Raw genomic sequence first — 287433 nt, 5'->3', positions numbered from 1 at the left:
GTCCTTTACAAGGGGAAACATTTTAGGAAAACTTCAGATGCAGACACTTGGAGAGCAGAAGCGACAACTGACAGAGTCAACATGAGACCCAGATGTTTGGAGACGCAGGCCCAGCAGACATCAACATGTGCCTTCCCATGAGATGCTTAGTGAGCCGGAACCCAGAGTTGTGTCCTGGAGGAGCTGAGTGAAGGCCCACAGATGCCAAGTGAGGAACCACCACAGGGCTCAGAGGCTGAAAGCAAGGGAGCCCAGGAGCAAGGGGCCAGCAGATGCCAGCCACGTGACATCCCAGCTGACAGAGGTGCATGAAGGAAACCTTTCTTGTGTTAAGGAAACCTCTTGTTGGTGCCTTATCTCAACATTTTCTCGGCCTTTAAACTGAAAATTTGTAACATCATAAATTCCCTTTTAAAAAAGCCATTCCATTTCTGGTATATTGAAGTCCAATAGCTTTAGCAAGTCCACAAAAAGATTATAGGGTACTAGGGCTGCCAGGGCTTCAAGGACACTGAAAGTCCCCATTGCAATTCCCTCCTAGAGCAACAGACAGCCACCCAGAGGACACAGTCAGTGAGCAGACTGCAAACTGAATGCCATGGAAGGAAGAGAAGGAGCTCAGATGCTGGGGTGGGATGGGAACCCTTAGTATCGCAGAGGTGGCTATACTGCATTTTAAACACTTTTTTGATAATAACAGAGCTATGAAGGTTTGAAAACTACCCTGGCTCAACCCTTCCCCCACAAGAACACTGCCTCTAAAATACAGAAACCTTCATCTCATTTAAAAATGAGCACGATAAATGGATTGTGGGAAACCCCATACAGAGATAGCTTCATGAAAATAACAAGTGGAGATGAGCTGCATAATGTGTCAATTATATCACGCACTGGGAAATATGGCCACTGATCAGAAGCAGCCGGGAACTGAATATCATAAATGAGCTCAAAGAAATTAAGCAAACAATAGAGCCACAAAAGAGCACAAGAAATATAAAATGGAAAATTCAGAAATAAGATAACTAAACAAGAATGGAATATAAAAAGAGCGAAAGAGCTCAGAAAATAATTCGTAAGAGAAGCTGTCATTTAGATAATGAAGATTCAACTGGTACATGCGTATGAAAGGGTGAACACCAAAGAGAGCACAGTCAAGAAATGGAAGTTAGAAAGGAGAAAAATGGGGAAAACACAAAAAAGTAAAAATTAAGATTCTAAAAAATTACGTCTTCAATAGAAGCATATGATATCCAAGATAAATATGAATGGAATCCCCCAAAAGTAGGGGGAGAGCAGTGGAACAGATCAAATGTTAACCATTATCATCAAAGTAATTCTTCCTGAAATCAAAGAGGGCTTAGACCTACATATTAAAAGTTCATGCCAATGCACCTGGGACAACTAACCCAGAATGGCCAACTATGAAAATATTCTGGCAAACCTATTGGACTTCAGTGATAAAGAAAAAACCCATCAGGGAACGCAGGCAGAAAGATCAAGTGAATATATAAGCAGGGTAACACCGTAACAGACCATCCAGAGGAGAACCTGGATGAAATGCAGGGGCTCTTTGTAGTTACACTGGGCAACAGACAAAACCATGTTCTGGACAAGAGGATGTAAAGTCACAGCACACATAAGGAAAAGATAAGAAGATAGCTATCAGATTGCTCAGCAGCCAAACTGTACCAGAAGGTAATGGAAACACATGTCAAAGACACTAAAAAATGCAAGCCAAGTCTTTATATCTCTCCAAACTGAACTTGGCATCTCGAGACCACCTCGGCACAGTTATGAACACATACAAGCTCAAGCCCTCTATCTCCAAGGCCCTCCCTAGAAAGTAGCCACGGGAAAGGCTCCAGACAGGCAGGGAGCCCCCCAGCATGAGGGCTGATGCTGAGCATCTAATATATGTAACTGTAGAACTGATACTAAATGACAAAGTGTGCAGGGGAGAAAAGAGGATGAAATCGTTACATGCTGTGACGATTTAATCACAATTAACAAAATTGAAGGAAGGAGGAGGGTAGGTGGAAAGTGGAATGAGCATAAAGATTGCCCTACTGGGAGTAAAATGTCATCACATTAGTTAAATGCTAAAAAAAAAACAGGGTCAGAAGAGAAGAGGTTGATAACTAATTTCAATTTCATGACTGTTCATTACAAGAACTAACACACTATCTATAAATGAGAAGAATAAAGGTAAATAAGTGTTAAGATAAATGTATTAGAAAAAATATAAAACTATTCTTAAGCACCAGATATATGCCAGAAGATAAGAATAAAATGTAGAAGAACATAGTAAGGACATACAGGCCATATCAATGTATGTGCATAGATTTGACTCCCCAGGAAAAGACAAACGTATTTGGCTAGGTTAAGAGAGAAAAGCAGAATTCTATGATACACACAAGAGACTCACAAAAACAAAGAGAGCCACAAAGATTAAAAAAGATGAGTAGTAAGATATTAAGAAACCTCAAGAAAGAAAGCAAGGAGCATGCTACTGAGAGCCAACCACAGGAATTCAGACAAATAAGAGCTGAGACAAGGCAGAGGCAGATTATAGTATAAGCCCAAGGGCCAGATAGGGTATAATGTTTTATTAAAATTCATGCACTCAATAACACATAAAAACTTTGATAAAGCAGATGCTACAAAACATAAAGGAGAAATAGAAAAGTATGCCTAATAATAAAAGAAACATACCAAATGCTCAAAACAGCATTTAGCATATAGGAAGCATAAACGACACTTAGATATTTTATATATATATATTTTTTGAGGGGTGCATAGTCCAGGAATTGAACCCAGGTCTCCCACATGGAAGACAGGCATTCTACACCAAGGTGATATATTTTGAACTCTAAACTGCAAACTCTTCTTTCATGTGGTAAATTCTCAATCACTGTCCACATTATTAGACTACAGTGAAATATTTAATCTTCATAATATGATGCAATTATGAACCAAAGAGGGAATCTAAAACAAAATTGCAGATTATCTGATAAATAACAATAATGAAAATATGAAGCCAAGGTCTATGGGGCTTAGCTAAAACTATGCTTTGAGGAAAATTCACAGTAATAAATATTATTATGGACATTTTAAAAATAAGCATTAATTTTAATATATGAGAAGTACATCCACAAAGAGCCAGGAAAGGAACAGATGGAAGTAATTAATAAAGATAAAAAGAGAAAATAGAAACAGAAAAATTATAGAATGAATATATCAGTCAAAGAGATATTTCTTTGGAAAAGATGAACTCCTGGGCAATTCCCGTTTTCGCCCATTTGAAAATATGATATATCTTATTTTTTTTCTATAGTTTCTCCCTTCAGCTCTTTCTTTTACTTATAGTCCTTGGTTGACAAGCTTAGGAGTCATTGCTCAATTATTTCTTCTGTTCTTTGTATAACCCGAGAACTGGCTGTTAGATCCAAAGAGCCAAACTCATTTTTCAACAAGACAAAGAACAAATTTACAAAATAAGAAATTACAAGGAGAGAAATGACCATTAAAATGAAAAAAAACCTTAAAAAATTAGCACATTTCAATGTAAATAAATTTGAAGACCTAATTTGCAATGGACAATATTCAAGAGAAAAAATAATTCACCAAAAAATTACCCAAGTCAAAATATAAAGTTTGAACAGATCAATTTTCAATAAGAAATAGCATTGTAAAAAAGCTTCTCCATGAAACAAAAACTTGATTATTTCACAGCAGAATTTTTAAAAATCTATTAATAAATAAAATTCCATTACTACTCAAAATATTTAAAAGCCTAGAAAAAGAGGTTTAATTTCAAAATTATATTTATGAATTAAGGTTGGCATTTATACCCATGTATGAAAAAATATGCACAATAAATCATACCAGTATCACTTTTGAAAGTATTGATATAAAAAATATTAAATAGATTTTTTAAATGTTTAGAAGAATTACAACAAAATATTTACAAACAAAATCCACTGACCCTTAAAAATTCCATATAACAGGATAATTTTTTTTCTAAGAAGGCATAGGTGGTCCAATATCAGGAAATCCATTAATACGATTCATCCTTCATATTAATTAAGCTAAGAAAAGTAAAACATATCATCATATCCATGAATATCAAAAAGTCATTAACAGAATTCAACATTCATTCTTTACTTGAAATAATTATTCAGTGAAATATGCACTGTTGTTTAGTTTTTAACCTGATAAAAATCTAACAGCTCAATCGAAAAGCCAGCATTTTAGTTAATGCAGGAATTTTCACTAAATGCATAAATAAGACAAGGCCACCCATTCTTTCCACTACTATTCAACATTGTGATGGAGGTAACAGCCAATGCAATTAGGCAAGAGAAAGTAATTAGAGTGTTAAGTACTGGAAAGGAAGAGGGACATCTATCTCTGTTTGCAAATGTGACGAGGACACGTATGGAAAACACAAAGAAATAGGTGAAAAATCACTGCAACCATAGTATTTAGAAAAGGGGCACAAGTCAGCGATCCTACTTTGAAGAATCTTTCCCAAAAATAGACTGGCCAGTTTATGAAATGATGCATGCCCAAGCCTATTCACTGTGGAATCATGTCCATCCATGGAGCATGGCTGAGCAGAGCAGACTCTGAAACACAATGGGTACAGGCAACGTAGCAACGGCCAGCTCATGTTGCCACAGGAAAGACAATGGTTACATTTTCAGAAAGAGCAGCATTCTGACCTTCATCTTTGTAATTTCACTTTCATCTTATGAATTAATAAAGGGAAATTCCAACCAAGGTCTATATTGGAAGCATACCCATTCCTCAATGATGTGAGTGACTTCTTCAAGTCACAAATAAATATTTCTTTGGGAAAGTATGTTGTATAGTCTGATTTTATCAAATTATGGCTAAATTGCAAACATAAGTTGGCTATAGCTCAAGAATTCAGCCAAAATCAAGAGAAACATTCTGTGAGAATCAATTGGCCATGCGAAACTGACAGTAATGAGGATTTCATGTTGTATTCGTATTTGTCAATGTTTGCTAAACATCCTTTTGTCAGTAAAATTTATCACGTTTTCCCAGGAAGCTGGTTGTCTAACACCTACCAGCTATGCCACTGTTACGGAGTAAAATAGATAGTGCAGACACAGCCCAGCATGTTGTGATCTACAATACAAATTTTAAGGGAATCAGGCAAGGCTCTGCAGTATTTATGGAATGCTAATTTTTGTGCAAATAAAGGGGTAACACAAATCTGGGTACATAGTTGATTATATTTTCAAAAGAGGCAATACAATGATAAAACCTAAGCCTAATTTTGAAAATCACCTTGGGGAGAAGGGAGGGATAGGGAGAGAAGAGTTAGGAATGGAAGTGAGAATGCTGTGAATAGCTTTGTTCTCCAGTCTTGACAATGGAACCATGTCCATGTTCTCTGGAATAACAAACGTCATTAAATTAAAAGAGAAAAAAGAGCCACGAGAATTAGAAAGCAAGATAAAACAAATGAACCTGGGTTGGTGATTGTTTTGGTTTGTAAACGGCTGGAATGCAATACAGCAGAAGAGGAATGGCTTTTAAAAAGTGTAATTTATTAAGTTATAACTTTATAGTTCTAAAGCTATGAAAATGTCCAAATTAAGGCACCAAAAAGAGGTTACCTTCACTCAACTAAGGCTAATGTCATCTGAAACACCTCTGTTAGCTGGGGAGGCACGTAGTGTTGTCTACTAGCTTTCTCTCTTGGCTCCTTCAACAGCTTCCCTGAGGGCATTTTCCTTCATTTCCAAAGACCGTTGGCTGTGTGGGTTCTGTTGGTTCTGGGCTTCTTCCAAAATGGTTCCCTTTTAAAGGGCTCCAGTAGACAACCCCACTTTGAATGAGTGAAACACATCTCCATGGAAACCATCTAATCGAAAGGTCCCACCCACAATTGGATGGATCTAAGATCCCACCCAGCAATACTGAATAGAGGTGGGGTTTGTGGGGCATCTACCCAGAGCTGAGATGCCTAAGTCTCCTTCAATGACTCCTGCTTGCATGTCTGGGGTCTGCACAGCCCTCCGCTCTGTTTCTGAAGCCACACTTGGCTATGCTGGAAGCTCACCCTTTCCTGCCTTTAGCAAAACAATTAAGTCCCAGCCTTCTCCTTCCTACCCCATTTCATTGTTTATCCAGAGCCCCTTCTCCTGCTATCAGGAGAGGGACAGTCTGATGCTGACCAACTGCATGGTTGAGAGTCCAGCAGAAGCTTGCTCCTGGCTAGCTCTGGGCAGAGTGACCTCTAGGGAACCTGGTCTGACCCTTCTCCTTTGTTGTGCCCCGAGTCTCTCCTCTCCTCCAGTAGCACGGACCTCACTCCCCTCAAACTATGATATGGGGACCCAGGACACTCACCCCTCCACTGAGCAGGCGGAAACTTCTAGAATATACTAGGTGCTTAATAAACATTTGCTGATAGAATGATTTCACTAGATGAGTATCTGCTTCCCAAATTTGCTGAGGTCAGAGGCCTTGGCTTGGGCTGGGTCCCTCCCAACAGAGGGTCTAACACAGCCATTAATGGCATGGCCCCCAGTGGAACTTCACACACACCTGCTCAGTTACCTGTTAACAGGCCCTTGGATTCTTGCACATCCCTGCCCAGCTCGGCACATGCAGAAAGCAGGGACAACCCTGCACCCTAGACCCTTCCTGATTCCCACATTCAACAGATACTTACAACATTCCTCTGACTTTGTTCCCAAAGGAAGCTACAAGAAAGCTCCACCCTGAGCTCCCAGCCCTCAGCTGAGCAAGTGAATTGCCTGCATGAACGTGCATACCTGGGCCTGGTCCTTGTGCAGGTTGGAGGTATCACTTGAAGACACTTCTCTTATATGTGCCTTTCCAAGGAAATTTGCCTGTGGGGCCTCTTTCCACCAAGGGTGAGCCCCCGTCATCCAGTCTTGGCTGAAAGACAGACAGTCAGACAGACTGACAGGCCACACTGGGATATGAGGGAATTTGGTCTTCCCCAATTTTGAAAGTTACAACGACCTCAAAAGTTATAAGTCAGTGTAATAAGGAGGCAATGCCAGAGGCTGGGGAAATTCAGAGGGCCGCCGTGTCTGTCTGTTTGCTTCCAGGGTCTGTAGCCACCACATTCTTGATAACTCATTAGTGGACTTAGCCAGCTGGGCGTGTCTGAGTATTTTATTTTTCTGCTTCTGCTTCAACAAGTCCCTGTTGCATCTCCTGTTCAAGGCTGTGGCTCAGAGCCCTGCCAGGAACTAAGGGGCAGCTCAAGGAGCAGACAATCTTTTAATGTTTTCCAAGAGGCCTCGGCTGAGACTGTGCTTTATGAATACACCCGAGGAGGCAAATCCCTTCTTATCCTCCGCCCAAGAAATGCTTGATTACAGGGTTTTGTGTCGGGCTCCAGGGGGAGGCCCCAGCAGGCCAGATTCCCTCTTTGCAGAAGAGGGAGAGGGAGGTCTGGCTTACAGGACCACCCGCCCAGCTGCAGGGCTGGCCCCGCAGGAGCCAGGGGATGGACTCTGTGTCCTGGTCCCATCTGCAGATGGGCCAAGACATCCAGGCAAGCCAGGCGTCGGGACTCAGCTGGATAACTGAGTGGGGTCACCTCCCATTTCCACATCCCCCTAGGGAGGGTGTGGGGGACTGTCTAAGAAGGCAGAGAGTCTCCTCCGCTCTGCAGGAAAGGACATTCATGATTCTGCTCAAGGTCGCGGGCTGAGCTGGAACCTGTGAGCCCATCCCTTCCCAATGGCTGCTCCTCATGGCCACCTCTCCTGGCCGTGGCCTTTAGCTGGCACCTTCAAGGTGCCCTGGGGCATGCCAGGGACATGAGGCACCCCCAGCTGCCGTCCTCAGGAACCTCGGTCAAGGGAGCAGGAGTGGGAGGACCCTGCATGTGCCCCAACCTTCCCACACATGCCTAGATTTCCCCTTGTATGCCCCGACCTACCCCTCATGTTCCCCAATTCCCTGAGAATCCCCCAACCTCCCCCCTGTGCCCCATAACCTCCATGTGTCTCCCATGCGTTCCCCAGCATCCCTGAGCTGGTGGTGACATGCCCATGCAGGCGCAGGTGGACCTGTCACTGTTTACTCCTAGAGAGATGAGCTTCTGACCAGAGTAGGAGGCTGTGCCTGGGGTCAGGGAGGGGCATGTGGTCAGGCAGGGGGGACACACAGAAGCCACCAACTAACAAGCAGCCTGAACAGATACAGCCGGGGTGGGCTGAACTGCAGGGTGGAGAAAGCAAGAAGCAGAGGTATGTGGGGTCCCACAGAGTCAGGCCTTAACCCCTGAGCCTGTGAGACCTTCTCCCAGGTGTCCTGAGCCCCGCCTGAGAGCAAGGGCATTGGCTGTTCCGTTGGAGACCTGAGGCTGTGGACACAGGCTGCCCCCACCTCCTGAGGGCCACTCCGCATCCAGGAAGTGTGGAACACAGGAGGAGCTGGGTGCGCTCCAACCCCAGGACCCCTCCCCAGCCCTGCCCATCCCAACAGCCTTTTTGCAACATTCTGAGTCTGAATGGACTGGGGTCTGCCACCCGGGAAGACCACCAGTGTGCCGTGGGCCCCAGCCAACTGGCAACTCAACGGGGTTATTTGCCACATGGCGGGGTGGCACAAACCACCTGCCTGGCCAGACTCTGTTCTGGCCAAACAGGAGAAGTAGGCCTTGGTTATCTGGGGGGCTCTTTGCAGACAGTCAGGGCAGCTGGGGTGAGGCAGTACCTTTTGGGACCTGTCACATGGGACCTTCCATGTGGGCCCTGCTGCGTGCACCTGGCATGTGGCCTGGGGGGGGCAGCCACACAGGAACCACTGAGGTGCCCCTGAGTTCAAGTCCTGCCTCTGCAGTGCCCAGCTATGTGGTCTTGCATGTACCCCCTATCCTTTTCTTACCTCTAACACAGGCTGCTGTGAGAATTAAATGGGAAAAGCAATAAAATAGGTGTGCCAGTTTGAATGTGTTGTGTACCCCAGAAAAGCCATGTCATTTATTCCTCATTCAACACTGTAGAGGGAAAACCCTTTTGATCGGATTAGTCCCATGAAGATGATTAGATGGAGATGTGACTCTGCTGTTCAGGGTGGGTCTCATTAGTTTACCTACTTTAAAGGGGGAAACGTTTTAAAGAAACCTCAGATGCACATGCAGTCACAGACTTTTGGAGATGCAGACACTTGGAGAATAGTTGCTTCAGAGCTGACAGAGACACGGATGTCTGGAGTGTCTGTGAGAGAGCAGATGCCTAGACATGGGCATGGCCCAGCAGGCATCACATGTGCCTTCTCATGAGTTGCTAAGCAAACCAGAACCCAGAATTGTGTCCCTGAGGAGTTAAGTGAAGCCCACAGATGCTTAGAGAGAAAACCACAGGAAACAGAGGCTTAAAGCAGCCGAGTTGAGGAGCAAAGGACCAGCAGATGCCAGCCATGTGCTTTCCCAGCTGACAGCAGTTTTCTGGACAGCATCACCCTTTCATGAGTGAAGGTAACCTCTTGTTGGTGCCTTAATTTGGACATTTACATGGCCTTAGAACTTTAAACTTGTATCATAATAAATGCCCTCTATAAAAGCAGTTCCATTTATGGCATATTGCATTCCAGCACCTTTAGCAAATGAATATAGCAGGTTTCACGAAAACATGACTAGTGACAGGCACAGGGTAAACAAGGAGTAAGAAGTGAGCAAGGAGGATGAAGAGCTCTCCTTCTAAAGGCCAAGCCCCAGGGAGGGTGGCTGGACTACATGGTGAGACCTATGCAATCATAAGGCCCTTTTGAGGTGGAGACAGGAGGGTCAGAGGCAGGGAAGCAGGTTGGGGTGAGCAGAGCTGGTGTGTGCCCTTGGAAGATGGAAGAGGGGGCATGAGCCAAGGATGCAGCCAGCCGCTCAGAGGTAGGGGGGCGCAGCTCTGGAGGGAACCAGCCCTTCTGTTGCCTCGATGCCAGCCCATGAGAATCAATGGGACTTTTATCCCCCAGGACTGTAAGGTAATAAATTCATGTGGTTTTAAGTTGTTAAGTGTGAGGGAATTAGTTACAGCAGCTTCAGGAAAGGCACCTGATGAAAATGGCAGTCTCCCAGAGGAAATGATGCTGTCGAAAAACTTCACATGAAAGAAACTCTCAGAGGGGCTTCACAACAATGAAAATGAAAAGGATGAAGTATCGGGAGACAATTCAAACTGCAAAAGGAATTTGGCAATTTGCCACAGCATAAAAAAGTGTTTGCTCAGTATTTCATGGATATAAATTACACACCATCAAGAAGGCACACAACATTCTAAGTTTTTCACAAAGAAATAAAGCACTTTAATTCTCAATTATTCTAATGTTTTAAATTACAGTATACTAAATCATTTACCTTACTATTTTGTCTTTCATTTTCCTGGGCATCAACACCTGTATTAGTTTGCTAAATCTTCCAGAATGCAATATTCCAGAACTGGAATGGCTTTTTAAAAGGGAATTTATTAAGTTTCAAGTTAACACTTCTAAAGCTGAGAAAACATCCAGACTAAGGCACCAACAGGATACCCTCACTCAGGAAAAGCTGATGCCATCTAGAACACCTCTGTCAGCTGGGAAGTCATGTGGCTGGCATCTGCTGGCCCCTTGCTCTTGGGTTCCATTGCTTTCAGCCTCTTTCCTGTGGGGGTTCCTCACTTTGTTTCTCCAGGGTTAGCTTTCATCTCTTGGCTTCCCTTGGCTCTCTTCAGGCTCTGGCTTGCTTATCATCACATGGGAAGGCACATGGTGACGTCTGCTGGGCCTTGCATCTCCAACATCTGGGTCTCCTTTTGGCTCTTTCAGCTCTCCAAGCATCTGCATGTGAGGGTTCTCCAAAATGTTTCCCATTTTAAAGATCTCTAGTAAACTAATCAAGACCCACCTTGAATAGGTGGAGTCACAGCTTCCTCTAACCAAAAGGCCACATGCACATTTGAGCACGCCACATCTTCTTGAAGATAATCTAATCCAAACTTTCCACCCTGCAATATTGAATCAGGATTTAAAGAAACAGCTGCCCCCACAAGGTTGGATCAGAATTAAAACATGGCTCTTCTGGGGTACATAATAGTTTCAAACTGGCACACTCCCAACTGTAAGGTTGTTCGTTTTTCAATGTTTTGACAAACTTTGTAAAGGCAACTTTCTCCCCATTGCTTGCTAACATGTCTTTGCATGGTCAGCTTTATAGTGCACTAAGCGATGTCTGCAAAACCTCTGTGAGTTCAATTTGTCCTTTTTTTTAATCAGCATTTTATCCTCAGAGAGTATTACCTGCAAATGGCTGCCTCAGTGTCTCTTTCAAAGATGGCCCATTTTTTTCTGGACTGCCAGCAGTTCTGAGTGAGGGGGACCTGAAAGGCCCTGTGGATCTTACACTCCCTTCGCTGTTCTGATGGGCTGTTATGCCATCTGCTACGCTGGGATAAGAGCAAGCCCACACATGGAATAAATATTGATTCCAGCCAAGATTGTTGTAGTTTCAAGAATCACCCTATATAAAACTTCCTATAGGGTGGTCTGGCTGGCTGGTCTTCCTACAGGGTGATGCATGTGGCAAACACAATTTTGGTTCCCTTTGCTTGCAAGTCTGGTATGTGGTGGCAGCAGTAGCTAGATGAGCTTTACAGAAGTGAAGCCCATGCATTGGGCGCACACCCAGCTTCTACCCTGACACCATGACAGTTCTGTCCCAGCACCCACTTGGCCAGCACTGGGCCGCAGAGCCTAGTGGACACCAACTGGCCAAATGGTTTTGTCCAGTGGATGTTTGTTGCCCCTCCCATGGTGCTTGCCCTCTGGTGGGCACTTGAATGCTACAGACACGCCCACTCCCGGAGTTCACCCTGTTCTGCCTCTGCAGGTGCTACAGCCCCTGGTTCTCCGGTGTCTCCTTCCCTGAGCTTCTCACCAATCTTCTCACCACGACTTGGTGGGTCTATATATATTCTCATTTTGGTCATCTCTCTTTCCACCCAAAGCTCCGCCACTGGGGAGGCCCGCCCCATCTCTTTTAGGGCCATCCGAGTGGGGATGCTGTACAGCAATATCCTCATACTGAACTGAAACTTCCATTGCAAAAGTTCAACCTTCTTCCTCCTGGATCAGATGGGTCCCAGGAACCAGGAGCAGCCATTGATGTGGGCTGAGCGAGGTACACAGTGTGGACTGGGCAGGCGACACAGGGGCTGGGTCAGATGCCTGAGCCACCTTCTGGAGTCCTCTGGCTTATTTTGCCTATGGTAGACTGCTGTTCGGTGGTATGTTCTCTTGGCCAGGTGGGCTTGACCAAACCCAGTTTGTGACGGATAGTCTCAAATGGCACCCAGACCAGGCCAGAATGCTTGGGTAGGACTTTTGGTTCTCTGATTTGGGGCCTGCTATCAACCCCCTATTTCATCTTTTCCCACCACCAAAATATTTACACCTAGTGCCTGTTGGGTTGAATGGCCTGTGCCACGGCCAAGACTAGCTGCCGAGGCCTTTTCTGCCCTGGGTCCCCAGAAGCTGTGGCCTTCGGAGTCTCCTGGTGAGCAGGTGAGACCAGTACCCCCAGCACGGCGTGTGTTCACCACTCAACAAAGGAAGCCCACCTTCTCCCTGGTGGAAAATGAGAGGGACAGCACCATGACTTTAGTGTAAAGGGATATACTGCAGGATCCAGAACTTTGTACCCTGAGAAACTTCTTTGCGCCAAGCCCTGGAAACTTTTTAGGTTTATTTCCCATCCTCTGTGCCAAATATGTCCTACCAAGGCCACTCACACTCTTACCACTGCTAGGTCAACCAGACAAGCTAACATGACATCATCCATTGGAGGACAAATGGAACATTCTGGTGAAAGCCCAGATGCTCTGGGTCCATTTGGGAACATCACTACAGAGGGTGAGATAGCTACGTAAGCCTACATGAAAATTGCACATGGAGAGTGTCTTCATCCTGAATGAGTAAAGGAGAATCGCTCCTGGTTGTCCTTCCTGTTTTTGATGAAAAGATCGCATTCTCTAGAACAAGAGCCAGCTGCTGTCTCCCAAGGCTGGTTTATTTGCTCTGGCAAACACATGGTGGGTAACTGGCCCAACAGATCTGACTGGTGCTCCTGCCTGGCAGGGCTTGCAGCAGACCACTGCCATCCTCCAGGGTCCGTCAGGGTTGTGGTAGGGGCCAGCTGCTGTTAAACGAAGGTGCAGTGGGGGCCAGTACCTGTGTCCCTTAGGTCTGTAAGGGGCATGTGAACCTTGGCCATTGTCCTTGGGGTGTGATGCACTTTTTATTTAATTTCTTGGCTGTGGGGGCGGGGTCAGTGTCTTCATCTTCCACTCAACCTGCCCCACCCAATGAAAGCTCCCACCATATAGGACAAGGGACAAATGGGGAGGTTGCACCAAGCACCTGGCACGGAATATTCTTGAGGGCGTGACAGGGAAGCAGACCCTTACCTGGGTGTGCCTCTGGCCTGATGGAGAACATCTCGTGACCTGCGGGGAGGGTGGGGTTCGCCATCTCTGTTCTGCAACCCATTCTCACCAGTTTCCAGGGGGAGACATGAAGCCATGTGTTTCCCTTCTGTTTTAGCTTCCTGTGGCTGTTGGAGAAAATCTACACAAATCAGTGGCTGAATATGCCCATGATACATTCTCTTGCTGGACAGAAATCCAGGTGTGGGCTCCGCTGGCTCCACGGGAGGCCCCTTCTTGCCTCTGCAGCCTCAGGCAGCTCCAGGGTTGGTTTGTGGCCATATCCCTTGTGCCCTGCTTGCGTCTGCTCGCGGCGTCCCCTGTGGTCCATGTCAGCTCGGGAAGACCCTGCCGTGGCCTGTGGGCCCTCTACAGTCATATGGACATTCTCCCCACCTCCAGACCATCACGTCATGACCCCTGCCAAGCACCTTCCCCTGACACAGTGACAGTCATAGTGTCTTGGGCTCTAACCCTGCCCCCCATTCCTTCCACCAAAACCTTCACAAGGCAGTATATAGCCTCATTCATCTCATTTTCCTGGCACCTACCCAGCTTGGGCTGAGTTCCATTAGGTGGTCCCCACTCTCCACCCAACCCCCCACCACCTCCACCCCACACCAGGCCAAAAACAGGTGCTGGTAAATATTCCAAACAGGGCTTCCAGAATCCCTTCCCACGGCACCCTGACCTTTACATGCAGAATGAGACTGTTGTTTTCTACCATTCACCAGCCCAAACCCAGCACCCCTAATTCACCCTGTTCTTTCCTGGAATCCCAAGCAGGCTTTTGCCCCGACACACACAGCCATCTGTTAGCAGCTGGCAACCAGGGGGAGCTGTCCCAGGAGCAATTATGAATAAAAAGAAAGCTTGGTGCTTCCCCTAATAGTATTAGGGTAGCTTGAAGCGACCGTGCCCAATTTCTGAGAGCAGAGTGGCAGCTCCAACGGCTCGGCACAGTTCCAGCTCTGTTTGTCTCGGCACAGCTCCAGCTCTGTTTGTCTCGATGTGTACAGGCCCCGCCCCCAGGGAACACACAGGCACTGGGACGCTTCCCCATTCAGCTAGCCAAGACCCAGTGGGCTTAAGGAAAGCCAAGGTGTCAGCGTAATCCCCACTTCCCCAGGGGGCCTCTGGGTCGAATAGGGCTCCCCCAACCCACAGCTCCCCAGACCCCACGATATGAGCTCATTTGGAGACAGAGGCTTTGCAAATGTAATTAAAGATTGAAACGTGTCCCCAAATTCAATGGCGGGTCCTCATGAGCCGAGGCAGGACCCAGAAAGAAAGACACAGGCCCAGCGGGGAGGGACGGGACTTCAGAGGCCAGCCGGGGGCGGGGGGGTGGGGGTGGCGTGAGACCCGGCTGTGCCCGCCCTAAGGGAACAAAGAGCGGAGCCCTCTGTCCCCATAGCCCTGGGCGAGCGGGCCCGAACTCGGTGCCGCCCGTGCGTGAGGGCTGGCCGGCGCCCCACGGTTCCGGGAGCCCGCGCGCGGCTCCACGCAAGGGCCCCCGCACAGACTGGGGGTTCTTAAAACGCTGCAGAGCGCACTGCAAAGGAGGTCCCGCCCAGCGCTCGCTTGTCCCCCAGGACAGTCCTCCCCGCCCGCTGGGAGCCGCCTCCTGAGTGCAGAGGAGGGCTCTGGACAGACAGACCCTGGGCTGAAAGACAGCGGGAGAGGCGGCGAGGGCGGTGGCCGCGCGTGCGGGCCTCCCGCCGGTGGGGCCTCAGATCCGCACTGGCGTCGGCATCCCCTGGGCATGTCACCGCGGCTCCTGGAGGGAAAACCCGCATCTGTCTGCCTTGGGGCGGGGGAGGGCTGCACCTAAGGCCGCAGTGATCAAGACCCCTTGGCGGAAACAGATGTCGGTGCGCCTTACCCCATTAAAACGCGGTGCAGTAGGCCTTCCATTTGCAGACGGGAGACCTCCCGGAGAGGGGGGTGATCTCCCCCCGACCCTGACCACCTTCTTCAGCTCAGGAAGGCCAGGCCTGCTTCCTCTGCAGCTCACCCCACTGTGAAGGAAGACTCTTCCCCTCACCCAGCTTGGAGAGCGCAGCCCCACCCTTGTGTGGTCTGAACTCTACTCCTGGGGGAAGAAGACCCCTAAATCCTGCACAGCTGGAGGAGCGTGCCTTCTCTGGGTTTCCCCTCTTTACCCCAAGGGCCCACAGAGAAGTGTGGAGTGAGGGTCCTCCTCCTGAGAGTTTTCCTCTGGGGGGTGTGAGTTTCTCAGGCATCCTGGCAGGAAAGATCTTTGTCTAAGGAAAGGAGTGACCCTGCAGTGCACCACAGCATGTCTCAGCTGGAGTCTGCATCCCACTTCCAGGCCACCTGCACCAGCTGGAGGAAAGTGTTCCCAATCCAAAACCACCAGCAGCAGGCAGCTACAGTGTTCTCCAGGGACCCTCAGCGGCCTAGTTGTCCCTGCTCCAGTGCCACCAACACTGGCACTCAGGGACCAGAGCCAAGCCAATAGGAGAGCAGCTATTAAAGTAGAATCCCTAAACAAGTAAACTCAGCCAACCTAGCCAAACATGAGCATCACGGCGTGCTGAGACCACCGATGCTGGCTCAGGCCCACCTCCCTTCCCCAAACTTCCCCTGAGGACCTCATAAATTGAATCTAGGGTGCAGAGCAGGCATCGTGGGTTTCGTAAGAGCCCCAAAGTGCTTCTGATTCCCTTGTAGCGGGAGGCACCCAACCCAGGCACAGGCCAGTTCAGTCAGCAAAAGGGCAGGTGTGGGCAAGATGGGAGTGGGAGCGGCCCTGTCTGCCACCCTCCCCACCCCCAGTCCCCAGCCCCCAGCTCCCAGTCCAGCTGATACCCTCTCGGGGGCTGCTGTGTCATCCTGAGAGATACACTTCCCTATCCAATGTTTGTCGCCACTGCAATGAATTTCTGGGTGAGCTTTTGCAACAAATAAGTAATGGAACAGAACTTCAGTACTGTGTTTGCTGAGAAGGGTGGTGGGCTCAAATCAGCCTTCATCATAGGGAGAAAGAGCAGATGGCCTTATTGGAACACATGGAAGTCTGGAGATTGGGACCCACCCCAACTGTCTCCCCAGCTGCCGGATGCCAGCTCAAGATGCTCCAATTAAAGTGGTGTCCCTTTGTGTCTAACACTGCCCTCCCCAAGCATTAACAGAGGGAAGCGGGAGGCTCACACTACATTGGCCGAGTGTACCTGGAGGCAGGTATTCAGTTCTGAACTCTGCACAACGAGCAGGTGCTTGGAGTCTGGCATATTTCTGGTACTGACTTTTCAGTCCCCTTCTCTGTATCAAGGACAGCTCAGACCCCTCTTTCCAAGCTCTAGAGATCTCTCATGTATCAGGGACCTTCGCCCTCCCCTGTGGGTTGGGGAAAGAAATAATCATCTCTCCACAAAGTATTGGTTTCATCCTATGTTCTATTTTTAACTATCATCACAGCCATGTTCTCAGATGTTCAAATAATTCATCCATCCATTTATTCAGTGACTTAGGAAATATTTACCAATTTCCTGCTATTTTCCAGGGATATTCTAGAAGCTAGGGATGCAGAGAACAAGAGGTGTGAAAAGTCAGAATCCTGAGCTTGCACGTCTGGCTCTGCTGAAATGGTGTAAGTCAGACCAACCCTCCCACCGAGAACACTGTAACAGCTCAGTGGGTTTGTTAAGGGCTGCTCCATGGCATCAGTGAACAACCACAGAGACCAGGATTTGAAAAATAAAGTGCCCCTCAAAGGGGGACACACATCAGGGTGAGTCCTACATTTGCCACTGCTTTTTTTTTTTTCTTCTTTGGTCATTTGGTGCCCCATTGCAGAGGGTAGAAGCAGATCAGAAGGCAGCACCCAAAGTCTCGCCAACGTCCCACTGGGTCAAAAAGAGAAAATTGGAATTCAGGTCTCTCATGAAGTCAGGACTTGAGGGGCAAAATAATCCAAGTGATAAGGGGCCTGCAGTGATGTGAGCCTGACATTCTCTGCACAATGTCCCCCGAAGTCATTCACTGATTCCCAAGCTATGTATGTCTGGATGAAAGGCTAAGAAAACCAGAATGCAGCTGCTAAGAAAGCTAAAGGTAAGTGGCTGGTTCGACAGTCTCTATCTGCTGGGAGATGAAAGCGGTAGTTCCCAGGCCTGCTCCAGAAGAGGCCCTTGGTAAACAATCCCAGCCTTGAGGTGTGATCTCTCAGCAGGGTTGTTTCCCAGGAGTGAGGGCAAGGCAGGGCCAGGACAGCCCTTGGAGCATGCAACTCGGCCCCAGGTGCTTCAGTGTCACCTGCTGCTTTCTGCCTCCCAGGGGGAAAAGTCCATTCGTCTCAAAGGGGATAGGTCACCCAGGGGCTCAACGAGTTTACATACACAGTCAGTCCAACATTTAATAAAATTTACCATGTTTGTTAGAAACAGGACCAAATGGACAGAAACTAAGAGAAAACACAACAGAAAATGCCAATAGCAATAGATTTATCAGAGACTAGGATACTGGAGTTATCCAACATCTTAGTTCACAAAATTATGAATAATATGAATAATAAAATAACTGAAAATTGAAAACATTATGAGAGCATGCAAATAAGAATCAAATGGAAAGTCTAGAATTAAAAGTAAAGTAATTAAAATTAAGATTTCAGTAGCTGGGTGAGGCCAGCAGATCAAGTAGAGCAGAAGAGAGGATTAGTGAAATGGAAGACAGGTCAGAGGAGCGTATCCAGAGGAAAGCAGGGAAAGGCAAAAGGGTGGCAAGTCGGAGAAGAAGGTAAGACATATGGGCTGTGGTGAAAACCTACGGCATATGTATAATCGCAATTGGAGGAGGAGAGTGATAATGGAGCAGAAGCTACATTGGAAAAGAAAAAAGACTATTTTTCAAAACTGATGAAGCTTTTGAAATTGAGTTAAAGATGTGAAAATCTCTACACACTCTAAGCTGAATATATGTGAAAACCACAGCCAGAAACTTCCAAGTCAGAGAATACAATCTTAAAAAGCAGTCAGATATAAAAAGGCCCATTATGTTTAAAGGCTTGACAATAAAATGAAGATTTACTTTTCAAAAAGAAGTGATAGAAGACAGAATACATGGAAAGATATTTTTAGAATACTGAAAGATAATAGCTTCCAATTTAGAATTCTACAGCAAAATATCTTTCAAAAATAAAAGGAAAATAAAAACATTTTCAGATAAGCAAAAATCGAAATGATTTATGACAAGCAGACACATACTAAAAGAAATGCTAAGAGAATTTGTTAAGGTGACAAAAAGTGATCCCAGATGGAAGTGCAATAGTGCAGGAGAAAAGAATAGCACATAAAAAGGTAATACATGGGAAAATCAAAGTAAATGTTGTTTGTTTAATACAGTAATAATATGTTTGGTACCATTAAATTGCCTGTAAATTTCACAAGAGTGTTATAAAAAGTGAATGAAGGGAGCAAATAGAGAAAATAAATAGTTTAAGATTCCTGCACTTTCTGGGAACTAATAAAATAAATCATGAAACCTAAACACAGTTGGATACCAAGGGCAGATTTTATAATCTCTAGGATAACTAATAAATGAAAAAATATGTAAAATAAACTAGTGGGGAAGGAATAAGAAATAAAATTATTACCTAATCCAAAACAAGTAAAAAGGGAGAAAAATATCAGAAGGCATAATTAAAAAAAGAACTGGATAAAAGATGGTAGATTTGACCAGAGATATACCAACACTTATATGAAATATAAAATGCATTAAATATTCCAATTAAAAGACAAAGATCATCAGACTAAGTTGAAAAAAAAATCCCAACTATATAGATACAAAACTTTTGTAAGTAAACATAATGATTATATTTAAAAATGAAAAAGAACATACTGTGCAAATTCTGAGACATCTCCTATAGCTATGCTAATTATAAGCAGAATAGACTTTGGGGCGATATAAGTAATAGAGACAAAAGGCAAAGAGATTTCAAAGTGATGAGGAACTGTGTCAAAGGAAGATACAAATATTCTACCTTTCTAGAATCTAGAATTGATGTAAAAAAGTTTTGGAATATTTATTAATATGAAAGACCTAAAAGGAGAACGACAAATCCACAAATATAACTGTAGATTTTACCACTCATCTCCAAGACCCTAACAGAGTAAACAAATAAAACGTCAGTAAGATATAGATTTGAACAACACAAGTAGCAAATTTGACCTATTTGAAATAGATAGTAAATTGTTGCTGACATGTGTAAAGTATGTTTTCAAACGTCCTGAGAACATTATAAATTATATCCTATGCCATAAACAGTGCTCAACAAATTCCAAAGGATTGAAATTACAGAGTATTTTGTCACCAGGGCTAGAAATCCTTCATATAAAGACATCAAGAAAGTCCCCACTGTTTATAAATTAATAAATATACTTCCAAGTAACCTGGTTTTCATGGAAGGAATAACAGTGTAAGTTATTAAATATTTTGTTATATTAAATTATAGTTAAATTACGATGAAAACAAGTTACTTGTTGGTAATGGATAAAGTGGTGTTTAGAGAATAATGCATAACCATAACTGGGTTTATTATAAGAAGAAAGGCTAAAGCATCGATGGCATAAACATTTATCCCAGGACATTCATAAAAGAATGGCAGATGAAATACGTAAAGAGAATCAAGAAATAATAAATAGCAGAGAAAAAGTCAGTGAAATAGAAAATAAACACACTAGAGGAAAACAAGCAATCAAAGGCAAAAGTTGATTCTTTAAAACAAACGAATAACATTGATGACCTCCAAGCATGACTGCTCAAGGAAAAAAGTGTTGATAATGACAGGTAATTCTTATTACTAATGAGAATAGGAAATGGTATACACAATTTCTTAATAATGAGAAAAATTACATCATTACATTTTCTACACACTTTAAAAGGATAATAAAAGGAAACTATGAGAACTTTATGACAATAATTTGCTAATCTAGATAAAATTGTCAAATTCCTTATGAAACAATTTATCATATGTGACACAAATTAGAGATAGAGAATCTGAATTGTCCTGTATCTGTTCAGGAAAATAAAGCCACTGTTGTAAAACACAACCAACAAAAATAAGGAAGAACTTATATCAATGGCATAGAAGTTCTTTCAGAGAATAGAATAATAGGAATTACTTTCTAACTTATTCCTTAAAACAAAAGCAGTTAGATATCAGACTCTGACAAGGAAAATGATAGGTCATATATCTCATGAATACAGATGCAAAAATTCCTTAAGAAAATATTAGCAAGTTGAATTCCACAATGACAGGCAAATCAAACACCCAATCAACCACAGGAAAATAGGTCATTTCCAGCTGGATTATTCCAGGAATGCAAGACTGGTTTAACATCCTAAAATAGTAAGGTACCCCATCACATTGTTACAGTAAAGGATTTTAAACATACAATCATTTCAATAGATGGAGAAAAAGTATATGACAAAAGTCAATACTCTTATATTAAAAATATTCTTATTAAGCTAGAAACAAAAGATAGCTTCCTTAATCTAATAAATGGAATCTTTCCTCCCACACATATTCTTTCCTCCCAAAAAGAATATGATCATACTTACCGATAAAATTTTAAAATATCTTTCAATGAAATGTTTATTATTAGCACTTTTACTCAATATTGCACTATAGGCACTAATCAGTAATACACATACATATATTTTTATCACTGTATATATATATATATATACACGTGTGTGTGCATGTATATACATATATATACATGCAAACACATTTTGTATTTATTTATAAAATTAACATATTATGATGAACAGAACATGATTGTGATACAGAATATCAAGAAACATCAACAGATAAACTGTAAGAATTAAAAAGTAAATTTAGGCTAATATTTAAAAATCAGTCATCAAAACAAAAGAAGTATATTTTAAATGACCTTATCAATAGCACTGATTTACAGTAATGATGAAAATATAAAAACTGGATGGAAGTAAAACAATGACTTTAAGACACTGGAAATTGGCCATAAAGCCTGGCTAGAAAAGAAGCCAGTGGAGAATTAAATCTTGAATAATCGCAACTGGAAAAGAAAGAGTTGTGAGTTTGGAACTTTCAACAATACACTGCATTAGAAATTGAGCCTTACTGGCCAGGGCCAAGGAATCAGAGCTCAGGACTGGAAAATGTGTAGGGGAAATCCCATCAATGAGAGAAATGCAGGGAGAGCGAGAACAAGATTCTGAGTGTAAAGTCTCTCCTCCTTGATCATAGATGCAAAGTTTCCTAACAAAATGTTGGCAAATCAAGTTCAACGTGGCTAAGCAGAGTTTATACCATGAGTGTAAGATTAGTTTAAATTCAAGTTTTGATTAATATAATTCATATAAAAAATAAAAGAAAAAAATATATGATCATCTCAATAGGTATAGAAAAACACTTAAAATCAGGCATACATCAGCAAACTAAGAATATGAGGGAATTCCCTAAACCTGATAAAGGGCACTATGAAAAACCCAACATCACACTCAAAGCTAGAAGTTTGATTTTCAAACTAAGATCAGAACAAAGGCAAAGGTTTCCAATTACACTGCTCCTGTCACATATCACACTGGAGCCCTAGCCAGTTCATAAGGCAAGAAATACAAAAAAAGGCAAACTCAGTAAAAAAAGAAGAATAAAACTCTATTTATTGATGTAAATACATAAAGAGTCTATAAACATAGCTACTAAAATTAATACTAAAATTAAGCATGATATCAGAATATGAGATCAGTACAAAAATCAATAATAACTACATGCTAGAAACAAATAATTGGGAAATGAGATAAAAAATACAGTCTCATTTGCAATAGCATAAAAAATTATGAAATACCTAAGAAAATATGCGCTAGACCTTGTGAAAAAGACAAAATACTGCTGAGATCAATCAAACAAAATTTAAACAAATGGAGATATAATATTTTCATGGATTGGAAGGATCAGTATTGAGATACAAATTTTTCTCCAAAATTTTACAGATCCATTGCAATTCCAATCAGAATTCAAGAAATCTATTTTGCAGAAACCAGCAAAAATTTGAATGGAAAAGAAAATGCCCTAGAATGGCCAAAGCAATTTTTTAAAAGAAAAACAACTTTTAAATTAAAAAAAATCTATTAAGAAAAGACAAACAACCAATTTAAAAATGGACAAGAATCTCTAACAAGCCCATCATAAGAGAGGCCATTTCAACACATGAGAAAGTGTTAACCATTATCCACTGCTGGGGAAACATTAATTTACACCACAATGGAATGTGACTTCACTAACACCAGAATGGCCAAAAGTTTAATTCTGATTATATCAAGTGTTGGAAAGAGTGTGAAGCAGCTAAAGCTCTCATAGATAGCATAGTAGTGAAAATAGGTACAGAACTATGCTGGTTTGAAATTGCTATGTACCCCAGAAAATTCATGTTTTGTTTCCTAATTCAGCCTTACGGGGGAAGAACTATCATTTAGGCTGGAAACTTTGATTGGATTGTTTCAATGGAGAGGTGACACACCCACCTGTGAGTGTGACCTTTTGATTAAATGGAGCCGTGACTACACCAATTCAAGGTGGGTCTTTATTAGTTTACTGGAGTTCTTTAAAGGGGAATACATTTTGGAGAAAGCTCAGAGCCAAAAGAGACGCAGACATTTGGAGATGTTTGGAGTGCCAACAGAGAGAGCAGATGCCTCCACAGATGTTTGGAGATGCAGAGCCCAGCAGACGTCGCCATGTGCCTTCCCATGAAATGCTAAGCAAGGCAGGACCCAGAGTTGTGTCCCAGAGGAGCTAAGTGAAGGCCCATGGACACTTAGAGAGGAAACCACTGGCATCAGAAGCTGGAAGCAGCAGAACCGGGAACAAGGGCCAGCAGATGGCAGCCACGTGCATTCCCACGTGGCAGACATTGGCCTTTCTTAAGCTAAGGGATCCTTCTCTGGATGCCTTAGCTTGGACATTTTTATGGCCTGAAAACTGTAAACTTGTAACTTAATACATTCACTTTTTAAAAAGCTGTTCTATTTCTGGTGTATTTCATTCTGACAGCATTTAACAAACTAAAACACCATCTGAAATCTGTTTGGCACTATCCATGGAAGCTGAAAATAATATCTTTGACCCAACATTTGCCCTCTCAGAGCTATACCAGGGAAATTGTATGAACATGTTGACAAAGGTATTCAAAGGAACACTAGTCTCAAAACAATCCAAATATCCATCAATAATAGAATGAATTAAATATAGTACATTTATGCAATGGGATATGGTACAATGAGGAGAGTAAACAAATTGTAGCTGCACATATCGTGTGGATTAATTGCACAAACATTATGTTGAGTGTAAAAAGCCAGATGCACAGGAGAAGTTATGGTCTGATTCCGCTGGTATAAAGTCAAAAGCAGGAACATCTCATCTCGGTGTTTGAGGCTAGAAGACTGCAGCCCTGTGTGCCGAGGTGTGGTCTGGGAAGAGGCATAAGCATCCTTCAGAGCTACCAGAAACGGCCTATATATTGATCCAAGGAGGAGTCACTGGGTGCAAGCACGTCATAAACACTCACCAAGATATACCCTTGACTTGGTGCATTTTTCTGCAGGGAACGGCAAAGGAAACCAAGGGTGGGGAGAGATAACCACACCCCCAAAAGAGGAGGCACTGGAATGGGGTGCATGGGGAACAGAGGCCTGGGTGGGCCGAGCCCAGTGGGGAGGAGGCTGGGGAGGGGAATTATTCACCAGCCTTGATGTTGACAACAGTCGAGATTTGGGGTGGGAGCTTCCACCTGTGCCCTAGCATTCTCCAAGGTGGGGAACCCCAGAGGTGGGCTTCAGGGAGTCTACAAACCCTCATATTGCCCAAGCAATATTGTGGGTACACACGTAGGTGCCCAGATTTGGGGAGAGAGTTCTAGGTTGTTATCAGCTCCTAAGAGGACCTGAAAAATGTTCACGAAGCACTAATGCAAATGGACTTCAATAGCTCCCTCAGGGCCCTTGTTTATCAACAGGCTCTTGGGATCCCATGAAACACTGGAGCAGGCTATAGCCATCCAGGGATGCCCAAAGCCCATCAGAGAGTTCTAAATAATTCCAAGTTCACCAATGGAAAAACTCCTGCCAAACATGCAGCCTTCCCCTCGCCAGGGACCTGCGGTGCCTTGCAGCTGTATTCACTCTGGGCTCTGCCCGCACCTGGTCCCAGGCCAGCCTGTGCTTGCCTCAGCCACCATAGGCTTGATCACCCCCACTTCTCCCCATAGATCCCCATTTCTCCCTTCCAGGACCTCACTTTCCTGGAACTCCCATCATTGGTTCCAGCAACGTCCATACCCACTGCAACAGGTTGCTCTCCACAGGGTCTGCTCCACCCCTGCTGCCTCCTTACCACCCCCCAGGCTTGGACTCTCTCCCTCTGCTCCCCCTCTGCTCAGTTCCAACAGCACCTCCTTGGGTGCCTGACTTATTCCCCCAAATATATCAGAGCATCTGGCCACCATGGGTCTCAAGGAGTCAGTGGAGTCTTGGCTGATAGCACAGCTGGCCCCACTCCACGCACTGAGGGGGTCCCCCTTACCTCTCCAGGGAGCCAGCATCCCCAGCACCCAGCATGCCCATACGCACTGCACGCTGTGGGGCTGATGGCAAAGAACCCGTGTCTTCCCAGCGTGGGGAAGAGATGGCACCTGAGGCCACATGCTTGCCAGGCTCCTCTACCCTATGTGCCCATCCTCGCTGAGTGTAGATCTGCTAAAGTAAGACGCTGTAAAGAGACAGCAGCCAGTTCCAGCCTGTTGTTGGGGATGCAGCACAGGGCTGGAGGCAGAGATGTGTTTGGCACACGGGGCTGGGACAGGACTTTCTGTGGCTCTGGGTTTAGGGAGCTGGCCCGGGTCTTCAGCACAGAGAGTGGGAAGGAGACCCAGCCTGAAACCCGTGGGCTGCTTCTGGGCACTTCCTCCCATAGGTCATAAAGTCCCTGAGGCTTGCTGAGGCCAGGGAGAATGGGCGCCATCTGCAGCACCTGCCTCCAGGGGGACAGGCTGGAGATGAGGACGCACATGTGGATGGGGCCCAGGAAATGGCACTGAAGCTGTGGACTGCCAGCCAAGGCTTCCCGTGCCCTGGAAACCTGCTACCTTCTATCTGCAGTGCAGCCACAGGAAGGCATGGAAGAGAAAAGGAAACACCCACGAAATGTCCCCAGACACATTCCTGTGGGGCGGGAGGAGCCTGGCTGGTCCTTTCACTGGCCCAGCCTGTCCTCAGAAGGCTTTCAGAAGGTCCCTGGTGAAACAAACCACGGAAGCAACCGGCCTCTCATGCAGATAATGTGTACGCAGACAGTGGCGAAGGAAGGGCTGCAAAGAGATCCTAATGTGGAAAATGAACTGTGGGCCTCAAAGCCGACGGGGCCTTAGCTCAGGCATCTGAGAGGTCAGGTTTCCAAATCTCATCCAAAGAGGCTCCGCCAACCGCCTGCTTCTCCCGCTCCCCACCCTGGGGCTTTCAGAATCCTCAGGCCTGGCAGTTTTGTGGCTCTGCATAAAGAGCTGACTCCAAGACAGAAATGGCTTCCTTAGGCCCAGGTGGAAGGCGCCCAGGGGTGTGTGCTCGCCCTCTGTGGGCTCAGAAAGGCTGCAGTGCTGTGCCATTTCCCCAGAGCCCACAGCCCCAGCTGGTGAAGTCCTCCACCCAGGGCCGGTACAGTGTGTGCACCATCTAGAGAGCCTTGCATTTAGTTTGCATACCACCACCAATGGCAAGCAGGATTTCCATTTCAATGGTGCGAAAACTGAGGCTCAGAGGAGAAAAGTAACATGACTGAGGTCACACACCACTCAACTGGAGCTCAAATGCATGTTTGCCTGATGTGTCCATATTTCCTTATCCCCAAGGATCTGTGCCCAAGGGGACAGGTGGCAATGCCTGGAGACATTTTGGGTCGTCATGACTGAGGGGTGCTACGCTTCTAGGCCAGGGATTCTGCTGAGCACCCTACAACACACAGGGCAGCCCCACAACTGAGAGGCACCCTGCCCAAAAGTCAGTAGTGCCGAGGTGGAGAAAACCCTGACCTGGATGGATGGATGGATGGATGGATGGACGGACGGACATATGGAAGGGTGGACAGGTAGAAGGAAAGAAGGAAGGAAGGAAGGTTGAATGAAAGGAAGGAAGGAAAGTTGGTTGATGGATGGATGGATGGGAGACAGGCATGAGGAAAGGAGAGTGTAACTAGAGAAATGAAAGAGAAGGAGGGAGAGACAGATGGAAAGGTGAAGGGAAGAAAGAAAGGACTTTGAATGAATGAAAGGAGGGGGGGGAAGGATGAAGGAAGGAAGGAAGGAAGGAAAGAAGGAGAGGAAGAAAGAGAATTTAAAAACATTAACTTACTCCCCCCTTTTCCTCGCCCCATTCAAGCCGACAGCCAGCGTTGGCTCAGGAGACCATGCGGGGGCATGTGAAAGCCTGGAGAGGAGAAAGCGTGCCAGACTCTCTAGATTGTGAATTTTCAAGGGAGGTGAAGGATTTTCCAGGGAAGTCAAGGAAAGGAAGGAGATCGGGGGCCACATCAAGGGAGCATGGGTAGGGCGAGGTGCAGAAGGGGAGGACAGACGAGAAACAGAACCATGGGAACAGGCCCGAGAGTCGGACCTCCCGGGGTGCCCAGTGGATGGACCCCAGCCTGGGAAGGCCCCCACGTGTGATGCATGGCTGGGGAACAGACAGCCCCCATACCCAAAGGACGCTGGGTGCAGGGGCACCAGGGTGGGCCCATGTCCGAGGCCATGGTTACCTCCTACCCCAGCCCAGTCCCCATCTTGTCTCTGCAGGAAGCCACAGGCCCTTGCACAACGTGGCATCATTGTGGCTTTGGGTCAGATCTTAAATCTAACTATCAAAAGTATAGGAAGTTCTATTTCAGGCAAGCTTGACTATGTGGAATGAAATGTATATCCATTAGAAATATAATGACTGTTTCTGTGTGATGTGTGTGTATGATGCACAATTGGGTGTGTGCATGTGTGCATGACTGACATTTGCATATGTGTGTGCACGCATGTGTGCATGTCTGTACTATGGGAATGTGTGTGTGCTTCTGTGTGTGCACATGTATGTGGGGGGCGGTGTGTGCATGGGCTCCCCTGGGGGTACAGAGGGAGGAGCACCTGCAGTGTGCACTCCTGAGAGGCCAAATCTCCCCCAAACCCTTTCTCCCCTCCCAGCCTGCCAAAGCCTCCCACAGGGTGGAGCTTCACATTTTAGATGCTACACAATCCCCAAACGAGTTATACTTTCTGTTGTACATCATTTTTGCATTTGAGAAAGCCGCTTTGTAAATGTTAGTTCTACAAGAACCCCCTGCGTGCCCTTCTTCTTGTGCTTAATGTGGAAGCCAAGCCCCCCAGCCATCCAGGGCCCTGCACCACCCCCTGGTCACTCAGGGCCTGGGTCCTTCCTCCAACCCACCCACTCTCGGATCAGGCTCTGGAGAGGTCGCTTCCACCTGCCTTCGTGTGGTCTTGTGTTGGGTTGGGTCCAACTTCAGCAGGCTTTAAGGAAGGAGCCCCAGCGCTCACAGGCCCTGATGGCTGGTCTTGGGACCACTGTCCCCTGAGTCCCCTGGGCAGCCTCCATCGCACTGTGGGCTTGGTCCTCCTGCAGGATGCCATGGGCTCCCGCTCAACGAGAAGCAGTCAAGGCAGGGATGGAGGGCAGGGCCCAGGGTCGAGCTGCGGCACCAGGCAAGGGGGTGGCTGGAGAGGGTGGAATCAGCTGGTGCCAGGGGAACAGCCCTGGCTTCCAGTCCTGCCTGGGTTGCTGGGCAGAAGGGGACCCTGTCCAACCATTGCATCAGGAAGGAGGGAGGCCGCAGGATGGTTATAAAAAGTTCAGGAAGAAGGACAGTGGGTGCTGCTGTCACTGACTGACTCACTACGTGACCCTGGGCAGAGCCTCACCTGCCTGTGCCTGCTTCCACACAGCGACGGCTTTGGCCACCAACCCCTATGAGCTGCAGACCTCTGAGCACCCGCCCCCATGGTGTCCTGGACAACAGCCTGAGAGCTGCTCCTCCTGCCCGAAGCGCTTGCCCCTGGTCTTGGTTCAGGGTAAGGGGAACCCTTTCCCCAGCAACCAGAAACCCACGGTGCCTCCGTGACTTCTCCCTCTTTCTCGTTTTCTATCTGCAACCTTTGTATTAGCCTGGGGGCCGCAGGGGCATCCTGCAGGCCTCTGACCCCACCCCAGCACCCCGTCTCTCTGGCACAGAGCAGCACACATAAGCCAGGCCCATCACACACCTGCTTATGCCCTTTGGGACTTCCCACCATGTCGAGGATAAAATGGAAAACCTTCCCTCAGACCACAACGTCTGTAGACTCAACCCTGTCCGCCCCTCTGCCCTTTCCCTACCACTTCCCGCTCAATTTCCTCACCCCTACCTCCCCGCCTTCCATGGCCTCTACAGGGCTCCACCACCTGCCTCAGGACCTTTGCACAATCTCCTCCCCATGTTTGATTTCCCATGCTTATAAGGACATCTGCCCTATTGGAGTAAGACTGTCCTTCTTCAGGGAACCTTAACTGACAACATCTTCAAGGTTCTTGTTCACACCCACAGGACCAGGGCTTCGGACCTGAACATGCCTTTTGTGGGGGACACAACTCAATCCCAAAAGGCTGTGTCCACCACGTTCTATGGCTTAGGGGTCAGAGACCAGTCTCCTTTGGTGTCCTTGCTTTCCCTCCTCTGTGTTTTTGGGCTTTCCTAGAAACTCCTTAAATAGGACCTAAGCCTCTCTTGCTCCACACATGCACACACACACAGCACACACACATGTGTATACAGGCACACATGTATCTACTGTTAGTTGCTTTCTGAACCATTTGAGAGTTGGCTTCTGCACAGCCCTCAAATTCATCAGGTGCATCTCCTAAGGACCAGGACCCTGCAGGAAGACATTTGGGCACTCCATAGTGATGTAAGTCTCCTCCCTGACCTGCAGTCCACGGCGGAATGTGAGGGGCGGCACCCCAAGGACACCAACAGATGGTGATCTGTGGTCCATGGTAGGACATGGGGGGATGGCACCCCAAGGATGCCTGCAGACAGGCTCTGGCCCTCCCCGGTCCAGCTCTGAGGCTCGCCCACCACACAGCTGTGCTCTTTCTGGGGCTTCTGCTTGGCTGATCCGTTTTGTTTTCTAGGCATTTCCCTAAGACCATGACACAGGAGTTGATAGTAAGTGAATCTCCCCGCAGCCCGTCCTCCCCAATAGTCCGGGACCTCAGGAGGCCTGGGAGGACAAGGGTGGAGGGCCATCAGTGATAGGTTTCCTGGCCACCCCCATGACCAGCAGGGCAGGGATTTCTGGGTATGGGGTCTGGGACTTGCCTTTAATGACTCCCCGTTTGATTCTGCTGCACAGGGAACTTCAAGAACCACTTCCTGCCCTTCAGCTTTGGTCCCAAGCTGGAACCAATGGCTGAGCCAGGGCTCTGTCACTCTCTGGTCCTTGCCACAGCCTCTGTCTCCAGGAACTATTTAACAGCCGGTGGGAAGAGCTGCACCTGCCTCTCATGGTCCCCCTCTCTGGAGGGGAAATGGCAGTGCAGGTAATGCCCAGGCCCCTGCACGTGCAGCGTCGTGGCAAGGCAGAGGCGCTGGTCCAAGGAGTGTGTCCTCTGGGCGGACCAGAAGAAACCAGCGTCCCAGGGCCTCGGGAAGTTTGCTAAGACAAGTTCCAGGAAGATGGAAACTGTCCTACCCAGCCGCCTCTGTTGTAAACCTACCACTGCCAGACATTCAATTATATGAACACACAATTTAGTTCATCACTGGGATTACTATTATTTTAATTTTGAAATTAATAATCCAAGATTCTTTTGCATATTTTATGAAAAACCGTCTTCCATTTAATAAGCTCTATGTGACTGATCAAAAAATAAAAATTAAAATGTAGGACGATAGCTTGTAAAATGAAGAATGAAGATGAAGAATGACCAATTAAACCAAAAGGGCTAGCTAGCTTCTAGAGGGCTGACCTTGGAGATAGTTCAGGATGGAGGATAAGTTTGATGGTTGCTTTGGAGAAGGTGAGAAGGTGAGAAGCCTGGATGTGCCCAGAGGTGGACTCCTGGAAGATGCTGTGTGGTCCTGCTGGCCAGGAGCTGGGTTCTGTCTTCCAGTCCCTCTGCCTCTGGCCTTTCCAGTCCAACACAACTCCAGCCTGGGATCCCAGAGTTGTGTTGACAATAATTTCATTAGCCAAGTTTCTCCCACTTATTGGCTCATTGCCTCATCAAATGTTTTCCCAAGCCCTGCACTGCAGACTCAGCAGGGAGTCTCTATATCTCTACCCCAAGAAGCTCACCCTTTAGGGGAGGCAAGCTGGAGGCAGATCTGAAGGTGACAACTAAGGTATTAGTCACCATTGTTAGTTTTTGTCGACTTAGCTTGCTGAGCTGCTGCTGTTGGCTTTGAAGTCTTTAATTCTGTAGCCTGGAGCAGAGTTCCCTGTTACAGTGCAAACCTCCCGGAGCTAAGACCTGGCCAAGCTGCTGTCAACTACCCTGAGGGCTGGACACACCAGAGGGAGGCTTGTCAGGAAGCTTGGAAGGAGAGGGGAGCACGGGGTCATGTACCACTGAGGGGCTGCCAGGGGCACTACCTTGGGGCTGGACACTCATTCTTCCCCCTTCCCTGCCTGCAGCACTCAGAGCCTCCTTTGTAGGGCCCGCTGGCCTTTTAGATGGCCTCATAAATTTTAAGGTCTTATTTACACAAATGGCCAGCACACATGAGAAAAGATGTTCAGACTCAATCATAATCAAAGATATGCAAATCAAAACAACAAAGACATTGATCCGTTTTTCTGTCGCGGAAGTTGGCAAAGATTAAAAAGAATGATCATCCCTACTTTGGCACATGTGGGAAGGCAGCTTCTCCCATCCCCTCGGGGGACTTGCAGATGGTTCCGGAGAATGACATAATGTGCAGCAAATGTTAAACTGCACACACCTTTCAACCTGGCGGTTCCGCTGCCAAGGATTTATCATAATGAAATTATTAAATGGGATTGCAAGGATTTATGCATGATACGTTCATCACCGACTTCTGTGTCCCAACAATGGGCCATCGATGGATGGACTCCTTGTTCGCCATTTGAAGCAGCAGGACGCATCTCTCTGAATCGACATGGAAGGAGGGCTGCATGCTGTGCCCGGCCACTTCAAGTCACAGTAACTGAGCGCTCAGCTGTGGGCCTGGAAAATTCTAGGCACTGAGGGCAGAGAACAAGACAGTGAGGCTTCCACCCAGAGGAGCGAGTGGGTCCCAGTCTGCCAGGGCCTCAGGGACCAACAGCGCACACTGGGTTGGCTGAAACCACAGGGATTTCTCGGCTCAAGGCTGCAAGTCCAGAAGCAAGCTGTCCGGAGGCCAGGCTTCTCCAGAGTCGCTAGCATTCTGGGCAGCAGTGCTCGTCCCCTCAGAGCCCACTCCCTGGCTTCTCTCCTCCTGGCTTCGACTTCCACACCCAATTCCCTTTGCTTGGGACTTCAGCCACGTGAGTTAAGCCCGCCCTGACCCGAGCCTCATCTGCACAGGATCTTGGACGAGGCTGTATAAGTGAGTCCACACCTTAATCGTAGCATCTTCAATGGCCCTGTTTGAATGGGTCCACCCTCGCGGAACCAGGGCGTGGGACTTGGGCAGGCTCGATGGGGACGTGACACCATCACCAACAGTGGGGAGAGACACAATCCTGGGCCCCCGAGACTGGCTGCGAACCCCGCACTGCAGGCACAGAGACTTTTTAACCCTGAGTCCAGTATATGAACAGGCTGGTTTCACACATGCAGAGCCTGAGAGGGGACCTGGGAACCCTGAGGAAATCCCCCGAGCTGCTGTGTTCAGGATGCGGGAATTCAAGGAACGAAAAAATCCCTCTTGTCCTCTCCCCAGGTGTAACCCCAGCCCCCCATAAGATAACCACTCCCCTTAGTTTTGCGGTCCTAACTTCCTTGATTTTCCTTACAGTTTCCCCACCTAGGTGCAGCTCCCTGGAAGCTAAGACATGGTCCTGGCTGCTCTGAGACATGCTGAAAGCAGAGCTGCTGGTCAGCGTCTCCCTGGGCGGCCTCTTCACTCAGCATCCTGTCGGGCTACCAGCACTTACATGTGCTGAGCCCACTTTCGTCACTGACTCTACCTCCATTTACCTGTCCGTTTTGCCCTGGGTGCACCTCTGGCCACTTCCATGTCTGCAGCTGTGAGGCACAGTGCTGCCAAAAGGCCACGGCCTAGGCATCCTGGATGCCAAACAGGGTTGCCCACAGTGCGCCCGGCCAGAGTCTCAGCCCCCAGGGGGCAAGGCCCACCTCCCTGGGAAAGGCCAGACACGGTCGTCTTTATGCTCTCCTCCCCAGTTTACAGATCAGGCTGCCTGTTTAAAATGGGTGTCTTTTGATCATTAAAATACTTTAGATGAATGTTTAGAGAGAGAAAGAGAGACAAAATGATGGTGTGGTATCGGAGAGGCTGGCGGCCACTGCCCACAACCCCGTGGACTCGGAGTGCTGTCCCCCTACCCTCTGAGCCTCAGTTTCCTCATGGACCTCCTTGCAGGCCAGGAGAGGGTGAGGGACCGGCATGAAGGGCTCAGGGGCAGCCTGCTACATTTAGTACTGGCTCCAGGCTCCCTGGTATTGCTACAGTAGGAAAATGGAACCATTTGCATTTTGGAAAAATAATAAAGCTACAACAAACGCAGACGGGCAGGGCAGGCCATGGTGGCTCAGCAGGCAGAGTTCTCGCCTGCCATGCCAAAGACCCAGGTTCAATTCCTGGTGCCTGTTCATGAAAAAAAAAAAAAAAAAAAAGACGGGCAGACAGCCCAATGTATGAGGCTGTCCATTTCCTATAGCCCAGCTCAAGGACAATTCGCCCAACAAAAAACCACAGCCGAGACAGAGACACCTCGAGTCCACGGAAAGGTTCTGGGCCTGTCCCGTCCTTGCTGAAGCGGCATCGGGTCCGGTGCAGGGTCATGGAGCCCAGTTCTGGGAGCCCAGGCAGGCCTGGGGACAGCTGGATGGGGTGGTGGTGCAACAGACCCAAAGCCTGTGTGCAAGTTGGAGCCGAGTGTCCGGCTCTGGTCGAGGCCTGGGAGCAGATTCCACACAGAGGGGGACAGTCCCAGGTCCCAGGCCAGCAGCCACCCCCACTTACACCAACCTGTAGAAGCTCCTGTGGAATGCAGCCTAAGCCTTAGTAAACGCTGCTTTGGGTACAAATGTGGGCAATTATTTCCATTTTCTTCTGTTCCTCTCTTTTCTCCCTCGAATCCCACTGGGTCCCAGTGGCCCCTTCCTGTCACTGAGACCGAGGTGGGGCTTCACCAGGAGCCCCTGTCCCCTGGGGGAAGGCATGGGCTGCACCCAGCCCCAGGGGCCTCTGCCCGCCCCCACACCCAAAGCCTGATGGATGGAAAGACCCGAGACCCGAGCTGGCCCCCAGGAAAGCTGTGGAGCCAGACACTTTGCTGACATGCAGTGAAGTTCCAAGTAAGTTGCTCAGAGACTTTTGCAAAGTCCAAGGTTACAAGCAGATAAAGGCAAATGGCCCATTTCATGGTTTGACATTAGCCGCCCTGGCATGTGCGAATGGGCACCACACCAGGGCACCGATGGATGGATCTGGTCTGCGGCAGCCTCCCGGTCTCAGTAGCATCTCCCCACCCTTGGCCCCGCAGGTCCTTCATCCCTGGTGGGGGCCGGAGTCCCTGGCTGGCAAGCCAATTAGGGACCACCGGGTGCCGATGGCTTGGCCGCCCCTGCCCACGCCCTGCTCCTCTCTCCCAACCTCTGACCTCCTCCCAGCTGCTGCCTGGCCGCCCTCAAGTCTGATGACCATGTGGCAGCCAGGGTAAGCCTGGAGCCTATGCGAGCTCAGGCCACGTCTCTGCCCAGCACCCGCCATGGCCCATCTCCCCTTAGGGCTCTGCTGGCACCTCCGCCCAGCCCTGTGGTGCCCACTCCGGCCACCCCAGACCCCCGGCCCTGCCGAGCACGGGACACCCGGGACTTTTGCATTTGCGTTGGTGTCTGCCGGGCCCTGTTCCTGTTCCTCGTGGCTCATGGCCACACCGCCCCTCACCTGCACGCGCCCCCGCCTGGCCTGCCATCCTACTTAGAGCTGACTGGCCAGCCCCGCTGTGCCAGCCCCTGGGCTGTCTTTCTCCCTCCAGTGCTGGCCGCACCTGGGATGGCCAGGCCTGGGCATCCACTCGGCCGGGCCCCGTGCCCAGTTACCCCACTGAACACTGGCCTAGGGGAAGGGGGGGGAAGGGGGTTACTGGACAGGGCCAGCAGAGCAGAGCCCCTCCTACCTCCACTGGGGGCTTCCCAAAGGTGTGGAAACTCCCCTCCGCCCCCAGCCTCAGCTCTGAGTCCCCAGCCCGCAGGCCTGCCCTGTAATTTCAGACTCGCCAGCCCCAAAACAGTGAGCCAGTTCCTAAAATAAAGCTCTTTACTATAATGTGATATAATATAGCATGTGATATAATAAATAAAATAGTAGTGTATAATATTATATATTATTCATGTAAGATTATGTTGTGATATGAGATGAATGGTATTGCACTATATTATACTATATTTCACTCCATTCCATTGTGATATACTATCACATCATATTAGGAGATGTGTTTGCAGGCCCTGGCTCCCCTGCTATGCACATGCCTATGTGGTATATACTGCATAATGCTGTCCTACTGGCCCTGTTCCGTGGGAGAACCCCTGGTGGGATCTGTTTTATCAATGCTGTAGCCTCAGTACCCAGAACAAGGGCAGAAGCTGCAGCCCTAGGTTCTCACCTCCCTCCCTGAGATGTAGAAAAACGCATTACAAACTTCCAGCAGCGACATCCACTAACCTCTCAGGATGCAGTAAGGAGAATGAAGAAGAACTGGAAAGAGTAGCTCCATGCAATCATTACTTATCAATTATGGAAGCATTAATAATTTGGACCTTCACACAGCTATAAAATTGAAACCCTGAGAGGATGGAAATTTGACAGGGCAAAGACGTCAGGCCCCTCTGCAGATGTTGGAGACTCACAGGGCACACATGCCTTCCAAAGCAGATGGCCTGCTCTGACGGGCGACCGTGCAGCTCCTTGTTGGAGTGACGGGGAGGGGGCTAGTCCAACTGCCAAGGCGTGCCTGAACCTACTGACACTCCAGAGGTCATAATGTTGGGTGGAAACAAGGAAAGCTTGGCCTGGCATCTCTGCAAGAGGCTGTCAGTCCAACAGCTGATGTGTGAAAGGGAAACTGAGGTGAGATGGACTTGGAGCTGGTCACACTGAAGTTCAGTGTAACCCCATTTCATGCAAGATTCCACAGGTACCCCTGCACACTCACACACATGTGCAGACACACTCACAGATGCACACATACACACGCACATATATGCACAAGTGCACACGCTTATACACATATCCACTTATACACATATACACACACGCACGCATACACATGCCCTCTGTACACCACAGGGCTTCACTGCGAGCTTGAGAGAGAAGATGCGTTAGTAGACAGGTCTACACTTTGGGCCTCTCCCCTACACTGTCCCTCTATAAACGCCTGGGCTGAAAAGCAGCACTCCCCATCCAAATAAAAATAACAAGAAAAAAAAACGGGAAATATGTAGAGGACATAACCGAAAATATAAGTAGAAAAAATTGATCAGGGATCAGGCCATGAAAAATATCATCAAGAAAAATCCTATGGATTTTAAGATCCTGGTTTAAAAAAAGAGTTGCAATGAATTGGAAGCTTAAAGGAAAGCAGAAAAGTTCAAGGAAGTAAAGATAAACAGAGGAGAGAGTTCAAAATGAGTCACTGGACCTTAGAAGAAACAGGAGAGAACAAGCACAGCACAGCACCTTCCATGTTGAACACAGCATGCAAACGGACAGCCATAGGGGGTGCAAGGGTAGTTTAGTGGTAGAATTCTCACCTGCCATACGGGAGACCCAGGTTCGATTCCTGACCCATGCACTTCCCAAAAGCAAACAAAGAATCAAAAAACAGACAAACGAAAAATTCAACAAATGGCGCTGCAATAAAAGGATACTCACATGGAGAAAGAATGAAATACGACCCTAGGCAGATAGCATACTAAAAAAAAAGCCAAAGTGAAATAAGCAGGACAAACATGAGCAAAATGAAATCTATATATTTTTTACTTTTTAAACTTTTTTATTGTATAGTAAACATATATTCAAAGCAAAGAAATAAAAGAGCAATAGTTTTCAAAGCACTCTTCAAAATGTGGTTACAGGACAGATCCCAGAGTTTGTCAGGGGCTACTATACGATCCTCTCATATTTTTCCTTCTAGCTGCTCCAGAATGTAGGAGGCTAGAGGGCTTAAATACTTTTTTATCCTCATAATTGACTTTTTTTCCTTTTTTGTGAACAATGACATATGTACAAAAATGCTATAAATTTCAAAGCACAGCACCACAATCAGTTATAGAACATATTTCAGACTGATATGGGTTACAATTTCACAATTTTAGGTTTTTACTTCTAGCTGCTCTAAAATACTGGAGACTAAAAGAGCTATCAATTTAATGATTCAGCATTCATATTCATTTGTTAAATCCTATGTTCTATGTATAATTCCACCACCACCTTTGATCTTTCCATACCTCTCTTTGGGGTTGTTTGGGCTATAGCAATTCTAAATTTTTGCTATTGGAAGTATCTGTCACTAATTTGGGGTAGGGAGATGGAACTATCTGATGTTCTGGAGAGGCTGCGCTAGGTGTCAGGACTTATTTGGACCAGGGGCCCATCTGGAGGTTGTAGGTTTCTGGAAAGTTATTCTAGTGCCTGGAACTCTTGTGAAATCTTATATATTGCCCTAGGTATTCTTTAGGATTGGCTGGAATGGTCCTGGTTGGGGGTTGGCAGGTTATGATAGGTAGCAAGGTCTACCTGAAGCTTGTGTAAGAGCAACCTCCAGGGTAGCCTCTTGACTCTATTTGAACTCTCTCTGCCACTGATACTTTATTAATTACACTTCTTTTCTCCCTTTTGGTCAGGATATAATTGTTGATAAATGGTGCTAGGTCTGGATTCATCCCCGGGAGTCATCTCCCACGTCATCAGGGAGACTTTCACCCCTAGATGTCATGTCTCACATAGGGGCGAGGGCAATGATTGCACTTGCAGAGTTGGGCTTAGAGAGACTGAGGCCACATCTGAGCAACAACAGAGGTCCTCCAGAAGCAACCCTTAGGTAGTCTAAGCTTCTTGGCTACCTACATAAGCTTCATAAGAGTAAGCTTCATGATCAAGGGCATGGCCTATTGATTTGGGTGTCCCTGAGGTTTGACACAGTATCAGGGGATTCCCTGATGGTAAGGTTTAATAGTTCCATAGTTTTTCTCCCATCCCTCAGTGGACTTTCCCAATACTTTGTGATTATCTGCCTAATATACTCTAGGATGTATCCAGGCATTACAATAATCTATACAGGATTAAAGAACCCCTTTCTTATTCTGTGCTTCCTGTGTTTCAGTTGTTCAAATGAGCTATACAGATAGGTTGAATTAGATTATGCACTACAGAAAATTTCAGTTCCAGATCAAATAAACCTTTCTTCCATTGGTCTCAAAGAGTATGTGTGGTTCTAAAATATAGACACTATCTTCCTTACCCCTGTGTTCTGAATTACATTAACCCCAACTTGTTTGAATTCATTCTTATCTCTAAATATCAGGTTATATATATAAAGCAACCTCTCAAAATCCAGAACTAATAATTGCCACTCCAGACTTAATGTGTTTGCTATAAAAGCTTATAATCTAGGCCCCTGTTTTCATATAAGCATTTTCTAAAGGTGACCATACCATTGTTGTGTTTTTGTTTTTGGCTTATTTTGTCTCACCAAATGTCCCACATGTTCATTCACATCGTTGCATGCGTCACGATATTGTTTCTTTTTGTAACAGCACAACTTTCATTCTTAAGTATACACCATTGTTTGCCGTTCTACTTCTCTGTCAGTGCATCCTTCAGCCTCCTGCATTCATTGGGCATCATGTAGAAGGTCCAAAGTTCACAATCCATCAAGATTCTTAATTTTGGATAGTTTCATTGTTCCCAAGAGACAGAAAACCAATAAACATACCCTCACCAAATAGGAAATCTAAACCTCCTCTTAATTCTTGTCCCTTCTCCCATTATTTGCCTCTGCTGTTGCTGTGGTAGTGCTGATGGTTTCCTTCTGAACAAAGCTCATAGCATGCAATAGTGGTTTTCCCCCTGTGCCCTGGACTTAAACACTCTTTGTATAAGAATCATATCTTGAAAGTGATTTTTGATAAGAATGCATTCATATTTCTAGTGTGAGTCAGTGGGACACATAGGTCTCTAAAACCCCATTGAATCTTGCTCATCTTCAATATGGTAATATTATTTCTAGACCCACTAGAGAACCACCTTTGTTCCTATCTATACACCTTACATTGGAGCTCAACCTCACTTGCTAACTGTTCACCCATCTCTAACTTCCTGTGTATCTCTAAGTCCCCTATATTCTGAATTATAAGCCTCTGATTACAGCTTTATGCTGGTCATAAAAGTGGAATCGTACAGTATCTGCCCTTTTGTGTCTGGCTAATTTCACTCAGCATTATGTCCTCAAGACTCATCCATCTTGTCACGTGCTTCAGGATGTCATTTTGTCTTACTGCTGCATAATATTCCATCATCTGTATATACCGCATTTTGTTGGTCCACTCATCTGTTGATGGGCATTTGGTTTGTTTCCATCTTTTGGCGGTTGTGAATAATTTTGCTGTGAACATCAGTGTATGCCCAATTATTGAACAGACTATTATTGGCCCAGTTCAGAGGACTTGAGGGCCTTGTCAACAATCAGTTGACTGTAGATTTGGTGGTCTATTTCTGCTCTCTTGATTCGATTTCATTGGTCAATGCTTCTGTCTTTGTGCCAGAACCATGCTGTTTTGACGACTGTGGCTTTATAATAGGTTTTCAAGTCAGGGAGAGTTAATCCTCCAACTTCGTTCTTCTCTTTTAGGGTGCTTTTGGCTATTCGGGGTCTCTTTCCCTCCCAGATGAATTTGGTAGTTAGCTTTTCCAAATCTTCAAAGTAGGTTGCTGAAATTTTGATTCATACTGTCTTGAGTCTATAGATTGTTTGGGGGAGAATTGGCATCTTAAACTATATTTAGCCTTCCTATCCATGAATAAAGAATGTCTTTCCACCTATTAAGGTCTCCTTTGATTTCTTTTAGCACTGTTCTGTAGTTTTCTTTGTACAAGCCCTTTATGTCCCTAGTTAAGTTCATTCTCAAGTACTTGATTCTTTTAGTGCTATTTTGAATGGAATTTTTTCCTTAACTGACTCCACAGTTAGGTCATTGCTTGTGTGTAGAAATGTTACTGATTTTTGCACATTAATTTTACATCCCACCACCTTGCTGAATTTGTTTATTAGCTCGAGTAACTTTGCTGTGGATTTCTCAGGATCTTCCAAGTATAGTATCATGTCATCAGCATATAGTAAGAGTTTTATTTCTTCCTTTCCAGTTTGGATGCCTTTTATTTCTTTGTCCTGTCTGATTGCTCTAGCTAGAACTTCTAGCACAATGTTGAATAATGGTGACAGTGGGCATCCTTGTCTTGTTCCTGATCTTAGGGGGGAAGCTTTCAGTCTCTTTCCTTTGAGTACGATGCTGCCTATTGGTTTTTCATATATTCCCTTAATCATATTGAGGTAGTTACCTTTGATTCCTATCTTTTGGTGTGTTTTTATCAGAAAAGGATGCTGAATTTTGTCAAATGCTTTTTCAGCATCAATCGAGATGATCATGTGTTTTTCCCTTTTGATTTGTTAATGGGCTGTATTACATTAATTGATTTTCTTGTGTTGAACCATCCTTGCATTCCTGGTATAAACCCCACTTGGTCATGGTGTATAATTCTTTTAATGTGTTGTTGGATTCGATTTGCTAATATTTTACTGAGAATTTTTTCATCTACATTCATTAGGGAGATTGACCTGTGGTTCTCTTTTCTTATAGTATCTTTACCTGGTATTGGTATTAAAATGATGTTAGCTTCATAAAATGAGTTAGATAGAGTTCCTTTTTCCTCAATTTTTGGGAAAAGTTTGAGCAGGATTGGTGTTAGTTCTTTCCGGAATGTTTGATAAAATTCCCCTGTGAAGCCATCTGGTACTGAGCTTTTCTTTGTAGGATGATTTTTGATGACTGATTGAATCTCTTTACTTTCGATTGGTTTGTTGAAATCTTCTATTTCTTCCTGAGTCCATGTAGCTTGTTTATGTGTCTCCAGGAATTTGTCCATATCATCTGAGTTGTCTGGTTTGTTGGCATATAGTTGTTCATAGTATCCTCTTATGATTTCTTTGATTTCTTCAGGGTCTGTGGTAACACACCCCTTCTCATTTCTGATTTTATTTATTTGCATCCTCTCTCTTTTTTTTTTTTCATTGTCAGCCTTGCTAGTGGCCCATCAATTTTACTGATTTTCTCATAGAACCATCTTTTGGTTTTCTTGGTTCTTTCTATTGTTTTTTTGTTCTCCCATTCATTTATCTCTGCTTTAATCTTTGTTATTTCTCTTCTATTTGGTTTCTGATTAGTTTGCTGTTCTTTTTCAAGTTCCTCCAGGTTTGCTGTTAAGTCCTCAAATTTGCTCTTTCTTGTTTTTAAATTTAGGCATTTAGAGCAATAAATTTCCTTCTCAGCTCAGCCTTTACTGCATCCCATAAATTCTGATAAGTTGTATTCTCATTTTCATACATCTCCAGATAGCTACTGATTTCTCAAGAAATTTCTTCTTTGACCCGCTGGTTGTTTAAGAGCGTGTTGTTTAATCTCCATATATTTGTGAATGTTCTCATTCTTTGGTGGCTATTGAGGTCCAGCTTCATCCCATTGTGATGAGAGAAAGTGCTTTGAATAATTTCAATACTTTTAAATTTATAAAGACCTGTCTGTGCCCCAGCATAGGATCTATCCTGGAGAATGTTCCATGAGCACTAGAGAAGAATGTATAAGCTTGTGCTTTGGGGTGCAATGACCTATATATGTCTGTTAGGTCTAATTCATTTATCAAGTTATTTAGCTTCTCTGTTTCCTTGTTGATCTTCTGTCTGGTTGTTCTATCTATAGAGGAGAGTGGTGTATTGAAGTCTCCTACTATTATTGTTGAAACATCTATCACTCCCTTCAGTTTTGCTGATGTCTGTCTCATGTGCTTTGGAGCTCCTTGATTGGGAGCATAAACACTTATGATTGTTATATCTTCTTGGTGAATTGACCCTTTGATTAATATATTAGTGTCTTCTTTGTCTTTTATGATGTCTTTACATTTAAAGTCTATTTTGCCCAATATTAGTATAGCTATTTCTGCTTTCTTTTGGTTACAACTTCCGTAGTAAAACTTTTTCCATCCTTTCACTTTCAATCTGTTTGTATCCTTGTGTCTAAGATGAGTCTCTTGCAAACAGCTGGATTATGTTTCTTAATTCATTCTGCCAATCTGTATTTTTTAGTTGGCAAGTTTAGTGTGTTAACATTCAAAGTTATTACTGGAAAGGCATTTCTTGATTCCACTATCTTGTCTTTTTTATTTTATTTGTCAGATCTATATATTTTTTCCCTCTTTCTCTTTGTAGTCTTTAGATTACTCTTAGTGGTGTTCTTTAGTTCTGTGCCCTCCTCCAAACCTCCTTCTCCTGTCTTTTTTTTTTCAGTCAGCATAACTTTTAGTATTTCTTGTACAGCTCATCTCTTGTTGACAAATTCTTTCAGGACTTCTTTGTCTGTGAAAACTTTAGTCTCTACCTCAGTTTTGAAGGACAATTTGGGTGGGTACAGAATTCTTGGCTGGAAGTCTTTCTCTTTCAGGATCTTGAATATATCAGACCACTGCCTTCTCACCTCCAGGGTGCTAGTTGAGTAGCCTGAACTCAGTCTTATTTGGTTTCCCTTGTATGTAGTAAATTGTTTTTCTGATGCCACTTTCAAGATTTTCTGCTTTTCTTCAACATTTGACAGCCTGATTAGTATGTGCCTTGGGGAAGGCTTATTTGGATTTATTCTGTTTGGAGTTCTTTATGATTCTCTGACTTGTATATTTACATCCTTTTTGAGGGCTGGAAAGTTTTCCCCCGTTATATCCTCAACTACTCTTCCTAGCCCTTTACTCCTCTCTTCTCCTTCTGGGACACCAATGATTCTTATATTTGCATGCTTTGTTTTGTCTATTATTTCCCTGAATTCCCATTCAAGGTTTTCTATCTTTTTTTGCCATTTGCTGTTTTGAGTCTTTGAAGTGAATTATCCTGTCCTCTATATCACTTATTCTTTTTTCTGTCTCTTCAAATCTGGTGTTGTATGCCTCTAGTACATTTTTTATTTGGTCAACAGTCTTTAATCTGTGCGATTTCTGCTATTTTTTCTATTTATTCTTTCAGATTCCTCTTTGTGCTCTTCTACTATCTTCTTGATCTCCTTTATGTCATTTGCTATCCCACTTATTTTATTAAGTAGAGTTGTATGCACATCTTTGATTAGTTGTTCCAATGTCTGTGTCTCCTCTGGTGTTTTAATTTGGTCATTAGTCAGGGCTGTATCTGTCTGCATTGTGATATACTTAGTGACTTCTGCTGTCTTCATCACATGTAGATATCTTGATTGATTTACTTTGGGAGTTGATTTCTTTCAGTTGCAGAATGGTTGTACAGCAGGGAGCAGGGTATGGGGTGGAGCCTTAGTAAGGTGATTTGTTTCAGGACAGGTATAGGCACAGGTCGGGGATGTTATGCTGATGCTTGTGAACGTGGGTGCCCAGTGGCCAAGGAAGATGTATGTGTGCGGGTGCACCGGACTAGGGGGTGCAAACTTTGTGTGCACTGGTCTAAGGCATGGGGCCCTTTGTGTGCATGCATAGAGCTGTGGCAGCAGTTCGGCATTATGCCTCTGTGGATTGGGGGCATGATGTGACCCAGCTGCACAGGTCGGCACTTTCTCAGAACTGGGAAGTGAGGCTGAGGGCTGTGAAATGTGCGGTTCTAGGACTGCTGTAAAGTGTGGTTCCTAGAGCTGAATGAAGTGATTGGGGGCCCATGTGCATGCGTGGGCCTGGGAGTGCCATAAACGGATGCGCAGAGCTCAGGGAGGGTGGGGTGAGGTTGTGCGACATTATGGGTGGGGTCACAGGGTAGCCTAGGTATGCAAGTTAGTGGCCAGAACCTGCAGGGAACAGGGAAGGGGAGGTCATGCTCAGGAGAGGTGCAGGAGGGGTGCGTTGGCCTGCACTTGGGCTGGGGGTGTGGGGCATGTATGTGGGCTGGTGGGATTGGGGCGCCTAGAGCACAGGGAATGGGAGTGGTGGACAGGGTTCAGGTGCATGGGGTGTGGGGTGAGTGGCCAGTCATAGGGCTGTGCTGGTGAGAGTAGCGTGCCAAGGAATGTGGCCTGGCTTTCTTCGTTGTCCCCGGCTCCCATCTGTGCACTACTCCGGGCTCTGCGCCTCTGCGCCAAAGCTCCAGCTTTCTGTCTCTCAGTTCCTCAGCTTCTGCAACCAGGGCTGCCCCATGCAGTGCAGAAGGTTCTCTCAGCTCAGCTGCACTCCCAAATTGCTGCCTCAGTTGCCCTCCTGTGTCCCTTCTCTAACTTTTCCATGGAGCAGGGCTAATTTCGAGCTACTCTAGTTAGCCATCTTCCCAGAAGTGAATCTAGATATTTTTATGTTTTCAAATATCTGAAGTAAATATGACAGTTATAGAGGTCAAAGAAGATTTTCAATGTACATATAATTGTTAGCTCCTAAGAGGAGAAAGGAAACTATCAGACGTGAAAGCTAAAGAAATAACACTCTAGGTATCAGCCCTTCCTCAAAATTTAGTGAAATATTATGGAGAGAATTTGAACTATCTTAAGACTTTTTCATAGGAGGCTTCAATACTAGAAGATCGTGGGACAGTGTTCTTAAGACACCAAAGAAAGAAAATGTCACTCAACAATTTTATACGCAGATAAATTATTGTTCAACAGCAAAGTACGGTCAGATCTCTGTCTATAGGCAAGAACTTGTGAGAAAGTTCATAAGAAATTCCTAAGGACAAAATTCAGACATCCAAGAGCTTCACAGAGAAGCTGTGGCAAGTGAACTGGAGAGTGAGCTTTTAATACCAAGGCCGAAACTATAGAAATGATGACTGCAGAATGAATGGTAAGTATTATTTGCTGTAACAGCATAGAAACAATAAGATAAGTAATCAGGGGATGGATAGAGAAAGTTGGAATTTCAAAAACAATGACCTCATCGTCTTTCTGAATACAGGAGCTCAATGGATATTATTTAAACTCACAAATCAAACAATAGGGGTGTGATTACATTATTTAAGTGTCTACAGACCACTAACATAGAGCAGAATAAAGAAGTAAGCCATGCAGAGGTTCACACTCTTGTCCTCCAGGTTCCCATGCCTGCAGGCTTGCAACTGTGTTTGTCAACGGAGAGCTCAGTGAGAGAGCAAAGGGGGGAAAGAGTGCAGGCAGGGTATGTCTTCTCCAGCCTGCCCCCCTCCAAGCCGCCCAGAGCTGGCTGCGGCCTTTGCAGGCACTCCCCTCTCAAGGTGGCCCGCTTTCTCTGCCACTCTCCCCTTCCAGGTTCCAGTCACCCTTCGTTTCCCTTACCCTTTGTCCTTTGTGCTGGTTCTTTTTGTGAAATTTACACACACACACACACACACACACACACACACACACACAGACAGCTTGCTTTCAAGTGAAAGCCACAGGGAAGGGAAAAAAAAGTCACAACAGAAGCCAAGAAATAGATAAAGTAGAAAAAAATAACACAACATAAAGTCATGAAAATATTGAAATATAACTAACTATAACAAAAGTAAAGATTAAAAAAAAACACTGGTATGCTAAATACAAAGCACACCCCACACACCTACAATACATGGAAATAAAACCTGAAAGCCAAGAGAAGGACAAAGTTCTGGAAGCAAATTAAAACAAAAGCTATATTAGTGTAGCTATGGGTGAAATAGTCACGAAAGTTACTTGCAATAGGAGAGTTCAAACTTTAAAAGAGTTTGAACTCATCAAGGGGGCATTAAAAAAATGTCCGGATATACACACACTCAACATAGCTTCAAATTTTATAACACCGAAAGTAAAGAACTACAGGGAGAAAAAGATGAATCTACCACCGTCCTGGAGGATATTAAATTTTTTCTTAGTAAATCACTACAGCAAAAAATATTTACAAACATATAAAAGATTGAAACAAGGCTATTAACAAATTATATCAAATGAAAATATAGACTGCAGAATCCTGCATGTCAAAATTACAGGATATTCTTTCTTTTAAAGTATATGTAGAATATATATGAAATTGACCTGCATTAGATTATAAATCAAACTTTGAACAGTTCAAAACAAAACCAAACATTTCACAGGGAAACAAAATATATATTTTCTGGCCATAAATAAGTCAAAATTTTAGGACAAAAAGATAATTTAAAAACCAATATAATTAGTGGTGGTCTGGTGGTTCAGTGATAGAATGCTCGCCTTCCATGCGGGAGACCTAGGTCTGATTCCCAGACCATGCACCCATCTCCCCCCTCCAAAAAATAATATCATTAGAATGGTTAAAAAAACTAGTACTATCCAGCAATAAAAGGGACAAACTATTGATATCTGTAACCACTCCAAGTAGGGAGTGTGTGTGGAATGTATCTCCAGGGAATTAGGCTGGTTGATAAAAGAAATCCCAAAAGATTGCATTGTGAACTATTGCATTTATGTAACATTATTTATGTTGCAATGCTTTAGAAATGGAGGACAGATTAGCAATTGCTGGAGGTTGGGAGAAGGTGGGTGTGGTTCGCAAAGGGCAATGTAAGGGGTTCCTTGGGGTTTGGGAACCATCTTTGTCTTCACATGGCACTGGACACTCAAGCCTACAAAGTTGATGAAAGTGTTTAGAGCTTAACACACATACATGTACATGTATGACACACACATGCACAGTGCACACATATGCATACAAGTGTACATGCACAGATGCACACAGTACACACATGCACACATACGCGGATACACACAAACACACACCCATGAGTTCAAGGAAAACCAGGAAGTCTGAATAAGATCAGTGGATTGGTTGTAATATTGTACCAGTTCTGCACAACATTAGCATTGGGGGAAACTGGATAAGGCATTATTTTTATAACTGCATGTGAGTCTATAATTTTCTCAGTAACAATTTAAATTAAAAATCCCACAGAGTAAAACATTTTAAACACACATTTAACTTGCTCATGGTTTAAAGAAGAAATAGTAATGGAAATCATACAATACTTACATCCAAACAATAAGAAAAGCGCTAGGTACCAAAATATATTGGATGCAGCTTATGCAATATTAGGGAAGAGTGTACATTCCTGAACGCTCCCACTTGGAAAGAACTAAGGTTAAAAATCAAGAGGGAAGCACACAACTGAAGAAGTTAGGAACAGCAAAGCAAAGCAAGAGCGTGAATAGCCACCAAATAAATAAGTAAATAAAATAAAAATAGAACGAAGGCAATGAAAAGAAAAGAGCAGAAATAAATGCAATATAAATCAAATAAAAACAGCGAGGGAGCCCCCAAAGCTAAAAGTTGCTATTCTGAAGAAGTAAAATTGAAATGGACAATCATCCAAAAATTTATTAAAGAAATACTCAAGAAACGAAGAGCCCAGAGAATATTCAGGACAAAGAAACAACATTAGCAATGCAAAGCGGGACTGTAACTAGGTCAGCATATGCAATCTAGCTCTTCAGAGAGAAGAGACTCTCCAGGTTAAGATATTAAATGGCACATTCTGTCCACTTTTGCAACCTTCCCCAAAACCCCATTAATAGGGAGGGTTTCTTTTTCAACAGGAAACCCAGAGCAACGGGAAGAACAGGAGTAGAATTTTGGAAGCTGAGAAACCCATGAACAAACGTCAATAACCGTGCAAGCCTGAGAAACCTGAATCCCAAACCTACAGCCAGGAATGTTCAGAATCAAACTGATTTGTTCTAGGGAACTTGAATACAAGCAGGAAAAAAGGGAAGAAAGGGAGGGACAGAGGGAAGAGGGAAGGAGGGAAAGAGGAAGGAAGGAAGGGAAAAGGAGGAAGAAAGAACCCAGGATCTGGCAGCACCGGGTGCCTCCAGAACCGGGAGCGAATGTTGGAGGCTGAAATGTGGAGGCATCCGTGGAAGCTCTTCGAGAAGGACTCAGATTTCTTGAGTCTATGAGTCTATCCCGCACCTCACAGCTTCCCCATTGTCCTAGCTGAGGTCTGAAATGGAGATGTGTTTTCCAGATACAGGAGAACTGAGGTGTGTGTGTGAGGAGAGAGGGAGGGAAGGAGGGAGAGGAAGGAGAAAAACCCTGACAGGAAAAACTTAACTCTTCAGGCAAGCAGCAAGAAGTTGCTTTTCTGGGGACTCTGACCAACACAAGAGAAAAGACCTCAAGAAACTGACACGGGTTGGGGAGTCCCATGGACAAATGGTCCATCCAAATAACCTTGATGTGAAACTCAAAGTCCACAACTTAAGCCATGACCAGCTATCTTCCAAAGAGCTCTCAGACCCCCACTCTTTACATAAAAAGATCAATCAAATCTCGTAAAGTATAAGGAAAGTTCCAACATGGAAAACTGAGGTCAAAGGAATGAAACAGCACCATCTGTGAAGGAAACAGGACTGTTACAGAGAGAAGACTCTTTCAAAGTTATCCAATACCCCAGGGAAATAAGAAAAATATTGCAACAATAAAACCAGAACAAGAAGTTATTTATAAGACAAGAGGAACATTCAGAGAACATTAACAAAATGTCCACTGGAAATTAAAGACATGGCAGCCAAATTGAAAAACTTTCTAGAAACTGGAAGATAAGGTTGAGACGTCTTCACAGAGCTCAGTCTTGCAAAAAGTTAGCACAGATAAAGAAAAAAAGATTTTCAAAAAGTAAAAGAAATAAGAAAATTAGAAGACCCATCCAGAAGGGCAGATGTCCACATAGAAGTTACAGAAGAGAGAACTGAGAAAAATGGAAGGGATTAAATTATCAAAAAATAATCCAAGAAAATTTTGCAGATTGAAATACATAGTTGGCAGATTAAAAAGACCCCAAGAAAACCCAGCACTTGAGCCCAAAAAGACCCACACTAAGGCATGCCATTGCAAAATTTTAAAACAGAAGTCAAAGCCACCATTCTACCAGCTTGTCTATAGAAAAGGAGGTCAGATAAAAGGACAGGTTTCCAAGACGCTTTGGATTTCTCAATAGCAATACAGGGATCGGGAAAACAGTACAGCACAGCCTTCCGAAGTCAGAAGGAAAATGATTTCCAACCAAAAACACTTTACCAGCCAGACCCTTGTAAACATATGAGAACACAACTGAAACACTTTTAGAGAGGCAGGGCCTCAAAAACGTACCTTCTATGAGCTCTTCTTCAAGGCCCAGAGGTTGCACCTGGACAGGCCTAGAGGAAACCGAGGCCGATGAAGGCAGAGGGGCCAGGAAGGAGACCCGAGGCCGGAGGGAGCTGGCAGCAGTCCAGGAGGAGGGTGAGGAAGCGCAGGAAGGACAGCTGTCCCCAAGGGCAGAGTGAACTCCTATTCCACGGCCAACCCAGAGCTTGGCTGCTCCATCTGTCTCTTTAGCCTGATCACCAAAGGCCCAGGTATGCCTCCTTGGGCTTCCCTGTGACTTGCACTGGCCTCTGCTGGTGCCCCACGCCGGGCCAGGTGGGGTCTGCATTCCACCCGCAGGTATGCTCTGTGCTCACCTGTTCCTGACCAGGTGGCCCCTTCACCACATGCCCCCACTGCGGCAGCACCTTCATTCCCAGCCTCACTCACCACCTGCTTCTGAGAACTCTACAGGTGGCTCCAGTAGACTCCCCCAGAAACAAACCCAAGCTTTGGCGCACAGGCTCTCTTCAGCTAATTTCCCTCCAGTGCCTTCGTTTAAGTAGTAACAAGACTGCTCTTTCCTCATAGAGCTAATTTTGTACTCATATTTTAAACAAAATAATGGGATGTCAGGGATGCATTCATAGCCCATAAAGCAAAAAGGAGAGTAAACAAATGACTAGCACAAAGTCAAGACAGCAACTCCGAGGAAGTCCAGAGAGGAGACTGGAGTGATGCCATGGGGCTGCAAAGGGAAAGGTCCCTGCTCTTGAGATAGGTGTTGGGTAGAAAGGGGGTAGGGCTTTTTTTTTTTTTTACTATTCTTTAAACAGTTCCTATGCCATGCATGGTACATTTCATAGTAAAAAACAGAGATAAGAGAATACTATAAACAAATTTGTAGTGATAAATTTGAAAACTTAAACAAAATGAAAAATTCTTAGAAAAGCATAATTTCCCAAAAATGACCAAAAAGAAATAGCAAATCAAAATAGATCTATAACCATTTAAGAAACAGATCAGTATTTTAAAGGCCTCCCATACTATATTTTACATTTAGAATAGAGGCACCGATGGTTTAATGGTTGACTCGTACCAAATAGTAATGAACATATCATTGCAATTTCATAAAGAATTTTCCAGACAATAAAAACTGAGCGCTTTCACTTTATAAGGTTAGTACAATCTTGATCACACACCAGGCAAGGACAGTATGAGAAAGAAAACTTGCAAGTCGATATAATTTATGAACATAGATTTTTAAAAATCAATCAAGATATTAGCAATTCAAATGTAGTAATCCTTTAAAAATTACTCATGACTAAAGTGAGTTTTCTTAGGAGTAAAAAGGATTCTTTAATACCACATGGTATAATTCCCCACATAAAATCTGTATGATTATTGGAATAGATAGTGGAAAACACATCTTTGAAAATGTAATTCCATCTCTGAGAAAACTGAGACTGTCTTTAAAAACTGACAGGAAAACAAACAAAACAGAAACCTCTAGGCACAGTCTCTTAAAATCCAAAATAAGTCAAAGACACTGTAATACAGTAGCTTAACACAAGAAAAATAAATAAAAGACAACAATATTAAAGATGAAAATAATAGGCATTGTTGCCAGGAAATTTTAATGAATTAACAAGCACATTAGTCAAATCAATAAAAATTTCCCAAGATTGGTATATATAAAAACAAAAGGAGTAATATCTTAAGATATAAAAGACTTCTAAGGAGAGAACAAAGAATATTGTTGAAAGACAATAGGAAGATTTAAATAAATGGATAATTTTGCTATGTTTGTTTTCTGCTTTAATACATAAATTCAATGCAATTCTCATCAAATTTTTTAAAAGATTTTTCATGGTATAAGACAAATTGGAATTTACATGTAAATGCTCAGATATGTGATACTTCTAAGAGACATACCCTGAACTTATAGACATGTAGAGGTTGAACACAAAAAGGACAGAAAAGTGACATATCTGGAAAATACTAACTGAAACAAACCTTGTTAACCTTATCAGTAACTTATAAAATAACTTTAAGACAAAATCATTAATTGCAATGGACAGGATTTATTGCGTAAAGAGAAAAAGTTTTAATTTAACATAAGACAGCAATACTTAAACATATAGCCTTCAGAATATAAAGATCAAAATTAATAGTCCTAAAGGAAAAAATGTTAATCTCTCATTCTAGTGCTCTATTTTAACACATTCCTTTTGTATAGTCCAGACAGAAAAAGCAGCAGGGCTATGGATGATCTGAGCACACAATTAACAAAGTTAACTTAAATGGGTGTAATTAGGGTTGTGTAACCAACAAATAGAGAATGACAATTTTTCAAGCACACACATGTAAAAATTACAAAATTTCATCATGTGCTAGGCCATAAAGAATACCTCATTTGTAGAAAAAAAATAGGTATGCAGAATAAGATGTCTGACCACCATGTGATTAGAATAGAGTTTGAAAAGTAAAAGATAAGTTTAAAAGAATCCACATATCTAGAAATTAAAACACCATTGCTAAATAACTAATGAATTAAGGAAAAATAATGATAAAAATGTAAAAGGATACAAAACCAGTTTATAATACAAATACAACTTGTCAAAACTCAGGATTAAGCTTCCAGGCAGAGAGGGGTGTGAGGCTCCACAGACAAGTTCTATTGCCAATGACAGGGCTAGGCATGGACCTGACCCAAAGCAGCAAAGCAAAGTCTTAGTTAACTGAACTATGACTTGAATCACCATCTTCAGAAGGTGATTAAGAGCTAAGAACTTGAACCTAATCGAGTTAATACCCAGTTAAAACAAAACTCTCAACAATCTCGAGAGGAATATATCAGAATCCAGAACAGAAACAATATTGCATTCTTGGTGTCCACAATGAAAAGAAAAATCAGTTGAACGTGCAAAGAAAAAAGTGATACATTCTCAATGGAAAAGAAAGTCAACAGTTTAATACCTAGAAATGAACCTGATGTCTGAATTATCAGGAAAAGGACTTTAAAACTGCTAGTATACCTATACTTAAAGGCAGAGGGACATAAATGAAAAAATAGAAAAACTTAGAGAAATAGAAAAATAATATAGAGAGAAACAAATGAAAATCCCAGGACTCAAAAACACCCTATATGGAAATAAAAATCTCATTGGATGGGCTCACTAACAGAATGAGAAAATGGAGAAAACAGTCAGTGACTTTGAAGACAGAACAGTATAAATTAAGAAGTAAAAAAAATATATATTTTTTTTAAATGAAAAGAGCTTCATACATTTGAGGACAAATCCAAATGTATAATATGAATGTACTTGGAGTCCTAGAAAGAAACAGAGACATCAAGGCAGAAAAGATTGTTTTATGATTTAGTGGAGACCTGGGCGTGAGCTGGGACTGGGAAAGCCTTCCTGACCAAAAGGAGGAAGACAGAAATGAGACAAAATAAAGTGTCAGTGGCTGAGAGATTTCAAAGAGTCGAGAAGTTATCCTGAAGGTTATTCTTATGCATTATATTGATATCCCTTTTTAGTTAATGGTATCGTTGAGTGGCTGGAGGGAAGTACCTGAAACTGTTGAGCTGTGTTCCAGCAGCCTTGATTCTTGAAGACGATTATATAACAATATGACTTTTACAATGTGACTGTGTGATTGTGAAAACCTTGTGTCTGATGTTCCTTTTATCCAGGGTATGGACAGATGAGTAAAAAATAAAGGGGGGATAAAAATAAATAATGTGGGGAGATAAAGGATAAAAATTGGGTAGATTGAAATATTGTTGGTCAATGAGAGGGAGGGATGTATGAGTTCTTTAATTTTTTCTTTTTATTTCTTTTTCTGAAGTGATGTGAATTTCCTAAAAGTGATCATAGTGAAGAATACACAACTATGTGATGGAAAAAAAAAGAATTGAAAAAAAAGAGATTCAATGGCCAAAAAAAAAACTTTCCAAATTTGGATAAAGACACAAATTTATAAATTAGAGTTCTCAGCAAACTTTAAACAGAACAAATTAAAGACCATGTCAAGTACCATCAAAATCAATTGCTGAGAACCACAGGAAATCTTGAATGAAGCTGGAGAGAGGTGATACATCCAATTTTACAGGAGAGCAATTCAGATTCCACTTTCCTCTAATGAGACACAAGGGCAAAGAAGACCATGGGTTAGCATTGTTAAAGTGCTGAGAGAAAAATCGTCAACCAAGAATTCTGTGGCCTGTGCCCAGACTTCAAGAATGAAGGCAAAATAGTGACATTTTTCTGATAAAGGAAAACTAAGAGGATTTGTTGCCAGGGGACTTTCACTATAAGAAATGTTAAAGAAAAATGTTCAGGTTGTAGGAAAACAGTATTAAAGGAACAAATGAGGACCATCAGGAATGATAAATATCTGGGTAGATATAAAATTCTTTTTTCCTTTTAAATTAATACATACATAACTATTAAGTATAAATATATAATCACTAAGTATGTATGTATAGCTATTAAACCCACACTTATTGCATACTACACAGTTTAGAAGATTGTGGTGGGATGGAAAAGAAAGGAACTGATCTGGCTGCAAAGTTTTGGGATTGTACGTGAAGTGGTTCAGTAGAGAGCTGAAGTAGGTTGTGAGATATTAAATATGTATACTCTTCATGGAGCTATGTCTGAAGAAAAATAGGAGTGAATATTTAGAAGCAAATAAATACTGAAATACTAAAGAATGTTTTTAAGTCTAAGAGAATGCAGGAACAGAGGAATATGAAGCAGAAGGTATAAGAAAGGAAAAGAAAAGCCTAACAATAACATGGTAGACTTAAGGAGAGGCATATCAGTAATTACTTTAATGTTGCCTAACAATTCCAATTAAAAAGCAGAGGCAATCCATATGGATTTAAAAAGCAAGATTCAACTATCTGCTACTTACAAAATGATATATTTTAAAATTAAAACAACACAGATGAGCTGAAGGGAAATGCATGGGAAATGGTCCTTTGTACAAGGAGGCAACCAAAGAAGACTGAAGTGGTCTTAATAATAGCAGATAAAATAGAAATGAAGATTATCGCCATAGGATGTCAGCTGTAGGCAGGCCCACAGACTGCATCAAAAGATCCAGGCAAGCCACAACTTCCTAATGAGGAAGGGCCATGGAAAATCCTCCAGGTGAGCCAAAAGCATGCAGGAAGTCACTTAGCAGGGACTCACCACCTCTGAGTCAAGGCACAGCTGTTCAGGACAGAGAACAGCCTCCTGTTTGCTGGAAAGCCCCAGTGAAAGCAAGCCCTCCTGGTGATACGAAATGTGAGGATCCTGGTGAACCACTGGATGCCCTAAAATATTTGTTTAAAAGGAAATCTTTTTGGTCAGGTCAGGTTTGATGTTCCTTGTTTCCTCCTTTCCCTAACCTTAATGGCCCTTCAGCAGCCACCTCTAGCTCGCCATGGAGGGTGTCCCCACACAGGGTCAGACCAAACGGCCCTCAGGTCACTGTGAGTGGGATGCGGGAGCATCAGGGGGCTCAGCACCAGTAACTTCACCCGAGACCATCTTGTCACCGGCTAGGAAACCCCACGCAGCCAGAACATCGTCCTGCTTTCTCTGCCAAAATCACCACTGAAAGGGAGCTACCTTATAACCATCAGTTAGATCAAAAGGCAAAGGACTTGACTGAAAGAATAAGAACTCCAGGATTGAAGAGTTTAGCTCACCCCAGGACAAGGGAGACTGATCCAGAAAGCTCCACTTTGCTGGGAATGGAAAAATAATTCCCTGCCGCACATCCCTTCCTTGATATGCCAAGCGGGACAGTTACCCTCTGAAAATTGTAAACAATTTTCTTTATTTTTAGTTTAGTTGCAACTAATTGGTATAAAACAGGCAGGAATCTGAGACCTGAGACTCTCAACAGAGCCGAATGGATCTGATGATCATGTAACTGCAAGTGTCACCCCCTCCACAGGAGTCGAAAACGTAATTGCCAAAGCAGGTGTGTCATACGCCTTTGTTGCCTGAACATTAAAGGACAGCTCTCACGGTATAACACTCGTCAATGCGGAAATGGCTTTAATGTGCAAAGCAATACTTCAAAATAGAATAACCCTAGATATCCTCACTGCCTGCCGCTGGGCAACATGTGCTCAGTCAGAATAGAATGTGCACCTGTATTCCTGAGGAATCTGGGGACATCTCTCCTAGATCTCAAGGTCAGGCTGTGACGACTCCCGTTGATAATTTTGATATCTCTCATCTATTTAGTTGGCTATTTCAGGAATAGATCATGATTACGATGATCTCCTCTTTTAACATTGCTTGTAATATTCCTCATCGTTATAGCTATCTTGTTCTAGTGAAATGCCTTTGTTTCTACCTACTCAAACTTTAACTCACACATGTATGAAACTCTTTTCGTCTTCCAGAACTCCTGCCAAGGGCAAGCCATTCTCCCCGGAGGAAATCGATAACATCTGCAAGTTATGAGTCAGAAATTTCACCAGACAACTCCTAGCTATATCACCCCAGTTCAGCAGGAACCAGCCAGAACCAACAAAGGCCAAATTCCCGAGATTGGAAATAGACAAGGTTTTAAAGGGGAAATTGCAACAGTAACTTTTTAAATGTAATCTGAAATCTTCAAGCAGGCTGAGAATGTGAGCTCTCAGTCTCACAGGGAAGCAATATGTAAATGCAAAGTCTGCACCCGGATGTGAGTAAACTATCCCTCCAGACTTCTATCACCCCAGACTTGCAGGCACCGTGCCAAGGTGTAACAGAGGAGGTAAATCCTAAAGGAAATAGCAAATAACTGAGATAACAAAAACAAAAATAAAAACAAACTACTGAAGTTCTCCAGACCTCTGCTACTTGTTACCCAAGATGATTATCTTTCTTTGTCTCTAATGGGTGTAAAAGCCAATTAAAAAGGGGAAACAGATTTGGGAAAATCATCTCTGTTCCTTACTGGTGTAAATAAACCTTTTCCCTCCTTAGCCCCATTCGGTGTGATTTTCATTGCCCAGATAGAGTGAAGAATCCAGATTTGAGAGTGTCCCATCTACAAAAGGGGAGAATGAATTTACACACACTCTAAGTCATGAGTTTTCTGATTCTCATACATCCTAGTCAATACTTTATATTTTCAAACTTTTAAATAGTTTCCATTCTGGCAGTATTGTGAAATGATATTGCATTTCAACGTGTATTTTTCTGATTACAAATAAAGATAATTATTATTCAAAAAAAAGAAGAATATAAGTGTTACTGGACAAAGGCCATGGATTCTTTTGCCCAATGCGCTCAATAGCCAATTCCTGAGTCACTGGGGCTTCAAAGAGAGAAAGAGTTTGTTACCAGGCACAAAGCAGGAGACCAAATGGCCTATGGCCCAAAATCGGTCTCCCTGAGTATAAGGGATTCAAGGTTTTTAAGGAATTTAGCAAGGGAAGAGGAGGTCATTTTGGATAGCAAGTTCAGAGCGGGAAAGGAGACAGTGCTATCATTATTATTTCAATAGGAGAACTTAATAAGAAAGGCAGAGAGGCAGAGCTATCACCGCAATACTAGGGGTCTGAGCCAAAAGGAAGGGAGACAGGTTATCTTTTCATGAGCAGAGTCCAGCTGGTATGATTTACAATTGCCTGGGGCTGGAACTAGTCAGTGGCTGACCTCAAATTATTCATTAGCCTTAGGGCCTTTGCCCTACAGGAAAATGACCTGATAAAGGGAGTAAGAGCTGGTGCAGTCACACAGGCACAAGATAAGGGCGTTTACAATCATTTCAGATATCAGGGCAGCTAAATTATAGTTTAGGTATTTCAGGGTTTTCCTCTGTCTACTCAAACATGCCAGAAAGCACAAAGGAATATAATGATTCAGTAATCAGAATCATCCCTTAAATCCTGATTTCTCAGTTACATCACCATAGTTAAAGAAAGATGTTTCATAAGAGAAAAGGGTCAACTCTTCAGGAAGAACTAATACTTATAAATCTGTATGCTAATAAATACAGAACTTTTAAATACATAAGTCAACATTATAGAATGAAAGGAGAGATCCACAATTCAGCAAAGTGGGAGACATCTACACCATCGCTCAGCAATTCGACTAGACGTAAACAACCAGACATATGACCGGGAAATACATCGAGAGTGTGGACGGTGATAGTGTAACTGAGCAATCAGGATTTAAGGCATGGTTTTGATTACTGAGTCATTATATAGGTAATCCTTTTTGCTTTCTGGTACACTGGTGTAGACAGAGGGAGATACCTGAAATCTCTGAATTATAATCCAGCTACGTGGGTCTCTCATGATTGTATAGCCCTTATTTTCTGCCCCTGTGATTGTGAAAACCTTGTGACTAACCTTCATTTGTGCCCAGTTATCCAGTTGTTCAACTTTAGAGTCTTGCAATCACTAAAGACAGCCCCTAAAGTTTATTAATGAAGGGTCCCGGGTCAGCCCAGAATAACTCACCCCAAGTCCAAAGTCATCTTGATTACAGAGATGGGATCTAACCAAAGTGGGCCCTCCTGACACACGAAGTAGCTTAGCCTTTAACCTACAAGTCACTTAGACCTCATTCTGCCGTTTTCTTATGTCCTGTGACTAAGCATGTGATAAATCTGTGCGTGCTCAGTAATTAGATCCCCTCTAATTACATCATCTGGGGCCACTGTGCTCATTATCTAAACCCTGCCCATCTCTTTCTCCAGTTTGGAGAGACAGATTTTGGACTGTCAGGCCATCTGCTCTCCTACTACGCTCCAAAAGTAATAAACTCTTTCTCTCTTTGAAACCCCGGGGTCTCAGGAATTGGTTAGTGAGCACATTGGGCAAAAGAATCCATTGCATTTGTCTGGTAACAATAACAGACATTTTTATCTCATCGATACTTACATTAAGCAAAATATGACACAATTAAGGAAAAATGGCAAGTTTTACACTCATAATAGAGGATTTTAACGTGTCTTTCAGCAATTAATTTAAAAATTGAAAAAATGTTTAAGACAGAATATGTGAAGAATAATATCAACTATCTTCCTCTAATTGATATTTATAATATACTAAACCAGACATTTACAGAATACACATCAATTACAAATGAATAGCGTACATTCACAATGATAGGTCATATGCTGGACCATAAAACACTCAACCTTGATACATTTAAAAGTGTCAAAGTCATATAGAGTATGTTTTCTGACCACAAGCTAATTTAGATGCCACATTAATAAATTTAGAATATCCCCAACTATTTGGAAATTAAATAACACATTTCTGAAGAATTCATGGGTCAAAAGAAATCACCAAGGAAATGAGAAAAAAATATTTTGAAGTGGATAATAATGAAAATACTCAGATAAAATTCTATGGACTGCAGCAAAAGCAATGCTTGAAAGGTAACATATCTTAAATATGTATATTACAAAAGGATAGGAGTGTAAAATGGATCTTATATATACCATCTATGTAATTTAATGTACATTTTAAACCCAACAACACAGTATTAAAAGTTTTATTTTAAACAGCCATATGTATTCTAAAGAAATTGGGAGATTCCACACACCTACATACACACACACACACACACACACACACACGTTTATATAAGAGTTTAGTATTTCTTGCAGTACAGTTTACTGGCAATGAGTTTTATCAGCTTTGATCTGTGTGGAAATATCTCTATTTCACCATCATTTTTGTAGGAAAATTTTTTTTCTGGATGTAGAAATGCTGGTTGACAGACTTCCCCACAGCACTATAAGCATGCCTCTTCAATGTCTCTGGCCCCTTTTGCTTCTGATGAGAACTCAGCCATTGTTCATTTCATTGTGCCTTCCATGTAGTGTGGCAGGATAGACTAGGACAACTGCAAGTCCCTGGTTTCCTATTCAGCTCTGAAAGAGTTAACAGACAACTGCAAGTCCCTTGTTTCTTATCTAGCTCCAAGGAACCAATACAGAGCTGCACACTTCAGCTGCAAACCTCCTAGAACAAAAATTTCCCTAAAGCCCCAAACCTCCCCAAACCATTGTGACCTCCCCAAACCACAAAAGCTTGTAAAATTCTGGGCCCCAAACAAATTTTAGCCAATAATAGGATGCATAGGGTCATAAAGATTTTTTAAACATCTGCTCAAAGACAAATTTTAGGTATGCGACCACAAACTATGAATTCTGCTAGCTATTTCTTGCTAGAACAAAGAGGACACCTGGTTTTCAAAGGTTACTAAGGAAACCTGCTACCAACAAAACTTTCCTATAAAACAAGCTAGCCTACTTCGCTCAGCTGTGTCCCTCCCTCGGACACACTCGCATTAACCTCTCTAACGTCCACGCTCTCTCCTTCTCTGTAATAAACTTCCCTCCTGATTCCCACTGGCCGTCTCATCTCTAAATTCTTTCAGTGTCGAGACTAATGAACCTGGATCGGGGCTCAGCAGGCAGCGTTGTCAGCAGGGCACCGTTACTGTGATACGTCATTTTTCTCTTGCTACTTTCAAGAATTTCTCTTTATCTTTGCCTTTTAAGCAAAGATACCTACTACTTAGTTGTGATTTTTTGTGTCTGTCCTACTTTGAGTTGTGGATCTGAATGGACCTATATGTTAAGGTTTTCACTAAATTCGGGAGTTTGGGGCCATTATTTCTTCAAAAATTTTTTCTATACTGTTCTCTTTTCCTAGGGCTCTAATTGCACATGTTGGGCTGCTGGATATTGTTCTAAAGGTTACTGAGGCTTCAATTTCTCTCCAGTCATTTCTCTTTTCAGATTAGATGATTTGATTCATCTTCAGGGTCACTGGTTCTTTCTTTGGCTATCTGGTAAATTTTTCAATTCATATTTTGACACTGTACTTTTCAACACTAAAGCTAGCATTTTGTTCTTTCCTTATCATTTTCATTTCTCTGTTGAAACTTGTTCACACATGAATTCCATATTTTCCTTTATTATTTGTACAACATATTAAGCATCTTTTATTGTGACATATAACACATATACAAAAAAGGAATATTTTTCAAAGTATACTGTAACAAATGGCTATAGAACAGATTTCAGAGTTTGGTATGGGTTCACAATTTCAAGTTTTTCCTCTAGTTATTCCATAACACTAGAGACTAAAAGAAATATCAAATATAGTGATTCAGCAGTCATACTCATCTGTTAAATCCTACCTTCTCTGTCATAATTCCATCTTCTTCTTTGATCTTGCTCCCAATCTTTAGGAGTATTTGGGCTATGCCCTGTCTAACTTTTTCATGTTGAAAAAGGGTGTCAATAATATGGGGTAGTGGGATAGAACTAGTTGATGTTCTTGGAGAGGCTGGGCCCTCTGGGTTTCAGGACTTATCTGGCCCAGGAACCCATCTGGAGGGTGTAGGTTTCTGGAAACTTATTTTAGTGTGTGCCACTTTTATAGAATCTCAGAGACCTAGGTGTTCTTTAGGGTTAAAAGGAATTGGTTGGGGCTTGGTAAACTGTGGCAGTTAGCAATACCTAGCTGAAGCTTGTTTAAGAGTAGCCTCCAGAATAGTCTCTGGACTCCATTTTAACTCTCTCAGCCACTGATATCTCATTTTGTTACATTTCTTTGTTTTTTCAATTTTTTTAATTGTAAAATAGAATACATATACAAAGCAAAGAAAAAACAAAGCAATGATTTTCAAAGCACACTTCAACAAGTAGTTATAGAAAATATCCCAGAGTTCATCATGGGCTACCATTCCACCATGTCAGATTTTTCTTTCTAGCTGCTCCGAAACACTGGAGGCTAGAAGGAATATTAATATAGTGATTCAGCAGTCATATTTATTTGTTAAATCCCATTTTTCTCTGTTGTGCCTGCTCTTTCTCCTATAATCCTTCTCTCAATCTATAGGGATTTTTGGGCAATGCCCATTCTGACTTTTTCATGTTGTGAAGGGGTGTCCACACTAAAGGATAGGGGGATTTAATTAACTGATAATCCTGGAGATGCTGGTCCCTCTAGTTTCAGGACTTATCTGACCCAGGGATCTCTGGGAATTGTATGTACCAGGAAGGCAAACCTAGTGCATGAAACCTTTACGGAGTCTCAGAGCCCTAGGTGTTCTTAAGAGTCAACAGGAGTGACATTGGTTGGGGTTTAGCAAACCATGGCAATCAGCACTATCTAAGTGAAGCTTGCATAAGAGCAGCCTCCAGAATGGCCTCTTGACTCCATTTGATCTATCTTGGCCACTAATGCCTTATTTTATTACATTTCTTTCCTCCCCTTTTGGTATTTGTATAACTCTATAGTAGCAACTTGGAAGACTTTCTAAACCCAACCTAAGTGTCATCACAGAGTTGTGTCTATGCTGATTCTCCCTCTGCATACTGAACACGCCTTCCTGTTTCTTGCATGGCTAAGCAGTTTTGGTGGAAAGCTGGTCATTGCACATGCTACAGTGTGGACACTCGGGAATGTCTTTTGTACTTTCGGGGGTTGGTGGTTTGACCTGCACTCTGTCACTGAAGTCTGCATCCGCTGCTCTGCTCAGCTGTTTGGTTTTTGTGGGGTTTCTGTGTATGGGGGAGGGGGGTGTTGTTGCTATTTGGTTTCAGTTGTGCTTAGTTTTTCTCCTGGCCCCATGGGGTTGTCCCACACCTGTGTGCTTTGGTGCTCTGCTGACGATGTGGGCAATACTTATACTCAGATTCGGAGGCTCATTTACTTTCTAGTTTCCTTACTCTGAGGCCACCTCTTAATGTTCATTTGCTCAGACAGCCTGTGTTCTTCCTTCCAATGCCTCAAGCCTGTACAGCTTCTTTCAGCACTGGACCATGCAGGCTGGAGCAGGTACCAGCGAAAGCAAAGGATTCTGGTAAATATCCCCAGCATTTCCTCTCTAGCCCCTGCCTGACTTCCTCAGGTCCCCACTCTGCATGTAGTTTAGTGGTCAGCACAGATGGGGCTGCGTATACTCAACCCACCTGTGCTCACTTGCTTGCAGATGTGCCAGCAAGTTCTGCTGCTCTGAATATGAGCTCTGCCCCCTCAGCCTATTAAGGCTGTGGCTTTCCACCCCATAGTTGGGGCTCAAGGGAGCTACCCCAGGGCAGAAAGCTAACAAATTGCAGTTCTCACCTGAGGATGCATTAACACTCTTCAAGAATAAATTCCTCTTACATTTGTTCCTGCCTTTGTCCACTTTTGGGTGCCTTCCAATGGTTGCTCTGAATTTTGATCATTATCTAGGGGAGGAATCACCTGACTCTTCTTACTTCTAGTTCCAGAATTCCCACCTTCCATGGCTCTCTGTTCCTTTCTGAATTGCCAAGATTCCATTTGTTATCATTTTCTTTCTGTCTTGTCCTTTAGTATTTCATTGAATATGAGTCTTTTCAGAGCAAATTCTCTGTTTTTTTTTTCTGCAAGTACCTTTATTTTAACCATCATTTTGAAGGATATCTATGCTTGATGTGGAATTTTAAGTTAATAAAAGTTGTCTTTTTTCCTCCAGAACTTTCAAGTTTTTTATTGTCTTTTGCCCACCTCTGTATATCCACTATCTATAAACAACCTGAGTTCAGCACATGTCCCACCATCAGGGATGCAGAAGAGCTTGACTGGGTGTGCCCTCCTGGCCTCAGCTGGGCTCATGCTGAGTCGTCAGCTGGAAGGTTGGCTGGGAGCTGGAGAGGGTGATGGCTGGGTCCAGAGTTGGTGAGATGACTTGGGCCTCTTTTGAGGTCTTTGTTTATCTTCCTGCAGCATCTGTCAGGCTGGTTCATGTGGTGGTAGGGTTATGGGTTATCAGGAGAGGGCAACCTCTAATAAGCCAGCCCTATTTACAGTTCTGCCTGCTGCATCTTAGCTCTGGCTTGATTGGTTAAATTGAGCCACACAGCCAAGCTCAGAGGCCGTGTGGGTGACTACTGCATGGGGACACAGGAATAGGGAATGTGAGCCAACAGTGGCCAAAGACTCATTCAATCATGACATTGGGCTCAAAGCTGGGGGTGCCATGATCTGCAATCCCATGGCTGTGGATTGGGGTTCAGAGGCACAGCCTTGACCAGAGACCTCTGAAGTAAACAAACACCATTTGCCCCATCCACCCTACACACAATGGTGAGTCAGGCAGGAAAGGTCTTATCACAGTAGATGCCCATTCCGAAAATGAAGGATGCAAGTAACAGAGCAGCCCAAGCTACAGGATTCTGAAAACTGGCCAGGTATCAGTGACAAGTCTACCCTGAGATTAGGGCCTGGCTCTGCCGCCTGAGACAGGCTCCCCCAGCCACTGTCTCCCCTGCCCTCTCAAAACCAGTGGCTAACTCTCAGCTCTCACTGGCTTTTGGTATTCCCCTCTGGGTTTTATTTTCCATAATAAAGAAAAATTGGTAGCTGAGTAACTTTCTCAGCTAGGTTATTTCTCCTTGAAGTTTGGGGCTCAGAAGCCTGTCTTTATTTTGAGCTTCTTCAGTTTTCTTTCTTTTTTCTGTCCAAGCTGGTGGTGCTTTTGGCAACAGACTTAAAGTTTTTGTGGATTTCCCATGACTTTAAGTTCAGTCAAATGCTTCTCTTCACAGTCACTGTCATAGTATATCTCAACACAGGCCTCTCTGCGCTGGGCGTATCTGGCTGCTGTGGGAAACACTTTTTTAAGATGCTTAAAGACCCTTTGCTACAGCTGAGGGGTTCTGTCAGGCACTGTACCCACCTCTCAGGGGTTTTAACAGAGTCTTACACTTGATTTGATCTCTGGCCCCCGGCCCCGTCTCACTTTGAGAATCTCTTACTATCTGGGGAGATGAAAGATAAGAAAAAATTTATCTTTCCATCTGGGAAGTCCTGGCCCTTCCGTATTCCTCAAAATTCTGCCTGCAAATGATCCGTTCTTACTCTAGGCTGTTTCCCTCTGCCCACACTTCATAATGGAAAACCAAAAAGAAGCTAAGTGATGCTTCTGACATTCTTCCCAAAGAGTTATTTTCCAAGATCAGCACACTTGTTGCACATTTTCTATGTCCCAGGCTACTGTGGACCATGCTCTACAAACACAAGTTACCCTTTTTCAACCCAGGGTAGCTAGCTGTCTCCTGGCTGCTTTTCCAATCTTGTTGAGTTTGCTCATCATAGTCATATTTCTATCCCCTCCTGTCAGCACCCTCCCACTTTTCCCACACCATGTCGTCTCTGCTTAACATCTAGCCCCATAGCCCGCGCAATACATCTCAGGGTTTTGTGACAGGAACAGAGCATTGCAGGTAACCAATTCCTTTATCAGTCATCTATTGCTGCGTAACAAACACTCCCACCACCAAACCTTAGTGACTTAAAACAACAGCCATTTCTTTGGGTCATGTTTCTGGTGGTCAACAGACTTGTCCAGCTCTCCTGCTGACCTAAGCTAGGCTCACTCAGGTGTCTGCAGGAGGCTGGTGGGTGGTTTGGCTGGCCCAGCTCTCTGTTCCCAGGGGCCCTCATCCTGCAGCAGGGTTGCTGGGCTGGGTCTAATGGCAGCTGTGTTCCAGGAGAGGGAAAGCCCAAGTGAGCCAGGATGCCTCCATTTTATATTGTCCCTTTGTCCAAATCAAGACAGATGGCTGTGCCCAGCATCAGTGTGGGACATGACTGCACATGGACCCAGGGAGGCAGAGACAAATTGGAAGTCTTCCCAATAACAACATCATGCATTTTCCTTTTATTGCAAAGGCTTATTCTTGTTGCTTTGAAGAAATTATCGACTTCTTTTTCCTCTTGTTGCTTTTAAGGAATTTTCTTTCCCTTGTGTTTAGTTTTCAGAAGTTTAATATGATGCTCTTTTATGGGGTTTTCTTTGCAGTACAGAGGGATTATTAAATATGTGATTTGGCAGATTCTGTCATTTGGGGAAGTTATTGTCTAGTATCCCTTTACATATTTCTTTTCTCCTAGTCTTCCCTCCCCTCTGGAACTTCAACTGCACATATGTTAGCCCACTTCCCATTGTCCTTACATATCCTATGATTTCTCCCTATTCCACCCATTGCTTCTCCTTGTTTCCCTCTGATATTGCTATTGACCTAACCTCCAGTTCACTAATTCTTTGTTCAATTGACACCTCACCTGCTAGTAAAATCATTTAATGAATTCTGTCTTTCAGACCTTCTATGTTCCTGTTTTAGAACTTCCATTTGTTTTCTTTTTAAAACCCAGAGTTTTATACTGGGCTCTTCATCTTGTTTTGTTTAGAGCTGATGTCTGCTACCTCCCTGTGTCTCTTTGGGGAGTATCCGTGAGAAGGGCAAGTATCCAGAGAGGTACAGCCACGTGACCCTGCCACACAGCTCACACCACCCAGATACAGTGCATGCATCATGGAACTTTCCAGGGCCCACAAAGCAGCTGGGTAGGAGACAGTGTGAACACAAAAGAAGCTAATGGATGTTGCTCACATAGATGACCCCGTCTTCCCCCGGAACCTGTGGTGGACCACGCATCTCTCCCGCAAAGCCTCTGAGATCCTGGGATGTTGAACCTGCTTGTCCCCTGGCCTTTTAAAGGCCATTCGTCCTAGAGGCATTCAGAAAAATCCCAGTACATGGTCCATTGTGTTTATGCTGTTAACTCTGAAGTCCCTGCCTACAGAAACTCAGTTTATTTCTATAAACAGTTAGACATTCAATGAACAAATACATGTTGAGAGCTTACTATATGCCAGAGTCTGGGGATACAGAGAAAACTGAGTTGTTGTTCCTTCTCACATGGACCTTATAGCCTGGTGGGGAAGGAAGAGGGAGGGCATGCACGGTACCCTAAGTCGGGTGGTGAAGAGAGGAGAGGCAGGGCACGGAATCCTCAGGCATCCACAGTTAAGAGGCAGGAATAAGAACTCTTCTCCAAAGAGCTGAAAATTGAGACCTGAGTGGATGAATTTAAACCAAAGGAGAGGGGGTATCCAGAAAGCCCAGGGAGCATTTCCAGAGGTGGGGGAAAGCGGGGATTAGGGGGACTCTGAGCTTGTCAGGGGGCGTGAGGGGGATCGATGCAAAGGGAAGTGACATTCTCCAGGCCCAGCCAGCCCCGGAGCCGCGGCTCTCCTTGCAGAGGGCTTCCCGCCTCCCTCTCTCTCGGCTGGGTGGGGCCTTCCTTGTGCTCTGGTTCACCTGCTGGTTTTGCTCCTGGAGGCCCCACGTGGCTGTGAAGTCACCTCGTGCAGACACCTGTACGCCATATACCTGGGCCGCCCATGTCTTCACAGCCCCCCTGCCCTGTCCTCAGCCAGCACTGGCCGTCCCCTGCCTGGGGCTGTCTCCTGGTAGGTGGGAGGGAGAAATACCTTTGTTTTGTTTTTTTTTTGACAAAAGAAATAAAGTCTGGAAAATGATGGGTGTCGGAGGATCTGGAGTTTCCCACAGAGCTGACCACCCTGTGCTTGTCTGGCCACCCCCGGCCAGGAGCCCCCTGCACTCCACCTGTTAGACTGAGCATGTCCCCAAATGAGGGTCACCGCAGGCCTGGGCTCTGGCCCCTGGGTGACTTAAGGTGTTCTCTCAGCCATAATTAATGAGAAGTTTATGAATTCAACCTAGAAAAGTAAGTTGAATGATCCCGAAGTCAGAGAGCTCATTCTCTCATGGTGACTTATGGTGTCTAGCCTTGGAGCCTTGGGGTCCACGTGAGGATAAAATTGGGCTACATTTTGGGCATTAAATTCATAACTTGACAGAATCGATTTCATTAGCGAATGTGTCATTTTTGCCATTAATGATGGTGAGGGCGGAATGGAAGCTGACAACAAGCCTTGAAAAACTGGGCAGATCGGGATTCTGTGACACTGGGGTCATGAATTTTAATACCCATTCCTAGCAGGCTGGGATCCGTCTTTTCGTTTTCAGGGCCTCGTGCATGAGGGAGGCAGGGCCAGTGGCAGAGGGACATCGGGGCCCTCCTCGCCCCCCTGGCCGTCTAGGGCTGCTTGGGGTGGACAAGGTTGGTTCTTTGAGCTCTGAGTGCATGGTGCTCCATCCTGCTCATGGAACTTCAGCGTTGCTGTCTAATCTTCTCGTCCTCCTCGCCCAGCCCAGAGTGGCTGAAGGGGCCCGCGGGGTGGTTCCAGAAGTTTCCACCTAGAGCCATCCACCAGCCAGAGCCACGAGGAGTTCCTAGGACCCTGGCCCTGCCTAAGGCAGCCCCACCCTTCTCCCAGCCCAATCGGAAAGCTTCCCAGAGAGCTGGACAATGAGCGGGGGGCTGCTGTTCTGGAGGGGACGCTGGAAGCACCTGTGGGCTTGGAGCCCGTGGGAAGGGGTTCTGATGCTTGCCCAGGTTCTTGGAAGGGAACCCAAGCTGCCCCATCTGCCCAGCTTGGCAAAGCGCTGGCTCCAGGGACAGGTCCCGGAGCTGCCTGTCCACAGGGTCCACCCAGCCCTCGCGGAGCGGCCCACGGCCTTCCTTTACCACCTTTGCTGTCTCTCTCTCTTGGAAGGGGCTGCAGGGTTGCGGGGAGGGCTCCTATCCTCTCTCTCTGAGCACTGACCTCGCCAATGTCCAGGGCAGTGACAGGCATGGCATTGCTCAGAGGTGGCTTTCGAGAAGGACCCTCCTCTTCTCCCGGAAGGTTCTGGACACTGGCCCATGGCTCACTCAGGACAGCCTCCACAAGGCCGGGTACCTGTACCTCCCTGCTATCCTGAGCTGGGGGTCTCCTTCTAGACCTCTCTAGAAGCAGGATTTCTCTGGTTGTCAGGTTTATTGCTAGAGAGCCACACGTGTTGCTGGGAAGCGAGGCCATGCTTGGAGGACAGGCCCACTGCTGGAGAAGGGAGCCTGCATGCTGTGGAGCTAGAGCTGCAGACAGGAGGAACTTTCTTTCCCCAGCCTCCATTTTCCCACCTTAAAGCTGGGCTGGAGGCTGCACTGGACTGGAGGGAAGTTTTCAGGCTCCTTTGGCCTTGACAGGAAGCCCTTCCTCAAGGCAACCCCACCCAGAAAGAAGAGCAAGCTGTGGGGCAAACATACATGGGGCAGCTCCAGCTGCAGTAGGGTCAGCCAGCTGCAATGGGGTCACCTGACTGCAGTGGGGTCAGCCAGCTGCAGTAGGGTCACCCAGCTGTAATGGGGTCAACCCACTGCAGTAGTCACTTAGCTGCAATGGGGTCACCCAGGAGCAATGGGGTCAGCCAATTGCAATGGGGCCATCTGGTTGGACTGCGGCCAGCTAACTGCAGTGGGGTCAGCCAGCATACTTCCGATGGAGATGAGTGCTCTCCTTGCAGCTTTGCTTTGGAGGAGTAAATGAGGTGACATTCATAAAAGCAGAAAATAAATGTGGTTATTATTTTAGAATAATTCTATGACCTGACCTTGGGCATAAAGGGAAGAAATAAAAGATATTTAAGATGCAGCGTATTCCCTAAAGAAGCATGCACTTAAATTGAGCATGTGTCTATGACCACAAAACAAGACCAGCCAGCACATAAAAGGAACATAAAAACATGTTTTAATGGAATGAAACCCTGAAAGTCTACCTGGAACATTAGAAGGGGCCCTGGCCGAGGGGCTGTGCTCCCAGGGGAGGGGTCCCATGGTGTGGGGGCCGAGGTTGGGGCTTGAATGAAGGAGGATGCTGGACCCCAGGATTCTATGGTTAGGAAAGGGCCAATGGCCCTTGGCCTGCGGCCGTGTTATCCTTCAAGTTCGGGGAGGGGGTCCGATGGAATCTGCTGTTCTGGGGTGCAACACGCTCCGGACCAGGAGCCCTCTTTTCATCCAATGTCTCCCTTCCTGAAAAGGAGGGTCCATCTGTCCTTACATTGTTGGAACCAAACAACCTGGTGTCCAGCCTTCACAGGCCCTGAGGTGGGGGCATTTTGTCCTGGGTGGTTCATGCCTGACACAGGGACATTGGAGGATGAGTGCAGGGACTTTTTGACTATTTGATTCCATTTACAGGATATTTTGACTTAGAGGTGATGCTGGGAGGGTTTAAGATTTGGAGGTGTTGAGATGGGGTATTTTGCACATGAATTGGGGGGGTGGGCAGAGGGCCGACTGTTATGGGTCGAAGTGTTTTCCCCAAATAGATACGCTGAGGTTCCAACCCCCAGCATGTGAGTTTATTGGAATTGGATGGCGGCACATGGAGATCATCTGGAGGAGGGTGGGGTGCTTGGGGGAAGAGAAGGGGTTGCGTGCACACGAGGCAGAGCCTGAGCCGGCCTGCGGGTCAGTCCTGGGCACTGGAGCGGGCGCGGCGGGGGCCTCCCCTATGGCTGCCGAGGACGCCCACACATTAACTTTGGTCCCCAGAACAGGGAGAGAGTGCACCCCTTTCATTGAAGGCAACGTCCCCCTCCCGTTTGTGGCCCCTGGCTACAGGAGGCCCAGGGACGAGGCCCAGTCTGCGTCTAGTGAGCCCTCCGGTAGGACGAATGCATACCTGCACAGCAGGAGCCAGGGGACACACGCGTACCTGTCTATTAAGAGGTTTATTTTAAGGAATTGGCTCCTGGGTATGGGAAAGTGGCCGAAGGTCAGAACATTTCCATAATGCAAATAAAGGTGCAGACCTGGGAACACCAGGTCCTACCCGGGTGAAGCACTGTCCTGGCGAGCACATGATTATTTGCAGAAGGAAACATTTGAACCTCCCAAGGCATGCCTGAGATTAATGTTGATGTGGCAGTTCCAGCGAAAAACAACTTACTAACAACCTTGAAAGATACTTTCTGTTTTGAAGCTTCTCAATAAATACGATGAGGCACTCGGGGTCGATTCTCTTGTCCTTAGAGACATGAGTTCCCTGCTTTTATCTTAAAAGACTCTTCTGTGTGTGTCTTTATCTTTCAGATTCGTGGCACCTTCCTCGGCCCCGTATACTGAGCTGGTCTAAGCACTGGGACTGCTGGGAAACCTGCGGGGCCACTGGCAGGCTGGAATCGTGGCAGGACACGCGGCCACCGTCTGAGGCAGAATTTCCTACTTGAGATTGTGGCTGCACAGCCGGACGCCCACCCCAGCCCTCCTCCTGAGTCCTGGCGAGGTGGCTCCAGCAGCCCCTGCTCTAGGAGACCACCTCTCCTGTCCCTCCCACCTGTGTCCCTCCCTGTGCCCCTCTGCAGGGGTAGCTGGGGGCTCCCTCCCCATCACAGTGTCACCCTGCCCTGGCCCTGGTATGGGCTGGCCCAGGCCGCGAAGGGGTAGGGCAGAGGCTGAGGGACTCTTTCCGTACTCTGGGCTGAGGGCTGCTCTTGGGTCCGGTCCACAGCTGCACGGGGCCAGTGGCCGGTCCTGCGGGGTGCGGCTCATAGGTCAGGCTGAACTGAGGCCCACGCCGTGGGACATGCCGCAGGCCCCACCTCCACTCACTAAACTGGACATCCTGGGACTCTCCGGCTGTTCCACTCCTGGGGGCTTCAGGAGAAGCATGTTCTTCAGGGGGCTCCTCTCAGGCAGACAATCAGCTTAGCGCAGGGATGAGCGAGTAGTCTCCTCCCAAGTGTCCACTCATCCTTGTGTGGTGCCCAGAGGGGCTTGGGCAGCTGGAAGCAGATGGGGCATCACCTGATGGGCTTGCAGTGTCTGCAGGGGCAGCTTGTGGTTCTGACCATGGCGCCACCTGTCGTCACCCTTTCCTCGCAGTCTCCTCCCTGCTGCATGTCTCTAAGCAGGAACTTGGGGACAGGGCTCCTGGAGGTCAGGAACCAGTAAGGGTTCCTCTCAGCAGCCCTGACTTAGTGCTCAGCACACAGGGCAAAATTCACACTCATGCATGTGTGTACACATGCACACACATGTGCACAGCCCCCACCACACACTCACATGCACACTCACCAGTGTCTATACATGCAGACACATGCACTCACAACTACATGCACTCTCACGTGCACATTTGTGAACTCACATGCACGCATATGCACACACTCAAGTGCACGCACTGTGCAGAGACAACTTCGTGTGCTCCTGCTGCTGGCACTGGGCGGGGACCACCTGTACACCTGAGTGTCACGTCATAGGGCATCTGTGAACACGGCCCTGGCCCTGGTACAGGGCTGCCTAGTGCTCAGGTGTGCTGCCCCGCGCCCTTCATACTAGTGCCCATCATGCTGCTGCTGGCACCACCCGCTTTCTCCATGACAGCCGAGCCCGGGTGGCACAGCCAGTGGGAATAGAGGTGGGATTCGCTGCAGCTGCTCCCAGCTCTCTCCAGGACAGGGTTCCATGAGACAGGTCAGCAAGGTCCCTGTGGGTTGGCATCACAACAGAGGCAGCACTGACCTTATTCTGTAAGAGCGTCCCCCATGCCACGCAGGCTGCCTCTCGCTTGACCTTGAGCTTGAACCAATTCACCTAATTACCAGTAGGGACCCTGGGGCCCAGGGAGGCTGTGCAGCCACCTAGGCTTGTCTCCACTACGGTGGGGCCCGACTTTAACCCCGCCCCTGTGCCTCCACTCTGCCACCTTTTACCTGGCAGGTGACATGGGTAGGCAGAGACGTGCAGGGGTCCCAGCCTGATGGACAGCAGTGGGGAAGGCAGGCTCTAGAAACTGGGCAGAGCCGGGCACCGCGAACTTGGGGAAATACGTGAATGGGTGTGGTCAGCTATTCCCCTGTCTGATGCCTGAACCTCCCACTCAATAGGGCCGCCCAGCACTGGAAGAGAAAGGGAGCAGAGTGAGAACAAAGGAAAGACGGACACAGCCCTCAGCTTGGTCCCAGTCAGGGTAACAGTGTCTGTGCCCTTCTGCTGCCAGGAGCCATCCACTGCCCAGCCTGCTGGGGCCATCCAGGCAGGTTCAGGGATGCCATCAATCAACTTGCAGACTCTACATCCATCCTCATGCTCCGAGGGCTAGGTGATACTGTGCTGGCTGCAGACCCTGTACCACAAAGGAGAGCCAAGGAGGGCCATGGAGGAAGGCTATGGGGGTGGGTCACAGGGGAGGCCACGGGGGAGGGCCATGGAGGAGAGCCATTGAGGAAGGCCATGGGGGAGGGCCATGGAAGAGGGCTGTGTGGCTGCATGGTCCTGGGCCCAAATGGAGAACATGACTTGGGGCTCCCCATGCCCCCTCCTTGCCAGCCATGCCAGCTACAGCCCCTCTCCCAGGACACCACGGCCAGGGAACAGAAGCCATGCTTATCAAAGGATTTTTTCTTTATTTTCATAATTTAGCTGAATCAACACAAAATTGAATATTGTAAAACAGGAAAAAAAAATTGCTGTAACATCTTAAATCTCCCGTCTCTGCCCGCAAAGGTGTCTATACTCTCTTCCGAAAGAAACAGGCCAGGAGGAGCGGTGGGCAGGGCCAGGCAGTCCTCCTGGGGACCCCGGGCCTGCTCCCCCAAGCCTGCTCACACCCCACCTCCTCTGTGATGAAAACCCCGAATTTCAGCCTTTTCGTGACTCAAGGATACAATTACACCTAAATTTGTGGTGCCTGAAATAGGTAAATTAAATGCCTGTGGATATCGGAACGGGTCTTAAATAAATGGATTTTCTTTCTTATCTTTAGTCTATGGTTCTAGAACAGAGTTTATATAGTTATTTTTTTTTACAGCTTTTTCTTTTTTTTTAGTAGCATAGAACTAGCATAATACTCATGTTAATTGGACCCTTAGGTAATATACTTCAGCAGAACTCTAGGAAAATGGAGGGACCTGGAGAATGATTGCCAGTGAAGGAAATACATAGTCACCCTTACCGGCTGGCTCTCCTGACCTGCAGGGCAGTTGGGGAGACTGCTGTCCCCCAGCGCCCATCCCCTCTCTTCCCGCTCTGCTTTCCCACCTGTTGATGCCGCAGACAGAGGATTCTGAGAATGGGGGATAATGCCAATTTAGGAAGAAGAAATCAGCTGCAAATTGTCCTTAAGATCTATGGATGCGACAGGGGCTAAGAAAAAAAGGGGGTCCACTGGAAGAGGCGGGGCAAGTCACTGTACACTCCGTCTTCACCGCACACGGGCCGAGGGGCCGACCAGAGAAGCCAGACCAAAGTAGGCCTGGCCCCCACGGGCTCACTGAGACGCGTTCCCGCGCCCGCAGTCCCCGGCCCGAGGGCACCCCGTGGTCCTCGGGGACACAGAGACGGGGACCCGGCCCCATCTCGGGCCTGCCGGTACCGCCACAGCCATGGTTAAATAGGGTTTTCTACAAATATACAACATATAAAAACTGTTAAATATATAACTTTAGGCTTTGCAAAATACATTTAATGATCTCTTTCAAACAAGTGTTACTTTAGTTTCCTTTAATTTTGCTTTCTGGAGCTAAATGGTGCATCGGATGAGACAGCGGTCACGGGAGACCCAACATGCTCTTGGCAAATACTGGATTATCCAACTATCAAAAATGGGACTGTAGAAGAGGCATGTCTAACTGGTTAAAACAGAAGATGATTTTAGTACGAGAGAGGTGGTCTAAGTACAGAGGAGGCGGCGAGCAGGGTGGTCTGCTTTCCCGGCGGGGGCTGGCGCCGTCGGTGGGCGCGGCCCCAGGGCTCCCCTGCCCGGCCTGTCCCGCGGGTCCCCTGTGCTCGGGCCCGCGCCACTCCTGCCGCTCCTTCCAGGCCGCGCCGCAGTGTTCGTGGGGCGGGGGCCTCTGCCGGGGCCGCCCTCGCCGCGTCGCGGGGGCGCGAAGCATGTCTCGACCACCGAGTCCCCTGCCCGCCCGCGGAGTGGCCCCGGGGCCTCTGAAGGCGGGGGCTGCGTCCACTGTAAAATAGATTTTGCTCTTTGGTCTATCGAGTATACTCAAAGTATAAGAAAATAAAAGCGATTCGGGCAGTCCAGGGCACGGAGAGAGGCTGGCGTCTGCGCCCGAGCGTCCTCCCACCGGCCGGCGACCCCTCCGAGGCTGGCGGCCTCCTCCCCCTCCTCCTCCTCCTCCTCCTCCGTGAAGCGCGCAGCCGGCGCTGAGTCCCGCGTGCGCGCGGCCGTCTCCGCGGACGAGTATTGCTAATGCCCGGGCTCGGCCCCCACCTGCGCGCCTTAGTCAGGGCCCCCTGGGAGCCGCCTGACGCCGAGGCCCGGCGGTGGTGGGCTACGGAGAGACGATGGGCGGGAGCGCGGCAGCGGGCAGGACGCGCCCACGGCGGGCGAGGAGGCTGGCGGAGGCGGGCCCGCTGCACGGCACCCAGGCCGCTCCCGGGGGCCCGTCTCGGGCGGCGACTGTCAGGAGACCTGAGGAGCGAAGAGAAGACAGTGGTCAGCCTCCCCGTCGCCCGCGCCCCAGCGGTGGCCGGCGCCTCCCGGCAGCCCTGGGAAAGGACGTCGCTGCTCCCTCCGCGGCCCCACTGCCTTCCCGGAGCCCCCCCATCAGGAGACCCCAGCTGGGACGGGACAGAAGGGAGGTGACAACCGCCAGACTGGTGAGGAGGTCATCCAGGGAGGGCCTAGGCAGGCCACAGGGACCCCAGCCCGGCCTGCCTCAGCCCCCCTGCCCTGCTCGCTGCTGGGTCCTTGGCACGCTAGCACCTGCCCATGTCACTATGCCCCCAGCCCGCTCGCCTGGCCCCGCTGCTCTGTGGTGCCTACGCCGTTCCTGCAGCCTCCCAGACCCCGGCCATCCAGACCCAGCCCACCACACCTCCCCATGTGGCCAATGAACCTTTGTCCCAGGCCCCCTACAGAGGTTCCCCCGGTGTCTGCCTGGGGTCGCCCCGAGATGGCGGGTTTGCCATTCAGCTCACTGTCTTTCTCCAGCCTCAAGGGGGCCGGCACGGCCAGGACTCAGGGACCCAGCCTGGACCCTGGACCTCAGACTCCATGCCCAGCATGCAACAGCTGCCCCAGCCCCAGCTCTGGGGTGAGATCCCATGGGATCGGCTATTCCAGGCCCAGGGCAGGCCGGCCCATATGATCAGACCAGACATGCTTCCACATTGTTGGGTGCCCCCGTCCCCATTTTTAACAGGACCCCTGTAGTGTGAAACGTATCCCAGTAAACTTGGCATTCGCCAACTACCCAGGGAGTCCCTCTCCTTCCCCCCACATCCCTCCCTGCCCTCCCGACACCACCCACCTAGTGTGGCCCCTCACCTACCTGCAGGCTGTCAGCCTCTTTTGTTTCTCTCCTTCTTTTGAGATTTAAACGTTTCCAAGATGCATAAGCACACCTACCCCATCAGGCAACACTCCCGTTTCCCACCTGCCATCCCGCGGTACACTGGCATCTACTGTCTCCGAGTATGCCAGTTCTAGGTAGCTGTGTAAGGGGAGCTCAACGCTGCCTCTCTATGCCCCTGGCTTTTTTCTGCTCAATGCCATGTCCTCAAGGTTCGTCCGCATTGTAGCCTGGCTCAGAGCTTCAGGGCTTTTATGGCTGAATAATAGTTCACTGGGTGCTGGTACCCTGTTCTGCTAATCCAGCCAGTGGACAGTGGACGCTGGGCTGTGCCTGCTTTTGCCCGCTGTGATAAGGCTGTTATAATGCTGGTGGTCCATGTGAGTCCCTGTTTTCACTCCCCTTGGGGAGATCTTAGAAGCAGGGTCACCAGGTTGAATGGCCATTTAATATTTTCCTATCCAAGGAACCGCCACGTGGCTTCCCACAGCAGCTGTGCCAGTTTACGTTCCCGCCGACGATGCGCTCATAGGCCAATGTCTCTGCACCCTCACCAGTACTCCTGTTCCGAGTCTTAAATAACACCCATCCTGGGGGTGTGGAGGGGTGAGACATGCACTTCCCAAGTGGCGTGATGCTGCCCATTTCTGCGCTGCAGTCTGGATGAAAAGCTGCTCCCTTCCTTGAGCTCTGAAGAGCCCCTCAGGGTGCCGAGGTGAGTGAGCCCTCACCTGCTACCCTGCTGGAGACTCCAGGGCAGATCTGAGCTGGTCACCTCAGCATCCCACAGCCCCTCCCGGAAAGCATACAGTTGGGTTTAGGAAGTTTCTGGAGCTGCAGTCCAGAGCCAACCACAGCCTCCAATCCTAAGGGGAAAGTATGACCAGCTGGACACCTCCAGGAAAAGGCCCCACCAGGCTGGGCTGCTGCTTATGGCCCCAGGGGTGGGTCCATGGGAAGCCATGTTTCCACACATATGATTTAATGTGTAAGGATATAAAACATCCCCATACCGGGGACTCAAAGAGTGCAGACTTACACCACAGAAATTCATTATTTGGCATCATCAGTTTACAAGAAAAGCTTATTGTTTTAGTTATTAAAGATTCACTCTGTTCCTTAAAACCCTGCTGGGGGTAGTTCTCCTCAATTGCACTTCTTTAGCAGCTGTGCATATGATGGCATTTTCTAGAAGGGATGATGAGACAGGTCTGGAAATAATGCCCCCCGCCCACCCAGGGGCCCTCCATGCCGTCACTGGGGCGCTACCCAGCTCGAGAACTGACAGTAGCTGCTGTGGCTGGTGCATACTCCTCTGCCAGCTCCCCAAGCTCCCAGGCCTTGCTGCCCAACATTTGGCCCCACTCGCTGCCCCACAAACCCCTTCCCTCCATCCAGAGCCTCCTGGCCCATGGATCCACCCTGAGCTCACTAGCCTGCCTGCCTCCCACAGTGCATATGGGACAGAAACTCCTGGGGCATTGCCCACCCACATGACTGTTCAGGTGCTGCCACGCTGGCCTTGTCCAGGGGTGCATATGGCCAGATGCTGACCAGGTCTGTGGGCAGAGCCCGATGCAGGTCACATGTGCAGCCTCAAGTCTGCAGGGTTGGGGAGAGGGTGAGGATGGCCACCCCGGAGCCAGACCCTCCCTCGGGCTCCCTCAGGCTCCTTGGGGTTCAGGCCTGGGTCACCATTATGTGCTGACTGGCAGCCACTGCGTCTCAGCTGGGTGACCCTGACCCCCGCCCTCTGGCCTCCCCACGCCTGGCCAGCAGTGCTGCCATCTATGACACACTTGGCCCCCAAGGCCAGTGTCACTGGAGACTCCCGCCTGGCCCCTGGTCTCATGCAACCATCAGCTCCCACCCCGGGGTCCGGTGTCCTGCTGCTCTCAGGCATGTGTCTGTCCACTCCATCTGACTTGGCCTACGGCACTTCCCACATCCAACCAAGGCATGCCGGTGCTGCCTGCTCTCTGCCATGGCCACTCACATTTGCCCCAGAGCAATAAGCAAGAAAGGAATGATTAATTTTCCTGTTTCTATTTATAAACTTTTACAAATTCTTTTTGGTAGAAAAACTAAACAAAAGCTGGAAGATACAGGAGAGTGTAAAAAGGAAGCAAAACTCCTCCCTCATTTCTGTCTCTGAAGATAGGCATTTAAACATGTTTTAGTGTATTTCCTTTTGTACTTCTTAATAATGGCTATATACAAAACAACAGCTGGAGTTTTACTCAAACTTTTGCATTCTCTTTCCCTTAAGAGTGTGTCATGACACTTTCCCTGGAAAGTAGGAAACCCTGGGAAACAGATGCTTCTCATGGCATTCATGGCGTAGGCCTGTGTGGCTGCGATGCAGCCTCTCCTGGCTGCCTGTGCTGTGTGGGGGTGGGGGCCGCTGCTCCTTTCCTGCAGGTGCCCCGTGAGCTCCCAGAGGTGGAGCGGGCAGGTCACCTGCCTTTGCGTTTGCTTTATAGTGTTGGGGTGATCCCCTATACCGCAGGCCACAGCAATTCATGCTTCCACCACCAGCACCAGCCACTGTGGTATAAAATTAATGGTTACCACATAGAAAAGGAGCATTTCATTTGGGTTCCATCTTCACCTCTCTGTTGCTTTTGCCTAGAGAAGCAAGATAATCTTTCAGATATGTTTGCTGATTGTTTATAAATGGTCCCCACTTTCCGTTGGTTTATTGGGTTGTACTCTGCTTTCTTTTCAGTTTGGGTGGGGTTGTGCACTCGTCGCCTGTTTATCTGTGGTCCCTGTGGGTCCCCCAGCATGCTTGCTGTGCATGCGTCCCAGCACTTAATCCTACGATATTAGACATGCCATGTTCTCAGCTTTGCATGGGGAGCATGAGTTCCTCCGGGGCTTTCCCCACAACAAAGGCTACGCAAGCTGCGCGTGCCCCAGCACGCTTCTGGTTTGCATGTCCAGTGTCCAGCTCCAGCCAGCAGGACCGAGCAGGGACCAGGACAGGGAGGCGGTGCAGACAAGCTGGGCTCCTGGCAGTGTGTCCAAGTGTGGCCTGGGCCCGTCTCCTCACACTGTCCCCACCCCCAACCCTGCGTGGCCACACAGGAGACAGGATCTGCCTGCCTTGCCTGGTGTGCATTTTCACCCCTCTCCACTCATTTCTTAGGCGCCAACTACTGTGAGAATGGCACATGGCATCTCTAGGCAGTCTTATGAGCTCAGGTTCCAAACCGTCCTGCTGGCAGCTCCTTGGAGCCAGAAGGGGGTGGGGGGGGTCACTTGGCTGTCCCCAGAGGCAGCAGACTCCCTGGAGGGAGGAGCAGGGGGGTCTGGACCCTGGCTGTGCAAGTGAGCCCCGGTGGGAAGGGGCCACCTCTCCTGGTCTCCAAGGGCCCCTCCTGCTTCTGTCCTAGGAGAAGCCCTCAGGGTGAGCCCTGACACCTCCCCCCTTATTGAGCAGCAACTGCCACCAATACACAGTGACCCACATGACAAGTACCTGCTTCTGCCTAAGGCCAGAGCTCAGGTGCCCTGGGGAAAGTGCACAGGCATCCACAGCACACTCCCTGGGCACCGTCCTCCACAGCGGCTGGAGTGTGGGCCCCAAGCCAACAAGCCCCAGATATCCAATCACTTGGCTTTGCCTGGCATTCCCCTGCCACATCCAACCGGGGCTTCCGGAGCAGTGAGCCTCGGCTGCTGCCCCTGCCCCTGACTGAGGCTCGCGTGGAATCAGTCCACGGACGCCACAGGACAGCTCCAGTCGAGGGCAGCCGACAATGACCCTGCTGCGCCACCTGATTCATGGCAGCTTGCTGAGACACAAGACAAAAGTAATTCTAAGGCTTGCAAGGGCCAGAATGCAGGGTCCGTCCTAAGAACACATGGTGGACCTGCTTCGGTAGCATGGGTTCCCACAGCCAGGGGGAACGACAGTCGCACAGTCAGCTCCTGTGGAACTGGCCAGCTCACCACCACCCGCAGCTGCTGCAAGAATCAAGAGGAAGAGTTTGTAAAGGTGCTGGGTAGGCTCTAAGGCACCATATAACTGAGATTCCTGCTCTCGGAATAACAAGTGCTCTGAAGACACGTTTTAGGCAAGAAAGGATGCTGCTCACAGAGTGACTTTGTCCAGCACTGCCAAAGGGTATTCACCCATGTCTAGAGGAAGAGGGAGGCTGTGGGGAGGCAGGGGTGGGTGTCTGGACCACAGCTGCATCCAGGTGCCAACCTAGGGGCACCGCTGGCCATGGCCATGGGCTGAACTCCAGGTACAGACACATTCTGGTCGCTCCCTGAGCCCCCAGCTCCCTGCCTACACCTGGCCCCATCCCACTGCACTCTGCAAACACTTCTTCTTCATGAGGTGACGCTGATTGCTGGTCAGCCCTGCTCTCGGCCACCAAGAACTGTGGCCAGTGGACTCACCCCGAAACCCCGAGCCTGCTGCCATCCAGAGCAGCGACCCCCTAGGATGCACGGCTCCCTCTATCCTCGGACCCTCGGTCACTAAGTATGAGGGGCTATGATTATGCTTCCCTCGTCTTCAGGGCCAGCCCCTTTCCAGCAGCCCAGGAAAGGTAATTCTGGGAGCTGAGTCAAACCAAAGACAACGCCTTGTGTGATCCAGAAAGTTCCCCGATGGCCTTGCCTCTGAAAGAGCACATGGTGTGTGTGATTCCAGACATCACCGGCAGCAAACGCCAGGCTTTATTAAATATAACTACTCGGGATAATTAGCAAGTGAAATCCCCTGAACCTCATCAAAACTGCAGGTGGCCGTTGGAGCAGGAAGAAGTGTCGGGCAGAAGTGGCCCTTAGCAGTTTTTGAGGCTTCCAGGAAGGCAGCAAGTTTGGCCGGAATGTACAGAGGGAATCATTCATTCATCCATAAATTATTTATCGAGCCATCACAAAAAAGCACCTGACTAGGAATTCAGGCAGAATTCTGGCCTCCGGAGCTGTGTGACAATAAATTGCTATTGTGTGAGCCATTTGTTGGCACTTGTTATGGCAACCCCAGGGGCTAGAGAACCCCCCTCAAATGCCAGGATGACTCTGAGGGAGCACCCAGGGAATGTGTTGGCCTTAAGCAGGTGGGGTCTTGGCACCCGCAGCTGGGGGGCTGGGGAGCCCTGCAGGGACCCTGTGGGGCTGGATTTGGGGTGTCACAGCTTGGGAATAGCAGCTACCCTTTCACCCATCCTGGGGTTCTTAAAAAGAAACAAAACAAAACAGTTTAATTTCAAGAGCTTAGCATCAGGTAGAGACTGCGGGCTATGTTTTATATTTTATGAGCCCAAACTGTAGCAGTATAAATACAAAATGAAGAGGAACGCGGTAGAGACCTGTTAGCTATCATCGGGAGAAAACTGCATAGGAATTTAATCTAAAAGGCCGCTTCCTGCAGGGCTGGCCTGGGGACCCACTACTGGTTCCACTCAGTGAGAAGGCCTCTCAGTCCCACGGCCCTTCTCTGCAGGGCCCCGCGTGGATGAAGAGGGGAAGGTTGCAGTGTGGTCAGCAGAGCGCCCCTGGCCTCGTCTCCCCTGGTCGTCTGTCCAGCCTCCCTCCCAGGGTGGGGCTCTGGGAAGTCACTCCTCACCCAGAGACCTCACGACCACGGGGATGTTGTGGCCGCTGGACTAGGAGAATGGCACAACTGCCACCACGATCCCAGCCCTTTCCCAGCTCCCCACAGCAACCCGTCCCTGTCGAGCACCACGCCCCCTCTCCGCAGACCTAAACGACCATGAATCCACTTTCTGTCTAGGCCTTTGCCAGTTCTGGGCCTTTCAAGCAAAGGAATCCCACCTTCTGTGGCCTTTGGCGAGGGGCCTCCTGCTGGCTGTTCACACACTGCAGCCCTCCCCACCGAGAACTTTCTGCGTGGTTATGGACCACGCATGCCCCACTTGACCTCCAGGAGTCTGGGTTATTGGGGTGCACAGGGTGGCCCCCGGCGAGCACAGGGCCCAGACTGGCCTCCTCGGCATGAGGCCCTCTCTGGTAATTTAGGATGTTACTTAGCCCTCTGTGCCTCGGTTTCCCCATCTGTGACACTGGGCTCACACGTGGTGATTTCCCACAGACAATCCATGTATGTTTGCTGTCGTGATTATTTCTCAGATGGCACTGCTGACTGCGACATCGGCTTCTTCCCAGCATCAGTTATTGGGGTACTCCCCTCTTCCTCATGGGTTTGCTACATCCCTGGACCCTGTATTCAAGCCGTCCAAATGCCCAGGTCCACTCTAGGCTGCTTGGTCTGTTCTGTTGATCAGAACACAACAGTAGCCAGAGCCGACGTCTTTCCAGTGCTAGCTGTGTACTTGTATTCACTCCTGGGCAGATCCCACAGCTGGACGCACACTCACCAGGCCAGGCCCTGCGGCCCCAAAGCGCCTACACCCCCCATGGTGCCCGAGGCCAGCCTGCACGCTGAGAGAAACAGCAAAATCACCTTAAACCCTCCCCTACTCATTGGAAATGTGATCAATACCGTATTAAATCTGACAATGCCGACAGACTAGACAATCTCACAGCATTGAGTCGTTCAGACTCCTTTTGAAAATATTTGGCCTCTTTGTATCATTTATCCCAATCTTTGTAAGTTTCCCATGGTATAGATTTGTGATTTCCTTTATACAAGTACCAACCATTTCTCACTAAAGTTACCTCACATTGTTTCATGTTTTCTGCCATTATTAATGGAATTCCCCTCCCCTTACTTACACACTTTTATTTCATTTTTTTAATTTTAATTAAACCATCACAGTTTCTAAGCACATTTGCTTGGATATAAGAAAGCAATTGGTTTCATCCACAAAAGCTCCTCTCTGTGTAAATAGATAAGCTTCCTCAAGGCTGTGTGTGCAAATTCCCCTATTTTTAAATCCCAAATGACGCAGCAGAAGTCACTGCTAATTCTATCTCCTGGGGACAGCTAGGGTTGATACATTTCTATCAATTCAGAAAAGAACCAGAAAACAACTATTTTAGGCTTTGTTGGCCACACATTCTCTTTGGCAAGTACTCAACTCCTCTACAGACACTACACAAACTAATGAGCATGGCCATGTTCCAATAAAACTTTATTTACAAAAACAGATGGTGGCCCACATTTGGCCCATAGGCCATACAATACTGACCTCCCATCTGGACGAAAGCTTTTTTGTATCTGCGGGAACGTTAATGTGAATACAAGTAGAGACGCTTCTATGTTTACCTTATAAATCTCCAATTCATTTAACTCTTTTATTAGTCTCAAGGCATTTCAGCTGCTTCTCCGGAATTTTAGAGGTACATGGTCACTTCGTCTGAAAGTAATAATCCTTTTATTTCTCCATATTAAATATTATGTGATTGTACTGGCCAGAACTTCCCAAAAGTAACCGCCAACTATGCTGGGTGCAGGGAGGGCCTCCCCTGCCCCAGGTGTCCTGGAGGTCTATGGATAGGAATGCTGCTGCTTGCCTGGGGATGATTATCTTCCTAATGAGGGGTAATTACTGCGCCTGCCTACTTTCTTTTCAGCATCTACCAAAATCCAAACACAGTGTTCACTTCATCTCCTGGATGGTTTCTCATTCCAGCTGACTCTGAAATCCTGGAATGCATTTACATTTTCCAGACTTTCTCCTGCACCGTGGCCCTTGCTCTCTACCTGCAAAGGGCTGGGGGAGTGGACATGCTGGCCTTTCCAGCAGAGGTGCTCGTCCTACTCACCACTGACCCCAGGGAGGGGAACATTCTGGAGGCTGGGGGCTTGGGGCTCTGGCCGGGAGAACCCAGGAGCGACCCCTTCACAGACCCCGGAGCACTTGCCGAGAGAAGGGCTGTGTGTCCTTTTCTCCCCGGTAGGCCGCTCCTGGCATCAGGGTTGGGCTGGTCCCCAAAACAAGGCATTTGAGGAAGAGGCACCTGCATGCTGACCTCTGAGAGAGCATGCCTAGTAAGCCGTCCTGCTGGGAGCTTTTCCTAGACATAATTAACATTTTCTATTTCTTCAGTTATTTTTGGTAATTTTCCCCCAGAAAGTCATTCATTCATTCATTCATTCATTCATTTTTACATGGGCAGGCACTGGGAATCGAACCCAGGTTCTCTGGTATGGCAGGCAAGCATTCTTGCCTGCTGAGCCACCATGGCCTGCTCAAGTCATATATTTAATCAGAATTTTCGGGTTTTGTGACCAACACACCAGCTCTGCATGCACTCTAGAATAATTTGAGACTTCATAAATGCTGTGCATTTCCTTTATCAGATTCATTTTCTGATTTAAAAAAAAATTACACAACAGGGATAAATGTACACTTTTATCTTACTGTCAAAGAGGTAAAGCTGAATTCCAATGTTGTTCATTTTCACATTCATTACTATTTCTTCTCATCTTTATTGCTTCCTTTCTCCTCTCTTGCATGGTGGTGGGTGGCTTTTCCCTAAGCAGGGTCCTTTATTTGATTTTTTCTGGTTTTAGAATAAGGCATTTAAAGCTGTGCTATATTCATGACCATGGGTGCTTTCTCCCAGATATGCCCCATGCTATTTTCACTACATCTGGAGGCAAAGAAATGCAGCTGGGTGTTCGTTACACACTGGTCCTGCTCCAGGCACTGTGCCATTCTAATTACACAACCCTCAACAGCCCTGTGAGGTCCTTGTGTTGCCCATTTCCTCCCTGGAGGAATTCAGGCAGAGGGGGCTTGGAGATTTGTTCCAAGTTTTCTGGCTGTGAGATGAACAAGTGCACCCTATACCTTGGCATTTTGATTTCTGCATTGACAGACCATGGGTCTGCATGTGCCAAGCCCACAGCTTTCTTTCATCCTCCAACTGCAAATTAGCAGAGGGGTCGATTTTCTTCTTCTTCTTCTCTTTTTTTTTGGTATAGTTTTAAATAAATTATATGATGGGAAAAGAAGGCTAGTGCATTTCTTCTCTTAGTTGGGTTTAATTCATAATTTGGTTTATGGATATCTTTGAGGGTGTACCCTTAGAAAGCAGCACCTATATGGTTATTTTCCAAACTCCAGTTTATAGTCCTTGCCTTTGGATAGAGGAGACTAACCCATTTACGTTTATTGTCATCATTGATAAAACAATTCTGTTATAAAAAAATAGTATGTTCCATGCTGATTTCTGTATGCATCTCTTATGGACTATTTTATCTTACTTTATAAATATTCATGATGTTTTACTTCTGCAGTAGTTTAGAAGAACTCATGTTTTTGTTTCAGGTAGTGGTAGATTTTACGTTAATAAAATACACTCAATGACTAAGTCATTTCTCTGAGATAAGTCTTATGGTTCTTTTCATTCTGTGAAGAAACATTAGTGACCTTTCTCTTACCCGACCATTGCTCTACCCCCGTTCCCCTGATAGCTTTTGTTAATTTAACCAGATGTCATAAACCAGTTTAGTATTACACAACTATTCATTATAATAACATACACCATTTATTCCTTAATAGTGGTTTGGATTTGCAGTCAATTTTGTACTCATAGTTACCAGAGTTATTTATACCTAGTTCTGTGTATCTAATTAATCTTTTACATATGACTTTTCCAATATTTAGTTCTGGATTTTTATTTCCTTCTTGACTAGCTGGAGCACATCTTTTATTTATGTCTTAAGGAAAGGCATGTGGGCTGTATACTTTCTAAATCTTTGCATCTAAAATGACTATGCTTATTCCCTTTGTTCAAAACAACAACTTGAAACAGTACTGAATTCGTAAGTTTAAAACTATTTTTCAGCCACGTCTCTTATAATCTTGCTGCTCTGAGTCTCTTTGGGTCCAAAGATCAGCTTGGTCATGTCTGTAGAGTCTGTGGCTTTTGTTCTCCTGTCTTTATTTTTACTCCAATATAATCTGAATGGTTATTAGACTTTTTTCTTTTATTTTTTCATTTTGAAGATATTGCTATGGAATGGTGAGAAACAGTATATTTTTGTTTTTAATTCATTTTTCATAAAATTTGGAGAAGTCTATATATATGGATGATGTGACAGTGGCACAGCAGGCAGAATTCTTGCCTGCCATGCTGGAGACCCAGGTGCGATTCCCAGTGCCTGATCATGCAAAAAAAACTTTATTAAAAAACAAATATATATATATACACACATTTTTTTTTTCTTTGTGATTGTTTTCAGCTCAGGAAAGTTTTTACCCCCAACACTATTTTCACTCCAATCTGTTTATTCTTTCTGGTCTTGCCATTCTTGTTTTCCCTTGGGGGCATCCACAATTCTTAAGTTAGATATTCATTACTTTCATTTCCCAGCTGCTAAAACAAATACCACACAACGAATTGTTCAAACAACAGGAATTTAAGGACTCAGGGATTCAGAAGCTAGCAGGCTTTCTTCCTCCCAGGGTCAGGATGTTCCAGCTGACCAGCAGACTGTGGGGAGCCTGGGCTTTTCTGTCACGTGACAATGCCCATGGCACATCTTCTCCTTCCTCTTCTAGGTTCTCTTCCAGCTTCTGGCTGCTCCTGATGGTTTCTTTCTCTCTTTGTCCACTGTTCTTTGCTTATAAGAACTTGAACCATATTGGGTTAAGGCCCACCGTTACTCAATTTGGACACATCTGAAAACTAACGGCATCTTCAAAGGACCCATGTATATATGGACTCATGCCCACAGGGACTTGAATGTGCCTTTTGTGGGGGAAAGGACTCAATCTCAATCATCCATCCTCTGTTCTCTAAACTTATCACATTCTCTCTCTTTTCTTTTTCCTGTGAGTTATCCCAGGGTTGTAAGACCGCCGAACACAGCACTGCTCTGATCTGCAGTGACAGTCCTGTTATCTGAGACTTCTAATACACATTTAGATGGCACTTATATTTTGTGGCTCCCCTATTCTTCTCCTATTTCACCAGCAAGCCTTGGAATCTTTGCCTTCATTCCATTTTCTGTCACTTCAGTGCCTTGTTCCTTGGTCAGAGCAGTCAGTCTCTTGTACTTCTTTGATGCCAACAAGCAGATGCTTTCTAAAAGTCTCATCCGTTTATAGTAGAAGACTATTTCAGAGCTAGGACAGAGCTTATGTTTTCACAGGCTTGTGTTTGCATTTTGACTTTGACGCTTTTTTCATTCCCTTTTAAAGAAGTAGAGGATAAGCTAGTCTGGAATTTTCCACCTGGCTAACTGGGGAGCGGGTCTTCAGCCTTTCTCGCAGTTCATGTGGGTGTGGGAAATCCTGTCCTCTCCAGGTTGGCCTAGAAGGACTGGGCAAGGGGTAGAGTCACTCACTCTTCAGGTGACCCCTGCTGCAGTGTCTTTTCCCATGTAGGAGGCCAGGCTTTCTGTCTGCAGTGGGAGGGTTATGTTCACGGGAACGGAGGCTGGATGAAAGAGTACAGGCTCCTGCTTACTCCTGCCCTGTTTAAGAGGCTCTTTCCTGCTAATTATGCTGCTTCTAGTCGAACTCCCCTCAGAGCCCCCCTTTCTCCTGCTATGCTGCAGGTGGGAGTTGAGCCTCTAGTGTGGAGGATATAATTCCTGGGATTTCACCTCTGCCTATTTGTTTTCTGATCACTGCAGAGGCTACGCCCAGAGCCAGGGCATTAGGCAAAAACTTTTCTGCGTTATTGCAGCCACCATGAGAGTTTGGGTTCAGGGGACAAACCATGGACATCCCAAGAAGGTGCCTCTCATACCCTCTGCAGATGTCCCAAGTGGGGACTTTACCCAGACTTCAGCATCCATTTTTCTCTTTTCTTTATGTCATGATGCAATTCATGGCCAGCTGTTCTTATTTCTAAGAATATTTAAAAACAGAAGTTGGGAAGAGGCTGTGCAACAAGCATAAGGAATTTGCTGCCATATTAATCCAGAAACTGACCAGTGCTGCCCCATGGACATGAGCAGAAGCCTATGTCCCTGCTTCTTCTGCATGGGGTAGAGAAGCTGTGTTCCCTGTTGTATGGATGGCCGTGATCCCTGGGGAAGAGGCAAGCTAAATGGCCACCCCGTGTCCTTATGGTCCTCATCTCCTGAAACCACAATCGTTGCATGTCCTTCTGTCCCATGAGACCCTGAAGTCATGCGGGGTGATGACAGAAAGCTGAGAAAACATCTGGAGAGATGCAGGAATGCAGTTGGGATACTAAGGCTACCTGCTATGTGGCACCAGCGACTAGATGGACAGAGCAGGTGTTCCCCAGTGAAGAGTCTGAGGCTCCTACTTCAGGGAGGCAGTCTTCAGGAAATTGAGCATTATAGAATGTTCTGCAAGGTGCCATGTGAGGAAAATAGCAATCTTACACCTATACAGAGACCTCACTGAGTTTCCAGAAATCTTTCTTTTCCATGATTTCCCTTTATTATCTCAAGAACCAGTGAGTTCAGCCTGGGGTTGATGAGCCATTGGGCATGGCCAGAACATGAGGCTGTGAACATGGGGAGCTGTGCCTGGGCCTGAAGATAAGTTACTGCTTCCTTCTGCTCTAACCCCCCACTCCCTTTTTACACTTACGCTCTTACCCTTCAAGGGAGGGTCAAGAAGAATGAGAGTTACTTTTGTCCTTTGTAGAAAAGAAAATCCCTAAGCAAATCCATTCCCATTTTACAGATCAGGATATTGAGGCTTGGGGAAGTAAAGCAACTTCCACCAAGTCACCTGGCCAAGTAGGCAGAAGCGCCCCTCTTCTAGGCAGGGCAGGGAGGACACAGCACTCCTGCACAATGTCACAGCCCTTCAACTGCACTCGCAGGCACGGAGCCTGATGCAGCAGAGATTTGTGTCCGAGTCCCCAGTGGACACCCCAGAGGGGGCTTGGGGCCAGGACCCCAGACACTAGGTGGACGCTGGCAATGGCGGTGGAGATAAGGTCTGAGCACGTGCTGGCCAGGCGCCCACTGGGCATGTCTCAGGCTTAATGGGACGTGGACACAAAAAGTAATCTGGATTGAGACCCAAATCCTTCCATTTCATTTTTGAAGACTGGTCTCTAAAAAAACCCCATGCCAAAGGCCGCATCTCGCTCCCACTGTGGCATACGGACCCATTTGGAGGGAGCCTCTCCTCCTGCCTGGCCAGCTGAGGACAAGGGGTCACTTCGAACAAGGGGTCACTTCTAGACTCGCAGAGAGAGCAAAAGCCACAGCCCAGATGACCAGAGCCCGGGTGCCCGGCCAGGCCGGGAGGTTGGCAGTGCCGGTGCCGCAGAGCACAGAGGGAGCTGAGCTGAGCTAGGAGGACGTCAACGGTTTGTACACTGCCATACTTTTCTGTACACCCATATCATCTTGTTTTACACGGTGCAGTCAAGAGGCATTAAATCTACCTTTGTCCTTTATGAAAAAAATCCCTAAACAAATTCAACTGTGAGATTATAAGGAAGTCTTCAACTAACAGAAGAAAAATGTTTTCAAGCACTTTGTCAACACCTGCTGCCCAATAAGTTTATGAAATTTGTAATTGGAAAATATTATTAGTTCAGATTACTCTGAGATGTGGGAGCACATCAAATGCAATCAATATTTATGCAAAATGAATTTTCTGACAAGATGACGAGGGCTTGTGCAAGCAGGATTGCAGGGGCAAGCTCACAATTCTATGGGACCTGTTTGCAGTTCTGGCACTTAGAAGTGCTCTTGGTGAGGGCCTTCGAGGGGGGCTGCATATCCTTAAACTGATGCAAAGCAGCGCTGCCCTCAGCCATGGGCATTGGTGCAGCTGGCAGGGTCTGGCTGGGATAGCAGTAATGGGTAGCAACGTGGCTGCATGGTGACTGTGCAGTGGCCTCACGGGGGGTGCACTGTGGTTGCCTGGGGGTTGTGTGGTGGCTGCAAGGGGGCTGCATCATGGCAGCATGGAAGCTGCACGGGGGCTGCATTGTGGCTGCATGGGGACTGTGCAGTGGCTTCACAGGGACTGCTCAGGGGCTGTCCACCCATCCCTTTGTGCCAATATGGAGCGCCAACCCAAAGGGGCCCTCACGGGCTCCTCTCCGTGCTCTCGTGGGCACATTCAAGTGACCCTGCCTGTCCTGTAGGACGGCCGACACTCCAGAACACTGAAAATCGTGGGATGCCCAGGCCTTGGCTCTGAGGCTGAGCCCAGCCCTCACCCTGTTCTGAAAGGCCACGTGTCCCATTGGGCCCTGGGCTCGGCCCGGCACTGCAGTGACCCGGGTCCCTCAGACCCCCTGTGGAGGGCCCCGACTTCACTGCATGATGTTGCCTAAGGGCTGAATTGGACGAACCACCCTAAGCTCCACCTTGGAGGCCCCGCCTTTGCCAGAGAAGCTCCTGGCCAGGTCTCAGCAAACATGCTCTAGGTGATATCCAATCCAAGCGAGGGTCCGCCAGGACACAGCTTGATCACCGAAGGGTGCAAAAGGCAGCACAGCAAAGAGCCTGTGTGGCAGGGAGGGGTCAGTTAGTGCATGTCCTGTGTTCTCCCTGCTTGGATTTTCTGTGAGGAAACACACTGACTTATTAATACTTAAAAAAAATCACTAAACATAAAAAATAATTTTAGAAAGTCATCAAATCCTCAGAAGGAGGCAGGCTGCCCAGAAGCTGCCTTGCTGGAACAAGAAGCTGCTTCTTTGGGGGGCTCTGTGGCCGGGGGACCCCAGCAGCCCACGTGGATGGAGGGGGCCCAGGAGAGAGGACCACCTCCGCCCAGTATGTTAGAGCGTGAGCCTGGCCAGCACCTTCCCACGGGCTCCCTCTCCTAGTATACAACAAATGCCTCTGGTTCGTCTTCCAGCCCTACGCCATGGTCACGCCCCTGGCAGGCTGGACAGTGCACAAGAGACCTGCTGAAGGGGTAGGGGGTCCCCTGGGCTCCATAGGGTTAGTTGGCGTCTTCACCCAACGATCCAACAGGCACTGAATGTGTCAGAGAAATAGAGAGTGGGAGTGTGCAGGGGTGGGGAAAGGGGGTGGAACTGGGAGGGGGAGAGGGGGTGGGGTGGGGGAGGGGAGAGGGGGGTGAGGACAAGTGGAGGCAGGCACCCAATAACAGACAGCACAGGGAGCAACTCATAAAGAGCTACCCGTGTGAGCAGACCATGCCAGGTAGGGGCCAGAAAGGGCCGACCCAGGTACAGAAAAGCTGGAGCAGAATTTAATGTCCTCGCCCCCGTTCCAGAGCTTGTCCTGAACCCTAACCCTAACCTAATGTTAACCCTAAACTTAACCCTACCTGAAAGCGAACCATCACCACAACCCAGCCCAAACCCTAATCTAATGTAATTCTAATCCTACCCTAGCCCCGACAGTAACCCTAACCCTAACCCTGATCACCATCTGATGTAACCTTCAGGCAAGTGCCAGCCCCTCCCCCCCAAAGGCCACTGGTCCCATCTGTGGCATCAAGGACACCCCTAAACCCTCTGAGGTCAGCCTCGCTCCACACCCTGAATGTCCTGTGGCAGGCTCCATGTACCCTGCCTCCTCCGCGGGACCCACTCCCAGGGATTCCAACCACGGGCTGTTCCTGTACTTAAAACCATCCAAAGAACAATGGATGAATTCATCGGGATGAATGCAGCGCAATTACTGCAGACAGCTGCCAGAAGCAATACCTCCCATGATGAAACCGGCCAAAAGTGCTCATGGAAACAACGTGGGCTTGCTCATACTCGTTTTTGGCTTCTGGGCTCATTTCTATGGGGGGAAATGAAGGATGTCCCTGCTTGCAATCCCAGGGGGGCTGCAGAGCCCCCGGCGCTTTCTTTACATGTGGAGTCCATTACGCAGTCCAGCTATTATCGTCGTGATGAATGGTGGCGGTTCAGAATGGATTTCAGGCGGAGTCGGAGTAATGACTTGCATTTTTCATCGCGTGCGCGGAACAAAGAATTAGGTGCAACCGGGGGCGGCTTCCAGAGAGTTCCAGCATTCTCTCGGTCTCTTGCAACACTTTCACCCTCTACCATCCTGCACGGAAGCCTGCGTTGCCTTGCAAGGGCACCATATTGGACAGGCATCCAGACTGAGTGCATGCTGCTACCTGGACAGCAGGTGAGGGCCTGGCAGGGACAGGCGGGGGCTGGGGAGCCTGCTGCCTTGCGCCCATCCGCTCAGGGTGGTGAGAGAGGGAGGATCTCCTCTCTCCCGCTCCCTGGGCTCCTCTGCAGCAGTGCTTCTCCACCTTGGCCTCTTCCTAACAGTCACGTCCCTCTGGTTCTATCAGAGCCCACCACAAGCACCGGTGTATCTAATCCTGGACAGTGCACAGCAGCCCCGAGCCCCACTCTTCCCCCCGGCCCTCATGGCGCAGCCCTGTCCCTCCCCAGCCCCTCCAGCTTGTCCAGCCGCCCCACACCATCCGCAGCTCCAGCAGGAAGCAACCCAGTGGTCTCTAGAGAGAGAGAGATGGGCCCCATGCAGCCACAGAGGCTGAGCGACCGACGGCCCCCCTGCCTGAGTGGTCAGTGGTGGCAGGAGGCGTCTGCTCACTCCAGCAACAGCTCTCTGGGGTCCTCCTGGCTGAGCGCACCTCGCATCAGGATGAATGCAGAGCCTTGAGAGGAGCATGTGTTCGGGGCGAGCCCTTGGCCCACGGGCCTGGGGTACGGACACAGCCGGAGGCTGGCCCACAGGTCTCCAGCACATGGGATCCAGCCAGCAAGTCTCCAGGGGAAACTCCGGACCCCTCATCCATGCCGTTCTCATGCCAAGCTGCATGGCTGCTTTAGGGAAGTGACACAGATGCTCACCAACTTTCTCCTCCTGGGCCTCTGAGGCTGAGGTCATAAATGACACCTGGGTCATCCAAATTGGTTCTTTTGCTCCCACCCCTTGTCTCAGAGTCGATCTGGCCTTCTGCACCTGTGTGGACAGGGGCACAGAGCCCACTGCTCCGGGCACCGTGGCCATGCTGGTGGCCCTTCCCCAAGGGGTGGGGCCAGGCCTAGGTATGGCCTGCAGCTACCCCACTACACCTTAGCTCTCTGGGAAGCAGGGCAAGGTGGGGCAGCCGGGTCGCTTCCGGGGCACCAGATTCACATGAGCATGTGCTCCACCACTCTGCTAAAGCTCCCAGGCACCGCTCCGGGGGCGTCCTGCGGATGGGTGAGTCCAGGGTGAGGTGTTTGGAGATGGAGAAGCCGGGAGCATGATACCCTCCCCGCAAGGCCTGCCCTGGCTGTGCTGGGGGTGACACAACAGAGGAGTAGCCCCCTGAGGCTGCTGGGACAAGAGGGTCCTCAGGAGGCAGTCGCTGGGCTGGGCTCAGGGTGCCCACCATGCAGGATGCAGGGAACCCAGCAGGAGCTCCAGGAAGAGAACAATGGCCACGCCAGGGGCAGGGACTATGGTGGCCTCTGGTCAGGAAACTCCTCCCTGCCTCATGAAGGCCCAGAATCATTTTCCCTTTATTGGTTTTCAGAACGAGCAGCAGGACAGCAGCTGGGGCCTGGGTCTGTAATAATTACAGAGTTCCTAATAGCTGGATGAGCTTGCTGAAGAACGGGGGGTAAGGGAGCACGTGTGCCACCCACCCCCCCCCAAGCCACAGGAGGTAAGGCCTGGGCCTGGGGCCCAGAAGCCCCTATCTGCAGGGCTGACAGCTACAGGGCTCAATGGGCCAGGTGGTGTTTGCTTCACGTTGGGGGTCAGCCTGCTGTCCCCAGGTCCTCAGACCAGCCCTGGACTGGCATGAGAGAGGCCAAGTGCCTGCCAGCTGGGGATGGGTGGCGGGAGCTGATGGTGGGAGAAGGAAGCTGGGAGTCCCCCATGGCCATTCAGCTTGTGAGACCCCCTCCATGGTTCTCCACAGTTTCATCCTTGCTTGGGGCCAGTGGCCACCACACCGGTCTCCTCTGTCCCATCCAGGTCCCAGGCTCATGGCTCTGAGGTTCAGGTGAGGTGCAGACAAGAAGGGGCCCCAGGCACTCCGGAAGGTACCCCACCCTGAGCCTGGCATGGTGCAGGGTCCACTGGGCTGGAGGGGGCTGCAGGTGCTAAGCGGGGTAGAAGGGAGGGCTCAGCTCTAGGCACAGGCAGCCTCGGGTCTGGTGCTGCCTGCCATGTGCTGTGTGACTCTAGGTGGGTCATGGCACCTCTCTGGGCCTCATTCACATCATCTGTGCAATGCTATGGATGCACCCTGGCCCACGGGGGTGCTGGGAGGCAGAAGTGGCCCCCAAGCAAGCCCCTGTCTGTGTGTCTTTTGCCCTGCACTCCTTGAGGGTAGGACGCCTGCCCAGGCTGGGGGCTTAGGAGACAAACTTCTCACTCTCCTGGCAGCAGGCATGAAGAGTGCCTGAGGGCATGGCCTGCGCCAGCCACCACTGTCCTGCCCATAGGTTGTGGCCAGGCTCCTGGACCCACCTGGATGTGGACCCACCTGGATGTTCTCTCTGTCATGGGGTCTGGCCTCTTCCTGCCCCAGTGTGGCTCCAGCCCTGGAAGCCCCATGGGGAGCTGTCCCCGCCAGGACAGCATGGAACATGGTCTTAAAGGGACTGCCCTGGTACCTGGCCCCGTCTTCTCGTCCAGGTGTCCGTGTGACAGCGTGCACACGCTCCAGGAGAGGGGAAGCTCTGGAGACTTGCGCTGGCAGCCGAGGTGCCAGGAGGGAATGGACTGAACTCCCCTGGGCTCCCTGCACGCTGCTGGAGACACTCACTGCTACCTCATTGGCACCCGCCGGACAGGGGACCAGGGCTCCCAAAGGCCCTGCTGGCCCAGGCTCCTCCACCCCATGAGCCAGAGCCCCAACTGGGTCCTCTGTGTTTCCCAAGGGACTCTGGACGGCTGACATGCTGGGGTGTACGTGAGCCTCCTTCCTCACCACCCCCAGGCTAGGGAGCCGCTTCTCCCTCAGCGTCCTCACGGTGGCTGAGACGCGTGGATGGGCCAGTTACGGAACAAGGCGTCCGAGGCCCACCTTGCCTGCTGCTGTTGGCTCTGCCAGGAGCGGGACCCCATGGGGCATGTGGACGCGCCCTGCCCTGGGCGTTCGCCGGCTACCCCAGGCTGCTACGGGCCACTGTCCACATGGTTCCAGGGCTATGACCCTGCCTGAAACCCACCCCTGGCTACCCTGCATCGCCCCACGCACCCCCATGCGGGACCCGGCAAAGCACTCAGCTGTGGCCACGCACCCCAACACTCAAGCTTCGCCCCCAGCTCCAATCTCTGCAGAGAAACCAAGTCAGGCACTTGGGGGTCGGGCCATCCCCCACCCAGGTCCCGCAGGGCCCTTGCACACATTGGATCAAAAGGCGCCACTCGTCTCTCCAGGAATGCTCACAGCCGCCCTCATGCTCTGCCTGACGCCACGTCCTTCAGGCCCCGCCTGGTACCCTGAAGCACCGCCCGGCCCGGCCACACCTCTGTGTCCTGCTGCAGCCTCATTCCCTCGCCCACAGCCCGAGTGACCTCCAAAAGCAGCTCAGTTCACCATGCACTCCCAGCTGCAGGCCCTCCACGGCCCCCTGCATGTAGGAAGGAGCCCAGGGCCCTCCCAAGGGCCCCGCGGCCTCCCGCCCCACCCCCGTGCCTCAAACACAGGCTCTCTGGATGAAGCCCGGCCTGGGACAGGGGGCAAAGCTCTTCCCTGTCTCCACCCAGCCCTCCCCTCCCCCAGTTGCCGGACCTGATGACCCGCGAAACCGCAGCTCTCTGAGGACAGGGAGTGTCCAGCTCAGGAGTCCGGGATGTCCCCTCGGGAACCGCCACGCCCACCGAGGGCAGAGCTCAGAGCTCAGAGCTCACCCTGCCACACAGCTACATGGAGACGTGTCGGATCCAGTCCAAAGAGCCCGAAATCCTCCCCCCGCCGCCGCCCACCCCCGACCATGGAGCAATTTTCCCTGGGAAATTGTCAAGTGGTTTGTTTTCTCCCCCTGACTTCCTGGTCTTCTATGAACCTGGGATCCATCCCCGAACTCCCGTGGGGGGGGCACGTCTCTCCAGGCCCAGCACACAGCGGCAGGCCCGTGGCGGCTGGCCCCTCGCTCATGGGTGTCGTCGCACGCAGACCCCCTGCCCCAGCAGCTGTCCCCCACAGGGCTGAGACCCCTTCTGCCGCCCTCCTGGCCCGCCCGTGCCTGCGCCCCGCCCCCCGGAGCCCCTGGCATGGTTTTCTGAGGAGTGGCTCAGAGGAGGCCCGGAGCTGTGCCCCCTGGTAGTGGACTCCTCCGTGGAGCCCCCGCTGCACGTGGATTTCCAGGGGCAGCACGCCTGGGGAGCGCGGACCCGGTCCGGGGGCTTTCTGGGTTTGAGCAGCTCACGGGAGAGAGGAACTGCCCTGACGTCCAGCATCTGCAACGTGACCCACTTCCCCCTCCTGAGTTGTCAGGAGGCGTCGGTTCCTCTCAGAGCATTAGAGGGCCTCATCCGTTTCCTTCCTGCTCCCGGGACACACAGGTGGGGCAGCCGCAGCGCCGAGTTCTGGAATTTCTTTAGAGAATGTTTCTTCGATAATTTATTTTTCCCCATTTTTCTCTATCTTTGAAGCATCTGCTCTTCAGAACTCTTGAATTGATGTTATAATTGCTTTTCCCTCTCCTTTGCTATTTTCCAACCCTTCCTGAACCCTCTTCTCTCTGGCTTTCTGGGATGGCTCCTCAGTTCTATGTCCCAAGAATTCTATTGGGTTTTAAACAAATTCTGCAGCTGTGCATGCGTGCATACACATACACACACACACACACACACACACACACACACACACACACACACACACAGAGTTGGGTTCCTGAAAGTGCTTTTCTACCCTCTTAATGCCCCGTTAGCAGCTTCCCAGGCCAGGTATCTGTACCTGGGTGACAGCCCCACACTGAGCAGCTCAGAACCCTGGCCATGTGCTCTGTCCACAAGCCGGGAATGGGGGTGGTTCAAGGTGAAGCTTAGGCCTGATGGGGGGCTGGCTGGCCCTTCTTTCCCCCAATAACCTCAGCCTTCAGGACAGGCAGACCCCTACAAGGGGGCTTTGGGGCCCAGGAGCTCGGCCCGAGGCTGCCCGGAGGTCCCTGAGGGCCACATCCGCAAGGCTGGGTCAGGTGAGGGCGTCACCAAGGTGGACAGGAGCACCCTGCTGGGAGGACAGCCCAGGACCGTGGCCTGGGACCCGCCCCATTCCTGCGCCCTGGGTGCATGTCACGTGCCCTCCCTTGCGGCGGTGGCCCCACCAGCCCCTCCTGTGTCACCTGGCCTCCCTCTGCTGCCCTGACTTCCCAGCTCCTCTGGGCACCCAGCTCCTCTTCTGGAGCACAATTCTTTTACACTCCTGACTCTCAGGTGCCACGCGTCCAGACACTGCAGCTCTATCTCCTGGAGGGTGTTCCCCCCACCCCACCGTGGACGAGCCCTTTTGGGGAGGAGGGTCTGCGGTACCCCCTACGGTTTCCACCTCACCTGCTGGGTCCATCCTCCTCTCCACACCCACAGGCACCTGCCAAGCTGATTTCTGAGCATGGAATCAGCTCAGGAATTTCTGCCCCTGGACCCCCACCCCCAGGGAACCAAGGAGCAAATGAGTTTAGTGCTCTCGGGACAGCCCTGGCGTCCACGCATGGGTCCGGCAGCATCTGTGGAACTGTTAGGGGGCCGCAAACCGTTTCCCAGAGTGGCTGCTCCCTTTTACATCCCTGTCATCCGCCAAGGGCCACTGAAGCCTCCCCCACCTCCCCACTGGCTGTTTCCTCTTCCTGATTCTAGCCCAGCTGGTGGGTGGGTGGGAGGTGGCACCTCATTGTGGCTTGATTTGCATTTCCCCCGAGGGCCACCCACTCCCCACTGATTTCCTGCGGCTCTTCACCTGCTCGGTGCCCATTCGTAAATCTTCCTTAGAGGAATTTCTATGCAAATGTTTGGCCCATTTTTTTAATTGGGCCATTTGTCTTTTTATTGTTGAGTTGTTAGAGTTCTTTATGTATTCTGGTTATTAGATCCTTATAGATATGTGACTTGCAAATCTCTTCTCCTATTCTATGGGTTGTTCCACTTTCTGGAGAATGTCCTCTGATGCACAAGAATTTTTAATTTTGATGTAATCCAGTTTATCTATTTTTTCTTTGGTTGCATGTGCTTTGGCTGGCCATTGCATGATCGATGGTCCCGAAGCTGTGCCCCTGTTTCCTTCTGGGAGCCATCTAGGTGTAGCTCTCACACTTAGATCTTTAATCCATTTGAGCTTATTTGTGTATATGGTGGGAGGACTCCTGTATGTGGTTAGATAACATTTTTTAATCCAAGGTCATCCAGGGTCATTCAGTTTAAACTCACTTTCTGCAAAACAGCCGTTCTGAAGGATTGACACCTACTCAAAGCCCAGGGAAGCTGAATGGACAGAGGCGCTGGGCGGCGGCAGTACCAGGCCTGCTCAGGCGCCCTGGAGAGGGTGGGTGTCCATTTTCCCAGGGCCCACTTAACCCGTGGAGGCAGCTGGCCCTCCTTGGTCTGTGTGGCTGCTAAATCCTGGGCAACATGGTGAACAAAATCTCCCTCTCAAAGGTGCTGTTTGCAGCGTGTGCATCACCACGAATACATCACCACCACACCCAGTACCCTTTCTGTGGGTGCAGCGCCTTCATCTCAACCAGTGCCGGTCCAGAACCAGTAGCAGGCCGAGGCACGACACAGGAAGACCAAGTCAGGGGTGCTGGCCGGGCACTGGCCAGTCCCCCTGCGATCCTCAGCCCAGGTCTCAGGCGCCCCAGAGCCCACCCGCCCCATGTCTAATGGGCTCTCAGATGGCCCATCCACACCGTGTCCTCAGGGCACTCCCAAGGGGCCTGGGCTTGGGTTGGAAATGAAATGTCCAAGCACAAGCAGGACTGGAGATGGCCACTGTCCTCTGGACACTGCTCCTGGAGAGGCGTGGTAGTTTATGAGTTCCCAGGAAATGACCAGGTCTTTGACTGTAGAGAATGACATTGGGATGGGAGACCCCCGGAAAGAACAACTTCCAGTGCACATTCTTCCATGCGGCAGCTTGTGGGCCAGGGGCCCACAGGCTCCTCACACCTCAGCAGGTGCATTTATGGAATCGCTGGCCCTTGTGGGGAGGGCAGATCAAGCAGCTGCGGGTGCTGGATCAGAGAGGTGAGGGCTCGGCTCAGGTGGGGAAAATGCTAACAGTGTTCCGACAGCCACGTGTGCTCAGAGACACTCCCAGGGGAAGGAGGGCGAAAATCAAGCCAAAACTCAGCAGAATTGGCCTAAATGTCCCCAGACACGGGAGGCCTCAGGGAAAGTCCTGGAGGGATGCCCCCACCCCATGTCACACCATGGATGCTGGAACGTCCTGTAGCTTCACTGCCTGGGGCCTGGGCACCCCAAACTCCAGCCCACTAACCAGCTTGGCCACTGGGCCAGCAGATTAATTGCCAGCAGACGCAATTCTCTTTGGAGCAGCTGTAGCAAACCAGCCCTTGAAAAATCTGCAAAAACAGCATCCAGAGATACCCCGCCAAGGCTTGAGGGCCAGTCTCATGAGTAGAAGAGGGGGTCCTGGGCTGGGGGTCCCTGCGGCCATCTGTCCACATCCTGGGCCTGCAGGCTCAGCCTGGTCCTTAAAGCATGGACCTCAAAGAACAAATCTTGAGCAACGGCCCTGTGCCCTCTGCTTTCCTTGAGCACCAGCCTGTGTGGAAGGGGGCAGAAGGGCCAGTGCCAGATCCCCAGAGAATGCGGGTAGAATGGGGCTGACGTGCCCTGAAGGGCTTTGGGGGTCTCCAGTCTAGTGGACTCACAGGCCTGATTTCGCAGCAGGATGTCTTTCCCTGGAGGAAAACCACCATCCCGACCCCCACCTCTCTCCTGAGAAAGTCCCGCTTGGCCCGAGGGTCACATGAGTGCCAGGTGTGTCCCCTAGCCTCATGCTGCCCACACCTCTGTGCCCGGGGCAGGGGCAGGCAGGGGACAGGCTGCCTTGGGGTCTCAGCTCCAGGTGGGGAGTTGGGAGGTAGGAGGGAGAGGGGCGGGGGGGGGCGGCCAGCACCAGCCCCTCCCGGCTCCCTGGTCAAACCCGGTGTCTGTGGGCGACACGACCCCGTGGAGCAACCACAGGCCGGCGCCTGCCTCACTCACCGTTGTGGTCTTTATTCGCCCTCCAGGCTGCGTGCACGTCCAGCCTGACCGGTTGATCAACAAATCACAGCCTTCTCCCTCCAGGCATGGAAGCATGTCACACCACTGCTTGGTTTTGATGATCCGCGCTGTGGGGAGAAGACAGAGAGCCGTGAGTGTCTTGCTCGCCACACGGCCAGGTGCCCAGGACGGGGCCCATGGTGGCAGGGGAGGGTCCGCGGGCAGTGCCCAGAGTAGCCACATGTCCAGGGTCCGGAGAGTGCTTGGGGCAGCTGCCCGGCAGTGTGAGCCCCGCTCCTGCCCATCAGGGAGGCGCTGGAGAAAGACGCAAGGCTCAGGCCTACGCCACCCCCACCCCAAGAGGCGACAAGCAACGTGCTCCCTTGGTCCAGAAGTCACCGGAGGGCCCCAAGAAGCCAGGAGGGGGGTCTTCTCAGCCAGAGGCTGGGCATACGGGATGGGGACAATGTGCCGTCTGCAGGGACGCGCAGAACAACCCGACAGGACCCCTGTGCCTCTCGGGGCTCTGCTGAGACTAAGGGCCTGACCTCCGAGGCCCCTTCGGCGTCCACGACAATGAGACTCCAGGACTAATGGGCCCGAGCCCTGCCTGTGGCCCTGGGAAAGCAGAGGGAGGGCACGTGCTGGTCACAATGAGCAAGGGGATCAGAAGTGACCGGTGATGTGCGACGAACACAACCAAACTCAAGGCCACATCAGCGTCTCCCTCTCCTCCTGGACACACATGGCCATGGGTGCCTGCCAGGGCTGGCAGGGATCGCCTGAGATGGCCCTGCTAAGGGAAGTCCTAAAACCCGGGAGTCCGTGGTGGTATGAATGCTGACATATCAATTTAATCTCCATTAAAGGGGCCACAGGAGGACCGTTTGTCATTTTCACATTAGGAAAAATGCATTATGTCCTTCATGCACATATAAATACTTTGGCAGCACTTTTATTACAACGAGCCCTTTAAACAAGGATCGTGTTCCAGTTACAAAACAAAAACATTCAGAACAGATGCCAGCGATGCGCCAGATACAATTTCACTTTGAAGGTAAGTTATAAACACGTATAGGTAACACACAGTCAGCGTGAACCCCGCAGTTGGAGATTGCCTGGAGAAAACAGGATCTTACAGAAAAAAACAAATGTTGTAAATTTGGGGTCTGAGGCCAGAAGAGGCCCCTGAGAGCCAGTGCATCTGTTCCACATTCACCAAGCGGAAACCGTGTACCTGATCAAAATGCAAAACCACCCATTACACTGAACATCTTTCCACAGGAACAAGAGGGCCTGCCACGCATTTTCATTTCCGTGCTCAAAGTTTTTTGGGATCTTCCTCCCTCTTTCCAGAGACGCCTGAAATTCAAATTGTTTTGATGCAAGCGATTTACACCATAAGAAACCGAGACAAGCCACAGTTTCCCTGTTTCTCCTTCTTTCTGATTTGCTCCGGACCGGCACTGTGGGGGCAGAGAGTCCGCTCTCATTTCCCGGCCCTGCAGGGCGGGCGGGCTCTGCTCACCTGCCCAGCACACAGGCTGCCAAGACCCTGGACCCGGAAGCAGGGCGGGCACAGCTCCACGCTCACTCGCCTCCCTCCTCTCTGCCCAGGAGCGTCCTTGACATGCTTTTCTTTCCCTCCCTCCTTCCCTCCTTTCCCCTTCCTCCCTCCCTCCCTCTCTCTCCTCCCTTCCTCCTTTTTTCCTTCCCTCCCTCTCTTTCTCCCATTTTTAATAAATCCAGTGACTTCTTGTTTGCAACAACTAGACCTGCCATTTCCCAAGGTCCTTGCCATACTAAGTTTTCTCCCGCGATTACGCCCAGTTGTGGAGGAAGCCCCACTGTAAGAGTCACCATGCACACTGGTGTGAGCTCACGTGTGCACACTGTCCCCCAGCACCCACGTTCAGGGGCGCGTCACGTGCACAGCTGCCCAGGGTCCTGCTTCTGGCAGGGCCCCATGCCCACTCCAGCCCAGTGCCCGCGCCAGCCGGAAGCCCGTCATCAAATTTAACAGACGGCCCCACAGTTTCATTCTGCACTGCCCCCCCACCCCCACCCCAGGTTGTGACTGTCCCTGTTCGGGAAACAGGAAAAGGACATCAGGGCATCCGTGAGGGCACAGGCCTTGGGTGGTGGTCCCAGGGGAGGGGGACTTAGGGAGACTTTGGAAAGGGGCTGACCTCAGAGTCTGGGGACAGTTGGGGAAAGGGACTGAGGGACAGCATCCCCGTTGGAGTGCTGAGGTAGCTTCATTGCAGGTGCCAGCTCCCACCATGTGGTCAGAGTGCCCAGAGACCTGTGCTGAGCAGCTACGTGGCACCACCAACCCACTGTGAAGTTGGCTGTGGGCACAGAGGGCGCCATCCAGGCAGGGAGCGGCGTGCTGGCCAGCCCTGCACCCTGGCCCAGCCACAGGCATCTTCATTCCACAACCCAGGAGCCAGGTCACCCAACTAACAGCCATCCCAGGGGCAGCTGCCCTCCAAGCCAGGGAGCCCTGGGGGCCCAGAGACGTCCTTCGTCCAGCTGGAAAGTGTGGGAAACACTGCCACAAATAGAGAGCCAGGGCCGTCTCCCCTGCATGGGTGGCACATGCCCTCTGCTGCCCACCAGCCGAGTAGGGGGAGAGGGGCGCCCTGGAAGTATCCCCTGCACAAGCACCCGCTTCTGGGCTGCCAGCTCCAGCTGAGTTGTCAGAGGAGAGAACACAGCAAAGGCACAATGCTCTGGGGGTGCTTCATGGACTCGCAATCCCCAGAGTGGAGTCGGGGGTGGACTGGCATCTCTCAGCCCGTCTCCCTCGGGCCTCTTCTCCTTGCCTGCTCATCATTCATGCCGAAACTCACCAATTGCTGGCTCCCCCATCCCTGATCCATCATTTTCAGAGACAGTAAAAAATGTATGAAAATCTTGCTGGACACCAATGAATACAAAACTTTAAGTGCGTGAAGAAGCTACAGGATTAAAAACACACACACATCCCAATCCCCGGAAATCCTATATGCAATATCTGAGAAAGGAATTTGACAAATGAGTGAAAAAGGTTTTTTCCATTCCTCTGACGTGAAGCCCACATAAAGGGGATGTGGAGAAGCTGAAGAGAGGCTGGATAGAAATCTCCATCTGGGCTCTCGCCGCGTCCCCCATCAAGTCAGTCAGCGCTGGGAGGGAATCTCGGCGCTCCGCCCACCTGGGTGGCCTGGGGTCGCCGATGCCAGCCCCTTCTTGCCCAGGGAGCCAAGGACACAGACTTGGAGTCTAAAAACGCACGTAGACTTTGGCTGATAGGGGACATGGCTGGCCAAACGTCCATGACCTGCAGCATGCCACAGAGAGGGCCCAGGGCAGGACAGGGGAAACCAGGCGGTGAGGACACCAGCAATGCCAGAGGGCAGGTCCTCAGCACCCACAGTCCCTTGCAGGCACGGGAGAGCCTGAGAAACAGGGTGTAGCAACATGTATGGGTGCCCAGGGCCAGGAAGGGAGCTGTCCTGGCAGCCTCAGGCTGGGAAGGGGGCTAGGGCCCACCCGTGCCACAGTCAGGGTGCCTGGCAACCCATGCACACAACACGCACACATGTGCAGGTACACATGTGCACAGGCAGTGCACACATATCTGCACACATGCAAATCATCCCACTACACAACACACATATGCATGTTCATGCACGTGGCACAGCCTACACATGCACACAGGTACGCTTACACACATGAACTCAGCAATGTACATTTATGCACACATATATACACACCTGTAAGACCCGTGTATGCAAACACATGCACACACAGGCACAGACCCACTCCCACTGTGCCAGGTCACAGGGAGTGTTTGAGAAAGGTCAGTCTCTTGCTGGCCACTGCACCCCCACCTCCACCGCAGGGCACCAGCAGGCCGGCTGCGGGGCACACACGCCTTTTGTTTACTGTGGAGCTCAGCCCCCTTCACCGGCCTACTTCCTGCTCGAGGCAGCGCAGGCCAGGGCTTCCCAGGGACAAAGCGGCCTTTCACGCCCATTGCTTACAACGTCATGTTCCCCTGGCACCGTGCGAGGGGTCTCTGCTCCAGCGCCTGCCATGGGGTGGCTCTCTCGGGCTGGGAAGGACCCTCCAGGGCTGCAGGAGCTCCTGCATGGGTCGGCAGGGGTGGGGGGGACGGACAGAGGTGGTGGCTGGGCTCTGGGACAAATTCAAGGCACACAAAATTGTCCCTGTCCTGGGAGAGGGAATGTCCAGCCAGGGGCTGAGCTGCGTGTGGGTGGGGCAGGCCAGCATGGGACACTCAACCAGGGCTGCGGATCCTCAACACACTTGTTCTGGAGGCCTGTGGTCACTTTGCTGAAAGGACAATTGGCACAAACTTCCAGGCAAAACTTGGACGGCGCTGGAGGCAGATCAGGGTGGTGGCCTGGATGACAGGGGCCCAGGAAAAAGGCAGAACAGACAGAGGTGCCCAGGAAAAGACAGGAGCACATCACATTAAGGGAAGAGACAGTTATTCACGAAGGAAACGGCCACTCAGATGATGTCCTCCCAGGCCAGGTGGGCAGAACCTCATGGAGGGGCTACCACAAAGTTTGCAAATTTGGGGAATCCCAGGGGGCTCCATGGCAGGTCAGGGGCTGGAGACACAGCCTCGCCTATGTCAGTGATCCACTCCTGGGGAATGCCTATGAGCTCCCAGAGAAGACCCTGCTCAGAGGCAGGCTGCCAGGCCCCCGCTGCTCCCCAGCATCAGTCACTGCTTCTGGGAGATGAGCTCCGGCCACTGGAATACGGGCTGGGTTGGGTGGGGGGTGAGGGCGCCACTTCCCATTCCGACCCCGGGCTCCTCCCCTGCCTGCCGAGGCTCTAGCCTTTTGCCTCCTTGGGCAGTGGCGTGTGGGGCTTGGAGAAGCTGTGAGATGGAAGGGGTCTGCCTGGTACCTGAGTCCCCTGGGGAGAGCCGCTGCAGGCCAGGAACCCCTCTCTGCCTTTATGGGAGAAAATCAACATGTCTGGCGTCAGGTCCCCTCTCATGGGCTTTATCTGTCACCACGGCTGGTGTTACCAACACTAACATGGCCAGGTGATGCTCTTTCACCTGGAGCAGCCCCCAGCCAACCCCAGGGGACGTAGGAGAGAGCAGCTGGGGGGCTGGGAGGAGCAGAGGAGTCAGGGCAGGCGTGTTGCTCTACTGGATAGGGCATGCTAATCCCTAACTGACATGGGCTCCAGGATGCAAGTGCCACAAGAACTCTGACAATCTCAGAGATGCTGGGAAAGCTACAGGATCCGCTGGAGTTCATCCCAGGTGCAGAGGCAGGATACCTCTGTCCCCCAAGAGGTATATCCATGTCCTGACTCCTGGGACCTGTGAATGGGGCCTTACAGGGAAATAGGGGCCCTGCAGAAGGAACCCTGCACCTATTAGGCAGACCCTCCATGCCCCTGAATCTGGCTGGGGCCCTGCATGCCTTGTGCACCCCAGAGAGCTTGGGGTCAGCCGCCCACAGGACAGGAGGCCAGGAAGCAGCCAAGGGTTGCTGCCAGGTCCAGGAGAGACGTTGGCTGCAGAGTCCTCTGGGTGTCAGGTTGCACAGGCTGGGCTGGGTGAGTTGGGCTTCAGGGGGCCAGGGGGCCCTGTGGGGGTTGGGCAGCTGCTGTGAGCCTTGCATGGACAGTAGCCTGTCTGGTAGATCCAAGGTGGGCCAGGTGTGGGGGTACAAGACCCTGATCCAACCCCTTGTGAGCTCCCAACTCCAGGTGAGGAGGATATGGCAACAAGCACCTGGTCCTGACCCAGCGCAGCTGGGTCAACACCTGCCTAGGTCCCCCCCCACCAGGTCCTACACAAATCCCAAGGAAAGGACACGAGGGCGAATGAGCAGCATATCCTGAGTCTCACGAAACCCATGCCCCATGCTCCAGGGAGAGGCTGGGTGACCCTGCCTGCCAGCCTGGAGCTGGGAATCTTCTGTTCTCCCTCCACACCCCCAGAACACCCCCGAGCCCACCAACTTTCCCTGCTTCTCTCTAAGCCCACCTGGCCACCTGCCTGGGCAGCGGACACCCCTGGGGCAGGTGTGGACAGGCCCCGCTACAGAAGGAAGCCCCCCGAGCACTTTGTAGCAGGGCAGGGGGCTCACCCTGTGACCCGGGAGGGGAAGGGCTGTGGGATTCCCACACCCTCAAGATCATCTGGGGCCCCCACAGTCAACTCCCTGGGGAGGCCAATCTCACATGCACACAGTTGGCGCCCAGGAATGGCCTGCACAGTCGGCACCTGGTGATGCTGCTCCCACCCATATACAGTTGGTGCTCAGGGCATGTTGCGCCTGCCTGTACACAGTCGGTGTTCAGGGAATGCAGGTCCTGCTCTTACAGGGTGCTCACAGAAAGCTTGCAGACAGTTGGCATCTGGGGTTGCTGCTCCCACCTGCATACAGTCGGCACTCAGGGAATGCTGCTACTGCCCTTACAGGATATTCAGGGAGGGCCTGCACATAGCTGGCACCTGGGGATGCTGCTCCCACCTGCACACAGTCAATGCTCAGGGAACGCTGCTCCTGCCCGCACACAGTTGGCACTGAGAGGCTGCTCCAGGCTGCAGGCACACTGCTGAGTTCACCAGCCCTAGGGCCGCTCCTTCCCTCCTGGGCGATTCCTCTAAGAGAAGCCTGGGTACCACGGGCACAGGTGGCACAATACCTGAGTCAGGAGAGCCCTTGCCCAAAGAACAGCTGTGCTGGGAGCTTCTGTGTGGGGGGTACAGGGAGCTGCTTCTGTGTGGGGGGCACAGGGAGCTGTGAAGTGAACCCGGTTTCACTGTACAACTAGTAATAAAAAGGAGAGGGGGCACCAAAACCCCCAAGTCCCACAGTAATAGGAAGAGTTAAAATGACATTCCCCTAGGCATTAAAGATAATTAAAAATCCCCCCCAAAAATCCAACCCCCAGAGAGTGAACCTTCCAGAAGCCTCTGCCCAGCCCAGGTCACTGGCCCCTCTGCATTCCGGCCGGAGTGTGGCCGAGGCCTGGACCCCAGGAGCCGGGGCCGAGTCAGTCCCCATCTGACTGAGAGCCGGTGCTGAGCCCTGCAGAGTTGATGTGCCATCGAGTGGGGGGTGGGGGTGGGGGTGGGCGTGGACTTGCATGTGGGGTTTCTCTTGCAATCCCAGGGCCCGAGGGCTGGTCTCAGGAACAGCACCAAAGCTGCGACCAGCACATATGCCTTCCAGGGGCTGCGAGACGTGCTCCTAAGGGCTGGGGCAGCCTGGGCAAGCCTGGGGGCCACGTCCCCAGGGGCGGGAGTGGTTGTCTGGGCCATCTTGGTGATGAAGCCAAAGGTGCAGAGATGAGGCCTCTGTTCAGCTCAGCCAAACCCAGGGGGCGTCGGCCACACCGGGCCAGTGCCACTTGTGGGGGGCACCCCACCCCACCCCAAGGGCGGGGCTTCCTTTACGGCACAGAGAGAAGCACACAGCTGCCTGTATGTGTTTTTAAAATTAAAAATTAGCGAAAACTAAAATGAACAAACAAAAAAGTGCCTGTTTGTGTTGGAGCCCCCTGAGCTTGGGGAAATCCCCTGAGAACTGCCCGCACAGGGGGCCTGGCTGCACAGCAGCTGCACCCCCTGACGCCCCTCCAGCCAGGTGCTAGAGTTCCAGTTCCCCACACCCTCTCCTGGCCCTGCTATTTTCTGGTTTTGTTTTTCAATAGTGGCCATCCTTGTGGGTGCGGTTTGCCTTTCCCTGGCCCCACCCAGCCATCCCTCCCCCAGTTGAGCAGTGCCTCTCCCTAAAAAATATCCTGCAGCTGCTTGGGTGGTCTCTGCCTGCCCTGCAGCTCCTGGGCTGCAGGGCCCATCAGAGGCTCTGCGAAGTTTCCTGAGTGAGGAAGGGCAGAGTGGGTGGACACACAGTGCCTGCTTCCTGTCCCACCTGGCCCGCAGCTCCCAGATGCACAGGGGCTTAGAAGGCAACAGAGAGGACATGAAGGTGTGGGCCTGGGGGGGCAGCATGGCCTCCATCACCCCAGGCTCTCCCTGGGTTCCGAGTCATATGCAGGGGTCCCCGGAGAGAGGCAGCCTACTTGGCCTCTCCCTCCATGATGGCAGCGAACCACCACTGCCCCCAGGACTCGGCTTATGTCTCCATGCCACGTGCCTCCACTCTCCTGGCAAGGGGTCCTGAGAGGGTGGGGTCTCAGTGGACCTCAGTGGGGCCAGATCACAAGGGCCGTGAGAGCCTGGCATGGCTGGCCAAAGCACCTTGTCTGCAAATGATGGAGAGAGGTACGCAGCTGTGTATGCATGCCTGTGTGTGCCTGTGTGTCTGTGTCGTGTGTGTGTATGCGTCTTTGGATCTCTCCATGTGTGTGTGTCCCCGTGTGAATGTGCATCTCTATGCATGTATATATCCATGTGTGCGTCTCAGTGTGTGTCTTTGTGAGCATGCCCGTGTGTGTGTTGGTTTGTGTGCATGTCTGGGTATGCATGTTGTGTGTCTGTGTGTGCGTGACTGTGTGTGCCTGTCTGTGTGTGCATGTGCATACATGTGTGTGGATTTTACAAGTTGGATCCCGGGTCCTCGGCAGTGTACTGAGGAACAGCCTGCCCCTGGCCAGGAGACCTATTCTGGCGAGAGCCCTCCTCTGTTTTCTGGCACAGGACAGCTCCGGCCCCACGCCCTGGAAAGGCAGTGCAGTTCAGAAGTGCTCTCACCCCTGCCAGGCTCCACGGCACCCCTAAATCTCACCACTGGAGGACTTGGGGAGGCCCTGAGGACAAACCTAGGCCCCGGGTTCTGAGCCACCTGGGGGCAGCCCCGAACCTCCATCTTCAGACATGCCACACAGGTTCCTAACACGTACAAAGACTTTCAACGGCATCTGAATGCTTACTAGTCCCGTGTGTTCCCAGTAATTACAACGCTCGGTTGTGTGTGCACTTCGGGACCCTGGGGGTGCCGTGGGGACACTGTCACTGTACTTGACACGGTTTATTTCATTTCCTCCACCTCTGCCTAGAGTGTCAGGCTCTGACTGACTGCCTTAAAATCTGGGTAAATAAAATTACCACCTTCGGCCCTAAAACACACCTTGCGTCCTTACTGCTGGCAGGGTCCCAGGGGCGTTGATTAGACCTGACAACCAGGAGGGGTGGGGCCGAGATGGCAGCGTCACCGAGCCAGCTCCTAGAGCTCCTGGAGCTGCTGAGCTGGCTTCTGGCTTGTCACAGATGCACCATGTGCTTAGGTGGTTCCCCGGGCAGCACGGGCGCTGGGCATGGGGAGGGCTGGGACACTGTGTATATGGGATGCTGGGGGCCGGGGAGGCTGAGACACTGTGTATAGGGGATGCTGGGCGCAGGGGTGGCCCAGGGCAGGATGATGCAGGGACGCCAGCAGGCTGCGGTACCCACTTCCCAGGGCCTCTGGTCTCTGGGAGGGGTCTGGGAAGGCTGGCTCCAGGACACCCCTGCCTCTGCCCTACTCCTCTTGGGAACATATCTGAGCTTGTGGCTCTCACTGCTAATGGACACTACGGAGTGGCCCTGCCCATCACAGCTGACAGAGGAGAGGATGCTCACACCAGGACTGGGAGGTGAGGGCTGGTTCTGGGGGCCGGGAGGGGGCGGGGATGCCTGGGGCCATGGCCCCCAAACCTAGCTGCAGGTGGTGGCAGGTAGGCAGCGGGCAAGGTGGGAGGGGCCAGCTGTAAATCGTAACAAAAGTCACCTGAGGGTGAGCCTGCTCCAGGAGGGGGCTCCCGGGGACCACGGAGGCTGGGGGTGTCTGGGGGCTCACTCCATCCAGTGCAAAGTGAGCGTGATGGCCTCACATTCACAGGTCCCCTGAGGGTGGCATGAAGAGCTTGCACTTCACCCGGGGACGCTGCCAACCTGTGCTGGCCGCTGAGCACCCCAGGCTCACTGAGGGCTGCCCCCTGCCCCCCAGGACTTCCTGGGAAGGGCTGGGTTGAGTGGGAAGAGGCAGGATTGATGGCACATCCCTGGGCGGGGAAGGGGGTGTCTGGGCACAAGGACAAACCACCCTGCGGCTCGGTGGAGAGGAAAGGAAGGGTCAGCAGGGCCAGAGGGGCCACCTCAGGGACACGGTGAGGGGAAAGCAGGCTTGGGATAGAAGGGCGGGCAGGGGTGAAGATAAGTCTTTGGGGTGAAGACAGGGCCTGAGCACTCCTGTGAGTGAAGGAGGAGAAGCCCAGGGCAGGGTGGGGGCCATGGAGGCCTTGTGGGGCTCCCCGATGGAATTCTGCAAGTCTTAGCACAGGTGCACAGCTGAAGTGCCTCCAGGCCTAAAGAGGGGCAAATTGGTCACTGAGGCCAGAGAACAAAGAGATGATGCTGAGCTGTTGCAAGCAATGGGCCTGGGGCTGGGAGGGTGGATGCAACAGGCAGGGCTGGGGGCTACGCAGTGGACGCTGTAAGGGCACTGATGCAGGAAGAGGTTAGGCATGCAAAAGAATGGGCTGGGCTGGGGCCCGGGAACCAGCAGAGACTCCAGGGGGGCCCAGCTGGCTGCATTCAAAGGGAAACATCAGAGAGGGATAGTGCCAGGCAGGTAACCACGGCAGAAGCACGTGGGCAGTGACTGGGGAGCCAGTGCCCTGGGAAACCCAGAGGAGGAAGCCTTTCTTCTGGGCCAGCCAAGTCCAGGGTGGCTTCACGGAGGAGGTGGCACTGGCCAGCATGAGGGTCCCCGAGCGCTGGCAGTGCCTCACCCCGCACCCCAGCCCCTCAGGCTTCCTGGTGTCCAGAGCAAGGCCAGCTCCAACAGGCATTCAGCAGATCTGCTTAACTGTGCAATGATTTGCAATTGCCTCCTCAAGAGTGAGAAGCAGATCATGAGGTGGCTGCAGAGATGTGCAGAGAGGTGTGCAGTCTTAGGCCCATCCCTGTCTTCAAGCTCTGGTCCCCTGCCCCACGCCCGGGGCTGCCCCCTGCTCCCCTAGGACCTTCCTGACCCTTGGCCCGGCTCAGCTCGCACCCCTGTACCTGCAGCACCCGGGCCCCGACTGAGGAGGGTGGCTCTTCCCCTGTCCGGGCTGGAGCCGAGACAGGTGACTGCTGGGCAGGGGGAGCCGAGGCCCCAGGGCCACGGTGCAGGACGCCCTCCCACCTCAAGCTGGACCTGCATGTACCACCCCCCAGGACTCTCACCCTAACCGTCAGCAGGGACAGAGGCACCCTGAACCCCCAGAATGGGCCTGGAGGGTCCCCGACAGTGAGATGCAGAGGCAGGAAGACTGAGTGGCTGAGGACTCGTTCTCTCCCAGCTTCTGCAGAGACCTGCCGGGGCTCTGGGCCCTCCCTGCTGTCCACTGAACTTAAGCTCCTGAGGAAGGCGTCCTCAGGCCATTCTCAGGTCACTGCCACAGCGGTTCACTCCACGATGGGGCGACGGGCGCTGAGGTGAGTGAGGACAGGGAGCAAGCTCAGGCCAGGGGGCCTCCTCTCAAGTGGGGGGGGGGCGCTCTCCTGTAGGAACACATGGCCCCTGGCAGGACCACGGACGGAGCAGACACCCCTGACAGGGCCCCAGGCTCCTCCCCAGGCACCCAGCAGGGCCAAGTATGAGGTGCCCGGGGAGGGCCCTGGCTGGACAGGCCACATTGTGCCAGACCTGTGCTGCTGGAAGTCGACTCCCCAATCCTGGGTTGTACAGAGGCCCACGGCGCAGGACGCACCATTAGGAAGTGCACGGGCCTTGCTTCACTTGCCACCTGTAGAACCGTGCGCTGGGCCTGGCGCACTCTTTCTTACCTTCCAGAATCTTCTATGCTGCCGCATTTCTGCTCCTGGGTCTAAGCAGATGCCTTAGCAATGCCACCACCCATTGCACACGGCGGGTTGTGCACTGACTGCCACGTGCCTCCCTGCCAGCCGGGTCCTGCTGGTTACAATACCCTCAGCACAGACTGCTGGGGAGTGGTGCCCCAAACAATACAGGCCAGCATCTGTTTGGAAAGATACTCCATTTTGGAAAAGATGCTCCTCGTACCTCACTCCATTGGATTCTCATGAGAGCACAGCAGAAAAGAAGGTCTTGATTTACAAAGTCGGATATGCACTCAGGGTCAGCTCCCTATGGGGTGCCAGCTTCGGTAGGACAAGTACACGGTTCACCTGCAGTCCTGGGGTGAGCAGTGCCCTTTAGGGAGTCACCGATTGCTTCTCAAGTCCCACGGGGTCTCCTTGGTTATGTGAAACTGGCAGAGCTCAGGGAGACAGGCCAAAGGCAAAGCATCCTCCTGATGCACAGCTCATTCTGCACTGGCCAGAACTGTTGGGGGCTGGGGAGACTTTGAGCTATTCTAACACACCAGGGAAAGAGCCGGGACTTCCCTTGCCTCTACGCATCTGGGAGCCTGGGTGGAGGGCTGACCGGGTCAGGGAAGGAGTTGGGGTGGGCAGTGTAGGGTCTTGGAATGGCTGGCAGAAGCCATGCCCAGCCCTTGGGGCACGCCACACTGGAGGAGCCGCACACCTGCCCTCAGGGCTGAGGCCGGGGACTCTAAATGCCCTGGTCCAAGCATGCACTACCCTGTGGGGAGGGCGGGCCCAGCATTCTCCACGGGGCCTGGGCCAGCCAGGAGAGCTTCCTGGAAGAGGCAAGGTCTGAGGGATGGAGGGAGGGACGGCACATGGGAAACCGCAACGGGACTGGGCTATGCAGGCAGGGGTCCCCACTGTGCTGTGTGTGCATGGCCTGGTAGCGCCCGGCCCACAGTGATGCCCACCCTGTGGGGACTGGGCAGGCTGCAGAGTATGGGTAAAGGCTGCTGGAGTGAGTAGTCAGGGCACTGCAGAGAGGCCTGCGGACTGCAAGCTGCCCTTGGGGTGGGCAATAACCAAGGCTGCTTGTGCTAACCAGCCGCCAGTGCTAGCCTTGGAGAGCCTGGTCCCCTGGGCCCCACAGGGTTAGGGTTAGGGTTAGTGTGCCATCAGCCAGGCCCCAGGAAGGGCTGAGTGGGGAGACGTGGGCAGGTGTGAGGGCAGCCATGGGCGATGCCTGGGAGGAGAGCCTCCAGGGGCCGCAGCAGCCTTCCTCTGATGGACAGTGCAGGCCGGGATGGCAGGTGGGCTGGAGGCACGTGGTCCCATCCGGAGACCCCCGTGGAGCAGTGGTGGGCATGAGGTGCATGGGACAGAAGACCAGCATCAGACACATCTAGCTGGCCCCACATCCACTCACCAGCGAAGCTGTGACCCATCAACTGTGGCTTCCTTTCTTAAGTCCGAGGCCCTGCCATCCAGGACCTCCTTTCAGTCCCCCTGAGTAAGGGGTGTGCCCCCCCCAAGAAGAGCAGGCAGGAAAGAAGCCATCACTGCACCGCACGGTGGGCTGGCAGTCCCCAGCAAGGGTCCCGGACAGGGGCCAGGACACCCACCCACCAAGAGCCCAACCAACAGGGAAAGGGCTGCCCTTCTTCAAGGGGCCCCACGGAATCTGTTCATCACTTGTAGAAAGAAAAATCTGCAAAACCCAGATTATGTCTCAAAATTAGACAAAATTCTCTTTCTACAACTTCCAGACAGCATAATTTACTGAGAACAGTCTTGATAATTATTTTTTCTTTAAATAGTGACGATAGAATGTATTAATTTTCAAGATGGTTTTCAATGTGGTTTTCTGATTAGGATGATTCATTAGCTGCTCAAGCTGCCCGCCAGGACTCGAGAAGGAAACAGCCTTGCTTTATGATTAGTGAACCATCCCATGCTCATGGAAAACACTTGAAATGTGGGTAATCAAATTTGAGAGAGAAAAAACCCCACAGTTGTCATGTGTTACCTGTTTCATTATTTCATTAGGATTAAGAAATCTAAATGCAAGGAAAAAAAATTTTCCAATCATTTTCTTGGACAAATTTCTGCACACTGACAGCAACTATTTCAGAGAGAAGACACAAGAAGCAGTGGAAGTGAATTCATACACTGGATGGGCTCAGCAGCAAATGGGGAGCCTGTTGGTGGCCAGGAAGGCAGGCAGGCCTTTATTGTGGGGGACTGCCAGGTGGGGGCTGCTGACCACCCTCCCTGAGGGACTGGGCACTGTGTATGGCCTCTGGCTAGGAGGTGGGGGGTTAGCCCACTTCCAAGGGGATGGCCGCTTGCATAGGAGCGATGCTAGATCCTGCAAACCCACCCAAGGCTGAGAATTCTGTAGACTGCTCCTTCCCCACCCAGCCACCTTGGGGCAACAGAGACCTTGCTGGCACACCAATCCTTGCACACAAGTTTTCAACACCAAGCCCATGAAATATTTAGAAAACCATCCTCCATCCATCCATCCATCTATCTACCCTCCATCCATCATCCGTCCATCACCCATCCATCCAGTCATCCTCTGTACAACCATCCATCCTCCATCCACCCAACCCTATCCACCCCAGCTGCTGGTCCAGGGCCCAGGAGGCACCCAGTCCTTTGCCTTAACCCACCACCAACACCATCTCTGCAGAATAACCACCACCACCACCAGTGGCCTGTCTGAGGTCACGGTGGGGGGTCCGGGGACCCCAGCTTCCATGTATCCAATAGCCAGGGGTCTGTTCCCAAACCTGTTCACACTAGTTGGTTACAGCTGCAATCGTGACTGTGTAACAACTAAAATTACATCATCAATGAAATGCAGGTATGTAAAGAAAGCAGGTTGTTTCTATCAAATCAACTTTACTATTACAGAAAGATCTGCTAGCAATGAGTTCCTAAGAACAAACTGCTGGGAAATTAGGTGTGGCAAGACATGTGCAAGACGTGGAGAAGTCATCTGGTGCGTTATGGGTATGACTCTGATGTCCTCCTCACTCCCCTTTAAGGACACGAAAACTTGAAGCAGGGCATCATGGCGGCGGGCATGGCTCTGAGGACAGACACACAAACCCAGACATGAAACCCTCATCACTGGACCCCCCCAAAGCAAAGGCTTAACCCTAGCTGACACTCACAAGCCAACAATGATTAACTGTTGAGTTTTCAGGTACCCCAATGTACCCATGACATGCAAACACCATGTTTCTTGGTTTTCTGCTTTCACCGATGCCTGATTTAACTAACCCATGGCCACAACACATGCCAAGGATAAGGGGGACATTTTAAGCCATGGGTCCTCCTGCTGGGACTATGGACTCGGCTGGGGAGATGTAATATGGACAAACAAGGTAAACAGCTATACAACTCATGTGGCTGTCAAAGTTAGAGCCCAGAGACAGGGGAGGTCTCCTAATGCGGGGGCTGCGCCATCCCGAGCCATGGCCCCTGACACCTGGGGGTGATTTGGAGGTACACAGGGGCTCAGAGGCCAGTCTCGGGACTTCCCAGCAAACACTGACCCCCATTCCATCTCATCCTCTTAACAGTTTGGAGAGCCCAGTAGAGCGAGGGGTTTAGTGAGTACTGGGTTCAGAGGTCAGGCCACCCCCAAGGCCAGGGACAGGCAGGGCTCCGGAAAGGACCACAGGTCTTGGGGTCCAGGCTACAGGGCAGGTTGTGGGGTGACAGACATGCGTGCAGGGTGTGGGTCCCAGCCATGGGGCACCTCCAGGAAGGCTCTCAGCTACAGTGCATGATCCCTGGTCCTGGAGCCAGGGAGCAGGCTCGGTGGAGTCCAGCCCCTATTCCCGAGAGGCTGCAGGGGACAGGTTTTGGCTTCTGTAGCATCTCACCTGCTGGAGTGTAGCCTGATTGGACTTTTCTCCCAGACCCTTAGCTCAGACCTGCCTCCTAAATCATCTCAAGACAAACAGAGCAAGGTCTGAGGTTGAGATAAAAATGAGACGCAGGAGAGGAGAAGCCAATCTCCCTATCCCAAGGAAGAGAGCTGCAGGGGCCCTCAGCTGGCTGCTGGGAGGCCTCTTGCAGGGTGACCTGGGGTGAGAATCAAAGCAGCTGGACGGCCACGGGTACCAGGGCATCTGCAGAGGGGCAGAGCTGCGGAAGGGCTTGGAGGGGTGGAACGGATGCCACCAGAGAGGACAGGGGCTGCTGGGGGGCACTCAGGGCACAGACCCATGGGGCCCAGGCTGCTGTGGAGGGTCTCCTCCAGCCAGTGGACGAAGAGAGTGGTGGGCTCCAGCCAGAGCTGGACAGAGAAGCCTTGGAAGGCCAAAGCTGGAACCACAGGGGGACACATTGCCTTCAAGCTGGGTGGGGTGGGGAGAGGGCAGGGACTTGAGGCCCATCACATGGGACGGAGACAGAGAAAGTGGTGGGGATGGGGCATCCCCTAGGCTGCACAGTCACCTTGGCAGAGGCTGAGTCACGCCCTTCTGGGTACAACCACCGGGAGGAGTTCACTTCACACCGATGACCAGTTATGGGGGACTGACCTGTGGCCCCCAAAGACCTGTGCAAGCCCAGCCCATCCCATCCCATCTGTAAGTGGGACCTCTGAAGAGCTCACTTGGATGAAGCCAAACAATATGAGGGTGAACCTTAATCCCAAGTGGCCGGAGTCCCTATAAGCAGGGGGAATTTGGATATGGGAACTAGGTCCTCAAAGGGGGAGAGAGGACAGGTCACTGACTGACCGAGGCAGAGATGAAAGCCACTGGACACCACCAGGATGCCACAGGCTTTGGAGGAGGCATGGCCTGCCCTGACCTCAGCACTGAACATCCCTCTGTGAGGGTGACCAGGGTGTGGCATCTGCCCCTGCAGACCTGGCCAGCTCAGTGACCAGCTGAGCTTTGGGGAAACGGAGCCGGCTGCACGTCAAGCCACCAAGAAACCCAGATCGTTTTCACTCAAAACGAGCCCCGCAACCAGGGACGGTGGTATTTGATCAAGTGCAGTGGGAAAGGCTGTGTTTGAATAACGTGCAGGGATATTTCATGTTTGCGAAAAGGATAGTCCACTTCAAACCAAATTAAGTAATTCTAAACACGTGTTTTATCTTAGAACTGGAGACAGATGTCTCCATGGAAAGTGTCTTTCCCCTTCACTTCTTAAACTCCATGAAGACTGACTTAAGAAAGACTAAAGAGGTCTCCACCATGGACTCGTAGATTTGTTCATTGGTTTTGATCCTCTCAATTTCCAAAAGTCTCCTAACTGGGGGAAGAGTGTGTCCTGGGCATTTTGATGTGGTTTCCTTGGTTACAGCTGTGAAATCCCAGTTGCAATGTTTCACTGTAATTCTGAGCACTTTTTGCCCAGGTAAAGACCCAGCATGGGGCCTGGTCCCACCCTGCCCGTTTTCCCGCATGAGACACCCCGCCCCACACCTGGGCCCTGAGAAAGACTCCGCTGTTGTCTGCCACCACCAGATTGGAAAGTAAGGGCTCCAAGGAACATCTGTCCTGCAGGGTTTGGGCAGTGGCCAGCAGTGGCCACAGAAGGCCTTGGTGACTCATCGTGCAGTCCTGGCCCATCTGCCCCAGCTCTGGCCAGACGGAGCAAACCCATCCCTGCATCCCCACTGTGGGTGGTGCCCATGGAGGCCCACCTGGTGCCTTCAGTGCCTTGCCTGAGCCTACGCTGCCAGGCAGGTGGCAGCCATGGGTCGGGGCCTGTGCATCACAGGTGCTCTTCAACCAGCTCTCACTGTGTCATGGCTCCTGGTGTTTTGGGAAAGCTGTGCCAGGGAGCAGCCTGGGTCAGGGTCCCATTGCAGCTAGCCTTCCCTCAAGGGGCTCTCTGTCGCCTGCGCACTGCTCCGTGCACGCTGGGAGGCTGCTTTTCCCAGCAGGCACTCTGGCCACTAGGTCCTGGTGCCCTGGCTATGCGGAAGCCCGGGCATCCTTCCTGGGACCCTGCAGCACATGGGGGCTTGAGGAGCAGCAGCTCGGGAAGGAGAATTGAGCTGGAACTCAGAGGAAGAAGAACCCAGAGGTTCAGGAGGTGGGGGGCAAAGTAAACGGGGGCTCCAAGGCCAGTTGTCGGTGGGGGGCTCCGAGGGGTCTGCAGGGAACTGTACCATTGCTGGTGGGGCCTGACAAGCACCAACCTGCCCCTCCCTCGGGCCTGACCCCCCGCCTGGGCTCAGGATGGCCACCCTTGTGGATGAGCCCTGCCTGCAAACGGGCACTGACGGTGCCAGTGTCATTGTGGTCTGTCTTGCCTCCCCTTCAACCCTGAGTTGAGCTCCTGCTGCTGGCTCCCAGCCAGAGCTCTAGTTCTCCAGGCCTCTGCAGCCCAGAGGACAGGTGGTCCCAGGGTCTGCAGGACCCAGCCTGGCCCCCAGCCCTGAGCCAGGAGAGCCGGGAAGGAACAACAGGCAGATAGCTAGTTTGGAATTTCTTGGGTGGCTGCCCCGTTCCCACCCGCTCCCCCCCGTGGCAGAATGGTCTTGGTCCTTCTGCCCTCAGCCCCCACCCCATGGCAGTCTGCAGAGATGCAGCCTCCAAATCCTCTGCAGGGGAGGCAGTGGCACAGCACTGTGTAGCCTGGGTTCAGATAAAGCCTTGCCCACAGTAGGGGGGAACCTAGGCAGTTCCCAGGCCCTCCTGAGATGCTCCCACCCCTGTGTGCAGTTGGCTGCCAGGGCACCTCTGCAGGTGGGGCAAGGCACAGATGGTGGAGGCAGGGGCTGTAGCATGGCACATCCCTCAATAAAACTCCAGTGGTCACTGGTGCACGGTGAAGCACAGGGTGGCCTCATGCCAAGGCTGCACTCGGGACCAGCCCCCAGTTCACCAATGGCTGCTCCCCTGGAAAGTTCCCTGCCCTTCTGTTACTGAGCTAGAGGTCCCTGGGGATGGCTCAACCCTCTGGGCTGGCAGGGCATGGGGGCAGCCTCCCCAGGGCATAATGAGTCTCGCCCGGGGACTGAGATCAGTTTTCATCCTTAAAGTCTTACTTTCAGATGATTCATGGGAACCCCACCAGGGACACAGCCTCTTGGGCCCACCGGCCAGCTGCTCCGGCCTTCCAGAGGCAGAACTGGTTGCAGGGTGACGGAGCAGTGGCCTCCCACCAGGCTGCTGGGGCCCAGGGCGATGCCTGAGCAGTGCCACATGCCTGCAGGATGGGCACGGAGGCTGACGTCCCTTGACAGGCGGCCTTTCCCGGGGTGGCTCCCTCAGTGTCCCCAGCTCCCGTGGGTCTTCCTGGACAACACTGTGAGGACTGAGGCACGGGGCTGGGGGAGGCTCTGATCCGGGGCAAAGCTTCCCAAATCGGCTTCCTCTCTGTTCCGGGCACACAGCTGGACTAGACGTCTTGGCTTCCTCGCAGGGAGCAAAGGTGGAATTCCCAGGCCATGTTCCCAATGACAGGTCAGGACAGGGGGGCTCCTGTTCCTCCAGCTCTGCTGGGCAGGGCACCCACGCTGACCCTGAACGAGCATCCATCGCGGGCCGCGGCCTTGTCTTCAGGGGCCCTGGCCCTGGGATGCGAGGCAGCTTTGGGTGGTCTCAGCACATGGCCGGCAGCCAGGCCTGGCACAGAAGCCCCTGGGTGGCTTCCCTTCCCTTCCCATGCCCTGGGCGTCGTTCCCAGGCCAAGGGAGGGCACCGGAGGGGGCCGCATATAATTACATGAAAATGGGTCAGCACCGACACCGCAGACCAGGAAAAGCAGTTTGTAAACGTGCGGGTCGGTCAATAACGCCAGTCCCGCCCCCCGTGAGGGTCAAGCCTGGCGGGCCAAGCAAGAGGCACTCCGAGAGCCACTCTGGGAGCATCCACACAGAGCGCAGCCTCGGCCTTGGGCTGGGCTGTCCAGAAGGCCAGATCCTGCACATAGCCGCCTTGGAGGCAAGCCCCGGGCCAAAGCAACAAGAGCCCCTGCTCTGGGGAAGCGCTGTTGCATTCGGGGGCCAGGGGGAGGAAGGTGATAGATGAATCAGCACCGAATACAGTATCATCCCGGTTAACTCCTGGCTGGTGGCGAGCAGCTGAGATTGAAGGGTGAGAAGTGAGGGAAGGGGCAGCCATGCCCCAACACGTGCTGCTGGCTTGCTGGGAGCAGAGAGTCCCAGGACGTGAGTCCCCAAAGGAAGAGCAGGGCACATCCGCTGGGGTTCCCCCAGTGCATGGAGGGGCCGGGCCCCCCAAGCCTCCCTGCCACTGCACCAGTCAGGCCCAGAGCAAGCCCGGAGAACGGGTCTCTCCCCGTGGTGGCAAGGCGGCTGGAGAAGCTGCCATGGGCAACAGTTCCAGGAAGAGGCCATCAGAGCTTGAGACACCTTTGCCCATCCCATTCCCCACCTCTCCCCCCTCTCTCCTCCTCCCTCTCCCTTTCTTACACACCCACACATGCACAAAGACTCAGCTCAGGAGCTCAACCCAAGGCAGCCACCACCATCAACCTGGCACGTCCCTGTACTGCTGCCCTAAGAAGGTCCACCTGCCACGTGCCAGCAGGACCCAGCAGCCACTCCTCCAACCTCAGACAGAAGCCTGTGCAGGTACCACCTGCCTAGGGTGATGAAGCCAGTTTTCTTCCACTTAGGAAGACACACAGACAACCGGGAGCCCTGTGAAGGAGTCAGAAGCAAGGAGCAGAGTGCAGAATAATCCAGAAAGGGACACCTGGAAGGCTGGGCCCAGAGCAAGGAGACAAACAGGACAGCAAATATGTTTAACCTATTTCACAGAATACCCTCAGAGAGACACACAGGGACACCGCTTATGTAAAATGAGGAGAGACTGCCACCGCAGGGTCTGCAGGGAGGCCAGGTGCAGGCGTCCCTAGATGCTGGAGGTGGGGCTGCTGGAACAGAAGACACGAATACTAGAATGGTATCGGCTGAAGACCTAATTCAAAATCAGAAGGATAAGCCTGGAGGAATCTTCTAGAGTGTGGTGCCAAGAATCAAGGAGATGAAAAATGCAAGAGAAAAAGTAAGAGACACAGAGGACAGCTTCACCACACATGGGACTTCTCAAAAGGGTGCAACTCAGCACAGCAGGAAGGGGTCTTCACTGCATGGGGTGGTCTTACAGACCCAGCACACTTAGCACTCCCAGTCCCAAGCCCCTAAAGCCATCACCACCCCAGTCTTGATGAGAATTCAAAGCACCCTGCACTGCCTGGTGTGAAAACACTAGAACAAATAGAGAGCAACGTTTCTAACAGGATTCCAGAGCACAGATGACAGGGCAAAGGAAATATTCCAACAGATTACAGGTGAAAAGTTCCCTGAGTTAAATTCGAGTTCCCACTGAACGTACAGGCTGGGGTTTCGATCCACCTAGATCAACCTGAGGATGCCTTGGACTCCAGAGGTTAAAAATCAAACTCAAAAATGCTCTGGGGCTGGGCGGGAAGAAGGCACCCAAGGCCCGGGAAGTTACCCACAAAAGGCATGAGACGGCAGCGAAGAGACATCTTCAAACTCTGCAAGAGAGTGTGCTTGAACCACAATTCCAAACACAGCCAAGAAATTTGGCCACATCAACCTCGCCGGAGGATAGTCATCTGGTCTTCAGCATTTTCTTCAATCTCACGTGTTTCCTTTTCTTTCTGATACATTTGAGCTCAATTAACACTCTCCATTTAAAAAATCTAATAGAATTTCACCTGGGTAATGAAAAAATATTTCAATTTTCTACTTTAGATTATATTATTTTTGTCTATCTTACAAATTCTTACCTAAATATTTAACTCAAATTCTAGTTTTAAAGGTATAAGTTAAAAAAAATTAATAATAAAGCAGATCATCATATTATGAGACTATGCAGGCAGCAGAAGTGTAGAACGTTTTCCTACAAACCGCTCTGGCCAGAGTCCATTACTTAAGGCCCAATAATTAGGATCAAATAAACAGGCACTGAATAAAGAGACTCTTCATTCAAGGTCCAAAAGAAGGGAATCTATGGGGTCAATGTCTTCCCATATTAGCTGAGATTGGAAAATATAATGTAATGGTGTCTACAATTAATGGATGCTTTCTCCAGCCCTAGAAACAGGGGTTACCCCCGTTTTGCAGGTGAGAAAACAGACCTGGAGGGGTGAAATGGTTGCTCCAAGGACCTGCAGCAGCTAGGTGTGAGACATGCAATCAGAGCCCAGGAAACTGGCTTTGGATCCTGGGCTTGACCCTCAGTCATTAGGTTGCACTTGAGACTTGGGGGAAGCTATTCCTGTCTTCCTCCACACCCGGCCTTGGTCCCTCAGCAAGAGCTGACCATGCGGTCCTGGGGTTGGCACGTCCTGTGGGTGGGCAGCAGGGGAGAACTTTTCAGGGGTCCAGGGCTGGCAGTGTTTGCAGGTTGCATCAGGCTTCGGGAAGACCCAGGGACCATGCAGATGGCAAACCGGACTTTAAGTTGTCTTAGAGGCAGGCTTGTGGAGCTGGACAGCAGGTCTTTCCAGGGAGCTGGCTATGTCATGACAGCGACAAGAGCAGAACATGGGCCTCTGAAGGCGCACAGCTCTGGGGGCTGAGCGGGGCTGAGCACTGATGGAAAAGCAGGGTGGATTCTGACATTCCGACAGGAACAGAGGCCGCCCCAAGCCCCAACAAGCCAAGACCAGTCCACTGAGAATTCCCATGCTTTCTGTGGCCTCCACTGGGGTCAGAAATGCCCCAATGGAGGCCAAAGCACATCCTCCCTGAAAGCACTCTGGGACCTCCAGCCAAGAGACAGTCTGAGCCCCTCAGTGCTCCTTGGACACCTGTCCTAGGTTCCTGGGGCTGCCATTCCGGGTGTGGTACCTCGCAGTAGGAAAGCACTCTCTTGTGGTCCTGGAGAGCAGACTCCTTCCTGCCTCCAGGAGGCTCCTTCCTGCCTCCTCCAGCGCCCGGGGGCTCCAGGCGTTCCACAACTGGTGGCTGCATCTCTCCAGTGCCTGCCTCTGTGTCACATGGCTTCTGTCATAGCTCCCTCCTTTTCCTACAAGGACCCCAGCCATTGGCTTGAGCCCCCACCCCCCAATCCCGGATTATCTCCCCACCTCATCTCAGGATCCTGAGCCCTGGGCTTAGTTACACCTGCGAATTCCCTCTCTCCCACCACGGCCATGTCCACAGGCTGCCACCTGGACATATCCTTTTGGGGAAGAATCATTGCTGTACTTGGTCAGGTTGAGAATCTTTCCCCGGGTGGGAGGAGGGCATCTTCTGCACAACACAGATGTCAAAGACGTGATTTAAGAAGAGTGTTCCAACAGCCTGTTCTATTCCTCCCAGACGGATGGTGATGCTGAAACACAAAAGCTCCTCTCGTGTTTTCTAATAAAGACCTGTGGCTGATGGCTCCCCCTGGACCCTTAATTTATGGTTAACGAGCAATGACAGTTCGACTTAACCAGGTTTAGGGTTTTCCTTCAAACAGATAAGTTAGTACCTGCTGTCCCGGTTTTGGGAAGTGCCGTTTTCCGGCCTTATTTATTATGGAGGATATAGTCACCAGAGGCCAATAAAGCCTCCTGCCGAGCAGCCGCCGTTGATAACGGTTTCCATCATGTGAAACTGCCCTCGCACAACTTGGAAGGCACTTTCTCGCTATCAGGTCCCTGACAAAAGCCTCAACCCAGCATTTTCCTGTACCCTGATGAGATGCCAAAATTGCTGGGTCATTAACCAGTGGCGCCTAAAACCCTGGCTTGGCCACCAGGAGCTGCGACCTTGGGCTTGACTCTTTTCGGGCCGCACTGGGCCCCCACCCCGACAACTGACCCTGGCGTCATGGGCTCCGGGGCCCCATTCACCGGGTCAGGCTGGGGTGTGGGGTGGATCCCAGCCAGGGGCTCTCGAGGTCCGGCTGACTGATGGCTGCAGGTTTGGCCCGGAAAAGGCTGCTAGAGCTGACTCAGCTGCACTCGTGGGGCTCCCCTAAGAGCTGCCTCCGGCCTGCTAAGTGGTCTGGACTCAGAGCCCTCCTGCAGGTAGGGCCTTCGGGACACAGCATTCCCCCTTCTTCCGCACACCCGAGTGCCATGACCTCTTCAGAGGAAAAGCGTCGTAGGGGAAGGAGCTGCCGCCAATCCCACACCTATGTCCCATGAAAATCACAATTAGTGAGGCCGACCGGCAAGGCAAGTGGAGCCCTCACAGCAAGCTGCAAGACTACGGGCATGTGCCTGCCCAAGAGCAGGTCTGTGGCACAGAATGCTCCAGAAACACTCCTGGAGCCCCAATGGTCAGCGAGGGTGTGACTGGACATCTGGGACTTCCTGCACAGCCCGAGGCCAGAGGGTGAGAGGGGCGCTGCCCACAGGATGCACAGCCCCAGACCTGCAGCCTGGGGGCTGAGTGGCAGTGACAGCCTCGAGGAGGGCCCAGGGGCGAGGGGTGTCCTTCTATCCTTGACCAGTGGACCAGGGGACCCAGCCTGAGGGGTCCGTGACCCCTATCAGATTGTTCTGGAACGCAGAGCCTTGGTTCACCTGCTGGAGCAGCAGGAGTCCCGGAGCTGGGAAGGTTCATAGGTCTAGCGTGCGTATGTGCTGGACACAGAGCGGATGGTCAGCCCGGGTGCCACGTGCGGGCTGGGGGTCCTCGAGCCCACCCGCCTGCAGGGAGAGGGGGGCTGCCTCTGAGGAAAGCCCCCTTGTATCCTGTGGCCAGTGGGGTATGGGGGGGGTGACTCAGTGAGTCTCACCCCACAGGTGTGTCCTCAGACCCCCTTTTCGCCCTAATAACCACCAGAGTCATCATATCAGACACCCCACCCCCCGCAGCCCCTCTGGACTCAGAAGGGAGCCTCTGGCTGCCCATGACACATGGCCTACGACCCCGGCCTGAAAACATGCGGGAGGGCCGGGGGACTCTGGCGAAGCCCACAGACCCAGGGCTGGGTGTGCCTGGGGGCCGCACAGCTAGAAGCCAATTACTTTAGTCAGCACAGTCAGGATGTAAAAGAGACAGAGCTAAGCCGGCGATGACGGGAGCCCAGGGGGCACCCACGCGCAGGAGCGGCCAGGGAGATAAACACCGACAGGGAGCGCAGCGCCCGGCCCGGGGACTCCCGCAGAGGACGCCGCCCCACGCGGCGGCCGTGTCAGAACTCATAAATGTGCAAATACATCACAATCACACTCAGGGCTATTTCAGGAAATGTAATTCCATTAGAAGTTTCCAACCCTTCCTCTTTTCTCTTGCATCTGCCTCCCCAGGCTCGGAGGCAGTGCTGTCCCCATATGGGCGCTCAAATCCTGGGAACCATGCAAGACAAAGAGGGAATGAAGGCATTAGGTGTGGAGCGGAACAGGGAGGGCACGTGTCCTTCACAGGGCCTCAACCCCTGGACACGGGTGTGCGGTCCAGAGCCTCTAGGGCTGGAGCCTCTGGGGCGGGCAAGTGGCTCTTCTTGGGGCTGCAACCTGCTGCAGCCCCGCCCACCAGCTCTGTGGCCCCCTGCACCTGCCCTCAGGCTGGCTTGAGGCCCCCTCCCTATAGCTAGGCTCATGCCCTCTCCCCCTCTGCTGCCCCAGCCCCTGTGCCAGGAGCTGCACCACCTCGGGCTGTGTCTTCTCCTCACTGGCCTCAGTTTTCCCACCTATGCCAAGAGGTGTTTGGCTCCTCAGCTACCAGTACACAGGGGACTTCTTCGCCAGGACACTGGACCCAAGACCCTGGGTTTGTCTCACTGGTGTCCCTCGGGGTCCTCGTGGGGACGGAGTACCCCCACCGCGGGCCACTTCTAAAGAGGCTCGGAGCCAGGCCAATCCCCCGACACCCTGCCCGGGCCCTGCAGGGGGCAAACCTGGGAGCAGAGCAGAGAGGGCCAACCCCTGGGGCTCTGCACATGCCTCCTCGTGAAGGATGGACACAGGGGCAGAAAGGGAAGCCGTGAAGGAATTCTCAGCAGGGCCGAGCGGCTGCCAGGTGAGACCCCACAGGCTCGCAAACCTCTGACCCTGGGACCCCACAGTTTCAAGATTGGAGAGGTTAAGACCCATGCCCGAGACCATGCGGCTGGTGTGAGGACCTGAGAGGCACCCCACTCTGCCACAGCACCCCCATGCTTCCCAGATCCCCCCATGCACCGCACCTTCACAGTCAAACAGTGTCCCCTAAAAGATACATGGGTCCTAGGTGTGGGCCTGTGGATGCGGCCACCACGGGGCTGAGCCTCCCCAAGGACAGAGAGGCCGGCCTCTGCTGCTGGTCTGGCCTGGCTGCAGGGAGTGGCTGGCGCCTGTGTGCCCCCTGCCCCTCCTGTGCCCGTTCCTCTCTGAACAGGAGGTGGGGTGCAGGGACGTGGGGGCATTGCAGGGACAGCGGTCCCGGGCCTGAGCAGGGCCTGCCGGGGCTCCTGCCCTGGCACACAGCCTCCCCCTCACTCTGTGCCAGTCAGAGGGTCGCTGTCCCCTCCCACTTCTCTCTCAACTCGGCATGGAGTGAAGGTCTTGCTGGCTTTGCCCACCCTACCCCGCCCTCCTGGGCTCCCCCCAGGGCCTCCCACTGTCCTACTGCTTCAGCCACGGCATGACAGGGCCACTGGCTGACTACCAGGGACAGATTCTATGTCACAGCCAGAGCCGCAAGTGCCAGTCCTGGGGCCCATGGCCTTGTGCCCAGGGCAGGGCCTCCTTGTGGCTGCCGGAACGCCACACGACAGCCCCTCGGCCCCTGCGTCCTCTGGGTGCCACCACTCACTCACCCAGGAGACCCCACTCCTGACACGGTGGCCGTCCTGGCCTCGGAGGCAACCCTTCTGGGGGAAGCCCCACCCCACACCCAGTACCGGGGCCCCCCAGTGCTCCCTGCACCCACCGCCCCACGTGCTGGGCCTCTGCAGCCCAGGGCACCTGCCACCGTCAGAGGGGCTGGGGTCAGACAGGCCGCCCGGGGGAGGTGCGCAGTGCTGCCGGCTGCAGGGCTGGTCATGCGGCAGCACAGGGCGCTCATGGGGGCCAGATCACTTCCCGGGTAACACAAAGGCAGCTGGCCATGCACACCGTGTCCCATGTGGGACTGCGCTGCGGCACTGGTCCTTCCTCAAGGATGGATGTTTTGGGCCCTGGGGTCCCAGCAGCTGGGCAGGCCCAGGGCGTCCTCAGGGTGAGCCGCCATGCCTCCCCTGGACACGCCCCTGTCCATCCACCATGAGCGGCTGGTTCTGTGCCAGATGTCAAGGGGCCAACATGGTCCCAGGCTCCACGCAGGGCCTTGCTCAACACTGCCAGCCATTCGGCCAGCTGGCTCCATGCCTTCCAGAACATTCTCGGCCCGACTGCACAGTGGCACTGCTGGGTCGTGGAGCAGCCTGTTTCACATCTCCGCGAGGTGACAGCACAGTGTCCTTCTCCCTGGGAGCAAAGGGGACCAGCAGGCCCCGGGCTCTCTGACAACCAAAGGATCATTTTAACAGAACCCAGCCCTCCCACCCGGCACTTTGGGGGCCCAGCTCAGCCTTCCCATCGGCAGGGGACAGCCCCCAGGACAGGCGCCTGTGTCCCCCAGAGGACGGAGGAGGACCCGCATCCGTCTTCTGCTCTCTCTGTCCTTCCTTCATCACAAGAGCCCAGATGTCAAGAGACCAGCAGGCCGGGGACCCTGGGGGTCTGCCAGCCCTCTCTCCACAGAGTCCAGCCCCCTTGCCCTGGGGGAAGGTCAGGAGGCCAGAGGTGGGCTGGACTTTTGGTAGGGGAAATGGGGGTCGATGGGGAGCCCCTAGGACTTTCTCGCTGCAAACCCCACCCTGGTGCTGGCAAAGTGGAAAGGAAACAGGGAGATCATTTTGTCATCCACTGGCCTCCGGAGGGGTGTGTGATTATATACGGCAATGTGGGCAGCGTCACCCCAGCTTTCGGCTGATGAGAAGTAGGAGATGATTAGCTAATTAGATATAAGATAATATAATCAAGGATAAAACTCTTCTCTTCCACTCCACCTCGGAAAAGTGCTTTAGAACTGTATATACAATCATCACTAGTAAAAGCCTAGATGTCTTCAATAAAAGAAGTTGGATCAGTTTTATCCATGTGCAGCATAAAAATGACATGTGAGCACTATCTCACAGCACACTAAATGTGGCCAGAAATGGATCGCAGATGCGCCTTAAATTGTAAAAGAATAGGTAAAAGAAACCAGTAGGTCACACACACAAAACTTATCTATACAAGACATGATTGATAAATGGGACTTAAATACAACGAAATTTTTGCTCATCAGAAACACACTGTGAAGCACATGTGAAGGCCAACCATAGATCAGGAGAAGACACTGGCAGTCCTTGGCTCAGGTGTGGAATAGAGTTCTAGCAAACTGGTAAGAAGACAAGCTCCCTGGTAAAACGGGCAGAAGCCTTGAGCAAGAACTGCATGAAAGATGCCCTGCAGACAAGAACTCGTCTATGAAGACTGCTCCACAGAGACATGTAAGTCCATACCACAGTGAAATACATACACATTCAGTTGGCTAAAATCAAAAGGACTGACAATTCCAAATGTTGGCAAGGAAACAGGGCAACAGGACCTTCCTCCACTGCTGGAGGGAGGCCGACATGGTGCATCCATCACCCCATTACCTCAGCCTGCCTGCAGGTGAGAACTGAGCTGCCCTCTTTGCAGATGGAAGCCTGGAGGCCAGGCAGGGTGCTCAACTCGTCAGCTTCAAATAACCAAGACACAGCAAGGCTGAATCCCGGCCACCCAACTCCAGAGCCCCTGTGCTCCACCACCCTGTCACACTGACCCCAGCCATGTGGTTTCAGTCAGTTCAGCTGAGTTCACACAGCCGTTTTAGTGAAAGGCCAAAAAGGAGCCCAAGACAGACAATGTCTTGGCAAGTCTGCCTCTGCAAGACGGCAGAGGGAGGCATTCTAGGGGTGGGGTCTCGTCTGGCCCTGCCCCACCCCTCCCTGGTTCAGGGTGGAGGCCAGAAGGCAGGGAAATGACATATTTAAAGTACTGCAGGCAACAAAAAATAAAAACAAAAAAAACAAAACAAAATAAAAAAGCAAAAGCAAAAAACTGCTAACAAAGAAGTCTACAGCTGTCAAAACTGCTTTCAAAAAATGAAGGAGAGATTAGGATATCCCAGATGAACAAAAACTATCACCCCCTGACTGGTCCTGTAGAAATGCTAAACAGAGCCCTGTAGGTTGAAAGGAAAGGACCCGACAAGAGATTAAAGTCCTATGAAGAAATAAGATCTCCAGAGAGGGCAGCAACAGGGGTAACTAAACAAAAGTGCCAGCACTGTTGTGTATTGGCTTGTACTTGCCTCAGGATCTAAAAGGCAAATGCCTAAAAGGTAATAGGAAATCACTGGTTTTGGACTCAAAATGTATAAATATGTACTTTGTGACAAGAACTGCAGGTTGGGGTACAGAGGGTTTAGGAACATATTTGTGCATTCTACTGAAGTTGTTAAGTTGGTATCAAAGCAAACGAGACTGTTAGAGATTTAAGGTGTTAATGCCCTCTGGAAACTACGAAGAAATTACCAGACTATCTAAGCACAAAGAAATTAGAGTGCAGGCTGCCGGAGGTGGGGGGGGGGGCAGGGGCAGGGGGAATCCAAGCGTGACGGGTGTCGGGTTTCTGTCTGGGGAGATGGGAAAGTTCCACAGATGGTGTTGAAGGCACTGCAACGCTGAGAATGGGGTGAATCCCTCCAAATGGTGTGCTTCGGAGGGGCTGAGAGGGGAAGTTTATGTCGTATATATGTTCCCACAAGTGAAAGCAAAGAAAGAGCAACTAAAGAGCTACTGATAACAAAATGCAGTACGTGGTCCTGGGTGGGATACGCAAGGGAGGAGAAAAGGCTCTAAGGGACATTACGGAATAAATGAATAAACTGGAATCCAAACTGTAAGCTTTATTTCAATGCTGAATTTCCTGAACTTAAGGAGGTTACAAAAGTGAATATCCGTGTTTCTTAGGAAATGGACACAGAAGTGTGGAGGGTTCAAGGAGCTTGTGTGTACAACCTACACTCAAGTGTTCAGAAGATGGATGACAGATGTACAGACAGATGTACAGACAGATGGATCAACAGATAAAGGGGTACATAGAATGTTACCACAAATGCCACAGAATCTTAAAATTGGTGGCCTGGGTATCTGGGGGCATAAGGATGTGTAACACTGGAGTTTTCTGTGTGGGGTTTGCATGATTTTTGTAATCATCCCATAAATACTTCCAAATTTAAAATTCAATATTTAATATTCAAAAATAAAAAGTTTAGAAATTAAAATACAAGTCACCCCTGGTCTGTTGGTGTCTGGACACCAGCGCACCAGGCCTGGTTAGTACTGCTCAACAGACAGAACTGGCTCCAAGGCGCCATGTGGAGTGAGTGTGCCCATGTCCATCCACCAAAACCTACCTAACACGTCTAGAAAAGGGCACACCTGCTCATGGCCCCAGGCACGGGGGCCTGGGAGAGGGGGAGCCTGGTGGACAGGGGCCTGGGGGGAGGAGCCTGTGGCCTGGGGCCTTGGGGCAATAGGAGAGTGGGCTTTGGGGGGACAGCACTTGGGAGAGGGCTGAGCCCCCCAGAAGGCTCCGGGGAGGGAGGGGACAAAGCCACAGATGCCCGAGCTGCAACCCCTCCAGCCACCGAAGCTGGGGTCTGGGGGTGGCAGGTCCACTCCACCCTGATATCCCATGGTCAAAGCACCTTCCAGATCAAAATAAAATTGTTTCTCCTGAAATTTGATCATCATGCTCCTTAATTTAGCTTGAAATCTCAAGTGGCATCAAAGGGAATGGGATGGCTTTTTTTCAGCCAAGGAGGGCTCGTGCTAAGGAGAGTGGAGGGACACTCCAGGCGCTCAGACGCCTGTGAACTGCGAGGCTTCCCTTCACACACATCCTTGGCCAGTGTCCAGCTCTTGACACCAAGAGGAGACTTCTACCACCGGGACGCCACCCAAGCAGGAGGGAAGATGATAAGAGGTAGATTTTAGGGAGAACAGGAGAAAGTGGGGTGAGAACAACTCCACTCCCAGCTCTACCTCCTCCCACACCCACTGTCCATCCGAGGACAAGGGACTTCCGGGGCCCGCACTGGAATGGTGTGAGAGTGTCTCCGCTACCGAAGGGGAGACCCCGGGAAGGGGGGATGTGGTTTCACTGGGAAGAGACATGCATCCTTCACCCCCAGACTCTCGGCCTCACCGCGTCTCTGAGGACAGCATCCTGGGCTGTGCCCTCCCCGTTCCCCAAGGTCATCCCCTGCACATCCCTGAACCCCTGAGTGTGTTATTAGACCTTGGCCTGGGAAAACTCTGCTCTGGCCCAACTCAGTGCTGGGAGCTTGCAGGGCAGGCAGCGCTGTCCGTGATGCTGAGCAGGGACAGTGTTTACACAGGGCACATGTGCAGGCAAGGAAGCAGAGAGTCGGGGCTACTGCCCCATGGCCTTTCTCCAACAAGGACAAGGCCCGCCATTCTGCCTTGACCTGCCTGGGTCCTGAGTCCAGAGGCGCTGAGCCCTTCGCACAGTCGGCCAAGACCTTGACCAACTTGCCTGGAGTTCCCTGATGCACCACCAGTTCTGGGCACCTCCTCCAGGAAGCCTCCCCTGATTGAGGCAGCCAAGGCCCATTGATTTCTGTCTGATTTGTCCCTGTGCATCACAGGCCCATGTGTCTTGTGAGCCCGGGAGTACTGGAGGGCAGGGTCCAGTCCCCAGTCGGGGCCTGCTCCGAAGTGCTGCCGGGAGCACTACAGGAAACTGCAACTTCCCATCAGACATTTCAGTCCTAGCTGCAAGCTCAGGGTGAGTTCCATGCCTTCGTCAGTTTCCCCATCTGTGAAGGGGGTTTAGTGGAGCTTGGTATTTGTGAAAATGGCATGAGCTGATCCAGGTGGGCCTTCCGAGGACCAGGTGATGAGTGAGCCTCATCATTGTGGGCTCACTCAACCAAAACACCCACAACCTCGCCCTTAGGCCCCAGGCCAGATGCAGCTTGGCTTTGGGGGTGTTGAGGACACTGTGACTCAACCGCACCCTGAGAGGCAGGAGCCCGGGTCTCTGAGAGGTGAGAGCTGAGGCATCTCTCCGGCATCAGCCAACAGCAAGCTGCGCTCTCAGGAGCGATGGAGTGCGCCCCCGCTCCCCGCAGACCCTGGCGGCTTGCTGACACCCATGCACTGGCAAAGGACCCACCGGGCTCAACCCAAGGTGTTCCTGGGCACGAGGCGTGGAAGCAGGTTGGGCTGGATGCAGTCCTGAGGCTCTCAGGCCATCGCGGAGACCCCAGCCTCCATCCCATAACGTCACCCCTTAGAGTCCCTGCTCACTGTGGCCATCGACGCAGGGGAGAGGAAACCCCATGCAGGGGCACTGCCAGTCTTGGTTCTGGAAGAGAACATCCTCCAACTTTTCTCAGTCATTTCTCCTGGTGACTGCTGATTGTCCTCGAACGCCAATTAAAAGCAGGAGGATGTGAGAGGCAATGCTTTAAATGAAGTCTCGAGTCTCTGGACGGCCTCACCAGGACACGAGAGCAGCGGGAACCCCTGCTTCTACCACTGCTCCCACACACGGACGCTGGGGGCCCACCCTGCCCACCTAGGGTCTGACTGAGAGCCACTCTGGACCTGTGAGTACAGGGGGTGTCCTGTGGGTACCAGGGCCCCCTGGGCACTGCTCAGGAGATGCCGTGGTGACTGAGAGAGTCCTCGTCACGGGGGGCTCCTGGATGGGGGGTGGGGACACGTGGGCTATGAGACCTGATGGAATCAAATGTTGCAAAAGGAACACCTGCGGCCAGGTGGGCCTGGAAATGGCCGTCGCCCACCTCTGTGTCAGTTTCCAGTGTGCAAGGCTTGCACTTCCCATCCTCTGTTAAATTTAACACTATGCTTCACTTCTCTGATAGAATTCTAAATGGAATTGTTTTCTTGATTTTGCCTTGGATTGTTCATTGCTACTGTATAGAAACACAATCGATCAGTACATATTGATCCTGTACCCTGTAGTCTTGCTGAATTCACTGATTAGTTCTAAGAGTTGTCCTGTGGTCTCCATAGGGTTCTCTTTATACCTGATCATGTTATCTATGAACAGAGGTGGTTTTCCTTCTTTCTCCCAACCTGAATGCCTTTTATCTCTTTGTCTTGCCCACTCGGCAGCTGGAACGTGCAGGGCGCTGTGGAATAGGAGTGGACAGGGCGGGCCTCCTTGAAAATCTCCCTTCCGGGTAGGACACAGGGTCCCCGTCGGGCTGAGAAAGGGCCCTGTGAGTGCGAGATCGTCGAGTGCCCCGAGGGCAGAAGGGCCCGGATTTGGTCAAGTGCTTTGTCTCCAACACGGAGATGATTACGTCATATATATTATCACTTTGAGTGCTCTTTGTCTCTCTTTATGATCAGCGTAGATAATGAGCTGTCAATTTTGCTGATCTTTTTAAAGAATCAACTTTCAGTTACATTAATTTTAGTCGTTTTCCTATTGACATTTATTTCCATTCTAATCTTTATTATAATCTTCCATGTGCTTGCTTTGAATTTCGTTTGCTCTGGTTTTTCTAGTGTTTTAAGGCCAGTAGCTTTGTTTATAAAATAATTTCTTTAACTGTCTGTGTGTAGAGCTTATTTTTTGGGGGGGGGAGAGGTGGTGATGCATAGTCCTGAAATTGAACCCAGGTCTCCTGCATGGAAAGTGAGCAAAAGCTTAATTTTTAATAACGGCTACTTTTTTTAAATGCTTTTTTAATTGTGAAAATAACATATGTACAAAAAAGCAATACATTTCCAAGTATATTTTAACAAGCAATTACACAGCAGATTTTAAAGTTTGCTTTGGGTTACAGTTCCATTATTTTTCATTTTTTTTCCTAGCTGCTCCAAGACATTGGAGATCAAAAGGAATATTAATATAATGAATCAGCAGTCATAGTCATTTGTTAAATCTTATCTTCTCTATTATACTCTTCCTTCTCTCTTTTTTTCTTTTTTGTGAAAAAGAACATATATACAAAGAAGCAATAAATTTCAAAGTACATTACAATAATTAGCTGTAGATCGGATTTCAGAGTTTGGTGTGGTTTATAATTCCGCAATTTTAGATTTTTATTTCTAGCTGCTTTAAGATACTAGAGGCTAAAAGAAATATCAGCATAATGATTCAGCACTCATATTAATTTGTTAAACCCAATCTTCTCTGTGTAACTCCACCATCACCTTTGATCTTTCTCCCACTTTTTAGGGGTATTTTATCTTTGTCCATTCTAATTTTTTCATGTTGGAAGGGGCTGTTGATAATATGGATGGGGGGGATGGAAATAGTTGATGTTCCGGAGAGGCTGGTCCTTCTGCATTTCAGGACTTATCTGGACCAAGGACTCCTCTGGAGGTTGTAGGTTTCCAGAAAGTTACCCTAGTACATGAAATCTTAGCAGAATCTTATATATTGCCATAGATGTTCTTTAGGTCTGGCTGGAATGGTCCTGGTTGGGGTTTGGCAAGTTAAGACAGGTAGCAATGTCTAACTGAAGCTTGCATAAGCGTGACCTCCAGAGTAGCCTCTTGACCCCATTTGAACACTCTCAGCCACTGATACCTTGTTTGTTACACTTCTTTTCCCCCTTTTGTTCAGGATGACATTGTTGATTCCATGGTGTCAACTCATCCCTGGAAGTCATCTCCCATGTCACCAGGGAGACTTTCACCGCTGGATGCCATGTCCCACGTAGCAGGGAGGGCAGAGTTGGACTTAGAGTGAGGCCACATCTCAGCATCAAAAGAGGTCCTCCAGAAGTAACCTATAGGTAGTCTAAGCTTCTCCACTACCTATATAAGCTTCACAAGAGCAAACAACAGCTACTTTTAACCATAAGTTCATGAAATTCCGGAAAATCAAACACTCACTCACAGCCGGCTCCAGTGCACCCTTGGGACGGAGCACAGACTCTAAACAGCAGGTCACGCCAAGGAAGCCTCTGCACGGCTGAGGAGGCCACAGCCTGGTCTGCCTGCCACTGCCTCTACCATTGCCTCTGGGAATTGGGACCTGCTTCAGGCCACACGGCTGGGACCAGCCCAGGTGCACGATTTTAAATAGACAGGTACATTAATTTTCACTTCTCCAAGCCCCAGACACGTAAAAACTTCCCATGAAAAGGGGGTCTGCCATACAACACACAGTGCTCTGCCTCACGCCTGCCCCATCCTCTCAGGGAGTGGGAGGGTCTAGCCAGTGACACACGTGGAGTGATCACTTGATCAGGCTGAAGGGCCCCTGGGGAATCTACAGTGACAGCCAGACCCACTGAGTAGATGGTGTGGCTCCTCCCTTGGCCACATGCTCCCGCCTCCAGGAAGCCTGCCGAGAATGTGACAGCTGCCCCTGGCCACAACCACCTCCCAGGCACTGCCCCATTCAGCCCTGTTCAGCCCTGGGCCTGCAGCCCCATCAGGCTTGCACCACCCTCCAGCCGTGCCCCGCCTCCCATGTGCCCTCGGTGCCCCTGCACGTCCGCTCTGCTCCCCTGCCGCTCTCCCATGCTGCCGTGTCAGGCTACACCTGCTGCCCACACCCATCTGGGTCTTTTGCCCTCTGAAGCTGCAGAACCGAGTGCTGGGAACAATGTCAAGTTCACCGTGAAGCTCTCTCTTCCCAGTCCCTCCCCACCTTTCTTTAGCTCCAGACTCACGGAAGCTAAACTGAAGTCCCATCCAGCTCAGAGATGGCAAATGCTTAAAGACAATACAGACAGAAAGCACTTGTTTCTACTACCCAGGTTGGGAACAGAGCCTTGAGAAAGGTATGCTGAGCGGGCAGCCGAGGGGGCAGGCGTGGTCCTGGGCAGCCCGGGGCCCTGGGTCTCTCTGCCTCTCAGGCACACCCGTGCAATGAGAGTCATAGGATGAGAGCGGGGCACCACCCCATGCAAGGACGCTGTCCCCTGCCAGGGTCAGCACTCTCACCCACTACTGGACACAATCCCCACTTCTTTGGATCTGTCCCCTGAGGATAGGGGTGGTGGTTCCACCCAGAAGAGGGGGCTCAGCAGGGACAGGGGTACACATTGCTCGCCATCTCTGCATCTGAGAGCTCTGAGCTGGAACCACCCAACAAGCTGTCACAGGCCATCTCCGCCTGGTGCCAAGATCAGAGTGGCTTTCGAAGCCATTCCCCCGGGTCCCAGGGCAGGGGTGGGGGACTCCCCTGTCCAGGTCTTCACAGGTAGAAAGGAGAGCTGAAAGCCCAGCCCAGGTGTGACTGAGCCCCACCCCCAGGAAGGCCTCCTTCCTGGCTCCTCCTGCAAAGCTCCCCATGCTGCTGTGTCTTGGCCACACACACTGTGATGGGACCCACACCCCGGGACCATGTCTGCTCGGTGCCCCCGGCCTGCCCGTCCCTCCTCCCCAGCAGCTCCAGGGAACATCACCCCTGCTGCCTACAGCACTCTCGCTGCGACTTTATGCTCCCTTCCCTTTCCTCCTTTTTCCAGGGACTCCACGGAGGTCATACCCACGATCCCAGTTTCTGAATAGGACACACTGGGACCACCCCACCAGCTTTTGCACAGTCTGGCCGCTGTGCTTTTCTGACAGTTAAAAGCAGCAGGGAAGGCCTGGGAGTTTCCGACACAATTTGCTGGGGAATCGTTCTCCCCGTTTCAGTAAGACCTGCCGAGGCACCCAGGCCGGGCCATCCCAGTGGTGGCCGCCAACCCTGTCACAGTGACTGGTCCAGGACAGGTTCTGTGCCCTCCTTGACCGTGGGGGTCAGCTCCAGCTGGAGGGCTCAGGCTGGGCTGGCCCGTGTGTGGCATCCGGGGTGGCCCTAAGGACCAGAGATGGGGTGACAATCCCACTGCCCACTCCCCAGTGAGAGCCACAGTGAGGAGCTGCCTGGGACCCCTCAGATGGTGGCTCCAGTTCCAGCTGGGACCCAGTGACCAGAGAGGTGGACGATGGCTTGGGGAGCAGTGCCGCCAAGTACCCCCAGCGCCTCTCAGGTCTCCATGTGTTTCTAACACCACTGCTGTGCTAGTACCGGTTCAGTAGCAAAAAGGCCTCCAGCGATGGTGTAATGCAGGGCATGTGAGTGAGGTAACAGCTCCTGCTGCCATTGGATGGAGCCCAGGTCACAGACGCGCCTGCCACCCAAGCCAGGCTCATCCCCTGGGCTCTGAGTGGGACCCTACCCCACCACCCACACACTGTGGGTGCAGACCCTGAGTCATGGGGAGGGCCCTACGAGGCTGCCGAGTCCCGTGGCCAGATGCCAAGGTGCAGCTCCAGACCTGGCTGGCCTGGGGCCTCTGGAAACCTCCAGAAACCTCTGCCCCTGGCTGAGCTCATGACTGTCTCCCTGGGCGTGGTGAGTCACATTCTGTGGGAGGGCGACGTGCCCCGCGTCTCAGGCACAAGCCGAACGGCAGCCTGGCCTCTGTACCCACCTCCCGTCGGGTGGGGAGTGAGTGGCCTGAACCATGGCCAGAGCCCAGCCCGACGTGCCCCACGCTGCGTGTGGACTGGTTGGCAAAGTGGATCCATTGTGGGGTGCCCTGACCTCCTTCCCTTTCTGGGGTGCCAAGCTGAGACTGGCCTAGGCTCACAGCAGTATCCTGGGGCACCAGGGCCAGAGAGGACAATGAGGGTGGTGGGAAACTGAGCAGAGAGCCTTAGAACCAAGGCAGGGACCATGGGTTGGGCAGGGGTGAGCGCCTGTGCTGGCCCTGCTTCAGGGTGGCGGCTGTCACTCCAGCATCACGGCAGGCACACAGTGGTCTGCCCAGCAGGTCCTGGGTGCTGAGGCTCATCTCGCAGCTTTCTGTTTGAGACCTTAAGTGCAGGAGGCCGTGGTCTGGAGCCCATTTGGGCTACAAGGTACAGATAACACAACTTGTACCTTGGCCCTCCACCCTGCCAAACTCCCCAGGGAGAAGGGCTGGATACTGTCAGTATCTTCAAAGCTCTCAGAAACCGCCACCACTCATGGGCCCAGGACCTTCTCGCAAGCCCAGAAAGGTGAGGAGCACCAGCTGGAAGCTCCAGGAGACTCCCCAGACAAGACCCAGTCCTGGGGCTCTGCACCCTCAGGGGGCTCCTCGGGGTCAGACCCCGCCCTGAGTAGGGAGCGCCTGGGTCATGGCTACAGAATAGAGGGAGGGAAGCAGGAGCAGCCTCCTTCACGCCCTCTACGCTCAGACCCTCAGCCCACGCGCGAGGAGGATGCACCCCCGCTCTGATATGCATGAAGGGAACATGGAGAGCTGATGTGTCAGGGAGGCGGGCCAGGGCCCAGAACCTCTCAGCCAGCCGAGGACCCTCCCCCCGCCCACCAAAGGGCCTGCACACCAGAAACGCATGCATGGACTAGTTCAGCTTCTGTGCACAAAAGGCAAGCCACTTGGTGGGGGTGGGGTGGGGGGGCGGGGTGATGTCAATCTGCACGCAGCAGCTTTAATTACATGAAAACCCTCTGACCCACAGCCTTCATGTGCGACGGGAGTGTGCGGAGAGCGCCATCCCCCAATTCCCCAGGAGGAGCACCTTCGCCCCGTCCCGGCCCAGGTCTCCAGCACCAGCATGTCATGGGGACAGACCTCTGCTCAGCCTTCCTGAGGAAAAAGGCATTTTCCCTCTGGCCCCTGTGCCAGCAGTGCTAAGCTTGGCTCTGCATTAGCTGCCAGGGGCAGAGTCCGAAGCAGCTTCTCTGCAATGCTGAGCTCTTTCTCGATGCCAGCTGGGTGCCCTGTCCCCCTCACTATCTCAGTCACACACCCTGCCCTGAGTGGGCAACTTATTTCCTGGATCCTTGTATGTGACCTGAGCACATCCCCAGAACCCCCTTTCTCCCATCTAGGGCCCCTACTTTTCTAGACTGAGGTTTTCCTAAGGTAAGTTTTTGTTGCTGCTATTTGGAAGGGCGCTCAACTCCGGACCAAGTGCCTGGGGCTTCAGAACCTCCCATCCTGGTGGATGTGCACATCCCCTTCTAGGGAGCAGTTCACTAGAAACATTTTGGGCTCGAGAAAAAGACCAGGGCACTGAAGCACCAAAGTTCCCTTCTCACTCCCAGTGCCTTCTTTCATGAAGATAACTTTCTCTGGTGAGCTCCTCTTCATCCCTCAATACTCTACCCATTTTCCTCCTCACTGATGCAGTCTTACCAATGTCCTGGGTGGGAGCAGGAAGCTGAACTCTGAGGTCCCCCAGGTCCCACCCTACAATCTCAGCCCCATGACCCACGCAGCACTTCATGTTATGTACTTTAGGTGTCAGTCTACCCTCACCTATACCTTTCCTGGATCCATGAATCAACCTTATTTAAATGGGTGAACAAATGAATGAAAAATTAAAAAAATAAAATAAAACAGTTACTAATAAAACAAACAAGACACAGACAGGTCAGCTCTAGTATTTGAAGTTTCCATATTCACCAAACACAAGGTCAGCAGAAACACCCCAATTTAAACTCTGCTCACAGTAAATTCCAGCCCAACAACCACGGCACAAGAGTCTTCTCTTTAGCAGATACAATTCACACGTGAGCAAACTGATTATGCACACAGAGCAAGAAAATAGAAAAGCAAAAATTAAATTAGATGGCAGCCCAGAAAATGCCCACTGTGCAAAAACGCAGGCTCACTAATTTGTTTGGCCTCCCATGAAAATGGTGGTGTTTGAATTTGGGTCCCTGGGACCCGGCTCCTGAGGCGCAAGGAGGCTCACAGGCAAAGGGGAGGGAGCAGGTTCAGACGGGGAGCCCCAGAGTCAATTAGTAATCAATTTTTACCCAACTCTTCCCATGGGCATGGGGAGTTAATGGAGAGAGAGGAAGCAGGCGCTGGCTGTGAGCTCCCAGCCGGAGTGGGTGCCCGCCCCCCTCTTGGGAGGAATCAATCAATGTCACCCAAGAAGGCGTGTTGGCGGTCCTGCAGGTTCTGTTACAATTACAGAGAGCTGGGGGATGGGGGAGGAGCATAGAATTAATCCAGCTGGCTGGGAATCAAGGTGGCTGCCCCTTTGGCCCAAATGTACCCAGGCATTAGGCCCGGCAGAATGGAGTTCCACAATCAATGCGGCAGCCTGGAAGTGATTACATACACGATATTTAATCAGGGGATGGGAATTGATAGATGCTTTTAATAAGGACAGACAACAGGCTTTTTACATACCAAAAGGTCCACGGGACATGTGTGTCACTGTTTCAATTCGTCGACAAGCTGGAAAGCCCTCCGACCGTGCCATTCGCCCCCAGGCCCCCGACTCCGCAAGCTCAGCCTTGCATTCACCCCATGCCTTGAATGCCCCCGAAGGCTGCGGTGAGGAGCCCCCAAGCACAGCAGTGGAAGGGCGGGAGGGCTACGGTGGCGCAGGCTGCAGAAGGGTGCTGATGGGGGCTGGGGGTGGTCAGAGCCCTGAGGGGCTTTTGGGAATGCTTCCTCCACAGCACTCAGGCTCCAGGCCCTACTGGGCCAGGCTTGAGCAAAGAGCTCAGCCCCATGGGACACCAATGCCAAGAGCCCAAGGTCCATATACCCCCATCTCCCATTTCCTGGAGAATGCATCAGGAGGGCTTCCTGACTTGGGGGAGACTCACTGCTCGGCCACGCCTCTGGAACAATGGAGGGACCCCATCACCCTGCCCGCCAGGCTCCAAGCTTGGCTGACCCACAAGTGCAGAGGCCTTTCTGACCCACACTGAGATTCTCACTTGCTAGAAATCCTCGCCCGTGTGGATTGCAGCCACTTCAATCCTTACGCACAGACCAGCACTGCCCCTGAGCTTTCTAGTGGGTATGCACAGAGCATTCCAGAAGCATCAGCCTTGGGCTCAGCACTTCCCTCCAATTCTCACGTCATCGTCACTGTCCCCCTGTGGGGCAGGTCCCAGTATTGCTGGGTTCTGCACATGAGGAACTGGGCAGGTGAGGCCACAAGCTGTTGGGTGCTGGGACCAGAGCTGGACAGGGCCTGAACCTCATAACTCTGGGCCTGGGGCCTCCAGGAACAGCACATCCAGGATATGGTCTGGCGCCAGGTGACCCTGGCAGGCCCGTCCTGGGATGGACCTCTGATCACAGATGAGCTGGGGTCTGGTGTGACCACCTACCCCCAGGCTCTAGATACACTCGGCCCTCTGGCCACCGGTCACGGGGGAGGCTGAGGCCCAGCTGAGGCACCAGGAGCTGCTGCCAGGCCAGGGGGCTGAGGGCCAGAGGCCACAGCACTTGCTTCTTTGTAGGTCCAAGCAGGCCCTGAGAGGCTTCCAGGTCAGCAGTGACCCCAGGCCCTGACAGCAGGGCCCTGGCACCTGTTCCTTCCTGACCTCTGCAGAGGTCTGTCATTCCCCCAGCCACTGCAGGCCCCTCCGCCTGCGCCCAGCCATGTTGCCACTGCGCAGCCCAGCCCCAATGCAGGCTGCAGGGCCTCCCCTTGTGCCCAAGGTCACTCATGGTCACTTGGTTCATGGGCTACACTCCCCATCCTGGCAGGGGACACTGTGTCCCGCCCCCAAGGCGCCCTCCCTGCCCCTGCCTCTGTGGGGAGCTCTGGGGTGGGGAACCACGCAGAGAACCCAACCTTCATCCATAGCCCGGCACCAGCTCCTGTCTGCAAGCCCCAGGCTGACCCCAAAGTGTCCACGGCTCAGAGGAGACCCTGTCCCAGCTCCCACCTGCTCTGGTCTAGGGGACTGACTGGGGGCCGGTGCAACTCCAAGGACACCCCTGGGCTGGTGCTGACCGAGAACTGGCTGAGCACCCCCTGGCGTGCAGAGTCCCCACCCATCTTCCCACGCCAACTTGAGGGACTCCCAGTCTCAGCTTCAGTGGGCAGGTGGGCCCCAGCTGGTCAATCATGGTCCTGAACGAGGCCAGTCCCATCACTCTCATGCCCACCAGGAACAGATCCCACTTCAGAAGCCACAAGGGTGGGGCAAGGGGTGGCCGCCTTCTCTGAACACCCCTGGGGACCCTTTATTTCAGACAATCCTTAAAGGGGCTACATCACACAAACTGTCTTTTCTGGTCACCAACACAGCTGGGCCCAAATGTGGCCCAGCTCATCAGGCAGTCACCACCCACCCCTGTGCAGCAGGCTCGTCCTTAGTCACACGGGCAGGGGCCTCGGGCCCGGGTGGGGCACCTGGTTGTCCAACACACCAGCAGACACGGGGCCAGCAGACTTGGAGGGAGATGTGCCAAACCCCAACAAGGGCTCAGCCCAGATGCCACATGTCCACAGACAGAACCCACTGTGCACCCAAAACAACATCCAATTCAGCCACTGACCACACCCCGGGCATACCCTTCACTGCCTGCGACCAACCACGCTGGACGTGCCACCAGGAGGACAGGATTGTCCAGCTGGGCCTGGACACCGGGGGCAGTGCAAGGGCTGCAGTGTAAACTTCCAGTCTGGCAGTGGTCCAGGGCGACACCGTACCCAGGAGCCCCAGCACGCCTGTAGGCTGAGCTCTTACCGTCCACGCAGGCGGGCCGGGCCCTCGTGGTGCCCGCGATTTGGCCCTTCCTGCAGGCGCAGCGAGCTGTCTGCCGTGCGATCGTCCTCCGCGGCTGGCTGCTGTCCCGGTCGAGTGTCACAATCTCACAGGTGCCGGCCGCCAGCTGACCTGGAAGAGAGGAACAGAGGCGGCTGAGCGGCCTCGAGGCAGGCCGTCTGGCCAAACCCCCTGTGTCAGCGTCCCACCGCTGCCTGCCCCTGGGGTCCGGACGGCGCCTGCCAGTGGGGTGAGGCGTTGCCAGGCCCAGAGCAGCAGCTCGAGGAGCCTGCGGACAGCGCCACAGAAGGGAGTGTGGGGAGCAAACATCGGGGAATCCATGTAAGCATGGTGGACAGGACCTGGATGCAGAAAATGGTAAGCATTGCTGAAAGAAATAAAAGGCACCCCAAATAAATGGAGACATGTTCTGCATCCATGGAGTGGGAGACTTAACATTGGGAAGACATCTACAGCACCCAAGGCGATTTGCAGATTCAGTGCCATCCCAATCCAAAGCCCAACAGAAATAAACCAGAAATAAAGTCCACAAATAAACATTTATGGCCAATTCATTTTGACAAGAGAGTCAGGACCACTCAGTGGGCAGCAACAATTGGTTCCAGGAAACTGGATATTCCCATGCAGAAGGACAAAAGTGGACCCTACCTCAACCCAGGTACAAAATGAACCCAAAATGGACCCAAAACCTACATATAAGAGCTGAAACTATAGTGAAAAACATAGGGATGATCTGCAGGACAGTGTAGGAGGCAATGGGTTCTTAGACTTTAAACTGGAGGCATGAGCAGCAAAAGAGCTAAATGGATAAGCTGGACTCCATGAAAATTAAAAAAAAAAAATGTTTGGGTGTCAAAGGACATTACCAAGAGAGTGAAAAGACAATCCACAGAATGAGAGAAGAAATTTGGAAATCATATATCTGATAAAGGTCTAACTTACAGAGTATATAGAACTACTACAACTCAAGAACAAAAAGAAAAACAACATATTTCTTTTTAAATGGGCAAAAGACTTGACTAGACATTTCTCAAAGAAGATATACACACAGCTAATCAGCTTATGAGTAGATGCACAGTATCACTAGCCATTAGGGAATGGTACATCAAAATCACAATGAAATACAACTTCATACCCATTAGAGTTGCTATTATTAAAAACACACAAACACACAAGTAATAAAAAACAGCAAAGAACAAGTGTTGGCAAGGATGTGAGGTAATAGGAATCCTTGTGCATTGTCGGGGGGACAGGGCAGATATATTATAGTGAGTCACTAGAGAAAACAATTTGGCTGTTCCTCAAAAAGTTAAACATAGAATACTATATGACCCAGCAATCCCACTTCCAGTAATATACCCAAAGAATTGAAAGCAGGGACTTGAACAAATATTTGCACACTGATTTTTATAGTGGTCTTATTCACAATTGCAAAAGGTGGGCGCAATCTAAGCATCCATCAACTGATGAATGAATAAACAAAATGTGGTGTATTCAAACGATGGAATATTATTTGGCCATAAGAAGGAATGAAGTGCTGATAAATGCAATGGCATTGATTAATCCTGAAGACCTCTTGTTCACTGAAATCAGTCAGATGCAAAGGGACAATTATTGTATGATTCCATTAATATGCTCTAGATAGAAAGGAGGGGACTGGGATGGGGGGACGGGGGGCAGGATTCCATTTGGGATGATGAGAAAGTTCTGTTAATGAGTGGGGGATGGGGGGAAAACACTGATGTGACCGATCCCACTGAATGGTGTGTTTGGGAAAGAGTGTGATGGGAAAGTTCATGTTCTAATTATGTTCCCACAATCAAAAAAAAAAGAACAACTAAAGGCACAATGTTGCATATGATACATGCTCCTGCATGGGATCTAATAATGGAGGAGAAAAGACACAAGGGACATTATTGGGACATAGGGTAAAATTAGAATATAGACTGTAAACTTTATGTCAATGTTTAATTTCTTGAACTTGGTAACTACACTTAAGGTGGCCACGTAAGGGAATTTCCTTGTTCTTAGGAAACATGCTCAGCAGTATTAAGTGTTCCAGGAACACGATGTACACAGCCTACACTGAAATGTTTAGAAGACTGAAAGACAAATAGGCAGATGGATGGATGGGTGGATGGATGGATGGAGAGAGAGACAGACAGAGAGCAGAAATACAGTAAAATCAGCAAGCCTGGCTATCTGGGAGTGGGTGTGTTGGAATTCTGGGTATGGGTTTTGTACTACTTTTACAACTGTCCTGGATTTTACAATTACTTCCAAAAAAAAAAGTTTAAGGAAAGAAATAAGAAAAAGTGAGTGCTTGGGTCAGGCTGTGACCTCTCCTCTGCTCCTGCTGCAATCAGGCAGCCCAGCCCCTGCAGCCAGGAAATTCAATGCAGTCCCATCTCCGTCACACCAGGAAATGGAAGTGCCAGCCCAGGGAGGAAGAGCCAGCATCCCTGCCCCACGCAGGCGTGGAGAGAAGGAAGCCTGGATTGCATAAGCCCATTATGTCTGAAACCAAGGGAGTTTCAAGTTCTCTGCCTGAGAGCCGGCCGCTAGCACATCCAGCATCAAGGAGGCAGAACATCTGCCAGGCTGTCCCGGGGCGGCCACACCTCGAGGGAGAGGACTAAGACAGGCAGGAACACATGTGCACATGTGAACACACAGGCATGGCACACACACAAGAAGCACCTGTGCACATATACACACACGGACAGGAAACGTGTACACAATACAACATGCACACGAGATGCACACCACTGCCCACGTGCACACCCAGCTGCCCATGTGGACACAGCAACCTGTATTCCACATTGTGGATGCCCTGGGGCACAGGTCTGGGTTTATGAGGGCCAGGAAGTCCTGGCCTGGCATGGGTGACCCAGTGCATGAGGAGATGCATACTTCTTCTGCACGTGACAACCCACAGGTATCACTGACTTTCCTCCTAAACCCCACAGAGGATGCATGGTCTTTGAACCTCCAGGGGACCAGCAGCTCAGGGGAGAGGAGCCATCAGGGAAGCCTCCGCTACCGGGAAGCCCAAAGGATTCAGCTCATCCACTAATAAGCACCAAAATCAGCCCTGATGGAAGCCTGCTCAGCCCTGGTCTGGCAACCACGAAGGAGGTGGTGGGTGAGTCACGGCGGCACCCTGCATGCCCAATCCCACAGCCAAGGAGGCGGAGGTCAGCCCCAGAGGTAATTGGAGGGAGGGAAACCGAGGCCCGGAGCAGGGACAGCCTGGCCCAGGACTGCAGTGGCTCTCCCAGGCCAGCTGCCTTCACCCCCACAGAGACCCTCTCCACCTGTGGCCAAGCCCCCGCCTGCAGCCAGCACAGCCTCCCAGCAGTCTGCAGAGGGCGTGTTCTCACTCCTGCTCACCAAATCACATGCAAGTGACACCCCGCTTTCAGGGGGAGGCAAACTAGGCCAGTCAGCAGGTGAATGGCCGGTAGATGAACAGAAATAGCGGAGGGTGGCGAGTGGCTGACAGGCGTGTCCTGCTCGGAGGGCGGACAGAGGAGCAGGTCCCCCAGCAGACCCGCTGGAGCGCTCCAAGCCGCTGGGCTTTCCGCATGGCAGCCTCTGCTTTGCAAGGCAGGGCTGTGCTGTGCCGTGAGTGGCTACTTTAAGCTCTACAGGTGCAAGCAGGCCACGGCCACCTCCCACCTTGCAGAACGCTTGGCCCCAAAGGCTGCCTCCCCAGCACCACAGGGCCAGCTGCATCTCCGGCTGGGATCCTAAGGGGCTGTCCACCCACTGTGGCTGCCTGTAAGGGGGATAGAGAGTAAGGGTGCCCACAGCTGCCTGGCCACTGAGGCTAACTCACTCACCACCCCTGCTGCACCAGCCACACACCTTCCCAGAGTCTCCACAGTTACAGCAGCGTGACCTGCAGGCCTGGGGTAAGATGCCTGCCCCCAGCCTGTGTCCCCAGCTGTAAAAGAGGCACACCCAGATGGGGCCCTGGCTTAGTGCTGTCAGATGGACACTGCCATCCGTCAGGGCAGCAGCCTTGGACAGTACCCCACAGACTGACTTGCTCTGGAGCACAGGCTCCAAGCCACCAAGCGCTCAAGTGCCTCACAGCTCCTCAGGGAGATGCCCCAGACTCAGCTCGGTCTGGGATGGGTAATGTCCTCACTTCCGCCCACTGCGAGCCTCCAAGTCCAACCTAAAAGCCCCTTCTCACCTTGTCCCCTGGGAGAGGAAGTGTCCGCAGTTTAGTAATTTATTGATAAAATGACACCCCCATTTCCTAATCTACAAATGGAATATTCCACAGCTTATTAATTTATTATTGAAGTGCCCCCCCCAGTTTATTCATTTCTAAACAGAACATTCCCCAATTTATTGATCTATTAGTGAGAGGCCTCCTGTTTACTAATTAATGGAATGCCCCTCTATTAATTTATTAATAAAATGCCTCAGGTTATTGACTTAGTAATGGAAAATTCCCCCAGCTTATTACTCTATTAATGAAATGTGTCCCAGGTTATTAACATATTAATGGGACATTCCTTTATTTATTAGTTTATTGCAAGCTTGCAGGACGTCCAGGGCGGAAGGAATCCCAGAGGCTGCGCCCCCTCTTGGTGACACCTGCGTTCCCACAGTGGCCTGGATGCCCCTCCTTGTCACTTTCCCAGTCTCCTGGCTGGGTTTGCTTTTGGCATTGCAGACTGCCCAGGCCCCAGGCCCCTTTCTCCTCCAGGCACCGCCCAAGTTACCCCCCTACCTCATGAGCCCCCGGCCCCTCCCAGCTCTCTCTGCACTGGGATCCCTGGCTCTGGTCATCCCCTGGCTGGGTGGGGTCTCTTGCCCTGGGTCCACTCCCTGGATGGCCTCAGGCTGCTGTTGACCTGGTGGCCTGAAGGGAATAACCGAGACTGGAGCAGGGCAGGATCGGTGTAGGGCGGGGTGTTACAGGTGGCGGGGTCAGTGCAGGAAGGGGTCGGTGCACTGCGGGGTCAGTGCAGGAAGGGGTCAGTGCACGGTGGGGTCAGTGCAGGAAGGGGTCGGTGCACAGCGCACAGTGGGGTCAGTGCAGGAAGGGGTCGGTGCACAGTGGGGTCAGTGCAGGAAAGGGTCAGTGTGGACGGCTCCTGTGTGTGATGCCAGGTTCTGCTTGCATCAAGGCGTCAAAATGTCCCATACCCTGAGCCAGTAATGCTAAGGTCCAAGAACCTACCCTAACAGATGGGGGCTGGGTGGGAAAAGTTCTAAGGACATGGAAACTCGCTTCTCGCCTGTGCATTTTCCAGTCAGGCCCTGTACGGTCCTTGTTCTCTGTGCAGACTGGGCCAACCCTGCAGGTGGGTCTCCCTGGTCAGTGTCACCCCAGACAGCTATGGTTGTGACCAGTCTTCCAGGTCACTGCTGGCTTTATCTTCAAAGCCGGAGACAACAAGTGACTCTTTTTGCCAAGTCAGGAAGGGACAGCACGCAAGCAAATGGCCTGGTGAAAACTCACTCTGCCTGGTGGCACCAACTCCAGGTGGCAGGGCCAAGGGCGGTGCAGGGCAAGGGTCTGGCCTCCCTTATCTCACACTCACATGCACACACCCACACAGCATAATCACATATGCACACTCATGCACCCACGTGGGCACCCACCCACACAAGCACACATCCACACTTGTGTATACACTCATATGCACACACACAGGCACTAATCTGTACAGAATACTTCAAATAAACTGTGAAATGAGCCCATGAGGCCAAGAGATGTGGCAAGACAGGGGCTTGGGTTATGCCTGTTACCAGCCAGGGGGACAACAATAACCCCCATCCTCGAATGGCAGGTTTTGCTGCTACAAGAAGCACCCCTCAAATGGCAGGCAGCTTCGCATGGCACTCACAAATTAAGTAACTGATATTTATTTTTATCCACAGTCATACAGACATTTATATGAGGATTAATCAAAAACTACAGGAAAACACTCTTTGAGATCAGAAGGAGTTTTACAGCCTCAATATTTGAGCTCCGTGAAAATCGAGTTTGCTATTAAACCCTGGCATTAAATCCTCCATCAAGGTCCTACTCGTGAGCGAGTTAGCAGGGACGGTGGGTGGCTAAGTCCAGCATGCGTCCAACAGTCACGGAGACCAGGAAAGATGATCCGAGCAGGCGGCGGGGCGTCACTACAGGGAAGGCAGGCGAGCCCGGGATCTGTAAGGGGCCTCCTCGCCTGGCCTCAGACATGGTACTGGCCGGGCAGCTCCAAACCGTGGAGCCTCCACCCTGCAGGCTGCGGTCAGCTCTTGGCCCGGCCAGTGCTGCCGCTTCCCAAAGCCTCTGCCAGGAAGAAAGGCCAGCCAGCCAGCAGTGCTCCGTCTCCAGGGGGTGCACTGACATTGCCTGCATGGTGGGGGAAGCCCAGGACCCACATACCATGGCCCTGCACCCCAATGGCCTCCACCCCACCTCCTCAGGACCAGAAAGAGAAAGTGGAGGTAGCTCTGCAGCTCAGCTGAGATGCTGGCCCAGGCTGGTCTTCAGTTTACCCTGGTTTGCCCAGAACCTTGTTTCCATCCTGAAAGTCCTAAATGTCCTGCCTCTGGGAATCCCCTGGTCCCTGGCAAGCCAGGACTGCTGGTCCCTCAGCGATCCTGCCCTGGGGACACTTCATGTAGGACCTGGGCGAGGCGAGAGGCCTGCGCTCCAGATAAATGAGCAAAGATGTGTTTGCATCAATGATCATTCCAGGCTCTAAATACAACGCTTGGCTTCATTCTCCATCGTAAAGAACGAGCCTTTTAACTCACCTACCCTGTAATTTAGTCCACATTTTGCCAGGCTGTTCCCACTCATGTAATTGAGAAACATAATTATAGGTTTTCTGGCAAAGTCATAGATCTTCTCGCGAACACATTTCAGAAACCGGCCTTGAGCCGGATCCCTGGTACCCCGTCAGCAGCTGAGAGCCCCCCATGTCCCGCCAGCCCACCTGCCTGCCCCATCTTGGCCTCGGGTGCCCATGAGTTCCACTCTTTCCACCAAGGGTGGAGAGGGGAGGAGGCTGGAGCAGGAGGGGCTGGGCCCCGGTTCTGAGGGTCCTCTCTAGTGGCCACAGCCCCCTTCCCAAAGCTGCCACGAGCTTACCACCTGCGCGTGGGTCACACGCCACTGCCAGCCTGTCCTGGGGCCACGAGTAGATTCTGCAAACAGGGAGGACCCACAGGCAGGAGCACGGCTCTGAGAGAGAGGGGGGAGGGCCACCCTGACATTCACCAGCTCAGAGAGAGGCCTCGGTTTAAAGACTCCAGCCCAGACAGCTCTTGGTGAGGGAGGGGCGCCGAGCTCTGGGAGCTGGATGGGAACAGGTCAGGGACACAACGGGAAAGAAGAACAAACAACGACAGCAATTCCAGTAAAGAGCATGCGCTCAGGCCACGAGGAACAAACCAAACGAAGCCACGCTGCCCCCAACTAAGTCCCTTCCTTCTGCCCATGGCCTGGCGCCCGGGGAAAATGCTGAAATGGACCTCATGGCACTGATGTGCAGCGGCAAGTGTGAGGGAGACACTGTGTGGTGGAGGTGCACCTGCTGTGGGGTGGAGGGGAACTGCCTGGGGTGGAGGGGAACCCGCCTGGGTGGTGGGGAGCCTGCCTGGGTGGAGGGGAACTGCCTGGGGTGGAGGGGAACTGCCTGGGGTGGAGGGGAGCCCGCCTGGGTGAAGGGTGCCCTCACTTGATCATGGGGTGTGAATGGCAGGTGGTCAGGCACCTGGTAGCACTCTGGTTCCCACACAGCCATCAGCTCCAACCATGGATGCAAGCAGTACCTGGGAAATGGTCTCTACTCTGGACACTCCTGACTGCAGAGTCTCATAGCCCTCAGCCAGAAAAGAACATTCAATATGGAACGTTCAGAACCTACAAGGGTCCGCATAGAAAGATGCTTTCCGTAGAGGGGCAGCTACTTCTGGAAGATTCTGGACACCAGGCAGGGCTCCATCAAGAGAAGGCCCCAACTGAGAGTCCACTCTGCCTTGGGAGAAGCCCAGGCCAGGCTCTCAAGGGAGAGGTCTGAGGTCAGGTTTCTGACCTGCCCATGAGGGTCTAAGCTCAGTCTTGGAGAAGCTGCAGAGACCCCAATCCCTTGTCAGAACCCAGAACCCTCCTCTGGAGGTTCTGCCCTCTCCAAGCACCCAGCCCTCTGGACCCCATCCCTCCTGGCTGGGACACCATGAGGAAGTCCTGCCTCCTTGCTGTCCAGGCAGCACCACCTGTCTTTCAGGTCTGGACTGTCCCTCCTTTCCTAACCAGCCTCTCCCCACCAAGGCTTCCACAGTCTCTGATGGGACTCCAGGGGAGGGTGCCACACTGGGGTGCACCTCTGCCTGTACATCTGCATGTGGAGGCCCCAGCTGGCCTCTACATGCAGCACCCAGGCCACCCACTTCTGTAGTCAGGCATCAGGGTATGCCCAGTGTCCTGCTGGCTACAAAGCTCTGACAATGGCTCCAGACCTAGAACTGAGGTTGCAGGGACTTTGGACAGAGGATAACATGAGTGAGAGCTGCAGCCCCAGCTGCTCTTGCCACCCAAGCACACAGTGCTGGCCCTGCTCCTAGAGAAACGGGTCCCCAGTTACTGACCTCGGCGCACACTCACAGTCACTTTTGATATGGGAACACACAAAACAAAAAAAGAGAACCAAACTCCCACCAGACGCCGCTGGACCAGTTCCTTCCCCTCCCCAGGAACAGTCATGGGGCATGTGCTCTGGGAACAGTGGACCGCTGTTGAGTGAGAGGATACATGGATGACGGATAGATGGATGGATGGAAGAATGGATGAATGGGTGGAAATGGATGGAGGGATAGATGGATGGATGGTGGATGGATGGGTGGACGGTGGATGGATGGATGGATGGATGGATGGGTGGACGGTGGATGGATGGATGGATGGACAGATGGATAGATGGGTGGATGCATGGATGAGAAATGGCTGGCTGGATGGGTGGATGGCTGGCTGGATGGATAATGATGGGTGGATACAGATGGATGGATGGACAACTGATGGATGGATGGATGGCAAAGCAATGGAAACAGAATCTCCAGTAGCCACCAACTTTCCTGGCCTGTGCTTGTGTGCCTGGAGCTTCCTCCAGTTACTATATGCCCTTCCGACCCTCACCCACCCACAGAGCACACTAATTAGTGGTCCTGTGCTGCCTCATCACAGCATGGTTGAGAGAAGTAAATGAAGGCACGTGTACTTCCCTTGGAAAATCAAATCAGCCTGATTGGATGAACACATAACTTCTCGCTGTTTCATTGTTTTAAAGTTGTGGCTTCCTCCTATACGCTCTTCTTCACGTTAATTAAAAATAATTTGCTATATAAATTGCCACGAGGGAAGGCAAACACAATCACACAGTCCCAAAGACAGGAGCTCACGGTGATCAGAGCCCTGATCTCAGATTCCCGAGGATCTCGGAGCATGAGGAGCTCAGGAGGGGGCCTGCTGAGGGGAGGGAAGGGGTCCCCCAGCGCACTCACAAGACTCAACTCCTGAGCCGCCTCCAGAAACACCAGGCTGTGCACGAGAAAAAGGTGGCAGCTCCAGGACCCTGCAGCTCCTCCCACCAACTGCCCCACAGACCCCCTGCCCTCCGAGAGGCCCTCCCTGGTACTGAGTTTCTAGAGTCTTCTGAGAAGGAGGCCCCTATCTGTGTCTGCCCCACACATGGCTGGGGAACAAGTCCCCCCCAGTGCACACAAAATAAGCTGTCCATCCATTTCAAGGGCATTTTGCCAAACACCTCCCCTCCAGCTGGGCCCTGGAATGCGAGCACCAGGCAGCGCGTTAGGGGAGTACGGGAACGGTGGCCTCAGGCTCCCGCTGAACAGGAACGGGGAACCCTCTCTTATGCCAGAGTGAGTCAGACTGCCTTCGCTCACCGCTCATCCATTTGCTCACTGCTCATTCTTCACACTCTTCTCGTTCATTTGCTCTTTGCTCATTCATTCACCTTCGGCCCATTCATTCATTCACTGCCCATCCACTGATGCACGCATCCCCAGTCCTGGGGGTGAAAGTGTAGGAAGGGCTGGTACACACTCTCTGCAGCTGCCGGAGTCCACAACCTGCCGGCAGCCTCTGCCTCCTCTTGGGTACCCCAGCGTGGTCGGCCCTCAGGATCATGTGACTGTGCTCGAGGGGGATGAGTATCCCCCGCAGGGTCCTGTGCTGTATATCCTCAGGACTGTCCACTTGGCTGCCCCCACACCAGGTACGGGAGGCCCAAGGGCAGATGTGAGCACCACCCACCCTCCCACTGACTGCCCAGGCTGTGCTGACTCCCAGCCTGGCCTCCTCCCCTCTCGGGTTGAGGGTGAGCGGGGACACACACTAAAGACAAGGCGGCCCGACACAGCCCACTCCTGCATGCTGCCCACCAGGACGGATGCAGCTTTTCACCAACAGGTTCTAGTGCAGAGCCCTCTGCTCCCAGGCCACCCACATGCAGCTGAGGTCGAATGGCCTCCCCGCAGGGCCCCAGAGGCCTCTCCCTCATGAAGGACAACCAGAGAGCTGGTACCACAGGGGCTCTGGACTCTACAGGGGCCTTGCTCCCTCCACATGGAGCTCATAGGCACCTCTGGGCACGTCCCTGTTCCCTCCCCTTCCCGTCCTGCATGCTGAGGGCTAGGTGGATCCCAGCCCGCCTTCCATAGCCACTCTGTCCTCTGAAGCATGAGGCCTGAGGACTGAGCCGGCTCCCAATCCCGGCGATGGGGTCCTGGTTCTGCCCTGTGGAGCCCCCAGCCGCAGCACCACGATCTGGAGGCTTCAGCAAATCCCTCTGCCAGGAGCCTCCAGGGACTGCCCATAAGCCCAGCCCCTCCCTGAGGGAGGGCCGCCGAGTGGAGCTGTCCTTCGAGGACAATGGAAGCACCCACAGATGACACTTTCAGTGGCCTTCAAGCACTTCCTTCCACCCAAGGACATCCTTGGGATCGGGGCCAGGGGGATCCAGGAACACTCCCTAGGGTGCCTGTCCAGCTGTGGCTGCACCTCCCTGACCGCTGGGAGCTGCTTCTGTTGGAGGGGACAGCAGGATGGCTAGTAGACTAAGACCCCCTCGGAATGTTCCTGAAGGAGCTGGAGGAATCCACGTAGCATGGGCTGGATTGAGACCCCCAAGAACCCAGCTCTGTCTGACCCTGTGTCTGCTCCCCAAGATCAAACAAGCCTACCCGGGCCTCTGCTGCTCGTTGGCCCCTGAGCTCAGAAGGTGCCCGCAGCGTGCTTGGGCCTGTCTTAGCACAGACGCCAGTGGCTGAGGCTTACTCAGGGTCTGTTCTCTGGGGCCAGCTGCCTGGTTTCAGCTGGAACAGCAAGAGACACCCAGATCTGCTCTGGCACCAGCCCACAGGCCATGGGCTCTGTCATACCTGAGTGGGCACCAGGGCAGGCCCAACTCTGGAAGCCCCTGCCCTGGGGCAATTTCCCAAGAAAATCCAGAGTGCCATGAAGCTCTCAGCCCAAGGTGAACCCTGACACCATCACTGCCCACCCCTACCACATCAGCATATGGGCCCCAAAAACCCTTCCGTGGCCACCCACACCCAGCGGGGTGCCAGGTCAGCAAGCACCATGGCAGGGGGTGGCCAGCACATTCGTGTGTACTGCAAAGCAAGGCCTCTGTCTCCCCTCTCCTAGCCTCAGAGAGCCTGTCCCCTGCTGGGACGTGGGACAGAGCTTCCCCAGCCATGCAGCTCTGGGGAGGCTTCTGCACCCAGAAGACCAGCAGGCAAGGTGGGTGCAGCCTCCTCGGTGCCAGCACTGCATGCACACGCCAGGTCCCTGGCACCCCCACTATCTGCACAGAACCAAGACTGAGGCAGGAACACCACACCCAGAAAATGCACCCTACCCCAGCTCCATGCAGAGATGAATGCAGTGGGTTCTGGCCCTGGGGTTACTCGGGGTCACCACTGACCTCCTTAAACCAGCCAAGATGGCCTCAGAGACAGAGAGACTTGCCTCTCATGCCTCCAGGGCCGGCCCTGAGCTCAACCAGCCGGTTCCAGGGCCAAGCTGCCCGGGTCAAGCCATGTTCAGGATTCCTGGAAAGACTGGGTCCCTCAAGGGAGCCCCAGACAGGGTGGCTCAGGGGTACCCCCAAGCTCTCTCCAGTTGCCCTGCCTGGGCCCCAGCTCCCCTCCCGCACAGAGGCCCCTGGAATCACCGGACACCAGGCAGCCTTAGTGGGCGTTGGAATATCCTAGGCCTCAGCTGTGCCATGGAAGGTGCCAGGCTTCATGTCAGACAGATAAAGGCAGGCAAGATGCCCACCTGCCTCAGGTAACAATGCCTCCTGGTGGGCAAACTGCTGGAGGAGAGGTGTCCACACAAGTGGGGACACTGAGGAAGGAGGGGGCCTGTGGCCCCCCTGAGATCTGGAGAAGAGGAGATGGTGCAGTAAGCAGAGCAGGTGCAGCTGAGGACAGAGCCGCAAGCAGGAGGGAATGTATGTGAGGGTGGGCAGCACAAGGGTCTGGGCAGGAGCAGGGGTGCAGCAGGCCAGCAGGCAGTCCCCATCCAAAGGGGAGGGACCACTACATCCCATCCGAGGGCATTCGGGACTCCAGCCTCCGGCCTCACAGGGAGCCAGGGCTTCGTCCACCAGCAGACCCATGAGGGATGATGTCGCAGCTGTGCCCCGCAGCCCAGGGGAGACAGCAGGGGGTGTTCCCAGTCACCCCCCAAGGTCATACTGTCACATTCCACGTCCCCAGGACACGCCCCAGATCCTTGCCTCTCTCCGCTCAGGCCAGGCCCATCCCACCAAGGAATTGAGAGCATGGGGCAGAGCTCAGGGTCCTGTGTTAAAGCAGAGGACAGGGCTGAGCTTGCAGTTCTGGGCCCCAGGTGGGCATGAGGCTGAACTCGGGATCCTGGGTCAAAGGTGAGCATAGGATCAAGCCTCAGGGCCGAGTCTGGCCCATGGCCCCTACTCAGTGGAACCTTGCACCTGCTCTCCTTCAGGCCCCTGGCCAGGAACATGGGGGAAGAAGGAGCAAGGGGCCGAGCAATCCTCATGCACAGCAGTTCAGGCACCGGATGCTGGAACTGATGGGGGAAAAGCCCCAGGCCCAGCTTCCCTCCAAAGCGAGGGGGCAGAGCGTCCAGGCGGGCTTGTCCCTCCATCCCTGGAGCCGGGGTGGGGTCGCCAGACCCTTACGGAAGGGCCATCACCCAGTGCACCTGGGGCAGGCCCAGTTCCTGCCCATCATGCACTGTCGCTTCCAACTGCCCACCACAATGCCCAAAGCTGCCCTAGACAAATGAGATGTGCCCCTGAGCCTGGAGACCCCTCCCCAAGGATTTACTTTCAGGAAGGTGTCGGGGCTTACAGGAAATGGTGCAAATGATATTAAAATGAGATGGAAAAGAGGTTTCCATGAGCAGGTGCACAGCGTGGGCCCCCGCTGGGGTCCAAGGCAGTGCTGGGGAGATAGCTGCGGGCCCAGCAGGGGAGCCTCCAACCTCCTCAGGGAGTTGAGGAACAAGAGCCATGGGTCCCTCTTACCGGGCCTGCAGGCCGAGCCCCCAAGCCCACCCAGGGGGTCCGCCTGGTACCCCAGAGAATAAGCGTGGCCACCAGGCCACTCTCCCTTGGCACCCCCCTCACTGCAGTGGAGCCCCATCTCTCTGTTAAGTTGCCAGCAGCCGTCTGCAGCCCAGGTACGCAATCCACTCTGAAATCTACTGTGGGTTGTGGGTGTCCCCGGTCTACCTGCTCCCCAGGGCTCACGCCTGCTGGCTGCTCAGTAACAGGTAACATGTGGCAGCTCGAGGCAGCCAGGGTTGGGAGCCCTATCCGCGCCACCCTCCTAATTAACGTGAGCACTCAGCCTTGCGGGACCCCGGCACCACGTGACATTGGCAAAAACACAAACGTCTCTGATATTTCCAGGAAATGTTGGCCACAGCACAAGTGTTTTCGGCAGTGGCTATTTCTCTTAGAAAGATAACACTCCGCTCCTGAACCTGAAATGTAACCATCCCCATTCTGAGTATAAAACGGGTGGCGCCCAGGCTGCCTGTTCTGGGGAGGTCTTTGTCGGGGGGTGTGCTCTCCAGGCCCCCACCCCAGGTGGCTCTGGGGTACCTGTTCCTGGCCCTCTACCCTCCCGCCTCCAAGTCTCAGGCTCCCGGGTTCAGCAGGCTCCACCTGGTCAGTGTCCCGGCCTCTACTCTGGCCGAGGCAGCCTCCCTCTCTGAGCCTCAGTTTCCCCGCCTGGGCAATGAGGCCAATAAGGCAAGGGAATCCACCTCCCACGGGAATCCACCTCCCACCGGATTCCAAGGGAGCATGTGAGGATTTGCCAGTTTCCTCACCCCTAAGGATGGGGCGCAAGCCATCTTGCTGGCTGCGGTCAGCCCACACCGACCCCCCATCCTGCCCATCAGCCAGCGGCTCCAGCACCAGGCTGCCGCACCGCTGTGGCTGCTTGGCTGCAGTCCTCGGGCTATTTCCAACCAGTGCCCACCTCAACCCTCTTAGGGGCAGGGGGCACTTGTGGGCCTGTTTGGGAAAAGCCCGGAGAGGAGGCTAGTGGGACAGAGGGGGGTCTGAGCCACAGCGCCAGTTTCTCCCTGCTGCCTGCCCCCTCTGCTGGGAAAGTCCCTCAGCATTTCAGCCCCTGCTTGGCCTCGCCTGCAGGCAGGATGAGACTATCCACAGCAGGAGCAGGGCTGCGGCAATGGGGGTAACTGCCGTGTCTTCGGGGTGAGGATGGTGTCCATGGGTCTGGTCAAGCTCAGGCCTCGGGGTGGCTGCAAGGTACTTCATGGATGGGGTTGGGACCAAAAATTAGGGGACTCTACACAAAGGAGAGTCCCCTCTGTAATGTGGAGAAGCCTCGTCCCTCTGCTGGAGGCCTTCAGAGCAAGCACGGAGGTTTCCCAGGTTAGGGGGAATTCTGATTCCAGCCCACAGTGTCACTCCTGCCTGAGTTTGCAGCCTGCCAGCCTGTCATTTCAGACTTGCCAACCCCCACAGTCAACTGAGACAACTCCTTAAATCACGTGTGTGTACACAGACACACCAACCCTGGTTCTATTTCTTCAGGGAACCCTGACTTACACACTCCACTCCCAGCACTGCAGACAGGCTCCCACTCTGGCCTAGCCTGGTGCCACATGCTGTCTGCTCACAGCTGCATTTAACCAAAAATCAGAGTGTGCAAAAGCCTCGTTCTATAGCAAGACAAAGATGCCTGCTGTGGCCACTGCTATGCAACACTGCACTGCAAGTTCTAGCCAAAGCAATTAGGTAAGAAAAAGAAGTAAAAGTCATCCAAATCAGAAAAGAAAAGAAAGAAAACATCTCTATTCAGATATTCACAGATGAAATAATCATATTTTATACAGAAAACCTCAAGAATACATAAAGCTATGAATGCCAATAAATTAATTCAGCAAATTTGCAGGGGACAAGATCAGCAAATGAAAATCAGTTGTGTTTCTACACACCAGCAATGCCAATCCTAAAAGGAAATCAAGAAAACAAGCCCATTTGCAAAACCCTCCAAAATAATAAAGTTTCTAGGGATAAATTTAATCAAGGAAGTGAAGTACTGAAAATTACAAAACAGTGCTGAAGGAAATTAAAGAAATACATGGCAAGACATCTCATGTCCGTGGATTGGAAGTCTTAATATTACTAATGCTTCATTACCATCCAAAGTGACTCACAGATTCCATGCAGTCCCTAGCAAAATGCTGGCAGCTTTTTTATCTTGTTTTTGCAGAAATGGAAAAGACGATCCTCAAATACATATGGGATCAAAAGGGGCAAGGAGTAGTCAAAATCTTCATGAAAAAATACCAAACTGGTGGACTTGACTCCACAGTTTTGAAACTTACTACAAAGACACAGTAATCCAAGCCTAAAGTGCAGGGTAAGGACAGGCATGCCACAGACTGAGGGACAGAACTGATAGAACAGAAGTGAACGCACACATCTGAGGCCAGCTGGTTTTCACCAAGAGAGAAAACTCCATGCACTGAGGAACGACAGATTCTTCAACAAATGGTGCTGGGAAAACTGGATACTGACAGGCAAAAGAATGAAAGTGGACCCTGATCTCACACCATGAACCAACCAACAAACAAACAAAAATTCCAGCTGAATGCAGATCAAATATATACACATATGAGCCATACATCTCTTTAAAAGTAAAAAAAATAAATGGGAGACCTTTTCACCTTGGATTTGGCAGTGATTTCTTAGATTGGGCATCAACAGCACAAGCAACAAAAGAAATAATAGATAAGATGGACTCCATGAAGTTAAAACTTTCTGTTCATCAAAGGATGTCACCAAGAATATGAAAAGACATCCCACAGAATGGGAGAAAATAGTTAAAACTCATATACCTGATAAGGGTTTAATATCCAGAATATATTAAGAACTCTTGTGGCACAATAACAAAAAGATAAACAACCCAATTAAAAAGCGGGCAAAGGACCTGAATAGACATCTCCAAAAAAGATACACAAGAGGCCAATAAGCACATGAAAAAATGTTCAGTGTCATTAGCAGTAGAGAAATGCAATTCAAATTCACAATGAGATACCATGTCCATACCCAGTAGGATGGTATAATTTAAAAACATTTTTTTAAAGGAAAATAAATGTTGATGAGTGTGCAGAGAAATTGGAGCCCTGGTACACTGCTGGTCAGAAAGTAAAATGATGCAGCAGATGTGGAAAACAGTGTCATAGTTCCCTGGAAAGTTAAACATAGAATTAGCATATGACCTGGCAATTCCAATCCTGGGTATATACTCCAAGAACTGAAAACAGGGACATGGACAACTTATATACCAGTGCTCATGGCAGGATCATCCACAATAACCAAAAAGTGAAAACCACCCAAGAGTCCATCTATAGAGGAAAAGATAAATAACATGCAGTCTATCCACATAATGGATCATTATTTGGCCTTAAAAAGAAATAAAGATCTCACATGTTACTCCATGGTTGAACCTGGAAACTACTGTTGGGTAAAGTAATCCACACACAAAAAGACAAATATTGTGTGATTCCACCTATATGAAATACCTAGAACAAGCAAACCCTCAGAGACAGGAAGTAGGTTAGAGATTATCTGGGGTTGGGGCAAGAGAGGATGAGGAGTAGCCTTTTGGGTACAGAATTTGTATTCAGCGTCTTGAAAGAGTCTTGGTGATGGCTGGTGGGGACAGAGCCCAACACTGAATAGGAAGTCTGCACATATATGTATATATTGGCACAATAGAAATAAGTGATAATAATAATAATAAGCCTGCCTCCATACCAGGTACATTCAGGTGCAGCAGGGGCTGCCCAGCACGTGCTGATCCCAAGGGGCAATGATGGAGACGTCACCTGGAATGCATCCAGGGCTACTGCAAACAGTTCTGTCTCGGAAAGTCCCAAACTTGGGATATGCAGGATGGTACAGAAAGGGCTGATCTTGCAGGAGAATTTAACTACTCTCTGATCTCTTCTCATCCATTTTCTTTAGATATACACACACACGTGCTTGCATTAGTCACAGTGACTGAAAACTAATGCTCTCATGCCTTGGGTTGTAGGAAGCAAAGAGATTTGCAGTGTCACTGCCCAGAGGCACTACTGGGGACATCTGCAGTGAAGGAGTCAGCAACAACCCTAAAAAATACCTCTGCAAGGCTGTTGTTGATGATGGAATCCTGTTCCCACCACCGGCATGTCCAGGTTGCACCCCCAGGTCCTGTGAATGGAACCCGTTTGTACAAGGTAGTTCTGAGCATGGTACTGGTTAAGGTGCCCAAACTGAGTCAGGATGGGCCGCGGTCCAGTACGGCTGAAGCCCTTCATAAGAACATGAAACTGGACACAGAGAGAAGCCACAGGGCACAGTCAGAAGCTGGAGGTCAATGAACATGGAAGAGAGAGAACATGCCACCATTTGCACTGCCATGTGATGGAAAAGTCAAGGACCAATGATCGCCAACACACAGCCTCAGAGTGCTACAGGCTTAGGAAGGAAAGCACCCCCTGGCAGACGCCTCAGTTTTGGACTTCTAGCCTTAAAACTGTGAGCCAGTAAATTCTTATTGTTAAGCCAACTCATCGCATGGTATCTGTTTTAGCAGCTGGGACACAAATACAATCCTCTATTTAAAAAATCCATAGAATCAACAAAAAAACCTCCTCGAACTAAAAAATGCAGTTTGAACAAGATTTACAGGTTACGAGATTAATACACAAAAGACATGGCACTTATAACTTTGATAAAATTAAACCCCAAATAGATCATAAACCTAAATTTAAAGCACAGAGCTCTGGAACTTAGATAGCAAAGGAGAAAATCTAGGTGAGGTGACCTTGGGTTTGGCAGTGACATTTTAGATACAACTCCAAAATGCACTATGAAATTAAAAATATATAAGTTGGACTTTATTAAAATTTAAAACATCTTCTCTGCAAAAGCCTCTGTTAAGATAATGAAAAGACTAGCCACACGCCATAGAAAATACTTGCAGGCCATGTGTCTGATAAAGGACTTGCATGCAAAATATTCAAAGAGCTTGTGACTCAAGAACACAAACAACGCAATTGCAAAATGGGCAAAAAGATTTGAATAAACACCTCATTAAAGAAGACATACAGATGGCAAATAAATATCTGAAAAAACACTAGTATTTCATTAGGAAATTCCATAATAAACAATGAGTTGCCACCACATTCCTATCAGAATTACTAGAAACCAAAACTCTGACGATAGCAGATGCTGCAGAGCATGCAAACAACAAGACGCTTGCTTCACCTCTGGTGGGACACAAACTACGACAGCCACGCTGGAGGACAGTTTGGTGGTTTGTTACAAAGCTAAACACTGGTTCAGCATACAATCCAACAACTGTGCTCCTGGTTTTTACCAAAATGAGTGGAAAACTTATGTCCATGCAAAAACTCATATGCAAAGTACAGGAACTTTATTCAAATTGCCAAACTCTGGAAGCAACTAAGACATCCTCCCTTAAGGGAAAGGATGGGCAAATTGTGGGATATTATTCCATGTTAAAAAGAAATGAGCCCTCATGCTCCAGAAAGACCTGCTGGGACCTTAAATGCGTATCGCCAAGTGAAACAAGCCAGTCTGAAAACGCTGCATATGGTGTGATTCCAACTATTTGACCTTCTGGAGAAGACAAAAGTATAGACTTTTGTCTTCTGGAGAAGACAAAAGTATAGACAAAAGTATAGTCTCACACACGGTGGGTGTGAGACTGGCTGGAGTGCAGAGGATTTTTAGGAGAGTGAAACTATCCTGTCAGAACCTGAATTGCTGGGTAAGCAACATCCTGCACCTGTCACGCCCACAGAGCCTAACGGCGCAGGTCTCCACACCGGGCCTGACTCGGTAATCACGGATCAGCGTCAGTCCATCAACTGTCAAGGCCCCATGCCAGTGAGAGGCATTCATTATGGGGCTGTGGGTTTGGGGCGAGGAGGGGCTCACATGGGCGCATGCTGTACTGTTGCACCATTTCTCTGTGACCCTCAAACAGTTTCAAAAAATAGTTTAAGATAACATCTGTGGAAACCACGAAGTGCAAACTCCCCCCGGAGCACGGGCAGACACCTGCGGGCGGCTGTGCCAGCCCCTGATGCGGGGAAATGGGGCGTGCCTGTGCCTGCTGGCGCCTCGCACCTGTCTCCAGGCAGGTTAGTCAGGAGGCTGAGTCCGGAGCCCCGCATGGGTAGCAGAGAGCTCGTGGCCGATGTCTGCTGGGCCGGAGCCCGGGCTGCACGTTCTGATGGAGGTACAGCGACGTCAGACACAAACCCATGGGGTGGGCTCTGCTTTTAGAGGACGGGCAGGACCAGAGCCACCCTGGGGCCATACGAGCTTCCCTCGGGGTTAGGGGAAAGCTGCAGGTAGAGCTCACCTCTGCCACCCCTTCTGGCTCAGGGGCACAGTTTCCTGGGGCAGGGTTGGCTCTGCAACTGTGCCATGGGGACGAGACACGGCCAGGAAGACGAGAACTACTGCTGAGGAGACCCAGGACGTGAGTATGCTGTGGATGCCTGCCCAGTGGGGGTGGGAGAATAGGCCCTGCCCATGGGGTGCCAGCTGTGGGGGGCTGGGCAGGTGCCCTGTTCATGCCTGTGGACTGCAGCCTGGCGGCTGTGGGCGTGAACGCTGCAAGCGTCCCATCCCCATTTGCCATCAGACACAGCCCCTCAAACTCCAACTCCTCAGCCAAGCCACAAAGCCCAGGAGGTCTGTTCCAGGGTGCATAGTTCCTGGGACCCTGCAGTGTCACTTTCCTTCCTGATGCCACCTCCTCTTGGAAGCCTCCTGGACTGCACTAGTCACTGAGTGCTCAATTCCTGGCAGCATGGCCTGGTGGGTTCCAGGACCTGCCTCCCACGAGTGAGCGGCTCCCCATTGACATTAGTGGTCCCTATACCCCCAGAGCACCGAGAGGTGAACCCAGAAGAGACATGTGGAGGAAGGAGCCATGAATGGGACTTTGGGAGTTTCTGGCATCCGAAGGCAGCATCCTCGTCAACACCAGGGAAGGGGTGATGGCAGGGAGCCTCCCGCAACCCGAGAACTAAGCGCTAGCTGGCCATGCCCTGCCTTGGGCCCAAAGGTGCCCCCTGCCCTACTCCTCAGTGCTGCACCTCTACCCTGCCATGGGCTGGGGGCCCCGGAACTCCAAGGACCATGGGTGCCCAGAGACCCCGTCTATGGAGCCAGGTCTCCTGGGGACCAGGGACAGAGTATGTGCCCAAGGTCCAGGTCCCCCGACCCCTCACAAGGATGCCTCAGGCATGTGCATCCCATGGGGTACAGCACAGGGCCCCAGCCCCCACCACAGCTGGCCCCGGGCCCACCCTTGGGCAATGTCACCTTGCACCCCACAGGCCTGCCTGCTGAGTCACCTCAGAAGGCCACACTAGAATCAACCTAGAAAGCCCACCCTCCCACCAGGTCCAGCTCCCAGAGAAGTCCCTGGTTTTGGGGGTGTCTCAGTCCTGCCTTGGGCAGACGAGCAGGCTCTCCAAGTCCCTGTAACGGGGACATGTTCCTGGGCCTGCTTGAGCCAGTGTCCACTCCAGGCAAGAGCGAGCGTCCAAGCAGCTGGTGGGCAAGGAGGAGGGAAGGGGGTCAGGGTGGGTGGAAGAAGAAATAAAAAGAGAAAGGGAGGGAAAGAGGTAGGAGGGGACAGGGAGAAGAGGAGGGAGGGTGGGAGGGAGGAAAGTTGCCTTTTGTTGTGATTAGACCAGCTGCGCTCTCAGGGTCAAAGATAGAGCGGACGGCTTGAGAAACCAGGAGGTCACTCTGGATCCACTCACGACTCGAAGTGACCTTCTAAGCCACCCACGGCCTCCAGGGCTCTGACCACTGCCTTCTCTCTGCAGATCCTCCACAGGAAACCACTGGACACAGCACAGCACAGCAGCCAGGGACCAGCAGGCCTTCAAAGCGCTGCCCCGTGGCTCGCACAGCCCAGGCCCCTCCCTGGACAAGGGGACAGCCAAGGCCACATACCCATTGCTAGGCCCGCGGCATCAAGCCACATGGGATGGCCCACTCAGCCGAGAGGCACTCCTGGAGAGAAGCCAGCTGAGCCTTCCCCCACCCTGCTGTGCCCTGATGTGCCATGTGCCCGCGAGTGGCAGCTGAACCAGGCCTCGCACAGGGCACCATCCCAGGCCGCCTGCCACCTCCTGGACCGGGACCCGGAGCTTTCTGCACAGCCAAGCCCAGAGCTGAGGGAGGGCATGGTTCCCAAGCTGGACGAGGGCAGGGGGCGCGGGGTGAGCTCTGGCTGGCTTACCCAGGCTGCCTCAGCCTCCTGGTCACCCCATGGTTCCAGGGTCAACCCCACTGGCCCATCTGATGGCCAAGCTCCCCGAGTGCTGAGCCGAAGCAACTGCAGGGAGAAGCGACCACGGGTGGGGCCTCACCTGCTCCCTACACCCAAGGCCTCGGGCTGCACACGGTGGCCTGGGCAAAGCGTGGGTCCACCCAGCACAGAGCCAGGGCTCAAAGGTCACCCGGACCCAGCGGCACCATGTGTGGGACACCAGCACCCCATGAGCTCCAGGACACATGGGGCCTGGGTGGCAGACAGGAAGGTGAAAGAGGCCCAGGCCTTCTTCACAGCCACAGCAGAAGTGACCAAAGACCACCTCTGGGTTTACAAGTGCCATGAAAGGCCCAAATGGGCCATTTGGAGGTAGTGAAGTTGGAATACGAGAATTCATTCATCCAGGTAGGAAGGGGAGGGAAGTGCTAGTAGCAGGTGAGGTTCAGGATCCTGGAGCTGAGTGGGCCAGGCGGGCACAGGCCAGACCAGACCAGTCTCAAGAAACAACCCTGGTGACCTGGCCACGGGCTCCTGGACATTAGCAGGGACAACATGCAGTGTGGACCCCACAGGAGCCCCAGCCCTGCACGAGGGGCAGCCCCACCCCCACCCCCACAGTGGGCAAGGTGCACCAGCCCCCAACACCCACCCATCCTGGCAGGGGTCATCTGCTCTGAGGCTCCTGCTCTCACAGGAATGCACTCCAGGAACAGACAGAACAGACAGGGCCCACGGCTCACTGGGGAGAAGCAGCAGAGACAGACACAGATGGACGACATGGGGCCAACCACCCACAGGGCCCAGTGGACTGCCGCTGCCAGGGTACCACATCTGGAAGGTTCCGCACCAGGGGACAAGACCAGGGCTATGGGCACAGAGGGGATGCTTGAGGAGTCTGGAGAGCCAGCATGTGTATGGGGAGGTGTGCAGGGTCCCAGGGGTATTGAGGGATCTGAGGGTGGTATGCAGGAACCCACGGGGTAGGAGACTGATCACCAGCTGCTGAGACCCTCAGAACCTTCTAGAACCCAGGGCCCAGGGCCCAGTCTGGGCTTCCTGAGGGTGGTGGGAAGGGGCCTTGTGGGTGGCCACACTGCAGACGGGCCACATGCCGGCATGCTCTGGAGTGCTCCAGTGTGCTCCGGTGTGCTCTGGGGTGCTCTGGCATATTTCAGTGGGCTCCAGCATGCTCTGGGGTGCTCTGGCATGTTTCAGGTATACTCCGGCATGTTTCAATGTGCTCCTGCCTGCTCTGGGGTGCTTCAGTGGGCTCCAGCATGTTTGAGTGTGTGCTGGTGTGATCTGGGGAGCTGCATTGTGTCAGGCAGACACCAGCATGCAGAAGGGTCTTGGGCCCTCATCCCAGGAGCCAGCTCCAGGAACCACCCAGCATGGGCAGTGAGTGGTGATGGGTTAGGAAAGGGCCCAGGCCATGAGGGATGTTTTAGACCACATGGGAACCCTGGACTTTCTGAATAATGGGGAATTAACTAGGAAATGCCAGGATTGTAGAAAATTAGCCTGTCAGTGAAGACAGGAAACGACACTGAAAGCATCCTGCCTTCATCCTCCGGCTCCAGAGTGACCCCGGGCCCCGGTGACTACCCTGGTGTCTGGGCCTCAGGGGAAGGACCTGCACCCCACCCCACCACGGAGCCAGCGGGGTACCCAACTCTCCCCACTGCCTCAGCCGCCCTTTCCTGAGCATCCGCAGGAGCTGGCACAGACCCTGCATGCCTTGGCACGTGAGAGAGGGGCAGAGCTGGCGGGAGCTTGGGGGCCACCTGGAGCAAGATGGGCCCCCAAAGTCCCATGAGGCAGCTCTGGAAGTGCTGCAGGGACGGGCTGGAAGGGGAGGTCTGGGCTCAGCTCTGCCCACAGACGGCCACGTGTGGCCTGGCTACACTGGGTAAGGCTGGCTTCACGCAAAGGCCACGGTGAGGTCAGCACCTGCACCCTGCGTCACCAGGAGCTCCCCTGAGAGGGGTGGGGGGTGGGGAACTGGGACTGGGCTGGGACCTCAGAGAGGGCTGCAGGATATTGCCTCATAAGCCGAGGCCACACCCCCAGGGAGGAGGGGGAAATCAGCCAGCCACACTGGATTTTCCTCCAGCAGAAAGCCAAGCCTGCGCCCTCCCGGCCTGGTGCACAGGTGCATCTCCTGCACCCTCTGCGCTGCCAGGTCCTCCATGCGGGTGCCCTGGTGGCCCTAGCTCTCAGGCCTGGTGCTCTGCCCGTCCCCCAACTAACAAGGATCGCTTTCACGGGTCCTCCCGGCACGCACGCACAGCAGATTCTGGCTAAATAAGTGCTCTAATTGCTGCTTCAATCTCCTCTGTCATGGCCCCATCACCGGTTCCAGCAGGCAGGGCCCTCCCTGCACATAGCCTCTCTCTGAGGAGGAGCCAGCAGCACCCCCAGAGTGTGGGGTTCAAAAGCACCCCTGCCCTGCACACTTATGGACATGGTCAGACCTGATACAGCACCGGGGGAGGGCGGCAGCAGTCTGTGAGGAGACTGAAGGATCGTCTTTGACTCAACATCCACGGCCACATCGTGTGTGTGCATGGGTGTGTGCAAGTGGGCGTGTGCAGGTGGGCATGCTGTGCGCATCTGTGTGAAGATGTGGGTGGTGCATGCACATGCGCAGATAATACATGAGGATGTGTGTGCAGGAGTGTATGTGTGCATGTGGGGCGTGCAGGCCTGCGTGTGTACACGGGCGTATGTTTGCATGCAAGGCTGCACACCCGTGACAAAGGCAAATGCTACCCTTTCACCATTCACTAATGGCTTAAGAAAAAGTGAGCCCCCTTCACACACAGTTTAGCTGCAGCCTCTGAGCCCCTATGCCTAGCCGTGCCCAGGGGGGGCCCTTAGTGAGAAAGAGACAGACGTCCCCTATCCACGCGCCAGCATACAAGAGCCATGTGCAGACCACGCCCCCCACCCTTCCTGCCACGTTGTTCAGTAATACTGATTCTCCTTTGAGAGCTCATGGTCAGAGCAGGGCCTGGAAAAAGATCTTAGAAACATGTCTGCTCCCCCTGAAACCCCCATGCATCTCTGAGACCACCGGAGCCCATGTCAGGGATGCAGGGAGGACCACAGGTGCTGCCAGCTCACCCAGAGAGGAAGCTTCCATCCCAAGGGCATGGTGCCCCTGGGGAACTGCAAGGACAATGACCCTCCATGGCTGTGACATGGCCAGGGCACCCCAAATCCCTGACACAAACTATTCAGTACCCACAGTCTCCAGCTCGAGGCCCTGAGTGACAGCAATGGGGACGTCAGTACAACCTGGCCCCACCAGGTAAGAAAGGGCCAGCAGGAAGGGGTGCATGGCTGCGTTACTCAGTGTCGACATTGGGAAGGAAATCACTGTATGGCGGGGGACAGACACTGGTGACATCACCACGGAGACTGTTGGTAATAAAGGGCCTGAGGCTGCTGACCACGGCTGGCATTCACCAGCTCCCAGCTGCAGGCACAGCTCCCACCTCTGCATGTGCCTGTACACATTGAAGCCTCGGCCTCAGGTAGTCGGTTTGGGTTTTAACCTCCTATTACAGAAGAGAAGACTCAATTGTGACACACTCGGTAGAATTCCATTCTGCCCTACCAACGGGGTGGGTGGTACAGGCAAACCCACAGGCACGCCTATGGAACTGTGGTCAGCACACACGAAATGGACACGGTAAATTAAACCCCACATGTAACACATAAGACCAGAAGGAAATACCCAAAACAGACATTCCTTCTCATCAGGTGACGTGGAAAACGTGTGTACATTCCAAACTATTCCCGAAGTTCTTGCATATGGTAGAGGTTGTCTTAATAGGCTCAAAGATTCCATTTTAAAAATAAGCTAAAAAGTGAGGCTGGGCTCCTGAAATGCCCTGACTTCTCTCCTGGGGGGGCTACTGCCCTTGTCCCCAGGGAGCTTCTAGGCCAGCCCACTCTGCTGACCACCATCCTGCCAATACCCACCCCAGCCACCTCTTGGGAACCCCTTCCCCAGGTTTATATTAAGCCTCTTGCTTGGTTTGTGCAAACACAGTCCCAGGACATTAAACCAAATGCCTCCAACCAATAGCTCAAAACTTATCACTTCAGTGATTTGTGTACAAAGAGTATTTAAGTCCAGGGTACGGGGGAATACTGCCATTTCATGCTATGGGCTAAAAGAAAACAAAAACAACTTACCACCCCAAAAGCTGTGGTTCCAGGGGCAGCAGTTGCTGATGGGTGTACAAAAGTAAAGCACATCCAGGGTTCCAAGGACGAAACAATATTGGTGCGTGAACTTTGACCCACAACACACAGGCCCCATCTCAGGGGCTGTGACCCCGAGCCCTGTCCCAGGCAACCGTTCTCCTAAAGCAAGGCAGCGGGGTCCTGCCTGGGACCCCACCCACCATGACGTCTCCAAGGCCACCCCTGCTGGACCTCCAACCCAGCACCAGTCCTTGCCCATCCAATCCTCTGGCTGAGAATTGCTCAGCCTCACTGAGCAATGACGTTCCATGGCTCACCAATTTGCTGCGACCCCATCAGGCTGGATTACAAAGTGCCAGGAGGACAGGCAGAATCCTGTTAAAGCCAGGTGGTGGCCGCATGGGGCTCTCTGGAGGGAAGGTGGGTGGCTGGGTTCCTGGGGCCCCTCAGGATCTGGGCAGACGGGCACATCATGGAGAGATTGCCAATGACCTGTGGTGTCTCAGGGTAGAAGGAAAATGCCAGGGCAAGGACGCCTGGCTAGAGACACCTGGTGGCATGAAGTTAAATCAAGGTGTAACCAATGGGCACCTCTTACCCCAGGCTGAGGGGACGGCAGGATCTTCAATTTTAAAGGCAGCATTTTAAAAGCAAACTAGGAAAATATGGTCACCCTCGTACAAATATCTGTACAAATGCATACAAACATGTACCTACGTGTGCGTGTGTGTGTGTGTGTGAGTGTGTACAGCTGATTATTCCTGCTGCAGGGGTCGCTCCAACAAGTCACGTGAGCACTGAAGGGGCGAATACTGTCCTTGGGTCCCGGGGAAATGCGGAGTTAGGCTCCCGTGAGCTTCTGGAACCATCAACGCAAGTCTGTTTCATCTGTGTTTGTGCTTAAGCACAGTATTTAATATACATGCTGCCGACCCTCTGACAGTGAATCCACGCCAAGCGCCACTGTGACTCAGGCCCTGTGGAAGCCAACCGGGCCAGGGACCGTCTCCGTGAGGCCTGCCCCAGCCTGCTCGTGGTCAGGAACACTGGCCGGCACTTTGGCCTTGCACCTGGGGGCCATTTTAAATGGAGAATCACTCCCCAAAAGGTGCAAAATGCAGACCATGTGGCATGAAACCAGCCATGAAGTGGACTCTCCTTGAAGTAGGAGAGCTGATGTGAGAAGGCAGACAGCGCAGGCACGACTTCAGCAGGAAAGGTGCAGCTGCAACTTAAATCTTAGGTCGCACTGCTCCCTTCCACCACTGGCCACGGGAGCGAGCTGGGTGTTGATTCAGAGGTTACAAATGCACTTCAGAGGGTAGGAGGATCTGCAAACAGGGGTATGTGTGCACAGACTCACGGATGGCTTGACGTGGCTAGAATATTCTGAGCACCTATGGGGTGGGGTGGAGGCACATGGGAGCTCAGGGCTGTGTCCGGTCACTTCTCCTATGTGTGTGGGTTCTCACGGCAAAAGGGTGAGCAAGAGGCCCAGTGGTCCTCATGGTCAAGTTTAGCTGGCAGAGTGGCCAGAGGATGGTCAGCATGCCCTATCCTGGCCTCGCGGTATTGCCCAGAAGCACGGGGCATCTGCACACTCCCACATGTCTTTAACCTTTTCATCCCCACACCAAATTGAGCTCAGAAAGTTGTTGGGACTCAGGGATCTCCATGGCCTCATTTCACAGATGGGGAGATAAACCACGGTGGCCTGGTCAGTCACAGAGGCAAATACAGTCTCGGAACCCATACCATGACTACAAACCCCCCAGCCTCCCAGCATGCAGCATCCGAGGCTCATAAAGCAAACGCATCCCTGCAGAGGAAGAGCCAGAGGTCCCGGGTGGCCACCATCCCGCCTGCCCCATTTCCCCAGATGTCAGACTTCTGGGAAGAGGAGGCTGTGAGAGTAATGCTGCCTCAGGGACCACGAGCTCAGTCTCTAAGCAGCATCTGGGGACTCAGAGTGACTGCTCATGAGTCCGGAGGCCAGTGGAGGACATATCAGCTTGGTTGCTGGGCAGATGGGTTCTGCCACGAGCAGCCCATTCTGCTGCTGCAGCTCAGAGGAGTCATGGGCAGTGCAGTACAGATCATGTGCAGACGTGCACATGGAGTGCCCATCTCTGGGCGCTGAAAGGTGAACTTCACCGCGGATAGGCAGAAGGGGCAATCGGGAGCAAAGAGCCACCATGCTGCCAGAGGTGTGTACAGGGTCACAATGACAGGTCCCGAGTGAACTCGGCACCAAGTCACCCAGCTGTGTTTCCAGGACCATCCAAGAGCAAGGGCGGTCAGTGGGGTGCACAGGGACAGCGGAGGGGCAGGAAAACCGAGAACGGATGGAGGCTGAGCCCGAGTCCACCAGCCAGCCCACTCCTCCCCAGCTGAGGACCCATGGGGAGCCCAGAAGGAGCAAGATCTGTCCCTCAGGGGTCAGAAAGAGGAACGGTGCACTCAAGGAAGCTGGGCCCCTGCAGACCCCATGCCTGTACCAGGCAGGGCTGGAGGCCAGGGCAGCCACGAGGGGGGCTCAGAGGAGCCCAGACACCCAGGACTGGGAGCTGGCGCTGCCTGGCAATGATAATGAACCCCCATGTCACCTGGGCAAGACTGAGGCCCTGGGGGTGGATGTTGGCTGAGGAAAGACCACTGCTGCCTTGGGATGTATTAACAGAGGTTCAGTGTCTGTGCCATGGAGGTGGAAGGGCAGGCTGGCAGACCATGATAGGGATGGGCCACTGTGGCCACACAGCCTGGTAGAGCCACCAAAGATCTTGGGTCAGGCCTTGAGGTCAGCTGCAGCAAGGCAGAATATGGAATGAATCATCAGAACCGCCACCAAGTGCTGTGTGCTGGTTTGAAACTATTAGGTATCTCTAAAAAGCCATGTTTTATTCTTGATCCAATCTTGTGGGGGGCAGCCATTTCTTAATCCTGATTCAATACTGCAGGTGATAAACTTTTAATTAGATTATCTCCAAGGAGATGTGATGCCCAATTGTGGGTGATTAGATGGAGATGTGACTCCACGCATCCCAGGTGGGTCTTGATTAGTTGACTGGAGTCCTTTAAAAGAGAAGACATCTTGGAGAGACCCGACAGGCAGAGCTGACACAGATGTCGGCACTTGGAGAACAGAGACACTGATATTTAGAGTTGCTCGGAGCCCATTAGATGTTGCCATGAGCAAGTCAGAACCTGGAGAGAGCCTAGGGAAGCTGAGAGATGAAAACCAGCCCCAGAGAAGCAAAATAAGGAATCTCCACAGGAACAGAGGCTGAAAGCAACAATGCCCAGGAGCAAGGGACCAGCAGATGCCAGCCACATGACGCCCCAGATGACAGAGGTGTTCCTGACCCCTCGGCCTTCCTTGAGTGAAGGTGTCTTTCCCTGGATGCCTTAGTTTGGGCATTTTTATACGCTCAGAACTATAAACTTGTAACTTCTACAAAAGCCGTTCCAATTCAGGGACATCGCATTCCACAGTTTTCAAACAAAACATGCTCCAAGAGTATAACTATGGCAATGGTGGACTCTCCAGCATTCATGCTGTGGAATCCCCAGGCATGGGACCTGTCTTGAAGCCAAACAGACTACATCACAGAGCCCAGAGCTGCCCACCACTACGAAGGGCACAGGAGGGGCCTGGGTGAGCCGCGGACACCCTCCCTCCTGGCACCCTGTGACACCAACAGCAGCATTTCCGTGTTTTATAAATTAACAACAGACAGCTGATATTCACCAGTCTAGGCTATAAAGACTTGCCATAGATGCTGAAGAGGTTTCAGACAACTGTACACGAGAATACACCCGGACGTGAAAAACGCTCCCAATTATTTTGATAGGTTCATGTCGGGTTTCTCCGAGGAGCACAGAATCGATATGCATCTGTTCAGTGACCCGAAGGCAGGTGCCAGGACCGTGAGCTTTGGGTGGGGGGGTGCTCCCTCTGGGGGTGGTGAGTCCGAGGTGTGAGAGGGCCCACGGCCAGGTTGGCACCCCTCCTCCAGGGAGCATTCACTCTGGCGTGCCTCTGTGTCTCCCTGGGGTGGATGCCTGTGAAGTTCACATGGTGGGGGTGTCCCCCATGTCCCCCTGGTGTGTCGTCCTAGGAACACACCTGCCCAGCCCCTGTGCTCCCCACAGTGGGGGTACAGTGCACCCCCAAATCCATGCCCACCTGGAATCTCAGACTGGCCTGTGGTAGAAACGGGGTCTTTGCAGATGGAAATAGCTAAGCTGGGGCACACTGGAGTCAAATGAACCCCAAATCTCATGACCGAGGTCCTTAGGAAAGGAAGCTCAGACACAGGCTGTAGCAAAGTCACGTGGCCAGGGAGCAGACCCTGGAGCTGAGGGCAGCCGAGAGGCAGTGCAGGGTGCAGGCACCAGCCGAAGTGGGGAGATGCACGGCCACGCTCACTCAGAGCCTCCCAAAGGATCACCCTTCTCAGTCCTGGAACTGCGGGTGGCAAATGCCTGCGGGGGGCCCTGGTGGGGGTAGGTGTGTGGCTTATTTCTCAGGGACTGGAGCCTAGCCAAACTTAAAATTTTTTAATGTTTCTCTCCCTCTCTAGGTTCACTCTCTGCCCCCCATATCTGTAACCTAGCTCACTGTTCCCCCCTTCCCCCTCTTGTCGTAGACCGCCCATTTCCATAGCCCACCACAAAACAACAGGCCTTCCTGTTATTCTCTATACTTCCCTATCCCCGAAACATACCCTTCTGCCTAGCAACTGCCGCTAAGCTTGTGTGAGTGGCTGTCTCCCCCTGACGTGTGCGCCCAAGACTCCACCCCTCCCCGAGAGTACTTAAGCCCCGCGCTTACCCCGCTCTGGGTCGTCCGAGCCCCGGGGTCTTCGGACCCCAGACGTCTCACTCCTCGGGTTCCCGGGTGGCCCATCCCGGTGTGTATCAATAAAGCTTTAACCTGAATCTGGCCTCAGTGAAGACCTTCCTCGCGACCGCCGGCTGGGGAAAGCGCCGGCTCCAGCTTACCCAGGTTAATTCCCTGCGAGCTCGCCCCCCAAACCACCCAGTGTACCAGTCCGCCGCCCGGCTGAGTTAATCCCCGGCATAGGTGCATCATGGCAGCCATCATGGGAGGCCCAGTGGTGCTGCAGGGGACTCAGCAGCCAGTGTTCTAGGCACAGCATGCGGCTCACCTCACGAAGCCCAGCACCCAGCAAGGGGCCACAGGCAGCCTGGGACCTGGGCCCTGCTTTTGGGGTCCTCCCCACAGACACCCACAGAATCTGCCCTTTCCTAGCAGCATGTGGGCCACTCAACAGAGGCCCTGGGGGAAGAGGCTGCCCCCACCAGGGCACGCGCACGCCCAAGAGCAGGTACTGTGGATCCCTGTCTCCCACACACCCAGGCTCAGCCTTCAGTTCACCCTTCAGAGAGCTGGCTGTCCATATGTCCACACCACCTACTCTGTGCCTCTAGAACCCAGGGTACATGGGCGCCAAGCCAGTCTTGCACCCATGCTTACTGAATAAATGAATGAATGAACAGTGAAAGAATGAACAGTGAATGAATGATGAGCGTGCGAATGAATGAATGAGTGGCTGAGTGAGCTGACAGACAATACGTGCTGGTCCTGGTGTGCAGGGCTCTTAGCTGTGCTGCAAGGTTCCGGAAGCCTCATCCACACAGATGGTACAGGTCAGGGCTGCCCGTGGGTGGCAGCCTGCACCCCCACATCTGAACTCCATGTTATCCAAACATCAGAACCTCTGCAAAGCCAGGTGGGAAGGTCGAGGGGTTGTCAGCCACCTGGTACCCGGTACCTGACCTTGCCAGGAACAACTGACTGGGGACCCAGGGCCCTGCTCTCGGGGTGCCTGCAGGTGCAGTCTCCCCCAGCCATGGCTGCTCTTTAGGACAACCCAGCACTGCTCCCACACTGCAGGCCACCTGCCAACCCACTGGGTTTTGGAACCTTCTCCCACATGCCCAATCCAGGCTTGCTCCTGCCTGAGCCCATGTGCTGCATCTTCCACAGGCCGGTATGGTGTCTCCGGGGAAAGAACCGGAAGGAATGCCAGTGCTACCACCCACCCTGCACGAGCTAGCAGGGCCCCGGGCTGGAAGTGGCCCCCTCGAGGGTCCCCTGTCTTCAGGGAGGGAGGCCCTTCACCAGAGGCCAGGACACCAGGGAGAGCGCTGTCGGAGGGGGCAGTAGTGCAGGATGCGCCAGAGGTGCAGGGGTCGGACCAGGAGGGGACGCAGGAGAGCAGGACAGGCAGCAGGCAGTGGGAGCAGAGGTTGCAGAGAGTGAAGCAACTAAGGTCAAAGCCACAAGATACTCGGTGGCAGGGTCCGCAGGATGGGGGACGGGGACAGAAAGGCTATGGCGGTGTTGTGCAGGTAGCAGCGACACGCCCCTCAGCACCCGTGCCAGCTGCACGGGGGAACATGGCTGTTTAAATCCCTCGGGGTTTCCTTGCGTGGGCTGTAAGGCATCACCTGCGTGCAGTGAATTCTGCTTCTTCTTCTGATGACACGTGAACCACCCACATCCCCGTGCACGACGGACTTTAGCTGACCTGGGGCCGGGCAGGAGTGTACTTCTAAAGAGATGACATGTCGTGGAGCCAGGACAGGACAGGTGGTCTCGAAGACAAGCTGGCCTCGGGTGCAGCCTCCCACTGCCCTGCACACCTGCTGCCCAGAAGTGGCCGACCTGGTAAGGGGCCTTGTGCTCCGTACAGAGGCTCGCCTGGCCCCCATATCCATTCAGTGCCTTCCAGGGGGTGGGGATCTTCTCAGGGAACCCGGCGGCTTGGCAATCCATGCGCAGACTCAGGGTGACCTAGAGAGTGTCCACCCAGGAGGAGGCCCACCACCCAGAGACACAGGTGACTCCTGGCCCCCTTGGCGGACACAGTGCCCCATACCTGGTGCTGCTTCCAGCCCCTCCCCGGACCCTTGCAGCCCGCCAATGGAACAAGGACTGCTGTCTCTCTTTTCTAAGTGGGGAAATGGAGGCTGAGAGCCCATACATGGGACATGGTCCACTCTGGCCCCCAGCCCTGACTCCTACAGCCCCAAGGACCCACTCCAAGACACTACTTCCAGCCTGAATGGACAGCATCCCCAGGGCAGGCTACCCCTGTGAGACCAAACCCAACCCTACACCCTCTCTGAGCCCTGTACTGGGGGCTTCTCGGTGGCCTCAGCCTACACCCCAAAAAAGCAGGAAGGGGCTGCCTACAGCAGGCCACTCCCCCAGCTGCTGTCTGTGTCCTAGACTCATGAGAAAAGAAGCTGTAGAGAGTGCTGCACTGGGGGCCACGGAGGGTGCTGCATAGTGGGGGAAGGGGTGTGGGGGGCGCTGCACTGGGGGCCACAGAGGGTGCTGCATGGGGGGGAAGGGGCACGGCACAGGGGGTATGGACAGCCTCAGGCATATGGGCACGCATGAAGAGCCCCCCGACACGCCAGCTCTGCAGGCAGCAGCCAGCAGCCCATCTGCGCCCAGCCCGGACCGTATGGCACCAGCTTCAGAGGGAGACGTCAGCCCCGAGGTGTGAATGGAGGCTGTGATGGGGCCACCTGGAGCTGCGGCTCAGAGGGGGCGGCTGGAGAAAGACTGTAAGAAAGACGTCGACCTCGACTGCTTTGCACAAATAAGCACAGCCAGGGGAGTAAACCCCACTGTTACAGCACACATCACCCAAAGGGGAGCCACCATGTGCACTCAGAGCAGGAACCTCGGTTACTTTCCACACTGGCATATGGGCTGGCTTGAAAACACAGTGTACCCCAGAAAAGCCATGTTTTAATCTTGATTCAGTCTTGTGGGGACAAACGTTTCTTTTAATCCTGATTCAATAGGTCAGGTGGAAACTGTTGATTAGATTATCTCCACAGAGATATGACACCCAATTGTGGATCTGATCTTTTGATTAGATGGAGAGCTGACTCCATTCATTTCAGGTGGGTCTTGTTTAGTTTACTGGAATCCTTTAAAGAAGAAACACTTTGGAGAAAGTGCAGAAACAACAGAGCCCACAGAAACTTCACAGCACAGCTGACACAAATACGGACATGGGGAGAACAGAGACAGTGTTTGGAGATGCTTGGAGCCCAGCAGAAGTCACCATGAGATGTTAAGCAAGCCAGAACCTGGAGAGAGCCAAGGGAAGCCAAGAGATGAAAGTCAGCCCTGGAGAAGCAATGTAAGGAACCCCCACAGGAACAGAGGCTGAAAGCAAGGAGCCCAGGAGCAAGGGACCAGCAGATGCCAGCATGTGACATCCCAGTTGACAGAGGTGTTCCTGACCCACTGGCATTCCTTAAGTGAAATTATCTTTCCCTGGATGCCTTAGATTAGATATTTTCATAGGCTTAGAACCAAAAACTTGTAACTCATTAAATTCCCTTTTTAAAAGCCACTCGAATTCTGGTATATCACATTCTGGCAGTTTGCAAACTGAGACAGCACTAGAGAGTGCCGAGATCCAGCCCTCTTTTGCTCTCTCACATCCCAACAGAGACAGGTATAACCTTTGTGGCCCCTGGGCTCACACCACCTCCCTCCCTTCCTTGGCTCTTCCAGAGGTTCTTGGCTCTCTCCATTGTCATTTAGGCCTGCCCTAACACTTTCCTTCTAATTATAGACAAAAACTGACTCTCTCCAAACCCCTGGCCTCCTTCCTCCCAGGCCCCTTGGCAGCAGAACTCTGGAGTGGCCCCAAAATCTCCCTTTCTCCGGTGCTCAGGTGGTCCCGGTGTGTTCTGCAGGGTGCAGGAAAGGGGGTGCTGGCCAAGGGTGGGGGTGTATCAGCTGATGGGGGGAGCATCCAAAGCACCAGCTCTGCAGGACATCAGGAAGATTTGTCAGGTGGCAAAGAAAAGGAGGAGAGGGGTCACCAAAAGCCCGTACAGATGGGCCCAGGGGGCCAGGGAATGGCAGGCATGTCCAGGGCACACTGCCCACACTGATGACCCCACACAGGCTCTGCTCCCTCCTATGCCATCTCCCAACCTCAACTCACCATATCTGCCACAAAGGCCCGGGGGCAGCATCCCCGGGTCTCCCCCCATTCCCCTGCTGGCTCTTGTGGACTCAGCTTAACATGTGTGGCCTATTTCCATTTTGCACATCAGTGCAGCCTTGGAGGGCTCCTTAATTTAAGTGCTGTGGACAGTTGCCCACAGGCCTGGCCCTTGGTGGTGGTGACTGCGTGTGGCCTCCGGGGTCCAAGGGGTTGAACTCTGCAGGGGTCTGCATGGGGCCAGTGTTCCCAGCCTAACCTCCTTGGCCTCCACCTCAGCTGCCACCTCTAACCACCCCGATCGGTCCTTCCCTCTGCTCCAGGTCAGCTTCCCCCAGGACAACCAGGTTAGCAATGAGCCCGGGGGGGGGGGGGGACACTTGGGGGGGCACTGCGAGGGCCTTGTAGGACCCAGGACTAAATGGCACCCATGCCCACCCCTTTGGCCAGGGCCGCTGGTCATTTTAGGAAAGACCCTGGGGCCTCCCTCTCACGATGTAGCCACCAGCTCAGCCTGTTAGGCACCTCCTCTGCCTTCGCATGTACCTAGTCCCCTGCCCAGGCCACGGCCTTGGGCCCCACCCTGTGGACACCCCACACTGAGGATTTCCCCCATCCTAAGGACCACCTCTCACCTTGCAGCTGACCCTGTCCCTGTGGGTCCCCCACCCTGTGGACCCCTCTACCCTGCCGCCCTCTCTATCACCTCATTAAACATGCAGGGCACACCCAGACCCATGCAACCCTATGGACACACAACCACACCCACACACAAACAGTCATGCACACATGCATACATATTCACACACACCTGCACACACACATTCACACTAATGTCCACACCCACACATACATACTTCCATGAACACCCCCTCTCACATGCACACATTCAGATACACACAGTGTGCACAGATATATTCACACACACCTACATATGTACAGCCACACCCACACACACTCGGAACCCTGCACTTACATACCCACATGTTCACACATGCAACTAACAGTGCCACCCTCACCTGCATGCACCCACACGCACACAGCTATACTCTCACACTCATCCGACATCCACTCAGCTGTGCGCCTGCCATGCCCCAACTATGCACGCGGCCCACGCTGATGGCCCCACATGGGCTCTGCTCCCTCCTTGTCATCTCCCAACCTCAGCTCACCACACCTGCTCCCAGAAGCGGCTCCCAGTGCCGCAGGCCCTGCCGCCTGGGCAGGACGTGCCCTCTTCTGCTGCCGGCCCTGACCTGTCCGCTCCCCACACTGAGCACCCTCGGGCCCTCGGCATCTCCACACTCAGGGACGAGGGCTGGCAGCCAGAGGCCCCCAAACCGTTCAATTGAGCAGAAAACCCCATCATGGCTGTTCCCAGGACAGTGTGTACAGGGTCTAGCACGCCCTGTCCACCTGTACAGGCCCCGACCCCGGCCCCTGCCAGTGCACCTGTGTGACTCCAGGCCGCCCCCATGACCAGTGCCAGACCTGGGCACCCACACAGGCCCCTAAGTCCTGGCGAGACAAGCAGCACCCCACCCTGTCCAACTGCAGGCCAACCCGCGCTGTTTTAATTAACATAACCCAGACACAGTGCACACGGGAGTAAGACAGTGCCTCCAGCACACCCGGCAGTGGGGCTTATGGGGTCTCTAACAACTGCACTTGAAGACGTGTCCCTGCAGTGGTATTAGCTTCACCAGTTCTGCTATTGCCAAAGCAGATGCACCGTGACCTCAGAAAAGGGGCTGAGGCCTGGCATCCCTTCAGGAAACTTTTATGCAGGATGAGGGGTATGGTGGGGCAGGGGGCGGTACAGAATGTGGGATGAGCAGGGTAGGGGCTCATTGCAGAGGACAGGGTGGGGAGTGGGCTGGGGGACTTGCGCCCTGCCAAGAGAGTCACCTTCTCAGCAGTGAGAGGTGCTGCCCTGCTACCCTCAAGGACAGGGGGAACCCTTGAGCTCTGCCTCAGGCGGGCACTCAGGCCCACCCCAGGAACTAGCCTGGAGCTACTCGCCTCACACATGACTCCCCAGCATCCTCCACGTAGGAATACGGCCACCTCACATCATCTAAGCAGGTACACTGAACCACTACCCTCTGTGGTTTTCCACATTCCTTCCAATCCCAGCTTAGATGTCACCTCTACCAGGAAGGCCTCCCCCATGCCCGAATGTGAGCCGAGGTCTGTGTGCAGGTCTACCTGTAGAAGCACACATGCAAAGATTCATCTGCTGGGAGAGCGGGCACTGGGGGTCAGGCACCCTTGCCCACCCTGCCTGCCCTGACCCCTTGGACCTCTTTCAAAACAGTCTGGGAGAGACACCGTCCCGGGGCTTTGTTGAGCAAACGTCCTTTCACTGCACCAAGGAGGCTCATCTGCAGAGGCCATGCCTCTGGAACAGGGGCAGAGGGCACTGCCACCCTCCTGCCCAGACAGCGCCGGGTCCTGGGGCCACATGCAGACAAATGGGGCCCCTGGTATCAGTTGGTGCCCGGTGCCCCATGGCACCTGGGACAAAGCCGGACCCCACAGCTCTGCAAGAGGGAGTCCCTGCCCCTCTACAGTTCAGGCTGTACAGGGCAGATGCACATGCCAGAAGGGAGGGTGGTCAGGGTGGCATCGTCCCATGGAGGACCTGGGCTCCTTGACTCAGCATTGGAAACAGCAACAAAGTGGAGAAAACACAAGTGTGTAGCCCAGCAGGTCAATGAGCCTGGGGCCCACCTTATTCCTCATGCAGCTACCCCAGCCATACCTGTCTCATCTGAGGGCACAAGGCTACCCCTGCTGGGCCACACCTGCTGGAACATACTTGCCAGTTCACACCTGCTGGTCACTCCTGCCAAGCCACACCTTCTGGGCCACCCCTGCTGGATCTCCCCTGCTGGGCCACACCTGCTGGGTCGCACACACCTGCTGGGCCACTACTCCGCGTTTATGCTCCAAGATACATCCCTCTGCCTCCAAGCTTGGGGCGAACGAATCCTGTCCCTGCGGAGCCCATGACCTGACCCCTCCCTGCCTGTGGCCTGTCCTCCAGCACGCTGCCCCTGCGCCTGGATGCTGGACTCCCTGACTCATTGGCCAGCATCTCCCACAGCCCAAGGTCAGTGTCCAATCCAGCCTGGGAGCAGGGGATGCCCACCGTGGAACCCGAGTGTTGTGCCCTGGGCACGCTATCCTCTCCCTCTCACCGAGTCTCCTCGGCCCTGTGTGACTGAGGGGTGGAGGTGAGCCCCCAGCTCTGCATACGGGGAGGTCACTGCACAGGGGCAGAGACACCACAAACCCCCCAACTCAGAAAGCACCTGCACCATGTCCCAACACTCACTCTCTTTCGGGAACCGGGTCTGAGACATGAACGTGCAGACACCCTGGGCCTCGGCAGAGGGCTCGCCGCGGACTCTAATGGCAGCAGATGAGCATTCGCCCTCTCCACAGGGGGGATGTGGGAACTTTCTGTCTTCCTTTTACCTCTTTTCCCAGTTCTCCAAAATGAACATCTCTGCATTTTTTGGAAAACATGTTTTTATTGGGAGAATGAACAAGAGCACATCCAGTTCTACAGGTCTCCACCTCTCATCTCTTACACTCTCCCTCGCCTTTCGGAAGGGTCCTTAAGGACCCTAATGGCCCTGCCCTCCTCTGCATGAGTCACCGTCCCCGCCTGCCCCCAGTAAGCACCTGGTAGATGGTGGATGAGAGGCGTGTAAAACTCTCCAATGTGCTCAGTTAATCTGGGTCCACCTGACTTGCAAAACCGAGCGTGTGCTCGCCACCTCCGAGGACACATGCAGCTGGGCCGGGCACCAGCTGCTGCAGCTCCGAGCCGGGGCCTCGAGTCCCTGCACCTGGGACAGCTGCGGGGCTTACACGAATGCACAGAGCTCCCCCCCAGGCCTCGGCTCAGGCCCAGCCAAGGAAGGTCATGATGAGGAAGGCCAGGTGTTTCCCACAGGGCACTTTTCTGCATAAACATAAAAGGGGCACACTGCCCCGACCCCAAGCATGGGGACACCCCATGGGAACAGCAGTCCTTGACGTTTCCCACATCCCACGGGCACATCAAGGAAAGCCACAGGGCACGTCACAGCCCTGTCCCAGCATCCCAGCACCTGCCCATGCAACACCCCAGCAGGAGCCCTCACCTCTTCCCAGGCCTGGTGCCTGCCCAGGGTGAGGACCACACCTGGAATTCCCTGCCCACAGCTGCCTGGCCCTCAGACAGAGCCCCTGTACTCCGGCATGGCCTTTACATGCAGTCACTGGTCCCGGCTCTCACAGGCATGGAAGGGGGGACCCTAAGCCCAGCTGCTGGGAAGGACATATCCAGTTTCACACACAGTGAGGACCCACCCAACGGGGCCAGCCCACCTGCCCACAGAATCCCCAGGGCGCCCCCCAACTCCTGAGCCCAGGCGCCTGGCATCCTGCGCCTCTGAGTGTCATTGTGGGAATGGACCTCCCCCCTCCCTGGGTGGGCACCCACAAGGGGCTGCGGTGATCCCACGTGTGCATGTGAAATAACATGTGGCATCTAGTAGCGATTCTAGCCCCGCCAACCCGCAGATGGGCCCCTGCCCAGTGGCAATGTCCCTCAGGGTAGCTCCCTGGTCACCTGGGCAGGGCCGGCTCCCTGGGCATGGCCCAAGGGGGGGGCCTGGTGGGAGGAGGGGTTTGAGCCCACCATGCAGAAAAGCCTCCCTGCCCCTCCCACCCCCGTTTTGCGTCCCCGGAGGGCAGATCCCACCCTGCGCCAGCCAAGGAGGAGGCTGGCCCTCCCAGTCCGGGAAAGCCAGATCATTTTTGGGAGAAGAAAGAAACACCAAGACAACTTCCCAAATTCCAGGCAACCCAAGTGCCCCAAGGAATGGGCAGATTAGTGAGCCAGGCCACGTTCCTACAGAGGCATTACGGCCTTCAAAGAGAGGTGTTTGCAAGTGTAAAATTCACAGCAAACAAAAACTGCTCTAAACTGTGTTTACGCCACTGGCTTCAACTTTGAGTAAAAAGCCTGGAAGGAAGGACCCCGGGAAAAGTCCAAGGCAGCTCTGCCTGCCCAGTGGGTGGCTGGCAGTTACTTAGCAGGACTCTTCGTATGTTTCTTGAGTTTCTAAAAATGTAGCAAAAGATAGCTCGTGACATTAGATCAGAAAAATAATTCAGAAATGGGATGAGAGGACTTTCTTGAACACAGAGGCAGGAGCCATGCAGGGCAGGGACCCTGCACTGTCAGGAGCTGGGTGGGCCTGTGTGGTCCTGGGCATGATGTGCTGTGCCCCTCACCCATGCACTGCCCTGCTGCCTCTCCACACCTGAGCTCTGAGCTGCTCAGCCTGGGAGCAGAGAAGGCTCTGCCTTCAGCACAGCCTGAGCAAGAGGATCAGCCAGGGGCCACGACTTCTCTAAGTAGACAAGGACACCCTCCTGCTCCACTCACCCAGGGGTGGCAGGACAGGGCAGGGCCCAGCACAAGCAAAAGGGGCAACATATTTTGTTTGAATCAGCCAATCCCTCTCCCTTTCCAAGGCCCGGGCACCCTGCCTGCTCCCGACCCTGACTGCTGGGTGTCCACACTCCCACACTCACTCAGCTGCCACTCCGGGCAGCAAGAGGAAACTGAGGCCTCCCTGGGACATCTCTTTATGTATCTGAATATGAAACACGAGCCTCTGTAGCAGCTTGGGATCCCTGCTCATACCAGCTGAATGGACTTTTTTCCAGTTTGCAAAACATCACTCCCTTTGTCGTGGTCCTGCTGCGCTGCTCGCTGGCTGTGTCTGTCTCCCCATCTGGCAACCCACAGGGTCGACTAAGTCGCCTCTGCTCCCAGGAGCTCCGGCTGATGACAACCCCTCCCTTGGGTCACACCCACCCTTCTGGTGGTACCCCTGGTGCTGGGCTTTCTGGGTCAGAGTGTGAGCTGTTCAAGGTTCCAAGGTCTTTGGTCTCAAGGCCTCAAGTGCCCTCCAGAAAGGCCGTGATATTCAGAAGGACTCCCAGGGGAGGGCCAGCTGTCACGCTGCAGCCCAAACACACGGCAGCTCCAAGTCACCCCAAGGTCTGACCTTATGCTGACTCATCAGCTCACTGTGCTGAGTCATCTCTCCATTGTCTCCTCCCTGCCCCCCCGAGACAGTAGAGCCAGGCGTCCTTCCCCAGGCCATGAGCCTCTCCTGACCACTTCCTCCAGCAGGGTCTCCTCATTGCCACCATCACCATCATCACCATCATCGTCACCATCACCATCATCACCATCACCATCGTCACCACCATCATCACTACAAGCCTCTGGAGACCAACTCCTCCAGTGGTGTCTCCCTCGTCGCCATCATCACCCTATATTGTCATCCACCCCCTTTCCTCACAGTCTAAGAGGAAACTGTGCCCTGAAGCTCAGAGAACCCTCCATTCCAAAGGCACGAGGTATCTCTGCTTCCCACCCCCACCCCAGAAGAAGTGCACAGTCTGCCCTGGCCCCAGCCCCCCACCGCTGCCCTCCTAGGAGGGGAGCAGGAGGCTGGAGGAGGGAATGGCCAGGGCACACAGGAGGACCACAGCACCCGTGCTACCCTGGAGCTCACACACCTCCCAGACCCACCGACCATCCACAGGACAGGAGAGCTTAAGGCCAACCAGAAGGTGGGTGCAGGGGGCAGGAAAGACCCAGGAGCAGACTCCCAGGCTGGAGCCCCTGGGGCACTGCAGTGGCCTGGGGGAAATCCGGGTGGATGTCAGGGGCCCTGGACATTTGCAGGGGCCTTCCTGAGCTGGACCTATCTGCCCACTCTCCGTCACTGCGGCTCCAGGGCCCCAGCCGCCCTGGACTCGCAAGTGCAACTATGTGGAGGGTGAGAAGGTTTTCCATGCAGTCTTCCAGAAGGAGTTAAAGGAGCAGAGCCCAGAACAGTGTGAGCATGGGCCTCCAGGTATGAGCTGTGTATGCCTGTACACAACGACAAAGTGCACATCAGGGGGCTAACGAGGCCGCCTGGGGGAGAGCTGGGTGGCTGCAGAGAGAAGAGGCAACTTTGCAATATGCTATTTTGTATGTTTTGAACTCGGTGCAACACAAACGCATGAGCTATAAATATATACATATACACTAAGATATATATTAAAAATGTATATACAATATATACAAACACACACATGCCTTTAAAAGGCTGAAAATGAGAGTGAACTGATTGTGCATGTGGCCACAGTGGCCAGCACAGGCCCCATTCACCTTCCAAGCAGGCAGCTATCTCCACTCTGAGCCCCAGCATGCCAGACTCAGAGGCTGGGGTTCTACCCTGGCCCTGGCTGCCATCCTGGGGTCTCCTTGCCACCAAGAAGAGAACGGGTGCCCACCATGTCACCAGGGGTTAGTACACATGGCCTCTGCCCAAAGGCAGTGAAACAGAGCCCCCAGCTACATACCACCCTCCCCAAGGAGGGTCACCTGACCCTCACGTACCCCACCCCACCCCCAGGGCTGCTGACTCGGGTATCACAAGGTGCCCTATGCCCAGTGTGACACCAAATGTGACAGGGTCCTGTGACGGGCACAAAGGCCCATGCCACGGAGGGCACCCTGAGTGGATGTGTGCAGACTATTTGCCTTATGCTGTTTGATTTTTGATGGAGTTTGAGGTTTTGGTAGCAATTGGGAGACACCCCAAAAGAGCACCCATCTGACAGAGTCATTCAGCAGGGAGAGCCCCAAGCACATGCTGCAGACCCCAAAGGAATCCGAGCGGCACAGGCCCTGGGCTGCCCCAGCTGCATGGGTACCCTCTTCCTTGCAGGGCTCCTATGGGATGACAATGATGCAGAGGCCATGTGACAACTCTGCAGACATGTAGGGTAGATGCATTTGGGATGTGCTGGTGGGAAGTTTGCTAACAGTATACAGTGGGCAGAGGCCAGTGGTGCCACTCAGGGTCCTAAGTCATAGGCCTGCTCCCAAACACTGACAGTGCCAAGTGCGACACCCAGCCCTAAAGGACCCAGAAACAAAGCCTGCCCTGGACACCTGAGGACGCAGGGCCTGGGAAGGCCAGGGCCACCCTCACTTCCATACCCCACTCCCTGCACACCTCTCCCAGCTGATGGCCCTCTCCCAGGCTCACCCACCTGCCTCAGCTCTCAAGTGTGAACGATGTCTGGTCACAGGCCTAGGGGCCCCCACACATCTGGGTGAGGGTAAGGCCAGTCCTGCCCCTGAAAGCCAGGCCCCTGCACTGGCAGAGCGCCGCAGTACCAGGTCATCCCAGGGCCTCCAAGCCTCCGGGCCTTTCCCACGCCCCCAGGAAGTTAGCCCCTGACTCCGCGTGAGACGGAACTCCTGTGCTCATGTCATCTGCTTCCTAACCAAGGATCACCTCCCCAGCCTTGCATGTCTGACCGAGCCAGGCCCCCTTCTCTGCCGTTGGAGTCCACCTACAGAAGACTCTCCAGGCCCGCCCTCCCGACCCTATGTCCCAAGGTTGTCTCAGCACGGTTGGCCTCCGCTGCCAGGGCCAGAGCCAGCCAGGAAGAGCCCAAGAGAGGCTACTCAGAGGGCTGGGCTATGTGGCTGAGACAGACGGCCGCCAAGGCTACTGCCCGTCCTGGGCTTGGCACAGGAGCCTGTGAGCGGGAAGCGGGTGTGGACATCATGGTACTGAACAAGCTGCAAGGAGTGGGGGTCCCTGGGGGTGTGGGCCAGCCAGGGACAGAGGGCAGGGAAGCAGACACGTCCAGAATGTCCAGAATGCAGGCCCAGGTGACGGGAGTAAGGGGGTACCACTGGGAGGGCAGGGAGTACGCAAGACCCTAGATGGACAAATGGAGCAAGAACACAGGAGGCTTCCTCTCCCTCCAAACTGGAAAGAAGCGTTTGCAGTGGCTTACAAGGAAACTAAACTAGAAGACCACTTTTTGGCATATATAAATATATACACAAAAAGTTATAAAACAAAATGTTGGAATCTCAAATAAATGTCAAAATTCACATACACTGTATTTCCACGAATGCAGCAGAAAACATGGTCCTGGTTTACAGAGAGGGGAGAGAGCACAGTTGCCCCAGCTCCCTGCCCCTTCACCAGAGCGCCCGGCCCGGCAGGATGCTCGGAGGCGACCGAGCAGGGCTCCAAGCATGCGCTCAGGGGCTCACACAGCCGCTGTGCTCGAGTAGGGACCACCTGCACAGCGTTTGGTTTTAGGGGTGACTTGGGCTCCTGTCCAAACAAGGCCAGAACCCTGGACTCCAGGCCCAAGATGATTTGCACTCTCGACTGTAAACAATTTGCAACCCAGGCCTTCTGCAAAGACTTGCCGGCCACCTTCCAAGTCCTGGGCACTGCAGATTAAAAGTGATAAAAGCATGGCACCACCACTGTGCTTGCCCTGAGACAGCTGGCAATGTGCTTTATCAAGGAGCAGCAATCTGCACCGGCCGAGGCCACGAGAGGCAGTGGGGTGGGGCGGGGGCGGGGAGGGGGGGCGATGGGGAGCTGACTAATCCTGGCTAAGCTGGGCCAACCTGGAGGGTCAAGGTGCAGCAGCTTCCGGACAACACGGCACAGGTGGGTGCCAGGAACGAGGCTCACCCTTGCCTCCTCCCGCTTCCTCCAGGCTGGAATAAATGCATCGGGATGACTTTCAGGAAAACAAGAGGCAAAAAAAGAAATCTATCGACACAACTACTGCAATATCTGCAGATTGGAGGAACTTTGAAATTCCCCGTGTTAAACCTTGTAAGTTCAGGCACTGCTTTCAAGACACATTTCAAAAGCTTCGCCACACTCTTTCTTAACAAAAAAAGTTAAGACTTAAACAGTAATGCCACTAATTCCCTCGGAGTTGAGCTTAAACAGCACGGAATGGGGGAAACAATGTCCTATAGCAGATCGCACGCAAGTCACATTAGCAAACATAACGACTTTTTGCATAATCCTGTCACTTAATAAGGCTACAAGATATCATGTACTGGAAGTTTTAATTTATTCAGCTTGTAATTCAGCTCCAGTTAGAGACAATCTTCGTTCTTAAAGGATTACTGCACGATATGATGTCAATGTGCAGAGCCACTAATTAAACAGCACATGGGATTTTCCAAGCTGTTGGAAACTGCACCCAGAGGCACAGTGCACCCCCAAAATGGTCTGTCCAGCGGCCAGGCTGCCCACCACCATGGCTGGTCACCTGCACACCCAGGAGGGCACATTTTGCTTTCAGACGTGCCTGGTGCTCCCACACATACCCACAGCCCTGGCTGGGTCCCGGGACCAGCTCTGGGCTCCGTGGCTCAGAAGGCCTGTCAATCCTCTGGGCAGCCGCCTGCGCAGCTACTTCCCTTCTCTCCATGACACGCATGCACGCGGGCTCGTCAGCTTCTGCCTCCACTGCTGGCAAACGCCATCTGGAGCAGATGGGGACACTTGCACCCTCCCTGGAGTTGGGTGGGAGGGAGAGAGGAACCGCAGGCAGGGGGGCGATGCTGAGGGGAATAGGGTGCCCCATAAGTTTGGAGCCAGCTAGCGGGGACGGTGGTGTCTCTTCTGTTGGCCTGGCGGTGTTTCCCCTGCAAAGGCATAAGGACGACACCTGGGCAAACCACAGCCGCCAGAGGGGAGGTGGCTACAGACCTGGAGCCGGCCCCTCCCCTCATTCCCCTCAAGTCGCTCAGGGCTCAGACAGGGTCACACAGCTCCAGGAACCCTCCAGAAACACCCTACGTGGGCTCGGCTGGCCTGGCGAGGGCCAGGGGCGGCTAACCTGAAGAGCTCCTTCCCGGCAGGCAGGGCAGGCAGCCCTGTGGGCCAAGGGCTCCTCTGGGTAGAGCATGAATGGGCCCATGAGCAAGCCTGGGTCCACCTGCAAGCAGTACTCCTTCCCCAGGTCTATATGCCAAAGGGCCTCCTGGCCGGCACTGCCACGGTGACATGCCAGGACAACCATCTACCCATGTGCCTGTCCTTTCTGTCCATCCAGATCTTTCCACCTGTCCACCCCTCCAAACTACTGATGGAGTACCTAGCCTTGTGGATAGAGGGAATGTAGAGACCACCCAGCCGCACCCAGGGCTCTGCATAGAAAGGGCTGGATGCCTACCCCTGGGCCCCACAGCCAGGTGCCAGAGGCTGTAGGAGTCCAAGCCAGGGCTACCCCAAGGCCGCCCACAGGATGGATTGTTTGGAGCCAGGGGTCACCAGATGCCCTGCACATTGGGGCACCACACCCACCCCAGTGCCCAGTGGCTGCTTTCCACCAAGAAGCATGGCAGCCAGAGGCTACGTGTGTGCATGCGTGCAAGGCCATGCATGCATGCTCGTTGTGGGTGTGTGTTCAGCTCTGGGAGCAGACAATGTGGCCCCCTGCCTGTGTATCCCAAATGCCCCTAGAGGATCCCCTTGTCTGTGGGATCCTCTAAGGCCAGGCAGCTTGGCAGCCAAGATCAGCCCCAGAAGGTGACAGTCAACATGGGACTGCTCTATGAGCCAAGGAGACCCGGCTCTGGGTTTGCTACAGGACTGGGTTTTGGAAGAATGTCGTTGCCCAGGCTGCAGACAGAGGCCCTTCCACGCTCCCTTGTGCAGCGAGCTGGGGCTGACCTCCGTGGTCCAGGCCCCTTAAACGCAGATCAAATATCGTGACCAGATCGGCTCCAAAGCCTCTGCAGTGAGTGCCTGACCTCTGCTGAAACAGGTGTGTCTTCTAAGAGCCCCTCCATGAGCAGCCTTGAAAGCAAGTAGAGCACCCAGGCCCCCTGGGAAGGGCCCACCTGTCCAAACCAGGTACCCAACCAGTTACTGAGCAGGCTGAGCAGGTGAGAGAGGAGGGGAGATGGGGAGGGAGCCTCCCAAGAGGTGTGTACACAAGGAGGAGATGGGACAGTGTGGACAGCACAGGCTCTTCATCCCAGAGCAGAGAGGGGGGTAGCAGAGGGTGGGCAGGGGAAAGATAGGCAGAGGGAGATGGGGAGAGTTCACCTGGGAGGGTTAGCAGGAGCCACAGGTGTGGCCTCAGCCATCACTGCAGGTTCCTTCCACCCTCCCCATCACCTTCCTCTTGGGGAGACTGTGTGTCTGTGCGTCAGTCAGCCCACATGACTAGTGAGGTGGGGTCAAGACTGGCCCCTGGGGGACCCCAGCAGGGAGAGAAGGGCCTGCACAGTGAGAGGGGTGCTAGAGGAGTTAGGCTATGAAGAGGTGTTAGTCCACGGAGCGGTGTGAGCACAGGGTCAGCCACTGTGAGGTTCAGCTTCTCAGGGCAACTTCTGGGCCATTGGAGCCAGGCTTCCAGGGCAGGGGTCAAGCCAGACCCACGTGGCCAGCCTCCACCTGGCCAGGCATCCCCACCCCTCCGTTCCGGGCATCCAGGGTGCCGTTTGCTCATAAAAATACCTACTCAGGGTCACTTCTTCCAGGCCGCCTGTGTTGTCCATGCTGTTTTGGACAGCGTCCTTTGTGAGCCAGCGGGCTGCAGGGGGACAGCAGGACAGGGTGGGCAGGGGGCCCAGCCCAGAGGGACACACATAGGCAAGGGTAGGTGGCTGTGGGGCAGGTGGGCAGCATCGCTTCTCCAGGCTGGGGGAACCATGAGCTGGCCTGCAGGGGGCCACCTCCGGGCCCCACTGGCTGCGCTGGTGCTAGACGCCCCTGCTGGAAGGTGCCTCCACATGCCTCCAGGGACGTGGGCCCCACGCTGCCTGCTCCTGCTCCCTAAGCCGTCTGCAGGACCATAGTCCACTCCAGAAGGCACAGTGGAGAGAACAGGTAGCGCCCCTCTACAGCTCTGGTCACTCCCAGAAAGGGGAAAATGTCTCAAAATGCAGAAAAACAACCTCGCACTTTGTTCTCATTGCTGAGCAACAAAATGGAAGAAAAATACAAATAGGTGAGTTTCTGCTACAGAAGTCAGTTCATCAATAATAAACCAACAATAAACACCAGAAACACGGTTTTAATAAAATGGCAGGTAGCTGCTAATGCTGGGAACAGCCTATCCCAGTTGGAATCAGAAATGCCTTGGAGGCGATTGGGAACAAATGTCAAGGAGTTTTCCACAGTTTTCTTTTGGGGAAAAAAGAACGAACAATTAACTTCCAAGCGGATGCTTGCCAGCGGCTCCCTCGGACATGCACTGGGGCCCAGGGTGGCTGGTGGCACTTGGAGGTGAGCTTGGCCTCTCTGATCAGCCCAGGGGCTCAGCAAGCTGTCCTGCCCAGGCCCCTAGAGGGGGGAACAGGACCTCAGGGCAGCCCCTCCTGGCAAAGGACAACCCCACCCTCCTATGACAATACTGGGCCCACACACCCCCAAGAGAACCCCAAAACAAAGGCAGGAGCTGAACCAGGAAAGGGTGCTGCAGCTCCAGGCCCTAAGGTCACCAGGGCAGGGATGCGAAGTACAGTTTGGGTCCAAGGCCCCAACCCCGAGTGGGAGGGGGGCAGGCTGAAGGACAAGCAGGCAGGTGGCCCAGCAGGGGACAGGGCCTGCCCAGAATGGGGCAGTGGGAGGGGCTGGCCAGGGACCTCCAGGTTGGAGCCATGCCACGTAAGCCCAGCAGCACCATTCCAGGGAGGCTGTGCTCCCTTCTGATGGGCAGAACAGGGTCAGGGCAGGGACAGTGAGAAGGCCGAGGTGGAGGCAGCAGGGTGGTCACGGAGCCTGCAGCCCCTGCCCAGGGTGTCATGGGACAGCCCACCACAGTAGCACAGTGGCTGGGCATGGGGTACTGAGGGGTCACCCCTGAAGGGAGGGCCCATGCCAGCCCCCTTGTCCAATGGCCAATAGTGATAGGGCTTTTCACCCACAGCCATCCTGAGCACAGGCACTGGGCTGACCACACTGCCACAGGCCAAGCCTGGACTCGACCTCCCACATTGCTGCAGAACTGCTCAGGCTGCCCACTGCCCACAGAGGCCCAGGCTCACTGCCCAGGCCCGCCCCAGCACCCCTCCTGCCTGTCCAGCCATACCCCTCAGCTTGGCTCTCCTCTGGACCCAACTCTCGGGAGGTATTCAATAGTCTGGGAACTGACACAGTGTCTTCCAAACGTGGCATCACTTCCCATTAAAGTGGAACTTCCCTCGGCCCTCCCCGGGGGCAGGCGTGAAATTCAACCCACTGCCAGCATAGAGAAATAAATCTGTCCGCGCACTGCGCAAACCACCTTCCCCATCCATAGAGGTGCATGGCTGCTTGGGAAACACTGAACCAAAGGGTCCAGGGGTGCTAAGGGTTTCAGGGTAGGCCACCCCAAACCTGATCTCCTCAGCTGTGCTACTTTCCCATGCCCCCACTTCCGGGAAGCCCAGCCTCCCTAGGAGAGTCCCGGGCCCTGGCTGTACATTGCCTGAGCCCTGCTCCTGCCAGCTGAGGGGTGGAGGACCCACCAGGACAGACCCTGCCATGGGCACCCTTCCTGAGCCTCCACACGCATGTGCACACATGTACACATGTATGTACACATGCATGCATAAATATGCACATAGTGACATGCACATATACACACGTGCACAGATGTTACAATTCCTCACGGTGTGCACCCCTTCTGGATGTCTGTGTGCAGATGTGTGTGCACCTATCTGTAGAAAGCCCCCATCCTCAGGGTGTTTTCACATACATGAACCCCAGAGACCACCTACTCCCTGGCCCGTTAGCCCCTGTGGGCCAGGGCGTCCTCTTACTTGTCTGTCGTCCCTCAGCACCCAGTCCATGGCTGGTATGCAGCAGGCACTCAATAAGTACATGCCCAATGGAGGCTGGCCTGTCTGTCAAGGTCGTCGCCAAGGCAATCGGTCCCAGCAGCAGGGAGCTGTGATGTAGGGCCCATTGGGGACAGGAGGGGCTAGGAAGAGGGATATCAGGGGCTGGACCATCTCCATGCTGACTCTGGGATCCCCGGCGAGGTGACTCTAAGGCTGCTCAGCCGCCTCTGTGCCCGGAGGAGGAGAATGGCAGCTGGCTAATCAAATCCGCCTGCTCGAGGCAGAAGCTGATGTTGAAAAAGTGCGTATTCCCAAGGCCGCGTGACCTCTTCTAAATATATCCAGGCGCAGGGCTGAGGCTGCCCACGGGGGCCCAGAGTCCTGGTGATGGACTCTTCGGTACCGACTGCAGGGGCTCACCCCAGTCTGCCCACAAGACCCACTACCCCGGGCTGGGAAGAAGGGTGCCTTGGGGTTGGGGCCGCGGCACAGGAGGCACTGGCGGCCTAGAGTCCAGCTGCTGGACCCAGACATCAGGAAACCAGCCCTGCTGGTCCAGAATCCCAAGGAGGGGCCGAGACCCTTCAAGGAGCCCATTTTCCTACCGGGGGTGCTCTCACAATCGGGCCTGGTTTGCAAGGCCCTGCACAAGCAGACCCAAGCAGGTTGAAGGGTGGACAGGGGCAGGGGGAGGGGGAGGGAGAAGAAGGGGGAGGGGGAGGGCAAGGGCAGGGAAGGAGGCAGGGGAAAGGAGGGGCAGGGGGAGGGGGAAGGCAGGGGAGGGGGAGAGGAGGGGGAGGGGAAGGGGAGGGGAGGGGAGGGGGAGGGGAAGGCAGGGGAGGGGGAGGGCAGGGGAAGGAGGGGGCAGGGGGAGGGAGAGGATAGGGAAGGAGGGGGCAATTTCATGAAATAACCCCCCCATGTGTGTGCTCTGAGGAGCCATGAGGTGGCAGCAAAACATACTCCCCAAAGGCCCCAGGCCCATGTCCTCAGAGGGGCTTCTACCCCCACCCCAAGGCAAAGCTGGCCCGATACAAGGCCAGGACCTCCCCCTCTGTTCCCCTCCCCCCTGTCCCCCTCCCCCTTCTATTCCCCTCCCCCCTCCATACCCCCTACCACCAGGCTGCCCAATCACAGGGCACTTCTAGTCCTGTGCCTGTGACGGAGGCGGGGAAGGCACAGGGAACAGAGTCTGGGGTCACAAGTCCTCCCTGTAGCTCAGGCAGGCCGAGGCAAGGAAGTGCCTCCTCCCCTGAGAACAGGCACGAGGGGCCAACAGTCCACCCCAAGCCCCTGGAGGAGAAGGGCCCAGTGCTGCCTTGGCCCTCCACTTCTCATGTGCCTGGTGACTTCAGAGGAGGTAGCCCCAAGGTTCTATTCTCCAAGCAGCAGATGCCCTCGGATACCCTGCTTTGCTCTGGAATGTGTAGGTGCAGGGGTGGCAGGTGGGAAGTGGGAGCCACAAGATCCAGAAGCCAGTGGGGCAGGAATAGCCTCGGCTCCTCCCACAGGGCCACCTAGGTCTCTCTGAGGTCCCCTGCCAGCACGGCCTGGGGACTCTCAGATGCAGGGCCAGGGGGCGGCAGCCCCTCCTCACACCTGGGGCTGTGTGTGCCCGGGACGCCCACCTGCCACCCACACCTGACCTGCCCCAAAGGCCATGGCTCCATGGGAGTCCTGTGCACAGGCCTGGCAAACGGGTCGGCTTTCCTTCACCACCAAGATGCAGGGGCTACCTGCGCTGGAGCACACAAACAGAGATGCAGCCATCAAGCGAGGTGTCTGTGCTACCCCTGCCTACAGGCAGCTTAGCAGTCCTAGGCGCCTGCCTCCATGGCCATGCCAACCCACCACGTCCTCAGGAGGTGTCCACACCGAGACTCAACCTGCCAAAGGAGAGAATAAGTATCACAGGGACACACGGTGGCATGGCGGGCCAGCCTGGGACAAAGAGCAGGGTAGCAGCTCAGCGAGGACCACCACTGCCTCTGAGATGGACGTGGTGGCCACAGGGCACAGCTGGGCCCTGCCCGCCCCCCTGACACCGTTGAGACCCATGGCGCATGGCCACACGTGTGGTGAGAAAGAAGTCATTGCACTGCACGGCCGGTGGGCCAGCCACATGGCCTGCTGCTCACCCCTAAGAACTGGTCAACCACGCTGAGGCAGAGCAGGGAGACCACTCCAGACCAGGGCCCACTGTGGCCAAGGAGGGATGGAGGACTGGCCTTGGGCCATGGCTTTGACGCCTCTGGGATGGCCAGGGGGGCTCAGGCTGCAGAAAAGCCTCCTCCCCACTTCCTGCAACCTTGTGTTTGAACCGAGGGTCCCACCTGCCCTAGGGAAGGTGGACATCACCACGGGTATGGTCCGGGTCACAGAGCCCAGAGGCAGACAGCTGACTACTGCAAAGCCGCCACAAAAGGGAAACCGAGGCCTGCTCCCAGGAGAGCCCCCCCCGGGCCCCACGGCAGAGGTGGGCAGTGGAAGCACCAGGCAGGTGAGTCTCATCCTGGGAGGTCCATCCCTCAGCCCCCACCCGACGAACGCCTGTCCCTTCCTCTCCAACAGGGCAACCTACCCGGTCCACCCAGCAAAGCCACGCCCGGAGCCCACAAGAGGAAGCTCTCGTGTGGACGAAAGGCCACTGCCAGGGAATAGAGCAGAAAGTGCCTGGGCGACAGTAGGCTGACCGCCGCACCCCGCGCAGCTGCCGTGGGCGAAACCCGTTAAGGGCATCAGCCCTTCGCCAGGCCCCTGCCGACCCCTCTCACACTCAGTAACCAAAGCATTCCTGAAGGCTGGGTCCCGCGACACCCCTTCCCCAGCCAGCAGGTCCCACAGAACAGGACATCCCTGGGCTGATGAGCCCTGGACTCAGCAGCTGCACACACTTCAGGCCACCGGAACATTCTCCCATTTGCACTCACCACCACTCAGAGCCATGGGCACCCAAGCCTACTTCCGGCTCTCTCCTGGGCCACCTCCTCCAGGAACAGGCCCTGGACTCCCGGGCATGCTGGGGTCCAAGGTGGGTCTGTGTAGTTTTGGCCTCTCCAGCCACACGTCCATTTGGGCAGGGACCCTCCCTGAGATGGTTTTTGGGGGGCTTGTCCACCCCAAGTCCCCCCTCACTCAGGGTGACCACTTGATGCCGTCTACCCAATCAGGGCCTCACCCTTCCCTGTGGAGCCAGGGCAGGAGGGGCTGGAATTGCTGGCTGTTGTGACCTGCACCCCAGGCTGAGGGGGTCCCGGCAAAAATGAAGCTGGCATCTAAAAGGGGCAGGGAGTGAGGAATCAGATCTCAGCATGGTAGATGGTCACCTGGGTCTGGCCACACCTGATGCTCTTTCAGCTCATTTCTTATTGGCTTAAGGCCCTTGGGGTTGGGCGTCTGCCCCGTGTCCTACAAGCCCACCTCTATCACCCATGGGCTACTCAGACTGCTTGGCCCTCACCAGGAGCATGTCCATCCCCAGTGTACTCTCAACAAACAGAATAGGTGAGAGTCTCAGCCGCCAGGAGGCCAGGTCCAGCTCAGCGCCCCTCTACATCAAGTCCTATCTCAGCCACCCTGAGCTTTAGCTTCCATTACCTTCCCAACCCACCAGGGAGGAGACTGAGGGTCTCAGAGGCCCAGAACTTACCTGATTTTCTAATTTCAGAGGCCATTTGCCCTCCCTGCTGCCTAGCTTACCTCAGAATCTGCCCATGGAAAAACGGGGGCACCCCCCCCTGCCTGAGTCTGGCCCATCCGCTGGCCTCCATCTGCAACCTTGCTGGGCACTGGTACTTCCTGGTCAGCACAAGGCACCGGCCCTTCCTATCCCAGCCCACGCCACCAGGCCAGGAGATGCTGCCGGCCCAGCCCCTGCCCTGCATAGCATCAGAGGCAGCTCTGTGCCTGTGCCTTCCCCATAACCTCCAAGTCCGACAGGGACTTGGGGATGTCTGGGCCCCATCTCCTCGGGGAAGCAGTCAAGGGCAGCCTGGCTCAGGGCCCAGATGCCATCTGGATGAAAAGAAGGACATCCAAGAGGGGACTGTAGGACAGCGACTGCATCATGACATCTGATCTCACAGGGACCAAAACTCCAGGCTCAAAAGCACGGAGGCAAACTAACAGCAGCCAGAGGTAACACACAGACGCACCGCCATTGCTCCATGACTTTTCACATTATAATATATTCTCTTAGGTTTTCAACACCCTACAGAGGACTCTGCAACAGCACCTGATTAAAGGACGTGTCATCACAGAGGCATGTCCACAAACCTCTTGGCCATGTGTATGTATACACACGTGTACACATAAACACCCATATGAAAATGGTCAGCAACGTAAAGTTGCAAGGTGTCCCCTGGCCCCAGGGGCTGCAGCGTGAGCCCACCCTGGCACTCACCCAGGAGGGGCCCTGGCCTCCCTCTCCTCCCCCACAGCTCTCTCCAATCCCCCTGCCCTGACAGCCTTTCCAATACCGTTTTCAGAATGAGCGCAAGATCAGAGGCTGCCGGCGTTCCCAGAGACACCCACGGGCTGAGAGGTCTTCAGTGGGAGCCCCCCAGCGTGTCGTGGCTGTGGATGCCCCGGCACACCCAGCAGGCCCCCAGCCAGCCCTGCCCAGGTCTCCAGGTTCCACACAGAAGCCCTGGAGTGTGGGCACCGCCTGGTCAGGCCGTGACCAGCAACCTCCTCTCAGGAGTGTCATTCCATGCCAGTCCCTTTTACTTTTCTAACTTTTACAGCTGTCAGACACTCAGGGGATGAGATTCCCATTATGGATGATGTGGGTTTATTTAGGTTCTTTGTCACACAGGAAACGATAGTAAAGATGATAAAGGAGTGGGTTATTTTTAACGCCTTCCCAATTCCCCTTCGCTGACAGCCCATCACACCCGCCTGGCCGCTCACATAGCCTGCTGGGAGCTGGGGCCAGGCTCCGGCTGCCAGCCCTCCTACACCCCTCCCAGAGGGAGGCACCCAGGAAGTAGACTCGGGACCCCCATTGCCCCTGAAAGCCGAGGCCCCTCTACACACAGGCCCGAGTCTCAAGGAGAAGGCGGCCTGGCTCAGAGCCCACATCCCAACAGTGTAGATGCGGAGAGGCTGAGCCCGGCTCAGAGCCCGTATCCCCGCAGTGTAGATGGGTGGAGACTGGGTCCGGCTCAGAGCCCATACACCGCAGTGTGGACGGGTGGAGCTGAGCCCGGCCCAGGTGTAGGATTTAGGAGAACAGCCCTGGAATGCCCTCTGCACTTGAATCCCTGCCCCACAAGCACTTTCCTTCTCCTTCCTAACAGGCTCTGAGAGCGGAGCTGGCAGTCTCAGGCCTCAACCAGGAGGTTCCTGGGCCTGGAAGGACTTCAGGCGGGGTCTCCCAACTCTCCCCCCGCTGGCGGGCAGGGTGAGCTGCAAGGGTCAAAGTGGGTGGGGGTGGGGGGGCTGCACCCAAGCCCCCTCCCGCCACCCCACTCAGGCTTTGTGTGTGTGTGTGAGACAGGAAACAGTTTTCACGTTCGACAAATATTTCTGAGAGACTCTAAGGTGCCAGAAACTGTGCTTTTCAAGCCTAAATTCTCCATACATTAAAAAGTATAAACATACACCAGTCTACAAAAGAGATAAGCAAACGCTGTGGTGACTGCTGACCTCACACAGCCTGTGCCAATCAACCATCAGGGCTCAGACCTGTGATTTGAGCAGCACCACCCACGGCCTTCGCAGGGTTAAGCACCCACGTCCCCCCCACCCCGGCCAGAGGTTTGCTGAATCCACGCCGCTGGCAGATCAGTAGGTGACTCGGCAGCATGCTAAATCCATGGCCAACATGCCCAGCTCACAGCTCGGAGAGGAGCTCTGGGGTCAAGGTCCCAGGTATGCACGCAAGGACAAACAGACACAAACACAGACACACACTCATTGCCCCAGCAAGTTCTCAGCATGAACACAAAGCTTTATTTTCATAGCAGGTGCAGCCCCCCTCCCCACTCCCCTGCCAGCAAAAGGATTTAGAGATAGACATTAACCCCCACTCCACGTCTAAGGGAGACTCCCTGCATATCAGAAGGAGAAGGGGCTGAATCATTTCCCCAACTCCCTGCACCGGCTTCGGCTCCCAAAGCCCACGAACCACCACCCTGCGGCCGTGGCTGATACTGTCGCTCAGGTTTCTGTAGGACTTTCCCTTTATTCCTGCAATTATGTGACGTATGAAAGCAGAAGCCTGCTAACCTCTGTGGCAGTGCCATGATCTGTCTCCGAGAAAAATATGTTGAAGTCTTTGCGAAGGGCAGGTGGGAAATATTTTTATAATTCTGTGCTTTCAGGCCACGTACATCTCAGAAGTAAAGGCCGGGCTGCCCTCGGCCTTCTCAGAGCACAGAACTAAGCTGCCCTCTGCTCCCCAACTGTGTGCTCAGCTTTAAACCAGGTCCCCATGTGCCCCTCACGCCCATCCAAGCCCACTTGGAAGGCGGTCACTAAAGCAAAACACATGCACTCTCCACTAGAAGCAAAGCAGGGTCCCCCTCATCAGAGGAGAGTGGAGCACCTCGAGAGAGGCAGAGAGGGCTGGGGGCTGCCTGGGCTCCGACAGGCTGAGCTCACCCTCAGCCCCTGTCCCCTCCACAGCCCGTGTCCGGAGTGGGCTGTCCACTCTTGGAGTTCACACTGCCTTCAGGGTCGGCAACACTGGCAGACAGACTGGCCAGGGGGACGGCTTAGCCACAAGCTGACCTGCGGCTCCACACAAAAGCCCAAGTGTGGAAAAACGGCTCCAGGGGCCCCCCATTCTTCACCCCTGAAAAAAAACAGATTCAGCGAAATGGCTATTTAAATAGCTCCTTTGCAGTCATCCCCAGACAACAAGTGACAATTGTCCACCCGCCCGCCTCCCTCTCTCTCTCCTGCTAGCCGGTGCGTGGCTGGGAAGTGGGCCGGGCCGGCAGCCGGTCAACCAGGCGTGGGTCCCCGATCTTCTCCCGGAAACCAGGTTTCCAGAGGCGGCCCCAGGCAGGATCGGCTGCCACGGTTCCCAAAGCTTCGCTTTAGGTCCCCAAGGCCTCCCCCAGGGTTCCTGGGCCCAGGTATCATTTCAGCGAGGATAGGAATTGAGCTCAAGTCCTGACCTTCCAGAAACAAATCAAGGATACAGAACCCCATGGAGTGGCGGGACAGTTTTCAGATTCGTACAGCATGACTTGCGGATCCCGCAGGCTCTGTGCACCCACACTTGGACTCCCCCGAGCCCGGCTGCTGATGAAAAGGCAACTGTGCCTTCGGAGCAAGCACCTGACCCGGCCCCACAGCCCATGGCCCCTCCGGCCGCGATGGGCACGGGGAAGACCCCTATGTGGCTGCTTCGAGGTAAACACTTGTTCCTGCAAAGAGTGGTCAAGAAATCTTGGCTAGAGAGCTCCTCGGCTCAGTGCACACAGCTATCATTCAGCATTACCTGCCCCCACCCTCCCCCTCCCATCCCAGAGACTGCCACTCTCTCTTCCTGATCAAACAGTGCCATTTCCCTCTACCCAGCCCCTGAATGCCTGGCAGCCCAGAGAGGAAGCTGTCCCCACACACCTTTGGGACAGCCTGTGTCTTTGCTCTGTCGCTAAGCACAACTTAAAACAGAGAGAAAATACCAGCAGAACAGAAAGCCGCGGCCCACGTGGGGCCTCCGAACTCATCAGAGGGCACGGAGACCCGAGCACACCGCCTCCACCGACAGCTCATTCCCCAGAGAGGGAAAGTTCCCCAGGAAGGGTCAGAGAGTGCTCGGGGTACTGTGGCCTGGAGGACACTGGACGGGCCCCATGGTCCACTGGGCGTGGGCACCGGCTGCCAGCAGAGGACAGCCCTCAGGGGCGCTGTGGCAAGTGGCTCGGGAACAGGAAGGCTGGAGTGCCAGCACCAGGGGACCCATGGCCGGGCAGGTGGTGAGGCCACCCACTGCTGAAATGGGTCAGTAAGCCAGAGGGAAAGCAGGCAACTTTAGGAAAGGATCTCACCCACCTTGCTGGGCAGGCCAGGCCTGTTCCCAACACCTCCCAGGGCCACCTCTCCCTTCCGTGCCTGCTCCCTCTGCCTGCCTGCCACCCACACTACACCAGTGGAAGGCCCCCAGGCACCTCTGCCCACCCTACCTGCTTCCCCAGGCAGCGAACCGCTCGTTAGTTAGCAGCTAAGCAGCTGAAGTTGGCAAAGCCCTCCTTTGTAGGAACCAGAGCTAATGAGAAGCAGCGCCAGGTTCCCGGCTGCATCAGCTCACTCTGTGCCTGGCATTCACTGCCAGCCTGACAGCACTGGCGCGGCTGGCAGGCGCGGGGCACCAGCTGACCTTTGGAGGTAAGCAACGAGCACTGACTGACCATAAGCGGTGGACGCCTCTGGCGTCTATGCCTGGCACGGGCTGGCCAGATCAAAGCGCAGTGAGCTGGGCCCGCGCGAGGGGAGCCCAGAGCCGGGATGGCCCGGAAGTTTCCAGGAGTGCGCCCAGGCTGCCCGGGTCCCCGGAGCCTGACTGCTTGAGTACCCGTGCCCGGTGCTCAGGGCAGGGGTTCCTGGCTCTTAGAGCCCCTCGGGACGCGAAGGTCTGCACATCTGCAGCCGAGGCCCAAGTGTAGAGACTCGGGAGCCCCCGTCTCGGACAGCCCAAGGAAGGAGAGGGGCCCAACTGGCGCGGGGCCCGGCAGCTGAGCCCCGAGTTCCGTGGAAGCGCAGCTCCGGGCGCCGGGCGCGGGAGCTCAGGCCTCGCCGCCGGCTCCGGCGAATCCGGGCCCGACCGGCATGGAGCGTTGGTGCCATCTACCGAGGACAGCGGCGCGCGGGCGGGCGGGCACCACCGAGCCGGGCGGGCAGGGGACGCGCTCGGGGACGGCGGCCACGGCTCGGGCCGGAGCTCGCAGGGCGGTGCGGGAGGAACCAGTGCTCCCGCACCCGGACCTCGCGCCTGCCGAGTCTCGGAAGGACGCGGAGACAACAGGCTCAGTGCCGGCCAAGATAAGAGTCGCCGCCGCCGCCGCTGCCGTGCCGCTCCGGGCCCCGCAGTGGTGCTCGCCGGGCCCCGACCGAGCGCGGCGCTGGCGGAACGTGCTGGAAGCCGGGCCGAGCGCTGGGGACAATTACCTTCTTTCAGGAACTGCGAGTGGATGACGAGGACGAGGAAGCAGCAGAGCGCGGCCCCGGCGAGTGCCCAGAGCGCCTTCAGGAGCTGCATCGCGGAGTGCCAACTCGGCCGACGCCCCCGAAGTCGCGCAGCGAAGGTCCAGGCGCCGCATCAGCGCCCCTCCGGCTGCAGCCGCCGCGGCCGCCCGCTCGCGCCCTCCATCCGCCGCCGCCGCCGCGACTGGAGGCGCCACTCCGGGAGGCGATCGGTGTCTTTTTGGGCAGGGGGAGGGGAGCCGAGCGGGGCGGGGGGAGCCGGGGAGGGGGCGGGCGGGGGGCGGGGAGGTTAGAAGAAAGTCTCGGGCCGCGGCGGCCGCCGCTCCGGCCGCTCGGCCACCATGGCGGGCTGCGGGGTGCGGGGGCCGCGGGGCGACGGCCGCCGCGGCCCCATGAATCGGTCCCGCCGCCCCCGGAGCCACGCGCCGGCCGGTCCGGACCGCCCGAACGAGACTGCGCAACCGCCCCGCGGCGCGGGGTCCCGCCGATCACCCGGCCCCGCCGCCGCCGCCGCCGCCACCCGCGCCCGCTCGGGCCCGGGACTCAGGGGGCCGCCGGGCCGCCGCCGCCAAAGACCAGGCTTGAGGCTGCGCGCCGGGCGCCGGGCCTCCGCACCATCGCCACCGGCCCGGGCAGCCCGCGGCCGCGCGAATTGGCGCGCCCGGGGGTGGCGGGCGGCCTCCCCGGACGGCCGCCCCCGGGCCCGCCTCGCCGCCTGCGCCCGAGCCCGCGCCGCTGCGGTCGCGACGAGGCCGGGACGAGGCCGTGCGCGCGCCTCGCGGGGCCGCCGGGCGCTGGCGGCGGCGGCGGCGGTGGCGCCGACAGGTGGGGTGGCGACGCGGCGCCGGCCGCCTGCGGGCCCCGCTGTCCTGGCCTGGGAGGCGCCCGCGCGATCGGCCGGCCCGGGGCTCTTGGAAGGCGGCGGGCGGGGAGCGCGATGCAGTCGCGGGCACTCCGGGATTCCAGGGACGGCGGCGGCGGCTCGAACCCGGCCCGACCCCGCCGCCGTCTGCGCTTCGTCCGAGCCGCGGAGCCGCCGATGCGCACTGGGCCGCGGAGGGGACCCGGGGGACCCCCGGCGCCCTGCAGCGCCCCCGCCTGGCGCGCCGGCGGGTCAGGTCCCGCCGAATTCTGCGGGGCGGGCTCCACCTAGGCGCGCAGGGGCCTCACTGCAGAGTCGGCGCCGAGCAGGGCGCGCGCGCCTCGGGCCCACCACCAAGCCAGGGCGCCCCTTTCCCCACTTCAACTTAAGGTCCAGGAGAGGCGGGAGCACCGGGGCCGGGGGGCCTGGCCACCGCGTAGAGGGCTCAGTGCCAGCGCCACTTGGGAGGTGGTGCCGCCCTGAAGCCGGCACATTAGCCTGGAAATACACACAGGTGCCAGCACGCTCACTTCCCAAGTCCCAAGGTGTAACATACCCTAGGTCAGCTCCCTTGCACCCCAGTGCATGGCATCTTGGCACATCCCCCTCCCCTGCTACAAGTGAACCCAAGCGGGTACCTCCCGCCACTGGCTCCTTCAAGCCACTGGGAAGGCAGCTCCTTGTTCGCAGCCCAATTTCCTCCCTGTTCAGGCCCAGAGCGTGACCCCAGGGTCGGGCCCAGGAACCTGGGGGTTAGGGATCAAGACATTCTGTCCCAGTTAAATTTAAAATTCAAATTCAAATATGGCTCCCAACAGTCCAGCATAGAGGGTGGGATGGGTGTCAGGAGGCAGGCCTGGACCTTTAACTATCCTCGGCTGTGTGGGGTGGAGTGGGGTGGCTGAGAAGGCAGCTCAGCGATGCTTCTTGAGCACCCACTGGGTGCCAGAAAGGGGAGGGAGCCAGAATTGCAAGGGGTCTCAGGCTCAGCTAGATCATGCCTCTCTACATTTGGGGAAACTGAGGCCCAGAGAGACAAAGTGACAGATACCAAGTCAGACAGCCTTTTGAGGGCAGAGCCGTTACTGGCCACCAGGCTGGCCAGCTCAGAACCCCTGTCTGACTCTGTTGGACCCCGACACAGAGTGCGGCAGATCTGCACCTGCTGCTGGCAGCCCCCCAACCACAGAAAACAAGAACGCCTAGTCCAAGCCTGTACCCTGGTACGCCCCACTTCCTGTAAGCTGCTGGTCTGCAACACTGAGAAGTGTGCGGGAAACCCGGCAGGCACTAAGGAATCTGCCCTTCTGAGATGCAAAAGCCAACTTGCTCCAAGGGCTCAGGGGCCATGTGGAGTGCCCCTTAGCATGCATAGCCCTGGATGCCACTGGGGCCTCCACCAGGGAAACGAGCCCAACTCAAATGTTAGTCACATCTCCAGCAAGATGGATAGTTATTTGAAATTTTGAAAATTGAAAAGTATTCTAAATTCTCCCCAGGGAATTTTCTTTTTAATTGAGATGAAATTCAAATAACATAAAATTAACCGTTTTAAAGCCCATGATTCAGTGTCATTTAGCAGGTTCACAATGTTATGCAACAGCCACCTCTATCATGTCCCAAAATATTGTCACCACCCCAAAATAAACCCCCATGAACCCGAAGCTGGTACATCCCATTCCCGCCTCCCCCACCCCCACCAAGCACACTTTTATCAACTAATAATTTGCAAGATCCTTTTGTAAAGAGCGTTAAAGAAGAGAGCATCAGGGAGTTCATAAAGGAGAAACATGACCCAATCACACGTTTCTAGCAGGTGGGACAGGAAACCTTCCATGCCTCCCCAGCCTCAAGAAGAATAGGCATGTGTCATGGCTTCTGTCTTCAGACGAGCCATGCCAAGACACAGGGAGTTGGGGCGCCTGGCACCGAGAGAGGCCCTCTGGCCTGGGAGGGCCTCGGTGCCACCAGGAAGACAGTTCACATGGCAGGTGGGTCCCTAGATGGAAAACACCCACACAGGCCTCGGAGGAGACACCCAGGGTCTCGTGGAAAGACAGAGCATAGACATTTTTAAAAACAATTCAACCATAATGGCACTGGAAATCAGGAAGGATGACAGTCGCAGTGTGTGCAGCCTCCAGGGGCCCTCCGGGCGCAGCGCATCCCCAGGCCTGGCCGGGTCCCCAGGCAGGTGGCCGTGGGGGAGTGGGCTCCTGTCCTTCCTGTGCAGACAGCTGCTGTCGGGCAACCGCGGCTCGGGTCAAAGCCAGAAAAGCACCATTCAGAGGGAGGGAGGTCCCCACGGCACAGGAGGTCCATATAGGTGCACAGGGAAAAGGTGCTTTTACCACATGTAACTCTACTAATATTCACCTTCACCTTCAATTATGCACACAGGCGATAAACCACACCAGGTGAGCAGTAAGTGTGAGTTTATTGTCAACAGAGATCGCAGGTATTTTCATTTCACATCACAGCTATTGTGCATTTCTCAGAATGTTTATGTTCCTCTTTACTCCAGATTACCATACTTCTTAGGCCTGCCTCTAGACCTTTTAATTTAATGTTTTAATAAAGAAGAAAACTTAGTATTATATCAAAATGCTGTTTTTAATTTGATAACTGTACTTCAAGAGAATTGGTTTTCTGAGTTGTCTTTTATATTTTTATTTTACTCTGAGAAGGGTTCCCTAGGCATTACCAGACTGTCAAGGGGCCCCAGGCACAAACAGAAGATTGAGAGCCTCCTGCTAAAGGAAGAAGGTGAGAGCTGGGGAGAGAAGCTGAGCAGGGCCGAGTTGGAGGCCCCTAGCTCTCCGCAGCCACCTGGACACAAAAGAGAGAAGACAGGACAGTCGCCCCTGGAAGTGGGATGCAGGAGAAAGGCCTGTCCCCAGGGGTGGCAGGGGTGGGACCCTCCTGGCCCACCAATCCTTAGCCACTCCAGGGGAGGCCCATCGGTCCACACGCCCCACCCATGGGTCAGAACATCCCATCACCCCTCCCGGTCAAGTGGGAAAACTGCCGGACAACAGCATGCCACTGCGGTGTGCCAACCACACCTAACACACCGCCAGCCCCATTGTCCCCTTACACACACATGATGCGACAGGCAGGGCTCACCAGAGATTTGTACGAAGGCAGGAGCATGGCAGAGAAGGCCCTGGACAAATGCGATTTACACCGCATCCTGGGGACAGCAGTAATTCAGAGAAAAGTAAAATCATAATAATCTTACTAATAATTAGAAATAGAATCATTTACAAGGAGGATTGGAGCGAATGTGGCACCAGTAAAAGAAAAGCAGGATACTATGGGAAAAAGGAAATGCACAGAACAAGAGGGACTCGAAGAAATTAACACACACAAAAAAAACAATTTTACAATTTAGGGGGGGGACTGAATAGAAAAATGGATATGACTGAAGACCAGGATGGGAAAAATTAAGGCAAAGAACCTTCCCAGAATAGACAGAAAGTGGCAAAAAAGATGAGAAAGGAGAGAACAGTTGAGGCCTGGAGGGTATATCCTGGATGTCCAAATTTATTAGAAATTCTAAGGGAGGGGAAAAGGACAACAGAGAAGAGGAAACAGTCAAAGAAAGAAGCATTCCCCTCCCAATTATAGGGGCCCGCCGAATATTGAAAACTATCTAAGGAAAAGACCCAGACCCAAACTATAATAGGATAAAATCTAAATGTCTACAGAGTAAAATGTGCATCAGCCTCATACAGGTTATGTTCTAAGGAGGCAAGAAATAAACTGACACTGGACTTTCACTGTCAGTCTTGACTGCGAGAAGACAATGGAACAGTTTCTGGAAGTTCTGACCGAAAAAGATACTGAGCCTAGAATCTTATACTTGGCTAAAATGTCAATAAAGGGGACCATTTAAGGACATTCAAAAGTTCAGTTCCTAGTCATATCCCCCCAAAAAAGCTGATTCAGGGTTACACAGAGAAAGGAATCAAGAAATTGAACATGGGGATAAGGGATAAAAGAAAATTTAGCATCTTTGCCTCTCTAAAAGTGAAAAAATGTTGGAAAGGACATACAAGAAGATCCATTAGGCCCTGACACTTGGAAGCATTTCTCTCAAATGGCAAAATCCTTACAATAAAATATCATATCATTTTCCCCACAGTTCTAGTCACACTTCTTGTTTCTATGGTAAATAACACTTATGGGATAATATGGTAAATGCCACTTATTTCTTTTCCAGTTTTAGAATCAAGAGTTAGACAAACCATAGAAGATTAATGATCGCTGGGAAGGTAAATGTAAATTTGTAAATCTGGATAATTAAAAAAAAAAAGCTCTGATGAAAAGGAAGGCCAAGTTGAAGGAGAAGGTGGCCTCTTGTTTCCTTTGCTTCTCAAAAATCCTAAGGGTAGGGACCAGAAGAGGGATGGGTGCAGGAAAAAGGAAGCAGCAGCTCGCTTTACCCTCAGCACCCTTCTTCATGACATGCATTGTTTTTATCATGGGTCCTGCATGATATTCCATAATCCCAGAAAACCCGTTATCATAAGGAAACAGATACAAATTGCATTATAGCCACACAATGTAATACTTTGCACCAGATGAAGAGAACTGGCCAAGGATGGCGGCCAGCCCCTGCCTAGGTGGGCATGAACATGCACATCCTAAAAACAAGGGCCCTGAACAGCACAGGGGTGGCTCCCTACTGGCCTCAGCTTGCAAGCACAATTCGGGGCCTCCTGGCTGGGAGGGAGACAGGGCCAGTGCAAGGAGCAGGGATTCCAAGGTGGGTATAGGCAGCAGCGGGTTGAGAGAGGACACAAGGTCACCAAGATCGTGGCCTCACAGGGCCAGGGTGCCATGGAGGTAAGTCCAGCATCGCCTGGGGTCAGGGCACTGGAGGCCGACGTTTCCAGCCTCTGCTGTGTCCAGGTGAGGGACAGCCCGCAGTGTCCCGGAGCAAAGCCGAGGCTGCGGGACACTGCACCAGACCACGGGTGCCACCATTAGCACTGGAACAGGCATGCATCTGCCCACCAGCTGAGACCCTGCCTGCCTCTTGCCAACAGTAACTGATTCAGGTGGTGGACGGGCAGTTTGTCCCCATGCGCAGGGCCAGCCCCACAGAAAGGCAGCGCAGCTTGACCCTGCAATACTGTGCGGGCAGTTGCTGGGGACACACTCATGGTGTCTGAGCTACCCCAAGCTGGCGACCCTACAAGTCACCCCAGAGTTCGCAAAAACCCAAGTCCCCAGGCCAAAGGGGTCGCTCATTCACCCCCTTCACTGAATTAGCAAAGAACAGGATGAGAAGGGGCAAACGGTCATGCAGGTGGGCCAGAGGTTGCACCAGGGGCTCCGCAGGTGGGGGGCAGCAGGCAGAGCCAACACCTTTGCCCTCCACCAGCAGGGGAAGCGCTGCGGCTGGCACCCGAAGCTTCTGAGGGACACTGGCAAGAGTGAGACCCCCTGGTGGCCTTGGTGGAATCAACCTTGGGCACGGGGGTGGACACAGGGAGGCCAGTTAGGGGTTTTGGGGAATGCAGACAGAGATGCTCCTGGAGGTGATAGGGAGAAGTGGTCAGCTCAGTCTATGACTTTGTGCTGTCCCAGCAGGATGTGCACACATGCCTGGAGGTGAGTGCATGTTGAGAAGAGAAGGGCTCTGCAGGTGGCTCCAGGCAGGCCATGGTGGAGACAAGACAAAGCTGAGGAGATGGCAGTGGAGGGGTCTCCCAGGTCAGTGGGACCAGAGAAGAGCAGGATGGGGCACCTGGTGGCCCCGGCCAGGTGTGGTGGTTCCAGGTGGGCCAGCCCCACCAGAAAGGGACACAACTTCTCCTGAACTCCATGCCCAGGAGAGAAGAACTTGTCAGGAATACAGAAGGGCCTGGGCCGACAGCTGGCAGAGCAGTAGGAGCCAAGGCTTGGGGCTGGACCCAATCGGGGGCAAAGCCTGATTAGGGCAGTGAACTTTGCTGGATGCCGTGGGAGAAGTGGGTGGGTCCTGGGGTGAAGCTTAACCGGGCTGGAGGGTGCCTGGCCGCAGGACCCCTTGCCCCCGCCTTGACGATCTGTCCACCTGGGGAGTTAGGAGACAAGGCTGCACCTGGTCCCACGCTGGGGCCTCTTTCACTGTGCCCACATGGGCGCTGGTGAATTGTGTGGAGCCCCAGCTTGCTGCCTATGCCAGCCCCATTGCTGCCAGCAGAGTTGAGCAGGGTCAACACAGCGTCCCCAAGGATGCAGCTGGACAAGAGGTGGCTGGCGAGAAGTCCAATCAGGATATATTTGCAAACACAGGTACTAGCCCACGGGCTGTAGTTCGCTGATACGACTTTTTAAAATATTGTATTGAAAGGGGTCCTCTTGATGGCCGAATCCTAGGCACTTGCTTCCATTTTCCCTGAAGCAAGGTCCTCACTCTCGTCCCCTTAGTCCTGCCACGGTGGGATGGTCACACCCTGTACACACCAGGCCGTGCGGTTTCCAGAACCTTTCAGGTCTGACTCTCCATGCCCCGGGCTCTTCTGGTGCCAAAGTCTCAGCAGCCAGCTGCGTGCCGGTGAGCCACGCCTCTCCCCTGCCTGTTTCTGAGTCACCGTGTCACTGGCACTTCATGGGTCCTGGCACAAAGCCTGCCCACATTAGTGCTAACCGCCCTGCACCCCCAGAGGCTGTCCCCCTATCACAGGTGAGAAGACTGAGCTTCAGAGGGCATAACTGGCTTGTGTAAGTGCCCATGTCCAGAAAGGGGCTCAGCTGACAGAGCCTACCCCGCCAGGTCTGCATACTCGCTGGCCTCTGTTATACTCCAGGCCTGACACAGGGGCTCAGCGGACACCATGCCCGTGCCACCAAGACCCTAGCCCAGAAGGGGAGGATGCTCTCTCTCACCCCCAGGAAGGGGCAGCTGCCTGGCAGAGGAGTCCAAGTGGGCAGCCGGGGCCACATGGGGCAAAGAAAAAAGCAAGGGCTCACACCAGAGGATGTGAAAGAGGAAAGGAGGGAAGGAGGGGGGCCATTAGTGCAGCCCAGGAGCAGACAGGCCCCCTCCTCCCTTTCAGCTGCCATCCCAGCACCTGCACACCCCTTGCCAGCCAGTCCCCTGTGTCAGCACCACCGACCAGGGCCAGCAGCCTCTGCAGCAGTTGCTATCTCCCGACCCCTGACCACCACTACCTTCCACTCCTTTCCGAAATGCTTATCTTTCCTCTGCACACATTAACGCACACTGCAGCTGAACTTAACACTCAGCTACAGTGGCACTAAGTGGGGACTGTCTTCTCAGAGCCCCCACCTGGCCCAGTGAAGACTCTGGTCCAAAATGGGGGCACTCACCGAGTCCCCTCCCCTTGGCCGGGCCCGTTCCCCTCCAATCAGGGCCCTACCAGTCCCCCAGGGGAGCAAACACCACGCATTTTGTTTTTGTTTAAAAATCATTATTTCTTGTTTGAATATCCTCAAGGAATGTAACTGAACTGAAGATGTATCAACGCTAAATTCGGAAATTACATTCCTCAGATGAGATCCCAAGGCAGCACTCATACCTGTGGTCAAGGTCAAGTACGCAGAGACCTGCAGCTGCTTCTGAAGCCAAACTCGGGGGTGAAGGCAGCCCCCCTGCGGTAAATCCATGCCACAGCCACTCTCCAGGAGAGTAGGAGGAATGCAGTAGACCACACAGACCGACAAGCATGAACCCCAAATCTCACCAGAGAGCACAGCCAAAGCAAGCTGCCGGAGGGCGTGCACAGCCCGACACCAAGCACCTCCTCAATGCACCACGGTGCTGTGAGGAGAGAGAAGCCCTTCCTCACAGACTAAGCCCCATCCGTGCTTCCGTGCCTCACCCCATTTCATTCTCACAACAGCTTCGTGAAACAAACATTCCCCTTTCTATTGCTGAGGAAGCCGAGGCTCAGCGATGCTCAATGATTTGGCTGAAGCTGCATGAGGAGAGATGGGTGAGAGCCAGGTTTTCCTAGGCAGCTTTTGCTGCCTATGCAAAGAGGCCATCACATCCTCATTAATCCCATTTCATTTCTTCACTCATCCAGTCATCCATCCATCTATCCATCTATCCATCCATCCATATATTCATCACACATCCCTCTTTCCATCATCCATCCATCCAACTACTGCACATCCATACATCCATTTAACCAGCCACCCATCCATCCACCATACATACATACATACATACATCATCTATCCATCCATAAATACACCCATCACACATCTATCCATTCAGCCATCCATCCATCCATCCCTCCATACATCATACATATATCCATCTAACCAACCACCCATCCATCCATCATCCACTCAGCCATCCATCTTCCATGCATCCACCCTTCACCTATCCATCTGTCCATTCACACATCCATTCATCACTTATTTACCACCTATCCACCCATCCATCCATCATTTATTCATCAGCTATCCACCCATCCATCCATCATTTATTCATCACCTGTCCACCCATCCATACACTCATCATGCATCTATCTATCCATCTATCCATCCATCCATTCAACCATCTATCCATCCACCCACTCATCCACCCAATGCATGCCTACTATTACTTGGATTCTGTTCTAGTTAAGAAGGATTCAGCAGGGAATAAGATCAGGACCCTTCCTCTCAAGCCCACCTCCTGGATGAGACCGATGTTGTGCCTGGACAATCTCAGGCCACCAAGGCAAGTGCTGCCATTAGATCAGCATGAGGATGTTTGAGAGCTGAGCACTGGCACTGGGGTAGGTGGCAAGGTCTTATAAACTCTGAGGCACCAGAGCAAGGTGCCTAACATGGTAGGCAGAAATTTCAGAAGCTAAGAGAATTGTAAAGCTGCTCTGTGGGCACCTATAGGCTTCCTTTTGATGGAGAGAAATACCAAGATTCTGACCACAGTAGGCACAAACAAGTCAGGCTTGAGCAAAGCAGCATGGAATGGGTTGAAGATTAATGGCCACAGTCGTTTGGCTAAAGGTTTCTACATCTTTAAATATCCTTGGGGACTGTGCATCAAGGGCTTTAAAATGGGTGCATCACCCACAGCTGCTGGTATTGGGCACTGATGCGGTCAGCCTCCTTTAGCCACACCTGAGAGAGTCATCTCAGCCTCACCTGCAGCCAGCACTCAAGAACAGCTGCACCTGGTGGGCAGTCTCAGGGCATGGCCACCCAGCACTTGGCTGTGATGAGGGGTCCTTGTACCTTCCCAGGGCCACCCCCAGCCCAGCACACCCAGCACTTCCCAGCCTGAGTCCTCTCATCTTGCAGGCTCGCAGTCAGCCCCACCTGACACTGACGGTGACCCTGGTCAGGCGGTGGGGCAGAGGTAATGTAGCAGGTCTTTGAGCCAGGTGGAATTCCTTATCTTGGACTTAGATTTTCTACCTCTGGCCTCTACCATGACTTTGGATACAAATTCCAAGCTCCATGAGCCTCGGTTTCCCCATTGAGGGGATTTCCTGAAACAGCATATGGCCTAGGAGACACCTGTGCACGACAGCTGGCCATCAAGGGCATCAAACAACTGTGAGAGGTTACTCAGACCCTGCCCCCATATACACGGTCTACCTGCCTTGGTCATGCTCCCACTGACCTGGCATGGCCTGGAGTCTCCCTCCAGCCACTGAGCGAGAAGGAGGCTGGGAGAGCTGGGAGGAAGCCCCAGCTCCAGAGTGGCCGTCCAGCATGGGCACCAGACCTTGGCCTCCCACTTCCTGGGCCCCTCGAGGGCCAGCTGCCCACAGTGTGATGTCATGATCACACCCCTTCATGCCTGCCCCCGACCCTGTCCCTGTCTTAATCCTTCACCTCCCTACAGGTGTCCATGTTGGTGACCTCCGAAATACACTGAGCCCTTGTCCCACCAGAATCTGTTTGGGGGATCCAAGCTCTGCACCCCTCTCTCTCTCTGCGATGAGCACTTCATAAAGTGGGGGTGGGTGCACAAGAGTCTCAGGAAGCCCCATGGCACCAGCCTTCCAAGAGGACCTCAGTGAGGCCAGCAAGTGGCCTCCGAGGAGGGGCCAGGACAGGCTGGGGACAGAGCAGCCTTATCTACCTGGGGCAGGAACTGCAGGGACCCACCATCTCCTGCCTGGGACCCTTGATGCTTAACCCCTCAGGCCCCCACCAAGAAGCTGACAGCCTCCTCCCAGGAGCCACACAACCCGCTGCCCAGACTAGTGAGCCGGAAGCAAAAGCGGGGCGCATTTCAACATGAGTTCTCGGAGGAGGGTAGTGCTCCTGCAGTGTCTGGGGAGTCGGCCCTGGGGTGTCCGAGGGACTGGGAGAACCAAGCATCTCTTAACCCCAGGGCCAGCACCCCCAGAGCCCTTGAGCCCCCTCGGGCCAATGGGGCCTGTGACCTAGGAGGAGAGGCTCCCCTCGGGGACCTGGGCCCCCTCCAGAGGAAAGGCGAGGAGAGTCACCTTCCCACCCCTCGGGTCATGTGTATGGCCACCCCAGCTTCTGGCCCCTGAGGAGAGTAGAGCTCAGCCCACACGGCTGCCCAGGCTAGACACACCCTCCCAGGCCCAGGAGACAGTTTCTGTCCTTCCAGCATCAACGTGCCCTGCTGGACGCTGGGAGAGAGGCCCCTGAGGAGCCCTGGACTCCTTCCCGTTTACGCCCCAGCACCCAGAAGAGGAGGTGCATCCTAGCGGGGGCGAGGTTTCGCCATCCACTACACTGCAGAGAAAAGCAGGCTGGTCTGAGGCCGGGCCACCTGGCTGGGGGGACGGAGGCGCCATGTAGGCTGTGTGGCTGGCCTGGAGCTGGTCTGCTCTGGAACTGGGGGAGATGCCCCGGGGCCTGCTGGCTGCCCTCCCCAGGTGGTCTTCCACATGCTACCGCAGAGATGACCCAGGCTGCGAGCAGGGACAACAGTGCATTCGGCACAGACCTGGGGGGAGGGGCATCCCAAGCTGGTCACCGCAAGGGGCTTGTGTCATGGAAGGCAGCACTGCGGACGGGGCATGCTCTGGGATGGGGGGCCAAGGCCTGATGCCGTCCTGGTCCCGCTGCCCACACAGGGAATGGCGCTCACGAGATGTTGGCCTCTGCTATCCTGCCTGCCACCAAGGGCTGTACCTTGCAGGGACTGGGACCAGTGGGCATGGCCTTGGCCCTCCAGGCTCCAGCCATGGGGAGCCCATGGGACGGCGCTCTGCTGCCACGTGGCCTAGCCCTGACCCTTGGACACCAGCGAGGTCTCTGGAAGCCACAGGGCACATTGCAGATCCACACTGCTGCTGGGGTCCCCATCTCGTTTTCTACAAAAAGATGGGGGCTGAGTGGAGGCTGTGCAAGGGGTTGGTAACACAGTAGCAGTGACATTGGTGATGAAAGCTGCCATGATTAAGCGTCTACTGGGTGCCAGGAGTGGGCCCAGGAGTTTACAGGCTCCAGGCCCCACCACAACCTGGGAGGGAGATGCTAATATTCATCCCACAGGCAGGGAAACTGAGGCACTGAGCGCCAACAGAATTGCCGAGGTGGAGCTCCCCAGCAGTCACTAACAAGCCATTCCCCGCAGCTGCTCCCTCTGCCACGGGGCAACAGCGGATGGAAATGCCTGACCCTGTGTGGGTTTTCCCAAAAGCACCTGGCTCGACTTCTGTCCCCGCCCCGGAATGTCCACTCCAGGTGATGTCAGGGCCCACAGCAGTGCCCACGCCTGAGGCAAGAGCATCAGAAACAGTTTTCTCACTTTCAAAAACTGGTGCCGAAGACTGTTTTTGAAAGCAGTTTATTACCCCCTGCAGGTGTCTGGAATGTTCTATCAGGGATCTTCGATTTCCAGCATGGCAGCTACTCCCTCGGTCATGATAAAAGGCAGAGGTCTCAGCGCTGGCAGCCTTTGGGTGACAGTGAGAGCTCAGGGCGCGCAGATGTGGAGATGTTGACAAGCTGTGACGCGCCTGGACTGTGGGGCCTGGATGGAGAGCTGCCCTGCAAAGTCTAGATTCACTTTTCCCCAGTTAAAGGGAGATGGACATGCCCCCAGCAGCACCTGCTGCAGTCCAGTGAGAAAGCAGGCGTCCCTCCCTCCTTCCCCCGTAGGCGCCACATCCCTGCCACCGGCCATGGCCACTGCCCCCGGCCATGGCCACTGCCCCCGCAGGCAGCCCCAGGGCACTCAAACCTCGCCAGGGACCTGCTCAGCTTCATGCCCCACAGCCTGTAGCCATCACAGGGCCTGCGTTCCAGCTATAAGAGGGAGGAACACATGGGGCATTGCCAGCATGCCAGGCCAGGCCTGGAGGGGCGAGGGTCTCAGTGGAGCCAGGGGATGGTCCATCTGACGGTGAGACACCACTTGTTCAGCAGCCCCTGGGCCGATGCAGCAGGCCAGACTGGGTGCCATCTGACGTTACCACCGGTGCTTTCCCATTCAGCAGGAACAGGCCACATGCATCCCAGCACAGGCCAAGCTGATGCCCCCACCACCCGGGGACGCTGCCACCAGGGACCAAGCAGGGACCAGGAGAGGAATCCACGGTCCATGGGGGACCCGGCAAAGGAGAGCTCGGCCCAACACCAGGATCCAAATGAAGGCTGAGCTAAGCAAAAGCCACGAGGATGGCTACTATTAAAATAACCAAATGAAAAACAGACAATGACAAGAGCTGGCGAGGGAGTGGAGAAACAGGAACTCCCAAGCCAGCTGCAGGACTGCAGAATATGGAGGATGGTTTGCAGTTGCTCAGGAAGCACAGAACAGAGCTGCCGCAGGATCCAGCAGCCTCGCTACTGACTACGTACCCAGGAGCACCGAAAGCAGGCACTCAGACAGATGTTTGCACACCGACATTCACAGAGGCATGTTTCACATCTGTCAAAAGACAGAAGCCACCCACGTGTCCATCAACCGATGATGGAGAAACAAAATGTGGCATATCCCTGCAATGGGATGTTATTCAGCTGTTAGAAGGAAAGACATCCTAAAGCACACAACAGCATGGATGGACCTTGGGGCCATTATGTGGAGTGAAACACCGTAGATACTAAAGGACAGATACTGCGTCATTCCCCTTCCATGAAATATCTGCAGGACATACTGAGGCAGAAAGGAACGTCCAGGTCACAGGGGCCAGGCCAGGGCGGGGGAATCAGGAGTCATTGCTTCCTGGGATGGAGCTTCTGCTGGGTCGGCGGGGAAGTCCTGGGGACAGCAGGTAAGCCCTAGAGATGGCTGGGAAGTCCTGGAGATGGCAGGGAAGTCCTGTGAATGTCATTAATGCCTCTAAATGGGACACTTGAAAGCAGCTAGAATGGAAATTTTGCATTGTATGTGACCAGTGCTAAAAAAAACCCTCCGATTTTCATGCTCCAGTCTGGCCTCAGGGTAAGCTTTGCACACAAGCAGATTTCCGAGTCGGCTACAGGCAGGTCTAGTGGCCCTCACTGGGCTCCCGGGCACCAGGTGGGTCTCTGGGAAGCGGAACCCACGAATTAGAGTATCAGACGGACTAGCAGGGCCATGCTGAATCGGAGGCTGGAGATATGCCTGGGGCCGAGCATGGCAAGGGTCTACCGAAGGCCCCAAGGTGGGGTCGGGAGTGGGCTCCTGGCATGACAGACAGGCCTGCATCCTGCCGAGATGGAGGACATCCCCCCAGCCACAGGGCCGTGGCCTTTCTCACAGGACTGTGAGCTGAGGCCCCACCTCCTACCTTGTGGAGATGACTGGAGCCTATGTGGGGCATCCACAGAAAAAGGCCTGGACAGACCAGATGCTCCAGGTGCTCCCTGGAGGGGGTCCGAGCCCTGCACTCCACCCACTTCGCTGAGATGCCCACTTCACCTGGCATCTGTCTGTCCTTCAGGACCCTCATGGAAATGGAAAGTGCCTCCAGTCTTGAAGCTGGCAACCACCATGACTCAGGGTGAGGTCCAGGGGCCCTCTGGCTGGCCTCCCGCCCTGTCCCTACACCTGTCTCCCGGGTTCAGTCACTATGCACGTCCCCTCACCCCTGTGTCTGCAGGCCTGCCGGGCCTCACCCCAAAGGCCCTTTCTGGTCTCCCTCAGTCTTCTTTCATGTCAATTCCAATGTAGGGTCCTCTGTGGCTCCCCAGACAGAGTCTCCACCCCTCTTTCAAAACTTGCCAGCCCTTGCCTGACCCACTGGGGTGGCTGGGGTTACAGCAAGGTGGCCCAAGAATCTGTGAGGGAGAGTTGCACATGCCCCGGCTCCAAACAGTTGTGAAGTGGCTCCGAGTGGGGGTCCTGTCGTGCCAGGGGACAGGCCGGGCCAGTGAGGCTTCAGAAGGGGTCAGCCGGGAAGGAGGTGTGGGGCCAGGCCAGGCAGCTCACCCTCTCCTCCAGGGCAGGGGCCACCTTAGGCACGAAAGAGGTCATAACCAAGCTCCCCAGCCCAAGGCCCATTCCCAGCCAGCCTCCCCAGCACCCTATGGCTTCCCAAGACCTGCTACCAGTGGGGTCCATGGTAAATTCTGTAATGGGCCCCTGCTAGCATGCCCTCCCTGCTTGCAGATGTGGATGAGTGATGTCCAGAGAACAGCTGGTCACACCCAGCAGCCACTACCCCAGCAGCCACCATCCAACCAGCAGCAGAGAGAGGAGGGACCTATATGGACAGGGACACCCCCAAATCTCTCCACCCTGGGCCTCGAGGCCAGGTCCCTAAAAGTAGCCTGCTGTGTTGAAATGTGTGCAATTATCACCCCAAAGACTCATGAGGCGCCACAGTGATTAAAACACATTATGTCAGCTCCAGAGAGGGACACATTTGAAAACAAGATTTAATTTGTCCATGTGTAAAATACCAGCCTTTACAAAGCAGCCAGGGCAAGTAGGAAATGAGAATGTGCTGCAGAAACGCAGCCGGTGATTTGCCAACTCGCAGCAAATTGAACATAAGCTCGCATTGTGATGCAGCCACAGAGGACGAAGACGCAGTAATGACCATATCAGGATGTGGGGACGGCGGCACGGAACGAGAAGGAATTGGCACAGGCCCCTCATTATCCACCTGGGAGCTTCCGTCACCTCCCTCGTTTCTATGAGTTTGTGCTGATCCTTCCAATATGCAGAAACTGGTGGAAACATGGGGTTGGAAATGCAGACCTGCCACCCCCGTCCCCGCCCCTGCACCCCTAACACACCCCAGCTTGGGGAAGGTCAGGGCATGCACAGCTTTGTTCAGAGAGTTTGGAGGTGGCCCTGCCATCTGGGAGCTGCCAGACCCTCTACGCGTCTCAGGTCTGGGACGAGGTTTATGCACACCTTCTCAGGGTCCAGGGACAGAGCCGTCACCATCATTTCTGACCTCACGGCCAGCACCAGGGCCATCACTGACCACCCTGACCTCAGAGCTTTTAAGCCCTGCACCTTCTGGAGGCTCCTGGGGCTCCATGAGCAAAGCACCATGAACCGGGGAGCCCAAACCACCAGATGTGCCGTTCCCCAGTGCTGGAGGCCAGAGTCCACCAGAGGGACAGTCAGAGCCATGACCAGGCAGGCAGTCAGTGGGTTGCTCCCCACCTCTGCCCTGGCACCTGCCAGGGCACATAGGGCCCACGTGCCCCTCTCTGCCCTTGTGTCCAACTTTCCTTACCTTCTGACACCTGGCAAGGGGGTGGTGTGAAAGGGATGCATGCACCAATGCTGCTCAGACCCTGTGTGGCCAGGCCTGCTTCTCTGCAGCCCCCCATGCCCGGGGAGGGCGGTAAGCCTGGCCCTGCAGGCAGAGGGAGCAGGGCCTGAGCCGTTCAGGAGCACCCCGAGCCCACACTCTGCCCCTCAAGGCAGAGAGCCCAGCGTCATCCCCAAGCCCTCCTCCAGGAAGGCACTGCGCCCCATGGCTCCCCAGGGTCAGCTGCCCTGGGTGGGCACAGGGAGGAGCTGGCCCCTTTGTGGGATGCGCTGTGCTCCCCTCCCCTGCACATCACAGTGAGGATTTGGCGAGAGAACATGGGTCTCGGCCAAGGTGAGGGGGTGCTGGGGGTGCAAGGGATGGTGCGGGCAGTGCGACGCCTTGGCTCAGCAGGCAGGACATAGACACGGGCGCGTCCAGGGCCCGGGCCCAGTGCAAGCCCCGAGTTCAGAGCATGAGGGTTAGACTCCAGGGCACCCCGTCCCCAAGTGTATGCAGCATGGAGGTGCAGCTATCTCCCCTGCCTGCCCTCCAGCCCTGTATTTACAGATACTTCCTCCCGTGCAGGCACTCTCTGGACACAGCTTGACTTCCCTTTTAAGATGCTTCAAATCGGAGGGTGTGCCTTCGTGCCAGAGTCCTTCCACAGGCTGGGACCCCACCCCCACCCCTGCACCAGGAGCCCCCCTGGCCACAGGCTGCCACACACTGCCACAGCCATGGCCACCCCAGCCTCAGGCAGCCCCGCTTCTCCTCCTGGGCACCTGCTTTGCAAGACAGCCTGGAACTCAGATGGCCTTTTGGCTGCAGGTGCCCAGTAGTCCGTCCCTCAGGGTGGAATTGAGTGTCAAGTGGGGTGGGAACTGCCCCCCACCTCCACCTGCATGATTCACTGAGCTGGGGGAGCTGAGGGGAGGGGGAAGCTGGGAGAGCATGGGGCAGCAGTGAGAGCTGGAGAAGCAGGGGGAGCCTGAGAGCTGGGAGACTGACTCAAGGGGACCTGTGGGGAGACAGGGGCCCAGCCCGAGAGAGGGAGATCATACGCAGTGATGTGGACTGAGAGGCCCCAGGACGCAGTGCCCTTGGGTCCGACTGGGTGGGCTGTGTGTTCTTGTCTGGGCTCAGGGTCCATCATCAGTGGGGCAGGAGGTCTCCGCAGCCCCCAAGCTGCGGCTGGGACCCTCGCTTTTCTGTGGGGTTGGGTGCCAGCCTGCCCAAGGAACACCTCTTACAGAGGGACGCAGATGGTAGAGGCTGGTTTACTAATTGCATTTATCACCTGCAGCTTAGCCTGCACGGGTGCCTGTGTCAGCTGCAGCTCTAAGCAAGGCAGTGAGAAGCCTCAGCTTCCGTTACTGTAATTACTTCTGCTTATGGTGGGCAGGATGGAGATGCAGAGACAGCCATGCTGGGTCCTTGGGAGCTGGGAAGGGAGCAGGCCTCAGGGTTTGGGGTCACAACCAGCTCCCCACACCCAAGCTCACCTGCGGACCTGCTCCAGTGCTAGGACCCCCCTGAGAGGGGCAGGGTAAAGAGGGATGCATGGCGGGACAGTAGGGGCATGTAGGGTCAGACCCAGCCACAAGCAGGATGCAGACAGCCCCACCTTCTTTGGGCCCCTACGGAAATGCCCAGTCTGTACCCAGGGTCTGGTGCAGGTCTGGAAGCTGCAGGGCCCTCCTGGGGGAGGTCTCTTAGGCTGTGGTTCCCTCAGCTCTGGCTGGAGGTCTTGGACAAGGCCACCCCCCTTCTCTGGGCTCATGGGGGCCTCGGCAGAAGCACCAGGGTCCCTACAACTTCTTCTTTACAGGCCTCCCCTCCCCGCTCCTGCAGAGGCCCCCACTTCAGAGGGCACAGAAAGCACTGGAACATCTATCAAGCAAAAGTGAAGGATGCAAGGACAAGTGCCGCACATGGGGCTGGCAGCCATGGCCCCTCGTGAGCGGGAGGAAGGGGTCCCCTCAGCCCCCGAAGTGCCCCAGGTGCATGAGTTTTCTGCTGGGAAGAACAGGATGGAGACCTGGGGTGGAAAGGAGGAAAGGGATGGGACAGGGCAGGCAGCCTGGCTGGGCAGCACCAAGGGCCCTGGCCTGCCCAGCTCGGATGCTGCTCCCCTCCTTGCTTGCCTCCATCTGTCCCTCCCTCCCTCCCTCCCTTCCTCACTCATCGGGATACCCAGTGGGCACTTACAGGGTCTCCCCATGTGCCCAGCCCTGGTTGCAGCTGGGCAGCAGAACTGACAAAGGCAGTGACAGCTTGACTCCTGGGGTCCAGCGATGGGGAGGCCCCAAGTCCTCCCAACCACCCCTGTCGGTGCCTCTCAGAGCCTTTGCCCCTCTGCTGCCACCCTGTGAACCCACCAGGGACAGCACTGCTCAGGCCAGGGCTGCAGCCCCAGTGCCCGGGGGTAAGCCCGCAGGGGCCCAGCTGGCCCTGTGAGGGGTCCCACTCTGCAGACGGACCTTTCGAGACAGCTTCACCCACATCTTGGTCAAAACAAGGACACACACTGGGGGTTAGAAGTTTGAAGACAGTCCAAGCATTTAATAATTCCTAAATTATATTCCGGACACCTGGGAATGTTTGAAACAATAATAATTTTGGAGGTCTATTCTGTTAAAACAATAGCTATTAATATTCATTTGTTACTGCCAATAAATGGCCGTAATAATTTGATGATTAAGCAGCTGTGACCTTCATTGAACCTTAACAATTCTCATTTGCATTCTCATTAAAATGACAGTTTCAGCCTCATTCTTTGAAATCCATAGCGCTCTCCTTCCCAGAATTTCCAAAACCTCCCTAAAGAGTAATTAACTCGCATGATTAAAAATGTAATATGTTGGGAACATTTTTTACTTTATGAAGGTACCAGGGTAAAACTTTTAATATGCACTGTATTAATCATAAATCATTTTGATTTTAAATAAAACTCACAAAACTAGAAGTAAGTAGGAATGCTTCATTGTCAGTGTTGGATTATGATAATTTCTTTCTCATCCTAATTTTTTAATGGAAGCAATGATGAACTAAACTTGCGGGTCAGTCTTCCACCTCCGAGGCCAGCGGCTGGCACGCTTTTGCAGGTTCTTGCATAACATCTTCATGACTTCCCTCTCAAAGCACATTCTCATTTCCAAATCCAAAATGGGGATGTGGGCGCCTGGATTCTAGGGGCTGAAGCGCCCGATGAAAGGGGCCTGGCTGGCTGCTAGTGCTGGCCGTGGGGGCTCTGCCTGGCCCAGCCTCACGACCGCCTCTCCTTAGTGGGAGACACAGGGGCGGACGGGACGCTCAGTGCCCATGCAGAGAGCCCTCGGAGACACCGCAGACTGCGGCCCCTGGGGGAGGGAAGAGCAGGGCAAGAGGTGGGGCAAGAGCATTATAGGATGCCAGGCGACAGCTCTCCCACCAAACTCAGGGACAGCTGCACAGAGCCTGATGGGACGTATCACCAGCTGCCTGAAACTCCCATCACCCCACCACCTGGCAAGGGGGGCTCACAGAGTCCACCCATCCCTCTGTCCATCCATCCTGTCCCTCCTGCCCCAGGTACTTGCTGAGTATCCATCCTCGTTACTAGCATCAGGGGTCAGTTTCGAGCTAGGCAGAGTCCCCGGGCGCTGGAGGACAAGTGGGACCCCACAAGATGTCCACGTGGAGGGCAGGCAGGACCCCAGACAATGTCCAGTTGGAGGGCAGGTGGGACACCACCCGCAGCAGAGTGTTAGTTGACCAGGCACACTGCCAGGGAGGCCCTACCACAGGCAAGGGGGCAGAGGAGCCAGCATCTGGGTGGCCTGGGACAGGCTCCCGAAGGGGCTGCACCGAAGGAAGGCGCATAGAGCAGCCCTGGAGGCAGGCGGAGCGAGCACCGAGCAAAAGGAACCAGGGCCTGGGGCAGGGGCGTGTGACCCAGGCAAGGACTGGGAGGGGAAGAGGTGGTGGGACAGGTTACAGCAGCAGGCCCCCACCCAGGACAGTGCTCGGCCCAGGGAGGCACCCAGCAGGTGTCCTGGCCATGCTTTTGGGCTGTTTTGAGCAGTGCATGAGGATCTGAGAAACATGGGAAGAATCCTTGGTTCTCGGCAAGAGCAGGGACTCCAGGAGGGCTGGGACATAGGCCAGTGGGGGAATGCTGGCAGCAATGGGGGCGGGAAAGGACAGCAGCTGGCCAGAGCCTTCTAATGGGCTGGCTAAGGTGAAGTGTCCCCATTTGTGTGGGCCTCTCTCCCCTTTAGCCAGCAAGGTGGCACTGGAGGCATTTAAGAGCCCCAGCTCAGGGCCTGTGAGGTGGCAGGTACAAGCGAGCTGGGGAAAAGGTGGATGGACAAATGGACAGATGGGCAGATAAATGGATGAGGAGAAAGGCCACCAACGAGTAGCTTTCATCAGGTGACCACAAATGGGCAGAGGCCTCACCCCAGATCAGCCCAGGACCCCTGGCCTCAACATGGGGGCTATCTGCGCAGGGGTGCCCCAGGACTGTGTCACCAGCAGCTCCCTGCCCCATGCCCTGGCTCCTGCCTCTGCCACCCCTTCTCCCTAAAAACCTGGCTGGGTCTCATGTGCAGATGATAAATATTTATTTAAGGTTTTCTCCACCTGTCAGTGTGATAAACAGAAACTTGACAAAATCAATAAATCAAGTAAGCCAGTTAATCCACATGAGACCCTCCTGAAGAGATTTCTGACTTTGGTCACAGCTGAGAGCACTGGGAGGGGGGCTTAAAGTGACCAACCCAGTTCCCCACCAGAGTGGGCGCTGCAGCCAGAGCCTGCCAGGAGGGCATCTGGTCTGAGTGTCAGAACGGGGATCTCACAAACGAAGGCAGAGCCATGGAGGAGCCTGGGCCCCAGACCCATCTGAACTCCCAGGGCAAGGCCCAAGGAAGGAGGAGAGGAGGATTATGACCTCCCTCCCATAGGCCGGCACACCTGCAGCCACTGTGCGCCAGGCTGCCTGAGGAAATGGGTGCCCTCCCAGGCCAGCCGGAGGATGGGACAGTGCCCAGGAGACACGAGCTACTGGCCCGTCAGGTGAAATGTCAAGTTGTCCAGCAAAGTGTCCCCAGGAAGAGGCTGAGCTTGGAGCCTACACTTTGTCCCACCACCTGCCCTCAGTAGGATGCTAAGTTTCATCCATTCCATTTCAGAACAACTCAGCAAACTCAATCACCCTAAATAAAAGCCCCTTATGATCTGATGTCCAGATCATTACAACCCCTGTGGTAACTATGGCAGAGCCCCGGGGCCTCCAAATCTAGGGACACCCAGTGGGCGAAGGCAGCTGCACGTGGGCCTGACACTGTGGCCAGCATGCTGAGAGGGGTCCTTGACAGAGGGTCCCTCAGGCCCACACAGCCAGGTTTGTCATGCCTGACTCTCTGTCCCATGGAGACCCCATGCTCAGTGCAGTGGACGGCTAGGGCAGAGGGGGCAGGGAGGAGAGCGGGGTAGCAAGGCTGGCCTTCTACATGAGGGCAGAGGGTGGCCAGTGTCACCCGTGGGTCCACCCCATGGTCTCTGTGATGGCCGTGGCCACCTTAGAAGGTGCCCTGATGATCCTGCAACTAGGCACAATCAGCCCACTTCCATATTCACAGAGGGCCTGGGAGGCATGGCAGGTGGGGGGCAGCAACCAGGGGCTGGGGGAGCTGGGGGCCAGTGATGACAGACAGGGCCAGTGATGATGGACAGGGCCAGTGATGACGGACAAGGGCCTTTCGGGAGCAGGAAAGGAAAAGCCCTGCTCGTGGTCTCGCTGTCTCCATTCCCCTCCCTCGCCAGGTGCTGGACCACTGCCCTCTGTCCCGACAGGTAAGTCATCATAGGCATACTCTCTCTCTCTCTCACACACACACACACACACACACACACACACACACACACACATATTGAGGAAAACGTGTGGTGACAGACCCCAATGGGTCTATATTTAGAGCGAACTTAAAGTCAAATGTCAGTGAGTCGCAGAAAGGAACTCCTGAGGGGCCCCGCACATCATGGGAAAAAGTAGGTCTTGGCCCCTCACCAGCTCTGTACCTGGGGGGTTTCCACCTGAGATGCCCCAGAGGAGACAGCCGGCCACGCTGAGCAGGGTCCAGCCGAGATGTTCACCCTCAGCGGCATTTTGCAGAAAGGGGATCTGCTCCTTGGGGTCACAGTGGCCCTTGCTGGGCACACAGCCAGTTGACCCAGGACCCCAGGAGCTCTGAGCAGGAGCACCCCCAGAAGGGCTCCCGGGTGGGGGATGTGCAGTTGCTCACCAGGTTCCACCCCGACAGCCCAGTGCAACCACACAGGGATGGGTACCGGGGAACCATGCTCAACAGTGACGCATTACCTGCCTCACCCCATTACCTCAGAAACAAGTGACCCAGAAAGTTCCGGAGACACTTTAGGGTTGAGTTCAGGAAGTCCCTGTTTCGGCCCCAGTGGGTATAAAAGTCAGGGGAGCCCAGTCCTAGCCCATCAAAAGACAGAGGCTGGGCCGGGACCCTCCTCGCTCTGGGCATAAGAAACGGAGTCTGAGCGGGCTCTGGACGGTGCAGGAGTCCCCAGGTAGGTGTGGCTGATGGGCGGGACCCCAGCCTCCGTGACCCGCCCTTGGGGCTTGCTGGCCTCCTTCCATCAAAGCCCTGCAGAGACCTGGGCTTTACCTGGGACCCCATGGACAGGGCGTGGGGACGTCTACCTGGGTCCCAACCACGCTCCTTCCATACAAAACTGCAGGGGCTCCTATCACCCCAGCGGACGCACGTCCCCCGACAGGGGGAAACAGGGGTCCTGCCCCTCAGCCGCATCCTCTTTTAGCAGTCAATGAACTGGGGGACGGCGGAGCCCACCACCCAAACGCGCCTGGCCCAAGCTCAAGAGGCGCCATACCGGAGGCTGGGAAAGGAGGCCCAAATTCCCTGCGAGGCCGGGCGTTGGGAGCTGTGCAGATGTGAAAAAAGCCCCGGTCCAGGGGGTCCCCCCAGGGTCCTGGGCCTGCCACCCAGCTGGGCAGGAGCAAACCCTCCCCCTGGGCTTTGCCAATCGTCGGCCAGGGCTGGGCCAGGGTTGTGTGGCAGCGTGAATCACCAGGCCCGTTTCCCAAGCGCCCAGTGTCCTGTAAACTCGCAGGGACATGGCTATCCTGAGCCCTGACCCACTGCTCCTAGGAAAACCCAGGCGAGGCTCCTGCAAGCCGAGGAACATCTCACCAAGCCATCCACCATAAACTTGTCCCAGGTGCGCCTCTGTTTAAAGACTCCTGGTCTGAGCCATGTGCGTGCGTGCGTCTCTAACAGTGACCCCACAACGAGGGCAGCACAGCTCACGTGACTGCACGTGCATCTCCTCCAGGAGGCACAGGCTGGCCTTTTCGTGCTCAGGAACACGGGGACAGCACATCTGTGCTGCACCCAGGGGTCATTTCAACAGCCAAATCACCCACAGAAATGTCACAGACATGGCATCAACTATGCCGTTAAAAGGACATGGGAAGGCTGGGTAGGCACGCCTCCACCCCATCTGAGAGCATGTGCCGTGAGGCTGGACTTTTGCTGCTCTCCCCCTCCCATTGCAACACCTCCCATCCAGGTGTGCCATTCAGGTGTCACACTAGGTATACCATCTAGGTGTACCATCTAGGTGTTTCATCCAGGTATCCTGTCCAGGTGTCTCATCCAGGTATGCCATCTGCCCCAACAGGGCCCTTGCCTGCCATATCTCCCCAGCCCAGGACAAGCTATTGCTTTGAATACATCAAAGGAAGAAAAGATACTTGCAACCTTCTAAAATAGGTATCAAGATTGAAAGAAACCACTTTACAACCTTACTTAAGGTCCCCAAAAGAAAAGGCAGTTCACTATTGGTGGCTGGTACAGTTATAATGTCAGGAGGTTCAGCCCTCTGGTTTTAAGAAATTAACACCACTGTCTCCCTTTGGTCTACCTGTCTGTCTATCTCTGTCTCTTTCTCCCCTCTTGCCTTTCTCATCCTTTCCCTCCCTCCCTCCCCACTCCCCTTTCCTCTCTTCCTCCCCTCACTCTTGCCCAGCCCCTCATGCCATAAAACTCAAAACCAGTTGCAGCTTCTTTTTCTGTTGCATGGCCAGGCTGACCGTGCCAACTGAGAAACCGTCCCTGAGGTCACTCTGCCCTGGTCTGAGCCATGTGCCGTGCATGCGTCTCTAACAGTGACCCCACAACGAGGGCGGCACAGCTCACGCTGATTGCACGCGCATCTCCTCCAGGAGACACAGGCTGGCCTTTTCGTGCTCAGGAACATGGGGACAGCACATCTGTGCTGCACCCGGGGGTCATTTCAACGGCCAAATCGCTTCCCGGCTTGGTATGGCCAGGCTCACCATGCCAACTGAGAAACCATCCCTGAGGACACTCTGGGCCCCAGTTGGAACATTCTGCAGAAGTTCCCGCCTCCTAGACACCTGGATAACTGGGACAAGAAAGGTCTGCTCATGAGTCAGGGTTCCCAGGGAAGTCCCGAGGCCAGGCTCTTGTTCTCTCTCTCCAGTTTTCTGAAGGTCACTCCCTGCGCCCTCTGTCCTTGGCCAGTGGGCAGAACTGATGCTCCCCATGGTCGTGGCAGAGGGTGACCACGGTGTGGGTGGCCACTGTGACTCGGTTCCCTCTTCTGGAAAGAAGGTGCTTTGACTGCATGTGGGACGAGCCACTGAGTGCCCATCCCTGGATCAGTGCCCAGTAAGTGGCAAGCTGACACGAAACACCAAGGCTGAAGGCCTTGCAGGTAGAGGCTCAGGGCTGGCAGAGGTGGGCTTGGTGCTATGAAGCCACTACTGTGTTGGGTCCTTAGAGCCCTGTGGGAGCTGACATTTCATCCTAGCATGTCACAGGGGCCTGCAGCTCTGTCTGTGGTTCAAGACTACGCAGTTGAGGGCCATCTGGGGCTGAAGCTGGACCCCTACCCGCTGTGGCCTAGCTCCACAGCCACATCCATGCCTCAACACCCTGCTGCCCCCAGCCCTGTCCCTGCTGCTGCCAGAGCCCCTCCCCAGGAACACCCCTCCCCAGAGGCACCAGCCCGTGGCAGGGCAATCAGCACCAACGCACCAGAGCCTGTGACCCTCGCAGGGCACCTGCGCCCGCGCGGGTGGTGCTCCCATGGTCCGCTTGGTATTGCCATCGTGTCTGCTTCTTCCAAATGGCACCACCATTGTCTCACTGAATGAGATAATAAAACAGCAATCCAGATGAAGGCTGCTTTCCAGAATCACTGTGCTGCACCAAAGTTCAGGATTAGCCTGGGTCTGGGGTAATCTCGGTCCCTCCCCACCCCACGTGTTGACAGCCAGCTGCCCTGACAGGCAGAAGTGCCCCCAGCTTTATGCACAGATTGTGTCATTCAGCCACACCAACAGGTGGGCATGGACAGCAGGTCCAAGCAGCAGGTTCCAAATAACTACAAATTGCAGGGGACAGGTGAGCCATCCTTGGTGACAGTCTAAAGAGAAGAGAAGCAGGGAAATGGGACGATGAGGCCCGCATTGGGTGAAGAGTTAGACCCATTCCAGTTGAGAAAGGGGCAATGCATGTTTACTCATCTCAATTCCATTTACGAGACAGTTTATGATGAAGCTAGTAATTCCATCTCATGCCAATGAACTGATGCTTTACCCATGAAGACATTGATGGAGGCTCTCTCTCCAGCTATAAGGTGGTTGGCAGATTGGCAGGGATGGCATAGGATAATGTTGTTCCCACAAAAGCAACAAATTCAGGAAAGACAATGAACTTTGCTTCCCCAGAGTGCCAAGTGTTTAGTAAGCACCAACTGCATGCCAGGTACTGGAGGGTCTTGGATTAAAGGGGCAAGGAGGTTGTTAGGTGAGTGCTGAGCGAGTTCTCCTTCTCTCCCTTGCTCCATCGATGCTGGGCTGGGCCACGGGGCTGGCTTTAGCCACCAGGATGCAGGTGGACTTGTGTGCAGCAGGAAGTGAGCAGGAGCTCGAGTCTTTGGAGGTGACACTTCACACAGAATAGACCTAAGCTCATCGTGTAGCCACAGATCAGCTGATTGCCAATAAAGCCACATGCCAGCGCTGGAGCCAAAGCTACATGCCACTCCCTGGAGCCAGGAGACCAGTCTATCCCCAAGGCAGCCAGCCCAGACAGCCAAAGCCACGGTCACCCCCGCTGACCACATGCCACTGAGAAATAAATGAGCGGTGTTATGCCACCAGGTTCCAGATTTGTTATGCGGCATTTTCACAGCCACAGCTAGCTGAGCCAGGCACTGACTTTCATAGCTATATACATACTGTGGAGATCCAAGTTCAGGCCAAACTGCAGGACACGGAAGCCAAACTCAACTTCCCCGTGTGTGGCGGAGGGTGAGAGGGCAGCAGGGTGAGTGGGCAGTTGGGAAGCTTTCTGCTTGCTGCAGACACAGCCTTCCAGGGTCTGCTCCAAGGCCCTCACCACCTCCCCCGGAACCCTCCATTTGTTTGAAAGAGCGCCCCAGTGGGGTGGATGGGCTTCCCTGGGGTCAGGCAAGGGCCCCAGCAAGGTGCTGGGAAACTCTCGAGGGTCAGCCCTGCCATCAGGCTGGTCTCTGCAGGACCACTGGCCGTGCCCCCAGGACTGGGACTTCAGGTCACCCCTGCACTCGTCCTCCAACACTGGAAAATGGGAAGAGGAGGAATGCAGGTGAGCAGGCCACACCAGTCACGGAGTGGGGGGCTCCTGGGGCAGGCCCTGGAGGCAGCAGCTTCCACTTCCTACTCTGCCACCTCCTGGCCACAGGATACTGAGAGGGCGTTAACATCCATTGTCTCTATGTGTAGAATGGGGGGTGGGGGTCTGTATCTACCTCAGGAAGGCAGGGTCCAAACTGGAGCACCCAGGAGGAAGTGGGAAATCCCAGCCCCTCCCCAGAGCTCTGGCTTTTCTAAGGAGGGGCAGCTGGTCCTGGGGCCACACCCGAGCCAGAGGCCTCAAAGGCCGCCATGAGAATCCAATGCCACAAAGCCAGCAAAGCAGTGAGCAAACCCGGGCGCCGTGCAGAAGCTGCCACCGCTCCATCTACCATCGTCACCGGAGCAAAGTCTCCCAGGCTGGGCAAACGCCCATCCGGCCAGCGCGGCCGAGTCCCAATGCCTGCTGAGTCCTGGGCCCAGGGGTGCTGGATGCCTGTGGACACTTCCGCATCCCTGGGGCAGCACAAGGTGAACACGTCCTCACGTTCCACCGGTGGCTTGCCTTGAAAGGCACAGAGGTGGAGCAGCCAGAGGGCTGGGCTGTGCGGGGACCCCTGAACCCCAGGTCCCGTGAGTGTCTCAGAGTCTTCTCGGCACGAGGTGGGGCCGCAGAGGGGACACCTGCGTGACCTGTCCAGCAGGGCCAGAGGAACTGGAGGAGCTGGAGTCCAAGTTGCCACAATGCCCGCTTCCCGGCCAGTGGCATCTTCCTCCAAGCACCTGCGCTGGAGGCCTGCCTCTGCCTTTTCATGGGAAAATATAGATACCATCAGACATTTTGATCATTTCTATTTTTGTTTCCACTCCTCAATTTTGGCAGTCCTCTCTCTTGGGAGCTGAAGGAAAAACACATTTTTCTCTACCATTTTTAATCTTCTTTTATTTATCAAACTTAGCTCCTCTTTGGGTGGATTAAAGCAGACTTGGGCAGAGCTGAGAAAAACAAACTCTTTTAAAACAAGAAAAAAGATTGAGTCTGGCCAACTGGCTATTTTAAATTCCTCTTGAACTGAGTCAAGCAGTTGGTCGGCACAGCCTGCCACATCCCACGAACCAGCTCTCCCAAGGGCGCGGGCTTTCTCAAAGCCACCAGACCCGTTATTTCGAGAGGTGACCAGGCTGAAACCGGTCCCCACTGCCAGGTGCTGTCCAGGACCCCTCGGGGTGTGTGGGGCGTGATGCACGGCCTCTCAGAGGTGACAGGTGGAGAAGACGCAGCTGCAAGGCCAGCTGCCCTCAGCATCCTGTGACCATCCACTGCTCGTGCCTACCCCTGCTCAACTGTCATCAGCATTTCCACGTCCCTCGTCCCATCAGATGCCTGTGGCAGACACAGAGGTGAGCAGGTTTGCTTCTCCCCTGGGCTTCCTTCCTCCATGGGCTGCAGGAGGGCAGGCTCCGTGGTGCCCAGCATGTCTCTGGCTATGCCCTTGGACCCCTCTATGCAGCCCCTTTGGCTCATTCCTGCCTTAGGACCACAGACCCTGGAGCCCCTCCCCAAAGAGGCAGATCCTGTTGAAGGGTGGCGTGTGGCACACATTCACTCAGCAGACACTGGCCATGGGTGTCCACCTGCCCCTGTCTGTGTGGCCTCCTGTTGACATGTCACTTCCCCCAGGAAGCAGCCCTGGGGATAGCCTGGGCCGGGGTGTCTGTGGGGCCCTCTGTAATGGTGGTGGTGTCCTCCTTTCTCTCCTCCAGGGGCCCTGCAGATCCCTCGGTCCAGCTCACATCTCCTTCCCACCTGTTCCTCTCCTGCACACCAAGAGCTTCCACCTGGTCCTGGTCCTGGGTGATTTCCTGGGTGTCATCTCTACTTCCCGGAGACTCAGACCCCTGGGATAGGGAGAGCCATCGAAGCTCCTACTTCTCTCAGCATCAACATAGGATATTCAGAATATCCAACCTATTCCAGAAATACCCTGAGAAAGCTTTACACATTCCAGAAACATCCACTGAGCACCCTCTATGGCCTGGGCTGGCTGCTCTCTCGGACTCCCTTTTGCTGAAGGAGACAGTGGGGTGATGCCAATTATAACGAATTGTAAGTGCTGCCAGGGCAGGAGGGAGCAGCCCCATAACTCTGCTTTAGGCAGCAGGACAGGCGTGGGTGTCGGTGACGAGGATGGGTTTCGGCGAGCAGGTGGGAAGCCAGGCAGGAGGGTGCAGAGACAGTGCAAATGGCTCATTCCAAAACTCAAGTATTTCCTTAGGCCTTGAAAATGCACTCCGGACCTAACCGTCTAGGGGCAGACTGGTGCTGGTTAGGGCCCATTAACTCTAAGAATCCACTTCCCATCGACAGCATGGCAGAGGTGGCTGGGCTGCTGCTCCTGGCAAAGGAGGGAAGGTAAGTCTGGTGGTGAGCTGCTGCCCTACGTAAAATAAGGACTATAGGCTTCAGTGCACTCTTCCAACCACCTCGGGGCTGGGGAGGAGCGGTGGAACCTCAGCTCTGTGCTTCACCAGGCTCTCCCTGTGCAGCTTCCAGCCTAAGGCTCCAGACCGTGCCTTGTGGAAGATCTCGCCCACCCTGGGCCACTCTATATTGCTCCAGATGAAACCGTCCCCAGGGAGTCCACGAGGCACAGACGGGCAACAGGAAGCCATGGCCCCCTCTGTAGCAGACACAACGGCAGTGCAGGCAGCTTCACAAGGACGCAGTGGACCCTCAACATTCACTCTTGGCAGCTGGAGTCGGGTTAAGAAAAGTGGTAAGGAGGACTTCAGGGGAAGATGGCACAGTTGGGAACCCCAAGACTCAGCCTTCCCACGAAAGCAATCATTATACAGGCAGGAGCTGTCTGGAAGAAACTATTTTAAAGCTCCAGAGGCCAGAAAAACACCTTAGAGCATGCGGGGAAGAGTGGGTGGAGGAGGCTGATGGATTATGATAAGGAACAGTGCACTGCTTTCTCCGCATGGAGGCTACAGGTGACCATCCAAAGCAAAAGGAACAAAGGAAAAAACAGAAATGGGACCTCACTAAAATAAAAACTTTTGGTCCTCAAAGTACTTTATCAAAGAAGTAAAAAGACAACCTACCTACTGGGAGAAAATACTTGGAAACCACATATATGATAAAAGATTAATATACAATATACATAAAGACATCCTTCAAGTTAGCAACAGAATGACAAATGACTTCTGGGAAGATGGTGGAAGAAGGAGAGACAGAATTCTCTCTACCAAAAACACCTGGAGAACATGCAGAAAATGGTGCAAAGCAGCTGTTCTGGGGCTCAGGAGACCAGGGAAGGACTGTGCAACATACAAAGAAGAAACGAGTGAAGAAACAGAATCTGTGACAGAGAAACTGCAATGAGTGACATCCTCGACCACAGTTCCCAGGCCTCAGCTCCCACTCTTGAGGCCCAAAGCTTCTGTTTAGCCCAGTTCTCATCTAGCAGGCTGCTGCAGACTGACAGAGAATGGGAAGCCCTCTCCTTGGGGAAAAACGGGGAGCACAGCACAGTCCTGACCCAACTGCGGGCTGGTGACACTGTGCTTCTGGTTCTGCAGCTGTGGCCCTTTGTGGACAGGCGCATGTGGCACCCAGAGAGCCATTGTTCCCGCAGACTGAGAAGCTGAAATAAGTAATACATTAAGCCAGAGCCCAACCCCACACCAGGCCAGCAGCATCAGGTCTGCCCAGACACTGCTGGGTTGGCTGCTGTGGCCTGGGAGAGTCTGGGCTATAGGAACTAGGTTGCCAAAGTGCACCATGTGATGGGAAGGCTGGGAAAGTTGGGTTGTTCCACACAAGAAAAGCAACCAATGTAATATACCATATAAACAAACTAAGGAGAACTGCATGATCATCTCAAGAGATGTAGAAAAGCATTTCACAAAACCTGTGGGATGCTGTTCTCATGACCCCATCTCCAGGTCCATTGGAGCTGGTCTGCATTCTTCTGCATGGGACCTAAGCCCTGTTTTGTATGGGAAATATTGACAAACCAGGAGCCAAAGAACAGCTTTAACATTAACCCAATCAACAAAAAAATCCTGAACAAGAGAGGGAAACAAACTTTCAGAATAAGCTTATCAAGATAATCAGATGCCTAGATAAGAGCAAAAATTACAAGACATACTAATAAAAAGAAGATACGGCCAAGCCAAAAGAACAAATTAAAAAGATGGATGAGTTACAGAATTTGGAACAACTTACCAAAGATGTGCAAGCAAATCTCCTAAATCAATTCAAGGAGATGGATAAAGAGATACAAGATATTAAGAAGACACTGGGTGAATATAGAGAATTTGAAAACACACAAGGAAAAATAACATCTTATGGGAATGAAAGACACAACAGAAGAAATTTAAATTACTAGAGACACACAACAGTAGATTTGAAGAGGCAGAAGAAAGAACCAGTAAGCTAGAAGACAAAGCACCCAAATTCAAACAAACAAAAGAACAGATGGAGAAAACCATGGAAAAATTTAGCAGGGTCTCAGGGAAATAATTAATAACATGAAGTACACAAATATGTATTATGGGTGTTCCAGAAAGAGAAGAGAATGGAAAAGGGCCAGGAAGAATATCTGAGGAAATAATGGGTGAAAATTTCCCAACTCTTATGAAAGACATAAAGATGCAAGTCCAAGAAGTCCAAAGTACTTCAAACAGAATAAACCCCAGTAGATCCACTCCAAAACACATACTAATCAGAATGTCAACCACAAAAGTTAGAGATTTATAAAAGCAGCACAAGGAAAGCAATTTTTCACATACAAGGGAACTGCGACAAGATAAAATTTGGATTTCGCATCAGAAACCAGGGAGGCAAAAAGGTAATGGTATGATATATTTAAGGTACTAAAAGAGAAAAACTGCCAACCTAGAGTCTTTACCTGGCAAAATTGTTCTTCAAAACTGAGGAAGAGTTTAAAATATTCACAAATAAACAGAATCTAAGAAAGTTTGTCAACAAGAATCCTGCCTTTCAGAAAATACTAAAGGGAATTCTACAGGTTGAAAGGAAAGGACAGGAAAAAGAAGTTTCGAGGAGAGTATAGAAAAGAATGTTATCAGAAAGGGTAACTGAAAGGATAAAAACAGAGACAAAAGATATGACACATAAAAGCCAAAGGATAAAATGGGTGAAGTAAATATTTCCTTTGCAGTAATAAGATTGAATGTTAATGGACTAACTTCTTCAATCAAAAGATACAGATTGGCAAAATGGATAAAAAAATATGTTCCATCTATTTGCTGCCTATAGACACAAGGATACAAATAGGTTACAAGTGAAAGGCTGGAAAATACATATACATGCAAAAAGAGACCTGGAGTCACCATACCAATATCACACAAAATAGACTTTAAATTTAAAAAATTTTAAGAGACAAAGAAGGATACTATATATTAATAAAAAGGGCAATCCAACAAGAAGAAATAATACTCAGGTGCCACAAAAGACACGAAGCAAACCCTGGCAAAACTGAAAGGAGAAAATAGATGTCTCTACAATTATAGTTGGATATTTAAATACACCACTATCATCAATAGATATAACATCTAGACAGATGACCAAAAAGGAAACTAAGAACTGACTACAACAATAAATGATCTAGACCTAATGGCCATTTACAGGATATACATTCAAGTGCCCATAAATCATTCCCAGGATAGACCACATGTTGAGCCACACAAAGTCTCAATTAATTTTAAAAGACTGAAATTATACAAAACATCATAATGTAATAAAGCTGGAAATCCGTAGTGGGCAGAGAATAGGAAAATTCTTAAGTATATGGGGATTAAACAACATACTATCAAGCAATCAATGGGCGAAAGAAGAAATTGCAAGACAATTTAGTAAATATCTCAAGATAAATGAAACAAGAGCACACCATATCAAGGCTTATGGGATGCAACTAAGTATGTGCAAAGAGGGAAATTTATAGCCCTAAGCACCTACATTAAAAAAAATAAAGAGCTAAAATCAAAGAACTAACTGCACAACTAGAGGAACTAGAAAAGCACAGCAAACTAATCCCAAAGCAAGCAGAAGGAATGAAATAAGAAAGATTAGAAAAGAAATAAATGAAATCAAGGGAAAAAAAAACAAAAGAGAATCAACAAAGACAAAAGTTGATTCTTTGAGAAGATCAGTAAGATTGACAAATTTTTAGTTCACTGACAAAGATAAAAGAAAGAAGATGCAAATAAATAAAATCATAAATGAGAAGGGGGACATTACTAGTGATTACACAGAAATAAAAAAGGTCATAAGAGGATACTATGAACATCTGTGCGCCAACAAATTTGACGAGTTAGATGAAATGGACAACTTCCCAGGAACACATGAACAACATACATTGTCTATAGAAGAAATAGAAGACGTCAATAAATCAATCAGAAGTAAAGAGATAGAATCGGTCATCAAAAGTCTCCCAACAAAGAAAGTCCAGAACCAGACGGCTGTACAGGTGAATTATACCAATCATTCTAGGAAGAAGTAGTACAAATTCTGCTCAAATTCTACCAAAAAATTAAAGAGGAGGGAATATTACCTAACTCATTCCACAGAGCCAACATTACCCTCATACCAAACCCAGATAAAGATATTACAAGTAAGAAAATTGCAGACCAATTTCTCTAATGAATATAAGGCAAGAATTCTCAACAAAATTGAATCCAACAATTATTTTTTAATACACCATGACCAGGTCGGTTCCATTCCAGGTATATAAGGGTCGCTCAACACAAGAAAAATCAGTCAACATAATATATCACATTAAAAAATCTAAGGAGAAGACCGCATGATCATCTTGATAGATGGAGAAAAAGCATTTGACAAAATCTAGCATCCTTTCTTGATAAAAACACTTTGAAAGGAATAGGACACTTCCCCAACATGCTGAAGAGCATATATGGAAAACCCACAGCTAATATCATACTCAGTGGTTAAAGATTGAAAGCTTTCCCTCTAAGATTGAGAACATAACAAGGATGCCCACTGTCATCCCTCCTATTCAACATTGGGCTAGAAGTCCTAGCTAGAGCAAACAGGCAAAAAGAGAAAGAAATAAAAGGCATTCAATAGGAAAGGAAGAAATAAAACTTTCATTATTTGTAGATGATATGATCTTATGTTTAGAAAGTCATAAAAAATCTACAACAAAGCTAGTAGAGTTAATAAATGAGTTCATCAAAGTATGACACAATATTAACACATGAAAATCAGTAGTGTTTCTATACACTAGTAATGAGCAATCTGAGGAGGAAATCAAGAATGAAACTGCATTTACAACAGTACCAAAAAGACTCAAATATCTAGGAATAAATTTAATCAAGAATGTAAAAGACCTGTATTCAGAAACTTACAGAACATTACTAAAAAATATATAAGGCCTAAATAAATGGAAGGACATTACAAGTTCATCGGTTGGAGGATTATATTCAGTTAAAGTGTCAATTCTACCCAAATTGATTTGAAATTTGCAAATGGCAATCAAAATTCCAAAACCCTACATCCCAGAAATGGAAAGGCCAATCATCAAATTTATTTGTTAGGACATGGGGTCCAAAATAGCCAAACATCTTGAAAAAGAAGAATGAAGTTGGAAGACTTACATGCTTGGCTTTAAAGCATATTTCAAAGCTCAGTGGTCAAAACTGCATGGCACTGGCATATAGACAGATACACTAATCAACAGAACTGAGCTGAGCATTCAGAAATAGACTCACATTTACGGTCAATTGATTTTCAAAAAGGCAGCCAAGTCTACCAACTGGAGCAGAACATTCTCTTCAACAAATGGTCTGGGAAACTGGATGGCTATATCCAAAAAAATGAAAGAGGACCCCTACCTCACATGTTATACAGAAATTAACTCAAAACGGATCAAAGACCTAACTATAAGACAAGACCATAAAATTCCTAGAATAAAATGCAGGGAAACATCTTCAAGATCTTGTGGTAGGAAGAGGTTTTTTTGGTGTTTCTTAGACTTGACACCCAAAGCACAATCAACAAAAGTAAAAACAAATAATTGGGACCTCCTGAAAACTTTTATGCATCAAAGGACTTTGTCAAAAAGTTAAAAAAGCAGCCTATTCAATGAGAAAAAAAAATGGAAACTGCATATCTGATGAGGGTTTAATATCCAGAATACATGAAGAAATCCTACAATGCAACATTAAAAAGACAAATGGCACAATTAAAAATTGGCAAAAGACCTGAATAGACATTTTTTCCAAAGAGGAACTATGAATGGCTAAATAGCATACAAATACTCAACATCACTAGTTATCAGAGAAATGTAAATCAAAACCATAATGAGATTATTTTACACCTCCTAGAATGGCCATTATCAAAAAAAAATAAAAATAAAAAACTAGAAAACTTGAAGTTCTGGAGAAGATGTGGAGAAACAGGAAGACTTCTTCACTGCTGGTGATGCAGCTGCTTTGGAAGACAGTTTAGTGGTTCCTCAGGAAGCTAAGGATAGAACTGCCATCTGATCCTGCAATCCCATTACTAGGTATATACTCAGAAGAACTGAAAAGCAAGTACACAAACAGACATCTGCATACTGTTGTTCATAGCGGCACTGTTCACAACAGTCAAAAGATGGAAGCTGCCCAAGTGTCCATGGAGTGCTGAGCAGACATACAAAACGTGGTACATACATACGATGACTATTATTCAGCAGCAAGAAATAATGAAGTCCTAGAGAATGCGACAACATGGATGAACCTTGAGGATATTATGTTGAGTGAAATAAGTCCGATGCAAAAGGATAAATATTGTATGATCTCCCTAATGTGAGCTAATTGTAAGTAAGCTCATAGAATTAAAATCTAGCATATAGGTTACCAGGAAATAGAATCACGGTACAGAATGGGGAGCAGATATTTTATGTGTGCAGAATTTTTAACTAGGTTGAATTTAAATGTTTGGAAATGGATAGAGGTGATGGTAGCACATTACGATGAGTGTAATTAACAGCGCTGAACTATGAGTGTGACTGTGGGTGCAAGAGGAAGTTTAGTCGCGTATGCCACTGGAAGGAAAATAAAGCATAGGACTGTGTGACACAGCTGACCCTGTGATGGATGATGACTGTGATTACTAGTACAAATATTTAAAAGGTCTTCCTTGGACTAGAACAATGTACAACACTATTATAAGGAGTTAATAATAGAGGGGTATATGGGAAAATGTTAACAGTAATATTTTAATATTATTTCAACAGCAGTAACAAATGTACTACAGCAATGCTAAGGGTCAATAATTAGGGAGGATAAAGGGTATAGGATGTGTGTGTGTGTGTGTGTGTGTTTTGAAGTAATGGAAATGTTCTAAAATTGACCGTGGTGAGGAAAACACCACTGACTGCATACTTTGAATGGATTGTATAGTACATGAATATATCTCAATAAAACTGCTAAAATAAATGTGATTGTAATGTGCAAAAATATAAAATACCGGGCTGTACAACACAGTGCACCAAATTGTACACAGTGGACCATAGTTAATTGAACAATTACATAAATGTGCTTTCATGAATAATAACAAATGTACCACACTAATTCAAAGTGTTAATTATAGCATGGTACATGGTTAAAATACACCCAAATGTAAACAATGGACTATAGTTAAAAGCATAATTTGAATATTCTTCTATCAACTGTAACAAAGGTACCACACTAATGCAAAGCATTATCAATAGAAGGATGATAGATGGGAATGCTGTTATTTTACTTGTTTTTTCTGTAAACCCACTTCTCCTTTTTTTTTTTTTTACTGGGCAAAGGAGTTGAACAGGTATTTCCTCAAGGAAGATAAACTGTGGACAATGGGCAAAGGAAGAATACTTAACCTCATTACCATCAGGGAGATTCAAAACTAAACAACTATTAGATACAGTTTACTCCTATGAGGATGACTGTAATAAAAAAAAGACAGAAAATAACAAGTGTCAGCAGGGGGTGGAGAAACCGAAATTCTCATACGTTGCTGATGAGGATGTGAAATAGTGAGTGAGTTCGGAAGCAGTCTTACAGTTTCTCAAAAGTGTAAACATAGTATACTGCTTTGCTTAGCAAGTCTACTCGTAGGTACATAAAAAAAGAGAATTTAAAACATACCCAACCAAGAAGTTGCACGTAATAGCAGCCTTATTCATTTCACCCAAGAAGTGAAACAAACCAAATGCCCACCAAATAATGATTGATAAACAAGACGTGGCATATCCAGCAAATGGACTATCGCTCAGTAATAAAAAGGAATGATATATGCATACATGCTACAACATATATGAACCCTCAAAACATTGTCCCAGGTGCAATAAGCCAGATGCAAAGATCATACATTGTAGGTATCCATTTGCATGAAATGTCCATAACCCACAAATCTACAGAAAGTTGAAGTAGAGTTCTATTTGACAAAGGGAGGGATTTGTGGGGAAAATGGGTAGTGTGTGCAAATGGATAAGGACAGTCTTTGTGGAGTGATGAAAATTTTCTAAATTTAGATCATGGCAATGGTTACATAGTTCTGTGTATACCCTAAACACCAGTGAACTATACACTTCCAATTGTTGAACTGAATGATATGTGAATCATATCTCAATAAAGATGAAAAAAGCAAGAAAAAAGTGGGCAAAAGTCATCTCTTCAAAAAAGATAGACAAATGGCCAGAAAGCACATGAAAAGATGCTCAACATCATTAGCCATCAGGGAAATGCAAATCAAACCCACAATGAGAGACAATTTCACATCCACAGAATGGCTGCTATTTACAAAATGGAAAATTACAAGTGTTGGAGAGGATGCAGAGAAACAGGAACACTCATTCATTGCTGGTTGGAATGTAAAGTGGTGCAGCTGCTGCGGAAGACAGTTTGGCAGTTCCTCTGAAAGCTAAGTATAGAACTATCATAATACCTGCCAATCCCACTACTAGGTACAAACCCCAAAGAATAGCAGGACTTCAAACAGATATCTGTATGCTGATGTTCACTGTGGCATTATTCATGATTGCCAAAAGATGGAAGCAACTGGCGTGTCTATCAACCAATTAATGGATAAAGAAAATATGGAACATTCAAACAATGGAATACTATTCAGCCATAAAAAGGAATGAAATCTGATGCCTGCGAAAGCATGGTGAACCTTAAAGATGCTGGGGACAATTAAGGTAGCATGTATAAAATCCACCCTCAGTGATGCCGGAAACATGCAACATGGCCGCCAGGGCTGAAACAAAGAACAGCCTAAACTATAATCAGCCTTCTTCACGGAAGTAATTGTAGCTCGCGCCTAAAGTTTGTGCCAAAAGTACTAACCTACATCTGCCCTCTGCCCTAGCAACAGCAGTCACCAATCCCAAATCATCCCTTTGTCCTTATTCACCCAATTAGAGATCGTCACCTATTCCTACTAGCTACCCCCTCTCCTAGTGTATATATATACCTAGCCTTTTCAATAAACTTTTGCAGTTTGATCAGAATATTTGTCTTGCTGCCGTTCTTTGCGTCTCTTTGTCCCATGCCATTCTTCCCTCACAGGAGTTCGAGCTTCGGTTGATCGTCCCGCGGGCCGGGACATGAAGATATCAAGTCGTGTGAAATAAGGCAGCCATGAAAGGGCAAATGATATGATCTCATTGACTTTAAAACAGTTAAAATAAGTAAACTCACGGAATAAGAATCTAGAATACAGGCTACCAGGGGATCGGGTAGGGACAGGGAATGGGAAGTTAACACGTAAAATTCACAGGTCACTACTTGGAATGATAGAAATGTTTTGGTGGTGGATGCTGGTGATGGTGGCAGAGCACTGAGAATGCAGTTAACAGCACTGCAATCTATATTTGAATATGATTAAAAGGGGAAATGTTAGATTGTAGATACGGTAACAGAATAAAATATTTTAAAATCCATGAAACTACACTACACAAACAGTGACCCCTAAGTTGAGTCCTGGACTTTAATTAATAGTACAATCATATAAAGTGTTCTCATCAATTGTAAAAAATGTTCCATGCCAATGCGGAGTGTCAGTAACAGGGCGGGGTATGGGAATCCGGTATTTTATGCGGGATTGTAAATCCACGACTTCTCTAATGAAGGTTTAAAAAAAGTGTCACCTAAGACCAGCTGGCAGAGGCTCTTTTACAGCAAATGGGAGGAAGCTGACATGGTGCTAATGTCATTAACACTGAATTTTCACCCCTCCTGGCTGTGCTGCTCATTTGAATAAAACCCAAATTAGCCTTCTGTGCAGAAGTCTGCAGATTCCCGCGACCCCTGCCCTGGGAGATGCCCTGCCTTCGGAAAACAGGCTGACTCGCAGGCAGGGCCCACCCCCACATGCACAGCAGTGAGGGCCCAGGACCCCAGGGGTCGGGGTATCAGGGGCCTGGGCAGAGGCCCCGGTGACATGGGGAAGAGCCCCGGGCAATGCCGCAGAGCCCAGAGGCCAGCGCCTCCTGCTTATTCCACTTAGGAGAGGGATGGGCGCAGGCGCGGGCGGGTCCAGCGGGGCCTCAGGTGCACGCTGACGCTGGGGGCGCCCCCACACCCTCTCACTCCACCCTGGCATGGGGCCTCGCCTTCCCCAGCCCCCTTCTCTGACGCCCCCACACTGGAACCTTCAGGGCTCCTACCCAGCCCTCCCGCAGGCCTGCTGACCCTGCCAGGGGCTGACCCCACCGCCATCAGTGCCCGCGGCCTGCTGCACCACCCTGCCCGCGCAGGTAGAAGGGCAGAGCCATGCCGGCATCCACGCCCGCCGCTGACCTGGGCAGACCACCCACCGCCGCCAGCAAGCCCACGGGAGGAGCCCTGGATGCACCACAAGCCTGGGAAGGCAGGGGATGGCCGCTTAGGGAGGTGACACTGGAGCTGCCAACTGGACATCAGGAGGGTGGGAAGCGGGGCTGGGGCAGGGGTGAGAGGGGGGCCGGAGACCACTGTGCACACAGGGGGAGGGAGTCGCCTTCGTCTGGGGCCTTGTGGCCGCAGGGGACTCTGGGTCATGGTTTGAGAACCAAGGGAAGCAGGTGGTGGGGTTCCAAGAGGGGGCCCCAGGCCCCAACGCCCCTCCTGGTGGAATTCTAGGCCTGGGGAAGCAGGGCACACAGGAGGCAGCGAGCGGGGCCCACGGGCAGGGCAGGGGCAACCATGGGAAATCTGGGCCTCTGCCAGGACTGGTGGGTGGACAGGGGTCGAGGGAGGACATGGGTGAGCCAGCACCACTTAGTTGGAAGCGGAGGTGGGGGAGAGCCGGTGTTTGGGGGACTTGGGGGTCTGGTCGTAGCCCTGTGCCTGTGGCCATGGAGGATGAAGCACAAATACCACTGGCATCAGGTCCCACCAGCGAGTTGGGAGGGAACATGGCAGTCCCCGAGAGCGGCCCCTAGAGGATGACCCCACCCCAGGCTGGACCAGGGAGACCACACACCTGCCAATGCGTCTGGTTCTTGGGGGACGTGGGAGTGGGTGTTCTCTGGAGCCCACCCTGCTGAATGCCCTGGGCACTCAGTGCTGGCCAGGTACTGGTCACCACCTCCGTCCAAGTGGGGACACCGGATGTGCACCTGTGTGGGCCACCAGGAAGGGGGCGTCTCCCACCATTCCCATTAGGGGATGGGATGGGATGATGAGGGACTTGCCTGGTTCCTGCCAGGGACCCACTCCTGCCCGATTTCCTGGTCACTGCATGGTCTGCTGGCCACCTGGGGGCCACTGGAACCCCTGCTCGATCTGTAGAGTACTACAGACCCTCCCCTGCAAGGGCAGACACACTGGGAGCCAGGAGGAAAGCTGACCCCCCGCCCATAGACCTCCCTGCCCGGAACAACCAGGAAGGGGCCAAGGCAGGCTCCAGGTAACCCAGGGGTGGGACCTCGCAGGTGGTGGCAGAGGATAGGGAGGCGGACCCCTCCTGCTCCATCCCAGGGCTCCCTTTTCTGCAGCAGCTCAGCTCTCCTGACACCCCCAGGGGTGCAGCCCCCACCCCCCTGTAGGAAGGCACTGCCCCCAGGGCCACTGAGGCTGGAGGCTCTCCTGAGACACAAGCCACCCCCCGCTTCCTGGGTGACAGTCCCTGCAGAGCTGTGGAAAAGGTCACCTCCCCTCCAGCCAGGCCAGTTTCATGGCCCTGACTGCGTTTTATGATCCTTTTATGGAGGTTTTTGTCTATAAGTTTCACAAATGTTATTGCAGAAACTATAGCTGGGGCCCGTTCTCCCCGCCCTGGGGAGGATGTTGGAATGTTTGATAATAAGAGTTAATGGCATTTAAAAAAAATCGTATATTCAATGGAAGAAGTAGAAATGACCCAAATGGCTTCCCTGGGAAGGCTCTACAAACATAGATCGGGCCATGTGGGCAGTGGGGGATCCTGGGGTGGTAGGCCCAGCCTGGCAGCACCTTGGGTGGTGAGGTGCCCCTCCCCCCACCTGAGCCACACCCTAGGATGGCCTGGCAGTGGCCCAGTAGGGATGGGGCTGGCTCATAGCTGTGATGAGGGGATGGCCTGAGCCGCTCCCGCACAGGGCCATACCAACCCCTGGGGCCCGTTCTACTTTGCATGTCCCCCACACCCTAATATTACAGGCTTCACCTCCCAACCTCTCGGTGATTGAGGCCACTCTGGCCTGGGAAACCAGCTGGGTCCACGTCAGGGGCTGCCCGGCAGCCTGCCCACTAGGGTGCTTCTGGGTCCGTTGGGGTGACTGGTCCTTCCCAGGGGTAGGCAGCAGTGTGGAAGACCCCAAAGCCTCAAAGGGCTGCAGGCCTTGCTCAGACCCTCCCCCCAGATGCCACCCTGAAGCTGGAACAAAGTTCTGCAGCAGCCCCAGTGGAGCATGTTTTCAAGGACTGAATATTGGGTAGGGGGACTGGGCTCCTGACTGGGGTCTCCCAAAACTGGGGAGAAGCCACCTGCAGACAGGTAAATGGAGGTAGCTCAAGGAAAGATCTGGCCCAAGGCTGCACATCTAGACCAAAACAGAGTTCGGTTGAGCCCCAAAACTGAGTCACCTGCTCAAGTCCTAACCCCTCGACATGCATCTTGGGGAACCCTAGGGTCTTGGGGCCTATGCGTCTGGACACCCACACCCAGGAAAGCCAAGGGCAGCGAGAAGGGCCCTTTGTGGGGTCAGACATGTCGGGGTTCGACTCCCAGCCCAGTCAGCTAGCCCCTAGCTGCCCGCTCTCTCCTATACCCCTCACGGCTACTAAGGATCCGGGTTGCACGTACACAAGCACAACACACCTCCGGGCCCCGCTCTACCTGGCCAGGTTTTAATAAATGGCTGCTTTGATTACTGGCGGTGAAAAACGGTCCAGCAGGCAAACAAAAACAAGCCCATTACGCCGAGCACCACAAATCATCCTCTAAGCATCTGACGCGGAGGTGGAGGCCACGTGCTCACAGCGTATTATTGCCGACATTCTGAATAGCCTCGTTTTGTAAAGAAGAAATAATTGGCGAATTATGAGATGATGTTAACACGGTAACTTGAGAAAGAGCTGACAGAATAGGAACTGAGGCTCAAATTCACCGGAAGAACAAAGGGTACGTTGGGCCCCATGAGACAAATCCCCAGGTGGGTCTGCATCCCAGCATTTTCCCATGAACCCAGAAAAGACTCTGAAGGTCAATGGGCATCAGTGCCTGGTGTTGCCTCATTTGCCCTTGGAAGACTGGGCACCAGGGAGGCAGAGGGCTGGGACTCCCCTCGTGGACAGGGGAGCCTCCCAGCTCCAGGGCAGGCCGGGCAGGTGGCCTGAAGTTCCCCTCGGAGGGTTCCCTCCTGTGTTCGCTGAGGGGATCAAACGACCCAGCAGGCAGGAGCTCAGAGGCACAGACCCCTGCCCCAGCCCCACAGACCGCCCTGGCATCAGTTTATCACAACTTGCATTTCCCATTCGCAATCTTTAGTTCACAGGTGAGCTCGTGACCAGATCAGCGTGACCCTTACCCCCACCTGGAAGGCTGTGGCCCAAGTCTGCCCTGAAAGTCCAAGCTTGGACTGGGCAGGGAGCTGGCCCCAGAGGGCAAGGGCACCGGGGGGGGGGTGGAAGGGGCCTGGACCCCCTGGCTCAGGCCCTCCCGGGCTCTGGACTCTCCGCCCTGCTGGGGAAGCCGACTGGCCTCTACCATCTAAGCGGCTTGGGTTGGGCAGTCATTGCACCCAGAAGAATCTCAGATGATAGAATTTTCTTGAGCCTTGGCTCCAATGGGCTCGCAGGGCAAACATCGTGGGCTGGGATGGACACAAAATGGGTCACACTGGGCTTCCCGCCTTCTCACCAGTTGGATACTGCCATCTTTCGCCAGATGATTCCATCAGTCTCCCCGTGGGTCTCCCTGCTCCCACTTTCCTACCCCTCACTCCATTCTCCAACCCACAGGCTGCAGGAGCCTTTGGAGTGTAAATCAGACCCCATGTCCCTCCTGCATCTGCCCTACCATGCCTTCCCGGGTGCCAAGAAGCAGATGTAACAGCTCTGAGACCCCTGCCCCAGAGCCCTGGACCACCCTGCCAGCTCCAGCTCCCAGGGCCAGCTCTGGATGCTGGAGCACATCACACTGGTGGTTGCTGTGGGCTTTGCAGCCCTTCGTGGGAGACCACATCCTGCTCCTCCCTGCTACTCAGGGCTCAGCTCAGATGTCACCTTGAAGGGCGACCTCCTTGAGCCATTTTAGGAGGCCTCCTGGCCAAACCAAGCCTCCTCTTTTAAATCTTCAGAGACTGTCTAACTCTCCAATGTTTTGCTGCTTATCATGTCTCCCTTCCATGGAGTGGATGCTCCCTGTGGCCAAGACCTAGCTAGGCTGTGCAAGGCTGACTCTGGGGCTGGAAGATACGGTACCTCTGCAGTCCTTCGGCCAAGTGCCCACTGGCCTTGACAGCGCAGGGCCTGTCTAGGGCCCTGCCTTCACGACCTTGTCCTCATTTCCATACAGCCACCATCCTGCTAGACATGGAGAGATGTCATTACCAACCACGAACGTGAGTTCTGACACTGGCAATTTCTTGGCAGGCCTATGGACAGCCCCAACGTAGTTCTTTCCATGGGATTCAGTCAGGCCGGACCAGAGCCAGAAGCCCTGGTACCTCGCTCGGCCTGGAGGTCTGCAAACCTGTTTGAGCTGGCATCTTCCTCATCAGCTTAAGAAAATGAGAAAGCATCCTCCCAAAACTGATATACATTCATGCCTGAAAACACAAAGCTACTAGTTTATAGTATATATTCTAAAAATAGACATCGGATAGGATGAGCTATGCATAAGACCATTTGATTTGTGAATGCCGGGGCGAAGTCTACAAGCCTCTGGGCTCCCCGCTGGCACCCCACTGCTGTGGAGACACTTGTGGGGAGAAACTAGGTAAATTCCCAGTGACCCTGGAGTGTGAGAGTGCAGAGAATACTTCTCTCCATGTGGCTCACTGTAGCTGATGGAATTTTAGTAGGTGGAACCCAAGCAGGAGCCGTGCATGTGGGGTGGGCCTGTGTGCCTAAAGTTTAACATGAGAAGAAAATGCCAGAAAGCCAGTAGTCAGAGAACAGGGAGACACAGGAGAAGACCTGCACCCAACACCCAGCCAGGAGCTGAGCTTTCCAATCAACCTGTGGAGCCATGAGTGAGGAAATCAGTGTTAGCCATCATAGGCTACTGAACTTAGGGGGTGTTTGTTATGCAGCATTGAGGTGGCGATGGCTGACAGTTACTCTGAGTTAGGCGAGCATGAGTCAGACTCACAGGTGATCCCATGTGCCCTGCCCCCTGAGATATCCCACAAACAATACTATGTATTTGAAGGAGCTCAAGTAAGGGAGCTTTCACAAGCTATCTAATTATCCCAAATCACTCAGAGCTGGATATCTGGCATATGGAGGGGTCATGACTTGCCCCAGCATGCAGCTGGCACAGGCTAGCCTGGCAGCCCCTTGCCAGCTGCCCTTCTCCACCACCTGCACCCCAGCTCCCATCAGCCCCACCACACCCAGGAGTCGGCAAACATTCAATAAATGGTCAGGGAGTAAGTGCTTCAGGCTTCACAGGACACATACCCTCTCTGGAACAGCATATTTTCCTCCAAGTTTATAATCATCAAAAATGGAAAAACCACTCTGGGCTCCCCGGCCAGACAAAACCAGGCTGCTGGCCACATCGACCCAGCTTCATCTCCCTGGGCGTCCCCGTGAGTTGGGCAACGGGAGCTACACGCTGCTGGTGGTGACAGAGAGGGCTGCAGGGTGCCCGGTCACCCCTGGGCTCCCTCCACAGAGACGTGTCCCACGCACCCTCCCCCAGGGTCCTGCCCTGCAGCCCCCATGCTCCCGTGCTCCTCACCCCAGCTCATGATGCCCTCGGCTGCCCGCCATCCTGCATACGTCCCGGAATTCCTAGCAACATGATGCCTGGAATACGGGATCAGGGAACGGAAACGCTGCCCCATTCTCCTGTAGGGTCAGACAGGGCCGACAGGGTAAGGGATGAGGAGCCCTGGGAGGAGAGAAAGAGAGCCCTACAGCAGGTACTCACCCTCTCACTTCAGCTCTGGACCCCACGCCCAGCTCCCAGGGTCCCGGCCCTCCGTGCCCCCTGTTGCAAGGGCAGGCTGCTCTCCCACAAACCTCCTGACCTCCCTTCCTGCCCACTGGGGTGGCCTAGTTTTGGGGTGGGTGTGCCCCCACTGGCCTCCACCGCCCTCCCTGGGCTCCCCCAACGCAGGGAGGTGGGTCTCACCATGCACCCGTGCCTCCCGCCCCCTTTCTCACAGACACCCCCAGAGCTCCAGGGGCTATGAAGGCTCAGCACCCAGTGAGGCACACCGCAGGGGGCTCTCCTGAAAGGTGGGGTCTGGTCACCCTCCTGCTTCCCACGGTGGCCATGGACGCCAGGTCCCTGCTTCTGGCTGGCGAGCAGCCAGCCAGGCCCGGAGCTTCCACCCTCCCTCTATCACCGCTCATACCCTCGACCGTGAGCAGGATGGCACCTCATCTTTGGCACCCGGCCGTCCACCCAGAAGGAAGGGGCCACCACAGGTTACCCAGGGCCAGACCCCACCTTCTCCCCTCGAGGTCCTGACCTGGGGCTGGGCTGTGGGGCAGGCAGAGTTGGAGCTGTGTGAGCCCCTGACCAGGACTGTGGCTGGCTCAGCAGCCCCACCCGAACCCAGCGGCTCAGAGAGAAGCAGGAGCTAGGGAGCCCCAGGATGCCCCTCTGCCAGCCCCGTGGTGCCCACCCACATGTCACCTGTGAAGGGGGCCTCACCAGTCCCGCCAGACCAGTTCTGCTGGGTTTCCATTTTCGGGTTGTGCCGCCCCTCCTCCAGGAGAGGCCACAACTCATCAGCCCCTGAGGGAGCTTCCTTATCCGGGCCTGCCCCGGGGCGGGGAGCTGAGCACAGGCTACCTCAAGGTTCCCGGGCCTACCTGGACACCAAACCCAACCGAGGGGCCCCAGCTGCCGTTTCCCCTTCACAGTCCAGTTCAGCCACTGCCAGGGTACCTGTGTGGCCTCTGGGCCCACCCAGGACATGCCAAGCTGCTTCCTTCACTCAGACTGAATACACCTCTGACCCAGACCCCTGAGACAAGGGGACGCTGCACACACACCTGCATGTGCCCACTTGTGCCCGTGTGTGCCCCCAGCGCCTGCAGACAAAGGGGCTCTGTTCCCCACCCAGTGGTGGAGTTGGGGTTCCAAAGCCTTGCCTGTAAGTGAGGCCAGGTGGTCTGCTGCCACGGCAACCCAGGAGTTAACGGCTCTGCAGGCAGGCCCCAAATATCACATGCGGGTAACGACGTTGAGTCCATGTTCCTTTCTAGTGAAATGTGAGGCAAGACAAGTTCTGCCACAAACTCCTGACAAGGCGTCAAAGTTGGCACGCCCCATAGCCATACGTCCGCCTTGCCCCGCAGGGACGCTTGTTAGCCGGCACCAGCTCCCCGTGCTGACACGCTGTCAGAGCTGACAGGACAGCCGGCTCTTCCAGGTGTGTCTCTTAGGGACACAGATCCTGATGGCGAACAAAGGAGAAATCCACTTGTTTCCTGGCGTGACGCAGGGAATGCCCTTTGATGGACAATTCTCCCTTTATGTTTCTCAACAAAAAACCCTGGGCTGCCTGGCACGGGCTCAAGAACAGACCAGAGGTTTCTAAGTCTTTGCTGATTAACTGACATAAGTACATGCATGTGTGTGTGTGTGTGTGTGTGTATGTGTGTGTATGCACATGTGCAGGGGGTGCAGTGAGAAATCGCCATGCACCTACATGTGGATGGATGCCCTGCCAAGTGCCAACACACTGTGGGTCCCACAGTGAGCCAGAGTGGGGGAGCAGCCAGCCTCAGCCCTGGTGTGCGGCTGGACACACACGGGAGGGTGCGGGTCTGGTGGGGAGGCTTCTGTACCTGTACATCCACATAGCTGTCATACACGTGTGTACGTAACACACATGCAGAGCACGGAAATACCATGAGGCTCTAATCCATATTCCACTTAAACACTGCTCAGTACCTCTGACCCACTGCTGTGTCTGCAAAGTTAATAAACGTGTGTGCCTTGCACACATACATATACACGTGCATCACTTGATCCAGGAGTGTGTGTGTGTATAAGGTGCCCAGGTGCGAACGCGCACACATGCACACATGCACACCATCAGAACTAGACCTGAGGCCTTGACAAGAAGGCCTGTCCTGTCCCACCCTCCAGGCTGCAGCTCCACCTCCAGCCCCCACCCAGGGATGGACACCTGGGTCCAGCCAGACCTGACCCCCTCCCCACCGCCCTGCTCTTCCCATCCATGTCCAGAGAACCCTGCTGTGCACACCCTGCCTCCCGAGGGTCTGGAGGAAGGTCTGGCCCACCTCCCTCCCAGTCATCAGCCTAGTCCCGGCACACGCAAGACTCCCTGCACCCACTAACCAGCCCAGGCTCTCCTCCACCACACTCATCTCTCCCCCAAAGAAAGCATCAGCAGCAGGGCAACCAGTTGGGACAATTCTTTTTGCTTCATTTTTCTAGGTACTGGCCTTTCTGCCAGAGATAAAACGCAGGTGGGAAAGAGAAAGTGGGAAAAGTGAAACCTGTTCTTCTCTCAGCGACGGTGAAATTCCCTTTTGTCTGAGACCGAGACCCTCAGAGGGCAGGGGCAGCAGGCCAGGAGCCACAGTGGGGGAGTCAGAAGGCGGGCCAGGGCTCCCCATCCTTCCCACACTGAGGCTGGACCAGGACCGGGGCCCACAGCTGGCAGTGGCCTCTGGCCCCCCAGATGCCTGCCAAGTTTCGGGGTGCCTGCCCGTGCCCAGAGGTGGCGCCTCCACCATTCTAGAGTTGAGAAGAAGCAGAAGAGGGCCACGGGGCCCAGGGATAGGGTGCACTGCTGACCCCACAGCCGGCATGGCCCTCCCCTGCCCGCCGGGATGCCCCCTGATGACCAGCTCCTTCCAGCCTGATTGTCCAGACACTGGGGTTCCTGGTGAAGGCTGGGCAGGGAGACCCCGCTGGAGCCACACTGACTGCTGGTCTTCTGAGGACCCCCATTCCTGCTTGGTGCCTCCCCGTCCAGGAGGGGAGGGCAAGAGATGGCCCTGCACCCCAAAGCATAAAAGTGGGTATGGGCCATGGGCCCCTGCCTCGCACTTGGCAGAGATGACATTGTCAATGATGACGTTGGAAAATTCTGGAAACCAGCCACTGTAAGAGGAAGTTTCTGTATTTGTGCAGCTCACACTGGTGCCCCCAGCCTGTCCCCAGCAGTGGAATTCAGGGATTCCCCCAACTCCTGGGCCCACAGCACCTCCTCTCTGAAATGGGCACCAGTGGTGTCTCCCCTAAGCTGGGTGTGAGGCTCCTTCAGGGGTTGCAGGGCCAGCACCTGGACAGGACTAAAGAGGACGTGAGCCTGCCTGCCTGGCCACTTCTTTGCTTGTGCCTGCTGTTCTTTTTTAGAGAGGAGAGCTTGCAATTTGAGGGTGCATGGACCCGACCCCATCTCCAGGGGTTGAAGAGCAGAGACGGTAAGTCGTGGGCAGTATAGATAAGGAGAAGAGAGCAGGGGGCTGGCTCTGGAGTCCTGGCCTGGTCATGGCAGGCTCTAGGCCTTCTTCCCCTCAGCCAGTGCCCCACCTGGTGCGTAGTTCGCTGCAGAGTGAAGCAGGGGCTCGTGAGTCCGCTGCACGCCCAGGTCCACAGAAGGGTCCACGGGAGCATGGTCCCTAATCCACGTGGCGTGGGGCAGGCGCCGGAGCTCACTGCAGAAGTGTTCCATGCACTCGGGAAGGTCTGTGAGGTACCCCAAAAGCACCTTCGTGGGCTGATTCAGGTGGGGATTAGGGGGAGCTCACAAATACGGAGGATCAGCTGCAGTTTCCCTGGTGTGGGGAGGTGCATTTCCCAGCCAGCCCTGCAGGTGATGTCCGTCCAGGGGGACATCATGTTTGGGTGTCAGGGCTAGCCAGCAGCCGGCATGGCCCCACTCTGGCTCACCCCCTCCACACAGCGACCCGGAAACCATGTTCACGGCAGTGGCCTTGCGGACAGAGTGGCCCTGAGGGACGTGTGGACCCGGGCCTGGGACCCCCTGCGGCCCTCCCCCCAGGCAGCCATGAGAGGAGATCCTCCGCAGGCTGCTCAGGGCAGAGGCCTCAGGGAATGGCCCTGGGCCCTGAAATCCTAGGACCAAGACCCCGAGGCAGAGCACCCTGAGGTGGGACCCCGTACAGCCGGGTGGCTCACCTCTAGTGAGTTACTGGGAAACCAAAACACCAGAGAGACCGACCTAGAAATAGGGCAAAGAAGGGTAAAGGCAGGGACAGCGTGGGGCTGGGGAGGAAAGAGGTGCCCTGGGAACAACCCATCCCACCCTGAGCCAGCCGGGGCTGGAGAAGGGCCCATAAAGCAGGTGAGCTCCAGAGGCCACAAGTTCTGCCCCCACCACCACCTGTCTCCCGGACACCCAGGTGGGGGCAAAATCTCTGCAGACAAGCCCATCACAATCAAGCTCATCATGGCTTCAACAAAAAAGAAAAGGCAAAAGAAGTCACTTCCCTTTGTCCCAGAGAGAAGTGAGAGGTGGCTCAGCAGGAAGAAGGGGTGCTAGAGGAGGGGATCTGGAGGGGAGGAGGGCTTGGTTTTGGGCGGGGCCTCCTCCTCCTGGGCGGGGCCTCCTCCTTCTGGGTGGGACCACCACCTCCTCCTCCTGGGCGGGGCCTCCTCCTCCTGGGTGGGACCTCCGGGTCCTAAAGTATTGGAGCTCAACAGCAGTGACAGGAGGCAGGATTTGCAGCCCCAGGGACCTTGCCCTGCCGCACCCCCTTAGCCATACTCCACACCTGCCCACAGGCCCCAGCCCACACTGGCAGGGCCAGTGCCTGCCCTTGAGGTCTCTCCTCTCCTGGGGACCCAGTCTGCGGCAACCTGCCTTCAGAGATGGGGTCCGCAGGGCCATCCCAGTCCCCTTCCCCGTGGGGGACACTCCCCCTGGCCTCAGCTGGGGCTCAGGGGCTGCAAGGCTGACAGGTGAGCCTAAGCGTGCATGCAGGGCTAATCCCTCCTCCTCTGCACATGGGCTTGGCTATGTTCCCTATCACCAGCCTGCGGGACACCAGAAGAGCCAGGGCAGGAGCATCCTACAGGGGCCAGAAGCAGCGAGGACACAGCCTACTGCCCCGCCCAGGCCCCGAGGGACACGGGTCCAGTCATCATCAACCTGTGCACCACACCCGCTGGGAGGATACCACAGTAGGGACCTTGGTGTCACCTGATCACAGCCACGTGGGCAGGCAGGCGGTCTGAGCTGGCTGCAGGTGGGAAGGCTCAGTGTCAGCTGCTGGAGGGGACAGCAAGGCCGGCAAGCTCAGCAGTCCTCAGCCCTCTCTCCAGCCCAGAGGTGGGCAATGCTGCCTGTCCCCTGGGAGAGGAGGGGCCTGGGGGAATACTTGAGCATCCCATAGCTCCAGTGGCCGGGCCAGAACTGGACAGGCTCAGGGTGCCTGGTGTCAGCTTCTGGGTGCTGCAGGAAGTAGCTGGGCAAAAAGACAGGGCTGGCCAGAGGTACCACAGAGGCAGGCGGTACACAGAGCAGCAGTGGGCAGACCTGGGCAGCCACAGGCAAACTCAGGCCATGCACCAGCCGGTCTCCTGTGTCCTTAAGACTCACCAGTGGCCAGCAGCTTCCACTCAGCAGGGCTGCATGCGCTGGGCCCACTCCCTAATAAGCTGAAGTCGTTGAGAGTGGAGGGCTGTCATGGGGGTCCCTGGAGAGCTGAGACGTTTCCCATACATATGGGCTTCATCAATCAGACCACCAGGGTGCCACAGCCAATTCCACTCACAGCGTGAGGGACTTTTCTCCTGTCTTGCCCAGCCCAGGTACCATCACCTGTGCCCAGACACCTCTCCTGCCCAAACCCAATTACCTGGGAACCCCATCCTCCACAGCCCCTGCAGCCTTGAGCCTGGGGGCAGGCTTGATCCCAATACTGCTGCCCCAGAACCAGGTGTGGGAAGACACTTGGCCTAAAAGCAGCCAGTCAGGTGGGACAAGGGAGGGCCCATCAGGAAGGTGGGAAGAGGGTGGTGATTCCTGTTGGAGGGGGCACCCCATCAGGAAGGGGAGAAAGGAAGCAGCTCAGGCAGCTCTGAGTTTCTTGTCCCACCTACCAGCAGTAGGTGGAGACAGAAATGAGCTGGCACCCTTCTGACTCTGGCCTCAGTTTCTCTCCCTTGGTGCAGGTCTACATGGGCTAGCTGGGCCTTGCGGGCAGGTGAGGGGGCTGCAGGAGCCTGCACCTCCTCAGGACCATGAGCACGGCCAGTCCAGGCCCAAGGCTACCTGCGGGGCTCGAAGGCTGAGGGCGCCAAGCCGGAACCAGGAGCAGAGGCCCAGCTGGTCCCCACGGTGTTCAATGGCCTGAGAGGTGCTTTCTGTGCACATTGTCCTCCACGTGGCACCTGGGTCCCCCGTGTGACCCCAGAAATGGTACCATCAGAGAATCTGAGGGGCCGAGCAGCTTCTTGCCCCCCTGCACTCCGGGCATGGCCCACCACCTCTCTGGCCACTGGCCAGACTCTGCCTGGACACCCTGCTGCCTGCTTCCAGCTTAGGACTCCCCTCGAGTCCAGCCATTTGGGAGCCAGAGTGGGCCTCTGGACTGGCAGGGAAAGGCCATGGCCCTGCTTCACCTCCCAGGGGTTCCTCTGCACTGAAAAGCCAGCCCCAACCCTGGGCAGGAGCTCAGCTTCCCTCTGCGGCCTGCCGCCCCTCGCCCTGCCCTGCACATCCCGACTGTGCCAGGTCCTATGGCTGGAACAGCCCTCGTCTCTGCTCGCTCCTGCCACCTCCTTAAAGGGTGTCTTAAAGGGTGTCTGCTCCAGGACAAGGTCCTGGCTCTTCATTGAGGCACACTTAGTTTTCTTCTCTCTTCTAGAAATTTCTGGGTGTTTCCTTGGAGCGCCTGGGGAGCTGCTACACCTGCAGAATGTGGCTGCTAGACAGCAGCCCACCCCGCTGCGTCCTAGACCCTGTGTGGTCAGGGAACACACCCCCTGCTCTTGGATAGGTCTCTAGTACTTTCCACGCAGCTGGCCTACATTCAGACTCAGAATATGTCTTTGTTGAAATAATAAATCGAGCACTGAATTACTGCACTACCTCACAGGTTCCTGAGCTAGCCTTCCCATGGCCACAACTCAGTCAGGCATGGCTGAGACTCCTGACTTCTAGCCCAGGGCTGCAGTCGTCCAGGCAAAGGGGAGGCCACAAGTGGGAGCTGGGGGGGCCGGGGCTGTGCAGTCCGGGGCCAGTGAATGCAGGGGCCACTCGGAGCATGCCTCTGTCGGATCCATTTCAAAGGCCCTGGTGGGTGCTTTAGATTCAGTAGCGGCCCCCCAAAAGGACACAACTAAGACATACCCGGGCCAGAAGACTGGCCTTAGTTGGAAAAGGGTCTATGAAGATGTGGGGGGTTCAGATGAGGCCAGACTCGACGCATGAGGGCCCTCAGCCAGGACGGGGGCCTCAGAGGGGAGGCCATCTGGGTGAGACACAGCCAGCAGAGAGAGAAGACACGGCCACATGGCCCCGCCAGGGCCCTAAGACTTGAGGGGAACGGCGGATGCTGCCACCTCGTTCTGAACCCCAGAACTGTGAGAGGATGCGCGTCTGTTGTTGTAGGCCTCGCTGGGGACTAGCTCCTGGCAGCTGGGGAAGCTAATACGGCGGACAGGATCTTGGCTGGACGGCAGTCTCGGGGCAGACCCCCACGGGTGGCAGTGACCCCTGATGCTGGATGGTGGACTCTCCCAGGCCACCAGGAGGGCTCCTGGGGCCCAGAGACCCAGGCCTGGCAGGGAAGCTCCCCTGGTTGGGGGTGACAGAGCCTTCCTTACATTTGTTCAGAAAAGACCCTGCCTGGCACCTTCTGACTAGGGAAGCCAGGCAAGTCCTGCTTTGGGGCAAGCAGGCCAGTGCCCGGCAGGAGTCCGGTTTTCCCTTCACTGGTATTCTCTCCAGGGGAGCAAGGGAAAGGCCTGTGAGCAGGGGGTGCTGCGGGTCACAGGGTCAGGGTACAGTCCAGGAGCCCTGAGGCCGAGCAGAGGGGACACAGGGTGGACATAGGATCTGGTCACTTAGTCAGGCCAAGTGGTCACTCAGGGCCTCGAGCCATCAGAAGTGGGGACAGGGTGGATGCGGGTAGAGGTGGCAAGGAGGGGAAGAGACAGAAAGGAGAGGAGGGGAGGGGAGGTGGAGGGAGGGAGTGTCTCATCCACCAGTGACAGGTGTCCACTGCACAAATAACATTCTTCCACCCTCCTTTCCTTCTTGTAGCTGGTGTCAAGAAGGAAAAGCCATACTTTTCCTGTACATTATCTCCTTGAGTGTTGCTCACACCAGCAGACCCTCCGAGCCATTAGCACCTGGCAAACCCAAGGGGCTGGGGGTGTAGGCTGGGGGGTGCTGGTGGCTGGGAGAAGGCCCGATTTCCCCCACTCTGCCTGCACCCCTTCTCTGAGCCAGGCCCTTCTCTGCCTTCCAGAGGTTCTCTGACAGAGGAGCTGGCCCGACCCCTAGGTGAACCTCCCACCAGGCCAAGCGTGGCACGGGGTCTGCTGCCAGGGGCTCCCTTTCAACTGCTCTTCTGGGGCCCGGCCAGGTCCTCTGGCCTTCCTCCTCTGCCCTGGTCCTGCCCTCCTGGCCTCCAGGCACCCAGGGGCTGTGGTTTCTCCCATGGGACAGTTTCAGGGTTAGGGGACATGACACTGGCTGTCCAAAGCCATCTCCCCCACTAACAATGGGGCCCAGGCCTGCCCAGGAAGATGATGTCGTGGAGGCAAGTCTCTCCTAGCTCCGTAGGTGGGCCCCATGGATTCACCCCAGGGTGCATCATACGTCACTTCCCAGGGCTGGCTGCCACCCGGGCAGCTGCCCTCCCCTCCATCCCTCTCCAGTGGTGCTCAGGTCAGATGTGCATGTGTGTCCACACGTGTGTGCAAGTGCATGCACAAAGGTACACACATCCGTGCAGTGTGAGCATGTGTGTGTGGGGGGAGCATGTCTGTTGTGTGCATGCGCAGGGAGTCTGTGAGTGTGCGTGCTGAGGTGCCTATCCTTGTGTGCTCGGATGCAACCTCATCCCCAGACTCCTGAGAGTGCAGGGTGACACCGTCCAGCTCCCCGGGTTTTGGGGACTCTGGGCAGTGAGCCACACTTCTCTGGGCCTCTCTGCACAGGGTGGGCTCCAGGCCCGACCCCCAGCCTGTCCACCAGCTTGAGAAAACCCTCTGTCCCAGGCAAGAGAGCGCTGGGGCTAGCAACGATACGGGCTCCCGCTGCCCCCCTGGCCCGTGCCCTCTCCCTGGTTTCTGGGGCCTCCTGCTCCCTTGTACTCTGAAGACAGCTGCAAACTCGCTCCCCGCTCCCTACTGCTGCAGATACACATTCCCTCAGGTAACAACGCAGCCCTCTGCCCACCCATCGCTACTCGTGTCCACACCGACCCATTTTCCTGCTGGAATCCAGGACAGGCCAGGGGCGAAATGAAGAGAAATCCCACCAGCGTCGGGCTGGGACCACCAAGACACCCCCCACCCTCACCCACCTCCACCTCCCTGCTCCAGGCAGCTCTTCTACTGGACCTGCCCAGAGGCGCACGGAGAAAGTCCCCGCGGGCTTTCATCACCAGAGAACCAACAGCTACAGGAAAGGAAATCAGGTTAGAAAATCCCAAGGACAGCTCCCCGTTTTCCTCTCACACGTGAAGTGCCATCCGTCCCACAGTTGATGTCACTGTTAATTTTTTCTAATGACACATTCAAGAAACAAAGCAAAACAAAAGAACCATCAGCTCAGCATTTAGAACAACATATTTTGACAGCATATTTTTAAGCTAATTCCCCTCTTCCAATAAAAGTGCCATCTTGCAATCTCGGGAAGTCTATTCAGTAGATACCAACACGATTATCTCATTCTTCTCACGAGAAAAACTCGGAGATGCATAATGCGATCAACATGCAAATGCACTCCCGCGACAAGGTCCCATCCTGTGAGGACCAGGAAGGAAGGAACAATGGGGGCCGCACCCAGCAAGCGCCCACCCAGCCCCCAGCACATATCTCTGCAGGCCCTGGGTCAGCAGGACGCTGGTGGCATAAGGGAGACCCATCCTGCCCTTAGAGCACAGGGCCTCTGCGACCAGGACACCCAGAGTTGACGGGCTCCTGTTTCATCCCTCCGAGGAATTTGGATGCAGGAGGAAGGGCTCCCTGACGGGCTGGCAGCTACCCTGGGCTCCTGGCAGGAATCGGGACCCTCCCTGGAATGCAGTCAGCACGGTGCCTTGATTGGGTATTTAGTTCAAGGCGGACGAAAACCGGACTGTGAAAAAGAAATGAGGCTGGGTACCACCGCCCCCAGGGCCCCTTCTTGCTGGAGCACCTGGGCACGGCTCTCACGCCATGCCCCTCGGGGGCCCCAGGACCCCCAGCTCACAGGTGAATAGGAAACACAGGGTGCAAAGACCCCAGAAAACTGCAAAGGGCGTCCATTCTACAAGTCTAATTGTGCATCCCTGTACCAAGCACAGGTCTGGAGTCTCCGTGGGGAGTTCTGGAGCATGCTGAAGAGTGAGGCCCACTGAGACAGAGGACAAGACCCGAGGCAGAGGGGAAACTGGCACGTGCCTGGTCCCGGCTTGGTGCAGAGAGGAGGGAGGTGCTGAGGAAGTCAGGGCTACAGACCCCGGGTCGGGCAGAAGGCCGCAGCACAGGCCCCACAGCAGGTGGGATGGCAATATATCAGAGATGGAGTGGCTCTTTCAATGGGGATTTATTAACTTACAATACATTGTCCTTAGGCGCGAAAACTCCAGGCAGTAACAGGATGACACCTGGACTCTGAGGACAGGCTTTGTCTGCTGCTCCTTCACTCCTGGGTCTCACTGCTTCAGTTTCTCACTGCTCCATCTCTCAGCTTCTCGGGGGGTTCTCCGAATTTCATCTCTCAGCTTCCGAATGCCCTTTATCCTCTCATAAAGGACTCCAGCAAGGGGATTAAGACCCACCCTGAGTGGGCTGGAGCACATCTCACCTGCAGCAACTTAACCAGAAAGTCCCACCCACACCAGGTCTGCCCCCCAGGAATGGGATAAAATAGCGTTTTCTGGGGTGCACAACAGCTCCATCCCAGCACAGGCCCCAAGCTCAGGAAAGCAGTCAGTGCTAAGGAGAGGAAGAGGCAGAGAATTGGCTTCTCCCTCAGAGCTCCCAGGCTGAACCCACCCTGGACTGACTCAGTTTCTGGGGCTGCCATAACAGGGCACCACAAATTCGATGCCTCAACACAGGAAGATGTATTGTCGCATTGCCTGAGGGCAGAAACCCCAAGTCCAGTTGTGGGCGGAGAGGAGCCTGCCTATCCCTCCCATCACCTGGTTGCCAGCAGTCCTCAAGGGTCCTCAGGGTCCTCAGTTGTCCTTGGGGGCCCTTGGGGATCCCTAGCAGTACTCAGGGATCCTCAGCAGTGCTTGCGGGTTCTTGGTGGTACCTAGTGGTCCCTGGGGGTCCTCAGCGGTCCTCAGTGGTCTTCAGTGGTCCTTGGTGGTCCTTGGTGGTCTTCAGTGGTCCTGGGTGGTCCTCAGTGGTTTCTGGTGGTCTTTGTTGGTCCTTGGTGGTCCCTGGTGGTCCTCAGTAGTTCTGAGTGGTCCTTGGTGGGCCTGGGTGGTCCCTGGTGGTCCTCGGTGGTCCTGGGTGGTCCTTGGTGGTCCCTGGTGGTCCTCAGTAGTCCTCAGTGGTCCTTGGTGGTCTTGAGTGGTCCTGAGTGGTCCTGGGTGGTCCCTGGTGGTCCTAAGTGGTCCTGAGTGGTCCTTGGTGGTCCTGGGTGGTCCCTGGTGGTCCTCAGTAGTCCTTAGTGGTCCCTGGTGGTCTTGAGTGGTCCTGAGTGGTCCTTGGTGGTCCTGGGTGGTCCCTGGTGGTCCTCAGTGGTCCTGAGTGGTCCTTGGTGGTCCTGGGTGGTCCCTGGTGGTCCTCAGTGGTCCTGAGTGGTCTTTGGTGATTTTCAGCAGTCCTGGGTGCTCCTCAGTGGTCCCTGGTGGTCCTTGTTGGTCCTCAGTGGTCCTGGGTGGTCCTCGGGGGTGGTTGGGGGTCTATGGCAGTCCTCAGGGATCCTAGGCAGTCCTTGGCATTCCTTGGTGGTCATCAGCTGTCCTTGATTGTCCTCAGTGGTCCTTGGTGGTCCTCAGTTGTCCTCAGCTGTCCTCAGTGGTCTTTAGTGGTCCTTGGTGGTCATCAGTGGCCCTCAGCTGTCCTCAGTGGTCCTGGGTGGTCCTGGGCTTGCAGAGTCCTTGGTGCAGCCCCTGCCTGCATCTCCCAACATGTGTGTCCGGGTCTCTTTTTGTAAGGACACCTGTGATGAGGGCCTGCCCCACTCCAATGTGACCCCATCTTCGCTTCACAACATCTGTAAAGACCCCATTTCCAAATAAGACACCTTTGCAGGCTTGGGGGCAGGAGACGCAACCCCAGCAGGCATTATAGGTGACCTACTTGCATTGTTTAGAGCTCTGTCTAGGCAACAGACATATTCAGGCCTATGAGACTAGAAGGATGTGTGGAATAGGTGAGCTGGACACCCAGGGGTGCCAGACAGAGCAGAGCAGGGGCCCCTCCCTCGGGGCAGGACACCCCTCCCACACGCCCCAGAGGCTCCACCAGAAGCGTCTGCGGGGCTATGGGAGGGCTGGTCCGGCACGCCCTGGTCTCTGGCCCCCTGGTCCCTGCCCCTTGGTCCCTCGCCCCCTGGTCCCTGCCCTCTGGTCCCCACCCCCTGGTCTCTGGCCCCCTGGTCCCTGCCCCCTGGTCCCTGCCCCTTGGTCCCTCACCCCCTGCTCCCTGTCCCCTGGTCCCTGCCCCCTGGTCCCTGCCCCTTGGTCCCTCGCCCCCTGGTCCCTGCCCTCTGGTCCCCACCCCCTGGTCTCTGGCCCCCTGGTCCCTGCCCCCTGGTCCCTGCCCCTTGGTCCCTCGCCCCCTGCTCCCTGTCCCCTGGTCCCTGCCCCCTGGTCCCTGCCCCTTGGTCCCTCGCCCCCTGGTCCCTGCCCTCTGGTCATCCGCCCCCTGGTCTCTGGCCCCCTGGTCCCTGCCCCTTAGTCCCTCGCCCCCTGCTCCCTGCCCCCTGCTCCCTGCCCCTTGGTCCCTCGCCCCCTACTCCCTGTCCCCTGGTCCCTGCCCCCTGGTCCCTGCCCCTTGGTCCCTCGCCCCCTGCTCCCTGTCCCCTGGTCCCTGCCCCCTGCTCCCTGCCCCTTGGTCCCTCGCCCCCTGGTCCCTGCCCTCTGGTCATCCGCCCCCTGGTCTCTGGCCCCCTGGTCCCTGCCCCTTAGTCCCTCGCCCCCTGCTCCCTGCCCCCTGCTCCCTGTCCCTTGGTTTCTGCTCCCGGTCCCTGCCCCTTGGTCCCTCGCCCCCTGGTCCCCACCCCCTGGTCCCCGCCCCCTGGTCTGGTGGAAATGTGCAGGGGTCTCCATTTCCCAAGACTGTGCTGAAGCCGAGCTGCTGGAGCAAGTGCTGATGTCCCTACCAGGGCTGGGGCTTAGAACCCCATGGGGGCAGGGGTGGTCAGTCGTCGAGAAACTCCCCCCTCAGAAGGGAGCATCAGAACCACCACCATCAATCTGGGCGAACCCAGGTCCCAAACACGAGACAGGAGAGGGCACTGCCATGTGACAGGACGGGGACGCGAACGGAGGAGTCGGACTAAGGCAGTCGGGATGACACGCAGCAATCCTCAGGGAGAAAAGGCTGGCTGACAAGTAGGCTTTGGAGATCTTGCCTCAAAATGGTGACACAATACATTAGATTCCTGCTGCTTCAGCCAATGCAGGGGGTGGTATTTGTCCCACAGCCCTGGCAGCCTAAGGTGCACGCGCACGCACACACACACAAACACACACACACACACACGTGCACACATGCACCAAGATGTCACCACAACCCACAGGACCTTGGACGGGTCACTCAACCCGGCTGGTCTGCGTCCCTAGAGGAAGCTGAAAGTCCCAGTCCTGATGGTGTGCCGATGCATGAGGTGCACTGGGAGAAAGCCCGGCTCATGGCCCAGGACCCTCACCCCAGGGAGCTTCCACCACGGGGTCCCGTGTCCTTTTCCTCCAAAACGGCGCTCGTGGGTGTGAAGAACTGAGCTTATCTGAATGGCAAGAAGCCCCAGCGTTTCTTCCCTGCTCTTCAGGGAGCCCTGCCAGCTCCCAGGCCAAGCCTGGGGCGTCAGGTTTGCATCAGCACCCAGGCGAGAGTGAAGTCCCTCACGGGCCCCTGGACACAGGCAGGGGAAGAACAGGCTCAGGAAGGGCATCTCTGCAAGCCCCAGGCGAGTTCATCCTGTGGCACAGTCCCCAGCCCTGAGATGCAAGAATGCGGGTCCACAGGAGACGCCGCACAGGGGTGCAGAGGGCAGCTTTGCTCACCATCGCCCAATGCGAGCCGAGGTTCCTCGAGGGGGGAGGAAGAGTGAACAACACGTGGCCCCTTTATATCCGGAACCCCACTCAGCCATCAGGGAGCAAACCTTGATGCACGGAGCCCAGGCACAGACCATGCAAGGGTCATGTGAAGGGGAAGGGCCATCTCGAATACTCCGAGCCACATAAGCCCATTCCACGGCCTTCTGGAAGAGGCAAGAGAGCACGTCAGGGTCCCCAGGGCCTCGGGGTAAAGGACCGACCCTGCCGTGCTTGTACGAGAGCTCACGACCTCACACCCAGGCAGGTGCAGGGAAGTGCACCGAAACCAACCCCGATGTGACCAGCACTCTCGTGGTAGGTAGCAGTGGGGTTCACCCACAGGTTCAAAAGCCCTGGGGCTAAAAACTGGGGCTGAGGATGAGGGATTCTGGGAAGGGGTGGGGAAGGGAGGGGTGGCATGTGGAGACACCAAGCCCCTCCTAGTGTGCATGGGCCACGATTTCCGGGCAGGGCCACTCCAGGTCTCTAAGGATGAAGATGAGGCTAGAGAGCAAAAAAAGAAAGAGGAACAGGGAGCAGGGAGGAGGGGAGGGAGAGGAAGATGAAGGGGGAGGAGGGGAAGGGGAGGGGGCACAGGGGAGGAAGGAGGAGGGGGAGGAGGGGTGGGGAAGGGCTTATCTAGAAAGGGCTAAAGCGCAAGACCCTGTGCCCAGAGCCTGCCAGGGAGCATGGTGTGACATAGCACGTGGTAGAGCCCCTGAGCCCCCAGGCGGCTGCGAGTGTAGACTAAGCCCCCATGCCTTATGAGGGTGCCAGGTCACCCCGGCACTTCTGATGCCGAGCAGAGCTGCTGGTACCTGCCCCTACCTTGTCCTCCTACGCATTAGCACAGGGGCTTCAACTCACCAAATCACACTTCCCACTGGACCATGGCGGGGAGGGTCAGGCCTGTGGCCGCGTTCCCCACAGCGGCTCAGCGCACAGCCAGTGCGAACCGGAAACCAACCTGGGACCGTGGACAGAGGGCACTGGCTGCTGTCCCCAAGCAGAGGTGGCTCACAGCGAGGCTGGGGTCTCAGGCCAGCTGGGCGCTCCTCAGGGCTTGCCCGGACTGTTATCTCAGAGAGAATGTCCCCCTGACTGCCTGCATCCACCACCCCAGCAGCAGGAGGCCCTGGGCTGGACTGGGAGGCCAGGACCACACCCACGGAAGCCTCCTGACCCCTCCCAGGTGTGAGACCCATCAAGGCTGGGGCTCTGCAGGGCTGGTGGCAGGGACACAGATGCCTGCTCCAAGATGCCATACATCCAACGGGAGGTGATGCTTTCTCACCCTCTCAGGGCCCACTTCACTTCCAGGAAGCAAACATGCAGCAGTCTGTGGGTGCTGGGTGCCGCTGTCCTATTTCAGCCCCCAGGGACGTGGAGGGGTGCACTGGCACCCCGCAAATGGAAGGCAGAAGGCAGAGCTGCACTCAGCCCCACATGCAGCAAAGTGAGTGGTTCTTCCCTGCCGTGCAGAAGGAAGGTGGGACCACCCCTGTCCATCATCCAGCCCAGTGCTGAGGCCATGTATGCTTTCGAGACATTGCCTGCAGTGGGCAGACGAAGACTGCACGGCCTCCAGGAGGGGTGCACGCTGCTAGTGGAAAAAGACGAAGTAGATGAGGTGCGGCCACCAAGAAATTCAGGATGGGTGTGAGAGAACGGCTCAAATGAGATGGGGAGATTAAACACAGAGGACACTGCAGCTGTCCCAGCTTCCCTGGCAGTGGGCAGCTCCTGAGCCCCTACACAGGGCTGGAGTCTGCAGAGGCCACTGGGGGGACCCCATGCCCACCTGGTCAGGCTTGGCTCTCAACTTCAGCCACACTAACTTTGGCTGCTGGGGCTGGGGGCTCCCCACCAAGACATTCTGGGGGGGCTGGGCTCCTTCCTGGGCCTTGTGGTACCCCTCCTTGTCCCAGCCTCCCTTGCTCAGAGCTGGGCACAGGGGGCAGGAGACAAAGCCGCAGGTGCTGGGTCCATGTGTTTCTCCTGGCAAGGAGCGCCCGCTGCCGATTCAGAGCTGGCAGACTCAGGGTGAGGGATGGTGAGAGGTAAGTGGCGCCTAGCAGTGGACACGATCCCTGGATGACAAACGCACACCCCCTGCTCACAGCATTTACCTTTCCCGCTTGGCGGAAGGGGTGCTGCATGGCCCCACATCCCCTGCCACGGCAGGGCCAGCCTGGGGGTTTGTCTCTGGATCCCACTCTTGTAACAAGCACTATTCATCGCAGACACAGCGCCCATCCTGGCAACGTGCTTACGGGTTTTTTGTTTTTATCACCAGCTTAATGATGACTAATGTCTGGGTGATTATCTTGTGCTTTTTCCGTGTGGCATCGGGAACAAACAATATCATCAGTACTGCAGAGGGGGCGAGAGGTAGACACAGAGGGAAGCTGAGGAGGCAGCAGCCCCATGCCCAGTGAAGGGGAACACCTGGCAGCGTGGCCCCAAGACCCCCCGCCAGGCCATGATCCAGAACCTTCCATTCCTCAGGGATGGGGATTGCAAAGGAACACAAACCCCATTCAGGGAGAATAGTCCCCAAAAGCACCTGTGTTCTCTTAAACATGCCGGATGTGCATGTGAGAGCAACTCCCTGCAAAACATCTAGCTGCAGAGATAAGGGAAAGGTGAAAACTGGGGACACTGGGCGGAGCCTTGCTCTGCGGCCTGGGGTCCTGCATGGTGAGAGCATAGGGGCAGCCTGTGCTAAGCAGCTTATTTCCAGAGAAGAGTCCATCCATGCAAGGGCGCTCTGCAAAGACACGTCTTCCTGGATGTGGGTACGTGGCAGCACACCCCTGACTGCACTGATGAGGGGGCCGGGCACCAACAGCTCGGAAGGGGTCCAAGCCCTCCTGCACCCAGCCTTGCCCCAGCCCCCACGCCCAGCTGCAACCCCTCATACCCACTGCAAGCCTGGGGAGCAAATGGAACCCAGGTCTGCAAGCCCTGACAGACATGGCCGGACAGAAACTTCCAGGCTGTGGACACCCAACCTCTCTTTCAATCTGGGTCCTGACCGCTCTCCCTGTCCTTACAGAAGGGCTCTGTCAACCCCTGCAGCTGGGTCTCCCCTCCATGTGGCTGCTCCACAGTGAGGTGACCAGCAGGAGATGTGCAGAGGGAACCTGTGTCTGGTCTCATTCCCCAAACAGCTTGCAGAGGCCCACCCTGCCCCCACTCCTGGAGAGCCTGCTGGTCTCAGGCAGGGGACAGAGGGCAGCATCCTCACCACGCCAAGGCCACAGGGCCCAAGAGACGCTGGCATCTTCCGGGCACTGCCAGCATCCTCAAGCCCCCAGCTCTGTCTCACCCCGTGCTCCGCCTGGGGTCACTTCTGCACCCCCCACCCTGTCCAGCCTGTTAGTCCATGGCCAAAGCTGCTCCCCTCCCCACCCAGCCTCCCTCCCAGCCCCTGGGTGGGTTTTACACACTCCTTCACCCCCGTGGCAGGCACCCCCGGGAGGCTGTGTGCTTTGGCGCCTTCTCCCTTCCCCTAGTGTGATGTTGGCACCTGGACCCAGACAGCCTCTGTACTCCCAGGAAGGACCACTGAGGGTGTGGGGGGCCAAGGGAGGATGGGCTGCGTGGTCCCTGGCCACGACATGGGGTGGTCAGGCAGAGGAGGCCAAGCAAGCCACCACATCCACCGTCCTTCCAGGCCGGGCTTGGTCTGGGGCCCGGACCGAGTCAGCTCGGGGGGGGGGGCCTGGACCAATCCACAGGTGGCACTGCCCCAAGCCTGCTGTCCAGGGAGGAGACCATGGCTCAGAGACTGGGAGATCCGCTCAAGGCAGCACAGCGCTGAGCGGCCAAGACGGGAGCCCACAGGCCAGCCCTGGGCTACTGGGGAGCCACAGGTAGGCAGAAAGCTCCCCAGGGCTCCGGCCGCTGGGGCTCTGAGCAGGGTGTGACTTGCCTACACCCTCCCCATGCTTTGGGGCCCAGGACTCCCACACCCTAGTCCTGGGCGGCCTCCATTCTCCACACTGTGCATCTCAAGTGCCCAGAGCTCTCTCTTGGTTGGAGGCCAGGGCTGCCACACCCCAGGCCTGCTTTCTTGGGGTTCATTCTTCTGTCTGCCTAGAAATGGACCCCACCCAACCTGGGGCTGCTCGGGTCCCAGAGTCCCAGGGCCACAGACGAGCGAGGCCCCTGTAGGTCCTGAGATGTGAGCCCAGGAGTCACACACCTCGACCTGTCCCAGGACCCAGGGAGGTGGCACCCAGACCATGCCCGCATAATAAACAGATTAGGGCATTAGGCACCAGAGTTATCAAAAGTGATAGATCCTCAAAGAGAAGGCGAGTGACTCCTGGAGCGCCTATCTCCTACAGGTATGTAATGAAATTTAAATTGAATCTGGTTTAAAATCATTTACCTTTCGCCATCATGTATCAGTACACTAAGCATCGGTTGAGAAAGCAAATAACCTTTCAAGCAGAATGAAAAATTACTCTGTCGCTTTTGATTTCATGTTAATTTTCAAATTTTGAAACTCTCCCACTACTCTCGGCCGGGGCTGGCCATGGAGACCTGGGTCCATCAAGCGGCTCCGAGGCCTGTCCCCAGGCACCCCCACGAGGGGACCCTGGCTCTGTGGAGGGTGAGGATAAGCTGGCAGGACAAGCCTTTGGGTGCTGGGGTGGCCGCAGTGGAGGCCACAGGGGAGGACAAGCACCCAGGCCTCGGAGCCCATCCCCTCTCCATGGAGACGAGCCTGATCCTTGGAGAGTCCACAGGCCTCCCACGAGGAAGTCACTTTCTCACCCTTGCCTCAGTTGCCACATCTCTTAAGTGGCCACAGCCGCCCAGCTCGGCTACCTCCTAGGGACACTGTGGGTCCAAGAGATGCCTGCCGTGGGGGAGCAGCTGGGTGTCCTAGCCCGGATCCCATGCCAGGTCCCAGACGGTGACGGGGCCCGAGGTAGACAGTGTTTGTGTGACAGCAAGGATGAGCACAGCAGGGCCTGGCCTAGCACCCCCTCACCTGCACTCGCTCAGGCAAGCTTGGCAGCATCCTAGGCTGTCAGCTTCTCCAGGGTCAGCAAGAAAGACACTTGCCCAGGGCCCCCTGTGACCTGTGATTGAGGGCCCAAGACAGCAGGTTCTCAAAGGGTGAGATGTTTTTGGTCTGCACCCAGTCAGAATCCGTGGTCTTGGTGACTCCAGGCATTGCCGTGATTCGGGCAGGAGGCATGGGCAGAGAGCCTCAAAATCAGGACCTGTCCCCTCCTGTGCAGGTCCCAGCCAGAGAGACTCAACGGCCCTCCTGAGAGGGCCTAGCCAGGAAAGGCTGGCCCTCCAGGTAAGAGTTCTGGGGGAAACTGAGTCATACCCTGAAAGCTCAGCATCAGCGTCTCTGGGACGCTGGAAGAGACTCAATAACCCTCCATTCCCTCTAAGTCCAGCAGTCAGCTATGGGAAACGGGTGGGAAATGACCATCCCCCAGAGGGCAAGGGGTTGTGAGTCTGGGCTGCCCTGCAGGCAGAGGCCACGCTCGGGGTTGGGGGGCTCCTGTCGCGGTTGGGGGGCTCCTGTTCACTTGCACAGGATCTTGCAGTATTCTTGGCGTCTCAAGCCTCCACCCTGGAGACCCAGCGGTGCCCCTGTCCTCGCAATGCAGATACATGGATGAGCCGCAGAGACGCCAAGCCTCTGCTCATGCCTCCTACAACAGGAGGGAGCACGAGGGCGGAAGGCCCTGAGGGCTGGGGAAGGGCGTGCTCAAGGCGGAATGGGCTGGGAGGCACTAGGGCAGCAGGAGGGCTGCCTGTGGGCCCAGGGAGCTGCTGGAAGCCTGGCGCGGCCCCTGCCTGCCAAGGAGTCCTGGTCTCCTGCCTGCACAGAGGCTGGCCCAGCCTCAGGAGCCGATGCTACTTCTTAATTAGCAGGACCAACAAAGGGGCTTTTCATGCGCCCGGCCCCCTGGGCTGTCACATGTGAGCTCCACTGGGCTGGAAAACAGGGGGTGCTGTGCCAGGGATTCCATCACCCTCTGCCTGCCCAGAGAGGAAGGGGGAAAGAACTGGGGGAAGGGCTGGGGGAGAGAGGCTGGCCTGGCCCATGGGCTTGCTCGGAAACAGGGGCCCGCCCCGGCAAGCATCGTCTGTCCACACCAAGGCCGCTGGGGACAGGTGCTAGGGTCTGTGATGGGGGGAGTACAGTGGCGAAGCCCGCAGGTCCTGCTGATACCACGGCAGCAGCGCTTCCCAGGCCGTTTCTCAGGAGGAACTGGAGGGCAAAGTCACCCATGCCCAGAGCTGAGCAGCGGGGCTGCAGCCCGGCCCAAGGCAGGGGCCTCTGTCTGCTTCTCAGAGGGGCAGACTGAGGGGGGGGGAGCCTGGGGGACTTCCTAGTACTCAGCAGCCCTGGTGGACATCCCCAGGCTGGCCCATGTGACCCTCATGGGCCTCTGCTTCAAAATGGCTTGCTGGCTTCTAGAGTTGGGGACAGAGGGGAGGGAGCGGAGCTGTTGAGGAATGTGGGGTCTTCTCTGGGCTAAGGCACTGATAGAAAGAGGCGGTGGCATGTCACGGTGCATACACCAAATGCCACAAAACTGCACTTTAAAGCGGCTGCTCTTATGCCATGTGAGTTTCATCTCAACAAACGGTAAAAATCAAAGGCCAGGCATGGCCTGTCCCTCTCAGCCAGTGCAGGAGTGAGCTGGCCACCCGGGGAGCAGGGCCTGGACAAGACAATGTGCAGTCCCCGCCTCGCTGCCAACACTGATGCCCTCCCTGAGCGGGACACACTGCCCTCCCACGAGAGTCCCTGGCCTGGCCTCCATCCACAACTGGGGGCAGCCGTGAGGTGTCCCCATAGCATCTGCGCCCCAAAAGTCCCCGACCCCAGCCTCTAGCGCTCTACCCTGAAAAGTTACAGCCACACTGCAGGTTGCCATAGATACAGCTGCCTCCACTGTGTCCCTGGGCCCTGGCTGGGAAAAGGCCCACAGGATCCCCAGTGAGACTGGGAAGCCGGTTCCCCTGTTCCGTTCAGCCGCTAAGGCTGCACGTGGTGATGCCGTCTGCACTGCACGTCCCACCCATTTAAATTACACCACAACCAAGTGGCCCAGAGGAGCCCGTGGTGGGGGAGCGGGAGCGCTGAGAATTAAGGGGCTCGGGAGGGGGAATTGTGCTGAGATCACCAGGAAGAGTACAGAGAAAAGCCGTTAATATGTAGTTAAGAAAATCTTAATCTCCACGAGCATATGCCATTCCCCCTAATTTTGATCAACTTAAATGTACGAACATCTCTGTGCCTCCAAGTGGGTTTTGCCGCCATCTGGTTTAATTAGTCCTTGGGTAGCGCCATAAAGTTAACGGCAGGCACGCGGCGGGGCCAGTTACCAAGCGCCACGCCGCCGCGGCTCACCCAGGCCCCTCCCCCTCAGCCTGTGAGGCGTCAGCCGGGGGGGGGGCTGGCAGGGGTTGAGGGCAGGGTGGGGGCTGAGCAGGGGTTGTGGGGGGCGGGGTTTGAGCCGAGGCCATGGGGTCGGGGGGGTTGAGCAGGGCTATAGGGGGCGGGAGACCGAGCATGGGCTATGGGGGGAGGGGAACTGAGCAGAGGCCATGGTGGGTGGGGGACTGAGCAGGGGCTGTAGGGGTGGGGGGCGGAGCAGGGGCCATGGGGGGTGGGGGGCTGATGAGGGACCGTGGGAGTGAGGCGGGGTCAGGGGACTGAGCAGAGGTCGCGGGAGGTGTGCGGCTGAGCTGGGGATGCAGGGGCAGGGAGCTGGGGGCAGGGGCCTGGGCACAGCCCGGAATGTATAGCCTGACCAGGGTGAAGGTCTCCAGGTGCTGTCCCCTTCAAGGACACTGTCCATGAAGACTGACAGACTCTTCAGCTACTGTGCAGAGTAGAGGCCAGTGCTTACCAGAATGTGGGGGCACAATGAATGAATGAATGAATGGGGGATCAGCCCAGAAGAAAGGGGGGCACAAGACGGGAAGGCTTCCCATGTCCCCAAACTTTTCCATGCCCCATGCCCCAGTCCTGCAAATATGACCTTGTTTGGGAAAGGGTCTTCAGAGATAAGGTCATACTGAGCAGGATGGACCTAATCTAATCCGACCAGCATCCATAGAACCATCTAGAGTCAGGAAGACAGCCAGGTGACGACAGAGCCAGAGACGCGTGAGGTAGCCACAAGCCAAGGAAGACCTGGTGCTGCCCGGAGCTGGAAGGAGCAGGGAGGGAACCCCTAGGGTCCTCGGCTGAAGCCCGGCGCTGCCCACACCTTGACTTTGGATTCTGGCCTTCAGAACTGGAGAGAATCAATGTCGTTGTCCTGAGCCCACAGCTGCACCCCCACCTTCAACCTCGGGTGCTTCATCACAGAAGCCTGGGGACATGGATGCACCAGGCTTTTGATCACTCCACCCTACCCCAGGAAGACCCAGGCTCTGCTCTCACTTTAAATTAATCCTGTACTAAATGCCTTTATCCTCTTTATTCTTAAGCCAGTTTCTTTGGGTTCCTCATTTTTACAAGGGAGTAATTTCTAACTGAGTTCCTGTCCGTTGCTGGCCGTGAGGCCCAGGGCAAGTCAACGTTTCAGCCTCCAGGTTTCATTGCAACATGGATGCAGCTGGGCAGACTTGGAACAGCTCTTAACATTAAAGGCCATTTGCTCAAGGTCCACAGCAGTGCCAGCTGTGTGAGCCCAAAGTGGAGAGAGCTGAGCACGTGGTGACTTCTCCTCTTTGCGTTGTCTGCCAGAATGCTCAGAACTGCTCAATTTCAGCAGCTCCCCCAGTCCAGGCTGGTGGTTCTCACCTGGTATGTAATCTGGCTAACAAGGAGGAATGGGGGCACACCTAGCAGGCTCTGCCCCCTGCCCAGAGCAGATACCACGTCAGGAGAACAAAAAGGGCAGGCCCTACACTGCCCCCAGAGGCTGAAGCCCATGTGCACGGGACAGCATCTAATGGGACGCCCCCTCGATTCTAGTAGGATACTGCATTTTCCTGAAGGGTGAGGGAGAGTGGCTGTCTCCCATTTCCGCTGTCATCATGATGGAATGTTATTCCCATCTGGACTCACAAAGAGAACTCAGATCCAAAGGTCACAGGAAAGTTACTCCCCAAAAGTACCGAAATTAAATTTATTAAGAAGTAACGGGTTTTCAACGAATTTATTAATCAACTTGACAACCCCCAGGGACTGTAATATAAAAATAATCAGCTGGCCTTCTCACCAACACGAGATGCCAAGGAGGTGTCATTTAATTTTCAGATGCACACCGTTGCCTGGTGGAACCTACGTTACGTGACTAGAGATGAAAATTCTGCAATTTGGGATTTCAGAGGCACAGGTGGGCTCAGAGCTGTGTCCGTTTCATGTGCAGCCCACATGCACGACGGGCAGTGAAGGGGTATTTCCCATCTCGGGAGCTGGGGGTACAGCAATAGGCACTGGCAGGAGCCAGCACCTCTGGCAAATTACAAACAGATCTGAGCCACAGCATCCTGAGCCCTCAGGTGTGGGGGGAGCTTGCCCAAGATGGGGCTCCTGAGGCCCCTCTGGGCCTGCAGTCCTGTGCGCAGGGAGGGCCTCCGACGGGTGTGCCCTCCATGCCTCCTGCCCTGTGGGGCAGCCGGGAGCCCTGGGCCCTGCCTGGCCCTGCACTGCACTGACCCTTAGCCTCCGAAAGGCTGCAGGGCTCCCTCTAAAGCAGCCAGGCCAGGCTGAGCTCAGAAGCTGCCGCATAACAGCCCCCGAGGAGCTCGGTCACGTCCTCACTGGCTGAAACGCAGCCCGGGAAAGGAGGCACCTGTGAGCCCTGACCATTGATGGACCCAACTTCAACCCGGTGCCTGATGGCACAGGGCAGGGCCGCCAAGGACATGGGAGGCCAGATGAGTCCGGATGACTGTGCTTCCTCCAGGAAGCCCTCCATGTGTGCACCAGCCACTGCCCAGGAAATGCACGAGTAGTGGGTTAGGATGCACATGCATGTGCACACACGTGTACACACACGTGCACACACATGCATACAAGCACATGTGTACACACATGCTACACATCAATCTGTGTTTTGGTATTGTCCTCATTTCAGACTTGGTTATTTCCCTTTGTTTTTTTGTCAAAGTCTCTTTGTAAAATTACTACTTGTCTCTGTGAGCTGAGCAAAAAGGGATTATTTCCTTGCTGGAGCATGACCGCGATGGGAGGAGAGCAGAGGAGGAAAGCACAGTCACCGGCTGCCACCAGGGGCTTCAGCACCCTCACTCCAGGCCCGTCAGCCTTTCCAGGGCCCATCAGGTTTTCCCAGGTCCCACAGCCGCCCCCAGCCCTCCTGGGCCCCCAGCTCTCCCTTCTCCCTACAGGCCTCCCCAGGGCCCCAGCCCATCCCAAGCTGCACAGACCCAGGAACACACAAAATCAGGGTTGTGGGTCCTGTGTCACCTTCTCCAAATCCTGCTGCCCTCCAGCTCCCCACAGTCCCTCAGACCTGCCCGGGCCCTGGGCTCTTCCCTTCTCATCAGCAGCCCCTTGGGTGGGAACTCACCATGAACACGACCCCCCTGGCCACCCAGCTTTGCTTGGCACCTGTGACCCAGCAAGGGGAGCCCCAAAGACAACGCATCTTACCTCAGCTGGGAAGGAGGATCCTGCAGAAGTGCTCCCCCCACCCCCCACCCAGCAAATTGTCCCCCCCCAACCTCATCCCCACATGGGGAGGGGCTGGGATCCTCAGCCCAGAGGCCTCGGAACCCAGGGCTCGCTGCTGCTCTGACACAGGGGGCGTCGTGGCCTGGCTCTGCCCTGAGGGTGGCCCAGGTGGGCCCTGGGTGTCAGCGCTGCGTCAGCCTAAGGGGCCGGCCCGGCAGAAAATTCACAGTCAGCCCGAGCAGGGATGCAGGGCTTTGGCTCAGCCTCGACATCTGTGTTGGCTAAAACGGAAATGTGGGAAGGGTTTTCTCCAGAGCAGGGAGTGAGCCACCGATCAGGGGCGTTCGAGTATCGGGGGTCTTCTGAAGCACGTGGCCCGGAGCCAGGCCCCTTTGGGCTAGAGCACCCAGGGGTGCCCAGATGATCTCGACCCATCTGACTCAGTTTCCAGAGGACCAGCAGCCGAAAGATGGCAGAACCAAAGGTCCTGCAGGTGGCCAGGCTGTGCCCCACCTCCCCACCCAAGGGCTAATCAACGGAGACCACTCCAGGCCATGCCCAAGAGACATGCACCTGGGGTGCGATCAGGGAGCAGGGAGACAGCCCAGGTGGGATACAGGGGACAGCGCCAGCCCCACAGCTGCCCAGCGGAACAGTCAGGCCTCCCGAAGCCCCTGCCCACCTCCCGGCTCATCTCCCTCAGGACCACCCCACCTGTCCACAGCTCTCCACCCTCCTGCCGCCCGGCACAGTGCAGCCAGCTCAGGTCCACACTGGCTTGGACAGTCCTATGAGTGTTTGATGTTACCCACTGAGCGTGGCTCCCAAGCTGATGACAGCAGGGTCCCTGCAGGTTGGGGTGCACTGGGCATGGTTCCCCCTCTTGACATAGTGGGGTAGGGGAGCCCCAAAGCAGAGAATTCTGCAAATCACCAAAGCTAAGTACTTCCTGAACACTGGATGGAGTTTCATAAAATGAGCTAACACCCAGGCCCCGGCTGGATTCAGCTGCATCACTTATACCCGTTTCAGTATCATGCTTGTTGTCTGGCTACCAAGCTTGCCAGTTTGAGCACTGCAGAGCCCCTAACTTCATGGCTCACAGCACAGGAAGAGTGGGCACAGCATCGCATCCCGATATTGGGGAGAGAAACCAAGAGGGCTTCCTGGAGGAGGAGACCTTCAAACTAATTTTCCACAGAGGGCAGGAGTACGGGTTAATGATTTTGCAAGTTCCCCCTCCCAGAGTAGAGCTTTGCTCTAACAGCTCTTCATGGGTAAGAGAACCACACTATTCATTTTCTTCCAAATCTGAAAGCTGTTATTGCAGAACGAAGATTTGTTCTTTGGCATAATTCCTAAAGCTGTATTTGCTAATGGCATTTTTGTCTGGAACAATGACTACCGATCTTCACCTAAACAGAAAGGGCCAGGCCTGGAGAGCCTGTCCCGGGAAGCCCAAGTGCCCCAGGGTGGAGGAGCTACAAGGGTCTGCAAGGGCACCCCACTGCCCACAGTGGCCCCTCAGATGCCAGGTGACCGTGACCACCCCCGAGCACCCCAGCATCCCCTCTCTCTGCTGACCCCAGACATAGTGTACTCATTTCTCATGTGGGAAATTAGCGCTCACCTGCCCACACTCCCCTTCCACTTCCAGTTCCAGAAGTTCCAGATTCTCCTCTGGGAAATGGGGGTCTGCAGGCCGGCTCGGGGCCCCTTCCAGCCTCGGCTTCCTCCTCCACCACATCATGACGATGCTGCCGAGACAGCTCAGCCTCCCAGATGCAGGGACCACCACACCCACGGGAACAGGCAGGGGGGCACTGGCACGGAGCCACTACCTGCCCACCAACCTAAGGGCTCCGTAGATAGACACAGCATCTGCCTCGCAGCCTCTCCTGGCCCAGCAGGGAATCACTTGCCCCGGTGCCCAGCATCACATCCAGGGAGGTCAGGGGGGATGCTGGACTGCAGACGTGGGCTGGGTACCGCAGCACGGAGCCTCTGTCATGGGCTCACGCTCAGCCATGTGCCTAGGGTGGGTCCTGGTGCAGCTACAGGGACGCCCTCCTCCTGCGCCAGGTCTCCAGCATTTCCACTGCCTTCCACGATGTGCCAAAGGCTTCCTCAAGGGAGGCCCTGTCTGCAGAGGCAGTCCCGGCTTTTCCACCCAGGCCCATCTGCCCCCGGGTCCCCATCGGCTTGGCCACCACCCTTGGGGACTCCGTGGCCCCAATCCCCTTTCCACCACTGGGAGAGGGCACCGCACATCTTCTCCAACCTGTGGGCAAACTGGGAAACACACCATTTCTGAGGCCAGGGAAAACTCCGAGTGGCTGTCAGAGAATCTAATCGCCAAATATGTTGGATAACAGGAGCTTCCAAGGAGGTGATAAATATTACAGAAGATTCCACAGGCCAGTCCCTTCAAAAGAATCCAGTGGCTGGAGGATATGGCCAGGGACTCCACAGGTAGTCAGGTGTCTTCCAGAGAAAGTGACACAGGTTGGGTCCATGCGACCCCTGGGTGAGGGGCCCATCCTCACCTGGTGGTCTGTCCGAGGATGCCAGCCCTGGTGTCACCCGGCCTCAGTGACCTGGCCCCCAGCTAACTGCCCAGCCCACCTCCCCCCAACTCACCTCCACATCCACCTCCGCCCATGCTTCTGGACACTCCCTACCCAAACTCAAACACAGGCCCCTGTCCGGGTCGCCCTGGCTCCCGTGGGCTCAGCCCCAGTCCTCCACTTGCTGTGTCAGGAGCAGGTGGGCACAGATCCCAAAGCCTCAGGAACTACTTTCCGGGTGAAACTGGGACCCTGCCCAGCGTTGCCACAGCTACGACTGGTCCACATCCCGTCTGCCAGGCACAACAGCGCTTGCCACGGAGGGATTCACAGCATCTTCAAAGTCCTGCAACAGGCCGCACTGCTTTCCTGTCCACTGGTAGTCAGTGGCACCTGCCTGACCCCAGCTGGAGGAGGTCAGACCCAACAGAGGTTCACGTAGGAGGCAATGGAACTGGCCATGCACCTGGGATCTTTATCCTTGTCACCACCTGGAAGCAGCACTGGGGCCACCGGGTCCCCGGGTGAAGACAGGCTTGCAGAGTGACCTGTTCAACGTCCCTCTCCCTGAAAGAACACCCTCCCAACCTCTGTGGGGCCTCAGAACACACAATTCATCGCTGGGCTCCAACGCAGACGTGCTTTCTAGCAGAACGGTGTGAAGAGTCACAGAGGCACCAGGCGGAGGGCGTGTTCTCCCTGGACAGAGCCCTTTCAGAGGGTCTTAGAGGCGGCTGCGTGCTCCTCGGGGAGCCCGACAGCAGGACAGGGTCTCGGGCACCCCACTGCCTGGGGAAAGAGAGGTCTTTGGCGTTATAGGAGTCTCAGGAGTGATGCCGGGTCCGGCTCCATGGGAGGTCACTTCTGTCCCTGACAGCAACTCAAGCCACAAAGGGCCAGGCAGGTGAGGGACGAGCCACTGTGGGGCTGCGGAGGGGGGATGCCATGCTGCCTCCTGCCCAGCCCAGCCGCCCAGGGCTGGAGGGAGGTGTGGTCGCTCAAGCTGCCTGGCTGGGGTGGGTAGGGAAGGGCTAACTCACAGGCCTGGGCTGCTTGAACCCCACACATTCCCCAGGCAGGGCTGGTTTCAGCATAGGTCCTGGAGGCTGCTGGGTGCTGGGCTCTGAGCTCATGGAGGAGACGGTTCTGCTAGTGGCAGCGGTTCTGGGTGCCCGAGGCCGTGGGCTGCCCATCGCATCAAGGAGGTCCTGCTGCCCTGTGGCCCTGGGGGAGGCCCGTGTGGGTATGGGGGGGAGCTTCCCAGGTGGGGCCCATGCACTTCACACATGATGCCTCACTCGGGGAGGCCCTCTGGCCTCCCTGGGATCCCACCCTGGGCAGCAACTCATTCTGGTGTCCTGAACCCATACTCGTTCACTGTGATAAACTGTGAGTGCAACAGCTTTTGTTTTCTCCAGGCACATCATGGACCTGAGGGTGGTCTCAGAGACCCCTGCTTGTGGGGTCTAGAGCTGGAAGGCTTAAGGGGACAACCACTGCAGATGGTAAGACTAGCTGCAAACTGCAAATGCACAGAAATGGCTACAGCGAGGACACAAGGGGTTCAGAGGCTGTATGCTTTGTGCAGCTGGCCCTGCTGTCCAGCACAGTGACTCCCTCTCCCAGCTCTGCACCCCCGTGGGGCAACTGACATTCCACACTGTGGAATGGCAAGAGCGATAGCTGAGGAGTGTTCAAATCCACACAGCGTGCATCTCAAGGCCTCTGAGACCCTCTGTTTCTTCTTCTATTAAAAAGAGAATCATATAACCCACCTCTTGCTGGTGCCCACGTGACACCCAGTAAGGGCTCAAGCAAAGTCTATAATTCTGTAACAGTTACAGGTTTTCAGGCAGGCAGACGGAGCCCTGAAGTATTGGGGAAATTCCAGACCCAACCAGTTCACTCCCAAAGATAAATGGTTTGTGTATGGTGCACAGGCACACAGGCAGCCCTTCCTCACGATGTCAGACGGCTGTGAAAGTCCCACAACATGTGAACAGCAGATATGGGGGCAGGACCAGTGCCTACTCTGGCATCCTCCCTAAGCAAGCCCCCAGATCCTCCCCAGGCAGCCCTGCAGCGAGCAGCCCAGGGTGGGGGAAGGGACATGGGGGGGCGGCCCGTCTTGGGAATCCTGGAGACGGAAGGCTGCTTCTCAGGGCCACGGTTTAGGGGAGCCCTTCCTGGCTTGCAGCAGTCTCACCCACCCAGGACAGGGCCCACGACAGCTCGGCACACACAGCCCCGTGCTCAGAAGGCCACAGAAGGCTGGGGGTGGCCATGGGGACCCCAGGGACCCCAGAGGGCAAAGACGGCAGCCTCCCATCAGCCTCTCCACTCAGACCCGACTCTGTGAGCCATCCCAGGAGATGCTTCCTCTTCCCAGGCCGACGTGGGTTCCCAGGACCCTGGGAAAAGCCACTGTACAAAGCGAAGGCTCCTGGAACAAAGTCGCCCACACCTGCCTGACACCTGTTCCCTCGGTGCTCCTGCCAGAGCTGGGGGTGGCATCACGGGTGAGGCTCTGTATGTGGAGCTGTGCCCCAAAATAATCCTTGCCTCCCCTCCGGGTGGGACACCCCACCAGCCACCGGGCAGCCCTTCCTTACAACAATGCCAGGCAAAGTGGAGTAAGAGGTCACAAAAGCCGCATAGCAAGGTGTGCAAACTTGTGCCTTCACGCCCTCGCCACCCCAGTCTCCGGAGGGAAGAGAAACTGCTAGTAAATTATCTAAACGAGGACAGGGAGGGCCCAGACTCAGGGTGCTCCTTTCACAGGGGGCTTCCCTGGCACCCGGCCACTCCTTGAGACCCCTCCGTCGGAGGACGTCTGCTAGCACGGGAGCAGGCTCACGGCGGACTGCTGGATGAAAGAAGTGTGTTTACAAAACAGTGCGATCCCAATTTGCCAAAAACACATGCACAGAAGATCCAGCTTGGGGAGACCAAACTCCAGCTGCCAACTGGGCTATCAGGGCAAGAGGCAAACAAATGGATTTTATTTTCTCTAGGTGATTTTTAGCATGTTCCGCACTTTCCGCAACATACAAATTATTCTGTAATTAGAGGCAAAAAATAAAAAGCAGCACTACAACGTTACATTTTAAAGGGCCATATTTTCCATGGTGAGGTTTGGGGCGTCCTGGGCACTGAGGCCCTCCGGGGTGCATGAAGACTCCATGCTCAGCTGCCCTGGTCGAGGTGAACTCAGTAGACTCTCGCTCATTGATACCCACCCTCAGCCCGGCCGCCCGCCCCAGGTATGCCTCACCTCCCCGGCCCAGACCCCAGACCCGCTCTCGAGTGGAGGGGACGTCAGCCATTAGCTGCTCAGCTGTCCTCCAGTGTGCACCCCCACTTTCCCAATGCAAACTGGCCTCCACCAGGAAGGACATCTCCATGCCCCCAGCCTTCAGATGACCTCGTCATTCAGGTTCTGGCAGCAGGTGAGTTTTCATGCAGTGGCTTTCAAACAGAAAGCCAGAGCTCTTCCACCAGACCCAGAGTTAAATGCTGGGGATTGGGTCCTGGGCAGGGGGCTCTTGGCACTGCTCCAGGGCTCACGGTCTGATGCGGGAGGTGCGTGCACAGTCCAGCAGTGGCCACAGCCACCCCCGAGGGCTCAGCTGCAAAGGAACCTCACAGACACATCCTCAACGAGGCACATCCCTGTACCCACATCCAGGCCCGACACAGGACGCCCTCGCAAGGCCTCTCAGCGATTCCCAAAACTCATCAGCATGTGTTGATGCAGACACAGCAGCTCAGGTCTAGAGCAGGGTCTCCGGGAAGGTGATGGGGAGTCCTCCCTCTGTCCAACCCCACCACAGACCCCAAATCTCCAGGACCCTGTGCAGACAGCTAGTGGGGGAAGGCGGGTAGGGACACCCAGACCATGGCGGGGTTCTCCCTCGTGGCCTCGGTGGGGAGAGTGAGGTACCAGCCCCCAGTGAGTCACCCCCTCTTCCTCCACAACCAAGTGGGGAGCTTATTCCCTTCCTACTGTCATAGTGGAGGGGAGAGGTGAGGGGGTGCTGCCACAGAGGGTTCTGGAAGCAGAGGCGCCCTGCTGAGCCCCTCCTGGCTATCCTCCTGTTAAAACTGTAACTTGAAGTCAACTTGAGAGCTGTAGAGTTGGCATCAGGGGTCTGGCTCCCTGGCACCTGCCTTGTACCTGCTATGCCCTCCAAAAGGGCCCTGTGCCCCACCACAGGGTCTTCTCTTTGGGTGTGTCAGAGCCCCCACGTCCCCTCCAGCTCTGCTAGCCAGAGTCCTGTCCCCTGCTGTGACCAGGCTGCAGGCACCAGGAAGGAGGGGTGCGTGTGGCCCCCTCAGCCACAACTCCTCTCCCTGATAGGACAGGACGGGCTGCTCCAAATCTCTCCAGCAGCCACAGGTGACCAGGCCACCCCACCTATGTACAGGTTGAACTGTGTCCCCCCTAAAATCATGCTCATGCTCTAACTCTTAGTCCCAAGAATGAGACATTCTGGGAAATAGGGTCTTTGCCGAGGGGATTAGTTAAGAGGGGACCCCATGGAGGGTTGGTAGGTCCAGGCCTACCCATGTCGGGTGTCCATAAGCCACAGAACCCCAGGAAGGAGCCTCCCGGCAGGTTTCCGAGGAGCAAGGCCTGTCCACTTCAGGCTTCCCGCTCAGAGGTGGGAGAGGATGGAGTCATCGTGTTCGGGCCCCCAGTCTGAGGTGCTCTGCCACAGTGGCCCAAGGAGACTAAGACACTTTGGGGTGCTTCCCAGCCCCCTGAGTTCCTCTCCAGTCGGGGGCCCAGTCTTTGGAGCCTGCTCCATGGTGCCAAGTCCTGTTTCCTCGTGTTCTGGAAGCCCTCCGACACCCCATCACCGGCCCCAAGAGTGGTAAGCAAGCCGGCACCATGCTCAGTGGGACATGAAGCTGTGAGGAGAGGGTCCAGACCTGACTATGGCATTCTGGAACCTTCTTCTTTAGGTGTCCACCCCCTCCCTGAGTCCCAGCCACATGCCCAGGTCACACCCCAGTGATGGCCCCATGCTGGCTCATGCCACCATGCTCAGGGTCACCGTGGTCTCGGGGGTCCTGGAGAGGTCCAGGGCCGGATGGGCAGAAGCCACCTAACCCCTGAGAGTGACACCAACCCGAGGGTCTTCCAACATCACCCTGACCCCCACCACTAAGACCCCCACTTCACACGTGGGGAGCCTTGAGTGCCAGGGGGTCCGACACCCACCCATGACCCCACAAGGCAGAGGCTACCCCGGGCAGGGTGGGACCCTGAGTCCTCACTCAGCTCACCACGTGACAGGTGGCCCAGCTCAAGGTAGCAACCCAGACTCCGGAGGCCCAAAGGACACCCCCAGCTCCTGGGACTGCGCCCTCCGGGGAGGCCGGTCAGGGCCTGTTAGTTAAGGGGGGCCCTGTGCAATCCGTCCAGCACATGTGGCTACAGAGGAAGGGCTACTGGGTACTGGAGCCCACAAAAGTCCTTTAGAAATGCCGAAGCGTCTTTTCGCGGGAGGCAAATATGATACACGGCAGCCTCAGAGACAGCATCCAAGTGCTGAGAGAGCATCACGTGAAGCACTGGAGGGGGCCCGAACGCCGCCCCAAAATGAAAACTCATCGCTTCAGCTATGGACCTGCTTCCAAACAGCCTTTCTCAATATCTAAGACAATCAGATGCTGCCAGATATTTAAAAGAGAGAAAAGAAAGCCGTCATGCCCCCGTCCACATGCCATGTACCCCAGTAGTGGTTCATCCCGTCTCCAACTGGGACCCTGACCCGAGAGTGCCAGTTTCCAGGCTGGGAAGCTGTCAGTCGTCCTGCTAACCAGTGGACTTTTAAAAATGAGCACACGGACTCGGGCTGGTCCTCCAACAAATACTGGTATGGGTTTTCCCAAAAATCCCAAGAAACTTCTGGAGCAGAGACCCCAGCTAGAGGCAAGCCAACCGGGCTGGGGGAGCCAGCCCCTCTCGCTGAAGTCTGCCACCTGGACAGCAGGCAGAGGACCGGGAGGTCCTAACCAGGGCGTCTGGAGAGCCCAGGGGCAAGGACTGCTACAGAGCCCAGAGCTGGGGAGGAGGGCAGGAAGGACCCGGCCTGAGGGCACGGGGAATACGGCCTGCCCACAGCTGGGTTTCAGGACCCTGGGAGGAGAGATGTCAGTTGTTCTAAGCTCCAAGTATGTGGTCATTTGCTGCAGCCATCACAGGAAGCCAGGACCCCAGGGTCAGCATTTTAAGTCAGGGTACGCGTAAATGGAAGCCCCTCCCCAACAGCCTACTTCTTGCTGGGAAAGGGAAAGAAGAGTTGGGAAGGAAAGTTCCCAGGTGGCCCCCAGCCCAGCCTTGTCCCCTCCTTCCCTGGAGAGGTGGCCACGGACTGGGCAGTGTTCAAGAGGTGGCCAGAGCCCTTTCCATCCACACACTGTCCTGAGCCCTGTCCACCTGCCAGGGCACTGGGTGCCAGGGCATGTATCGGGTAGGGGCCCCAAGTCCATGGCAGGAAGCATCTGAGATGGACAGCAGGTGGGCCTTGTCCTCGGTTTACTATCAGTCAGGGTGGGGCTGAGCCCAGAGGCCAGCGAGGGCCAGGGAGGCCAGGGGAAGTACAGGCTGCATGCATGTGGGGTGCAAGTGGTGGGCTGTGCTTGTGGTGTGCACATTTGTGGGGCATGTCTGCATGTCTGTGGGGTGTGGTGTGGTGTGGTGTGGTGTGTCTACAGAGTGTGATGTGTGTGTGTGTGTGTGTCTGCAGGGAGTGCTGTGTGAGTATGTCTGTAGGGTGTGGTCTATAAGTGTGTGTCCATGGGTGTGATGTGTGTGTTATGTGTTCGTGGTGTGTGGTGTACGTGTCTCCACAGGGTGTGGTATGTGTGTCTCTGCAGTGTGTGGTGTGTGTGGTCTGTAGGGTGTGGTGTGTGTGTCCACAGGGTACAGAGTGCATGTGTGTCATGTTTGTGTGGACCCGCAGAGCGTTCTGTGTATGTTCATGGGGTGTGGTATGTGTGTCTGCGGGGTGTGGTGTGTTTTTGTCCATGGGGTGTCATGTGTGCATGTCTGCAGGATGTGTTCTGTGCGTGTCCATGGAGTGTGGTGTATGTGTGTCCACAAGGTATGGTATATTTGTCTGTGGGGTGGGGTGTGCGTCTGTGTTGTGTGGTGTATATGTGTCCGTAGGGTATGGTGTGTGTGCGTCCATGAGGTGTGGTGTGTGTGTCTATGAGGTGTGGTGTGTGTGTGTGTGTGTGTGCTGGAAGGGAAGGGACAGGAGTGGGATGCTGGTCGCGGCCTGGGGGCAGCAGCAGCAGTTCTGCAGAGCTGTCTTGTGGTCAAGGTGGGAAGTCCTGTGGGGGACACCAACACCCCAGGAGCACTGGGCCTCGTGTGGGCACTCCGAAGATTTGGGACTCTGGGTTGTTTTCTTGTGCTTTAATCGGACAATGTCAGAACAGACCGGCCTTGGGCATCTGTTGCCCCCAAGCTGTGGGGGCCAGGCTGGGACCCCGAAGACGACAGGCCACCCAGCCCCCTACCCTGTGCCACACCTGGCCAGCTCCTCTCTGCGGACACCTACCTCCCGGGCCTATCTGTGGAGATGGGCATGTCACTGACCCCAAAGAGCACAGGAAGAAGGGACTGTCCACAGGCACCAGAGATGGGGGTGGCCTCACCTGCTGCACAGATCCCAGGTGGCCTGCATCCTGAGACCTGTGTCCTGCCAAAAGCTGATGGGGTCAGAGCCCCTCCCAGCCCAGCACCCCTGAAGTGACCCCACCCCCCCTGCCTCCCCAGGCATGGGGTCCTCCTAAGGAAAGCCAGGGAGAGGGGTCATGACAGTGCACCAGGCCCACTTCCATAAAGGAACAAGCAGGTGGGGGGAGGTGGGGGGCGCTGCTGCATTTCTCCCTGTGTGGTTTCTCCCTGTATTTTGTTTCATTTAGTCACTTGGAAAACACTGAATCAGCATTTAGATGCACCAGGGTCCAGCTGGACAACACACACAGCCCCAGAGTAGCCAGCTGGGATGCCTCTGCTCATTGCACCCCTTGAAACAAGCCAGCCCTGGGGGCTGATGCTCCTTCAACCCCACCCCTCTAACCCTTGGATGCCAGAGCCCCGCGGCTGGCCAGGTGAGCTGGCAGGTACACAGCCGACATCCAGGACAGACCAGGCACTCAAATCAGAGGACTGGTGCTCGGGTATGCCTCCCTGGCCCTCCTGTCGGGCTGGGCACAACAGTCCCTCGGCCCCTTCACCCTGAGCCAGTGGGGCAGCACGTCTGTGTGGCTGTTTCCATGCCCACCCTACTCCTGGAGCTTCAGCCCCCAGAGCACAGGGAAGCACCAGGAGCCTCTCACCCCACAGCTCTACCGCCTGGCCGTAGTAAAGGTCCCCAGGAGAATGAGCCACCCTCCCCCTCAGGTCAGCAGGGCTTACCCCGGACAGTGGGACAGGGCGTGGCTGGATGCAGACCATCAGAGCGAGCATGGAAGCCACTGGAGAGGGCAGAAGCAGAGGCAGGTTTGGGAGACTTCATGGAGGAGGTTTCTCTAAGATTGGGGGGTACCAAGCCAGCCCCAGGAGTCCCACAGGTCTCACTGGTCCCCTCACCCCTCCCTGGCACCATGAAGCCTGCCACAAAGGGCCTTGGCACATCCTAAGAACGCTGTGGCAAGGAAAGCAGACGCCACGGGCACAGCCTGCTAGAAGAGGGAGAAGTGTGAACACACCCGGTGCTGCCAACAAGGCCACTCCACAGGCTGCGGGAGCTCCCAGTGGCATGGGTGGAGGCCCCTCAGAGGGGGCAGCTGCCTTGGGGACATCAGATGCCAGGTCCAGGACCAGACAGAGGGACAGAAGTGGCCTCCCTGGCAGGAAAGGGCTCAGCCTCAGAAGGCCCTGAATGAGCGGTGATGGTGGGTGACAGGGAGTAAATGGCAGCCACAATGGGCCGCTGAGGTGCCAGGCTTTGGTTCTAGAGCAGCCCTAGACTCGAGTCACCTCTGCTCTTTGTAAAGCTCACCCTCAGCTGCCTGGGAGAGGAGGGAAGTGGGCCTGGGGGCAGGGGGGGGTCCACGGAGACCGCACTGCTGTAGCATCATAGGAAGTAGATGGACAGGAGAGGGCAGGTGCAGACAGACGTATGGGGAAGGGCTGCATGGACCAACGGAGGGAGACAGTGAGACATATTCTGGAGAAGGGCTGGGTGCAGAGTCACTGCAAAAGACAAGATAACAGGTTCCGTGCACAGAAACCCTGAGTTATAAGGCCAAACCCTGGGCTGCCTCCTATCTCCCTCAGCAGGGGGAACCCCAGCATTCTGAGATCAGGGCTAAACAGGGAGAGGGCCACAAGAGAAAAGAGCCCGCCAGGCAGGCTGCCTGCCCCAGGATGGTCTGTAGGGGCATGCATATGGCCAGACTCTGTCTGTGCTGTGGGCTGACCACTCACCTCCCCATGCCAGCACGGGCCCAGTGCCGTGGGCTCGGCCATCCCAGCCATCCCAGCCATTTCTGTCCCCAGCACGTGGCTGGAGCTCCAGCAACACTAGTTACATGAATGAACCGAAGGCCACTGTCTCTAGCCTCTCCCACCTGGAGCTGAGGGTGATGGGGGCTCTGCCGACCAGCCCCTCCAGGTGACCCCTGCTAAGGGCCAGCTGCCCCTCCAGGTCCAGACGTGTCCCCTCAGGGACATGATGACTCAAACTTGGAACTTGGCCTCTGAGAGCCACTGAAGACTCTCACCCCGCTCCGCTCACTGGAGAAAAATGTTAATTCCATGCTGGGTTCCCACAGGCTATTTTAATAACTAAATAAAATTCACGGGTCTTCGGGAGCCCCTGGCCACACTCATGGGGATGAGACAGGCACCCGCACCCCCGCCAGCTGCCCTTGCCCGTTTCTGAGCAGCCATCGTGGCAGTCTGTGCCGCCTTCTGGGAGCTTCAGTCCAAGCACACCCCGAGGCCCCGTTCCTGAAAACCCAGGGAGCAGAGTCTGCGCAGGTGCAAGGCCTTTACTCGAAGCAGCAGCACTTCATGGCATGCGCTGGGGTCCCTGCAAGCCTTCCCAGGCCTCCAAATCAGGCTGGGGCCTTCATAGAACCCCCAGGGTCACTTGCCAGCAGCCTGTACCCCATATTTCACCCAGAGGGCCCCCCTGTGGGGGACCCATCAATGACAAGAAAGGCATATTTAGAAACGGAGAGGGTGGACCCCCGCCCCAGCCCCAGGCCCCCACCCACACCCCAGGAGGGCAGCAATGGCGATTCTCCAAAACAAGCCAAAACCAAGCAATGCCCAGGCCCTGTCCTCCTCTCCACAGGCCCCACACCAGCCAGGAAGAGCCTGACAGGGCCCTCCTGCCAGCCCCCTCCCCACTCCTCCAGGCAGCAGCACCAGGGGCTCCAGGGGACAGGTGGCATTCTGTAGAGGTCATTAACTCCAGAGCACGGCATTTTAATGCAAACAGGAACCCTTCTAAATGAGCCCAGCTGCCATGTGGTATAAAGGACCTGGGATCGGAATGTTTTTCTTTTCTTCCCTTTTCTAGTGCCACATTATCATAACATTTCCTCATAATTACACCCATAAAAGTCACCTGAAAACACTTCATGCCACCGGAGTTAACTGACATCCTTCACTCTTTAGATGGGGCACTGGGTGCTCGGCATGGAGGCCCAGGGTGGACCCCAGCCGTGAAGCTGGTGCCCTCTGGCCCAGGGGGCCCCAGACCAGCCCCCCACCGAGGTGAGTCCTACATAGGCCCTGGAGGAGTGCGGGTGTTCCATGCTTCTCAGCCCGTGGCGTCCCATGGGGAAGGCCAGGGGTGACCTGGAGGAGGGGAGTGGGAGACGGGGCAGGCTCTTTGGCCATCGGTCAGCGCCAGCCCCAAGGGGACGCCTCCCAGACCCACAGAGGGCCCTGCTCCTTGGGCACTTAGTTCAATGAATAAACATCCCACAAACACAAAGAACTCACTCATCATTATGTAATGGAGAAAAACAAACAAACAACAGGTCATGTCAGAAACTCAAAACTTATATCCAAACAAGATGTAACATCAGCTTCCAAGCAGCATCACTCACTAAGCCTCCATGTTGTCAACTCTGCCTCCTCGAGAACTCCAGAAATAAAATCCGAACAGCAGGAAAGGAACATCATCTAATCCTCCCTAAATATGCAATAAATTGTATTTATAAAGGAAATGCCACATAAAAGTGCCTACGCTCGGTTAGTACCCTAATGGATTAAAAACAATTCTAAAAGTTGTTCCTAACTTCTCCTATCACAGCTGAAGACAGGAGAGTTAAGTTAAGGACACAATTCAATTTTGATGGGATTTGTTTGAACAAATACCGCAAACAGAGACAAATCGCCTCCCTTGTCCCAGGGCTCCCAGTCCTTTAAAATGCACACACATCCTGCCCCACTATGTACATGCCAAAGCCCTCCAGCCAGTCATGGGAGCAGGACATGTGCTCCCCGGGCCCACTCAGGGTGTCTGGCGCTGGGCTTTGCCGCTGCCCGCTTGGAGGTCCTGGGGCCTGGTGGGTCCTAGAGGCCTCGAGCATCTCCGCCTTCCTGCCCAGCTGGCTGCAATCATCTGCAGTCCTCTGTACAGGATGGGAAGTGCCAAGCCCTGGAGGCGACCGTGGCACATGGTGCGACCCTCTCCGAGTGCAGGGCGGTCCCCACACCACTTGGGAACCCTGACTCGGCAGCCCTCCCTCTTTCCGATGCACTAAGGGGAAACCCTGGAGGTCGGCTCTTTTTAAGCCCCAAGTCCTGGCTCCAGCGACCAGGGTGGAAGCGAGTTTCCACTTTCCCAGCCCAGCTCCTTCCCGGCCCGCGTCGACCCCTCCCAGGACGTCCTGCCTGCGCATTTTCAACAAAGTGGGGCCTCCAGGCCCCCTCCTCTTTTTTGCTTTCCAGGGCAATTCTTTTCCAACAGGAGAAAATGACAGGGCTCCGTCACTATGGCAACCAACCCACGGGGCGGCCTGCAGGTCTGTCGGCAGCCAGAGGATGGAGCCCGTTTCTCGGCTGTGAGTCCCACGTCCTGGGAAGAAGGAAGGGCTTTCTCCGGCCCAGCACAGCAGGGGCGCCCCTAACCCAACACCAGGCCAGGAAGCCATCCTGCTGCTGCGAGCAGCCAGGAAGCTAAGCCAGCGCCTGCTGTGACACAGAGAAACCCACAGATGTCACAGGCAGGACGAGGGGCTCCGCGTGACATTCATCTAAGTTTCCCTAATTAATATGATAACATATATCTGCTCCATAACACACCAAAAAACATTGTGGGTAATAAAAAGCCTTACTGATAACAAAAACAATTTACAAACGAGGGTGCTAACTATTCTTCTTCATCCCAGATATATTGGAAAAGGGAAGGAGGGTGACAGGAACTGTTTAATTTGCATTTTATTTGCTTTATCAGTTCTAAAAAAAAAGTATTTTCATCTAGGATCGCAGTTCCAAGCTATAAATTATTATTATGTCTACTTCGTATTTTAGTGAAATGTTTTAATTTCTCCAAGTGCATTTTGGGTGTAATGGGGTGTGTCTGGAAACATTATCATAGTGTCAATTATTCCATCACGTGGAGACGGAACAACCATAAAATGTGGGTGAGCCAGGCTCCAGTTATCAAAGCTCTCTGCTATTTTAGATGAGGAGTTTTTTACCAAATGTCCTTGTCGGTGGTTCAAGAGCTGTTTTCAGAAGGCTGGGGAGAGGAGAGCTCTGGTTCTGCCGGGTGTGCAAGCAGCTGGTGGGTCCTGAAGGAGTCTGCACCCCGACGCGGCAGCAGGCAGCTGCCTAGGGAGGTGTGAGCCCCCAGGACACACACAAGCCCCGTGTGGGGCACTCAGGAGGTGGGGTGCGGCAGGGGTGGGCAGTGGGCACATGCTGCACAATGCAAGGCTGTGGGTGCAGGGCGCGCCCTTGCTGGGTGGGCAGGCTGAGCACTGGTGGCACAGGGCAGGTGTTGGTACTTAACGGCAATTAGCAGTTGTTTTTCTCACCTGGAAAGCTGCCTCCCCTCCTGGCGCTCCCTGGGCATGCCTGCTGCTCCGTTCTCAGCGCCCTCCCCAAGGATGATGTTGTGGAGCCAGCCAGGGGCTGTCAGCCTCGGGCTTGGGGTGCTCCTGTCCCCTCCCCAAATGAGGCTGAGTGACCCACCTCCTCAGGGACACCACCAGGAAGTGCATTCACAGGGCATGTCTCAGTGGGAGTTTACCTGCCATTAACCCTTTCTAAGTCACCAAAGAATCAGTGCTCAGAATCCAGCTCAGTAACCCCGGGAACCGAGTCCTTGGGCCTCGAGATGGCCGCGGGGTGCTCTCCAATGGGCAAAGATGAAGCAGCAGCACCACAAGATCGGCTCCCCTGCAGCCTCCCAGCGAGCTCGATCCAAGGGACTGCAGCGCGACCCCGGGGTGTCCGGGACCTCCTGGGCAGCCCAGGTTAAGAACCCCTAGTGGAAACATCCTGCTGCCCGCCCCCCACCCCTCCGCCCCGTGCGACAGCACAGCCGCGGCCAGCAATTGTGCGGCATCGCACGCCAGGCTGGGAACAAGTGGACAGAACCCTACTCTGGCGCCAGGGAGCCCTGGCGATGGGGCTGCCCAACACAGGGTTTCCCAACACTCATGAGACCGAGCCGCGCGGCCCGG

The 287433-nt window shown here is 53.5% G+C and overlaps 1 protein-coding gene across 1 annotated transcript; it reads right to left on the bottom strand.

Moving 5' to 3' along the window:
* Positions 1 to 74118: 74118 nt before the first annotated feature.
* On the bottom strand, positions 74119 to 200451 carry TAFA5 (TAFA chemokine like family member 5). The gene is made up of 4 exons (XM_077167858.1): positions 200301 to 200451; positions 141321 to 141470; positions 99077 to 99204; positions 74119 to 74195 (listed from the first exon to the last, which is right to left on the bottom strand). Exons 1-4 carry the CDS (start codon positions 200389 to 200391, stop codon positions 74187 to 74189), a joined length of 378 nt encoding a protein of 125 aa, XP_077023973.1. The 5' UTR covers positions 200392 to 200451; the 3' UTR covers positions 74119 to 74186.
* Positions 200452 to 287433: the final 86982 nt, after the last annotated feature.

Source organism: Tamandua tetradactyla, chromosome 7 (genome assembly GCF_023851605.1).
Source record: "Tamandua tetradactyla isolate mTamTet1 chromosome 7, mTamTet1.pri, whole genome shotgun sequence".
Taxonomy (NCBI): Eukaryota; Metazoa; Chordata; class Mammalia; order Pilosa; family Myrmecophagidae; genus Tamandua; species Tamandua tetradactyla.
The sequence above is the reverse complement of the archived record's forward strand: the minus strand, read 5'-3'. Positions and strand labels throughout refer to the sequence as shown.

Excerpts from the sequence above, each read along its gene's own strand:
- TAFA5 (XM_077167858.1), bottom strand. The coding sequence starts at position 200,391 with ATGCAGCTCCTGAAGGCGCTCTGGGCACTCGCCGGGGCCGCGCTCTGC. Across the intron at positions 141,471-200,300 it reads CTCGCAGTTCCTGAAAGAAG|GTCAGCTGGCGGCCGGCACC; the intron begins GTAATTGTCCCC and ends CCTCTCTTCCAG. Across the intron at positions 99,205-141,320 it reads CCGGCCCGCCTGCGTGGACG|CGCGGATCATCAAAACCAAG; the intron begins GTAAGAGCTCAG and ends TTCTCCCCACAG.